Genomic DNA, 288,358 nt, shown 5'->3' with positions numbered 1-288,358 from the left:
CTTTTTCCTCTAATGAAACAGCTATATCTCACTACAAAAGATGTGAAAGAGAGTGGAAGATGAATTTGTGACTGTGTGTGTGTTTTGAGTATGAATTTTACTGAGTAAAATTACATGTGAAATATTACTATACAAGGTAAAATGATATTTTAAAGCATTATATGGAAATGCTAAGAGCCTTACTGCATTTTGTCCCATTTTCTGATTTACTTTATATGACTTAAGAGTGAAATCAATACAGGAAAGGCACAAAGTGAAATAAAAGTCACCAGAATGCAGAAAATGTGACTGATGCTAAAACTAAAACATGGATTATACTGTAGGGACAGATATTATTTGTGTTTGAGCCCAAAGTGATGGTAGAGGGGGAGGACGTCAGCTTTGACTATACACACCCTCTGTATTGCCCTGTGTTTGACATGCCCAAAATTGACAAAAGCAAAAAAAAAAAAAAAAAAAAAAAGGGGAGGGGAGTATTTAAATGAATCATACAAATCTTATTTACCACAATTTTAGTGTAAATTCTACCAATATTTGACAGAATAAGTGCATAATCGATGTGGGTGGATTGCTCAAAGCCCTGAGTGCAGTGCCAAAATTTTGGCTTAGTCCTGTAGCTCTTCATCCTGTATGTTTTGAGCTTCGCCCTGCATATTTCTGGTCCTCAATACTGAAATTTTAATGTAACAGAACAAAGCTTGACGTCAACCATCAGAGAGACGGGGAGAATAGCAAGAGAGAATAGGCCATACAAGCCACGGCTGTATCACAGGCAACACAATTATTTTTTTACAGTGAGCAGAGTGGTTTGCAATGCTTCAGAGATCACTCCATAATAAAATCTGTAGAGGGCACAAAGGTCTCAGTGTGTTTTTACTCAGCAGAGCACATTCACAACACTGTGCATCGTGACAAATTAACTTTATTTTTGTTACATATTAAAGTGCCTGCTAAATTACAGCTGCAACTCTGGTAGATCATGGGCATGGTGGAATAACTTTGAGAATGAATACTACTGTTAGGATGCCTGGGTTGCTGACCGAGAGTTTTGAGTTTATTATGTGATTTATCATTTCTAGTCTTTGGTTTCTTTGTTAGAGTTCTGTCTTATGGTTTGTCCCTGTGTAATCCTTAGTTGCTGTCTCCCCTGTCTGCTATATCCCCGTGTCCAGTCAGTGTCTGTGTCTGCCCTGGTCCCACGTCTCTGTTCCCTCTGTTGCAGTGCCTGCCTGTGAGTCTGTGGCTGTGTCCCAATTCAGGGTCTGCACGCTTGAAGTACGCGCACTACGCATACTACGTACGGTGCGTACTATAAGTAAGAGAAGTGTGGAAGTAAGAGTCTTGTGAAATGGGACGGTATAAGCTTCGTTCAGGTTGCCTAGCAACCATGATACTAACCGCGAGACACGTTACATACAGCATTGTATGACAGAAATGAAGGAGAAAAATGTTTTGTTAGTCATTCATTTTTGTCATGACATCACTTTGATTACCGTAAATGTCGGGCTATAAGCCGCTACTTTTTGCACAAGCTTTGAACCCTGCGGCTTTTAGTCAGGTGCGGCTTTTCTATGGATTGTCCGTGATTTTTGTCATATCGTAAGACGATATGTTTTGTGTGTTCCGCTGTTGTACGGCACTACGTTGCCTGGCGGAAGGATCGGGGTTCAAGAGTGGTATGTTAGTCACATGTCCGTCCGCCAGGCAACCTGGTGCCGTACGAAGTAGCGCGAAAAACAAACTTCAAAGTAGCGCTACGCATTCAGCGGGAGGCGTGGATGATGAGCGGCGATAAACTTGCAAGTTATGCCCAAAAAGCAAGTTATGCCCAACTCCACCGGTGGATTCTGACCGCGTGGAAAAGTGTGAAAACATCCACGATCACCAACGGATTTTGAAGGGCTGGACTGCTGCATGATGGAGAGGAGGACACCGCCACGGCCCTTCTGAGGGTGTTCGACTCTGACACTGACAATGAGGATTTCTTTGGTTTTGAAAGTGACAACGAAGGAGAGAAGAAGAGTGGATGACGAAGCCATCCTGAGCCTGTTTGTATCCGACACTGGAGAAGAGGACTTTGGTGGTTTTAGTGCGGAAGAAGAGAAAGATGGTGGTGAATGACTGACTTTTCTTCTTGTTAAAGCCGTGTCACTGCACCTGAGCCTAAAAGGTAGGCCGAATCTATTTTTCTGGTGTGCTGTAGGCTACTGTTATGTACTACATGTGCAAATATGTACCCATAACTTGTTTTTCAAAATATTAATAAAAGTGATGTCTCCAAACAGCCATCTCTTTCCTGACAATTCCCTTTGTGCATATTCTCTTACATATGATAAGTCAACATTGAAACACCTGCGGCTTTTGGTCAGGTGCGGCTAATGTATGTACAAAACAGGATTTTCCCCTGATTTTAGCTTGTGCGGCTAATATTTAGGTGCGCTTTGTAGTCCGGGAAATACGGTAGTTGCGTATCTGAGGCTGAGACCACAGGACTGTAAAACATGATTGTTGGGCTTCATTTCTGTGCTGAACAGTCATGTAAGATTAGTTAGAAAATAACAATTAGCTAATGTTGTTCATGAGACTAAAGTCATCTCACTGTGGTAATGTAAATATAATATGGCCAATATTATAGTATTGCCAGATTATTATATATATATATATATATATATATATATATGTATATATATATATATAGTGGGTGTATATAGTGTATATACATATATCACTGACTTTCAGCTTGTTGTGTGTGTGGATATATGACTGACTTTAATTATTACACATTCGCACATAAATAAGTGACGTCATATTCAGTACTTTTGACAGTTCACTCTTCGGCCGCTCCACCTTATTAGGGAAATTCCACATACATAAATGTAAATTTCAAAACTCGACCCCATCATTTAATTTGTTTTTGATTGAAATTGAATATTACTTAAACTCTCTTAAATTAACTTCCAATAAAAAAGGTTTATCATTGATTGAAATTCATTCAGAAATGTTTAACGAATGAGCTGTCACAACTTTCAAGTACAAAGTTGTTATGAAGTCTGTCACATTCCCCCCCTTTTTTTCTTTTTTCTCCTTTATTTATTTATCCTTCTTATTTCATTGTACTGTATATTGTTACTCTTATTTGCTTTGTATGTCTACTGTACAAACCGAACTGGAATGACTGACTGTACGCTTTATAAGTTCAATAAAGTTTGGGAAAAAAAAACAAAAACCTCTTCGGCCGCTCCCTTCTGCCGTATTTTGCAGCAAAATTATCCACACCCACCGCCGCGCTATGAATTGTGGGATATATGGGACCACGAAGCGTGCACCGGACCACGCTTGATATTTGGGGAAATCGACGGCGCATTTGGAGTATGCATTTGAAGCATACTTCGAATTGGGACAGCCGTCGTCGCGTGGCGGTGACGTAACCGCACTTGAAATGCGTACTTCAAGCGTGCAGACCCTGAATTGGAACACAGCTACTGTCTTTAAGTTCAGTCTGTGTTATGTTTCCTGTTTTACTTTGGAGGTGCATGTCTTATGTTAATGTATCTGGTTTTGCTTCCCGTGTTTTGTTAGGCCTGATTTGCCCCAGCTGTGTTTCCCTCCTGTTGCCCATTCCCTGATTCCTCCCTCTGTGTATTTAAGCCCTGTGTTTCAGTTTGTCAGTGTTGTGATTTACACTTATCTAGCTGTGTGTTCTGTCTGCGTATTTTGGTTTCCTAGTTTTGTTACCCTTTTGAGTTCAGCATTAAAGTTGTGTTTTGAGTTACTTTCTGTCTCCGGAGTCTTCACTTTGGGTCCTTCTCCTGCCTGCACACAGCCGTCACATAACAACTACTGCTATTACCACGACTACTAATGATAATATCTGGCAGATGTCTCTCTTTGTATTGAAAAATAGCAGATATTTCAGGTCAGACGTTACCCAAGGCATATAGATATTTTTCAGATGTCAATGAAAGTTTTTTTTTATTTTTTTTTATGGATTGGTCAGAAATCGTTTAACACCCACAGGTGGCTATGTTATTTTTTTTTCACTGACTTCAATAAATATTTAAGTAGAACTTGAACAGTAACATGTTGATAGGCCTGATTCTGAAAGTCGATGATGTTTTGTGTCCTTTTACCTACTTCACAGGTGGTTTATAGATTTATAAACAGCACAGTACTTCATTTAAGATTTGTCAAGAGAACAGCTGCACCTACCTCCAAGACCCCAAGTCATCTCCATTAATTTCAAGGAGTTCACACTCAGAGCATATCAATTCTTCTACAGCTGCCACTTCTTGATCTTAGTTGCCAAGTGTGAAGTCTGCACTTATACTGTGTTATTTCTGTTACTCATACTCTGTTTTGGACCTGACTTGACTTATTTGAGCTGCTGTTGGTAGATAGCATTAGTCATTGCTAATGGAATGAAGCTGCATCTGTGTTCTTATATTAGTAAGCTAATTGTTAGCGGATCACTCTCCGCTCCCATGAAAAAATAACAACAAAAACATGGGCATGATTGCAGAAGCACTGGAATGTATTAGGTCAAAAAATCCTAAGCGTCTGAGAGAGGCACTGCTGTTTAAAAAAAGAAGAAGGAGACTTCATCATCCCACTCGAGAAGAACAGATAATTTTAACAATAAAGGTGGGATTTTGCAGGGGGTGGGGTGAGATATCTGACAATCAGTGTGAAGCAGATGGAATAAACACCTGTTCTGAAGGTAGTCACACTGCACCCACCAGTCAATCTCTTTGCTATCCTAGCATCATCTGATGCTTAACCTGCAACCCTTGACTTCACTTTCGCTGTTCAGCTTTGCACAGAGGCTGTCATCACTCTTCTGACAGAATAAGTGGCAAGACAGTGCCAAAGGTCAAACGTGGTGGTGGAATAAAAGAGGAGTAGTAGGAGCATGATGGAAAATGAGATGGGTTTGGCAGTTACGTAGATCAACTGGGCAGCAGAGCCTCATCAGTTAGCTGCTGCTTAGTCATGACTGAATGAATGGGAAAAGTCACATTTACACACACACACACACACACACACACACACACACACACACACACACACACACACACACACACACACACACACAAATAAAAAATAAAACTGTCAGTGTTCACTTTCTGATCAGATTAGAGCTGAAAATCTGTTACTGGAGTTGCTACTATGTGGCTACCAGCTTGACACTCCTTCATTAGATGAGTGCTGGGTGAGTTTTCTTGGGTGTATATTAGTCCAACTTCATGAGCTAAAAATAGCTAGTGGAATGGATCAGGTCAGTGGTTTGCCACTTAACAAAGATTCATGCTTTAATTTTCCCACTAATGGAAATTTTAATATTTCGATTACCTTACAGCTTTGATCTGAATGTTAAAGATGTTTTGCAGTAAAGCATCAATCTTCATTTATTAACTGTTTTAGGCTATACACATATCTCTGGTTTAACACAGCTCATGCTTACTCTTCATCTTACCTGTCATCATGGACACTGTGCTCTGTAGCTGTCTTTCGCTCATCCATGTGCTGAAACAGATTTTATGATAATTTTGGGAGGCTTGACTTACATTTTAACTGCTTGTTTGTGCTCTGGTGCTTACTTAGTACTTAGTTCCTCCTACGCCGAGCAGCGCATCGGGCAGCTAGTGATCTCCATCGATGTCGGTCAGCAGCGACTGCTTCAGCTTCGTCCCAGGCAATGTCGACAGTTCTCAGATCGTCCATAAATGTTCGACGCCATGTGATCTTTGGTCGGCCTTGCTTTCGCTTGCCAGTGCGTGGACGCCATGTCATGGCAATCTTAGCTGGGCGATGAGGGGGTAGGCGTAAAATATGTCCCGCAAAGCGAAAGCGCCTTTCTGCAACAACATCGGCTAATGGGCGGGTGCCTGCTCTTCGTAGGACCTCCTCATTTGTTATTCGGTCCCGGTAGGAAATTCTCAGGATTCGCCGCAAGCCACGTTGTTGACGCACGTTCAGGTGTTGAATAATTGCACTTGTTGAGCGCCAGGTTTCACTAGCGTAACGTGCAGTAGGGAAGACTATAGAGTTCAGTAGTCTGATCTTGACCCTTACATTCAGGGAGGTCGAGTTCCAAATAGGTTGGAGACGTCGCAGGACACCAACTGCCTTCCCTACTCTGGCGTCGACATCCCGATCAGAGACCCCATCATTCGAGATGATGCTGCCAAGATATGTAAAATTCTCCACCTCTTCAGCACGTTGTTGGTTGATCATGACAGGAATGCGGGCACGTGCATAGCCAACTCGGAGTACCTTGTTTTTTTTGGCACTGATTCTTAATCCAACTTTCGTTGCCTCCCTCTGCAGGGCCGCGGTCAACTTTTGGAGGTCTTCCTGAGTCGAGCCCAGCAGGGCGATGTCATCTGCGAAGTCCAAGTCAGTGAGATTACGCGCTTCATGCCAGGGCACACCGATGCCAGCTTGGTCAACTGATCGTCGCATGATGAAGTCAATTACCAACAGGAAGAGGAAAGGGGATAGCACGCATCCTTGTCGGACGCCAGTATTGATCTTGAAGAAGGCTGTGCAGCCGTCATCCGTCCGGACGCAGCAACGGGAGTTGGAGTAGAGACAACGAAAGGCATCTACAAACTGCTGAGGGACTCCATAGTGGCGTAGGATAGCCCATAGAGTCGGCCGGTGGACGCTGTCAAAAGCCTTCTCGTGCTAGATTATTATTATGATTATTTGTTCGTTTTACATACCAAATCTCCAATTAAGTTATGCACTCAATCATATTTTCTCATTTAAAGAGATTTATTATTTTTTCTTGGGACAGCACTAAGGTAGTTGAACTTTCACTATCACTCGCAGCAACCAACCATGCAAAACAGTAACATTGGAAAAATTTACTGTGACAGTCAAAATGGGTTAAGGTCTCTACTGGTTCACCTGCTTTTCATTTTTCACTTGCCAGTAAAGTACATTCAACCAAAAAGTCAGAGACCCATAAGAGTATGTACAGAACTGGAGCTAATCACAGGTTACAGCTTCTGAGTGGAAATTTGCCTCCAACCTGGCAGATGTGGCAACGTGAATAGTCAGTGAAAAACTCATTTTTCCCTCTTTGGGTAGGAAAGTTTCTCTGGAATGCAGTTTTCTGCCTATCTGTGGCAAATGCAGTATTCAGTAATGTTACAATATCGGCAGCTCCAAAGACAATTATATCAGGATTTAAATGAAAATATTAACATCAAAACTAAAACCTTTGTCTATATCATCTTTTCCCATTCATTAAAGCAGTGAAAATCATGATATGATTTCATGATAAAGGTATATGTACTATAAATGCATATAATGTGATGAGAACAAAATGGATTAAAAGCATAATAAAACCCACCACTGTGTGTTTTAGATCTTAGAATCTTCCTTCTGGTGACATCCATCCATCTTATCTTTTTCAGGGTCGCGGGGGGCACTGGAGCCTATTCCAGCTGTCCTGGGGTGAGAGGCAGGGTACTCCCTGGACAGGTCGCCAGTCTGTCGCAGGGCTAACACATAGACAGGAGACAACCAGTCGCACTCACATTCACCCGCGCATTCAACCCTATGGGCAATTTAGTGTTTCCAGTTAACCTAACCCCACTAACTGCAAGTCTTTGGACTGTGGGAGGAAGCTGGAGTACCCGCATAGAACCCACGCAAACACGGGGAGAACATGCAAACTCCACACAGAAAGACCCCATCAGACCCCGTGATGGAGGAATTGAACTCACGACCTTCTTGCTGTGAGGCAACAGTGCTAACTATCTGGTGACACAGCACCTTTAAGGACATTAGCAGGAAGACATTTTTTCTGTGGGCTCATTGCATCTTTTTAGGGCAGTTTGAAGTCAACTGGCCTACCCTGCATGTTGAAATTGAAATTAACTGTATATCTACACAAAAATAGGATGCTAGGGGTCCCCATCAAGGTTAAATATAGTACGTGAATCTAGGAGGGGGCCTAAGGGTACATCTTTCACCATCATACAATGCTGTGATTGCAGCTATTCCCCAACGCTCTGTGAATAGTATGTGATGAGTTAGTTGGCCTCACAGGAGCAATTGAAAAAAAAAAACAACTTTGGTAATAGTCTTTTTCTAAACAGCTATAATGTAACAATAATTATGAAAGACTCAAAGACTATCACAGAAAACAGAAAACAACTGTTATTCACAGTTTTCCTGTTTCTAAATCTGGAACTATGTAACAATTACTGATTAAGAATGTAATGATTTATTTTTACACAGTAAAAGCAAAATCAAAGCTATATTTGAATTCCAGACACTCAAAACAAGATGAAGGGGAAACACTGGACAAAGTGATACATCCCCACATTCTTGACTGCTACAGGCTCATCTTCAAAGTGCAGACACACACATTTATGTGTCTAATTCATATTCAGAGTATGACACTCGCATACTTCAGCCATATCTTGTCGTATACCACACTCTTTCTAGTAGTCACCTAATTTGTCATTTTGCCTTTCAAATAATGGTGTGCGGGAATAGAGAGACAGGCAAATCATTTGATTAAAGTGGGACATTACAGTGAGTGTGGAAATCAAGCTGACAGAGAAATGTCCCAGATGTTGTGTTTTGGACAATGAATATGCAGAGGGGGGTGAGACTCTTGGCAGTTGCCACAGGTTTATTCCCTGCATTCGGATGGCCTCATTCCTGTCAGCCACACAATGTCCGTCTGGAGAGCTAAAAATAGTGACAGAGGCAAAGAACACCGGAGAACTGTGCTCTCTTAAGACTGCTCTGACCTGAGCATATTCAACTATGTTGCGCTGTCATACATCACAACTTTTTTTCAGTTGAGTTTGTTGTACAGAAAACTGTACAAATGACCAGATTAGGCACTGAAAAGTACAATGCGTCTTCTTCCATAATCACTTGTTTTTTGGTTTTTTTTTTCCTGTCAGGCGCTCAGCTGCCCTAGATAGAAAAACATCAGAAATTCCCTCGAGCTCAACTAGCTTCTGCTTAAGTCACAAACGGTCCAAAGATCAGTCCTCTCCTGATCATTAAAACGACTGCAGCATTTGAGTTTTGATGGCTCCACGCTTTTGTGCTGAAGAAATGACCGTCGGGCTGTCGACCATCTGCAATCACGACTGCCTGGAGCTCCCATTCTTTGGGCTTTCATAGTTGGCTCTCCTCCCCATTGTTGCCTCTACCATTTCTCCAGAACAGCCAGCTTTCAAGTGTGAATGCTGCAGACAGCTGTAAAATATTCGGCCTGTCCATGCATTGTCGCTACAGTGGTTTTCAGAAATTTGCACAGCTTTCTTAGGTTAACTTAAGATACACAATTGGTATTCTTAGCTGAGGCAGCAGCTTTCCCCCTGCTTTTCTCCCTCGCTGCAGATAGTATCTGTTTCATCCTTCACTACCCGCTTGAAGAACCTCTTCTACTCAATGTCACTTTTGCCTTTCATCCAGATAATAAACTGAATAGTTGGGAGGCTGTTAAGTTCATTCCCTATGCCACTACCTGTCCCAATCCACAGTGGTACAGTTGATCCTACTGAGCTGGCTCCTGAACCTTTTAACTTCCTACCACTCTTCACTTTTAAGTGAAAACTGTCAAACTTTCTGCTTAATTAAACTTAAACACTGGGATGGTGTGGAGTAGCTAAGTCATTCCTTAAAAACTATGCACTCTATTGTAATGCAGTAATTATAATGGTGTGAAATTACCATCCAACAGGCATATCAGGAGAAAAAAAGAGCTTTGAATGTGACCGTGTATCCCTTTTTACTGGATGCTGTCTTATGGATGAATAAAACTTGACTTTAACCCTTTTGGTTAATCAGGTTGCTGCCATCTTGGTCTTTTGGCAGCATCACGCACATCGCTTCATGTTGATTATTCTTGGATCTACAAACAATCTTGGCATGATTAATTTAATCATCTGTGACATATTGGTATATGTTGTTGTTTCTGGGCAGAAGACAATTAAAATCTTAGGAGATGTAAGACATCAATTAGTAAAACGAAACCAACAAAGAAATGATTAAAAACTAGAGTTCTTTGAAACTGGCACTAAAATACAGGCATTATACAAACGATGGATGGAAAGTGATGAAAATGTGAAGCCAGTCCATCTAATCACTGCGAACAGTAGGAAATGACTTCTCTGGTTGCAAAAAGAATTTTTTTGCATGGTAGTAAATGGGTAAATGACTCACAGACACAATATTCATAACCTCAATAAATGGCCTGTATTTGTATAGCGCTTTACCCACCCACTCACACACTGGTGATGGCAAGCTACATTGTAGCCACAGCCACCCTGCAGCACACTGACAGAGGCGAGGCTGCTGGACACTGGCGCCACCGGGCCCTCTGATCACCACCAGTAGGCAACGGGTGAAGTGTCTTGCCCAAGGACACAACGACCAAGACTGTCCGAGCCGGGGCTCGAACCGGCAACCTTCCGATTACAAGGCGAACTCCCAACTCTTGAGCCACGACCACCCATAAATATCATTTGCTAGTTTTCACTCTTTTTTGGTACAACATGGCGCTCTTTTCATTTATGCTCCATTTAGAATAAAAGAAATAAATGAAGAAGAATGTGCTCAGGACTTGTAATTAACATGTCTCTACCTTAGATGCAGTGTCCTTAGTTCCTCTGACGTATAGACCCCTCGCTCATGACATAGCCAACCTCTCCCCTCTTAATAGCTTGCTTGCTTAATGTGTATTAGTGCCTTTTTTAAGGCACTTGCACCAGCAGCTAACCAAAGTAGCTATCTGACGATAGTATTTGCTGATAGCTTCATAAACCAAAGGATTAGTGGTAAAAGTGCTAAAGTTGAACAATCATAATGAGAGTACAAAAGCCAGGGGGTGGCATCCTGACATCTTTACGTACACATAATGAAACCGCAGCTCATCCCTAACACGCTGTATATATTTAACCTTTTATCATTCAATTTTTTTCTTGCATTATATTTGTATTTATTAATAACTACTAATAATTTATCAACAGTGGTCTGCATTAATGATCTAAAAACATATAAAAGGGAACTGAATAACTGTAAGAATTTGTTGTTGGGAAAATGCCATTTATTCAGGTTAAATCGGGTCACTGTTTAGTATTAAATTCTGCGGCACTTATTAAATATGGGACATGTTATTTAAATTTATGTGGAATATTCATAATTTGTAGCTGGTGTAGTAACTACAGATAAACATGTTGTAGTCATGACATTGTTTTCAGTTGCCAAACTGAATGCGCACAACTAAAGCAGCTTCTTATGCTTCTGCCGTTCTGTAATAAACTATTCCTTGAGGTGCAGCGTGTACATATGTTTTTTAGAGTTGTGACTGCAATCACCTGCTACACACATTTGTTAATGGGCTTCTTGAGTGACTTGCAGCAGCCAATTAATGTAGATAAGTTGGAACGCCTACGTTCTGAGGTTGATGGATTTTTATGCAGGAAAAACTTGTATTGCAGCCATCTGCTGTGCATTATCAAGTCTACTGTGTCATCTCATGTTGTTTTTTTTGTGGCAATTATTCTTTGTTATTTAAGTTTTAGTTGAATCTGGACTTGCTGTATAACCAGCTACAGGTGCTTATGAGTATACCCTTGCCTAAAAACATTCATGTGTGCGTTTGTAAGTATTACGCTTGTGTTGCGTGTGTTTTGCCGTCAAACAGCACAGATTTTACAGACCACCAATATTAGGTTAGGCTCTCTGCATAGGCTCACAGAGCTCCAGCCTGCATCTGTAATTAATGGTTGCCTCATCTGTTATACCTTGTTATACTGGGACACTGCAGAGATAAAATAAACATTAGAGAAGACAGAGATTGCATATTTGAAGCTATACATCATGTGTATGCTCTTCATTAATATATATCCAAGATTCCCGATCAATTGTTATCATTTTTTGACACAACGTTTAACAATGAAATTGTAGATGTAGCTCCCCATACTGCTAAGCAAAAAGCATAAATCATAAAAGAAGTTTGGTCATTAAAAGACCAAAATCGTGAAGGATGAGCTCAGTAATGTCATTGCCTGAAGAAAGAAACTGCTTCAATGTCTCATGATACTTCAGCAGGATACTGCTGTATGTCTTGCCAGATGGCAGCAGGTTGAACAGGTTGTGGCTGTGCTGGGTAATCTTTTAGTATCCTCTGGGCTCTGCACAGACACCTCACCTCACTGATATCATTGATGCTCTTAGTTTCATTACATATACGTGCGTGTGTGCGTGTGTGTGTGTGTGTACGTGTGTGTGTGTGTGTGTACGTGTGTGTGTGTGTGTGTGTGTGTGTGTGTGTGTGTGTGTGTGTGTGTGTGTGTGTTACTACTGGATTCAGGAAAATCCAAGAGCCAGTATTAACTCAAATGATGTCAAAGTTGTCTGTAATTTGCTCAGGGCACTGTGCTTCATGCTGGACACAACCAGTGATATTACAGCATTATAATTTTATTACAGGAAGTTAAAAAAATGGGGGAAATTGAAGACAGATTGAATAGAAATATGTATATGCTTTTCAAACAAAAAAAACATAAAATTTTTGTTGCAGTGAAAAAAGGGGGAGTTTTAAAATTAGAGTTGGCAGAGCAGAAGAATTGCTGCTTTGATGTGTTCTGAGTTGTGTTCAATACTAATTACCCTCACTTCTCTGCTGAACTAGAACTTGTTGCTAGTATGACCTCAATAATGGCTTGTATGAGTCCTCTTTTGAACTAGAAGTGGGAACATTTAGAGATTTTGATGCCAGGGGAAACACTGTTGCTGTTGCTGGCAGAGTACTCTTGTTTAATGCGGTTTTCATAACTTATTTAAGCTGTTTTTTCCCGTTTTCTTTGAGACCAGGAAACAATCAAATCCTAAAAATGTTGTTTTTTCTTTTATAATCATGACAGCAACTTCTAGGCACTTTCTTTTCAGTAATAGTTAAAATGCCTTTATCTCATGTACTGTAACCTAAAAGACTCATTTTAGCATGCAAACACTCATTCATGGAGCAAAAGGCTCATTTTTAATAGTGTTCCAACTATTAGGATGTGTAACAGGCTTGTCCAGTGATCTGTATGATCTGTACTAGATTACATAACAGGTTGACACACACAGACATTACAACATTACGACACGTTGCGTGATGAGGTGAAAGGATAAAGATACAGGTGAGCACAGGGAGATAAGACACCTGTTCGACCGCCAGTAAATCACATGGCAGCAACTTGGTGCATGTAGAGATGGTCATGATGCCCCACTGAAGCTCAAACTGCATATCAGAATGTGAAAGAAAGGTGATATAAGTCACTGTAAAGGCGGTATTGTTGTTTGAGCCAAATGGGTTTGAGTATTTCTGAAACTGCTGGTCTTGCTGGGATTTTCCTCCATGACCATGTTTGGGGTTTACAGAGAATGATCCTAAAAAAGAGAAAACATTTATTGAATGGCAGCTATCTGCTGCTTCCAGCAGGATAGCGCACCGTGCCACAAAGCTCAAATCACCTCAAATAGGTTTCTTGAACATGACAATGAGTTCATTGCACTCAAATGGCCTTTACAGCCACTAGCTCTGAATCCAACAGAGCACCTTTGGGATGTGGTGGAGTGGGAGATTCACAGGTCATATCAGTACGGACCAAAAATCTCTGAGGAATGTTTCCAGCAACTGTGCCATGAAGACTTATTAAGCTATTTCTTAAGGCAAAACAGGGTCCAAACCCAGAGCCTTTTGAAGTGGCCTGGTGAGTGTGTACATACACCATTCAAAGATCACCTCAAACAAATCCAATTTTAATCCACTCACCCTTTCTTACTCTTTTCCTAATATCAAATATATGTCTTCTAAACAGGTCCAGGTTACACAACAGAACAAACATGAAAGCAAGTTAGAAGTGAAGGCCGGGGGAACTTCCAAACCAGTCCTGATAAATTTTATAAGATACAGTGAAGTCAGTATGAAATACCTGAATTCTTTATTCACAAACAATTGAGCACAAAGCAAAAGGTGTTTCAGTATGCATGGAGTCATTCTGTAGCATCAGCATGATTTATTACTCACTGTGGCACTTTGGTAATGACATGCATAAAGCAAATTCTGCGGTTCTGATGTAAATCTAACTGGGCTTTTAGACAAAGATCAAAAACTTCAAAACCTTGCATCTGTTTCTCAGACACGCAAACAATAAACACACACATGCACGTGCACGCACACACACACACACACACACACACACACACACACACACACACACACACACACACACACACACACACACACACAGAGATCCTGCATTTTATTGGATGCTCTGAGCCACAGAGGGCCTCTTCCAGGGAATAAAAATCTTCAGGAAGGGCCTAAACATGAAGTGATGCAATTTATCTGACATATCCTTCAATTGGTGTGATTGGAGAAGCTAACAATTCACTATTTTCCCAGTTGAAACCCCATGCTTGTGCCTCTTCCCTCTCTTCCAGTGCCTGGCTGATGAGGGTGCAGTGAGCATTAAAGGGCTGCTTTGAACAAAAAGATTCAGTATGAAAAGGAATGGGATATTAGGCACCATGAAGGGATCGCAGAGCTGCAGCTCTCCCTCCCTTGAAGCTGTCATATAATTAGATAAAGGTAGATTCTCTGCTCTGAGTCCATCCCCACTGAGAATTTCCTGCGACCTACAGGTCAGCCTGCAGACAGAACGGCAGGGAGAATGCAAGATGTTTCTACCTTCATGTCAAGGTGACATCACCTCACAGGAAAGAAACACAAATGATTACTGTATAAGGATTGTTTGATGATAAAAAAAAAGTCAGAAAAAAGGACGCCTTTGCATTTACCTTACAAATGACATCTCTGTGAGTTAAAAGAAAGCACAGTGAAGTGGTCTCACCACTGTGCTACATGCAGTCTGATTGCTCTACAGTCCAGGTCACAGTTTACACTAAAGCCCCAGCAGGATGGAAATTATTTTTATCATCCTCTCCTAACAATGAAGGAATGATTTATTAGTGGCGAGGCAACGCAACCGAGGAATATTTGGTCAAAAACTTCACTTGACGGGTGTAATCTCTCACTTGGCAATTGCTGTTCACTGCGAGCAATCAATGTAATGCTCAGTGAAATATCTTTATCTGAAAATCTCAAAATATAAATGTTCAGTGCCACAAGTCAGACACCCCATGTAGTTCAATCAAACCAGAATGCTTGGCATGCTTTAATAAGCATAGGTGCACATTTTCCACTTTCAAATCTTTTGCCTCATTCTGACCCAGTTTTCCCAAAGCTTATGTGATGTACTGACAAATGAGCTCCTCTTCTGCACACAAAGTGCTCTGAAACTTGTAGAATTGCAGGCCTTTGGGCAATCGTTTTCTTTGGATGAGTGATATTCAGAAAAGCAAACCAAAAATTTACTCAGAATTGTTCATATAGATGAACAAATTAATTATTTATGTCACGGCGAGTGAGATGAGCCGTATAAAAATAATAAATGAGGATCCAATTGCAGGCAGTAGTGGAGGAGTGAAGGTGGTTTATTGGACACGAAATAAATATAGACAAACAGCAAATGGAGCACGAACTAAACTAGACTGGAGACAACTAACAGAGGTGGGACCAAGTCATTGTTTTGCAAGTCTCAAGTAAGTCTCAAGTCTTTATCCTCAAGTCTCAAGTCAAGTCTCAAGTAATGTCAGGCAAGTCAGAGTCGAGTCTCAAGTCACTGGTGTAAAAGTCCGAGTCAAGTCACAAGTCTGAAACTTTGAATTTCAAGTCCTTTCGAGTCTTTAAAAAAAACAAACGAAAAAATAATGTTGCAGTTATGCTAAATGTAAATATTAGACCATGTAATTTTAAAATCTGTGTTTTTCTCAACACATACAAAATAGTGAACTTAGAAAATATACACAAATTGTGAAATTGCACCTCTTTAAAATGCAGCTCAATTAAACTTAGCTCCAAGAATAATTTTCACCGACAGTTCTGAGATACGCTGCATGTTATTCTTGGATGCGGTTGTAGGACCAGCTTTAAAATCGCATGACAAAAATATCATACACATTAAAAAAAACTGTATCACCAACGTAGCCTGGACAACATTTGCTAGTTAGATGAAGTCAGCTATCTCATCTTAGCATATTTATATGCATATTTATAATCATACGGTTCTTGGAGTGAGTGCATACACTCATGAAGTTTAGTAACTTCAGGTCACTGCAACAAGCCCAGGTACAGTTTACAGGACCTTGAAATGCACCGTGTAGAACGAAAGACCATCGTACGTATCATAAGTTTACCAGTCTCACAAATCGTCTTCATAAATACACATTCGTTAACCGTTTATTAATATAACCTTTGAGCTCAACGGTAATTAATTAGTAGTGGAAATAATTTCTGGTAGCATCACAGAAATGTAGCAGTGACAATAATACTGTATGCTGTAATCGTACCGGGCAATTAGTGATACAAAAAACCTGTTTTATCCTGTGAATAAAAGTATGTGTTTTTGTCAATGTACCATAATAACAGAAGCGAAACGCAATATTGTGTCAGGACAATTTACTATTTATGCACAATAAATAAAGGAGCATAGCGCGACAATTTCTGTTCAGCGCCAGACTTGCTTGTAACCTATATCACTAATTATGTTGTGAAAATGACGTATTAACTACAACAGCAGACTGACCTTTGTGTAAATGCTTGGAGCAGACTAACCTGTGAGCTGGAGGGTTCTGGGACGTTATATTTGATCTTTGAATGGCTGCAATCCAGGCCATCCGTCGCATCTTTGTTACTTCGGAAACATGGCTCGAACAATTTCTCTTCCACGACGTAATCCGATAACAACCGATCTCTTTACCCGTCGGCTTCCCGTGGCTGTCATGCGACCGGCTATTGCAGTTAATAATACAACGGCTTCTTGACATTTTTGTGTTTCTTTTTATCGCTGTGTGACTGATTTTTATTGAAAGCCTGCGTGCGCTAGTACCGCTTGCCACGAGTTCCCAGAATCCTTTGCGGTTCTACCCGTGAATGACGTCACATTTTCAATCTCTATATAATATGCATGTTAAATTTTATATTTGGGGTGAAATATCAAGTCTTTTCAAGTAAACCGGTTCAAGTCCAATTCAAGTCCCAAGTCATTGGTGTAAAAGTCCAAGTCAAGTCACAAGTCTTAGAACATTTTTTCAAGTCAAGTCTAAAGTCATAAAATTAATGACTCGAGTCTGACTCGAGTCCAAGTCATGTGACTCGAGTCCACACCTCTGACAACTAAACTACTGAATACAAACCGGAACTCAAACATGAAGCAAGGTGGATGACGGTACAAGATGGTGACGGCAGGGAAACACACAGATGACGCAGGGTGGAAACACAGATGGACCAGCAACAACAATGACGGAAGACATGACTTAAATACACAGAGAACCACAGGGGAATTACACACAGGTGGTGGACACAGCTGGGAATAATCAACAAGACGAGACAAAGGTAAAAATGAACACACTCACATGAGACGCAGACCTTCACAATAAAACAGGAAACAAAACACACTTTACTAAGACACAGACTAGACAGAGACAGACTTGAAATGACATATGAAACTAAACCCACATCTTAGACCCAGATAAACAGAAACATGGAACTCTAAATAGACATAAACATTACCATAACACGACAAGAGAACAAGAACACAATCCCTGATGCAAACATAAATCAAAACACAATAAACTCAAAATACTGGGTCCAAAGGACCCAGAACCGTGACAATTTATTTGAAAGTACACACTATAATGACTCTAATTTCTACACAGTTTTGAAAGTTGTGCATTGCACAAATGAATTCATATCCACAGTACCAAAGAAGGGACGTTTGATTTAATGATGCTCACCAAAAACTTTTAGGTAATTATATTATTTTTGGTCCTTGGTTTCTTGTTTCTTTGATTTAGATACTCTTAACTTCATTCATTCTAAATTAGCTGACAAGGATCACAGTAAAACCTGGATATGTATTAGTTTATATACTGAAAAGGTTTTTTTTTTAATCACAATGAAATAAGAAAGAAATATAAAATCAGGTAACCAGATTTTAAGTGAGTGCACAAAGTTAAATAAGTATTTATCATCAAATATGGCTTTCACAGTTCATTAAAAATTAATCAACATGCCACAATTTTGAGAATCACAAGTTTAATTTACCCTGAGAAATGACAAAAGCCTTCCTTAGGCATTTGGTAAAGCATATTACTGAAATGTCAAATGACTGTTGACAGTTGCTTTACTGATCCCCAAATGTGACTGACGCCTTCTCAGTGTGCCTGCAAAGTGACTTGGTGGTATTTGTGATCTTTTCAGAAAATAAACAGTTACAAAAAAAGAAACCAGGGTAAAGATTGATGTGTCTTTTACCTTTAAAATAAACCGGCAAGCATTAGTGAACAGGCAAATGTCCAGGAGGACAAGGGGATTACATCACCTAAAATGAATGTAGTTCTCTTTTCCACTTTATCTCGTGCCTTCTGTAAAAAGATTTATAAGTATATACTACCAAGAACCAAGGAGGGGGGGAAAAAAACCTCTCACGAACACGACAGTGCCACTATGTCTTTGATGCTTAGTCTTCTAATAATGATCAAAAGTAGACTGGAAGATCTCTCACGTTGGCAGGGAATTGAGTTTCATGACTTTCTCACTAAAGTCACTAATCTCCTTCCTTTTGTTCTTTAAAGTTTGCCAGGTTCAGACAGCATGCTGAAATTCAAGGCTCAAATGAAAGTGACAGCAGATGCAGTAATATTTTGAAATTATCTCGGGTTAACAAATTTTTAAAAAGTTATTTTTTGAAGAACCCTGAGCTCTTGTGGCCGTGAAAATATATTTTTTTGTGAAACAGAAATATTATATACACAAAAAAGGAACTTATATGTATAACACCGCCTCATGGCACATTTTATGTTCTTTTTCCTCAAGGTTGCTATATATCCCTGGTTGCTATATAGCCCTAGATGTGCTAATATATATATATATATATATATATATATATATATATATATATATATATATATATATATATATATATATATATAGGCCCCTGCACGGTATGTACCACCGGCAGATAGAGGAGGTGGCTGATATCCAGAAATCCTACCAGTGGCTGGACAAAGCTGGACTGAAAGACAGCACAGAGGCACTAATCATGGCAGCACAAGAACAAGCTCTGAGCACAAGATCCATAGAGGCTGGGGTCTATCACACCAGGCAAGACCCCAGGTGCAGGCTGTGTAAAGATGCCCCAGAGACAATCCAGCACATAACAGCAGGGTGCAAGATGCTAGCAGGCAAGGCATACATGGAACGCCATAACCAAGTGGCCGGCATAGTGTACAGGAACATCTGTGCCGAGTATAACCTGGAAGTCCCGAGGTCAAAATGGGAGATGCCCCCAAGGGTGGTGGAGAATGACCGAGCTAAGATCCTGTGGGACTTCCAGATACAGACGGACAAAATGGTGGTGGCTAACCAACCGGACATAGTGGTGGTAGACAAACAGAAGAAGATGGCCGTAGTGATCGATGTAGCGGTTCCGAATGACAGCAATATCAGGAAGAAGGAACACGAGAAGCTGGAGAAATACCAAGGGCTCAGAGAAGAGCTCGAGAGGATGTGGAGGGTGAAGGTAACGGTGGTCCCCGTGGTAATCGGAGCACTAGGTGCGGTGAATCCCAAGCTAGGCGAGTGGCTCCAGCAGATCCCAGGAACAACATCGGAGATCTCTGTCCAGAAGAGCGCAGTCCTGGGAACAGCTAAGATACTGCGCAGGACCCTCAAGCTCCCAGGCCTCTGGTAGAGGACCCGAGCTTGAAGGATAAACCGCCCGCAGGGGCGTGCTGGGTGTTATATATATATATTAGGGGTGCAACGATACACAAAATTCACGGTTCGGTTCGGTTCGATACTTTGGTGTCACGGTTCGATATTTTTTCGATACAAAAAAAATGTTCATGCCTTTTTAATTTGTCATTTATTAAAATTATAAATATATATTTTAACTCAAAAGTACAGTTTTTAAATTTAACCCTAACCCTTGTGCGTGTTTTTTATTTTGACAGCGAATGCGCACCTGCGGACCACTTATGTGCAGCCCTGGTTATTTAGCTCGTCATATTGCAGCCACAGAAATTCTTTTGTCCATGAAACCATAAAGCTGCACTTTCTTTTTGCCTTATAGTCTGATTTGTCATAACTTCTCCGTTTTGTGGTAAGCTTTTCTTTGGCTGTCATTTCTTCACCCTGACCTGTCTTATTTGGCTCAGCAGAACTAAAATATATATCTGTCTGTGAAGGTTCTCAGTCATCCAGGTCATCGTAGTCAAATAGAAATCCTGCTGCTTTTACACACGCACTCACATAAGCTCAGCGATTCTCTGCGCGATCAACCTCTCACATGTTTAAGCTGCGGGAGATTTCACTTGTCATGTTTGCATAGTAAGCTAACGATTAATAAGACGACGTAAGAGGAATTGGTGCACAAATTATCATCACTCACAGATCAGTGCTGTCGCTCTCTATACACAGTTCACACGATTGCAAAGTGAAAGCAAAAAAACAAGCGCAAATTCAAACGCGATTTCAATATGTCACATATTGACAGTGGCTCACCGATGCCAATGACATAATTACCCAGCTACATTTCTGAAAGAATGCAAAAGCATTGACATATATTTTTCCTTCCTACAATAGCCCGACGGGCAGGGCAGAGATAGATTTTGGTAGCCCGACTGAAAAAATCGCTAGCCCCAGGACGTCGGGCTAGCGATATTGCGAGCCCTGTATCTGATTGAAGAATCACTCATCTTTGGAAAAGAGAGTTTATTACAGAGAAATGTCTCTTTCCAAAATAAAAGCTATACTATCCGCTTCTTCTGGGCTATATTCTCAGCAGCATATGGTAAATGGTAAATGGACTAGTTCTTATATAGCATAAGGAGAATCATGTGCTAACAGCTGTCTAAATGACTCGGCTAAAGTTAGTAGCATGCTTGTTGTTTTTGTCTTTGCACTAGGATGATGTCGGCGTAAATGTGCAGTCATATTCGTTGTGTTCCCACTAGTGCTTTCAGGTTAATCTCGTTGAAATGACCTTAACGCCACAACACGGCAAATCTTCGTTAACGAGCTACCGCCGATCGCCCCGTGCATGGGGCTAGACGGCCAACACGTTAACGAGCTAACTGTGCTAACACACTAGTTCCCACCCATGTAATTGAGCATTGCATGGCACATCCAACATACTGTTTTACTTTAGTCCATGACTCGCTTACCTTCAGGGTCATACGTCACATGAAAACCAAAATAATTCCAAACGCCAGATCTGAATGAGGGTGGGGGAGGTCGCTAGCTTGCCCTGCGCTCTTCCTTCTGACGATGCTGTCTGTGTTGAGCGCTCAGTGAATCTGCATTCGAACGCAGATTCACTGAGCGCTCAACACAGACAGCATCGTCAGAAGGAAAGTTGATAAAAGAAATTACAAATTTTGTATTGTTCGATACATATGCGTACCGAACCGAAAGCACTGTATGTATATATTAGAGATGGCACGATACCACTTTTTTATGTCCGATACCGATACCGATATCATAAATTTGGATATCTGCCGATACCGATATGAATCCGATATAGTGTTTTTTAATCAACAAAACTGTTTTTTAAATATCTTGCTGCATTTTGTATAAGTTCATACTCAAGTTTAAAACAACAACTACACTAAAGCTATTCTGTTATACCTGTATGCAAAAAAAAAAAAATTTCATATTTCAGCAATACTGATCAATCTAATAAACTTAAACCTACACCATCCTCCCTATTCTGGTATTTTAAAGAGTACTTAGCATAAATATTAAGCAACCTAACTAATAGGGTTCCAACTCCCAGCAACAACAAAAATAAATAAATAAAAAATAGGGAACCACCCCTCACGCTCCACCTCATGATGCTTAATCGCCGTAATCAACCTTAATTTGATGCAGTGTGAAAAAAAATGCACAGAAATCAATTATTTTTCAAGAAATATTAAATAGATTCAACATCTTTCTTCAACAGAATTGCAGACTGCACAGATGGTACCTTCCCAAAGGAAAAAGTACTATAGCTTACTAGGGTATATATATTAGACTTAATAGTTACTATATACAATAATGGACTTCTATTCATTTTGCATCAAATTAAAACTTTGGGTGTCAGATAATTATTTATTAAAAGCTCGACATTTTAAATGAGAATAAGAAAGAAAAGTATGTCTTTGTGCCCCCTTTTCCCTGTTAATGCCCTATCGGCCCCCCTGGCTAAACTTTGCTAGATCCGCCCCTGCACAGTTACCAGCCGTCAGCTATGTAGAAAAAGATCCTGGAGTAGAAAGTAATATTAAATAAAATCTAACAACAGCTGATCAAGCTTAAACGTGCTGCTGTTGTTCAGCCGCTGGTTTCCTCTTTCTGGTGCAAAGTGGGCCAAAAGCAAACTAGAGACACGGACTCGCGACAGAAAAGCCGATCAGCTGATCATTAAGCAGTTTCATGATTGAAGTAGCAGCAAGAAGAGGCAGTCGCTTGTTAAGCTTAACGCAGGAATGCTTTACAAACATTCAGAGATGGACTTACACACTTGCTTTACTTCTCTCGGGATAACTTTGTCGGAGATGAAATGCCGGGTTGCTAGCGAAGCTCCACATGCTATCCACACCACTGACAGGTCCCGCATGCCACAGCTGCTCTATCACGTGATGCATACTGCTCCGACTGCTAACGTTCTGAGGTGAGTTACGGCGTGTTGCAAGTTTTGTGAGGTGCTTTCGTGATATTTAATGGATCGGATTACATTTTTTATTTTTCTCCGATATCCGATCCAGTAATTTAGGTCAGTATCGGACCGATACCGATACGTAATATCGGATCGGTCCATCTCTAGTATATATATATATATATATATATATATATATATATATATATATATATATATATATATATATATATATATATATAGTCTTGGGATATAAATACATGGACAGAGTTCTTGAGCTAGGTTCTCTTTCAGAGAACAAAAAGGGGCACTGTTTAAAACCTTCCTGTTGTGTTCGGGTCATATCTGACCAATTTACAAATACTCATAAATATTGTGTTTTACATCTGATTGCCTCAAGGCCTTATGACATCCTCCACACTATGAACTTGAAAATATAAAAGTGATGAGCACTTTTTTCATAGAACTTTGAGTGTTTTTTAATCAACCTTGTTACATCTGTGGTGTTCCCGGTCAAAAGTGATAGGAAATTAATGGGAATCCATCCCACCTTTGGCCTCTGACTCCCTGAATGGCCCACTGAAGGACCCACTGAACGACCCACTGAAGTACTCACTAAGCTGAATTTGGTGGTGAAAAATGTTTCTTATTTTAATTTAAGAGCTGTTAAAACTGACCGGTCAATTGTGATCGGGAACACTAAAGTAAGGGGGTGGGGGTGCACACAACTGGAGGGTTAACCTAATCATACAAACTGATTGCCATTTAGAATTGAATTGCAATCTACTGCAGATTGTTCCATCAATACAAAAAGGTTATCAGAAAAGTAAGCGCATGCTATATTTTTGCCTGTGACATACAGAGCTGTGACTATTGTGGAAACCCAGAAGGAGATGTTATCACACCAGCTGCATAACTGCTGTAAGTTGATGGTTCAGTGCTTTTGGCTGTATCCTGTAGCTCTTCATTGAGTTTTCACCCGAAATATTTAGAGAAGAAATCTACATTTTCTGTGCCTTAATATTGCAATTGTAATGTAACAGAGAAAAACTTAAGCTGAAGAGTCAGAAGAAGCAGGTAATTACATGTCGCACACAGCCCATGGATGTAAAACAAGCCATTAAACATGACTGAGACAGCTATGTTACTTCCCGGGTCTGTGTTGTGATGGTAACCACTGCATCACAGAAGGCCAAACATTAATCAATTTATTCAAATAAAGAAAAAAATGTATCTGTGTTTTTAAACATAATGGTATCTGATTGGCAAGTTTTGGGGTTATGATGTGGTTGTATTGTTTCAGGTTTTAAGTCACATTTCTACAGAGCTGAGTGGCAAATCAACTATCATGTACTTCTACACATGAGAACACTTAGGATCCACGAGAAAAAAAAGTTATATTTTCTGCACATCTGACCGGTCAGCTGTAATACACACAAATCAGGTTTATACAGCAAACCTTTTTGTAATATAGCAGCCCTTCTCTCGATGAATCATGTGCATTCACTGAGCTAAATTTATCCTGAGAATAGCTGCCCCAATCTCCAAGACCTGAGATAGTCTCTATCCACTTCTAATGGAAGAGTTCACCCTTGTATCAGAACATATTGATTCCTTTTTTTAGCTGCCTCCTGTTTATTTGAATTGCCATGCTTTTTCCAGAGAGAAACACAACATCCACACTTAAACTCGCTCCCTCATCAGGCCTGTTTGTTTTTGACCCACTGATTTGATCTCGTGTTGGTCATTTTTGAAATGAACTGACTGCAACTGTGTTCATAAATTTGTACATTGTAAGCAGATCAACCACAGAACTTTCCGCTCCCATCATACTAATTTACCCTGCTTTGTAAATCCGGCCCCAAGTGTTTTTACCTAATTTTCCAGATGAGACCCCTTTTGTAGGGCTCTGCAATTACAGATTCCCTATTTCCTCATTTGATTCATGGCCTTTTCCATTGTGAATGTATCACAATGTCAGGTAGTGAGGCAAATGTTGCAATACATCTTATTGTAACTCAGGCAGTTTGAAAAGGCTAAATATCAGATAGCATTATATGCGTGTTAACACTGTATGTTACAGCTTGTGCAGTTAATGCCGTTTGTAAGTTGTATAAAATCAGACAGTTTTATTGTTTATTTGCAGTTAATAAATTTACAGCTTCTTTTGTCCATTGTTATTCTGTCATTATCATGGTTCTGGGTCGTTGATCCACTGCTTTGTGTTTATGGACTTCTTGACTAATCATTATGGTGTTTCTAGAGCGACTCATTTTTCCTAGTTTAGTTTTTCTTATAATTATTTGTTTTTCTTGTTGTTTATACCTTGTGGTTCTGGTTTAGTTGCCTTAGTGTTTTCCTAGTGTGTTGTCTGCAGTGTTTCCTGTGTTTGTCAGTCTTGTTGTCATGTCCCATCCATTATAGTCTTTTTGTCTGTGTTCTGTCTTTAGCACACTCCTTAGTGTCTCCCTTGCCCTCTGTGTGTCCCCCTCCTATTGTTAATGGCCTGTATTTGTATAGCGTTTTACTTAGCCCCTAAGGACCCCAAAGCGCTTTACACTACATTCAGTCATTCACCCATTCGCACACACATTCACACACTGGTGATGGCAAGCTACATTGGAGCCACAGCCGCCCTGGGGCGCACTGACAGAGGCGAGGCTGCCAGACACTGCCGCCACCGGGCCCTCTGACCACCACCAGTAGGCAACGGGTGAAGTGTCTTGCCCAAGGACACAGTGACCGAGACTGTCGGAGCCGAGGCTCGAACCGGCAACCTTCCGATTCCGAGACGAACTCCCAACTCTTGAGCCACGATCGCCCCCCTGTGTTAGGTTCAGTTTTGCTTCCCCTGTTCTGTTACTCAGATGTGTTCCTGCTGTGTTTCTACCTGTTGCCCATCCTCTCATTATCCTGTGTACATAGGTCTCTAGTTTATCGCTGCTTCCCGTCACGTTGTCAGTCTTTATGTCCTTCCACCATGTTTCCCACCCGTGCTGTGTGCTTCATGTATTGCAGCTTAGTTACAATGCCAGGAATTTGTTTTGTACTTTGAGGTTGTACCGTATTTTCACGACCATAAGACGCACTGTACTAAAAGGCGCAGTCTCAGTTATGTGTGCCATTACTGTATTTAACACACACATAAGGCGCACTGGATTATAGGGCGCATACAAGTACCGTATGCGTATTTAAAAATAAAGCGGGAGCAAACCTGAGTTCGGTACCTTACTCACATTTCTATTACCGGTAATCATCATCATCAACAACACACAAGCATACAAGTGTGCGTATTTAAAAATAAAGCAGGAGCAAAACAAAGTTTGGTACTCACATTTTTATCATCAATCAAACCCATCGAAGTCCTCATCCTCTGTGTCTGAATTGAACAGCTGCGCTAAATCTCCATCAAACATGCCAGGTTCACTTTCTTCACTGTCAGAGTTACTTTCCGTGCCGTGCGGCTCCTTGGAAATGATGCCGGCTTTTGCAAAAGCTCGAACAACAGTGCCAGCAGACATGTTAGCCCAAGCATCTACAATCCATTGGCAAATTGTGGCGTAACTCGCCCGGCGCTGCCTTCCACTCTTAGTGAAACTGTGGTCTCCACCGGTCATCCATCGCTCCCAGGCCGCTCGCAGCCTTACTTTGAACGGGCGGTTCACACCGATGTCCAGCGGTTGGAGTTCCTTTGTCAGGCCTCCCGGAATGACAGCAAGCTCACAGTTCATTTGTTTCACTAGTTTTTTCACATCGGCTGTGAGATGGGCACGCATAGAGTCACAGATCAACAGCGATGGTGATGCGTGGAAAAAACCACCTGGTCTCCTTACATACACCTCCCTCAGCCACTCTTTCATCATTTCCTCATCCATCCAGCCCTTTTCATTTGCCTTAATGATGATTCCTGCTGGAAACTTCTCTTTAGGCAAAGTCTTTCGCTTAAAAATCACCATAGGCGGCAGTTTCTGTCCATTAGCATGGCAGCCAAGCACAACAGTAAAAGAAGACTTTTCATACCCCGTTGTGCGTATCGCTACCGTGCTGATCCCCTTCTTCTCCACAGCGTGACTCACCGGGATGTCAAAAGTGAGCGGGACCTCGTCCATGTTTGTGATGTGGCTGGGCTGGATGTTTTTGTCGCCGATGTGTTTGCTGCAGTAGGAGCGGAAGATGGCCAGCTTTTCCTTATAATCCGCTGGAAGTTGCTGCGCTACCGTAGTCCTGGTCCGGATGGAAAAATGGCACCATTTCATAAAATGAAAGTACCAAGACGGACCTCCTTGGAAATGTTCAATGTTCATCTCTTCAGCTAGTGAAACTGCTTTTAGCCGAATGGTGACCGTCGAAATGCTTCTCCCGCTCGTTCTTTGCTCGATGATCCACCGCTCGAGTCTTTCCTCCAACTCGAGCCACCTCGCCTTATGTCCGCGGAAACTCAGCTGCGTTTTCTTGACCTGCCGGAGCTTGTTTTCTAGCTTCCTCCATTTGCGAACCATCGATTCGTTAATCTTAAATTCTCTCGCCGCTGCTCGATTTCCATGTTCCTCCGCATAGCTGATGGCCTTCAGTTTAAACTGTGCTTCATAAGCGTGTCTCTTTGCCATTTTCAGGGTTGTTAAAACAACGATGTTCTACATAATGCACATACCTGTCCTTTTAGACAGGTATGTGCGATTGTCCGGTATATACGATCAACGCCCACACTTCACCCTTTAGCGTTCTCATGGTGTTCTCTACTACGTCCTCCTTACAACACACAGGGCGCACCGCGCTATAGGGCGCGCCGCACTTTTTGAAGAAAATCTAAGACTTTTAAATGCGCCTTATGGTCGTGAAAATACGGTAGTTCATGGAGCTGGCCAGATCTGAATAGTGTAAATGCTGTGTTAATATGGAACAAATAAATTTCTTGACACAGGATGTAGGATATTTTATATTGTGAAATGTTGCGATATAAGTTGAGCCATGTAAGTGTCACCCCTTCTATTGCAAGGCCCCCACAATTTATTTATATTTATAATGCTACTAAGCTAACACTACACCAATACTTTAATAACAGACTAAAAACCAACACATCCATTATGGCATAGACGAGTTGTGGAGTGGAGATACGGTTTTCCTCTAATACTACAAAACACTTATCCAATAAATATGCATATGATAAAATCGTATAGATATACAAAAAATGGTAATTGTATTATAATTATGCTGGAAATGGTTAAAAGATAATAAAAAGCAAATGTGCAGTTAATTAAGGCACAATGGAAAAAAAGATTTATTCAAACTAAAAGTAAAGTGCTAAAAGGGGCCGCTGTGGCTCCTAAATGTAAAGGAGAAATCTGTTGAGACATATCAATAACCATTCTCCTTTACACACGCACACAGCAAAGAATAACATGCAATATGCTTAAAATTACAAACCAAAATATCTGGGCACCAAAGAATGGGCAAATCACTACTGAGTTCCTTCATTTTATAGGTGGCCATGCTCACTAATAGCACACACAAAATTCTGCCTCTCAGTAATGCTGACCAACACCACCGATATACACAATGTCTCAGAAGAATATAAAAATGATGAAACAAGTGAAGCTCAGGCAGCTAAACAAACTGAAACTGAGGAAAAACAGAACAAGCAGCTGAAGCCAGGAGCTACTAAAGAAACGTGAATAAATCAACACGCCGCCGACAAATACACAGTATGATTAAGTACTGTGTGGTGGTTCAAGAGAATTTAATGCCTAGCACAAACCTGTAGCATGCCACAAATGAAGAACTAGCAGTAAACAACTACACAGCAACTTAATGTGGAAGTGGGGAACAGCATGCTGAGACCTCCAAGATCACAGCAGGAGCCAGAATAAAGCAGTATCCCGAGTTGATCCCTGGTCCTTAGCAATCAATGCAAATTATGAGGAATTTAGGGCATTGATCTACAGTAGCCTAATATAATAATACTATACTCTAATAACTATTAGAGTATATTAATAAGTAATAATAACTACTGAACAAGAACTTACAGCAATGCACAGAAAGGAAAAGAGAACTTTGGGTTCAATGAGTCTATGCACAGATTGACAAAAAAAGAAGAGAGAAAACTGCTGATAATGAACATTTTTGGTGTTCAGTCACTTCTTCTACCTATTCAGTTTAGGGTACGGTGTACATTTTAGAACATCGTCAGGTCTCAAGAAAAAAGTTGTCAGGTATCAGACAAAAAATTGTCAGGTCTCAGTTCTCAAGAAAAAAGTTGTCAGGTATCAGACAAAAAATTGTCAGGTCTCAGTTCTCAAGAAAAAAGTTGTCAGGTATCAGACAAAAAAATTGTCAGGTCTCAGTTGTCAGGAAAAAAGTTGTCAGGTATCAGACAAAAAAATTGTCAGGTCTCAGTTCTCAAGAAAAAAGTTGTCGGTGGCGGTGTTGCCATGTCCCACCCAGTGTTGCCAACTTAGCGACATTGTCGCTATATTTAGCGAGTTTTCAGACCACTTTAGCGACTTTTTTTCTGAAACGCGACTAGCGACAAATCTGGCGACTTTTTCTGGCGTTATTAGAGACTTATTTATGATGACTTTTTGATGTGAAAGCGCGTATCGCTCTTACTCTCAATAAGCAGCGGGTGCTGCGGTGGGCACCTCGCCCGTGCCAAAGCGCTCACAGGCGGAGAATAGTCCTCCCCCAGCTGCTATCAGGGCAGGGCTCCCGCACTGATTGTAACGCAGTCAGTTCTTCTTTTACTGTTATGTTGTTTTGTGGACCACAAAGTTTAAAACTACACACACACACACACACACAAAATAACTCCACCAGAGTGCCTGTTTTGGTTCACTTTTGCTGGTCCAAGCCGGGATAAAGGAGCAGGGTTGGAATTGTGACATTAAAAAAACAATAATTGCTAAAAGAAATTTAATTTGTAGTTCTAAATAAATTCTAAATGCATTTAAGACGTTTTTTACTGACTTTATGTCTCTTCCACGATGTTATTTCTCTCTCCAACAGCGTAGGTTACAATTACATTAGCATGACCAATTTTGCAAATTAGGCGATGACATCATTTAGGCAACTTCTAGCGACTTTTAGGACAACCAATAGCGATTTTCCTTTCTGAGGAGTTGGCAACACTGGTCCCACCCGAATTGATTGGGACAATTGTGTTGGTGACAGCTTTTGTTATAATATCAATAACATTTCTATGAATATGGGATACTGTTACATGTTTGCATAGACTTTTGTGAAATATGGAGACACTCCTGGCATTATATGAGCAAAGTGAGACTCATTTTTTAGGGTTGGTGGAGATGAGTGTGAAGATCCAAACAATCCCTGTCAGTGATGGAGAAGCTTTGATGAAAATATTTGGTAAAAAGTTCACCAGCATGAAGGAAATGAAGTTTCAAACTTTCCTTAGGAGGAGCCCAGCACGCCTGCTTAAAGAAAAGTAAGTGTTCCGATGTGGATGCTTGCAGCGACTGCTGTATAGAGGCCATCCTGCTACACATGAAACACATCAGAGTCATAATTGTTATTTTAGTCACGTGTTTGTTTATTATCCTTATTGTTTTATCTGGGACCGTTTGCAGACATCTCAGAGAGAGGAGACACCAGCATCTGAACAAAGACTCAAACCAGCAACCTGCAGCTCCCTGCTTGGCTGCTCCAGTTTTCTCCTCACTCATGTTGCCCACCAGTGATTTCTAGCTGCCCACCCACACAGCAGGCTAGAATATGCGCTGAGCCTCAGCACCCAATACTTGGACATGTTTTCTTTATTAAATAATGAACCAGACCCCAAAAAGTAAACAGCTGTTATTGCTAGGCAACGGGAGCAGCATTTGGTGATACAGCACCTGACATTCCTGACCATGTGGGCGGAGCATGCATGGAATGGAATGTTTAGTAGAACTGTGCAACACAAGCACTTAGTTACAGCATTGTTCATTGTATCCAGACACAGCTAGAGACACATCTACAGCAGCATCTCTGTGCAGGACAAACGACAGTTGACGAAGAAAACATCAAAAACTTCACTTCACTCCTCTACAAAACGTTGGTTCCTTTGTTTAAAAGGCCAAAATGAATCAAGGGAGAACGAGAAGAGGATCGGCGAGTGCTTCACCTCACAATTCAGTACAGCTGATTAACCTGCAAGAAGAATTTGAAATGATACAGGCTGAAAATGTCAAATTAAAAGAAGAGGCAGAAAAATCAAGAGGAGAAGCTAAAAATTCAAAGTTTGAAACTGAGGTAGTATTGCAGGAATTACTGCATGTGGGTCTCAAACTTAAAGGAGAGAAAATGGGAAAACAACAGGCAGAAAATGAGAATGAAAACATGAAGAAAGAACTGTTGGAAGCTCAAAAAGCATTGGAGGAAGAGAAAAGCACAGCACAAGAAGCCAAAAATAAATATCAAGCTGCAAAGAAGGAGGCAGGAAATGTGATACAGGAATTACAGGAGGTGCAGGAAGCTTTTGAAGAGGGAAAAAGGAAAATGCAGTTGGCAACACAAGAAGCTGCAAATGTAATGGCTGAAGCTGAAATACTGAGGAATGATCTACTGCATGTGAAGCAACAACTTCAAGAGGAGAAAAAACGTAAACACGAGGCAGAAAATGAGATTGAAAATATGAAGAAAGAATTGTTGGAAGCTCAAAAAGTGTTGGAGGAAGAGAAAATTAAAATACAGGAAGCAAAGAAAGAAATGGAAGATACAAAGAGTTACAATCAAAACATGAAGAAGGAACTGATGAAAGTGCAAGAAGAACTTGCAGAAGAGAAAATTGAGGTGAAGATATTGAAGAAAGAAATGAGCGGCTCTGCGGTGACCAAGAAAGACTGCAAAGATGCACTTAAAGAAATACGAAAGCACAAAAAGGAAGCTAAAGAGCTCCTCAAACACAAAGTGAAACTGGCCAAACAGCAGCTGAAAGAAAAATTTAAAGATGCCGAGGAGCAGCTCAACAGAACCTTAAAAGAACTGAAGGCAAAAGAAAAGCAAGCCGAGGACAGGAGGGGATTCTGGAGCAGACTGCTGAGAAAGAACTGATCCAGCAGCATCAAGTTTGAGGAGATCAATAGTTTCTTCTTCCTCTCTCCACCTTTCTTTCACCCCATCCTTCTTCTTGGGACGTTTGTTTGTTTTTTAAAAACTCTAATCTAAATACATGTACTGAAATACACAAATAAAATTGCCATAACTTGACCTCATGTTGCCTGCTTCTTTTCTTGTGTGTCTGTGGATGTAAAACAGTAACACACTTCCTGCTCTGTGTGTCTTTAATTGTAAATAAATGCAATATGTTTTCATTTTAAAACTCAGTGCAAAAAACTTCTGCTCTAAATCTTTTTTTTTTTTAGCAAAAAGCTTTTTTTTGCCTGTTGTGGAAGTTTTCCATTTAAATAAAGCTGCAGACGAGCGGTGAGCGGTAGCTAACATTCTTTAGTCAAACACACAAAGAACAGACAACCAAGCTTGATGAAGTCCCTGCATGACCGCGGGACAGATGGTCAGCAGAGTCTCCCTGAGCATAGCATGGCTCTCAGTTAAATACCTTCTCCAGGAACAAAAGGCAGTACACAGCTGTTTCACACCTTAAGGTTCACACTCCCTTGCTACCTACCAGAGTCCTCAAAGAGACAAAAGACTCGTCCTGTGGAGTTGTCTGCTTCCCCCAACTTCCTTACTACACCCCCACCATTTGTCTTACTGTATGAGTGTGAGACATGTTAAAATCCAGTGGCACCAAGGTATCATACAACAAAATAATGTGATTAATACATAAGTAAAAGAAATTCCTATACAATCCCACCCTTTGATTCTTAAATCAAAGAATCACATTAATTTCAGAATTTCTTTCCTGACATTCTGTTTATCACATCAACATTATTGTTCACTTAAAGGAGTTTCACACTGTGTATCCTCACTTCACTGTTCTCCCACCACCCTTTGTTCATCTTTAATCTTCCCCACAATCTAAGCTCTCACGTGCAAATGGCAACAACAATGACACAGAGGAAAGGTTTTCTCCAGAGTGTCAAAGTACTTTGCATGGCAAAGTGAAACAGCATTAGGTGGACATTCCCTTTCACGGTCATGGCTCCTGGTGTCTGTGCCATTTACAGAGTCATAATTCCAACGCTGATCTCCCTCTGTGCTGTCACCTTTGGAGCTTGGCACGCTCTCTTCATTCCTCAGTTTCTGTTCCAACGCTGCGGACGATTTAAGGCAGAGCATGTCGTACACCTTAGTTGTCTTCCTCACGCTGAATCTCTTTCACTTTATTTTAAGGTTTTGCTGTTCACAATCTCATGACAATCTCCTGGAAGCCTAGTGGTGCAGTCCACTGTCGTTTGTCAGTTGTCCTGGAGATGGTCCCTGCTTCTCACTGGTCCTCTTGAAGCCTTCTCTCCTGGTCATGGTCTGCATCTGCGCCTCAGTCAATCCTTCCATATCCCTCATGTCACGGTCTCTGCAATTTAAAAATGAAAGCTTCCCCGGTGTGTGAGGTGCAATCTTGCATACTGGTGTCCAGTCAGTCAAGCTTTTGTCAGTCCAGTCAGTTCCCCATTTTTTATTTGCTGACAGTAGAACCTCTCGTGACGCAATCAGTTTCTACTGCCAGCAATGACGCCATTTCAAAAAAGGAAAAAAAAGAATGTAGACTGGGTTACCTCGCTGAATCCTTTTTGGCAGGGACTTGTTTTGTGATTGTCCCAAATAAGTGGCTTTCTCCTGAGCCCATTTTAATTTTGGAGAAGCTCACTTGCGATTGATCAACATGTTGTGTAGCGCTTTCGATCCAGATCTTGCAGGCCTGCTTGAAAAGGAGAAAATTGCCAAACAAAAAATCTCAGTGCACTGTTAAAATCAAAAAATATGAAGGCCTCTTTTAGAAGTTGTCTAAGCGTACTCTCTTAGAATGATAGATCAAGACAAAACTAATTGGCAGGTTCAAAGTGGTACCAAAAGAAAATGCATCAGTAAATCTCCAAAACTTTCATCCACCAGTCACACACCTCGCACAACAGCAATATTCTATTAGATGATGAGTTTCTTCCCATGTACCCAGATGTGTGTCATGATAAGACCTCCCCCACACATCAGAAACAAGAAACTCAATAATCTATTAGTCTCCACTCATCTGACCCCCCTGCAGCATTCTGTTCACCCCTGCTATGATTCAATCATCCTTCCCCAAAAATAATACTAGTTCACTAGTCTATGTATCACTTCTTAACCCACTAAGTGAACCGGACAAGATGATGGTAACAGAAACGCATGCTTAAAATACTGTTTGATCTTCATGAGCTTCATTGTATGTGTGTTTGTGTTAGTATGATTAATGCACTTTTTCTGTTTGTGTAATTTTTGTGTACCTCTCCTCTTTGTGGTGCTATAGACACTTTTCAATTCTCCACGCAAGGCAGTTGTTTTTTCTTCCCAGTTTCCTAAACCCAAATTTCATTCCCACACTAAAACAGCCTTCCTCCATGTCCTCCCCGGCTCCTTCCACTGTGGTCTCATCTCATCTCCCCCCCTTGCAGCAGTCCAGTGAGAGTCAGTTGTCCTGTGTTTTCCACTGTCTCATTTCTTTTCTCCAAAAGTGGGAAATGTCCAACTCAGGCAGTCTTTTCAAAGGTCCATTTACACACAGTGAAGTTGCAGCTCGTTGGAAATGCACATCTCCATCCAGGGCTGGACTGGGACAAAAAATCGGCCCGGGCATTTTGACTAGAGACGGCCCACCAGGATAAAGATTAAAAATGTGACGTCATTCAGGGGTAAAACCGCAAAGGATTCTGGGAACTTGTGGCAAGAGGTACTAGCGATAAAAAGAAACCCAAAAAATGCCAAGAAGCTGTTGTATTATTAACTGCAATAGCCGGTCGCATGACAGCCACGGGAAGCCGACGGGTAAAGAGATCGTTTTTTTTTTTTATCGGATTACGTCGTTGAAGAGAAATTTTTTAAGCCATGTTTCCGAAGTAAGAGCCGACGGATGGTCTGGATATACCAAATATAACGTCTCAGAACACTTCAGCTCACATGTTAGTCTGCTCCAAGCATTCCCACAAAGGTCAGAGTTTTTAGTCGTTAATACGTCATTTTTCTTAACATAATTGGTGATATAGGTTACAAGCAAGTCTGGCGCTGAACAGAAATTGTCGCGCTATGCTCCTTTATTTATTGTGTTTATTGTGCATAAATAGTGAATTGTCCTGACACAATATTGCGTTTCGCTTCTGTTATTATGGTACATTGACAAAAACATATACTTTTATTCACAGGGTAAAACAGTTGTTTTGTATCACTAATTGTCCAGTGCGATTACAACATACAATATTATTGTCACTGCTACATTTCTGTAATGCTACCAGAAATTATTTCCACTACTAATTAATTACCGTTGAGCTCAAAGGTTATATTAATAAACGGTTAACGAATGTGTATCTATGACGACGATTTGTGAGACTGGTAAACTTACCTTTGTTCGTACGATGGTCTTTCGTTCTACACGGTGCATTTCAAGGTCCTGTACCCATCCGTCGGTAAACTGTACCTGGGCTTGTTGCAGTGACCTGAAGTTACTGAACTTCATGAGTGTATGCATTCACTCCAAGAACCGTATAATTATAAATCTGAGCGTGGTGAAAGTTGGGCAGCACGCTAACGTCTTTTGTCCACTCTGTGTGCTCGTAAGGATCTGACCCTTTCACTCCTTTGATTTTTTCCTCGTATTTTCTTTGTCTTTTCGTCGAGTCTGTCTTTGTACGGACCGGCATTGTTCTCCTTTTGTTTTGTACATTCCTTTTTTGTGCGGCAAAGAAAAAACAAGAAGATATTGGAACCGGAGAATGAACGTTTTGCGGTGCTGCAAACGCTTGCATTTGATGCGGTACTTGGATTGTTTTGCCACGAGTTCCCGGCATGCGAAAATCGCGTGATTGCTAAACAAGGGGGAGGGTGCATCCAGCCTCCTCGGCTGTAATTGGTCCAGCCCAGAGTCGATCATGACCAATTGGCCAATCCAACACCTTTCATTATATATACCCTTCCTAAAAAAAAAAAATCCATCGGCCCATAAAAACAAAAAATCGCCAGCGGCCCACCAGGCAAATGCCCGGTATGCCCGATGGCCACTCCAGCTATGTCTCCATCCATCCAGTCATGATGATGCCATTTTTCTCCTTGCTGTCGCTGTCTTGCACAGCTGCTGCTGCTGGACCTTTTCTTCACTGCTCAGGATACTGCTGTGAGCTCTTGAGATCCATCTCGTTGTTCTGGAACTGCATTTCTTGTCTTCAGGGAGAGATTCTTGGAGCTTGTGTTCTCAAGGTGACAAACACATGGAAGTTAAGCTTTCTTAAAAACCCAGAGAGATTGTAGTTGCCCTATGTTGAAAAACACCAAACCCTCTTCCTATTTTATTGCTTATTTTCATCAACAATTCTGCTAATTTTGTGTGTGTGTGTCCACCCTAGGGGAGCTGGTGTACCACCTTCTCCCGCTAGTTTTCAACATTTTTAACCCCATTTTTCACTGTTTTTACACACACATCAACTTTTCCCACACAACCATTCTCTTTCATCTCACAACATACTTGCGCTCACATTTCTTACCATACAGTCAAATATTGAGTTTTACCTCTGGCCGCTGGGTGAAACGTCTGCCGCTACTGGATCTAGATCCCATATTTACATTCAGAGCGTCCCCTGCAATGGCCTTCTTCCCTTCTCGGCAGAAAAGTGCTAAAATACCGTCACTCCGCACACTGTATTGTGCAGACGTGATTATCAACAGTGGACCACACCGTTCCCTGTGATGGACCGGTGTTTTTGCAATTACTTTCTGGCAGACGATTGTTTTTCTTTGCACAACACCGGAACCGAACACCAGCCTGGGGGCTCGAACCCAGGATTTTCCTCCCGGAGACTCAAACTCCAGAGCAGCAAGAACTTCACGGCTCGGCAAGACAAAAAACTCCTCATGACTGTATACAAAGTTAGCTACAACTCACCCATCTGCAGGAGTCCCCTTAAAGTTGATGATCTCAGTGGTAACTGAAACACACGGTTCCGTGACGCTTCCATTTCCTTTGCTTCAACAGCTGGTAGGACAAAGGTACCTTTTCCCTCAGGGGTGATCAGCCCGTCCACGAAACCGTTGTTCAGTGACCACATGGACTATCATGTCGACAACGCCATTTTGTTGTGGAAGTTTTCCATTTAAATAAAGCCTGCAGACGAGCGGTGAGCGGTAGTTAACATTCTTTAATCAAACACACAAAGAACAGACAACCAAGCTTGATGAAGTCCCTGCGTGACCGCGGGACAGATGGTCAGCAGAGTCTCCCTGAGCTTAGCATGGCTCTCAGTTAAATACCTTCTCCAGGAACAAAAGGCAGTACACAGCTGTTTCACACCTTAACACTAGAATTACTGAGCCTTTTTTTTCCCTGGTGCGAGTCCCTACTACTAGATTTACTAGCCCTGCGCAAATTTGCGTAAATTCCACTGGCACTGCGTTGTCTTTACAGTCCCTGGCACAGCAGCTGCAGCAGCTTCAGCAGCCTGCGTCTGTGCTAATATTTCCTTGTGCTACATGAATCGGCAACAAAGTTCCTGAGCTAGAAGACTGAGAAAACAATCTTCTTTTGCCTGTCCACACTGTACATGCCTTGTACAAAATGTAAGCATTCACCGCCGCCAGGTCCAGCATATTGTAGAAAACCGCTACTGGGTCTGGGTGCAGTTCCCCCCTCCAGGGGCAAGGGTACCTAGACCCGGTTCGTAGAGTACGCTTGGGGAGTGTGATCGTGTGTACAGCGTCTCTTTATGTCTGTCTCCACGTTGGTTGAGTGTGGAGTAAGTGCATATGAGAGCATGAGGGTGGGAATGGATGTTTGTGTCTGTGTGTGCCTGTATGTCTGTGTCTATATGTCAGGTTGGGTATCAGACGCCACCTCTCTGGAGACATCTCAGGCCCTCCAAGGTTTGGAGGCCTATCTCCACCCACCACCACTTCCCCTGCCAGTGGCGGACTCCCTCAGGTGTCGGTGCGTTGGTGGTTCTTTGTGTCTGGGGGTGGGCGTCCGGGTACACACCGGCTCACTCCTTGGCGGCCGCTTATCGGGGCCTGGAGCCTGGGGCTCGCTCGGGCCACTTAGGAGGTGGGGTGCCCCCGGCCTGGGGCTCGGTCACTCAGGCACAGCTGGCTGCCGGCGGAGCTCACGGGCGCGTCACTGCAACTCCCCCTGGCTTCTGCTCCGCGGCTGCTGAGTGAGCCCTCATCTGGGACTCTCCTCAGCTCTTATTGGGACAGTGGCGCGGCTGCCCCTCTGTTGGTCTTCCTTGGTCTCTTGTGTTCTGGGGACCTCTGGATGTCTGGAGTTTTGATCTCCTCCATACCTGCTTCATACCCTGGAGGACGGGGCTGTGGCTCCCCACACTCCCTAGCAGACATAGCTGGACTGGCCATCGGGCATACCGGGCATTTGCCTGGTGGGCCGCTGGCGATTTTTTGTTTTTATGGGCCGATGGATTTTTTTTTTTTTAGGAAGGGTATATATAATGAAAGGTGTTGGATTGGCCAATTGGTCATGATCGACTCTGGGCTGGACCAATTACAGCCGAGGAGGCTGGATGCACCCTCCCCCTTGTTTAGCAATCACGTGATTTTCGCGCATTGCATGCCGGGAACTCGTGGCAAAACAATCCAAATACCACATCAAATGCAAGCGTTTGCAGCACCGCAAAACGTTCATTCTCCGGTTCCAATATCTTCTTGTTTTTTCTTTGCCGCACAAAAAAGGAATGTACAAAACAAAAGGAGAACAATGCCAGTCCGTACAAAGACAGACTCGACGAAAAGACAAAGAAAAATACGAGGAAAAAATCAAAGGAGTGAAAGGGTCAGATCCTTACGAGCACACAGAGTGGACAAAAGACGTTAGCGTGCTGCCCAACTTTCACCACGCTCAGATTTATAATTATACGGTTCTTGGAGTGAATGCATACACTCATGAAGTTCAGTAACTTCAGGTCACTGCAACAAGCCCAGGTACAGTTTACCGACGGATGGGTACAGGACCTTGAAATGCACCGTGTAGAACGAAAGACCATCGTACGAACAAAGGTAAGTTTACCAGTCTCACAAATCGTCGTCATAGATACACATTCGTTAACCTTTTATTAATATAACCTTTGAGCTCAACGGTAATTAATTAGTAGTGGAAATAATTTCTGGTAGCATTACAGAAATGTAGCAGTGACAATAATATTGTATGTTGTAATCGCACTGGACAATTAGTGATACAAAACAACTGTTTTACCCTGTGAATAAAAGTATATGTTTTTGTCATGTACCATGGCAATAACAGAAGCGAAACGCAATATTGTGTCAGGACAATTCACTATTTATGCACAATAAACACAATAAATAAAGGAGCATAGCGCGACAATTTCTGTTCAGCGCCAGACTTGCTTGTAACCTATATCACCAATTATGTTAAGAAAAATGACGTATTAACGACTAAAAACTCTGACCTTTGTGGGAATGCTTGGAGCAGACTAACATGTGAGCTGAAGTGTTCTGAGACGTTATATTTGGTATATCCAGACCATCCGCCGGCTCTTACTTCGGAAACATGGCTTAAAAAATTTCTCTTCAACAACGTAATCCGATAAAAAAAAAAAAAGATCTCTTTACCCGTCGGCTTCCCGTGGCTGTCATGCGACCAGCTATTGCAGTTAATAATACAACAGCTTCTTGGCATTTTTTGGGTTTCTTTTTATCGCTAGTACCTCTTGCCACAAGTTCCCAGAATCCTTTGCGGTTTTACCCCTGAATGACGTCACATTTTTAATCTTTATCCTGGTGGGCCGTCTCTAGTCAAAATGCCCGGGCCGATTTTTTGTCCCAGTCCAGCCCTGCTAGCAGATCGTTACATGGAGAAACCTTTGGAATGCAAGCATGCTGATCCACACAGGTATGCACACAGGTGTACACATGGGTATTCACAGACGCGGACTACAGCTTTCTTGGCTGCTGCCTCAAAGCACATTGTGCGCTGTCTATCTTGCGTGCTGCACAATATCGTTTATTATTTAGTATCTACTGATATCTACTGCTAGCTAGTTTATTGTGATGGTGCTGTTTTTTTTTATTATGTTGCTCTTTGTTGTTTGCTTTCTCTTCTGTTTTTTTTCTCCATACAGGTGACCCAGGTGTTTTTTTTTTGTTTGTTTGTTTGTTTGTTTTTCTTTCTTCCCCCCCTTCTCACCGTCTCTTCTCCCCTTTGGTTTTCTTTCTCTCCCTCTCTTTCTTTCATTCTTTCTCCCTGTCCTATCCCCCAGTCATGTCTGTCCCGTTTGTAGCAACTGAAAATAAAATAAATTCATAATTATAATAAAGGTCAATCAAATGGACCAATATGGCAAGGCCATGATGATCCACTTGGTAAAATAAATCCGCTTGGCATCTTTCTTGGCCTTAAGACAACAATTCTGATGGCTAAAGATCCAAACGGGACACAAAAAAAAAAAAAGAAAGAAAGAAAAAAAAAAAAGAAAAAAAAGAAAAGAAAACCGCTACTGACCACCTGCGTGTTGCTGCTCTTATGGAATACATCTGCACAAGTTGAGTAAGTTCACGCCAGACTTTATTCACCGTGCCCCATAACGGCGTTTTGCGCTGCAGCAGTCTGTGCGACAGTGAAGTAAGTAAAGAAATTGTCTGTTGTGACGTTTCCCTGCTGTCATACAAGGCGAGAGTGGTGCAACCTGGACTGGTTGGCAGATTGTGGCACTGTACGTGTTGCACGTGTTTAATAAAATTACAAACACTAACCCTCATAGATCACTATTGTTAATGGACAACTATGAAACTGTCAAAAAATCACAAATGAATTTCATTTTAAGAGATTAAGACTGTCACCATAAATACATCTCTAGCAATTCTTACACAAAAATCTGGGAAATCACATACTGAAGGAATGGTGAAGTGCATGCAGACAAACCAAAAGGTCCAGAGAAAAGAAAAGAATCATTGTTGTTACTTTCACAAAGAAAAGAAAACCTGTGTTTTCAGTTCAGGTCACCTTGGTTGCATTTATATGACATCAAATCTCAACAATAAACACCTCAAGTCGCTTTATACTGTAAGGTAAAATCCTACAATATTAAAAAGAAAGCCCCAATTATTTTACAGTCCCCTATGAACAAGCACTAGGAAACCGTGGGAAGAACAAACTCCCTTTAAAAGGAAAATGACGGAGTCAGACTTGGGAGGTGGTTGGGGGGGTTGAAGGGAAAGAGAAAAGGAGAGCAGATTAAACCACAGACTATGGGAGAGAGAAGACGGAAGCATAAGACTGGTGTAGCTGGATAATAGAATTGGATGATGTAGCACCATAATTCACTAAGCATGTGTTGCACAGTCTGACATCCCTCAAATAGATTTTGTACAGATTGAAACCAAGATTTCATTTGATCCATCTTGCACAGTGTGACATGAAATGTACACAACTGTTGCTGTCACACAGTCTAAAGATTCGTTCAGGGAGCGATCACCTTCATGGTTAAAGGAAAACATTGTTAACTTTAGAAGGAATAATATACCTTTTACCTGCAGTTTGTCAGTCTTTCCTGCGTTGGTACTGAACAGAAAGATTTAACCAAGTGGTCCTCGCTGTACAAGAAAACAAAAATAAAAATAATCATGCCAACATATCACATAAATGTCAACCCAGATGAGGAATGATACTAAAACTACTCTAATGCACTGTGGTAGAAGCATCTCTCAAGAAAGAAATTACAGAATAAATGAAATTAAATGAAGTCAATGTATAAAATTACACAAGTGAGCAATAAAGGCTTGTCCTCGGTTTTACTACCCGAAGAGCTGATTGCTGCTTACAAGCCCCTTCCAGTGGGATGTCCTTGCGTAAGGAGTGTAATCTTAACATGCACTGCATTAGCAGCTGAGTCACAACAACCCTGCTGAAAAAAACCTTTTTCAATGTTTGGTGCTGTTAAATCCTACCCACTGATAACTCATTGTTCTAGTGACTACAGGAAAAGCAGCTGGCAACTGTATAAGATATGAAACAACAACAACAATAATAATAAAAATAATACAAATAATAACTACAATAGATGCTTATATTTATCAGTTCAATGTACTTTTGCAAAAACCGAATTATGAAGCATGTCAGTGCAAACAAACCCTGTTATATTTATTTATTTTAGCTTATTTTAGCTAAGTACAGTAAACATATGTTTTCTCTAGTTTTAGATCAGTATTTAGAGGATCTTAAATGTGCTCTGTATTATCCTTATATGAATACTTCAGGTTGTAGATGTCTTACTACATTTTGTCACTCATCCATGTGACTGATTGTGACTGAAGAAGTCACTTGGATTACGAAATGGTTCTCCCACGGAAAACGCTACGTCCAAATGAACAGAATGACATGAGTAACATGCTACTATTTAGTTCAAAGATGTGAACAGTGGAAAAGTTTGGAATCAGAATATGAAACTAATACTACTTATTATGGATGTTTTGCTTTTACAGGGCTGCCTGAAAGGCAAAAAAGATAGTTGTCATAGAATAAACAGAATACAAAATATATGTGTTTAGTATTAATATACGTGTTACAACATGGAAATCTTGTTAAATAATTTATTATTATTAATAATTATGATCAAACTATTTTTCAAAGTATGGATGCCTAAGAGCTTTTTGACAACATTTTTTATTATTTTGCACCAAAATAGTAGTTTGGGTCTTGTTGCTCTTTTACCATGACCAGTGGAGATGAATATAGCGAGGCATTTATGATTCTATTACTGCTGGATCCATCCATTCAACAGGATATTTTAGTTTGTGAGGTTTATAGTAAGGCAAGCTTTTGCTGGCAACATAAATAAGCACGAGTCAGAATACATTCCTTTCTTGCTGATGGCCTTTCAGCTCAATAAACAGGAGGAAGAGGAGGAGATGCAGAGGCTTGCCTTGCTCTACTGTCCCCTTCCATCAAAACAGAATGCTAAATCAAAGCCCAAAGCTTTCCCTAACTTCATTTCATTTCTGTTTCCATCACAGAAGTTTTTGTGGTCTTTTCTTCCCCATATCTAAATATCATCCTAATGGATGATTGGATAACTGTGCATGGTGAGATATGGCTAATGTTCTATTTTCCTATTTTAAATTTGGTTCAACCAGGGTATTTATTCACAATAAATAAATATAAGTCTCTCTCTTTGACATACGTACACACAAGTGAAAGAGCTTAAAACTAATACTGGAAAAACAAGCCCTTTTCACAGGTGTTATTATAACTAATGCCAGTATTTACAAATGTGGGTTTATTTGTAAGTGCCAGGAAGCATCAGCAGTGATTATCAAAAGGACCTCAAACTGCTCTATCGAGTATAGGAAAACACTAACTCAATGTAGTACCAGAGTAGGTAGGTAGGTAGGTAGGTAGGTAGGTAGGTAGGTAGGTAGATAGATAGATAGATAGATAGATAGATAGATAGATAGATAGATAGATAGATAGATAGATAGATAGATAGATAGATAGATAGATGTTTAATTTGCATTAATCCAGGGCTTTTTAAGTAAAAAAAAAAAAAGACATGACCATGACATGCTTTGGGAAACTTTTTTCTTTTTGTATTGTCTTGGCCCTGAATGTGTGAACCACTAACATCCTGTTAATAATCCCCTTGTTTGGTCTCGTCAAACATCAAAGGATAAAACACCACAGGCGTAGCCTAGTTTTGGATGGGGGTTTCATCTAGGGAACTTTAACACTTACAACTGGGAGAAGGGTATGTAATTGGTATTGAAGGCTTGTTTTTAATTATGTCATTTATTTATAAAATCCCAGTCAACTACAAGATTCTCCGAAAACATGAACTTGTCTGTAGCTGTCTTAAACAATGCCACATTCTTGGAATACTGTAACAGGGGTGTGTTTGGTCTGCTGTAGGGCTGCAGCACTTTGTAAGGAGGCTAGAACAGTAGACTCCTTGTTTCCATGGTAACTGTGTGAGTGAATAGGAGGGGAACATGGTGGAGATGCTTTAGGTGAGTTCATTTTGCAAAATTATGTGACTGCTTAGTTTTCCGTTCTTCATCACTGGGCATCGCAGTGTGCATGTATGCCTGTGTTTGTGTGTGCATGTGTGTGTGTGTGTGTGTGTGTGTGTTGTTATTTTCACACGATGTCACATGTGACTCACACTTACTGTACTTTAGTTTTCTCTTAACATCATTCTTGAGGCTGAATAATGCTGATGGTACATTCAAGGTGGCAGATTGACAATCCTGATGAGGTTATCTTCACTATTTTTCCTTCCTCATTATTTCAGAAAGGAAAAGAGCTTTGATGTGTAAGAAAAAGCCTCTGGAGAGTTGACAACTGCGTGTATAATGCAAAATATCTTTAAACTTACCGCAGCTTCTGAATATCCAAAGTCTCTTTAAAATATTGTTTTTTCCCCCTGACCTTTCTTTACAAAGCTACCATGTTTATTCCATAGTTTAGTCATTTGTTGGATATCAAACATCGACTTTAGAAACATCAAGGGTTTAAAAAAGAGCTGTTAATGCAAAGATGATTTCACCTACTGACAGAGGGACATGCATCACATGAAACAGAATATTAAAGATTTTGTGCAAATGTATTGTTATCATGCTGTTAACTATATGCTCAAAGTACGAAGAAAACTGCATTTATTTGGTTTTGCTTCTGCAGAGCTGAGGAAAATACGCAGCTTTAATTTATCGGCAGGGGTTATATATGACATTGTTTACAGTCATTTATTGTAGAAGTAGTGACAAACCACAGTTCAGTAACTGTGGTTTACTCAAACCAAGGGGACGAACCAGTTCCAAATGTAACATTTCATTCCGTTTAGTTTAACTTTATTTAAATTCATCAAACAGTCCCTTCAATAATACATAGAAAACCTCAACAATAAGAACACCAATAACACAATGAGCAAACACTTGCGACTCCATAAAACTCCATTTTAATAGGAAGAAAGCACCAACAGAACCAGGCTCAAGGAGAGGAAGCCATCTGCTGTGGCCAGTTGGGAGTGAGGGGAGGAAGACAGGACAAAAACAAACTATGCAAGAGAACAAAAGATGATTAAATGATTAAATTCAGAGTGGTGTATAAACACATAATGAGTGATGAAGAAACACTCCATGCATCATGGGAAGCCCCAATCAGCCCAGGCCTATTGGGGGATAACTAAGGTTCATCTGAGCCATTAATCCAGCCTTAACTATATGCTTTACCAAAAAGGAAGCGTTTAAGCTTATACGTAGAAAGAGTGCTTCACCTCTGATGCCAAGCCGGGATCTGAAGAGGGGTCTGAAAGGCTGAAGGCTGAAGGCTTTGCCTCCTATTCAACTCTTAAATACCATAGAAACCACAAGGAAGCCTGCAGTAGAACAGAGGTGCTGTATTCGGTGATACGGTACAGTATGAGGTCTTTAAGAGAAATACAAATAGTTTATTTTCTAAAAGTGATAACCTTCCAATTTAAATGCAGTTAAACACAGTGACTCACTTGTGTTCTTAATATTTTTATCTTTAATAAAATTATTTAAGGTAAACAAAAAATTACACCTGTAACACTTTTCCTGTGCTTTTCAAATTTGTAAAAAGAAGCTTAAATAGAATAAAAATAATGAGTCATTGTCTAATTAAAGGGGTCGTGAGCTAAAAAGGTTGAAAGCCACTGGAAAATTAACCTCATGCCAATCAGCTGTCAGACACCAACAGCTTGCCCTTCACGGTTCATTGAAGTACTGCTGATTGTCCTTCCTCTTTCTGGAGATTTAGCTGTGCCTCAAGTTTTAAAGAAAATGTAAACACTGTAAATTAAGTATGGCTTTGTGTCCATTCTTGCGCTCTTGCTTTTGTTCACGCTGTACAACAAATAAATATACTCATTTGGCATCACTGCTGGAGAGCATTAAAACCTGCTTCCTAGACATAAATGGGTGGCTTGGTGTAGCACCACAAGCCTGAGCTGATAGAGTTGTCCTAAAAAGCTTCTGGATTTGCTGCTGGACAGAGACCAAAGTGCTTTAAAAGTCCATCTGGAGGCAAATATAGCAGATGATAATGCTTTGCAGTGCCATTTACAAAAATCATATTCTTTTGCCCAGATTCAGCCCTCATCTGGGCAGTTTTCTGTTTAATATTGTGTTCAATATGTAAGCCAAGATCAAAGAGTTTATGATAACAGAACTCATTGTATTAGGAAAAGATGGCCACCCAGCAGTCAGAATATTTTGCATGGATTAAGAAGAGCAGATGAAAGAGTAAAATAAACACATTTCAGCTTTTCTATAGCATCTTCTTTCTTTGTTCTCTTGAGAGTAGCGGGGATATTGCTGCTTTCTCACACTCCCACCCACTCCTATTACAAGATGTGTCTTATGTCGCTGTTGATGTTTATTGCTCTCGCTGCTGGCCATATACCACTGAAAACTGCAGCTTATCCCCTTCCCAACACAAAAACCTTACTTGGTGTTCCCACTAACGTGCACCCATAGGACCAAACAACAACAGCATGTGCTACACCTTGAGGTATTACATCAAAGGTGGCGGTGCTCGTGGAGGCAGTGGGAATTTTATTCAGGACTGGGGCAAGGACCAACCTCTGGAATGTATTTGCTCAACATTTTAAAAAACATTATGGATTTTGCAGAGTAATTTCATTACCCCTGTGACCAATAAACCGCTACATCATTTGAGGTGGAAACAAACACTTCGCCCTCAAGCAACTCTGCAACAGCTTCTCCTTCCTGGTCTCATTACAGGACAAACTCTTCTCCAAGGCTCCTCAGATAATAAGCTGATAAGTCAGATGACAGAATATGCCTTGCATTAGTTAGATGCCAAGGGCTTACACTGGCCTTCCATGTTGTCCTTGGCCTCTATTAAGGAACTGCAATAAAGAGGCTGGTTACCACTCTGTAAAGGTCGTGTTTATGGTCACCAGTGTTGGGTAAGTTACTTTAAAAAAGTAATTAATTACTAATTACTTAGTCAATATTGTATTTAAAATACTTATCTAATTACTGTGTGAGAAAAGTAACTTAATTAATAAATAAGTAATTTAACTAAATACTTCTTAAAATCTCTATAAACCTTGAGTGGGCAAACAATAGAAATTAAACTCTTTAAATAATAAATAGATTTTTTTAAAGACGGAGACTCTACAGTACGCAGCGGTAGCATCTCTTCCACAATGTGGCCCGCAATCATTCTTTTAAGCTCACCTTCAGACGTTTTCTGTGCTGCTGAAGTAAAATCAAGTTTTGCCTGCTTAGCAGGAGTTGCCGCGGTGTTATCCATGGATGATGAACAAGGATCACTCAGAAGTGTTCGTCTATGCTCTCGTGTCAGGCGCTTCTAGATTACTCATGCTATTAACAGCAGCCGATAGTTTTTACATATTACTGTAATATTCTTGTCTGCTTGTTTCAGAAAGGTGAAGAGACGGGAATATGTCCATTTCATAAAACAGCCACTCGCTTCATCCGAGTCCGACATCTTCCGCTTTAGAATACGACTATGCAGCAAACTGGCGCGAAATGACGTGCAGCTGCACTACAGCGATGTTAAAGCGGCAGAGTTTACTTCTACGTTTAGAAGACAAATTATTGAAATTAAATAATGATATTCAGCGAGTTTAATTATTTTACAATGTAACGCAAGTATTTTGTAAGTAACTGTCATTAAAATACCTAAAATGGAACAGTAATTAGTTACTCTACTTTTTCAGTGGAAAAGTAATTTAATTACAGTAACGCGTTACTTAGTAAGGCATTACACCCAACACTGATGGTCGCGTCTTATATATGTGCATACATGTGATAATTCATCTATGAGACCTTATAGAATTTTATAAGTGCTTATAACCATGCAAAACAACACACATGTTAGAAATATTTTAATTAATAATTAATTGATAAATAATGACCATTTAGGAGCTTTAATTAAACTGACATTACCATAGACACTCATCAGCCACTTTATTGGTTACCTGTTTCACAACACCATTAATTCTTCATGGCACAGGTTCATCATCCATGGTGTGCATCTTCCTTTCCACCACAATCCAAAGATGCTGGATTAAGATCTGGTGACTGTGCAGGACCTTTGGGTACAGCAAACTCACAATCATGCTCAAGGAAATCAGTTTGAGAGAAAATTCATAGAGAAAATGAATGCTCATTACATAATTTATTTAGTTTTTAAAAATTCTTCCATTCTCTGTAAACCTTAAGACTGCGAGGGAAAATCCCAGCAGATCAGCAACTGTCAGCAAACAACAACTCATCCTACATTCAGGCACTTCCATGACTTCTCTTCCTGTTTCTGAGCCTCAGTTTGAATGCAGGTTTGAGCTCAGCAGGTCATTATGGCTAGATTGAGTTGCCATGTGACTGGCTGAGATACAAACAGCAACAGTTTTACCTAGCAAAGTGACTGGTGAGGGTACGGTTATTAGCATTTTTATGACACAATACAATGTTTATGGGGGTTTTGAGGAGTATTTGCTGTCTGCTAGTGAAGTGTAAAAGCTTTATGTAAAAGCTGTGAACTCACTACTAGCACTGACAGCACATGCTCACATGTGAACTAACATCTTTCTTAACTCGTGAAATTCACACCTGCGCTTTGAGATTGCCCTGTACTACCTAGTCTTGTATCATTTGTCACTTTATATGGTGTGAGTTTTCCAGTTTTTGCTAAGATGAGAAATGATGTTTTAGAAAATAAAACACAATTTTTTCTTTCATTTTCTTTTCTTTTTTTTTTTTAAATTGAACATTATTTAGTATAGTGTATAAACACGAAAATTGCAATACTAGAAACTACCTTCCTACTTGTCTTCTTATTTAGCTTCATCTCACGTCTGATTACTGTACACAGTGCCAACAGCAGCAGATAATTATCATAGTGTGGATTGCAAGTTATTGGGGGACACTCCTCTGGTTGCCCTCCTTTCATTACATTGAGCTTTTCATCGCCCTACACATTAACCTCTGTCCGGACTTCACTGCTTTTGCACGAAATGTCATTGTCACTTTACCAAAGAGTCAATTTTGTGTGACACGTTAACGATTTTGCTGTTTCTGTGGCCAAACGTAAATAATTTTTTGCTGGTCTTTGGTCTAAATGCAACCTTGACTTATTTGAAATTCCTCTCATGCATCTTGATATGCTGTAATTGGATGCTGGTTTCATTATGATCAATTTATCACATTTGGCTGACTTCTCCCAGACATTTCTTTGGTATTCTGTTTGATCCAAAAAATATCATTTGTACAAGGAAATGAAATGTTAGAAAATGTTTCCACGTTTTTTTTTTTTTTAAAGTTTGGGTCAGGAGTTTCCTTTAAGTTTCCTTAAATACAGAGTAGTGTTGTGCTATGTAGACATGGTTTTTAACTTTACCAGAGCTTTGACATTTGAATGAGTCTATACAAGTACAACAGTTTTGTAAGAATAACATTAGGGTTAGCACTTTACCAATGCAATCACTTAATTAGTTGGCACAGTGGTGTGGTGTTTAGTACCACAGTAAGAAGGTACTGGGTTCAAATCTGATGGCTGGGTCTGTGTGTTCAGCATGTGCTTGTATGGCCACTCCCACTTTTTCCCACAGTCCATAGATGTGTATATTAGGTTCACGCAGAGTTCTACATTGGCTGTAGGTGTGGTTAGTCTCTGTGATAGCCCTCTTCTTCATTTTTCCACACCTTTCAAGACCATGTAGTCCTTGGATATCTTCATAGTTGTATTTGTAGCTTACTTTACCTGAGCTCATTCTGACTTTGAATAGGCTTCCCCCCTTTGTCATTGGAGAATCCATTAATAAATGTTTAAAGAGTCAGATGTTTGATCTTGTTTCAAGTCACTTAGTTGGGAAAGCTGATGGCTAAATGTAATTAATGGCCCACGGTGTGTTTATGTGAGGATTCTGAAGCTGGATGTCACAAGGCTGACACAGTTACATGAAACATGAGGGGGAAAAGAGGTCCAGCAACTCAGGAAACCTTTGGATGTATTAAAAGTTTCAGTGCACACATTTTAAATAATATAAGCCTTGCATTCATTCTTATTATATTTGGTTGCTTAGTTGCATAGTTGGTTGCTAGTCACAAGGCACTAACTGTTGCTTGGTTAGAGGGTTAGTTTGCTTTTTTGGGGGTGGGGGGGGGTTGTTCCTTTTTTTTACTTGTGTAGATAATGTGCTATTTTCCACTTATGTTTTACAATGCTACATGGTTTAATTCACCTCTCAGCATCACCAGGACCTGCAGCTTAACTGAGCAGCCATAAAATGGCCATAAAAAGCTTAATCTAAACCCTTTTCATGACAATTGACATATTCATTATTAAATGTCAGCATCACTGACATTTTAATTTTTTTCTTTTCAGTATTTATCTTTTTTTTTTTAAATAAAATGACTAAAATGTTTTTTTTTCATATTTATCAGTTTTTATCTGCTTCATCAAATACAAACCAAACCATGAATTTTGTCTTGATTTGCCAAATCCCCATTTCTCTCGTCTAGGCAAAAGACTTGATTTTGTGAGCTTCAGAGGTATAACAAGCTTTTTCTGCAAATCAAGATTTTTTTTTCAGTAAGTGCTGCCCACACTTATTGAAAGAATTAATCTGCTGCAAATCTGGTAATGTGATAGATTTATTGTTAGTCAAAGTTTTGTGTCAAGTAAAAGTCGTGGTCAAAAGTGACTCAATTTATTTTAAAAATAAGTTTGTAAATGTATAAATAAGGGTAAAAAACAATCCCGTCAAGGCGATGTAATGCAAAACAGATTAAAACAACTAAAAGAGTAAATAACTCTGTTGAACTGGATGAGAATGCTGACTGGGACTACAGCCTGTTTAAAATTAAATCCACCTGCTTAGTGAGACAGGCATAATCCATGTGAATTATTGACCGTGATTGATTAGTTATGCCTGCAGTTGCCTGAAGGTGGAGCTCTGGCCACGATGCCTCATTCACAAGGAAGCTGCTGTGTCTGAGCGTCTTTATTGATTTATCCCCTTTTCGGGTATTAAATGAGCATTTCTGCTTTTGAACTGTACAAATATATATGTTAAGCTGCACTGACTTTGTTTGCAAATGTACCAATAGGATATTAGGAATGTTTAGTTAATTTATGTTAGTATTGTTAGGATACTGTTAACCAGCTAGCTAAGCTAGGCGCTCTAGCTAAGCTGCGCTACAGCATTTTGTGCATATTGTATTTGATTTAGTTTAAACACGTTTTATTTTGATTGAAAGGACAAATGCCTTTCAATATTTTTACACGAATGCTTTGTTTATTTTCAATCTTTACTCACCTGTAAGCAGTGTTGGGTAAGTTACTTTAAAATAGTAACTTAGTTACATTACTAGTTACTTCTATCAAAAGTAACTCAGTTACTTCAAGTTATTCGTTACTTTCAAAGTAACTAGTTACTAGGCAAAGTAACTTTGACCGCCGCCATGATTCTAGCCTACGTCACAGCGTCATGTGCGCTTTTTATATCCAACACCAAAACTGCAGTCGTGGTGCTTTTGATTGTACTCAGAAATTCTGCCCTCTGAATAGGAAGATGTAGATAACACCAGACTGCAGATAAGCTGCATACAGGGCTGGACTGGGACAAAAAAAAAAAAAAATCGGCCCGGGCATTTTGACTAGAGACCGGCCCACCATTATAGGAAAAATCATAAAGCCATGAAATGAAAACAAACACTGTTGTGACAGTGATGTACACAGTTTTGATGGTATATATATGTATCAATCTATCAATCATTTGTTGTAAGATTCAGATAATTATTTATTAAAAGCTAGATATTTTAAATGAGAATAAGAAAGAAAAGTATTTCTTTGTGCCCCCCTCTCCCTGTTAATGACCTACCTGCCCCCTGGCAACACTTTGCTAGATCCACCCCTGCACAGTTACCAGCTGTCAGCTACACAGAAAAGGATCCTGGTTTTATTTGTCTCTCAGAAACAGTTCATAACTTCCCCTCAACTCATTCATGTCACCTAAAAGGTAAACCTGTTTCTCCATCACATCTCCTGGTTTCACCTTCATGTTTCCCTCTCACCAGATAACCAAACTGACATCATGAGCAACAGCTTTACAGCTGTGGCTCCAGCAAACATCAACTGATACTAGAAATTAATATTAAATAAATTCTAACAACAGCTGATCAAGCTTAAACGTGCTGCTGTTGTTTAGTGCGACATCCGCTTGTTTCCTCTTTCTGGCACAAAGTGGGCGATAAACAAACAAGAGAGAAAAGCTGATCAGCTGATCATTGATCAGTTTCATGATTGAAGTAGAAACGGGAGAGGGAGGGTGAGAGGATGAGAGGAGAAGAGGCAGCTGTGCAGCGTAAACACAGAATAAATCCAGCTTTGTGTCTTTTTCATTCTAGCTGAAGTCCGGGACAAACTGTGTTCCTTTTCACCTAAATACGAAACGAAAATATTACGAAACGCGTAATATTTTCTCTGAATACGGAACGATTCCGTTTTTTTACGGGATGGTTGGCAACTCTAATAATTAACCTTATGAACAAAATAAAGTTTAACATCAGTAACATAGCACCCACCCAGCTGTATAGTCATGCTAGCTAGTACGCAGTACGAAAAAGTCAGCACAAGGAAAATAAACTCCACCTAAACTTGGTTTATATCTGACCCAGATGGACTGCAGGTTATAACTTCTTACCTGAAGTTCAGTTCACCTGACACTCGGACCAGCGGCCGCTTCGGGTCTCTCCTCTTGCCTCCCTTTTCCTTCATCCACCTGCTGGCCTCCACCACTTGCTAATGTTACTGAATCTGTGGAAGCTCCGCATAGCCACCACACGATGTAACGAATAACGAGCCTATCTAAATCCCAGTAACGACTAACGCGTTCCTGGTTTTGGCATAATAACTAGTTACTGTGCTCGTTACCACAATAATAACATAGTTACTGTAACGCGTTACTTAATAACGCGTTAGTCCCAACACTGCCTGTAAGTGAAAGGAAAGAAAACTGCCTTGAGATGTTGTTTTTTTGAACTAACAGAAAATGTGCATCGTTGTTAAGCTGTTTCATACTTTTGTATGTATGTCTGTATTTCTAGGTCATTCACAATGAAGCTGTTGACTGAGAAGCATCACGTCCAAGCATCTTTATTGATTTATCCCCCTTTCAAGGTGCAACAGTAACTCTGATACAGTCTAAGTCAGGAAACATACATGAAATGAAAACAACTACGCTGACTACGTTACATCGATAAATGCATCAATGATGTCATACTGCAAATTACTGTACAGACTTACTCCAGCCCGAAGACAGCTGCCTATATATCTGGAAATCCTTGTGAGTACAGAAAAGCCCGGTACACTCAGAAGAGCAATAAAAGCGTCTAAAGGACAATACAGGGAAAAGGTGGTGTGCAACATCGAGGAGGCTCTGAGCCTAAGAATTTCATAGCGATGTACCATTTTAACCTGTATATGACAATAATAGAACTTGATATGCAGGAAGTTTGAATTGTTTGCTATGTTTGCATGAAAAATCACCTAAATGAACATTTTAAAGAGCAGTAATGTGCTTTGGCATGCCAATTATTTGAAAACTGTACTCCATTACTCCAGAGAGCATACTCCACTACCTACTATAACTGCCCATTTCTGCTTTCTGTTTTTGTGCATGCTTGTGTTTAAATGACTCCCCCTCTCCCCACAGCATTCCCAGATACAAATCCATTTTTCTGGTAAAGATGAGGAATCTGTTTGAACAATGTGTAGGTATCCACTCCCACAGTGGGCAGGACAACAAACCTGGTTTTGTTCTTTGACAGACTACGGAAAATCAAAGTCTTTGTCGTGTCTTTAACAGATTGTCACAAAAATACGAAGCTAAAAGCATTTTTTTTTAAAGTGTGGGTGTCTCAGTTTGAGTGCTCAGTATGTTTACGTCTCCTTTGAAAAAGCAGGTGCAAGGTTTACTGATGAAAAAGGCTTGTGCTGGCGTGGCCTTAGTCATCTGTGCAAAAAGGAGACATGCTGTGTATCTCACATAAATGTGCTGACGAAGGCATACATAGTGGGTCTCATTATTTCTGGCAACTGAAAATATACTGTCATATTGAAGGCACCGGAGGTTGTTGGCTTATAGATGATCAGAAGAAATTAATATACGTCAAACTATGGATGTAGTTTCTTGCCCTGTATCCTTGCTGTTAAAAAAACATTCAGGCATTTGATGTCTTGAAACTGGATCGATACTGAAATATCGATTCCTCCGATACCAATCATTTATGTTCTAGAATCGATTCTCACATTAAAATGTCGATATTTTAGTAATTTAGGGTAAATTTGTAGTTTATCTTTAACAGGAACACAGTGGAAAGAACCTATTTCATTCGGATTGTCTACATTAGAAGGAACTACTTCCTCTTCCGCCTTTCATAGTCATGTGCGAAATACGGTTGTATAAATGTGTCGCAGCCCCTTGGCGTGCGCACTCACAATAATGGTCGAGCGTAATTGGAGTTATGTGCGCACTTATTTTACATCCACAAACAACCGAAACATGGTTAGCGATACATGTGGCAAGAAAGTGAGGTGTTGTGGCAACACGACAAATTTGTCAAACACCTCAGAGTAAATCATATCACAGAATATGACGAGCATATGTTGAGGCGAACTGAAGAGGAGGAGTGGACAGGGACAGGTGCTGCTAGGGTGAAACAGACGTCTCTCACGGAGTGCTTTAGTGCTGCAGGTAGGCAAGGTGTTCAAATAGCTCACAACTTCAGGTTTTTTATTTCTATTTGATGAATTCTGCATTATTACATGATAAGAACAAGTAGTCTGATGTCCTGTAATCATTATGACGCTATAATTTTGTACAAAGTATCGGTATCGGATCAGTATCGTCGATACCACCCTGAATTTTACTTGGTATTGGATCGGAAAGAAAATCAGTGGTATCGCACATGACTAGAAACTGCATCTCTAAAATGTGTGTTCCCATTCTATTAATAACAAAAATATAAAAAAGGCAGAAACTTTTGGGTAAATTTTTTCAAATCTGTTATATATACTATGATTTTAAAGATGTAGAAAGAGTATTTGAGCCAGACGCGGTTTCATCATCATAAGAAAAATAACAAATGACTATTACCCATGAACATTTTTCCAGTGATGGCAGTGTGTTCTACTGTTATCAAATTACTGACAGACATTGTGTCTCACTGGTGGCAAAAACGTGAAGCTATCTGTGTGTGAGTGTGGGAGGTATTGTACAGTTCTCTTTCAGCTAGTTCAGTGAGTTACAATACATCATTATAGCTTTTGCTGTTGTAAGACAGACCAGTAAAGGCATTTCATGACCTTTGCTGAAGCATAAACAGCTTGTGGAATAGCTCATTCTCCAGGTCATCTGCATGTTACCTTTAAACTCCACAAAAGTGTTGTTTTTTTTTAAGGTAACTCAGGCGTACGGACTGTGAGGCACCTTCATTATGTTAGCGCTTCAATTCTGAATGATGCTTCAGTTGAGAGCTTTTTAATGAGTATATAAACTGAAATTAAATATATGCATGCTCACCTGCCTCTTTGTTGGGTGCACCTGTTAAATTGCTCATTAATGTAAATATCTAATAAGCCAAACAGCTGCCAGAAACTAAAGGCAGCAAGGCATGATCAAGATGACCTGGTGAAATTAGAACTGAGCATCAAAATGAGGATAAAAGGTGATTCAAGAGACTTTGAATGTGACACGGTTGTTGGTACCTGATTGGCTGGTCTGAATATTTCAGAAACTGTTAATCCACTGGGAGTTTTCTGCACAACCATCACCAGGGCTTACGGGGAAGGTTCAAAAGTGTTACTCCCCTCGAGTCGTAATAAAGCTCAACTTGTTCCTTGTGTTTTAACTGACATTTATTTCGGACAGGAGGATTCTTCGACATGCCTTAACATGTAATGATGTCCAACCACAGCCGATACAATGCCATCAGAACTAAAAAGAAATACAAACTTAAATGAATATTCTTAATAAAGCCCCTAAGCATTATATATGGCAAAACATTCCAACAAAACAATCAATAAAATACACATTACACCTCACACTGCGGTAATTGTACTAGAATATCACGCAACACTAGCATATTTACATACAACGAAAATAAACAAAAGAAAACATTTACCTCATTGGCCTCACTGAAAGGGAATAAAACTTTAATCCTTACATCGTGGGAAGGTCCAAAAAAGGCACTCTTTTATTTATCTTACTATTTACTATCTTACTGTGGACGTGCAAACCTCGTGGCTCGTCTCAATTAGCTTGCTGAGTGTGCCAGCCAAAAATACCCTCTTAGCAACAACAGACGGAACTATAGAAAAGGTTCCTATCTAATTGCACAATTAGTAAAAATAACACATTTAAACATATATATCCAATGAACAAAACATGAATTACTATTGATTTATTTCTTAATATTTCAACTACTAATTGTTTCAACCTTACATATCTAATAAAATGAACTTAAATGCGAGAGTTGCCTATGACGGCAGCTACACAAAAGCCTCTGGGTGAAATGTCAGAGGTGAATATCCAGACTGCTTTGAGCTAATAGGAAGACAACAGTAACTGAAAAAAAAACCCACGATATGCAGAAGAGCATCTCTGAATGGACAATATGTGACACCCTACCTGCAATAATAATGTTTCCTTTTACTGTGTCTACAGAATTTTCCCATATAGAAAAGATATATATAAATCTTATAAAGTTTTTATCTGTCTTGTATGAAACTTGTATGAAAAGCATACAAGAGTGAAAACACATATAAGATCCCTTGAAAAATTATATAATGAAACTTGTATGTTTTGTATACTTACTAAAAAAAAATATGAAAGTAATGAGAAAGTGGCCACTTTCATGAGTAAATCATGTAAGCCTTATATGATTTATATATGATTTACTCATGAAAGTGGCCACTTTCATGAGTAAATCATAAATTTTTTTACTATTTCTTTTCCATATGGGTTAACTTCAAGCTATCAAGGCATCAATGTGGAAGAAGAGCAGGCAGCAGAGACAATGGGTCTGTTCCTTGAGCGTAATGAAAGTGGACAAGTCGGGAATGTGGGAATTCTCATTGAGGGCTCCATCCTACTTGACCACTTTGGGTATCTCAGCAGGCACGATCTGATATCCTCGTGTTGGTGTTGTTCCCAGATCATCATACTAAATGTTGTTCCAGGATCAACATTGCAAGTGACCAATCAGAATGTTGTGACGTCATACTTTTGCGACTTCGGGAAAAACCGGCGTAAAACAAAAAACTGTACATAAGCTGCGAGAAACCGCCTCTGTCCGCCGATCAACGGACCCTGACCTTAACCCTAACCCTAACCGTAACCCTTTAATAAACAGTAAGCAGAATTGATATTGTCCTTGCAACATTGGAATTTCATAAATGCACAAATGGCTTGGCGCACAAAAGAATAACATCACAACAATGTGATTGGTCACTTGCAATGTTGAACCTGGAACAACATTTTCATGATGGTCTGGGAACAACACCAACACGAGGATATCAGATCATCCATCTCAGCAGAGCCTGCTGCTACTTGCTTGGACTAACTTATGCCTTGGACCTGAAATAGCCCAAAACTCAACAGGATACATTTTTGAAGTATTTCAAAAGATACTTGTTGAAGTCACTCCTGAGAAGTTGTCAACAAAGGCCCAAAGACTAAAAAGCAGCTTAATGACCTCGTTGACTGTTATGTTGATAAACACAGACGAGACAGAGCGTAACCTCAGTTATTAGTGAGGCTCTTATGAAAGCATGAACAATCTATGGGTTAATTTCACCAAATCATCTCAAAGTGTTGTCTGACTGATTGTGTGATCTGATGTTCTTCTGGCTGCACATTTATGTTTTGCATTGATATTCATTTTTTCTTTCTTCAATCGTTCATGTGAGGTATGAATCGTCTATTTTGAATTTAGAGTTTTAAGACAGTTCACACAAAGTTACTTAAATGTTGTTCTTTCTAAGGAGAAAGTTGTTCTTGCATTTTCTGTGTCATTGTTAGAAATTCCAGTTTTTAAAAAAGCATACGATTTGTGTATTTTAATATGTTAATATTAAGCCATATATATAGTCTTCAGTCTGGTTCACATAGTATTTTTAGTTACATTTACTCAATTAGTGAAGTATTTCTGCTTAGATAGTTCATTCAGATGTAATTGAAACTATTACTTAGATTTACTTATTACTCCTGTTTTGTTATAGACTCAATATTTTTAAGTGTGAAAATGTTATACTACTTAAATTAAGTAGTACACTTTTTACAGTGTAGCTCCTGAGAACAGCAAATTAATACGTGGCTGCTGGTATTAAAAAAAGCAAGCACTCACAGCCTAACTAGTGAGTTTCTCACAATACTAATGCATGATAGGCACATTTTAGTAGATGGCCTTTGTCGTTTTGGTACCAGCTTGGAGCAGAATAGCAGTAACACAATAACTGCTCTTTTATTTGGAGATTCTTGATTCAAATAATAAAAAATAAAAAAAAGCAATTCAGAATATATGCAACAATGTACTGAAAGGATGTGAATTGTATGTATAAAGCCTTTGAAATCAAGTCAAGTCAAGTGGCTTCATTGTCCAACCATGTGCAGTGGTACAGTACACAGTGAAACAGACAACGTCCATGGTGCTACATATGACATATAACAGACAATCAACACAGGACTACATAAAGTGCAATTTGCAGAAATCACAAAAAAAAAACCCCAACAAAGACAGTGCAACAGCAGTGCGGGCACAAGACAGCGCAATAGAGAAGTGCAACAATGACAGTGGGTTGTGCAAAAGGCTGAGCAATGTGCAAAAAGTTACTTGGTTTATGAAGGTGTGTGTATGTGTGTGTCAGTCCAGTCACGGAGTGTTCAGGAGTCGGATGGTTTGGGGGAAGGAACTGTCTGGCATTGAGGGCCTGAATCCTCCGGTACCTCTTGCCAGAAGGCAGCAGGATGAAGAGTGTGTGAGAGGGGTGCGTAGGGTCCTCCACAATGCTGGTGGCGATAGGTGTCTGTGATGGAGGGAAGTGAAGCTCCAATGATCATCTCAGCTGTTCTCACTATCTGTTGTAGGGTACTACGATCCAATACAGTGCAGTTTCCATACCAGACAATGATGCAGCTGCTCCTGACACTCATGATAGTCCCACTGTAGAAGGTGGTGATGATGGATGGTGGGAGCCGGGCTTTTTTCAGCTTCCGCAGGAAGCAGTGACACTGTTGGGCCTTCTTAGTTATAGAGCTGGTGTTGAGGGACCAAGAGAGGTTCTCCACCAGGTGAACACCAAGGAATTTGGTGCTCTTGATGACCTCCATAGAGGATCCATCAGTATTAAGTGGACAGTGATCTCTCTGTGCTCTCCTGAAGTCAACAATTATGTGTTCTTTTTTGTCCACGTTCTTCATGAACTAGATGATGTGGTTCAAACTGTGCATTGCAGCACAGTCATGAGTCAGCAGAGTGAACAGCAGTGGGCTGACCACACAGCCCTGAGGGGCTCCAGTCCCCCGTGTGGCAGTGTTGGAGATGCTGTTACCGATCCGGACTGTCTGAGGTCTCTCCGTCAGAAAGTCCAGGATCCAGTTGCAAAGGGAGGTGTTGAGGCTCAGCAGGCTCAAATTGACATTTTTGCATACAATTAATTAGTTGTGATATTGCTTTGAGTCGTGATCAACAAATCAGTGGGTTATCAGAATATACAATAAATTTAAAAACATTTATGTCTTTTATTAATTATTCTTATGTTCTTGCTTTCATAATTGAATTGACAGAATAATTGTTAGTAATTATTCAATCAGAAAATAATAACTTACAATAATAAACTTGCTTGTTGTTGTTGTTTTAATTTGCTTTTTTTATTTTCTGTATTTGTATTGCAAATTCTGGAAGTCAGCCAAAGCACGAAAGTTTCATTAGTGCCCTCCCCAAAGAGGAAAATAGTCCATCATAGTTGGCAATTACCGGGACAGTCAACACTAGTTCACCAAACAATAAAAGAGATAAAAATTTATGTAAATGAAAATTTAGTTCAATTTAATTTCAGTTGGTTTTTTTTATTTCTCTAAAACATCACAATGTGTTTTAAATCAAGCAATCTCAAAGCTCAAAAGTAATTTGACAATTGATTGGCCAAGTAAGGTCTGTTTCCTCATAATTCAATAACAAATTGAGAAGATATGGAGATCTTTTCACTAGAACTGCCGATATGAAGTCCAAAGAAATGTCAATGTGAGTGAAGGAACAGATGATTAGGCTTAAAACTTTTTTTCCTATCTAGTCATGGTTCCTTATAAAGAATGTGGAGATCCTTTTTATAAACTGCACTCTCACAGCAGTGCTTGACTTCTCCTGTGCACTCCTATACTCTAATGTCATCCTGTAAAAGCTCAGCCATCACCCTGGGGGTTTTAAGGGAAGTTACCAGACATTTGGATCCTTTCGGTTGTCTACTTCAATATCAGATATGGAAGATTATGGCAGAGAGAAGTCCTCCACCTTCAATGACCCCAAACTTGTAAAAGCACACTAAGACTCAGCGTTCTTCTCCATAGGCTTAACAAGCGATAAGTTATGATGAGAGTATAAGGTGAAGCTCACTATCACAGAGATGAACACACTTTGTCTTTGTCACTACTCCACATATTTCTATGATTCCAAACAGTTCTGTTCATATCAGAAAGGCTGTGTGCTTCCTGTGTGGGGACTTATTACAAGAAGGAAATAAAATGGCAGCTTCTGACCAGGAAGTTTCTAAGATTTAATCTTGATCTTGTCTGATGGCAATAGCCATACCTCATCTAATAAAATTATTATGTACTGTATACAGGCCTCAATTACCATGTTAAATGTAAAAATTTGTGACAGTGCAATTAGAAAATTACTGAACAAGTATGCTGGTTTGGATGAATTCCAAACCAGGTATGCAAACTTGTATGATCCTGGTCTGTGGTGATCAAATGTGGTCCAATGAAGGATAAACCAGCAACAGAGTCACAGACAGCCAAAGTTCACTGATGCAGCATCAGAACTGGACCACAGAGCAACAGAAAAAGGTGGTCTGGTCTGCTGTGTCGTGTTTTCTTTTACATCACATGGATGTTCGAGTGCATGCGCTTACCTGGGGAACACCTGGGACCAAGATACAAGATATATGTATACATATAAATAGATAGATAGGTAGATAGATATGCATATCCGATAATCTAACAAAGCCTCAAAGGAAGGTGACATGGACATCCTTCCATTTAATGATCTAATTAACTTAAAACTGACTGGCTTTCCCACAGGGGAAAAAAGCATTTTATAGTACTTAGATGAGGTCACATGTCAATTTTTGCATTTCTCTAAACTCAGGTTTTCTTTATGAAATTCACAGCAGAGCAATATTGTGTGAACATAGAAACCTACTTTTATGTGCAGACTAAGCAAAAGGATGTGGTGGTGCTGTTATGCTGTGGAATGGCATTTTGGTTACATAGTTTGGGTCCACTTGTGCCTTCAAATTCAAAACATCCTGAGAGGGCACCTTTTTTGTCCACTTCTGAAACATTTCAATCCAGGTGGCAGTGTTTTCCTGTGGGTTAACAGTGCTCCCATCAATAGATACATGATTTGACTCATATTCTATGGCCTTTACAGTCAGCCAGTTTCCTTTTTTCACGTTTGCAACAGCAGCTCTTGTTGAGCATTGTTATTATTGTTGTTTTTATAAGTATTGTTATTAACAAACATGTTTTATGTCAGTTTTCATTAAAAAATGATTTACTTGAGTTTACAAAACAAAGGAATAATGTTCAGAAAAACACAATTAGTTTGTATGAAAAACACAGCTGCATGATCACAGAGGCTTGGATTTTATCGTTTCAAAATCCAAAGCAGCTCTAATTCCACCGCCTACATGCATCTGACCTCAGTTTCGACAGCATCTTTAAGCTGCTGGCAGTCAGCCATGTCATTAACCACCAGTTACTGACGATATTTGATTGGGCCCAGAATTTAAGGGAAGTATAGTAGATGAGATTGTCATTCTTTGGTTCTACAGTTTTTCAGTGGTATAAATTCTCCTTTACCATTTCAGGTTGTACAAATTGAAAAGGACTTTGAGTTCAATAGCCTAAAAGCCTCAACAATCAATAGTTTTACATTAAAATTAAATCAAGTAACTTTAATAATGTGAACAGGGCTACTGACAGTGATGATCTCAGAGAGAATTAGCTTCCAGTATATCTTTAAACAGCCTTTTAATCTTTAAAAAAAAAAAAAAAATCATTGCTCTAGTTTTATGGCACATGTATTCTATGGATCAGTCGTATGATATGTTTGTTTGTTTTTGTCAAAAATAAAAGCACCATTACTGGAAAAAGCTAGACCACTCTTTACAAAAGCAGGAAGTCATGGAGACCACACCAGAGCAGATGATGGAAGGAATTATGCTGTTTGTTAGCCGAATATGTATTAGTAACCAACCACCCATTTTCCAAAACACTGTCTATAACAACTTTGACCATGCTCTGTGTTTCTGTCAAATTATTTGCTAGTGATTTCCCTTTTCTCAAATAAAAATGAACTGTTTCTATTTTTCAAATGTAACTATTTTTGACTTTTAAATTTAGACCTTTGCTCTTTAATCTGAATTACATTAAATTTACATTACATTACATTACATGCCACTATACCAAAAATCCTTCTCACAGCTGCAGTTTTGACATAGCAGGAAAAAACATTTGAATGAATAACAATAAAAAGTATGCTAGAATCCTTGTATTGTGCATTCTACCTCACTGTCATAGTTTGGAAACAAAGTCCTTATTGACAACATTTGCCTGACGTGCGTTTTTGCCACATTGTCAAAGTCTGTAAGCATGACAACTGTAACTTTCCACAATGAAGCACAAAAAACGTGTCTCTAAAAGACTCTTTATACAGTCATTTTGGAGGTGTCTAATGCCCAATGGACTAGAGTAACCTAGAATACTTCTGCAGTGAAGTATGCAGTCTATAAAACTCCCAAATCTAATGCATTATCAGCGACAGTGACATGTTTTTCTTTTCCCAGGTTTTATCTATAACACAGATTAAATGCTTTTTTGTCCAGTTGGTGTATAACACTCATATTAGCATCAGCAAGATCTTCAGAAAGAAAGGAAGGAAAAGAAAAAAGACATCTGTGCTGACCTGTGAGCTCCTTTTGTATAATCAGTGTAAAAAAAATATTACTCTTTGCCAATGTCTGATCTCAGAACAGCAGGCGCATATATTTATGTCCATTTAATTGTCCAAATCAGTGGAACAGATGAAAGTGTTTGTGTTCAGCATCGAGTAACATTCAGGTACTTGGTTTGGGTGGATGCAATGCTATTTATTATCTTTTTAACTGAAATGAGTTTTGCTGAGTTGGAAAGTAACAGAAAATCAGGCTTTAAAAAAAAAAAAAAAAAAAAAAATATAAAAAAACACCCAGCACGCCCCTGCGGGCGGTTTATCCTTCAAGCTCGGGTCCTCTACCAGAGGCCTGGGAGCTTGAGGGTCCTGCGCAGTATCTTAGCTGTTCCCAGGACTGCGCTCTTCTGGACAGAGATTTCCGATGTTGTTCCCGGGATCTGCTGGAGCCACTCGCCTAGCTTGGGAGTCACCGCACCTAGTGCTCCGATTACCACGGGGACCACCGTTACCTTCACCCTCCACATCCTCTCGAGCTCTTCTCTGAGCCCTTGGTATTTCTCCAGCTTCTCGTGTTCCTTCTTCCTGATATTGCTGTCATTCGGAACCGCTACATCGATCACTACGGCCGCCTTCTTCTGTTTGTCTACCACCACTATGTCCGGTTGGTTAGCCACCACCATTTTGTCCGTCTGTATCTGGAAGTCCCACAGGATCTTAGCTCGGTCATTCTCCACCACCCTTGGGGGCATCTCCCATTTTGACCTTGGGACTTCCAGGTTGTACTCAGCACAGATGTTCCTGTACACTATGCCGGCTACTTGGTTATGGCGTTCCATGTATGCCTTGCCTGCTAGCATCTTGCACCCTGCTGTTATGTGCTGGATTGTCTCTGGGGCATCTTTACACAGCCTGCACCTGGGGTCTTGCCTGGTGTGATAGACCCCAGCCTCTATGGATCTTGTGCTCAGAGCTTGTTCTTGTGCTGCCATGATTAGTGCCTCTGTGCTGTCTTTCAGTCCAGCTTTGTCCAGCCACTGGTAGGATTTCTGGATATCAGCCACCTCCTCTATCTGCCGGTGGTACATACCGTGCAGGGGCCTGTCCTTCCATGATGGTTCCTCGTCTCCATCCTCTTTCTTGGGTTTCTGCTGCCTGAGGTATTCACTGAGCACTCGGTCAGTTGGGGCCATCTTCCCAATGTATTCTTGGATGTTCCTTGTCTCATCCTGGACTGTGGTGCTGACACTCACCAGTCCCCGGCCCCCTTCCTTCCGCTTAGCGTACAGCCTCAGGGTGCTGGACTTGGGGTGAAACCCTCCATGCATGGTAAGGAGCTTTCTTGTCTTTATGTCAGTGGCTTCTATCTCCTCCTTTGGCCAGCCTATTACCCCAGCAGGGTACCTGATCACGGGCAGGGCGTATGTGTTGATGGCCCGGATCTTGTTCTTACCATTCAGCTGACTCCTCAGGACTTGCCTGACCCTCTGCAGGTACTTGGTGGTTGCAGCCTTTCTAGCGGCCTCTTCATGGTTCCCATTTGCCTGCGGGATCCCCAGGTACTTGTAACTGTCCTCTATGTCTGCAATGTTGCCTTCTGGTAGTTCAATCCCCTCAGTTCTGACTACCTTCCCTCTCTTTGATACCATCCGACTACACTTCTCCAGTCCGAACGACATTCCAATGTCATTGCTGTATAGCCTGGTAGTGTGGATCAGTGAATCGATGTCTCGTTCACTCTTGGCATACAGCTTGATGTCATCCATGTACAGGAGGTGGCTGACAACTGCTCCGTTCCGTAGTCGGTATCCGTAGCCAGTCTTGTTAATGATCTCACTGAGGGGGTTCAGGCCTATGCAGAACAGCAGTGGGGACAGAGCATCTCCTTGGTAGATCCCGCACTTGATGGTAACTTGTGCTATGGGCTTGGAGTTGGCCTCTAGTGTTGTACGCCACATCCCCATTGAGTTCCTGATGAAGGCTCTTAGGGTCCCATTGATCTTGTACAATTCTAGGCATTCCAGTATCCAGCTGTGGGGCATTGAGTCATAGGCCTTCTTGTAATCAATCCAGGCAGTGCACAGGTTGGTCAGTCTGGTCTTGCAGTCTCGGCTGATTGTTCTGTCTACCAGTAGCTGGTGTTTTGCACCTCTGGTATTCTTGCCAATTCCTTTCTGTGTCCCGCTCATGTATTGACCCATGTGCCTGTTCATCTTAGCCGATATGATACCTGACAGGAGCTTCCATGTAGTACTGAGGCAGGTTATTGGTCGGTAGTTGGAGGGGACCGGTCCCTTCTTGGGGTCCTTGGGGATCAGGACCGTCCGGCCTTCAGTTAGCCATTCCGGGTGTCTTTCGTTAACTAGCAGCTGGTTCATTTGTGCTGCCAGACGCTCGTGGAGTGCAGTCAGCTTCTTCAGCCAGTAGGTGTGAACCATGTCGGGCCCTGGTGCTGTCCAACTCTTCATACTGGAGACCCTTTCTTGGATATCTGCCACTGTGATGGTTACTGGACCCTGTTCAGGGAGGTCGCTGTGGTCTGCCCTCAGATCCTCTAGCCACTGAGCATTGCCGTTATGGGTTGCATCCTTCTCCCATATGCTCTTCCAGTATTGCTCCGTCTCCAGCCTTGGTGGTGCTGTTCTCTTATTGTTCCCTTGCCACTGAGAGTACACCTTTGCTGGTTCTGTGGCGAACAGCTGGTTTATTCTCCTGCCTTCTATCTCTCTGGTGTACCTCCTCAAGCGGCTGGCCAAGGCTGTGAGTCTTTGCTTGGCAGTTTCCAAGGCCTCGGGTATGGACAGCTTGCTGTATTTCTTATGCACCTTCTTTGTCGCACCTTTCTGCAACTCCGTTAGTTGGCTAACCTCCCTCCGTGCTACTTTGATCTTGCCCTCTAGCCTCCTTCTCCATGGAGGGTACTGCCCCTTGTCGCTGTTCAACTTGTAGCCAAGCATCTCACTGATCACTGCTGCCGTATTGTAGATCAGCTTGTTAGTGTCGGTAATCGTGGTTGTAGGTATTGCCCGTAGTGCTGCATTAACATCATCTAGCAGACCTTCTGAGGGTACTTCACGTAATCTTGGTAACCGGCTACGGGGGATCCAGGTTTCAAGCTTGGCCATGAACGATCCTTCTCCTATCGCACTTGGGGCTATGTACCCAATCTCGGGTGGGGGTGATGATATCTCCCCCCTGACCTGGCGTCCTGACTCCTCCTTGCCGTAGCATTTGTGTTGTACCTCGTCAATCTCTAGCTGTGAGAGCAGTCCCTTCTTTCGAATGTTGGAACACTGAGCTACTAGTTGTTTCGCCGTCATTGTGGATGTTGGGTATCGAAGAATCCATAGGTCCCTCATCCTATTCATGTAGCCCCTTCCGCCGGGGTTACTTGCGTAGTAGCATTCCAACAACGCCCTGTTTTCGTCCCTTGCCCACCGATGCCTTCTTGTTCCAGTAGCCCACTTTTCGTCAGGGTGCCCTGGTTCCTCAACACCTGACGCGGACCTTGTTGATCCGGGCGACGTCCGAGCCGGCATGCCTTCATATTTATCTGTCTCGCTCATGTCTGCGGTAGGCTTGCTTAGCATAGGGGGTCTAGCCTTAGGACCCTTACTGGATACAGACGCCCCAGGCAGGAATCGAACTTGCGATCCTCTGTTCCAAAGGCGTGTAGTTTAACCACTACGCTATCCATATATATATATATATATATATATATTTATATATATATATATAATAAGAGAACAGCACCACCAAGGCTGGAGACGGAGCAATACTGGAAGAGCATATGGGAGAAGGACGCAACCCATAACGGCAATGCTCTTGGCTAGTGGATCTGAGGGCAGACCACAGCGACCTCCCTGAACAGGGTCCAGTAACCATCACAGTGGCAGATATCCAAGAAAGGGTCTCCAGTATGAAGAGTTGGACAGCACCAGGGCCCGACATGGTTCACGCCTACTGGCTAAAGAAGCTGACTGCACTCCACGAGCGCCTGGCAGCACAAATGAACCAGCTGCTAGTTAACGAGAGACACCCGGAATGGCTAACTGAAGGCCGGACGGTCCTGATCCCCAAGGACCCCAAGAAGGGACCGGTCCCCTCCAACTACTGACCAATAATCTGCCTCAGTACTACATGGAAGCTCCTGTCAGGCATCATATCGGCTAAGATGAACAGGCACATGGGTCAATACATGAGCGGGACACAGAAAGGAATTGGCAAGAATACCAGAGGCGCAAAACACCAGCTACTGGTAGACAGAACAGTCAGCCGAGACTGCAAGACCAGACTGACCAACCTGTGCACAGCCTGGATTGATTACAAGAAGGCCTATGACTCAATGCCCCACAGCTGGATACTGGAATGCCTAGAATTGTACAAGATCAATGGGACCCTAAGAGCCTTCATCAGGAACTCAATGGGGATGTGGCGTACAACACTAGAGGCCAACTCCAAGCCCATAACACAAGTCACCATCAAGTGCGGGATCTACCAAGGAGATGCTCTGTCCCCACTGCTGTTCTGCATAGGCCTGGTAGTTGCATAGGGAACTACCAGAAGGCAACATTGCAGACATAGAGGACAGTTACAAGTACCTGGGGATCCCGCAGGCAAATGGGAACCATGAAGAGGCCGCTAGAAAAGCTGCAACCACCAAGTATCTGCAGAGGGTCAGGCAAGTCCTGAGGAGTCAGCTGAATGGTAAGAACAAGATCCGGGCCATCAACACGTACGCCCTGCCCGTGATCAGGTACCCTGCTGGGGTAATAGGCTGGCCAAAGGAGGAGATAGAAGCCACTGACATAAAGACAAGAAAGCTCCTTACCATGCATGGAGGGTTTCACCCCAAGTCCAGCACCCTGAGGCTGTACGCTAAGCGGAAGGAAGGGGGCCGGGGACTGGTGAGTGTCAGCACCACAGTCCAGGATGAGACAAGGAACATCCAAGAATACATTGGGAAGATGGCCCCAACTGACCGAGTGCTCAGTGAATACCTCAGGCAGCAGAAACCCAAGAAAGAGGAGGGAGACGAGGAACCATCATGGAAGGACAGGCCCCTGCACGGTATGTACCACCGGCAGATAGAGGAGGTGGCTGATATCCAGAAATCCTACCAGTGGCTGGACAAAGCTGGACTGAAAGACAGCACAGAGGCACTAATCATGGCAGCACAAGAACAAGCTCTGAGTACAAGATCCATAGAGGCTGGGGTCTATCACACCAGGCAAGACCCCAGGTGCAGGCTGTGTAAAGATGCCCCAGAGACAATCCAGCACATAACAGCAGGGTGCAAGATGCTAGCAGGCAAGGCATACATGGAACGCCATAACCAAGTGGCCGGCATAGTGTACAGGAACATCTGTGCCGAGTATAACCTGGAAGACCCGAGGTCAAAATGGGAGATGCCCCCAAGGGTGGTGGAGAATGACCGAGCTAAGATCCTGTGGGACTTCCAGATACAGACGGACAAAATGGTGGTGGCTAACCAACCGGACATAGTGGTGGTAGACAAACAGAAGAAGACGGCCGTAGTGATCGATGTAGCGGTTCCGAATGACAGCAATATCAGGAAGAAGGAACACGAGAAGCTGGAGAAATACCAAGGGCTCAGAGAAGAGCTCGAGAGGATGTGGAGGTTGAAGGTAACGGTGGTCCCCGTGGTAATCGGAGCACTAGGTGCGGTGACTCCCAAGCTAGGCGAGTGGCTCCAGCAGATCCCGGGAACAACATCGGAGATCTCTGTCCAGAAGAGCACAGTCCTGGGAACAGCTAAGATACTGCGCAGGACACTCAAGCTCCCAGGCCTCTGGTAGAGGACCCGAGCTTGAAGGATAAACCGCCCGCAGGGGCGTGCTGGGTGTTTTTAGATATAGATATAGATATATATATTCTTATTTACCAAATGCATGATTCTTTAAATACTGTTCATCAACTGTAGATAATGTTTTAGGTCTGCCACGTCTTCTTTTGTCCTTTCCAGTTTCCTCAAACTAATTAGGGACACATGCCACACCGTGACTAGAAGCATTTTTCAGAGATTCAACTAAAGAAATTGTAACTAATCACACACTTTTGCTAGTAACAAAGATATAGTTTTAATTTGGTTCTTTGCTTAATTGTCAGTTATGTGTAGACGCAACATTTCAGCCCTTTGATGAGTTTGATGACTGTCTGCTTGAATGATTTATAGACTGCTTTTGAGTGGCTCACTAAATAAAAACATCCCTCTAAAAATGGTCGGTTACAATGACTGGATTGAAAAAAATTATAAAAATATTAACTAAAAATTAACAGGAACTGCACGGCTCACAATATTTGAACAGAACTGCATTTTTCTTCTTCTATATTATCTTTTAATTAATAAATTTTTTCAGATAAATAACTTAAAATCTGCATTTTAAAAATTGTCGAAAAATCAGGGGTTAGGAAAAGACTTGATTTTACAATTGGCTAATTCAGATCCCCACAGGTTTAAAGCCTTTTTTTTTTTTAAAAAGATTGTGGTTAGGGCTCTGTTGTCCTGGTGTGGGCCAAGGCCACTCAAGTACCTTTTATGATACAAAGCACTTCTCTCCTGTTTTCTACTTTCCAAGCAAGTCTCCACTAGTTTGTAGTTTGTGCTATTTGTCGGCTATGGTTAGTGTTTGGAGGTTTTCTGTCCATTGATGCCAGTTAGATGTAAAGTAGTTAAACCTAGAGAGGCTTCTCATGTGACATCATATACATATTGCTTGAGAGTTCTCTGCCTACTAAAGGTGATACAGCATCACCAGTCTCGAGGGTTTCTGGCTGGCGAGTGGTTCCTGGAGGGTGCTTGATATTGCTTGTTGAAAATGGTTGCGAAGAGCATGTGGCACCAAAAACCTCCTTGTGATTACTTTTAATGATTGCTTCGCAAGTGTGGCCTTTCTCACCTGTAGAAACTGCGAGTGTCTACAGCGTTACATAACATAGAACTGAAAAGTGAATACTCACTCCACTGATTGGGACAGGTACACAGAAATGGAAATGAAGGAAAGTTTTTTATGAGATGCCAAAGACAAAAAGAAACCCAATTTCCTCATTGAAAAAAAATGGATAACATAGAAACAAGGAGATATAATGAGTGAAATAGCCATCTTTTGAGATGCTTCTCATCTCATTATAATAAGTATAGAATATTTATGTGTCCGCATGTAGACTTTTTCCTCTTTAACAGGTGGGCAAAACTGAATTTTGTTTTATATATATATAAAATCTAATATATAATATAATATATATCAGATTATATATAATAAGATGATATATAATCTTTTGATTTTCTTGTATTTATGTTCATTTCATCATCCCCCTGCAAATGTGATGTTATGTTCTCACGTTGCATTTGTTTCATGTGCCATGTTTCATGTATGTCACCTGGAATTTGACACATGAAACCAGTGTATCTGTATCACCTATGTAACTTAATGGTGGCCCAAATTTGTGTTTTCTTCAGTTTACCAACTATTTATTTCATTGAATTTATTTACTGCATTAACCTTCATCCCTTCTTTTGTTTCCACTTCTTATTTCAGCACTTGCTTTTTAGATAAACATTACTTATCTCCAAAGGTATAGTTCCCGCAAAAATGAATGCTTTGACATTAAACCTCCATTTTCCTGGCTAAAGTAAAGCGTTCATTGATTTGAAGCAACAAAAAAGTTTCCCAACAACAACTCACTGTTATTTGATCCAAACTTTACATTTTCTCACATTTTAATCCAGATTAGGTATAAATAAAAAGATAGTATAATATATATTATATTGAGAATACCACCTACTGCTGAACAAATGCTTCTGCCTAATACCAGTCTGATAAATTACCCCCCGAACTGTGGTACACATACTACAATTGGTGGAAATTGCATAGATGCTTCTCCTCCTAGTATATATTGTGATTACAGCCTTGTCCAAACCACTTAACATGTTAGGCAACTAGTGAGCTAAGAAGGTTTTTTTCAGTCTTTAGGTCTGAGTAGGGACATGGTCCTTTAGTCACTACATTCTGCTCTAATAAATGAATTTTACATAAATTAAGAGAAAACACCATCAAAGCTGAGTACTCTGAACAGTCAGAGACATTCTGTGTATTAATATTTTTAATGGTAATTACTTTCTTATTTATTTTCCTTTTCATAGCTCATTTGAAAAGGATTCTTTATTGTGTGACAGAGGATATTTGCAAAGTGCTCATCACTGTAGCTAAAGAATTTGCCAAGGCTGGAATGTGTTTAACAATCTTGCTTTCACACTGGGTGCGATTATAAAGCATTTGGAATCAAAGGGGCATTGGGCTGTTGATCTTCTCCTTGAAACCTGTGTCAATGTGTCCATTTTTTTCAGTCAGATTAATTTTTGAAATTAGTTACTGTTATTTAGTTTTGTACTCTTTGTCCTTTTCATTGCATTATACTTTATAATTGGGCCACATCAATTCTATTTAATATAATAATACAATATAATATAATATTAATATAATAATTTAGTGTAAAATTAGGGATTTTAAAAGTTAATGTAGAATTGTTGAGTCTTATGTGCTTATACTGTGTTTTTGACCATAGAATGATTATTGCAAGTGCTAATAAAACAGAGGGAGTATAAATTATAATGAATTAAAAGAAATTAGGCTGAATATATTTGAGAGACTTGTTGATTTTTTTCTCAACCCAGTGTAGGGCACCAAGACAGGCAGTGCCTGCTTACATGTGCTAGCTAGAGAGTTCATATATAGAGCATTGCATGTTTGTTTGCCTGTTTTATTTTTATTTAAATTTTTTATTTGCAATGCACAGCAGTATACTGCTGCTAGCTGATCTCTTAGCTCTCTTCTGCATAGTGACTGAATCTAACTTTGAGTCTAAAGGTGCCCTACTAAATACTTTTTTTGGTTAATTCACTGCCAGTTGCACAGACTAAAATAGCCCAATACAGTTTCATCAGGTCCGTAAGCAGTTAGCAATTAAAGATTAAAAAATTAAAGTTCACACCACTTACTGATTCTTCTTCAGCCTTCTTTTATCTGAAGTGCTGCACTGTTTTCGGAGAATCCCATGTATGAAACCCATGCTTACATTGTATTATTTGTTAGTACATTACTTGCACCCCCCTGCAAATTTGTGCTTCTCATGGTAATAAAATGAATAACATTTGTTTGTTTGGATGTGTATACATTTTATATTTGTCATAATTGATCTAATAACTTGATAATTAATCAACATAATGATTTATTTTGCCTTACAGAAACTGTATTGTAAATTTTATCTGAATTCTCACATAACGTACACGATGTAGTGCTCAGTTCAGATGAAATAAGGTCTGCACTTTACATGGACATCTTTGCCTTCTGCCTTCTGCACCCCTTCCTGTTTAAATAATTGTAAAATATTATTAATACTACAGTTAAATAATTTTAATAACTAATAACTATAAATAACTATTATTGATAACAAAAAATAAGCTCAGTTAAAAGGCTTGATCAACATATAGCATGATTAACTGTCAATATCTACAGGGAGAATTGAAATATGAATGAAAAAGTGGATTATTGGCAAAACTCCTGGTTAAACTTATTACCTTTAGAAATTTTCATAGATGCTAATCTGAAAGTGCTGCTGAGTCTGCACTGGCTCAACTTTCCAGTTTTATTAAAGCAGACATGGTCAGAGCTGCCGTCCCATGCCATCATCATTGTCGATGATTTTTCTGCTAATGTACCAAAGAGCGGATCACATTTTGCAGCAAAGACAAAATAGTCTTTATCTGATAAACTACAATTAGGCCATCTAAATGGGAAACTTTCTCAGACACAAAAGTTGAGTTCCACAGAGTTCTGTGCTGGAAGCAACTTTTTGGTATGAATGCATTCCTTAATCTCAGGTAAATCTCTGTCTTACCAGGTACTTCATTTGGATGGATGTACCTTGGCCTTAAGTACTGCTGTGACAAACCTAAAGGGACATTCTTGAACATTATGGCTAGGGATGGGTATCGCTTAGGTTTTATCTGATACCGGTGCTAAATCGGTACTTTTGAAACGGTGCCGGTGCTCAAACAGTGCTCAAACCGGTGCTTAAAGAATGGAGAACACAAAATTGGTCCAAAAACCTCCCATGTTCAGCTGTTTTTTTTGTAAAAAGATAACAATGTTAGCCTTTTCTGCAGCTATAGGGCATATATGGTATCACTCTTGGCTGGAAGCAATGCTTAAACAATGGAAAAAAACCACAAACTTTGTCCAAAAACCTCTCATGTTCAGCTGTTTTTTTGTAAAAAGATAACAATGTTAGCCTTTTCTGCAGCTATGGGGCATAAATGGTATCACTCTTGGCTGGAAGCAGTGAGTAAACAATGGAAAGAAACCACAAACTTTATCCAAAAACCTCTCATGTTTAGCTATTTCCCTCTTTTTCTTTGGTCATTTTAGCCTTTTTGGCCAGGGTGAAGGGAGTATCTGCCATCAAACAAGAAGACAGCTGCATGTAGCTATGATGATGTTTGCTAGTTCACCTTACATGCATTAATGTAATAACGTGGTTAGCCTACTCAATGTAAATTACACACGAACAACATTAAGCTACTCACGCAGAGAAGAACGGCTGCTGCTGCCATCATCATCCGTCATCATTTCTGCTACACTGGCAGGGCTAGGGGCCAGGACTCTATTCTTCGGGTTTTTGGGGGATGTTGCTAACTCCGGGTCTGATAACAGGCACCACACCCGCAGTAGATGTGCTCGGTGTGAGGTCTCGCAGCAAGCTATCAAATACGGCGCATTTCTCAGCTTTAAAAAAAAAACCCTATGCGTCGCCAGGTGTTTCATCGGATTCAAGGTGTTACCTCCTTTGACAGTATCACAGTATCAGCTTAAAGCACTTGTTGCAGACTTGTTTGCATATTTTGCTGTGAAGTACAGCCATACTTTTGACCGCTTTGCCTTGGGCATTTTTAATCTGTAGCTCTGCTCTAAAAGAACGTACGTACCTGGACCCGCCTACTATCCTCAGAAACGTAAAATGAATGGCTAGAAGTGTATCACAGCTCAGGAAAAAAGCACCGAAATAAAGCACCAAAATGTGCGCTGCTTTTCGGTCTGGTTACTACCGTTTATGTCAGAACCGGTGCCATGATGGCACCGGTTCTGACATAAACCGGTACCCATCCCTAATTATGTCCTAATTGAACAAATATCCAGCCTTTTTCTTCTGAAGAAGCAAAATATTTCCTAACATGGACTAGACAGAGAGATTATATTTTCCCATATTATCTTCTATTCGTTGGTTCACTGTTAAATCCAGAATTTAATTTCAAATCTTTCTCCTTACAGACAAAGAAACTGACAGCTCAGCCCCTCAGGCTTTGCTGTGGTTCTAGCCCCTAGTTTGGATTGGATGACGTTGGGGAAAAAAACCCTCTCTACTCTAAATATTAAGTTTAAAGCTTTTTGATAAAGCTCAGCTATGGATCAGGGGACGAAATCCTCTCTCGTTTTACGGTCAGGCTGCTGGTGGATCTCCAACTCTGCTCTTTCACTCCCAATCTGATTGCATGTTGTTAACTTACCATTCCCTCTCTAATGCCATTTGTCTTTTTTAACCTGTCTGTTCCTGGTAGCCTCTCTGTGTTCCTTATTTCTGTCATCTCTTTCCGCCTCACCCAACCCAGCAACAGATGGGACTTCTTTTGTCTATTGTAGGTTCTTTCGTTTTCAATAGCACCATGAGACTACTTTTATTGTGAATATAAATAATTAAATCAAATGAAGTAATATTGTTCACATTTGGGTTGTTAAAAACATTTTTATTTTATAGTGCATTTGACTAGAGAATAATTAATTATCTAATTTAAGCTTTAGTAATTAAAAACAAATGACACACCTTGGTAATTCTATTTTCATTTGATATTCCATATATTCTTCACTGATCTCATTCTGGCTGTAAGTCAGTAGATCTCTCTAACGGGAATCATGGACCCAACCTCATAGTTCGCTCGTTTAACACAATTTATTCCCGGTTGCTTCTCTCACAGCAGTCGGCTACAGTTTTCCAGGTACAGCCACACACAACAACAACAGCCCCCAGGTCCCTGCACACTCTTTTGAATGGGGCAGGTGTGATGAGCTGATTGAGCTCCGATGTGTCTCATCCTCCCCTGCTGCCGTGCCCAAGCCACACCCTGCCACACCTCAGTATCCACAATACATAATGAGTGATAGAAAGCAACTGAAGAAACAACAGGAACTGCATCTGAGACACTAGAAATTATGGACTTATTAAATGGTTAAATAAATACTTCAGTGTGCCTTACTTTCTATCACAGAACTGACCTTAACAGTTTTATATGTACGTGCGTGTGTGTGTGTGCGTGTGTTTTTACACTCCCTTGAATGTTAAAGACTGGTCTTAAGAAATGTTTCACACTCAGCCAGAAAGTAGGTCCAAGAGCCTGGGAGCTGCTGATATTGGAAAAATAGAGATGGACTGAAATGGAAGAAGATAAATTAAAAAAAAAAAAAACACCTTCTAAGCATCAGCGTTTTTCTCATACATGGAAATACGGATAAACAAAAAGCTGGATCTTAGAATAGTATAGCCCAGATGAATCTTTGTCATTAAACTACTATAACATACATTCTGAGGAGAAAAAGGCTTTTAGGTTTACATAGCAATGAAATATTGTACAAAATAATGGTTGTTAAATTCATGGTTAAGCTTTATGTAAAACTTTGTTCATGAGCAATGCTCACAATATTCTAATTCACTGACACTGTTTGCATAGAATTCATATGCCAGTAATTGGATTTCCTAATTGGTTAGCTGGTGATAAATTGAGTAAAATTGAGGAAATTAACACATTTTAAACACCTGGGGGTACAAGGAGGTACAAGACATTTGTATTTGGAAGTAGTTTCCTGCTGCTGTAGTCTAATTAGCTGCCAAGTGGGTGGTGTTTGCCAAGTAGGAGTCCTGGTATTTATGGGTGTTTCATAGCAGAATATTAAAAGTCAAAACTAATCTGTGACAGACATCTACCCATTTGGACTCGATGCTTATTCTGGTACTCAAAACAAGTTTAAAATAACTGCTTATAAATGATCTGGATCAGTTTTGTGACTCAGGGTTGCTTTCCACCATGCTTAGAATTGATGGGTGTGCAAAGCAGCTCTTCCATCACTACCCTGCACCTCATTAAAATCATTTACTCTCTCAGAACATTAGCAAGCTGAGCTTTAAGAGCTGTGGAGAAAAGAGGAGATGAAGTGGGCAATCTTGACACACTTGTGCACGCTCTATAAAGCTTTTGCTGTCATTCGCATGTGTCTCAATGCGGTATCACCCCCAACAGCAGAATTTTAAGATGTGGTTCCTGGCTACATAATTAGAAGGAGTGTTTAATTAGGTTTCTGAGCTTAAGATGTGAGCTATTCACTGTCATAATACAACTGACCTTTGCTGTCTTAAAACATATCCGTGGTCCTGGTTAGCCATTTATAATTGTATGAGAATGCCATCTCTTAACTCCTTTGACTTCAGTAGGGTAGACAGGTTATCCACACCCTTAGATATTATTTAACAGATTCAATATAACATTTATTTGCTGGGAATAACAGAAGAATAATGTGTGCACCATAATGCAGTATAACTATTAATAGTGATTCTGTGATATAGTAGTCATCTACAATGCATAACTTAGAGGGAATATATACCCCAAAAATCAGGAATATCTGTTTGTAATTCATCACATGAATAAATGGAAATAAATAAAAAATATTCTCAAGCTAGTGAAGGATAAAAAGGTAAAAAGACCTCACACTCTGAGGCAGATTTTCCATCCCTGTGAGCTTCCTGCCTACACAGTGAACTGCTCGCATCACAGCTTTTTAATGGTTACATCAAAGGAGTGGGGATGTTTGCAACAGTCCCACATGTTAAGGGCACCGTGCAACAAGTGAAGCAGAATTTACAAGTAGAGAAAAGATAAACAGCACAAAAGTTTTATTTATTTAGTCAAAAGAACAACAAAAAAGAGGCTTTGCTGATACTGGGTGGTGTGTGAGTGTTCACAACCTTTCAGTAACCAGATTAGCTGTCAGTTACTCAGATATCAACAAAACAAAAGACAGACAAAGACATGTGGGTTTAATTTCTTCATTTCAGTAATCTGATTGACATTCCCTTCTTTTGTATCACTGGACCTCCACTACATTTTGAAGTACTGCTGACAAATGTCTGTTTCAGTTCAGTTTGTGCGTCAGGATGTGACCAGTTTTGATCAGGCGGTTCTTCATGACTTTTTCAACCATGTTTGCAGAGTTTCTTCTTTTTTATTAGAGGCAAACTTCTGCTCACTATTACTGCCATGCATCTGAAAAAAAGGAGTCATCAAGTAATGCCTCTGGGAAGTCCAGTTGGTAAGGAAATTGGTTTAGTACCGTTGTATCAGTAACATATTGCACAAGAAAACCTATCTATTTAATCTATTATGTTTTGTCCACCCTGGGTATTTGGTTAGGTAGCAAATCACCTATAAAGTCACTATCTGAAAAAATTAAGTTAATTATGTGCTCCAGTTTTGGTTACATGTTACATGTTTGTTTGGTCACACATCTGTCACTTTAGTTCCCAAAGTGTCAATGAATTCATCACCTATGGAAGCTGTTAAAGAGCATTTTGAGTGAGGAACTTGGATGGTTCAGTGTTTGCCTTGTTTCTTTGCATTGTCATTGCTATTTAGTTAAAATGTTCACTGCTTGAATGCAAGCTCCTTGTACTATCATGCATCTGCACAATTATGATTATGAAGCTGGCACGTACAGAACCAAAAGAAAAGGTGGGGGATTGGGAACATCTTATGAAGATTTATTTATTTGAAATGAAATATAAAAATAAACAACCAAGAGAGAAATGAACATTTTTGTGAAAGAGCAGATACATTTGTTGTTTGACACTTTCCCTAATACAGATTTTCATTGTTATTATTAATAATATTTTGCAGCACACATAAGTAAATACTGCAGCTACCATTGCAGGAATGTGATTATGCAGCATAACATGATGCTGTGTTTGAAATTTTTGAAAGCAATGCTGCTCTCAGCTTTGTGAGGAGTGAACATTTTACCACGTCTGCTGCAAAGAGAAGTTATTGATTTAAAAAGAGAGAGTTTAGAGCCATAACAAAACCCTTTTATTTTGTTTGTACAGGATTGAATGTTCAACTGAAAATGCCCTTGAAGGTCCAACTGAAAGTTTTCTTGTGAACAAACAAGTCAGATTTTTATTCATTGTCACACACTGTATCTGTCATGGTCCTGGGTGGGTGACCCAATGTTTATGTGTTTTCTTGTTTTTTTAATATTCTTAGATTTAGTGTTATTCATGGTTCTGTTTCCTTGCTTCCTCTGTGTCCACATTCCACATTTAGTCAGTCTTGTCTTCATGTGTGTTTAACCCCTGTGTCCGTGTCTTTCTTCCCTAGTCGGCTATGTTTCCACATCTGTTTCTCCCCTGGTCCCAGTGTCAAGCCCTTGTGTCTTAGTCTGCATCTTTTTGTCTTTCCCGTTTTATTTTGACAGTCTTTCATCCTGTGTTCAGTGTGTTCAGTTTTGCTTCCTCCCTGTTTGATTAGTTTCAGCTGTGTTCCCTCCTGTTTCCCATCCTCGAGTCCTCAGTCTCTGGTTGTATCCCAATTCAGGGTCTGCAGCCTTAAAGTACGCAGCCTCAATGATCCTCAAGGGCCGCGTACTTAAAGACCGCTAAGGCCGGAAGTGCGAGGCTTGTGAAATGGGACGGTCTAGCCTCCGTTGCGCTGCCCAGGTTGCCTAGCAACCATGATACTAACAGCTGGAAACGTGTCATACAGCTTTGTTTGACAGAAATGAAGGAGAAAATCTTTTGTTCATTTGTTTGGTTGTTTCTACATGAGCTTTGATCATTCTCTGTAAGATTAAGGTCAGCTATTGAACGGCGTATATTTTAAAGTAAAGGCTTTAAAACCAAGTTAGTACAAACGTCACTAATGTCACATAACTTTGCCGACATGTGGTCAACAGTAATGTTTTAATGTTCTTCGTTATCAAACATTTGCACATAAATAAGTGACATAATGTTCAGTACTTACTTAAAGTTTACTCTTCGGACGCCCCTCATCGGCCGTTTTTTTCTCTGGCAAAATTATCCACACCCACCGCCGCGCTATGCATTCTGGGATATGTTGGGCCACGAAGTCTACACCGCCACGTCCTTGAAATTCAGGGAAATGAAGGACGCATTTGAGGGCCGCATTTCGAGCAGCCTTCGAATTGGGACAGCCTTCTTCGCGTCGCTGTGACGTAATCGGCCTTAAAATGCGGCCTTTAAGGCTGCAGACGCTGAATTGGGATACAGCCTCTTTCTGCTCATTCTCGCATTGTCCACATTGCCGTGTGTACACCTTGGTTTCCTCGCTACTCCTAGTTTTCTCATAGCTCCTAGTTTCCAAGTTTCCCAGCTCTTAGGTCCAGTGATCAATAATCTGTGATTATTTGCTGACATGGAAGAAGTGTATTGGCATTTGTGTAATGCACCCATACAGACTTTGGATGCACTATCCAAAAAATATAGAATAAAAAGTGTACTTGCCATGCTAGTATGTATCCTCCAATCAGTTGCCAAAATATTCTACACGCAAAAAACAGTATAATAGTGTAGAAAATGCTAATGTTGAGAAAACAGGGTTCACATTGCAGCAGCTACACCCATCTTTTATAAGCAACTTATAAGAGAACATGGGAGCAAGAGGACCTGAAAAAAACCTGGTGAATATGGAACTATTTATTTACTCAGTGTTTGCCCAATAGTTACACATTATTTCCAATCCTTGTAGAACCACAGTATAGTGAGAACTTAGTTTGAACTGTCAGCAATAAGTCAGATTCATTCCTAGTGTGTGCTGATCTCCACCATGTTCCCCTTTGTCAGTGAGTCTGTTTATAATATTTATGGGCAGAATTTCTAGGTTCCCTGTCCTACAGCAATGGATCAATTAGCAGCCAGTTGTAAAATGGTTGGGATGAGAATCAGCACCTCTGAGTCTGAGGCTCTGGGTCTCAGAAAACGAAGTGCCCACTCCAGATCGGGAATTAACTCGTACCCCAAGTGGAGGAGTTCAAGTATTCTGGAATATTGTTCACAAGTGAGTGGAGAGTCGAATAGAAGATTGACAGATGGATTAACACAGCTTCAGCTGAGTGTGAATGTGAACCTGTCAGTCTTACAGGTCGATCTTTGTTCCTACTGTCACTTATAGTCACAAGCTCTGAGTAGTGACAGAAAGAATGACACTGCAGATAGAAGCAGCTGCAATAAGCTTCCTCTCAGTGGTGACTAGACTAAGCCTTAAAAACAGGGTGAGAACACTGGTATTTTGGGAAGGATACCTCCAAGATCAAACGATCCATTTGAGGTGGTCCAGGTGTCTCACCAGGATGCCTCACAAGCACCTCCTTGGAGAGGTGTTTCAGACCTACCGGGAAGAAGTCCACGAGTATTACCCTGGACACACTGGAGAAATGATGTCTCAGGGCTGCTTGACTGTGTGTTTATTTAAGCTGTTTTATATTGGGTCAAATGAATTACTGTAGGGGTCCCCATAGACCCAAATCAATAGTCCATGTAGTTTAAATATGCTGGCAGCTTATTTTGAAAATGGTGTATTTTTTTAAACAGCAAAATATGGAGTGACCACTGTTATTGCAGGTTCAACAATAGGCCTGCTGCAGCGTCATTTGTTCCAATGATTGGGGACGTGTAAACAAAAGCCAGCAGGCAAATGGTATCTGCACATTTTCAACAAACGGAGGAAAAACAAGTTCCACAGACAGGCTGGACCTGCAACCTGCATTATGGTCTCAGAGTTTCATTTGTTAACACCAACACTGGTGCTTTTAAAAAGAATTTCTAGGTTGGCATCTATAGCCTAGAAAATCAAAGATTGTAAAGAGTTATATTTTAACAGACTTGTCTTACAGCGATGTGTTTTTTAATTGTATAAAGCTTTGTTAACTAGAAAGAATGTAGCGAACTCAAGGACAAAGCTTAATGCTAACACTGTGTGGGATTCCATTACCTTTATTTCATAATCTCTTACAACATCTCTACCCAGTAAAGTAAATTTGTATTAACTTTACAGCAGTCAATACTTTGTATTCACATTGAACAGTCCTCTTTGGCTGGATGTAAGAATAGGTTCCCTGTCTAGGTCAGCAACGAATGAAATCTGACTCTCTGTCCTTGAAAAATACATCATTATCAGCAGTGAATAGGAGGCAGTAAAAAGAATATGACATAGAGACACTCCAATGCCACTTTGATCAAACCTCAGGCTTGTCTGTCTGATAGGAAAACTTTACCATAGTTCTTCTTTCCAATGTTCTGGAAACAGTTGGCTCCGAGGTGTAATGTCACCATTAGCAGGATGCACCCTGGGTCTCCAAATCCTGGCAGTGGTCCTTTTCTTTTCTTCTCTTCTCAGCAAGACACAGAGTCGACCTGGGAAAAGTTGTCAAACTTACAGAAAAGATGGATTGTGCGTCTTAAAATAGCATTCTCCACCTGTCGGCTAACATTTTCCAGCACGGTCACTGTTGTATTCAGTGATGATAGCCAAGTATCACATGAAGGGGATGCTGTGACCATAAAGCTGCTTAACACAGTTGTGAGCTTCCAAAGCTCTTAAAGGAGCCACAGACGTGCTTTTATAGTTAACAATATAGTATGAGCATTTGAGAGTGATGCTTAACATGTGGAAGCTTTTGAAATGCTGACAGCGATATACCATAGTCGATACTGTAAAATGACACTGCATCCCATGACTGATGAGACAGTGGGATGTTGGCGGTGGCTTTTATAAAATATATATTGCACGTCTTAATTCTACTATTCCTCTTTGTTTACAAGCTTCTTTGTGTAACTCTGGCTGTTTTCATGAACCTCATGAGAACTTTCAGTTGTTTTCATTTTCTTGTTTCCCCTCCCCTATTTTCTGCTTTATATTGAAAGTGAAATCACTAAGGCTTAACATAAGCACAGCTTTATTGAATTTAAATCCATTTTTACCCAGCCACATTTGTGCTTGAGACATAACTGTCCATGGCAAAGTTACTTTAAAAAAACAACCTTTTTTTGGCTATGAGTAATAAAGCTGTAGGATTTCTTTGAAGAAAACCTCAAGTGCGTTTTTTTTGATATAAATATGTTCATATTTATTATTAGATGTTTACAATCCAAAAGGTACATACACTGTTTCGATAACCAATTAAATATATCAACCGATGTCTCCCACGACCTCGAGCAGTTCATATTCACAGGGCGTGAAACCGGAACTTTCTTTGCAATACGAAATATTTTCTGCCGTTAATCACAAACATACTCACTAATTTCTTTCCCACAAATAACCATTTATTCTTCACACATTTACTGAAAATTACAGTTTATTGAAAGGACACAGAAAGGTCAGATAACACAGATACATGTAGCTAGGAGTTACTACTCAGTGCATGGCACATTCTCAGGGAGACGACCCATTGTGAGTCTTTGGCTCTTTGCCTCTGGAGTGTTAAAGGCAGAAAGAGTGCTGAAATATTAAATGTTGAACAGTTGGCCAGCCAACTTGAGCCTCTATATTTCAAAATGTGGAGGAGTAAATTAACCTTGCTACAATGAGTGACAAACAATATTCTAAGTTGGGTAGTAGTAGTAGTAGTAATAGTAGTGGTAGGAGTACTTTTTTATTTGTCAATTGATATACTTATCACAGGATACAGTGTCAGACCTCACCAGTGCAAAGGGATTTTCTAGAAAGATCACACATTTAGAAAGCAGTGTCCTCACTCGGAACAAAACTCAGATAAGTAAACAACAAATGAACGATCATGAAACAAGTTACCAGTGCCATTGCTACCTTTGAAAAAAATTTCTAAACGCATGCCATTTTACTATGGAGGTTTTTTTAGATGACAGTTTGAAATTTGTTGACAATTCCAGTGTCTCAGCTCTTGCTAACGATGCTGATATGCGCATGTGTGCATGTGTGTCGAAAAAGTGAGTGTGTGTCTGTGTGTGTGTGCATGCGTTTTGTAGAAGTGTGCGAGTATGTGCTCTTAGAAAGATCCTTCAGGCAATGCAGTAGATCTGTGCTCCCGTTGATATGCCGTCCTCTCAGTTGTATTTATGGGGCTTTGTCTTTTTGCTGCTGCCTCCCTCTGCCTCGTCATTGTCGTGTGTGGGCTTTGTGTTGAATTTTCCACTCTGCACTTGGCTCTTTTCCTGTTAGGTTCAGAAGATAAAGAATAATAATGAGGCAAGACTGACACAATGGTGTTCAATAGTAGGCATATGGTGGTTTGTAATCTTAGCAGAAAATACCTCCTAAATCTATATGAAATACAAAGAAAATTTAAACAGTAAAACACGGCAAGTCTTTCATATGATGACTGCTGCTATGCTCCTATATTCAAAGTGCTTCTCTCTACTTGTCCTAGTCCTTATGCTGTCTAGCATCTGTCCTATTTATATGCTACCACAGTTGCATCAGTTGCCTTTGAAAGACTGATAGCTACTGGCCTGCATCAGCCCGTCCTCCCCAAACATAATAATTCACCATAGTGTAATTGCTGGTTGTCACATCCACAGCTACATAGTCACTAAAAAGTGCATTTGGGTAGCTTTTTTGTAAAGTTGCACCAGCAAATTCAAACACACACACACACACACACACACACACACACACACACACACACACACACACACACACACACACACACACACAAAAAGGCATATATTTATGCTTTTTTTGTGAACAAAAGAACTTCAAAGTGTATCCTGCAGTTTAAACCTGCATATAGGTACTGGGAACCTTTACTAAAAAATCCCAAATTTTTGTAGGTTTTTTGGTATCTTTTTATCCTGGATTGTTTGATTGATTGATTAACAGCTCCCACTGTTGATATGCAGATTAGGGCTGAATCGTCTCCGACATTTGGATCGCAAGGCCTGCTTACTTGTACTCGGGCTTTATCGTCTTTACTTGCAAAACAGAGAGGCTACTCACATGAAACACAGCTACACTGAAAAACTGAAGGTCAAAACTCTGCAGAGTACATTAAGAATTAATCAATTGTACAACTTACTGTGTAACAGTGACACAGTTATACAAATCACAACTCAACTGAACCCATGATATACGCTCGGGTTCTATGCTAATATCAGAATAAACTCTTTTGTTCCATCACCACATATTTTAATGCTTGTTTAAAGTGGGTTTGGCCAATTTTAGACACGAATATCAAAGTATTTGTTTCCATAGTGTTTTTAAATTTGGGATAAAGAGGGTTTTTTTTTTTATGTGGACATGAAAAGCACCTCAGCTTGGTATCTTACGTTCCCCTGACTCACAGGAGTGATTAGCATGCTTCAGTTCACATAGTTTTTGACAATTCAGTGACTTTGTTCCTAGACTTGAGGAATCCTTTGACAACTTTTTTTAAGTGTTAAATCTAGCAACTTTTTTTGATAAACAACTGGGCATACTGCTTTGTTCTTGCTCTCCATCCACAGGCATTGTTCTGTTCTATTCTGTTTAGTGGCAGTAAACACTAAACAGAACTGTATTATATTTGCATGCTGTTATTTAGTCTAAATCTGTGTATTGTGTGAAAAAAAAAAGAAGAAAAACATTCTCTTGTCTCTAATTTTCTCATTGTGATATTATTTTGACTTATGTGTATTAATTTTGTCAGATGACTTCTAGCTGTAAAATAGAACACACGTCCTCAGCCAGTCATGTTCAGTCTCTTAGGATAGAAAATGCCATATCTGAGAATGGCTAATAAAAGGAGAAGATTAGGATGGGGAAAACATAGAGAGTGGGCAGGAGGTAAAGTGTTATGGACTAAGCTTAAGGTGTTTGGGTCAAATAGAAGATTGAGAGTAGGAAATGAAAAAATGCTGGAGGTGTGCTTGACATCTGTCAAGAATGGTGGAGAAATGTGTTGCTCTGCTGGTGATAAATTGCAAGATTGATTACCAGCAAAGAGATGGGATAATGGGATCTTGAACAAGAAAAGCTACCACTCCATTTTGCAATGTCATGTCATACCCTGTTAGCACCACTTGATTGCAACCAATTTCCCGCTACAACAAGACAATGACCCAATGCCCAACTCTGAACTATGCAAAAACCATTTCAAGAAGAGCCTGTAAGCTGGCATTTTGTCTATAGTACAGTGGCTAGCATGGATCTCTGAGCTTTTGTGGAAACAGGTTGTCTGCATGCAAGAATTGGCCATCAAACCAATCATTTTGGAGGTGCTTTGACAGACTTATAGCATGCATAAAAATGCTTCTTCATAATTATCATATTGTATTCATAGACAGATAGATAAATATTTTAGTTTTTTTTTTTTCAAACTTTGATTCAAAGCACTTTTGAAAGAATCATATATCTGATCCAGTGGATGAGAATCAATCATGCTTCCTTTCATCTGTTCATCTGCAGGCATGATTCCTCACTTAATGCACTCTTGTGATTTCTTTCCACCCACTTTGATGTCAAGATTGGGATTTTTTACTGTGTATATCTTATTTTTCACCACCAAGAACTCTCTTAAGAACATCCAGTAGTTTTAGTTGACGGTCGATTTTTGGAAAAACTTTCAAGAGCTTTGTCAGTAGCAGAACTATGAATGTCACCCTACAAGCAGACATTCATAGTTTTGCTTTAAAGCCAATGTGGCCAACAATATGGCTGACGGACAGAAAAAAAATCTGAAATAATGTTTCCACCTTTTTGAATTTATTCTGATTCATCCTGACTCTGTACTTAATAATAAACAACCATACGACAATATATTTACATTGCATGGAGATTGTGAGATTTTTATTTATTTATTTATTTTTGTCTTGTACCCCGCCTCTCGCCCTATGACAGCTGGGATAGGCTCCAGCGCCCCCCGCGACCCTGAAAAGGATAAGCGGAAGCGAATGGATGGATGGATGGATGGATATTTATTTTTGCCTACAGATACATCCAACAGAAAAATCAGTAGCTATATAATACTTTAAAACACACCACTAAACACATACCACTGATTGAATAACATCATTATTAGCAAACTAGGTGAAAGCAGAAGGAATTCTTTGGAAGCCTAAAACATATTTTTGCTAATGTTTACTTCACTTTGAATCATAAACAGTAGCTGTTTATTTGAATGACTGCATAGCTGCCTTACTTGATTTTTATCATTTCCTTATCACCCTTTGTGATTTTTATATTCCAGCTGGCGTGCTTCCACTTGCACATTTTTAATGAATTCAGGAATGTCAGACACAAACATTACTCATGCTGTGGTACTTCTGAAATATGCTCTGTTGCTTAAGAATGTCAACATGTGCTAAAATGGTATGAAGTTATATGTTTGACCTATAGGAACACAGAAAAGAAAAAGAAAATGAACCAACTTTTTTTTTTCAATGAATTTATTGATGTGTTTAAACATAATCTGAAATTTAGATACATTGTATTAAGTTTAAATGGCACACTTTTGCAATTTTTTTTAAATATTGCTCTGTCACTCTGTGCATGACGAGGCCACATCAGTCTGCCAGAGGAGGCTAAGTCAATAATAATAATAGATTGCATTTATACACAATTTACAATTCATTCACTCTCACATTCATACACTGGTGGAGGTAGCTACAGCTGGCATATCGCGCCATTGGCCGCTCTGGCCATCACCAGTAGGCGGTAGGTGAAGTGTCTTGCCAGAGACAGAGACTGTCCGAGCCGGGGCTTGAACCGGCAACCTTCCGGTTACAAGACGACCTGCCAATACTTTGAGCCACTATCGCCCTATAGATAAGGATTGTGCAATATAGCTCACCTAAAGTGTTTCCTTGTTTTTCTTTTTCATAACTACTGCGGCGTTGTACCAAACACAACAGGTACAAGACTGTAAATACTTTTTCTTTCAAAAACATCTGAACATAAGGAGAAATGACACTTGGGTTCTCAGTTGCCACAAATCGAACATGAAAACGCGTAATGAAGGTGGAGAAGTGACAGAAATACGGAGCACCTAAATGCAGATTGATCCACTGAGACTGGAATGCAAATTACTACTAATCAAACTGTTTACTACACCATGTATGGCAAGTGCTGTGCAAGAGGGATAAAAACTGACAGAAGGAAAATAGTCTATTGTACATTTGGTACTGCAACACAATATGAAAATTTCGCAATTAGTGATCTAAGAAGGATCATAACTATATAACCATTACGTCTTACAATGTCATTAGACCGACCTGATGGTGATGGCTGAAAACCTTGCTACTGTTTTCCTGCATTTCTTCTTTTTCAAAGAAAACAATACTAGGATTAAAAATGTACTTTGTGCCCTAACAAGGATTTCTTTTTGCAGTTACATTTTTTTGCCTTGGGGAATTCTTCTGACTCCCCTAACAAGTAACATCCTAGATTAAGTTCACTACATTAAATCGAAATCGAAATAGCATTACATCTCATAATGCTATAAATCAGGGACATAGTCCAAAGCGTTGCTACACAAGAAAACACTTGTTAAACTTTCACAGAATATCTCTCTGGCACAAAATAAACCTGAGAAGTCAAATAAGCCCATTTGTCTCCTTTGCAATATTCTTGTATTTGTTTGCAAATACTCTGCGTGTCTAAAAATGGATTGCTGCCACTTGGAATGCAAGACAGTTGCTCAGTTACACAGTATTGCACTGCATTGAAATGAGATGCATTGTTTTGCTGTACCATCTGCCACCACCAAACAGGTGTGACTCAATTCAATAATAGGATGAGGGAGGCAGTTAAGCATGGACTTTGACAGGACATTGAATATCACATACTGTAGGTGACATTGGCACACTGAATAATAGATTTTTATGGATTGGTTGCTTTTTTTCTCCACTTTTTTAGGAATGTGATGTAGATGTTGTGTGTCTCGCTTGTGTCTTGATGAATCATCAACTGTGTTTCATTTGATGTCTTTGGGATGTACTTCATTATATACAGAGCTAAATCAGTTTGTTTAGTTAGTAGTTGTCAGGAAGGATGTCGTCACAATGTGTCAGCTACATCTGTGTTGCCTTTCTTTCCATATTGTCGTTTGAAAATGGCTTGTCATGCCATCTGTTTGATTACACTGCAGGATAATCCAAAAATTATTGTCAAAAAGCTATGACAGGGTAAAAGCTGCTACACTATCTTGTCATAAACTATGTAATTATATCATATATGTATTTCACTTGCTAGTAAAATGGTAAATGGCCTGTATTTATATAGCGCTTTACTAGTCCCTAAGGACCCCAAAGCGCTTTACAAATCCAGTCATCCACCCATTCACACACACATTCACACACTGGTGATGGCAAGCCACATTGTAGCCACAGCCACCCTGGGGCGCACTGACAGAGGCATTGTGAAATGAAAGTGCATTGTATACAGTCAGATTCATTAATATTTGGACATAATTGAACAATATCCTCTGAAAATGGTAGACTCTAGATAAAAAAAGATGACTGTAGTTAATACAGTACTTTTGTTAAAGCTGAATTTTTGCACTTCAAACACATCTTGGCTTTTAGGGTGAGGGTGATAGGGCTCTCTACACCAGCAGTCCCCAACCCCCGGGCCTCGGACCGGTACCGGTCCGTGACTCGTTTGGTACCGGGCCGCGAGAGTTGAGGCTCAGGTGTGAAAGCGTTATTTTGTTATCGTTTTTATCGTTAACTTGGTTTTCCTGGGTCTTTTCACGTGTGTTATGAATAAATCTTCTTTTTTTGGTACCAGTACTAGTTTTATTTTGTTGTATTTATCCGCGACACCTTAAAGGCCGGTCCGTGAAAATATTGTCGGGCATAAACCGGTCCGTGGCACAAAAAGGTTGGGGACCGCTGCTCTACACCACTGTGATGGTGCACAAGGGCAAAATATTAAGAATTGTGTTATTTTGCAAAAGACTTGACTGGTCTTTGACCAAATTTTAAACACGTATGCCTTCGATATAAAGAAAATGGCATTAGGACTGAAATTGAATGAATTAACTTTTAAATGGATAAACCAATAAAATAAACTAACATAAAACTTCACTGTACTAATGAAAAATATGTCAGCATATAAATTCATATTTTCATATAAATCCCGTGACACACACCTGCTGTTGCTCTGGTAGCTTTCTGCTTTCTGGAGCTGATTCCTCCGTCTGATTCTGGAAGCAGTCACTCCCAGTCTAGGAGAACAATATGAGGACAATATGAGATGATGATGAGATGAGGAATACTTTATTTACCCAGTCAGCCTAACTTTATTTTTTCATTACAGTAACTAAAATGATGATGAAAAAAATATACCTCTTTGCCAGACAGATATATTGTATTACATAGGGTGATAAGCTGATGTAGCAGTGTACAGTGTCCCAGCTTTATGTATTCAGTGAAAACAGATAAATAAACTCACATCAGTCAAATTCATAAACCTCTTATTTTTAAAAATAAGCTTCAAGGAATCACTGACTTCAACAACCACAGAGTAAGCAGAGTAAGCTGCTTATCTTATTCTCATTATGAAAGAAACGTAGCCTTATATGTGCACTTTAAATGTTTAAAAGTATTTATTTATTAGTCAATTAACATTTTATTATTCAAAATATAAAGAGCTTGGTTGTTAAAAAAGAGAAAGCAGTTATTTGAAGCTGCTGATTGTTGAAAATGAATGATTGTTGTAATCTATAATAAGTACTAAAATAGTAATTATTTACACCAACTGTGATGTTTTTGTTAGCGCTGCCAGCATTAATTTTGTTAAAATGACGTTAACGCCATAACTGCATTAATGCGCTCCCCGTGCATGGGGGTGCATGGCGTCAACATGTTAGCGTGATTAGCTCGTAAACACGATGACGCCCTGCAGCCCCACTCATGCACGATCCACGCTAACTCGCTAACGGAGATTTGCCGCATCAATGCAGTTATGGAGTTAACGTCATTTTAACAAGATTAGCGCTGACAGCAGTACTTTTTGTATTAGCTGAATGTCAATCCTGTCTATAAAACATAGGTAATTTGTTAAAGTATAGCAAGGCCATCACAGTTCATTTTCAAACCAGGGACACACTGCAAGCTACACATGCTCATACAAATTGTCTTTCTTCATTTCCTCCCCGCCCACAGAGAGAAAAGGACAAGGGGGAAAAGCAGCAATGATCATGGGCAAACACGAGTCTCTGTTTCAAATATGTCTCCTCTTATCTGTATCAGCATGTTTCTCCCTTTTCACGCCCCTGCCAAAATTATATAATCAATTATGAGACGCCAGTGAACATTGTTTTTGGCACAATTTCATTAAGGAACAATCTCTTTGACACAGTTTCCACACAGGGCAATTTCCTTCCAGGGCAGCACTCCTCACTATTCCCCTGTCTCCTGTAGTCTATCAACTTATGCCTGTAATAGTTCTTGATAGCCACTTGTCAAAAATCCTTACAGGCTCTGTTTACTTCCTCTGCTTCTTCGGAGCCTCTTGATTTTGACATTGTTGGAAGCAGTCTTTTGGAGCCTCCCTCATAGCTGACTGCTCACAGTTGCCCGGACCTTGGAGAAGCAAGTCTCTTGTCTGAGGTACCAAAGTCCTTCATGAAAAAAATCTGAACAGGAGAGGTCAGTGACTGCTCCACGCTCTCCTTCCTCAATAACTGCTGTCAAAGTGTCAATGAGGCTCTGAGTGAAGAGCTCTTTGAAGTGTGAATGTGCAAATTTTGTGATCACTGCAACTACAGTACTTTCCCATGCAATAACAGGTCAAATGAACGCACTACCTTGTTAGTGAGTTTCAAGGATGTAACAAAAAACATTTTCTTTCTCAATTAATCTTTAAGGTATTTTTGTATTCATTATTTTGCTTAAATTTACTTAAACCGATGTACAGACATGTCTTACAGCCCAAATCATGATTTCAGAATTGCATTTTGATTGACCCATAGTTCAGTATGAATATCCAGTTTAAAATGACAAACAAAAAGAAAAGCACCAAATAAATACTGCCAGTTTATTCAACTCATTAAAATGGACTTCTTATGCTCATTTACAAATGCACATTTATATGGGACTCTATTCAAGAAGATTTGCACGATTCACAGATAAAAATAATCCTTATTGATTTTTTACTGGGCCTTGCCGCACTAGCTCAGTTCATCCACTGCCTGAAACAAGTTGTTTTAGCTCCCTTGCACGCATTGAACCAAACTTTCTCAAAACAAACTCCCTGTTATGAATTGAAGGTTTGAACTGAAGGTGGATCAGACGTCTGTGCTCATAGCTAAACCTCCGTGACTGAGGGATAAAGGCAATAAGTGGGCTGATAACAGCATGTACCCATCTGGGCTGGTTAGTACAGGGCAAAACAGCATTGATCATGAAGGATCCCCACAAAGGTACAAGGGCCATCTAACTTACAATTACCTGATTCTCCACAACATGAAAGCTCTTCTAAACCATCACAGGAACCAAACCGAGAAGTCATTTTAGTCAACAAATGAGCATAGCTTAGAAAGCCTATGACTCAATACGCCACACATCGATATTGCTTGGCACGAGGCAACACTAGTAGTACACTACTGATGTTCAACAGGAACTCAGCGGGGCTGTGGAAGACCACTGGCAATCACAGAAGTCATAATCAAGAGTGGAATACACCAAAGTGATGCACTGTTAACACTACTGTTCTGCATTGGCTTCAATCCCCTAACCCAGCATATTGCTAAAAGTAGAAGTGGAGTGATCATCAGTCATCAGCTACATCCTGTACAGGGAAGACATCAGCAGTGAGTCATCCCTGTGACATGGATCGACTCACTGATCCATGTCACTAAGATCTACGAGGATATTGGGATCTCATTTGGACTGGATAAAAAAGGTAATCTAGACTGAAGGGATGGAGCTATAAAGAGTCAAGTGAGTTAAGCATGTAGGACCGATAACAAAGAAAAACATAATAGGTCACCTTCAATCTCCAAAGCAATGTAAAACTGTGTTATTAGTCTTCATGCAGCACATGGTGTTCCTTTAGTAATGTCTAATTTCATTAAACCAAATTACTGCTGAGCTACACCAAAACTCCTAACTAAAGATGCATCATTTAGTTGAAACTTGTTGCAGACCTTCTATAAGATTTTGTAATTCATGAACCCACTAAGGACAATTGGAGCAAAAGCGAGTTCTTTGACTTTTGATGAGGGACTTGAGTATGAATTTAGTGAACAATTGAAAGTCAGATTAGAGAGGCCACTGTATTTTAATTACTCTAAAGGCTCACCTTTTCCATCTGGCACTCTTTGGCTCCACCATTCTCTCTCCTTATGACACTGACGTTCATGGGTGATTTACTGGCAGTGACAATTCTCTGAACTTTGGAGATATCCTGCAGAGGAAAACAGAAATATAAACTTGGGGTTAAAAACACATGAGCAAATAGGTTCTTGAAATTCTTCAAAACCTAGTAGTTCTAATACATATATGTTTATTTCATATTTAAACATATATTTTATTTGTGTATTTATGTTCAATTTAATTTATTACAGGATAAAACAAACAAAAGTTTCTCATTTTTCCAAAACGTAGGTCATATTTAATATTGCATGGTTGTTCATTTTGTAAGTTAGAGTTCTATTTAGATTAAAATAGATAATAAATCTGATGCACTGTGTAATTTAAGTTTTTAAGTGTTCATATGTACAGTAACTGGATACCATCATACTTGCATAGTATTGTTAGGATCAGAATATGTTATGACACTAAATAAATAAATAAATACACAGCTTTTACCAATCTTTCTGAGGTCTCAGATGTTGGACCTTCAAACAAGAATACCACTGATGTCTGTACAGAAATACACAGACCACCTCAGAGTGAGAAGTAGTTGCAGTTCAGAAGGTAGATTTGGGATTTAATACTATGAGACCTGCACATGATCAACAATGATGTTTCAGTGAAGTGACCCACTGCAAACAGAGCCAAAGCAATTCTGAGATAGAGGAAGGAAAACAAGACGGACAGTCAGAGATGAAAAGGTTTTCTCGGGAGGTAGTAGAGCAATCCATATCGCTACCACCTGAAATGATGTCTGCATAGAAAACATGACTTTTTCAAGGTTGATGCACTTTAAAATCATGCTTGAGTCCAAAAGGCAAAAACACACAAAAACAAGCAAAAAAGTAAAATAAAAGTAAATAAAAATTGATACGGGTTTCTGGAGAGTTACATGACAGTCATCATTTTGCTATTGAACAGAGGAATTCATTCAAATACTGACAAATAATGGTATGGTCTTATGGGAAATGACTTCTCAGGAAAAAGCAAAAACCTAGACTATAAAAATATTAATGTTCCTCATTATCTCACTAAACTCCTGATGTCATTTCAAATGTGATTTATAGCCTGTTTTTGGATAATATGACTGATCTGGTGAACATTTAAAAATTTTACATACTTGCTTTAAGTAAGAGGCACTTAGAAAAAATTATAAGAAGTGGTTGTGGTTAAAGGAGTAACTAAACAGATAGATAATTTGTTAAAACACAAGTGTAGATTCTTAGCTGTAATTTGAGAGTACAGCACAAATGGCTGTACTCCCTATACATCCCTGTACATCCCCACTTTTCATGGGACAAAATATAATTTGACACTCAAAAGCTTAATGGACAGTTGCAGAGGATTCCATTATTTCTTCAATAATTATGGAGATAAAAGTTCTGGAATTGAAGGAAATGTGGCATTTGGGATCCTTATATGAGGATATGACCATGGATGAATTGCATGGATTCCAGTGACCATGGATCACAGAAGCAGCTGCATTGATTTTATTTGGTGGAGAAAAAAACAAACAGCAACTGAAGACGGCTGCACTAAAGGCAGGGCAAAGCATCACAAATGAGGAAATCCATTCTTTGGTCATGTTCAGGAGATCCAGACTTCAGGCAGTGTTTAACAATGATTCCAGTTTATCACTTTATAATAATTTCTTTCACCCCTTGAATAAAAGCTTAGGATCTACACTCGTGTAGATACAGACACCATCTTTTCACTCATCATGCCATTTTGTCTGGTAAGGACCAAGGGTTGAAATATTAATTAGGCTTGTTATACCAGATCTTTCTCCCAAAGTCTGACTGTCTTCTGCAGCTAGTCTTCTGCACAAGACAAGTACACTTTAACTGGGTCAAACGTGGTCTCTTGAGAGCGTAAAGCAAGACAGTTGCAAGATGAACATAAGCAATCTTAACCTGTCAATGTCAAACGCCATTCTTATTGTGTCAGCTGAAGCAACATCTTTTTAGGCAGGTTCAGGAGAACTGACATTACTTGTGGAAGTGACCACATTTGGGTGAACATTTCATACACAATTCCCCAACTTTTGACAGCATCTGTCAGAACCAGCCACACTTTCCATTCTTACCATCTGTTTGTCTCTCCATAAGGCCCCTGACTTTTCAGCAGAGCCTTAGTGCTTAAAAGCAGCAGTTTTCCAAGTAACACTTCATAATAACCACCATTTATAATATTACAATACTACATATCATATTATTTGATAAGTTGTTAAACTTTCATAGCATGTTAATTTGATGCTAGCAAACAGTTCTACAACAAATAGATACTAATTAACAAATTATTTCTTATTACCAATTTGAATTGATTAATTTTGTAACGTATTCTGTTATAACGCCACGGACATACATGAGTTATATCATTCTGAAGGCATCTGGATATACATAGAAATATAATTATTGAATTATTAATAAAGCTTGTTGTGATAAAGGTTTCAGTGGTGCTCACTGTGAGCCTGCCTTTAACCAAACATGGAGTGAAATTAAGCAAAAGGTGAAAAGAAAGCTGAACAGTGACTGTTAAAGAACACAAACAAATATGCTGAGTTGTGATTATTTGCAACTATTATTGAGATTAACTTACCTAAGTGGTTTTTTGGCAACATTGTTTGGGTCTTTTTTTTCCTTTTGTAGAACACAAATTTGATTCTATCGCAGTTTTTGGATTGTCAGCTCGCTACTGTCTAGTCTTTGCCTGGGAGAGATGGATATCCTGTATAATTTTTATAGACAAGGAAACAATCATAAAAGTAAATAGTAAGCGCTTAAAGCAGGGCAATGAAATGCCTGATTTTCCTCCAGCCCAGTACTCTGAGCATCTAAGACATCATCTCCCATTACTTTGATGAAAATTGCATACTATCAGACCAGAAGACTTGGCTCTCTCCCCAAGACTGTTAAATATGAAGCAACTTCCACTTCAATCCTGCTGATCTTTGCATCCTCACACTAATGAATCTTTCACCAGCAAGAAGAGCTTTGTGTGTGTGTGTGTGTGTGTGTGTGTGTGTGTGTGTCAGGCAGGGTCTGAGAGAGTCTTATCTGTGGTGTCTAACAGAGCTTAAGGCCCATTACGGTAACTCAAACTATGAGCGTGACACTCAAAGTGGTGTCACAGAGTGCTTGAACAAACATCCCTGCACTTAAGCACTTTAGGTTTCACAACACAAAGCAGATTTTAGTATAAATGTGCTGATGAAATTCAAGCATTTGAATATATGTGATCTCTTTGTTGCTATTTTTTGTAATTTTTCACATAATGCAAAGTTATACTGTCCTTGGTCATCCATAGCATTCAGCATACTCTATAGTGTATTTTTCAGAACTATTCACATTTCTTTAATTAACAATAATAATAATAGATTGGATTTATATAGCGCTTTTCAAGGCACCCAAAGCGCTTTACAATACCACTATTCATTCACTCTCACATTCATACACTGGTGGAGCCAAGCTACGGTTGTAGCCACAGCTGTCCTGGGGCAGACTGACAGAAGCGAGGCTGCCATATCGCACCATCGGCCCCTCTGGCCAACACCAGTAGGCAAGTAGGGTAAAGTGTCTTGCCCAGGGACACAACAACCAGGACAGAGAGCCCAGGGATCGAACCGGCGACCTTCCGGTTACAGATGCGATTCCCAACCCCCTGAGCCACGGTCGCCCAAAGATACACTATTTAAGGTATTTAGGACAGATCTATTTTGTAGACATTCCTAAATTAATCAACAGTACACCATTATGCTGTCAGTGTACTCTGCTGTAAGGAACTGTTTTTAAACTTATCATACTAATGAGTTGGCCCTGACACAATTAAGTTGCTTTTCATTAGACTTGTTTTCTTTCTGAGTGGGTCAGAATCACACAATTGCCAGGCATCCCTAGAATGACCCGTCCCATAACAGAAACCTGTTTAAATACTCAAGTGCATTAGCACTTGGTTTCCTGTAGGATATGCCTATAGTAACTAATGCCTATACCTTGATAGTGTAGCAGGTCTTTTTAATGTTTTTATTATTTTATTTTAATGTATTCTTCCTATTTAGAGCAGAGCTGGATTGATATTGCAAAGAACCTCATTGGTAATGAGCACCAGCATGTAAATGTGACCATCCCCAGGAAGTTTTACAAAGTTTTGTTCGAGTCGGACACTGGCGCCACCAGGCCCTCTGACCACCACCAGTAGGCAACGGGTGAAGTGTCTTGCCCAAGGACACAACGACCAAGCCAGGGCTCAAACCGGCAACCTTCCAATTACAAGGCGAACTCCCAACTCTTGAGCCACAATCGCCCAAACATTCAAATTTGGTTGGTTGTTTAATAACAGATTGTCTCTTGGAGTGACACATGTTTCTGCTTTACATGGATTAAAAGATTAAAAGTTGAGGAAATGAAAGACTTGAAACAGCTGCAAAACAGCAGGGATCCCTTCTAGAATAAGTTATTTTATGTATTGCACTTCTAAGCTACAATAAGACAATCTTATACATGCCTCAAAACTACAAAAGAACCTAGGGTAAAATAAATAACAATTACACTAACCAAGTGATTTCATGCTGTTAGATATAACAATGAGGAATGCTAAATTATTCTTAGTGCTAAGTTCTCGACATTTGTCTCCTCAGCTGTGGAACATTTGGCTCTTTTATGCCCTGTAAGTGCTACTGTATGTGTTTTTTTTTCTTATTGCGTAATATGAGTTAAATTTGGCATTGAATTAAATGGGATCTGACCCACCTCTACATATACAGGCGGGGTGGACAGATGGAGCACCCCAGTAATTTTCACTGTGAGGGCACGCTGAGATTTATCAGACAGCCCGTCAAGTGTACAACAGCAACAGGAGATAATGAAGCCAGCAACTGCTCACAAGTGAAGTGCTGCTATTTCTATGCTAATGAAGGGGGAAGTAAAAACTTCATTAGCATAAAAAAATCAACCCACACCTTTCTTGAAATTCCTGTACTTGTCTTTTCTGTTGTATGATGCTGATTTTGCTCCTGTACTTGAATGTACTGGGCTGTATGTTTGAAAGGCAGATATGGGCGAATGCATAGTCAGATGAGATCCTTTTGTTTTGACCAAGGAGGGTGTAAACAGGAAGTGTCAATTATAGAATCTTGTTTTATATGATGCCACAGCAAAGGTACTGCAATGGCACTGGCGTGGATGGTATTACTCAAGCATGATTAAAAAAAAATCCTCTAAGTGGCATGTCAAATCTCTTAGGCACCCACGATAGAGACACAGAGTAAATTGTGACTGCTTTGAGGAGAGAAAAGCCTCTTAAAGCCAGAATTGCTCACCAGTATCATGGCAGATAAGACACAGCAGCGCTGTGGCCGACTTGATGATTTCAAAGTGACTGCAGCGACTGCTTTTCAGAAATCAGAACTAGCACAATCTCTGATTGAAGTTGACATGACTGCTTGATAGGGGGTAAAACAGCTATGGGTAATAAAAAAGTATATTTTCAAGAAATAAAAGCGATCTGTATATTCAGCTGTATGTGATTTATATATCTTTTGGGGGTTTTTTCTTGTGCACAGAGCCACAAAAATACTTGTAGGAATGTTTAAAGAACAAAATACAACTGCACTTTGACACTTGTCATTAGTCTTAAAATGTGGTTCAGTAGGAAAACAAGACACAATATCCTCACCGAAAGCATAATCTTACTTGTAGAATGAATCCTCTTGGAAGTCACCTTGTTTTACTCCTAAAAAGGATTAAATCCTGAGCCCTTAGTTGAGTCTGCTGTGACCCTGACTTTAAGAGGCTCCAAACAAAGACTGTGTCACATTGAGTTAATAATTTTCATATAGAACAAGTCCAACATCCAAAAAACTCCCGTAAAGCCCTAAAATAGTAGTGTTTCTCTTCAAAATCTATAGAACAGAATACAAAGACTGACATAACTATTTAGACTGCCGCTTGATTTAGACATGTTATTATTCTGAACAACCTCTGGAAGTGTGTTTGCCCAACTGTTATATTTGGTAGTAATTATTTCCTGTGCTATTTCTCTCTAGAGAGTGATACTCGGGGCATCAGATTGACAAATAGCCACTTGAAAAGAAGGTAATAATCGCCTAACTCTTAAATTCATATTGCAGACAGTGCATTATGCGTGCTCTGATGTGCGGTGAGGTGAATATTTTGGCACAGAGTTATATTCCATGATGTCACTAAGTTCCTGTGTGAAATGAATTTCAATTTGAAAGTGTTTACACAAAGGGAAGAGGCAAAAAACTGCAGCCGGCTTTATCTTATCTGGAAAGTCAGAGGGAAAATTATACTGCACCATTACAGAAGCATATCCCAAATCCAACTTTCTTTCCACTTTACTTTTGGCTCTGCAAAGCAAACTTATCTCATTTTTATCCTACTTTTCTGAAGAAACGGTAATATTTGTGTTCGGACTGACAATCAAACTGATTGCATACTGTAAGACAAAGTCTAAGCCATTTTCATTACATACAGATACACTACATGGACTGTACTGTAAATCAACATATCACAGTGGGGAAAATACTGATTTGATCCCCTGTTTTTCTATAAGATGGCAGTCTGGTGACTGACTAGGCCACTCCATAACCTAAACGTGCGTCTTTTTTTGCTCCTCCAAACACAGTGGGATACAAAAGAGCTTGACTGTGGTTTCATTTGACCACAGCACTTTCTCCCAGGCCTTCTCTGAATCATTTAGATGTTCACTGGCAAACTTCAGACTTGCCTTCTTGAACAGGGGACCTTGCTGGCACTGCAAGATTTCAATCCATCATGGCGTAGTGAGGGACTATCTGCCTTCAGATCGTTAACAAGCTCCTCGCATGTAGTTTTGAGCTGACCCACTACCTTCCTCACGATCATCTTCACCCCATGAGGCAAGATCTTGCAGAGACGTTCAGACAAAGGGCATTTTAAATTTATTCCATTTCTAAATAATCACACCAGCAGTTGTCCTCTTATTATCAAGCTTCTGCTGATGGTCTGGTAGCCCATTCTAGCCTTGTGCAGGCCAGATGGGCACATAGCCAATCTGTGGGAGACAGAATTCTGACTGAGTTGTGGGGGATCAAATACTTATTTTACTCACTGAAGTGCAAATTTGTAATTTGCAACTTTTATGGGAAGTGTTTTTATTTCTTGGATTTCTGATTGATAATCTCTCTCTCTTTATTAAAACAAAACTACCATAAGAATAGGGACTGTTCAATTCCTCGAAAGTGAGCAAACTTACAAATTCTGCAGAGGATCAAATAATTATATCCCCCAGTGTATATCTACAGGAAACCCATGCAACAACTGATGTAACTAATAAGACTGAAAAAACCCCAAACCCAAACAACAATTGCACTTTCCTTTACTTGGCATGTTGCAGGGCACTATTATTTTGCATACTGTCTCTCTGACACAGTCTGGTGATGTACTTAAATGGAGCACAGCCATTGTTAATGGTATTAATTACACCTGCGACTTTCCTGATATGGCAAGTCAAAATGTCAGCTGTGAAAAAGGCCCATTGGTCATGCTTCTGGTAACATGAAAGGGCCGTAGAATAACATTTTGTATTCAGCCTGAATTATTCATTCAAGACTACTGTGAATGAAGCTGCCTTGGGACAAAATCGTTCCAACAATGCAATCAGCCATGATTAGAACATGGCTCCATGTTACAAATGTTGTTGCTCTGATTTCTTTTGATTATAGGTGTAAAAACTACTAGCACCATTACCTCATTAGAAGACTGTGATTCTGGTTGAATTATAATAGCAAAAGTGGAAGCTTAAAATATACTTTCAAGACCATGTTGTACTAAAATCTGTTTTGAAAGTCTCAGAGTAGCACAGATAGTTGATCTAGCAGTTTGATTTTATAACTTCTGTCAGGACTGAATTCATATCAAAACATAAAAGAACAACTGACAAAGATCAGGGTTGATTAGCATCAAAATCAGGAAAAAAAAAAGAAAATATGAAAAGAATAATAATAATGTTTTTGTAAGTGCAAGTTTCCTCACCAGACGATGTAAAATGCAAGCAATTAAATGCAGTAATTTTTCATATAGATTTCTTATATATGACTTCCCATAATTAGGTATTAGTGTTTCTTAGTGTAATAGTGTTCTTGACTGTTTTAATGTTTTTTGAGGGAGTTTAAAATCAAGAAAAGTAAACATGCACTAGTAAAAATTAAAAGTAGGATACTGAAAGTTGGCACTATTAATCATTCCAGCAATGAGGATGGATAATAATGGTAATAATGATAATAATGGTAATGGATAATAGTAGGGGAAAAGATCTGCAAATGTGAAGGAACTTGTTGAACTTGGAACTAGCATATGTACAGAGTAGGATTTTCAAGTAATTTGATACTCACACACAATTGATATTAAAAATTGTTAAAGGGTAGGATACTAATTTGTAACAGTATGACAGCAACGGTGCAATCTTCACCTCTTCTACATGACACACTGCAGGTGCCTGCACACCGCCCCTCCCCTCACTATCAGCTGAACAAATGAAGAGTAGCACAACAAATCTGGCAAAGCATCTTAACGACTGACATCCCGGTGTTAATGAAGAATTTTGAGAAGATTTGCATCACTTAAGTATTAAACAGTTATAATAAATCTTGACCAGTGCACACATTGACGTTAGCCATTTAAATACTATTAGCCATCTGTTAAGTTATCATTAAAGTAGCAGCTAGTGACTATGGCTAATAATAAAACACAAGGTTAATGTTGGAGTTAGGCAGCAAACATTATCAGTATAGCCCATCTGCAACTTTAATAGATGGTATTAACTTAGCTGGACAACTCAATGCTGTAGTATTGTTTTAATTTTTAGATGTTTATTTCTTAAGTTGTATTTTACAATATCTAGTTCATCTTTTTGAAAAACATTAAATAAAATAAAGGAGCTCTGCAATGAATTCTGAATTACCTTGGCATGTGGCTGTTGAAAGGTGACTCTAGAGCTGTTGATGAGCGATGAGTATCTGAACAAGTGGGTGGGGGAGGTGGGAAATCTGTGACTGCTGCTGGGCTGGTTGTGCAGGACGGCTGAGAAGCAGATGTGAACTGTGTCCTTCAACGCCTTCATCTGAGACTCCTGTCCCCAAACAAGATTACACACAAACAAGACGGTTTCTGAATCACTCACACTGCCTTGCATCCACATGAGAAATTTACTTAAGCATTAGAGCCATTTTGCTCACATCCTTTAAAGTGATTTCAGAAAAGCTAGAAGGCATCGTTAGGCAAGACGTAAAGATTAAGAAGTCAATAGAGCAATATGAAGTAATGTGTATTTAAAAATAATTTGCTTTTCATCAATACTAATAGACAGGCTTAACTGATGTTAATATCACCTTTATCAGCTCTTTTCTCCCCGTGCAATTTTCACTCATTCAACTTAGCACATCCATAATAATAATAATGCCCCCACAAAATAAATCTGGTGCATGTGTTCAATGTGTTGAAGCTCAACACTGTGATGGGAAAATTGCTATGACAACCATGCTATTAAACTTCTGCACTTACTTTCATCATTAGATATCCACTCTTTAAAAAAGGTCTTTATGCAGACTAATATTACTTCACATAATTTATTCATTCGCTCATCATCGCTCATCGGCGACACCCCGTCCCCTGTGTTATTCACCTTATCCAGCGCAGTCTTCTCCAGTTCTTCCTTGGCCACAGTTAACTTGTGTTCCAAGTCCATTAGCTGCTGCCCCTGCAGAAACACACGAGTTTTGAATCAGCTGAACCTCTCTCTTTGTACTGTGCAAGTAAAGCATTTCTCCAGCTCCACCCCATATCTTCAGCAATATCGATAGCAAAAATCTATAGCACAAGGGATTGAAGCTCCTCTTTGTTATTTTGCAGATCATCACTTTTGTTCTTACTTTTTAAAATATGTGTTATAAAACCTGACACACACACACAGATACATGCACACACATCTAATTCAATCAATTTGCATTCAATTTAAGTTTTACATTTTATTTTATCCTAAATTGACCTTGGAATGTATATACTTAATGTTTTCCATATTAACCTACAAACCAAAACTCCACAATGACAAAGCAAAGATTATTGTTTTTGGACTGTTTTGCACACTTTCCTAACAATGATCCACGGGATGCTTGATCTTCCACCTGTGCCTCACTGAATTAATGGGATATAACTATATAAAGTTTCACAACTCATTATGTATGTCAGAGTGAAAAACTGAGCCATGAGATTGAGTGAATTGTTTACTAACATTGGTATTGCTCCTCAGCTATACACAGTTTTTTGTGGCAAAGGGCCTTCATCAGGTGACCAACCAGGAATCACTGTCAATGTGATAGGCATCCCAGCAATCCTTTTGTGGAAATATTTGTTCTTTTTTATGGATGGTAGGAAGCCAATCCTCCCTGTATCACAGCCCATGAGGAGTTTCCTATAAAGCCCTTAAAAGTCTCCAACACTAAAGGTGAAATCCTTTAGTCAGATGGCCACAGTTCCAAAAAGCTTGTGTGAGCATCACTTCATTATTATTATTATCCCAACAGTCATCGCAGTGTCAGCAACACCACACCGTAGGGATGTTTTTCCACAATATGGACCAGGAGACTAGTCATAAAGGGAAAGATTAATGTAGAACGGCATAAAGTAATTCTGAAGACCTGAAAATACAAGTATAGGATTCACTCTTAAAAATGCCAGAAGTGTTTTAGCCAGGCACTAAGTGAAAGTGAAGGATCTGAACTGAAAAGGATACAACTGTCCTTTAGATTTAATAAAACGCTAAAAAGTCTGTTGCTGTGTTTGTCATTGTAGAGTATTTTGTGTTGACTGGAGCTGAAAAACAATGAGTCTCATAATGAGTCTTTATGAAACATAAAGATATCAGATACAGTGGACACAATGCTCGAGCACTGAACAACATGTGGATTGGACAGTACTCAGAGGACTCCTCGCGATTATTAAAACTGATCATAGGTGTTGTTCCCCACATCAAACAGACCTTCACAAGGGTGTTCCTGTGATAAAAAACACTACCGCCCCCCTCCCAGAATCTTAAGGATCTGGGGAGGGGAGGACAGAAATAATCCCTTAAAACTATGTACAAATGGTATACATAAAAATGACAAACAATTCACCTTAACAATAGGGATCTCAGTAACCTTCCTAATCAGTGATAATTAATTAGTTAATCTGACAAAATCTTGGTTAAGTTTTTGTGAAAACGAAACCTCTAGTCTTTTTAAAGCATTTTATGCACACCCTAGAAGTCATATGAAACCATATAAGCATGAGTTAATTCACAGCAGCACTGAAAAGGATTAGATCTGCTTCTTGGATAGAAGAATATTTTAATGTTGTCATTTATAAAAACAGACCCTTTAAAACCATCAAACTTTAAAAAGGAAGTTTTTCTTAGACGTTAATCCTAGGACTGAACAGCACACACAGAAGGGCTGGTTTTAGTAAATGAACTCCTTATGATGATCAACAGAGCTTCTTCTGAGAAGTCTTCTATTATTGATAAACTCATCCACAAGAAAAAAAAGAAAGCCGTGCTGGGATCATTTGCATGCAGCCTGTGTAAAACCGGCCTTGGTGATGGACTTTAAGCCATAAACTTTTATCGGATGTCTTTACTTGCCTCCGGAAATGATAAACTACAAAGGCTTATATTCTAAAATATCCAAGGCCAGGTAACCCAACAAACAGCAACTACAATCCCTCTCAAGTGTATTAAATTTTAGTGAGTGGTGATGTGACTGATTGATAGCTTTTGGTAAGCTTTATCAACTTGTGGTGTGTGGTGCCTCGATGAGTGTCCTGAAAAAGCTGGGAGGCTTGGCATGTTCACTGATTTCATCTCATTTTCATGTCAGTTTCTACCAGCAAAGTGGTTATTTTAATGATGAACATGTCTGTCAGTTCTACCACTCAATGGGGCGGTAGGAACTGTGTTTAAATCCTTTCTGACAGATGAGTCGTATAGTGACTCTCAAGGACAGAGCAACAATCAGTCCTATGGGTTTTCACTGAAGCCAGAGAGTCAGATCTCACCTTTAGAAGTTCATGTAGTGGGAGTTTTAGTCAGATGGAGTCTTAAGGTAATCAGGCACAGTTCATGGTCACAAAGCTTTGTAAAAGCCTCATAAAATCTCTTTGTGGCAAATTAAGATATTCATTAATACACACTGGAATCACACATTTTGCTCACAAGTACATTTTTTTAAATGAGGCTCAATATTAGTTTGTTGTCTAAAAGCTCTAAATCCTATGTGCACAGCTTTATAGTAAAGGCCATTACATCCATTACAAAGAGCATCATCAGTGGATAGTCCTTTGAGCTCTGCTGGCGCAACGGCACTGACCCAGAAATGCTGACTTTCAGGGTTAGTGCCCCCAAGTCTAGGGCTTCATATTTCTGTGCTGAGTCCATTATAGAGGTGTGGGGTCAGTGGGGTGCTGTCCACTGGGCTAGATGAGGCGTGTGACGACATCTGTTTTTTCTAAGCTTAAAAAGAAACAGCTCTGGGGGTAATTTTAGTGTCGCAATGAAGAGTACACTGTGAAAGCTTGAATATGGCTCCTCTGCCACAAATACTGTCTCGTAGGGAAATGCAGGGAAGTCGCTCTCTTTTCTTTTAATACTTTTTTTAGTAACATGTTTATGAAAAGCGAGGGAAACTGTACAGCTTATACCTGAGACAAGAGTTGCACTAAAAATGCTGGCTTTTTTTCCTGGTACTCTAGGTTACTCTAGGAAACATGCTGTAGCATTTAATCAATTTGCATTTTCTTGTATTTTACTATGAAAAACAAGAAACTAACTAACTAACTAACTAACTAACTAATTAACAAAAAAAGGTATTCTTAAGCTTTCATAAATGTAAGTTTTGGGGATTCTGCTGTATCTAATCTTGCAAATTTGTTTTCTTTGTTTCTTTTTTTTTAAACCAAGACATTGTGTTGCAAAAGGCACTTTGATAGGGTACAACAGCTGTCATAACCAATTCAATTGCCTCCTGGTCAAGGTGCCTTGACTGACATCCCCCCTGTGATGCTGATGACATTTCTGTATCTTGAGTGACTCTCCTCCACTTCCCCCTCCTTTGGCCCCTGCTGGGCTTTTGATCACAGCACATGGGGAATACAGATGAGTTTTTCAGGAATAGCCAGAGGGATTGGACGTGATGCATTTCTCCCTGACCTTTCCACCAGAGAAAAAAAGCAGCCATTTCTGTCATCTTCGAAAGATGACTGTTTTTACAAGATAAAGAGAATGATCAAATTAGCCTTATCTGTCTAATGCTGCAAATCACTACAGACCGTAATGTTTTAAAGATCCACTTGAAATGTTTGGTGACATTGAGCAATAACGTTTTAGTTTTTTTTTGTTTTGGATGACTGACTGATGCAATTTAGAGACAACGATTTACGAGCAGTGACACCAAGCAAACAAGTCGATGCATCAATCATTCAGAGACTAGAAATAGAACAAAGAACAGGACATCCAGGGACAATATATTCAAGTGTAGGGCTAGAAGCATAAAATTCTATCCTCGAGGACAGAGTCCTTTTTTTATTCATTTATGTCTAACGTAGCTTTAGCAGTGATGTGTTCAAAGCATCAAAACATACACATAAGAAATGGCATTACAGGGCATTGTGGCAAAAATGTCAACTGACATTTTAACACCACAAACAAGGCCTGAAAGGTCAGTCCTTGTACCAGTAAATGCCAATAAATATTATGTGAGCGCTCAGATCCCAGAACGTTTAGTCCTCGCAATTCACAGGGCAATGGAGTATGTACGGGTGGGCAATAATACGCAACACTGCCACTGTTTTTATTGTGCTTGCAGAGGAAGTACGTGAGGAAGAGGCACATATCTGATTCCCTGAAATGGGTGTTACCCCTGAAATGTAGAAATACATGGTGTCATCTGTAATTTTGTCTTGAAGGTTCCCTTATATGATCTAATGCATAATTCTGTATCAACTTCATCCACTGCTGTCCAAACCATTTATCCACATACCACAGAAGATTAAAGAGGATGGGGTGAATCTTGCAGAGGTGGAAACAGAGGACGAAATTTGGTATGTTCACTAAGAGCTGCCGGATTGACTTTGCCGTGTGCTGCTTTGGCTGGATGGAAGTTTATAATTGCAGCCTGAATTAATTAGAGCCCCTTCTGTGATGGGATCATCCTTTGAAGGCGGTATGAAGCACCTGTTTACCCCTGGTCTGGAGCTACTATAAAGCCACCCACCTTCAGTTTGAGCTTACCTTAAAAATTAAATCCTTTTTCCCGTACCGCAGTTCTTTCAGTTGAGCCTGGATTTTTTTGGACTGCAAGAGGAAGATAAGGAAATAAGTGTTAGCTTATTCAAATAGCGAAATTGGTTTTAGATCACGTAGCAGGATTCTGCCAGCTGCAGCAGAAGACTCCTTTGTGAGCATTCCCTAGGCAAAGCTCTGGCTTAAAGGAAGGCCCTACTGAGAGGGAGAAAATATCAAATCTACCCTTCACTGAACTGTATAGTCCACACAATGATGCCGTCATGCACTGGATTCTTGCCCACTGTCTAAACCTGAATTCTCACTCCCACTACACACATTACTGCCACCATCGCCACACACGTGCAGGTTCCTCGGTTGTGACAGCGTCTCGCCCGCCTTCAGTTAAGCCACTCACACAAACAGAGCACTTCTTCACTGCCACCCCCAAACATGCCTGACATTCACTCTGCTGCTCCACATCAGTGGGCACCTTGAGCACAGAGACTGTACCCCAGATAGCTTGATACATGGCCATCCTCAAAGCTGCTCATGATGTGAGTGTGAACACTGAAAGCCTCCACACGGGATAGAACAGAGCGTTACTCTGAGAGTCCTCAACGAGGCTGAATGATGTTTTCAGAGCACAGGTATTGTAAAGCCTTTTGTGATCGGAACCAATACAGCATGCTATGCAAACAGAATTGCTTCAACTTGAATCCTAAGGAATTGAAGTTTTAAACATAAAGATTATTAGGTTAATAATTCATTTTAATTAACCAAGCTTTAATATTCCAGATCCTGAGAGCTTTTCTTTGTATATTTGTGTCTCAGCCTTATTTATCTCTACATTTCCTTGGCACAGACAGGTGAAATGTGACATGAGGTCTAATTTTCTTTTACTAAAGCACACTGAACACAATGCCGAGGGAGAAATTCACTTCACAGGGTTTTGTGTACAAACACCTTTGCCTTTATATATGAGATTCTTCATCTTATTTTTTTTCCTCCCCAGGGTGACTCCATGTCCCAGGACACCTCTCACTGTTTTGTGTAACTGGATTCAAAAACTGCATCCTTGGGCTCCACATGAAAACAAGATGTTAGGTTAAATAAACACAGAGCAAACTTTACAACTGTGTCTCACAGACGTATGTGATTTGAAATTATTCAGCCTGTATTTTTCTCCCCCCTGTGAACCGGGTCATTAAATAAAATGTTAGCAAATTAATTTTATTTGCATCGGTTAAGTGGAGCTTTTTGAGATACTCACCGGTAATAGAATGATTCACTTTAAAAGGCCACAGAATCATATGCTGTGGAGTATTAACTCATAAATGCAAATATTTGAATGCACTGCACTCTATGAATTGCCAAAGCATTTTTTTTCAATTTTCTTTTAGTCCAAATAAACTATGTGAGTGTCTCCTGTGGTCCAATTCTCAGCCTATTTTTAGGGACACTGAAACATTGAAAAGCCTTTGAAACATTGTTAAGCTTTACAGTTAGCAGGCTAGTTACCTTGGCTACTAAGTAAGGAATCCTGTAAGCCACAGTAATGGGACAGAGCTCTGATGTAACTGAAAGAGACTTTTCAAAATATATTTCCATTACCTGCCTTGATGGCATATAGAGCCCTGGTGAATGCGGGAAGTTATGTGCTTGACAACAATGACCTTGAAATAAAGCCAAAACTCAGAAGAGCAGCTGGAGCCCATCATTCACTATTTAATGAAAGAAAACCACACATTTGTTTGATTCTCAGTGTAACAGCATTTTCAGTTATACAATAACTATTCAATATTTTGAAAAGCAGATTTCCCAGCAAGCAGTTTATACCCCAAATCATCAGTTAAGGTTAACTTTGTCCAAACTGTGTGTTCAGTCGCCTCCATAAATGTTAAGATTTGGACTAGTGGGAGGCCACTTTAGAAATGCCAAATACTTATTTATTATAATGTTAGAAAAGCCATGTTTTTTACCTGGAATAGTATGGTTTGTGTGCTTCAGGTCGGGGATGACTTGATTTCTCACGTGTAGGAGTATCTCGAGGGCTTGTTTTCAGGTGGGGGTAGAACTACGCTAGAGATTGACAAGTAGATTGGTCCTGTGTAGGCATTGAAGCAGACCCTACACTATTGTGGGGACTAGAGACCTGAGCCTGAAGGTGAAGTTGTCGATTTACTGGTTCATCTACACTGCTATCTTCACCTATGGCCATGATCTGTGGGATATGGCTTAAAGAACAAATAAGACCCATGCAGCAAAAATCAGCTGGTACCATGGGATTCTGGGATACCCCTTAGGGATAGGGTCATTTTGAGTTGGAGTAGAGCTGTTGCTCCTCCGCTTTGAGTAAAACCAGTTCAGCTGTTATGGTCGTGTCCAACTGAGAGAAGACCCCAGGGCAGGCCCAGGACAACAGATTACATCTCTCAGCTGGCAGCTGGCCTCGATACCTCACACCCACCCAATAGAGCTGGAGGTAGTGACTGGGGAGAGGGAGGCCTGAGCAGCTCTGCTTAGACTGCTGCCGCAATGAACCATACAAAGATAAGTGGTCGAAAATGGATGGATGGCTGGATGTTGTAGCAATGACCTGCAACTGAGACAGATCCTGCAGACCCCCAGGCAGTATGTTTTGCTCCAGTATGCTTTGATAATTTTATGATTTCACTGCGCTCTGCACAAATTCAAGCCACTGTGAGCAAGAGACAGCAAATGAACCCTGTACGGATGACTATGCTTCCTCCATTCACAGTGAGGAGATGTCCTCCTTTAACTGTCTATTTTTTTGTGAACAGAGATGAGTTACCAAAAAAATGCATGTAATTTTGTTACAGCTGTCCAAGTGTAATTACCAACAAACACTGTGAATTGTTGATATGCATATTAGTAAACTCCAGTCAGTGTTTTCTTTCAAATTTACTGGGCTTTCTTATATGGAGCTTTCCTTTATGTGTTATTTCTCAGGGTTGGCTTGTATACAGTTTGAGTTTTTGCTTGTTTCTGTCACCCAACATTTGTCCAAAAAATATTAAACTTGATTAATAAATTCCCATTCTAGCTATTCTAGCTTGTACCTTGACCTCATGACTGTTATGTTCATTTCTTTTTCCTCTACTTTGCTTTATTCTTTGGCAAATTTTGGCTCGATCCCAAATGAAAACACATATTTTCGCATTCAGCCATTTTAGTAAAGCAACCAAAGCACTTAATCAAAAATGGATGGAAGGCAAAGTACTTTTGATCCACTTGATAATAAAGTGGCTAACTTCAATTTAAAAGTAAACCAATAACATTGTCTCTTATCGATAGTTGTATAATCCATTGGATACTTTTATGAGGTATTATATACAAATAAAAATAAGGGTACAAAAGACCCAATAACATGGATGAAATTTAAATTTTATTTGAATCAATTTATTTTAATCTCTTCTGCTTGTTCACAGTTTAAATATAGTGAAGTGAAGTCATCATATTTATGTTCTTTTCCTCCAATAACAAGATGCAACCAACCAACACAGAGCTACTCAAAACCATCCACTAAGAAAAGTGCAGCTCAGTCTCATTTGCCTTGTCTTTAGTATATTTACCTTTTGATGGATAGTTTTGAGGAAGCAATTGGTTTCTTTAAGAGCTCAAACTTTACAGAAATCATTTAACTTTTCAGATTTTTTAGGAATCCATGGATTTCTTGTGAAGGGAGCAGCAGAGCATAGTGATAATGTTCCATGGATTTATTAGTACGAGGAACATTTTTCTCATTATACAAAGTCATTTAATCTGTCATTAATATAAAATACTTAGTGCAGCTATAAATAATGTCTTTTTTTCTTTTTCTCTTTTTTGCCTTATCGGGCAAATGAGAAAATGTGTTTGTATGCATGTCAGTATGCTGATGTCAACACACAGCTTTTACTTTGAAGGTGAACAATCACCATTTGTGGTTTGCATCTAGTGAATGTTCGCAGAGAAATCAGCGTCAACCATACAAACTATGGGGAACCACAACAACCTACAAACAACTTAAGCAATCACAAGAAGGTTTTTTGTGCAGGCTACTTTTCTGACCCAGTAACAACCCCCAAGAAGCCACTCACCACTCTAGCGACAAGAAGTTGCCAAGGGCTTACTAACCAGGAATTCCTAATCAATCTCTAGGCGTGTGTGACTGAGACCTGAGGCACAAAAAAGGTGAAACGACACCAACATATGACAGATAAAGTGTTCCGGCATCATCATCATCATACATTGTAAGTGCAGTTGCAGCAGGAACACAGCAGCGTCACAGATTTGTCTCCTTTTGCACTGAAACAGATTGTCCTATTTGTACAGTGTGTATGGCTGAAGCATGCTAGCTGGAGCAGAACGGAGACTGGCTCCGAGCCAGAGTCGTACAGTCTGAAGCAAACATGTCACTTCAATCCTTCCAGTCAAGGTAATCTGATTTATTCAGTGTAGATATAGAGATAAAAATTTATTTTTTTATTTCAAGATTCTGCTCTTGTATGCTCCCTTTACACAAATCAGTTGTATCGTAGGATATATCACCGAAGCTAAAAACACCCATCTCCCCAAACGAGGTTTTATCAAAGAAGCCAAACAAATCTGCTTTCATTTCTGATTTGGTAAGGAGGAATTCTAATATTATATGGAATTTAACTTCATAAATCACAGCTTCAGTGCTCATTGAGAGGTTAGAATGAAAAACTAATATTTTAAGACTTAGAGATGGAAACAAGGAGCAACAACAAGGATGTACATGATGAGACGTATATGAGTGACACAGCTGTTGATATCGCATGCATATAAGGTAAATGGTTCTGGCCAAAGCACAGTTCATACCTGATTACACAAAAGTTTAAAACAGTGATACTGATAAATGGCTATCACACAAACATGGTAACATCAACCTTAAATAATGTAGGAATGGCCTGCATGGACTTTTAGTTTTGCTCATGTCGGATTTGCACACATGTTATTAGAACAACTCCACAACTCCCTCTCTCACACACACACAACCAAAGTCTAATAATGGATGGAAGCAAAAAGCATTTATTAAAATAAGGGATGCTTCATTGGGAAAGACTCTGATATGTTTCCTAGCTCATTAACTGCCACAAAACACAGAAGATGACGATGGCACACTGCTCTATTCACAAAGCCCCGTAGAATTAATTACATGAGGCCATTCACCTTGAAATCCTTCATTACAGGAAATCCTCCCAAATCCAGCATATTATATCTTATCTGCATATGTGAGGTTTGGGTTACTCAGTGCTTCCATTAATCCAAATGTAACAATGAAAGGTAATTCGAATGATAACAGGGCGGAAATATGGAAGTGTAACAACATCCGTCATCCAAATAATGACACCATAAATTTGACAGAATGGGAAAAAGGTGACAAATTCGTTCTGGTGAGGAAAAGATGTGCAATGGATTAAATCACATCTCTAATGTTACGTGTCAGACTCCTTTACCGAATGGTCTTAACCTTGACACTGACTCAAGTTTCGTAAGCTATCAGATGTTTCCCCTGAAGATATTACTGTCTGTTTGTGGGAAGGTTGCATGACATTTTTCCAATGAAATGGATAAAAAGCAAATAAATAAATAAATACATTTCTAGCTTTAATATATAACAGACAACTGAAGCTTTTTGGTATTGGTGAAGTTAACCCACTGTTATATGACACACCATGACAATAATGAGAATTTAATGATTGTATTTTCAGTGTTTTTGAAAATCAACAATAAAAAAAAATCTTATTAAATTCAATTTAATACCATAAAGGTTTATTTACAGTGGGGCAAAAAAGTATTTAGTCAGCCACCGATTGTGCAAGTTCCCCCACTTAAAATGATGACAGAGGTCAGTAATTTGCACCAGAGGTACACTTCAACTGTGAGAGACAGAATGTGAAAAAAAAATCCATGAATTCACATGGTAGGATTTGTAAAGAATTTATTCATAAATCAGGGTGGAAAATAAGTATTTGGTCACCTCAAACAAGGAAAATCTCTGGCTCTCACAGACCTGTAACGTCTTCTGTAAGAAGCTTTTCTGTCCCCCACTCGTTACCTGTATGAATGGCACCTGTTTGAACTCATCATCTGTATAAAAGACACCTGTCCACAGCCTCAAACAGTCAGACTCCAAACTCCGCCATGGCCAAGACCAAAGAGCTTTCGAAGGACACCAGGAAAAGTATTGTAGACCTGCACCAGACTGGGAAGAGTGAATCTACAATAGGCAAGCAGCTTGGTGTGAAAAAATCAACTGTGGGAGCAATCATCAGAAAATGGAAGACATACAAGACCACTGATAATCTCCCTCGATCTGGGGCTTCACGCAAGATCTCATCCCGTGGGGTCAAAATGATCATGAGAACGGTGAGCAAAGATCCCAGAACCACACGGGGGGACCTGGTGAATGACCTGCAGAGAGCTGGGACCAAAGTAACAAAGGTCACCATCAGTAACACACTACAACGGCAGGGAATCAAATCCCGCAGTGCCAGACGTGTTCCGCTGCTGCAGCCAGTGCATGTCCAGGCCCGTCTGAAGTTTGCCAGAGAGCACATGGATGATACAGCAGAGGATTGGGAGAATGTCATGTGGTCAGATGAAACCAAAGTAGAACTTTTTGGTATAAACTCAACTCGTCGTGTTTGGAGGAAGAAGAATACTGAGTTGCATCCCAAGAACACCATACCTACTGTGAAGCATGGGGGTGGAAACATCATGCTATGGGGCTGTTTTTCTGCCAAGGGGACAGGACGACTGATCCGTGTTAAGGACAGAATGAATGGGGCCATGTATCGTGAGATTTTGAGCCAAAACCTCCTTCCATCAGTGAGAACTTTGAAGATGAAACGAGGCTGGGTCTTCCAACATGACAATGATCCAAAACACACCGCCCGGGCAACAAAGGAGTGGCTCCGTAAGAAGCATTTGAAAGTCCTGGAGTGGCCTAGCCAGTCTCCAGACCTCAACCCCATAGAAAATCTGTGGCAGGAGTTGAAAGTTGCTCGGCGACAGCCCCAAAACATCACTGCTCTCGAGAAGATCTGCATGGAGGAATGGGCCAAAATACCAGCTACTGTGTGTGCAAACCTGGTAAAGACCTATAGTAAACGTTTGACCTCTGTTATTGCCAGCAAAGGTTATGTTACAAAGTATTGAGTTGTATTTTTGTTATTGACCAAATACTTATTTTCCACCCTGATTTACGAATAAATTCTTTACAAATCCTACCATGTGGATTCATGGATTTTTTTTTTCCACATTCTGTCTCTCACAGTTGAAGTGTACCTCTGGTGCAAATTACTGACCTCTGTCATCATTTTAGGTGGGGGAACTTGCACAATCGGTGGCTGACTAAATACTTTTTTGCCCCACTGTATATAGTGCAAAATCACAACAAAAGTCATCTCAAGGCACTTTATATTGTAAGGCAAAGCTCACACAGTCCCCTGTGAACAAGTACTTGGTGACAGTGGGGAGGAAAAATGCCCTTTTAACATGAGGAAACCTCTGACAGAACCAGGCGCAGGGAAAGGAAGTCATCAGCTGTGACTGTTTGTGGGTGACATACTGTGGAAGTCTAGTGTTGGTACATGGTCACCTGATCCAGCTCCAACTATAAGCTTTATCAAAAAGTATCGTTTTAGGATTAATATTAAAAGAAGAGAGGATGTCTGTCTCCCAAATCCAAACTGGGAGTTTGTTCCACTTTTACATATTCTACAAACCACAAGTAAGCATGCAGTCTGAGGTCAAAGTGCTGTGTTGGGTGATATAGAACTACGAAGTCTTTAAAATTAGGAGCTGATTATTCAAGATGTTGTATGTGAGAAGAAGGATTTTAAATGTGATTAGCTTACAATTAAATACAGTAAAGTCAGATTTACTGAAACTATTCTAAATCAATTTAGTGCAAATGATAACACATCAATGAACTGTTTTTTAATGAAGCTCAGGCAAATTGAGTAACACAGCCAAGAGTCTTATTAGCCCTATTAACCCTCATAATATTGAATGGAGTTGTCTGCTCCTTGTGCCCAGATGGAAGAAATGAGTTTGGATTAACTGATCAACTGACTTGGCAGCACTCTCACATACTCTGACAATTATATTTGTTATTTCATAGGAGAATAATATTAAATATAAAGCCTGGTGTCGCCTCAATATTTAAGAAATGCATATGATGGCAATATTATCTAATACAGTGCAGGAAGCCTCAAAACCACAATTCCAAAATCCAAAAAATTAAGAAAAAAAAGCCTATATTTGTTGAGAAAAGTATGTTCCCCAAAGCTAAAGCTGAAAAAGTCCATCAATCATTCTCTGATCAGAGGATTAATAAGCTACTGCTTTGATGAATTATTACTAATTTTCCTTACAAAAATGTAAACCTGGCACTAGCCTCACCACTCGGTACTGCTAGGTTTTCATGTTATGCCACAACTCAAAATGCCAAAAAGAAGTATTAGTTTTAGCCGTAAACCACACACGTCTTCTCAACTCAAGATTCGATACAAGTCTTTAGTCAAGAAAAACGAAAAGTATTTTGTTCTAAATCAAGGGCTTTCCTTTTACACTAACAGCAGAAAATACATGGCTGACCACTTTGTTAGGTACATTTGTTTAACTACTGATTAGATATTTGGTAAAGCAAATATCCAATCACTGAATCACATGACAGTAATTCAGTTGATTAAGGCACCTACAGACATGGTAAAGAAGATGTAATGATGTTCAAACTGAGAATGGGAATGTAGAAAAGTGATTTACTGTAAGTGACAATGTCTATCTGGCCATGGTGTGGTCTTATTGGTCTGGAATATTTTTTTTTAGAAACTGCTGATGTACTGGCATTTTCCCACACAGCCATCTCTAGGGTTTTACAGAGAGTCTACTGAGAGCAACAGCTCTCATATTTAAGACGTCAGAGGAAAATGACAAAATTGCTTTTAAGCTGAAAGAAAAATAACAATAACTCTAGTTATGACTCATTATAACCAACATATGAAGAAGAGCATTTCTGAATGCACAACACATCAAACTCTGAAGAAGGTAGGCTATGGCAGCAGAAGACCACACTGGGTGAAACTCATGTCAGCTAAGAACAAGAAGGTACGGCTAATAATTCACAAGGGCTCACCAAACTTGAACTACAGAAGATGCTACAACCTACCTAAATATTGCTGCTGACCAGTTATATCCCTTTATCTTCTTAGCCATCTTCTGATGGCTAATTCCAGCAACATAACCATGACACAAATTCATGACATGGATGTGGAGTCAATAACTCTGCAGGAACTTTGTGCTGCTGTCAGTCATGGACCAATTGCTGAATTTATGCCACAAATAATTAAAACAGTTCTGAAGGTAAAAGAGTGGCCAATGGAGTGTTTTTTTAAATAGATATTTTTTTCTTTTCTCTTTTCTCATTCCTTTCTTTCCTTTCTTAATATAATACTTAGCTTGTTGATGATTATTAACGAATATATAAGTACAAAATCACAAAATTTACAGTAGGGAAGGATCATGTACATATGCATGCAAGATCATGCATCTCACTAAAACCCCTGTGGTGCTGTTAGCATGTAATTTGAAGTCTTTTTGGCTCAGTGGTTTTCACAGCAGCACATGGATTAAGAGCATACTGTAGCTCTTGCTATGCGAGGTGGAGGATCAGCCTCACAAAAAAATATGTACAAGTTAAATCAGCTTTGTAAAAACGATTACCACACCAAATGAAATGTATTCCAATATACAATACAGTAATTCCCAAGACTCCCAGTTCTCAAGATGAGAACAAAAATCACACAAAAAGTCATGCTCCTACTTGCTCACACAAAATCCCAAAATGTATCATGTGAAAACAAATGGAATTTGTTCCTAGAAAGTTTATCTGAGACCAGCTGAAAAAAGGCCTAATCTCACTTCTTGGACATTGCTTCAAAGAATTGATTTAAGATTCAAAGATGCTATCACAAGCTATCACAGCAAGGAAAGAAAATGAGAAAAAAAAATCTCTGACTCAGTGCTTTGAAAAAAAGAAAAAACCTTAACTTGTCATGGTCCTGGGTCTTTTGACCCAGCGTTTTAAGTTTGAGTTTATTTTGTTCATTAGGTTATCTAAGTTCATTTGGTTATTAGACTCCTTGTGTTTTCTTCCCCTGTATTTAAGCTTCCCCTCACCCTTCGTGTTTCATGCTGAGTGTCTTATGTTATCAAGTTTGTATTATTATGCCTAAGTGTTTCTAGTTATTATTTTCCCCTCGTGTTTCCAACCATGTTAAATCTCCCCTGCTCTTCATGCGTTTCATGTCTGTGTCTTACATTGTCAAGTTCTGGTTGTCGTGTCTAAGTCTGCATGTTTCCTGTTTTATTTTGAAAAGGGGTCTTTTGTTCTGTGCTCATGCGGTTAGTTTTACTCTTGCCTGTGCATCATTATGTTTATCCTAGTCAGCTGTTTCCTCATGTGTCTCCACTTCCCTTAATCACCTGCTGTGTATTTAAGTCCTCTATTTTCAGTGTGTGACTGTCAGGTCGTCTGTTGTCCACGCCATGTTTCCGATGCCATGCCATGCTTCCAAGTTTCTTGTCTAGGTTTTTCTTATTGTTTGTTTAGATTCCCCAGTTTAGGTTTGTGTTAATTTTGCTTCAGTTTGCCTTGCCCTTTGTTTGTACCTTTTCTACCAGCCATATTAAACGGCTCGCCTTTTGTTAACATTTCAAGTTCTGTTCCCTGTTCCTTGGAGTCTGCGTTTTGGGTCCTTTTCTCAATTCATACAGTCTGCCCTCGCCAGACTGTGACATAACTAAAAAGGTCTTTGAAGATAAAACCATCATTTCTAGAGACAAATTACATAATGTTGTTCAGTGTTTATTGAATGTTTTGATGTTTTGGGTGGGTATTCAGATTCATGTTTTGCATAAAACACTGTAAAAGGCAATAATTATTACAAATAATCAATAATAGAATAATGATTCTCTATAGGAAAAAAACCAAACATTCAGTATTATTCAAAAGTCTTGAACCACACATCAGTTTAATTGAAGTGGTCTTTGTCAATAGTCCTTCATCCTTTTTGAAGGTCTTTCAAAGTTCTTCTTTGGACAAGTCCTTGTAGCTGACCATTTTTTGAAGAATGTATCTGTTGTTTGTTAAGCCACTTAACACTGACCTACGAACCCATTCAAGCAAAAAAGACACTTCAAGCTTTAGACACTTTGTTACTAGCAGCCTAGTAAGAAAGTCACATTAAGACCAAAGACAACATAGTATTGAATACATGAATCAGTACTTTTACACTAACAAGGTAAATTCCTAGAGCTATCAGCTGAAAACTTGGTAAACGTATCTTTGCATGATATGCACTGAACCTTCAAAAAAATCTGAGGAAACTGGTCAAAGGAAGATGCGGGAAGCTTAAAAACTGATCTACGGCAGACGTTCAGTATCTAAAAGTCATGTGCTTAAGAAATACAGAAAAATGCTTCAAAGACTTGACACAGGACATGAGAGATGTATCTGGCCCTTCAGTTGGTCCATGTACTGTTCATTGAAGCCTAATCAGATGTTGCCTCAGTGAAAGAGTGGCTGACAAGAAGCCATTCATAAGGAAGAAAAACAGGGAGGAAAGGCTGAGATTTGCCAGATCACATAAGAACTGGACAGAAAATCAATGGCAACTAATCTTATAGAGTGATGAATCATTGTCAATATGCATAAAGGAGGATAAATGAGAAGTATAGCAGTGAGTGTCTACAGCCATTTATGAAACAGGATGAAGACTCTCTCAAGATTTGGGACTGTGTTTTGGTTAGTGGTGTTGGGGACCTTGTCAAATATAAATTATGACCCCAAAAACCATTGGGTTTTGATCCAGCATGCAGTACCATCTATTGGGAGCAGCTTAATTTTTCAGCATGACAATGATCCCAAGAAAGCCACCAATGCAATAAAGGCATACTTGGATAGAAAAACACACAATTAACCACTATCAGTCATGGATTGGCCTCCCGCAGAGCCTGGCCCTCAACATAACTAAAGCAGCGTAGGGCCATTTTGACAGAGAACAGAACAAAAGGCAGACAACATCCAAAGAAGGGATTTAAATGTCCTTCAAGAAATCTGGAGAACTCTTTCTGAAGACTACATAAAGTCAGACTGTTGAGGGATAAAGGTGATTACATCAAATATTGTCTTTGACAGTAGAATCTTCAAAACTCAGTTTTTGTCAAATGTACTGTATTACCATGTATCCCTGCTCACGCATCTTAATCAACTGATGTTCCTATTTCCCATTTTTCTAGGAAAATATGGTCATAAGAGCCTTAAGTAATGGCTCAAGAATATTGCCCTGCACTGTATATCAGAATCTAAACTCTCTAAAGATACATTATGTTTGAGGAGGCGTAACTTTCTTGCCACTAGAAAAAAAACTTTTAATGATGTTGTTCGCAATTACCTGTGGCAATTTGTTTTGTAGCTTTAGAGTCTATCACTTTCTTTCACTTCACAATCATTACAGTGTGATTGCAGGCTCACTCTATAACCCTTTAAACATAAATAACTTTCTGGAAGAAGGCACATGGAACAATGTTCTTCTCTCTGATTTACTCCTCCATTTAAAGTCTCCCAAAGGAATTGAAGACAATGACCTCCATCTACCTGTGGTCAAGAAAAGTCTAGTAGCGATTTGTTCCCTAAAGATCTCAAAGCCTCCCAGCCTTGATAACAGATCTTCAGAAAAAAAATCCAGCTGGCAGAGACTGGAACTTGGAATTAAAAAGGATTGAGGATGGGATATTATGGTATATTAACTACAAGCACATAATTTATCACCATTTTGATGACTGCCTTTGGTGTTGCATGAAAATTCTGGCTCAGTATAGCGAGTGACCCACAACTTCAATCAGTATCTCTTCATTGCATTTGTACTCTGTCCAACACTTCCCTGAAGTGTTATAATCAGACAGGCTGCATAGTCAAATGTGCCATCAAACAACTCAGAGTTTGAATATGTGATGATGGCTTGGATCAGCTTAAATGGTGAAATGTCAGGGATCTTTAGCTGGAAGATTTGTAGAAGGAAAAGCGCCTGTAATGTTAAACATCAATTTTCTACATCTCACTAGGGACTTGAGAATAACCTTAGTTTTGGGGCTGACTTCGAGGTCAATGAAAAGCTCTTCAGCACGTAACATTGTGCAGTATGATCTTTTAGTCGGTTACGGCTGATGGTGTTCAAGACATATGTGTTCTGCCCCCCCCAAACAACTCTGTTAAGCTGTGTCGGCTTATTCTGTGTTAACCACATTGCAGGATCAGAATTTAATAATTCACACTCTCAAGTGACTTCATTCAGTCGGTCAAAAAATAATAACACAGTTGTGGTGACAGAACTGAGGCATGGGAAAGGCAAGTGCTTCCTGCTAAGCTATACTGTTCTAACATTTGTTTGACTAAATCCACTCTGTTATCAAGTATACTCACTATTCAATCTGACAGCCTTGCAAATAAAACACAATTTTCAAGAAGGTGTTAATGTTCAGTGTTTGCTGAATTTAAGCAATGTTGGACAGATTGATACAAGTTTGGAGGAAGCATATTGCAGTGCTATGGAGCTTTGACCTATTATACAGACAGCTGCTTCCCTTGTGAAATAGAAACATTAAGATTAGAAACATTTATGTAGAAAAAGTAATTACGTTTTTTAAGGGTAGAGATTCTAAATTTGGTAGACTAATTCTTCTCAGTTTCCATACTCATACCTTCCAGGGTGGATAGCTGCCCTGCCATTTTTACCTGAAATTGCTCTGTCACTCAAAAAGCTTCATAAAATCATCTACAGCACTGATCAAACAAGTCTCATGCTGCCTTTAGGGAGGTTTAGCCTAGGGTCTCTTTCTCAAGAAAGCCTCCATCCCCACACAGAGTCAAGCTGTCATGTCAGTGCACTAAGGTAGTAAAAATCTCAAGTCATCCTACATACTGTAGCCTGACTATAGGAAAAGCATGGAATCACCAGCTCTACAACTGCATAACTATGAACCCCATAATTACACAATACCAACTGCACTGACTCGAGCATGTCAACAGGATGCCTGTAGGATTCGCTGCCTTGTAAGATCCTGCATGGCTAGATTACAGCGTGTGCACTGGCCATCAGGAAGGCAAAAGTGACAGTTCAACGCTCAGCTCAAGGGCTCACTATGGATGTGGACCTGATGGACACTGCTGACTGTAAAAAAAAACTGAAAGCAGAGCTGAAGAAGAGGAAAAGTGACAGCAAAAATGACACAGACCAAATGCACTCAAAGCTACTCTCACCACAACCTGAGTTTCTCAGATTGCACTGCACAGCCATCAAAAAGCTTGCACTTAGAGACAAGTTGTTCTGAGATTCACTGGACTGCCAAAACAAAGATTTTGTGCTTGCACGCGCTTGCGTGTGTGTCTGGGTATGTTTATGTGAGGGAGTGGGAGAGACAGCGAGAGGGAGACAAAAATGGATCATTTCTAACCTTTAACTGGACCTTTATAAATCTTTCACCACACACAGGTCGCATCAAGAGTTTTCTTATTACAGCAGCAACTAATGAACTAAATGATAAGCTAAGCCATAGATAAAACACAAACAAACAAACAAACATGTATTTTTTTCTAATATATCTTAATATCTTAATACTTTGCATTGAATTAAAAGCAATCACATTGCATTTCTCAGTTATAGCACTGTTTATGCTTTGTTAAGACTACTTGCTCGCACTATGTCTGCATTATGTTACAAACTGCACTCTTTTCATGAACAATAGACAATTAAATAGCTGGACCTGAATATTAACTATGCACGAGGTGAAACAGAATGCACTAATTGAAAATTCTTACCTCCTCAGCATAGGCATCACAAAGTTTATTCCCCGAGAGCAGCTTGTTTTTCAAGCTCTTGTTCTGAAAAAAAGAAAACACAAAAGAGGTAATGACATTTGCATCTGCCCTGTAGCCTGCACTGCATGTTGCTTTAGCATTTTTGGTGCTGTATAAAAAGCACTATTGACTCAGTGGGCATCAGTTTCTCCAGCTGGGCAATTGACTATATAGGAGCCCTCGCAGCAAGTGCTTGGTTGCCTCTTGATTTCAGACTTAAAAGCAGTCAGGAGTGGCCTGTCTGACGATCTGAGAGCGCACTCTGGCTCGCAGGCCTCTTAAAGGTCAAAAACGTAGCTCAGGGCAAGACCCCCACTGAACTTTAAGCATGATCAGTAAAGTCTTAAAATCATTTGAATGGTAGTAGGTGGAGAGATGCTAAAGTTTGGGTCATGAGCTGTTGGCGCCAGTTAACATCTAAATCTGGAGACAAGTGAATGATTCTGTCCAAACACACAACACCTGTAACATCAACTTAGGTTTGATGTATTAAAACCAAATCTATAGATTATTAACAAACGTACATTCAATTAAATGTAAATTTAAAGAAAAGAAAAGAAAAAAACATAACGCTTAATTGGACAACTTCTGCAAAGTGCAAGGGCAGCAGAAATTATGCAATGTGCTTTGTCTTGTCTTGCAAATTCAATTTCTTCATTTACAAAACATGGTTGAATCCAAATAGCAATTAAAAAACATTTATAGTAAAACCCATAAGGTTTGTGGTTTGCTGTACCCAAGAGCTTTTTCTGTGAACTGAATCTGAATAAAACTATAGATGTATTTATGTATACACTATACTTCTATAGGTGTTCTGGGAATTTTTTTACAACATACTTGAGCAAGGAGATTTCAAGAGAATCAGATTCTTTATACAGAAACATTTATTGCAGCCAGCTTTGAAATAAGGAGAACAAAACTATGACTTTTGTTGAGAGTGTTGTCATCCAGTGCCGATGCCGGCTTTTTTTTCCTCTCAGAGGGTGTATTCATACTGATCATACACATTTATAAAGTCTTCATGCCTGATCATATATTCAAACAAGGTTAACACAGCTCCTTTGCCGTAAGTATTGAGGAGGAGTAGGAATGCTATGTATGCCGAGCCTGTCTATTCTCGCATAATTATAAAATTAGAGGAGAGAGTCTCCACTCAAGCCTTAGGGCCTTAATCATTATATTCTTTCGAGAAATTCCACTCTCAATGACCTTTGAGACCTTTCCGAATGGAGAGTTTCACTTTAGTCAGAAAATCCTTACAATATGTTTAAAAGGAAGTCTGCACTGACACAGTCAGGGGAGATGTAAAGACAGACGGGAATATGGCTGGAAAGCAATAACAGCATTTGATAAGAAGGGAATTTCTCTTTTTTAATTGGCACTGATCTGGTAATAAGATCGGTCCTAAACCAGCTTAATGCGTAACCCAAAGTAACCATCAAGTTTTCCAGATGACCCAGTCGTCCAGCATCTGCAGATAGGAGAAAGTTTAGACTGTCTCTAATGTGATTAAAAACCAGACTGTCCGCAAAATGTACTGCGAAAAGCTACTTGGTAAACCCAGTATATTTATAAGAGTTATATTTATAAGTGTATACAAGCAATTGGTTTGTAGAAAGGGAAGACTCCAGCTTCAGCTTGTTTTGGGGATTTATTTTCCAGTGGTTACATTTTTACCATTAACTTCTGTGCAATAATGCAGCATTTAAATAACTAGCTAAAAGAGAGAATAATCAAGTGAGCGGACCACAAAGCCTTGAAATATTCAGATGTCACCTCATTGAGTTGACCACGAACTCCATGAATTGACCACATGAATGTGAGGACATGTATCTGACAGCTAAAGCTTGGCCTAGAGTGGGTCATGCAACAGAACAAAGATCCTAATCACAGCAGCAAATCGACAACAGAATGGGTGAAAAAAAAGAATCAAAGTGTTGCAATGACCCAGTCAAAGTAAGACCTTGACATGTAAATGAAATGTTGTGGCAAGAAGAAGAGTCGTCCAAATTTCTTCCACAATAATGAGACAGAATAATGAAGTTGTACAAATAATGATTACTTAAAGTTATCGCTAACTACTGATAAATTAAGTTATTGCTGCTAAGGATGGTTCTGTAAGGTACTGAATCATGGAGTGTACTTAGCTTTTCACAGGACTGTTTTGCCCTCTTATATAAAATGATATATACTTTATTTATTTCAAAGGTTAGAGCAGCCAAGCTAACACAGCTTAAAAGAATAAATACTATATTAGAAATGTAAATAAATACACAAAATAAGGAGCACAATAAATTAAGACATAAGAAAAAGTGTAAAAATAAGTGAATATGGATATTTTTGAATGACACAGGTAAGACTGTCTGTATCAGTCCTTGTTGGAAGGAAGACAAAAAAGGATGTTAGACTGTCCAGATCCATTTCTGATCCAGTGCCACTCATAACATTCACTTGACCTCTGCATCAGTTGACTGAGTAATCCAAACAGTGCGCCGATCCAAACTGAATTAAAAGGGAATCCAAACAGCAAAAAGAACGATGGAAGAAAATTTCTTCTGCAAGTATGGACACATTTAGCAGCTAGCAGCCCACTACACGGCCACAGCACCCTTTTTCTGACATGCCTGGGATTACACCACTTTTCAGTCACATCTATCACAACCACATTTCTTCTTACCTCTCAGATTAACGTCCCTGTTTGCAATCCCTGTCCTGAAGCTATACAGTCACACTGTGGTTTTGGAAAGTGAGTCTCGATGAAACACATCAAAATAGGCTCACTGTGTTCCCTCTGGACTCAGAACTGCCAGCACGATCAGCTGGTGAAAATTCAAGAGTATAATACAAACAAGCCAAAAACCAAAAAACCAAAAACAAAACATGGGTAGACATGCTAAAATTGGAAAGACCAAAAAATAACCATGAAAAAATGACTTTACCCGAGATAATCATTAAAGTGAACCATAATGGAAATTACTGTGAAAGGCTGTAACTTACCACAGTGCCAGGAATAAAAGCAAAAATATATATAACATTGTAAAACATAGTTATAGAAGTGTGTGTGGTTATTTTTTCTCATTTCTTTAGTACCAACAGAGCTGTGGGCATTGTTTTGTTGATCTCACTGCAGCACCATAAAATGTTCAAAAGTGTCGAGAGTCGAGTAAATGTATCGTTCTAATGAGAACATCATTGTGGAATTTGTTTGGATGGAAACTTCTATATAACACCGACTGGGGATGTTAACCAGCAGTCAGATTTGCAAGTAAGTAAGTTATGGGTTTAAAAAGTGACCTTTGGGGTAAACATACGTATGTATTATAACCATTTAGTGTCCGGTGCCCATATAGAAACACACAGAGCTGTCAGCATGTAGATTCTGAATATTGCTTCTACCTGAAGAAATATCAGTGTCAAATTAGTCTAATGTCAGCCCCAAGCAGAAATTGCCCTTTGACATTACATATAATTATGTGAATGCATCTATTGTCATGAAGTTCAGTTCCTGCAGGTGGGACACATGTATCACCAATAAAACTTTAATCTGCAACTTAAAGCTTTAAAGTCTGAACCATAAAATTGCCCAAAAATTCAAACTGCTTTTAGAACCTTCTGACAAAAATGTTGTGACATCCAAGTATTTTAATTTTTTTTTTAATGTATTTCTTGAAAATGTGTCATGTCATGCATCAACTATGATATGCTAGGCCTTAAATATTACTAAAAATCACATACGCAGGGCATCAATAATTATCTGGCCCAATATTTTCACAGTCAAACTACAGATCACTGTGTACCTCACTTTTTTTTTTTTTTACATAAATAATATTGGATAAAATAATTCCCTAACATGGTGCTGTATTCAGTTTGAAATTGAACATGCAGTACATTCTGGACTTTCCTTTTATTTATTTTTTATTTATTTTTAACACCCACACCTGCACAATGTGCTACACACTCCAGTGCAGACATAAGATGCACTCTTAGCTGAGGTAATGAGTTGTTTTGTGACTCGGTGAAGCAAAGCTGACCGAATATCATTTCCACACAGTGGCACCTCCTTTCACCACTACAGAAGGACCACCTTTTGAGGACATGTAGAACTGGCAGCCATTATAAAATGTGACGTAGTTAAGCCCCAGGACACACTCAGAGAGAAAATAAGATTCTCTGGAGCTTATACTGTATGTCACAGTGCATTAGACGAAATGAAATGCACCATGCTGCACATGGCATAACGTGTTATTCCCGCAGTATTGTCAATCTGCAGGCCTAAAAATAAAGTCAGTTTTTTTTTTACATGTTCATGTTGTTAATATTTTAATTTAGAAAAATGCAACAGCATCCGAATAAGTGTATTGCTCCTTGACTAAACGAGCACATTATGTTTCAGAATTTGCTGTCAAGTTTAGTGCTTTATTATTGCAAATAATTGTATAGTCAGTGATAAAATGCAATGCATACAGTAGTATAGGCTATCACAGCAACCTAAAGGACTTTAGCACACAAACACACACATAAAATAAATTCCCATTATTCAAGTCAAAGTTATTTTCGCACATTATAAAGTGCTGATATGCTCACGGGCACTAAGTGCTGATATTTACTGTCCATCTAGGTCAACTTTCATACTACTCAACAGCCATCAGTGCAGCATCCTTTTAGCCTCAGTGCGAAGCATCAGAAACCAAGTCTTCCGGAAACACATTTTGTATTTCATCTCAGTCGAGTTGTTCCCAAATTGACACTATGGAGTGTGAATGCAGTGTGCATAATAAACTGGCATATTTCATATTTATGTATCAAACACTTCCAAGCGGTGCATTCCACCCAGCCCTGCAAAGTTTAAATAAACTAGGAAAAGTGCATTGCATTTAGGGCTGACATTTTTATTTCAAACTGGCCGTGGCGTGCACATTGCTTGACACCACTTACAAGTGCGGCGCTGTTGTCATAACACATTTCAGCTTAAAAGGTCAATAAGATTCATTGTTAATGGCAAAAACAACCCAAAAGGACAAGATGATTCTGTGGCATCAGTGTTTTAACAGGTTACATGTCATGAAAATATGCCTTCATTATTTATGTTGATTACCGTGCCTGTAGAAAACAAAAATGCATTCACTGGCTCTGTCCAACTATTAGTTATGCACACTCTATCCTGTAGAGGTTCATGGTAGCTGGAGCTTATTTCAACAAGATGTGAGGTATGCCCTAGATACTGCAGATAGTCAGTCACTAAGATGAAGAGACGGACATCCATTAACCTCCTGAGACCCAAACTCTTCCACAGCATGCATTTTTAATTTCTCTTTGATATTTGGGCATATTGGGGCCCAATGAATGTAAAAACAAAGAATTGCCAGATTTTTTTTACCCAATTTTTGTTTCTAAGAAAAATGAGAGCCACAAATGAGGATATTCGTTTAAAATTTTGATAGAACAGTGGTAGTATAATGTCCTCATAAGTGGATATCAGACCCTTGTAGAGCAAATTTGACACACTAATGGCCATCTATAATTACAGATTAAGCTGTCTTTGTAAGAAGGTGGAGCACATGATGAATAAACAAGCTCCACTCAAAAAGTGACCCACAACCCTATTCTGGTGGCGACATCACCAGAATACGGTTTTCTTAAATATACCTAATCTCACTTAAATGTTGTCATGAAGTTTTAAGAATAACAACTGCTACACTTTATAAATAATAACTATATGTATTATGTTTAATGTTAGCACTTACACTTACTTGGCTGGACAAAATAATCGCAACCTTGTTGTTGTGTTGACCTTCCTGTAAAGTCACCAGTCTCCTATTATCTTAAGAGAACATATGAACATTTGGATTTGAAGTTAAGGAACTTGCTATTGTACATCTTAAGGAATTATACTTTTTTTGAAGTCCACTACTTTAATTATAGATCATTTAAAGCTTTCTGATTAAGTGAACAACAAAGTCCTTTGATAAGCAAAGTTATTATTGGTTCCCCCTGCCTTTGGTTGGCTCCCATAGCATAAAATTCAATGATGATTTCTTGTTGTTTTTTTTCTTTCAAAATAATAAACAAAAACAAACTGATAAAATTGTATATTTTTATTGTAAGGTTGTAATTATATATAAAAGGCCTATAAACACCAGTTGTTTAAAGTCCATAATTAACGCACGACACAAAGACAGACAAAGACATTTTTTTGCAACTTTTCAACTGTATGTTTTGCCACATTCTACAATATGTTGTCTTTTTCTCAACAACTGTAATTTTTCTTCCTGGATTTCAGCTTCTTGTAAGTTAAAGAATGCATGCATATTATAAAATGAAAACTTCAGTTTATTTGACAGCCTCTGTCATATATTAATGAACGGATTCCACACATAATGTAGCCAATTCCAATCACTGTCAGTACAGAGCAGTAATCTATGAAAAGAAAAACTCACAATGGAAGAAAATTAAGGTGGGGCCTGCACAGGAAGCCGTGTTGCTGTCAAAACATCCATTATAAATTACAGGCATTAGCAAAGCAAATATTTGCTGCTGATAAGCTATTAAATATAACATAGCCCCCTGATATCTTATACCGGCATGCTTGACAGCTTGAGTTGAACTTGTCTTGGCAGATCCTTAAGGACTCTTGAGGGGGTATTATGCATAAGCGAACAGACTGCTTTCTTGTCACTGGCCTATTGTTTTGCTGTACAATCATAAGCATGCAATACATAATCTGTGCATTAAGAACAGGGCAGTCAAGGGATTTTGTTTTCCCCGTAGCTGTCTGCCATTTTAATTAACTTGGTGGACACAAGTGGTGACCCCCCACAAGAGGTCAAGAAATAGAAAACAAGGACAGAAGCAAACTACAAGAAAAAATTATAAATACTTAAAGCTTGCGTTTATGAGTTATCAATCATTTTAGATTAGATAAGATTTAATTTACGTTGATGCGAATATTGTCCATATATTCATCTGAGCTGAACACAAGCTTCATTTCAGTGCTTCTTTATAGATATTGCCTCTCTGCATTTCTCATCAAATAGCTGTTGAGACGTGCCGTACGATGCCTGACAAGGCTTCAGGCTATTCGAAGAAAGGAGATAAGATGAACTCTATTGATTCTCTCGGGGAAATTGGGAAGGCTGGGTGTTTCAAAAAAGAGCTGAAATATTCCATGTGATGTGGCCTGAATTACCACTGGCATAATAATAAAGCTGCAGTTCCTCCCTGAACACTAATACGTTCTTGCCATTTGATTCACTGTCATTCCTTGTATTTTTTTCAAGCGGAATCAAAAATGACTCAAGCAATCTGATGAATTAGATTGGGATTTAAGATAGTTAGCCATCTGTAATGTAGAAAGTGATTAGAGATGAATTCAAGTACCTCAGCTCTAAGATATGAATAATGACCAGACAAATGGATGTAACTTCCAAGCTGATCAGCTTAAAGCTGAAAAGGCACAACAGTCCAAAAGCATTCTGGCAGAAACAGTTCTAAGTGATCTAAGTTTACTTTATGTGACATTACCCATCATCAATTAAATTATTAGCTCTGGAGGGAGAGTAGCTGGGATAGGCTCCAGCCTCTGGCAGCTCTGAGCTGGATAAGTGGAAGAGGATGGATGGATGGATGGATGGATGCATGGATGGATGGATTTGTAGTCTGTGCAGAGTGAGCACTGTAAACACAAATGGCTCAACAGCCGGGCTCAACTTTTTTTTTTTCTCTTTAAAGTTTAAAACTCTCAATAACAAAATATAAGAAAAGAACACATATTGAATGATTCCAACACCTATGCTAATAATATTCAAGATCAATATAACCTTAACTGGCTACACAAACACATGATGACACAAGGATTATGGCAAGGCAATTAAACCCACCCAGCTAGGGTTAGTGAAAGTGAATTAGGTCAATTGTCAATTGGGTTAGCCATAATCCTACGTTATCTATTGGATTTTGCTTGGGTAAGACACTACCTTTAGTATGTAAGTGTAGGAAAAATATTTCTGAAATGGTTAAAAGTGTTAACTACTTGTTCCAAGAAATGACACGCAGTTCATTCACAGTTCGCTTGCCATGTAATATTGTCATATGCCAAACTTTGTATACTGAATTGTTATGACACTAGGGAACATTTAGGACTTTTGGATAACAACAGATTTTTAGCAATAAGGCTGTCAGTGAGGTGAAAATGAGGTACTGTGTTTAATTGGATCCAATCAGAGAAAAAAAGTGAGCATATGACACTGCATGAAGATTAACGGCTAGATGTAATGATGTATGAAGTGACATTTTACAGTGGTAGAAAACTTCCCTGACTCCTGCCAGTTTGCGTTTGGCTATGAGGCTGCCATTGTGCACCGCATGGAGAGTAAACAAATTCACTGTACTTTTGTATTACATTGCTAAAGATGTGACTTTTCTGTAGCTGTAGTCAGTGTGATTGTAAATCACACTGAGAACTTGTTTATGAGTTACATTAAACACCTGCAAGGATAAATAAAGGAGTCCTCAAGAACAGACTCAACAAAATCTTGAGAAGTTGTCAGTTTGCTGCCTACAACTATCATCAGCTAGAACTGTTTAGTATGACAGGCATTTGTTTGTTATTACACTGTGTTGCACGCATACAGTTTAAATTATCAACATGCATATAAGGAAAGTTTAAATATGGGGAATAAGAGGAGACTATACACTAGATTGAGAGCAGTGAGCAAAACAGGTACAAAGAGATTTTCATAAAAAAAAAACCCAGGAAAATAATATTTTGTTTGGGTTTTTTTCCCCAAAGAAGGCCCTTTTGAGATTTAACACAGCCTATCCCCTTAGTTAATGTCAGACCATCAGATTTTTTTCTTAAATAAGCTAGAACTGGTAAAAATAAAAGGCAACATTAGAGCAGCAGGAACAAAACACTACAAGTAAATAAACATGCACACTGAGGCAAGTAAATGCCAGCAAACGCTGGTTCGGACCATCCCCACCCGTTTTCTATCCAATTTTTTTCTCGTTTCTTCAATAGTGTTTACTCTCTCTGCGAGGAACATGAATAGTGACTGAAAAAATACTCTTCTGTTCCTGAAATTGCCTGATATAAACAGAAATTAAAAGTAATGGATAAATTGGATATGTGATTACAGTTGTTTATTCTGACAGACAGACATGGGCATAATATCTATTCTCATGTGTTGGATGATACACTCCAGTCAATAGATACATGTGAGCCTTATCAAAAATAATTATCTCCTTATTTAGAAAAAAAAGCAAACATTTTGATTTAAGTATGTGTATTCCTGCAAAATATTGATTAATGCCTCTGTACTGTAAGTTCTACCAAGAACTTAACTTTAATTCACACACATTGGTCATTAAGGTGGTAAATTTACACCGCTTAATTAAGGGGTGCTTTGATGGCAAAGCAAGGCAAAACGTTTCCATGTTGAGTACAGTGGAAAGCACCGCCAAATATCGGAGTTGAAGAAAGATGCGATGAAGAAGGTGCCTAAGAAGTTCAACGAGCTGTCCATACCTGAAGCCTTGGAAACTGCCAAGCAAAGACTCACAACGTTGACCGTATACAAGCGGTATACGGTCAAGCGGTCTGGTATACCGCTTGAAGCGGTATACCAGACAGATAGTTTATTCTCCTGGCTCCTATCTGTACTCAACTGTAATGAAGAGAGGGAAGCTAGTCAGAACTGAGGGCATCAAACTACCAGAAGCCAACATCGCAGAGGAGCAAGAGAAGGAGCAATCATGGAAGGACAGGCCCCTGCACGGTATGTACCACCAGCAGATAGTGGAAGTGGCTGAGATCCAGAAATCCTATCAGTGTCTGGACAAAGCTGGACTGAAAGACAGCACGGAGGCACTAATCATGGCAGCACAGAAACAAGTTTGAGATCCATAGAGGCTGGGGTCTATTACACCTGCCAACACCCCAGATGCGGCTATGTAAAGATGCCCCTGAGACAATCCAGCACATAACAGCAGGGTGCATGACGCTAGCAGGCAAGGCATACATGGAACGCCATAACAAAGTGGCCAGTATAGTGTACAGGAACATCTGTGCTGAATATGGCCTGGAAATCCTGAGGTCAAAATGGAAGATGCCTCCCAGGGTGGTTGAGAATGACCAAGCTAAGGTCCTGTGGGACTTCCAGATACAGACGGACAAACTGGTGGTGGCTAACCAACCGGACATAGTGATGGTAGTCAAGCAGAGGAAGACGGCTATAGGGATAGATGTAGATTTATACTGAATTACAGTAACATCAGGAAGAAAAAACATGAGAAGCTGGGGAAGTACCAAGGGTTGAGAGAAGAACTCAAGAAGATGTGGAGGGTGAAGGTAACAGTGGTCCCCATGGTAATCGGAGCACTCGGGGCAGTAATCCCCATGCTAGGTGAGTGGCTCTTGCAGATCTCCGAGATCTCAGATTGCAGTCCAAGGAACAGCGGGTACTGTGGAGGACCTTCAAGCTCCCAGGCCTCTGGTAGAGGACCCGAGCTTGAAGAACACACCGTCTGATCGGGGGAGTTCTTTTGTATATATGTATGATCACAATCTTTTTACTGTTCAGTAAAGAAATGTAGCTAAAATTAAAACTACAAGGCCTCCTGGAGACCAGCTTCTTTTCAAAAATAATGATATAGAAATATTTAAACTCCTTTTCAATATTTTCCTTCAGAATAAGCCTCTATGTTTTCACTATTCTCTGATGTCTTGACACTGTCCCATGGTGTCAAGACATTTTGAAATTGAAAGTCGTGTGAAGTCACAGTGTTTGTTAAAACAGCCTCTAGCTACAATAAAATAAGGGAGAAAAAAAGTAATTTTCTGAACATCTCAAATAAATATCTGCAGTCACAGCCTTCATCAGTCGTGAAGTACTTGGATGTATTTCTGTAAAAAATAAATAAATAAAAAATAGACCATCCACTTTATAGTGTCACAGCTGAATACCACAGAAAACCGGTCACTTGTCTGGAAGCCGAGGGCCAGAAATCAATATCCATGACGGGGTATGAGGAATAAAGCAACGCTGCTAAGTGACAGCATGGCACCAGCCCTGTGCACACTTGCAGCCTCTCTTGAACAAGTTTCTTTCATCTGAGTTTCGTGCCAGTGTCCACGAAGCCACACGTAGCAAAATTTTTGTATTAAGTGCAAAACAATGTGGAGAGTGACACAAATATGATCGCACTTGTAACAGAACGTCTAAGGCTTATGCATAAATGCAGGAGATGCCGGCAGGTGGTTGAGTTACCCAGACATACATCCCACACACTCCAAACGAGGAAGTATGATTTTTCACTTCAAGCTGACGCAAAGCTCAGCCAGAAGTAACACTTTGATGGCAAGGGTAACTTTGTGGCTGATTGTTACTCTGCTTCCTCTGTGGAGCAGAGAGTTGCAATGATTCATTCATTCCCATCAGTTTTCTGATGACTTATGTAATGCAAACATATATATTTTAGCTTAGAGATATCACAGTTGCCACTAAATCAGCTGCTACGGCAGTGTCTAACTTTGGGGTGTAATTGCTCTCAAAAATTATTCACAAAATCCACTTTTGTTTACTTGTTTTTAAAATAGAGATGATGAAGGAAAATGAGGAAATAAATACTTTTTACCCAATGCATGATCTCCTGGTCTGGATAGGATCCTATTGTTATGTATTTGGATTTTTTTTACCTGAATAATCTTTAAACATTATAGTTTTTCAAGTGTCCAACAAGCATACGCAACATGATCACATAGTTAATTATTTCACATACATACATTAGTAATGTAAATGTTTTAGGCCAGGAAGCTATTTTTCAATCTATATTTTACACACATAATGTTCACATTAATGCACAGTATCTATTATATCTATTATAATACATCAGTATTTTACCACAAAGGTTTACATACAAGTACTGTCCTTGTAGTTCATAGCCTACAAGTTTATACTGTTAACTGATAATCATGTGACAAGGCACCAGATGCTGTGTTACAGAGTAAATAATGTAATGAGCAATGCAATGAATTGCACTCACCAGCGAGTTAAAAAAAAAACAACCCAAACATAATTCATTGCTTGTAAAAACATAAGATAAGCAGATTCGTCTGCTTTCATTTGAGTAACTACCTGGAGTGGCTACAGACATGCACAGCTCAAACAGTCTGCACTTAGGAATTGTTTTCTTTAAAAATACAATGCAATGTTTCTGACTAAATGTTAATTACTCACGCAATCACAAAACCTGGAACGTTTCAAATATCCTGATATTTACTTTTAGTTACACTGTTCTTAAATTACACTGTATAACTATATGGAAACTGAGTGCTTTCCATCTGTGTATCCTTCATATTTAGGTTTTAGGACATTTTGGGTACTGATCCTGAGTGTTCACATCACTCTACATTTTGGAACAATCAGTGCTTCTAAATGTGGAGATAGTTTGGACATACACAATTCATTATGAGCAGAATAACCCTCTTCTATGCAGTCCTGTAATAGATTACACACTTGTGATTTCCAGGCCATGCTTTCAAACTAATTGCACAATCTCAGGCTATAAGAAATAATATATTGAGATTCTGAAAGTAATACATATAACCTGTAAATAAAACAGAATTGCTGTACTGGCTATTTCACAGACGGTAACTGCAATTTGTCTTTTTGCATATTACAGCACTTCAGCAGTGTTGGGAAGAAATGCAGATTTAATACAAACCGCCCTCTGGGTCCCAGATGGAACACGCCCTCGTGTTAGCATGAGACACTAAACCCACACACTGTATTTTCTGGTTTACCTGCCACTCCAGATTTCATTACAGACAAGCAATGCAGAATTACTGTACCTCATGATTTGCATATTTTCTAAATAGTGTTTTTCTCCTCACAGACTCAGCTAGATTAGTTCATTGTGTTGATGTACAAATACGCTGTCTACGGAAGACAGCCTTCGTACAGGCGCTAAATAAGACTTCACTGTCTTTGCAGTTTCTCCAGGTGTTAGTTATCAGTTTCTAAATAAACAACAACAACAACAAAGTATTAGGAGAGTGAGTGTCATATATTTCATAATGTTACTCATTCTGACATCATCGAATGCATATGACTGATAATAAACAACAACAACGACAGTGAAAGAAAGCATCTTTAGCACAGCAGCCTCTGCTATATGTGTACCATGTGCAGCCTACATTGTCCACAAAAATACCACTGCAAGTATTGTCAATACTGCTGACTGCATCAAAATCCCATATACTTTCATTCTTGGCCTTTATTTGAATACCTTGTCTCATTTTTCTTGCCTTATACATACACATCTCAAAACATACCCTGCTTAACACAGGATGCAGTTGAATTTATTAATATTAATATTTTTATTAATTAATTTTCCATGATCCTACCAAAGGTGAAATAAATAAACAGACAAACCTATGCCAGATAATTTTTGCTCTCTGCAGAAAGCCTTATCAAAACAAACCGATGATGTTAACCTAAAGAGGCAGTACCACTGCAGACACTGGCTTGTGATGCACTTAGGGCTGGACAGCACTGCTAAAATCATATCTTGATACGCATTCTTACAAGAAATCATTATAAACCTTAATAGTATTTAATTTTACATTTAATTTTTTTTTCTGGAATTTATTTACTCTTATGCCAGGAACAGTTATATAAACTCTAACATCTATTTGGCTTATTTTTCCTGAATGCTTTAGACACCAACTGAGAGGAAGCGACAGTCTGTTAACCCACCTGCTCACCCTGAGCCACATTCTATTGAACTCCAGGCTGTCCAATGAACTGAACTGTGTGTGTAGTTTATGGCAAAACCAGAGATTCAATGACAAGCCTCCTGGGTTTTCCTCTGATCTCAGTGGAGGAAGAATCAATGCTTCGAGTGGAGAGTGCCAAGGTCAGAGCTGTTTTGGTAGTGGACATTGTGGCATGGCATCATAACATAAAAGCACTTAATCTCTGCATGAAAAGTGAGGGAAATTCAAAATGATTATGTGAAAGAGAAACAAGAAACAGGCCTGGCACTGAAACGATTAACTTCATCTGCCTGTGTTTTATTTTTGTCTTTATATTTTGCTGAAGTTTGAACCCGTAATCAAAAATACATTTTCAAATTTAAAGCCTTATTTATTTGATTCATCTTAAAGGCAACAGGCAACTAAAACTGTGAGTTTGTTCCTCAATATGTGCTAATTGTGTGGGTGGTCTTATATCAACTCTTAGAAATGTCATCAATGGCTGCTGATTACTCATACAGTATGTTGTTTTTGCTGCTTTCATTTTGTAATTGTCATCGTTATTTCCTAGTTTGCACGAATTTTAAACTCTTTTGTAGGGATCCAAAGAGTAACATCTGCTCTCCCACGGTGACCAATTTATGTGTTTTGAGTAATTTGCATCTAAAAAGGTCACGACATCTGGACTATCATAGAAAAGTCTGACTAAAATATGACAGTTGTTACTTTGTGGTTTGAACAATAAATGATGTATCTACATGCACTGTGCCTATGGAAAATATGACATTTATCGTCATATGTTTATATATAAATAAACAAAACTAGATGTGTCTTGCTTGTATCATTACTGTGATATATCTATGCTGGGGGGAGAAAGTAAACAGAATGTGTTATGTCAAGTCACAACACAGTAATTATTTTTCCTCCTATGGGGTTTGAATATTCATTTTTTAAGTAGATAATATATGAAATCGTTGATTTTTATGGACTTCTTCTTCTTAATGTATGTAAGTGATCACATGTGTGAAATGAACTCTGATGAAGCCTCATCAATACAAGCAAGGTTGCTTAAGAATGTTCTTAATTTACTTTATATTCACTTGACTCACTTGAAAGCATGATAATAGTAACTTCTGATGAATTCACTATCACTTTCTGCTGACGAGGAAGAAGTGAGTTTGTGCCATCAATCTAAAGAGAAAGAAAAAACGGCATGTTTTGCTAGAGCACAGTATAAAACCTCTGTTAGTTCTGCAGTTTCATCTGCTTTGTCTTTGTCCTCCTCAACACATAATGATGCAGTTTCCCTTATCCGCCTACTTCAGTTTCTTGTCACTCCTTTTTTTTTTTAAGGCTATCATAGAGAGATCCAGTAAATGCCCCGATGCATTATTTTTTTCTTCTGCCATTTAGCTGGTGAAATTACATCGGGAAGACATGAAAGGAAGAAGACAATGTCAGGAAGCCATTTTAAACTAGAGAAAAATATCAGCATCAGCGGCAAGGAGCTGAATGTGTGGCTGTCTATTACAATGCTCTGTGAGAACCTGATGAATCCCAGCAGGATCCAAGTCAGCCTGCAAATCACTCTCCCTCAAAATAGTCATAATAAGCTCTGAAAGCAAATCATTGATAATGACTTCACAGTGAATTGCAGCCATAAAGCTTCCCCTCTGACACCACAACACAATTCACAGTGATATGCAACATAAAACAGATTTTAAAACCCAATACTGTTGTAAACAAAGGATATAAATGGATTTACAGATGTTCCCTTCAGCTTTGTTAGGAATTTTTATATACTTTGGCCTCAGAATGCAGAAAATTGGTGTAAAATAGTACTCACACCAGACAGTTCATTAGGTATGCTTGTTCAAGTGCTTGTTAACACAACTAATCAGCTGATCACATGTCAGCAAATCAGTGTATGACATTCAGACAATTTGCTGAAGTTCAAACTGAGCATGAGAATGTGGAAGAAAGGTGATTTGAGCAATTTTAAATGTGGCATTGTTATTAGTCTCTCACAAACTGCACATCTACTTGGATTTTCCTGCACAACCAACCCTAGGCTTTACAGAGAATGGTCCAATGAGTGGCAGCTCTCTGGGCTACAATGCCTTGTTGATGCTAGAGGAAAATGACCAGTCTGTTTTGAGCTCATAAGAAGCAAACAGTAATTGAAATAACCATTCGTTAGAACCAAGGTACGCAAAAGAGCATCTCTGATTGTACCACAACAGGTTCCACTCCTGTCAGCTAAGGACAGGAAACGGATGCTGTAATTCGTACAGGCTCAAACAAATTCAACTACAGAAAACTGGGAAAATGTTGTCTTGCTAGTTTCTGCTGCAACATGTGGGTGGGAGTGTCAGAATTTGGCTAAACAATATAAAAACATGACCCCATATTGCCTAGTATCAACAATCCAGGCTGCTATTGGTGGTATGACTGTAGAAGGGATATTTTGCTCTTCTAGGTCTTCAGTACCCATTGAGCATCATATACAGTAAATGCCACAGCCTACTTGGTGTTGCTGACCATGTACATCCTTTTATAACCACAATGTATTCATTTTTTCATGGGTGACTCCGACAGGATAATGTGCTATATCACAAATCTTAGGTCACAACTTTGGTCATGTTTCTAATATTTATGTAATCAATAACGATACAAATGGGATGGATAATGTATTACAAACACCTCTCAGCAGAAAATGAATCAATTCAGCATTATTGAGAACTGTAGCCTTTAACTAGTTACTTCTCATTTACATTACATAGCTTTGATGTTTTATTTATTGGTTGTTCAAGTATTGTTCATATACACATTTAAATTATGTTTTTATTTATACATTATCCCAGTAATTAGTCATATTTTCAGTTTTAGAACGGCACTGGTGGAATAGCCACTATTAATGCATATTGAATAGATTGAAATAGATACTGTGAAACAGTGGTTATTGGGTTTGCAACAAATTTACACCAAACCATCCCACCTGCCACTCTACATGCTTTGCAAAGTAAGAAGAAAAACTTGGTATGCCAGACTGAATTTTATCCGAGTGTAAACCCTATGGTTTTATGGTGTGCATATAAAATGTGCAAGAGCAACTGTTTTGTAACATCTTATTTCATTGAATTTTCATGCATTGTCTAGCCTGTTTCTCCTACTCTTTGTTCTGGCTCATTTATACTTAAAACAGTTCTATATCCAGGTACAACTGCTGAGGTAAAATTGTAATGATTTAAAATGTTTGACATTCGCATTTCCGCAAATTATTTTTATGTAACTTGAGACTATGTAATAGATGCGAACATATATTTTGGTGTATATCACAGATGTTATAGAAGTCCGCAGATCTCTGTAGCATACACATGGCCCATTCCATATGTGACTATGAAAGTTATTAACCTTCTTGACTATTTTCCAAGAAATGTAAATCAGAAATACAACATTAAAACCTAAAAACGCCAACAATGAAGCACTCTGTGAAATGGAAATGGAGGGCCTAGAAAACAATCATGTCATCTGTTCTGCTGCTCTTTGCCTCGTTCAGCTGATTGCAGTGAAAATCTGAGTAAATAACTGGTGTGAAGAAGCATTTCTCTGGAAATTCTACCACAAAGTGCAGTTAAATTCTCAAACTCTTATTCACGTCCTACATTTGGCAAAGCTTTTTGCCAGCTCTTTGGTGTGTACAATGTATGCAGATAGTAATGCGATATAGCAGTAGTCAGGGATTAAAATGCGTAAAGCCTTTAAATTACACATAAGCTGCAATGATCGTGACCAGCATTTGTTAAGTCATGGTTCTTTGTCTGTGTGCTTTTATTGTACTCCCAAATCAAGATGTTGTTTAAGAGCAAAAGCATTTGTAATTGTTCATTACAAAGTCAAATCATGGCCGTCTTTATGGGTTATTTATCAGGTTAAACTGATCTGCTGACACGTGGAAGCTCTTGCTGTGAAAATCACTTGATTGATTATAGAAGTGCTTCTAAATTTATCTCTGATTACCCCCAAGAGAGTTAAGGAGGCTAAAAAAGTAGCATTTAACAGTAGCCCAAGGCAGCGTTATTTTTATACCTTACTATAATGACTGTACCATACTGACAATTCAGGAGGGTTGAAATGTGCTTAATGACCCAGTCACACTTGTTTCTGCACATCAGTGGGCTGGGCAGAGATTGTGTTAGGGTCGCAGTGGCAGACTAGTACAGTCTGAAGTGCTTCCCTCATTAGCCACAAAAAGGGAAAAAGTGCACATCTGTCTTTGACTCACTCATCTTCCACTCATAAAAATCTAAAAACTCCCAAACATAGAGAAATTATTACATTAAAAAACTAACAATAATAAGAAGAATAATCACCACTGTGAAAGTCTAAATGTCCTGCATGTGTGTGTACTACAGTACACCATTGCAATATACAATGCATCTGGAAAGTATTCATGGCATGTCGCTTGTTCCATATTTTGCCATGTGATGTTTTTCCAAAATGGATTAAATTTCCCACCACAAAATTCCAAAGACAATACCCTGTAAGTGAAACAAAAACACCTTGACAAAAAAACAAAATTATAACAGTCTTATACCTATAAGAGAATAACTTTAAGTATTCACAGCCTTTGCTCAATACTTTCTTGAAGCTCTTTTGGCAGCCATTACAGTCTATGTTTTTTTGAGTTTGGTGCACCAATTTTTGGGCAGTTGTGATAAAATCACAGAACAACGCCATTTCTCAGTGGTCCTTTGTTTCTAAATGTACTCAGTAGGTGATAAAGTTAATTTTACAAAGAATAATGGTGCATCAGAGTATCCAAGTACATTTACTCCAGTATAGATCTGTGGAACTGTGTGAAATATCGTAAACTGGTGAAATTAGATATTAGGTCACTTGTGAATTGTGAAAAAAAAAACATTGCTCCATGATGTTAGAGGTCAAAAATTCCACAGAGAACAATTAAAGGCAATCGGTATGGGTTTACACACAATTTAAGATCAACCTCTACTATCTCTATAAAATTGCACACTGTGAAGACGCAGCAATTTTAGTACCACTAGGGAGGTCAAGGGCAAGATAACGTGAAAGGTTCTTCTTAAAACAGATTGATCTCAGTAAACTGATATGATTATGTGACTGTTTGATTCTTCATCTGAAGCACTTGATCATGTTACTGAAGCAAAGCTCAGTAAAAATGGTCTCAAATTAATTTGAACATCTGGCAAAAATCACTTTCCTCAGTGCAATAGTGAGCAATATGGTGGTATAATTTCCAGTATCTCTTGATCATTTCCCATGATCCTATGATGTATTTAAATAGCTTTCTTGCCGTTCAAAAGCACTTCGTGGCTTTGTGATCATAGGCAGCAAACTAAGAGTTGCCTATGTAATCTGTCCAACTATTAAAAGAAACTCTTATTTGCTCCAAAACATATTTTTTCATACACATATGCTCATGTTTAGTAGTTTATTAGCTAATTTATTATTATTATTAGTAGTAGTAGTATAAACTAGTATAAACTATAGTAAGTAAAAATTACTTGATGAGTAAATCAATCCCGTAGCCGATTCTTTCTAATTTGCATTTGAAAATATTGCAGTCAAATCTGCAATATGAGAGAATTCAGAATCCATACAAAATTGGTATAATATCCCATTGTCACAACGCTATAAAGCTATAAAACACAGTAAAATCAGTTAAGTGGATGGTAGGATCCAATTTCATTTTATTTGTCACAGCAAAGTCTACAGATGTTTCATTTTTCTTTCATGTCACATTGCTGATAAGCAAAAAACAAAATATTAGAACTGTCTAGGGGTCTAAACACCCCTAAAGGCAGCTTTTACTGATGTTGCCATGTTGTTCTGATTCTTTCTATTGGAATATATTATTTGATTGTTTTTTTATTCATATAGAAAACAAACCAAATTGCAGATATCGTAGAGTCATATATTTTCAGTACGGCTAAAATGGTATTTGCAAGCTGAACCTTTTTTTTAAGCTGTCTAAGGCATCAGCAGTAAGTGTTAGATGTTGTGTCAGAGCCTCAGAATCAAAGAGAAAGAACTTCTTTTTAGAGGCACTACTTTGCACAGATGTTGAACAACCCTGCAGAGAGAAATCCATCACAGAAGTTGCAGAGGAAGAGAGCCCAGATTCTCAAAGAGTGGAAGACATGGCAATCATGATTGCAAACATGATCAAAAACATTTATTTTATAAAACTGTATTTCAAAGTACTCGTTGAAATGAAAATGTTTACCCCAGTGCCAGTGTTTGTCCACCTTTGAGACAAACACGCTTTCCTCTGAGTCCCTGGGGATAATCTAATGGCTTTTGGCAAACACAGATAATCAAGAAAATCAAGATCCCACCTTTCTGTCTGTGTTTGATTAAAACACCGACAGAAAGGTGGGATCTTGATCATTTAATTAGAAAACATTCAAGTTACCTACAGATGTGTAAGAAAATAAAGGACAATCTTAATTGCGCACCCCTGTGGTGAGCCACTGTGGGAGAAAATTTGCTGGGATGATCTCATTTTCCCTCCAATAGAGAACTTTTATATTGTTATGAGTGACCATAGTCAGCCAGGGTAAGTATTTATATCTTGAGAGTTGTCTACAAGGGTTACTGAATGGTTTGGTAAGGAAGAAAATTATGTAAAACAATAATGTAATTATGTAAACCATGGTCAAAGCAATCACAGGCACTTAGCAGGAGATTTTTAATTCGACATTGCGAACGATAGCACTGTCAAGTCTCACTAATTTGAGATTTAAAATGGAAAAATAATATACACCAACAATGATATCATTATATTTGTTTAAATGCTACATTTTATAGCATTTTTTATAGATAACTGTGTAGAGACAATGCAATTTTTCCCTTATATTTTTTTCTGTCTGTATATACCTTATGAATGTGTAGTGTGATCTATTCAGCTTTAGATAATATTTTGATGACTCACCTCTTGCTGTAAATCCTTGATGATTTTGGTTTTTTTCTCCATCTCCACTTTAAGAAATTTAATCTGAAAACAGGGAAGACAAAAAAAAGATAAAAAGATGATCACATAGAAAGTCCAGCTGTATGCATGTGTGCTTTTTTCCATCAGTGAACATATTTAATGACCGTTATGGATGATGAGTTTGCCTAGTGTATGTGTAATTAATTTCATTCAACAGATGCAATTCTGTATGTGAATAAAAGCCAAAGCCTATTTGTTCCTACTGACAACATCCTATAAATCTTGAAAAATAGGTCTCATATGCTTCATTTCGAATGAAATATAAAAAAAATAAATGTATTTTCTACATTTTTTAAAATCAAATAAATGCAAGCCAACGTTTTTTTCCACTTTCTACCAAGACATCCTGGGGAACTGTAAACTAGACCACAGCAGGTGACTCACATCTCCAACCTGACCATGATAACATCAATATTCAATCATTGTCACTGTCCCTGAGAAGACTTAGAAAAAAGACATACATACACAGAACAGAGAAGGAAAGAACATTCTGGTTGACTAATTATGCCTCTGAATAAAATTATTTTTCACACGTCATCCATGCTTCTATGCAACAGCACACTGACTGTTTCTGAATATTCCAGTGCGAGCATTAAAAAATCGACTTAGCCTCCAGTTAAACTATATGAAAAGGCAACATAAACACCGTACTTTACCATAAACTGATGCAATTAGATATAAAATGACAGTAGCAGAGGGGCGCTATAAGTTAGTAGTTACATTTAAAATCACAAGCTTTTTAGTCAACCACAAAGGCCTGAAGACCTTTAAACTTTGACAAAAAAAACTATATTACATTCTTCTTGTGCCTTGCAGAATTAGGCGTAACAAGTGATCATCAAGAGCTTGGTATGTCTTTCATTTTTCAGTTAAAATTAGAGTGTGCCTGTGGCATGTGTGTTTGTGTGTGTGGTTGTACGGACTTGTAGCCATACAGAGGTTGAAAAACCAACCAGCAAACTGCTGCCATGGGCTACTATATATCTAAGCGAATGAATTCAGTGTGTAAGATAGATAGGTTACGGTTTTGTCTTTGAGTTTTCAACTCTAAAGAAAAAGGTTTTAGCAAAATGCGTCCTTGAAAGAGGTCATCAACATAGTCCTGAGGACAAAGACGAAAAGATTCATGGGTCTGGTGCCCTCATGTCAGGTACATACCCTGGGGAACAGTAAAATAAGCCTCACCAGTTGACTCACATCCCCTAACAGGGCATGATAACATCAAGGTTCATGTCTGAGGCTTGCAGTCACCACCAATGCCCCCAGGAATGGTTAAAAAAAGTTTAAAAAAAAGAAAAGAAAAACAACTTCTACAGTGCTTAGGTATTAGGATAAGGGAGTACAAGTCGGTTATATTTCTATCTATCTATCTATCTATCTATCTATCTATCTATCTATCTATCTATCTATCTATCTATCTATCTATCTATCTATCTATAAATACATATATACATACATATATACATATGAAATAGTATTTCAAATGTAACCAAATATTAATAACAATAATAACAATTAATAATAATTAGTCATTGTAATATTTGTAGCTAAAATATTTCACAAGATATATCTGATATCTCTCTGCTTATGGCAAAATACTGTCTGATGTTGAGATTGACTTGAATGTAATTACCCATATCTGTCAACAAATATTTAGCAACTTTGTAATGTGTGTTTTTTTGTGATTTTGCAAGGTATATGCTTCTCCTTATGCTTTTATTTTTCACTAGGAACTTTTAGAAGCCATGTTTTCTACTAGAAATGAAATAGATTATTTCATTGTTTTGTTGAACATGTGTAGCCTTTACATCCTGCTGAGGTGCTATTTTGAATCTTAAATCTTAGAAAGTGGGATACATATCATTTTTCAGAATGTAAATGTCAAACCACAAAAACTAGAAACTGGGATTTGTCACCAGGCAAAGGAAAATGGCACACACGTCATTGGAAATGTTACTGTACTTTTGTTTATCTCGCTGAGAGTCCATGATTTGATTGTCGATTGTAATGTCACGGTGCCCATTAAACGCTGTGACTGTGCATAAGAAGCCTGCACTGTTACAGGCCAGATTTTCATTAGCATATATTGAAAGTCCTAGAAGCATTCCAGTACTGTAGCTGTCAGTGCAGCTAGACAGGATTTATGCTGATTTGTTGATAAGGAGTAAGTGGAGGAACAAGAGAGGGTTTCTCAGAACAGTATGAGAGTAGAAATGTGGGCCAATACAGTGTATTAATGCAGCATCACCGCCGATGCCAAAATACATTTTTTAATCTGAATTCTACAAAAAGCCTCTCAGAGCAAGCACATTAAAATGAGTACTTATACTCATCATGATGAAGAAATTAAAGTTTGTCTTAAATTAAGGCTGCTTTCAACCTTACCTGATACCAAATGCAGTAAAGCTGCTGAAACTAAATATAGAATTCTCCACTGTGTAATAATTTAAAGGTGTAAATACTCATTGCTTCTCATATTGTTTGGTAGCAAAGAAACATTATTTGAACTCCTCAGAGGTGCATTTCTTTTAATTGGTTCAGTAATTAAAATATTGTGATTTTATTAAAACTGGAGTTAACAGAAATGATGTTTTCCACTGACACCAAAAACCTCTTTATCATTAAAATGTAATTAATTTTCACGTATCTTGTAACACATGTTGCATGCTTCCATGGTTTGCATGTATATTTTAAATAATCACAAAATTAAACATGCTTTTGTTGTGTTTTGAACTAAAATAGGCATATTTTGCATCTTCTGTAACATTGGCAATTAAAGCAGAGTATCATCTGCATATGTTGTTATCTAACATGATGCTGAAAATGATTTGTTTATTTAGTAATTAACAGAAAACCAATCACTTCCAATTTAGATAATCAGCTGACGATAATAATTTTAGACCTTGGCTTACTTATTTTTTTAAATGATAAAATAGTAAACTTGCCACCTTTGGACTCTGGACTTCTGTTCAAACAAAATAATAGCTGACACAAAGCTTTTGTTCACTCTGAAAGTTTCAATTATATGGTGAAGGATAGAGGCGGGAGCTTGCTGCTGGGTAATGAGTGTGGATCAGTGAAGGCCCCGTGTGACAGGTGACAATGCTGGTTAGACAAGACCGGATGTTGATGGTCAGGTCAGCTCTGTCTTACCGTGGCCTGCTGCTTCTCCGCTTTCTCATTTGCCTCATCCAGCTGCTTCTGCAAGGCTGCCTGGAGGGACTTCATCTCCTCTCTGTCAAGTGAAAGGGAAGTGAGAAACACTCTGTTAGTACTTCCTCTTCACATTTTCAGATGTCTTGACTGCTCTACCACAGAATGGCCTTCTTAGATATATCACTCTTAAAAGCAATTTTTTTGGACAGAAGTAAATTTTACTAATGTCTTTGTCACCAGCTTACATCTGCTGTCATCTGTGATCAGTTGGATGATTTTTATTATGAATCTATGAGCAGGATATGAACAAATTCATTAATTTGAATCAAAAGGAAATATTTTGTTTACAAACATATTTTTAAAAGATAAAAACATAATTAGCTTAATTTGTGAATGGATGATGCAATAATGGGCCATGTAACTGCAATTAGGGTGGAAACGATGTTGGCATTTGTTAACCGGTTCACACTTTGGTTCATAGCAGCCACACATCTTTCTTCGATCCTAAACAATTTCACATGTATTATCATTTAATGATTTTGTTTGAATTTAAAAGGCCTGACTACAGTCAATTTAATTTTCTGTGTATATGATCTATAAATGTAGAGTTTAGCAAACACTCCCATGAATCCAACAGCAAGAGATGGCTGTTAGGTTCAAGGAGAAAGACGAGATACAAGAAGACCAAGTTTGCTGCAATGCACTGCACTGCTATATTGCTTCTTGCAGTGTATTAAAATTCCCTGAATTTTGATATGGTTCATGTGGTGTGATGACTAATGCAGAATGAATTATGTGTTTAACATAAAATTAAATTTTTATGCATTCGACTGTAATTTGTAATTCAGTATAGTTTGGTGCTCCTGAGCACAGATAACAGGGAATTATAAATCAAGGAGGCAGGGGATGTGGGTCAGTGGTACCAAAAACGCTTGTATCACATCACAAGGTAGCCCAGTTAAAATTATAAGTAACAGCCTATTTACTGTTTCCAAGCATGGCTGAAGTATATGACGTATGTCACAGTCACCCAGTAGTGTAGTTAGGGGACATTATCTTTCAAGGCAGTACAGCAACACTCAGAGTGGAAAGGATGTCACTGCTCAGCAGTCATATACTGTTATACTTTATATGCCAGTGGTCTTGTCTCTTGGCATAAGTTCAACCTAAAAAACATTTTTCTTCACAGTGACCAACCAACCACCCCTGCTTTGGTTTTCCATTTATATTCACATCTCCTGCTTCCAATACTTGGAAGAGTTTGTACATAATATATCAAAACTGTCTAAACTGCCAAAAGAGAGACAGTCAATGTGACACAGGCTTGAAGAGTCTGTAATAAGTAAATACAAAAAGGGATGAAAGTAAGTTAAGCTATTTTAATTGCTATTTAAAAACTGTTACATTTTTTCCAATAACCTTTTTTTTTTGCATTGCTCTTTGGATCAAAATTATTTTCAGGAGCCAATCAAATTTCTGTTAAGACTTGACAAAAGTAAATGACCTGCAATGAATCACCTGTCTGCACTCACGATAATGGAGCCAGCTGGTAATCACACTTGGCAGACACTGGAACTCTAAAGGTGGATTAATAACACATTGAAAAAGTTGTGGCTCACAAATGCTAGGTAGGCAACACTGAGCCAAGCTACTGCTTTATAGTTTTTTAGCTTGATGACATGTGAGAGCTGCCATGGACTTCTGATAGGCTATTGATTGGCTATCCAGATACTACACACACACACAGCTGGACTTCAGTCAGGCTGACATTTCAGGGAGGATGAAGGCCATGAATGACTCCAAATCATTAGCAGTCTCATTACACACAACATTAATCAGACAGTCCTAACTGGTAAAGCACTTAAGCTAAACACTTTTTCAGCTCACTAAAAAAAAAGGTCTAAATCACAGATGCTTGCTTTTTCGCAAAATGAAAACAGGCATATCAATTTTAAATACACAAGACAGGTTTGCGATGGAATTATGAATTATCTACCTGCTCCTGTGTGTACTGGAGACACACTGGCCAACACCTGAAAAGTACCATCCTCAATAACAATGAGTAAGTCATTACTTATCATTATTTATATCCATTAGATACCTGATGGACATGATGTGATTATGCAGACACCATTTTTTAAATCTTCATATGACAATACAAGCAGTGTTTTGTTCAAATGAGAGAATTCTGTTTTTCTTATCAATTATATTCACCAGTAAATATTATGCAGTGTGTAAAGACACTGCAAAACTTAACGTGAAAGAATCGCATCACCAAAAGACTCTACAGGTCTATGCAACAACCACCAGTTTGCATTCCTCTCGCCTCTTGGACCACTATGTGATTGAAGTGTTTTTTGATTTCAGACAGTTCGGTGGACTGAATATTGTACAACTAGCTGTTGGAATGCATTTGAATTTCCCAGGGCTTATCGTCATTGCTGCTGTTGCTGTTGGTTTCTATCATCAGCTCATGTAGAAGTCATCCAAATAACTGGGTGTGAATTAATGGTTCTACACCATCCACTGCGCATCAAACTGGACACACCTGAGCTCAGAAGCCACAAGGACAGATACAGAAACTCTTTACCAATTAATACCAGATATTCGTATATATTCATTTTAGATTTAAGACCCTGACTGTATGATATTTAGATTTATTTATTTATTTTTACCCTGGTGTGTTATCTATTTAATCGAGCTCCTTGTCTAATATATTTTTTTTTCTTTTCCAAGCTATTTTGTTCTGTGGTGTTGTGTTTATTGAGCTATGTTGTTTTTCATGTGCTGGCAGCTGAAACACAGCAATTTCACAAGCTTTGGGATAAATAAAGTATTTCTTATTCTTAATGTTATTACTCTTATTTCAGCAGAGAAAATGTGCTGGCATGTCATGTTGGCATGGCGGGTGGCTCAGATGATTACTATACTCATAAGCTTTTGTGGGTGCTGTTGCTAAGGAAGAGCAACTAGTCACACAAACAAATCCAAATGAAAGCTATTTAAACTCTTTGTGGTTGAAATTCATGAACAAAACAAATCTCAGTTGTTGAAGTTCACTCCAAGTCCAGGATTGAAAAGCAAATTGGTTGTCAGTTTTCTCAGAACTGTAAAGTTTGGTTTGCACAACTACATGTAACAGAATCTGAGGATGTCACTAGATGATTAAGACTGAAACGTGGTGTAATCGTGGATATGCTTTTGCAGCAAGAACATTAGGAATGTATCTGTGAGCTATGAATAACCAATGGATCCTTACCACCCTTTTTTATCTTATATCTTCATCAAAAGCTTCTCCTATATTTTCAAATACACTTGAAAACAAATAAAAATAAATAATAAACAAGAACCTGTTATTATCTTGTTAATCTGAATACCAGCTCAATACAAGACATTCACGAGAGGTTCTCAACCACAGCATAACAGGAGACAGCGCATGATTTTATTTATCATTATGCATTTTTTACTGATGGTTATTAATTTCTAACCTAATTTTTGATGGCAGTTTAGTGAACTGCACAGCACTGTTGGTAGCTCATGTCTAAGTCATGCATGATGCCCCACTTTACCTCTGTTTGTGGCTCAGCTCCAAAATCCTCTGCACATCTTTCTTGGCTACTGTGTCATCATTTTTCAGCGACTGAAAGAGAACAGAGACACTGTGTTTTTCCAGGAACGGCACAATTTGTTGTTGTACATAAAAAACTTCTGAAGGAAAATTACTTCATATCACCATCAACAGAAAATGGAAACAAATATACAGTATAAAAAAGCACGTGTAAGCATTTACTGTATGCGTTTACTGTTTGCTGTGACATTACACATTACAGAATCTTATCAGGTTTTCTGAGGTGTCTGTTAGAAAACGATGCAGCAGATGTAAAATGTTCAGACACCCCTATCCCTCCTCCCAAATTATATGGCTTTCAACAGTCTGCTGATGAATGTCCTAATGAGGGTACATGCAGAAGCACAGATTGGGTTCTACTGGTGCCTCAGCACCTGCCTGATGGGTAATTATGAATTAGTCAGGTCTCTGATTGCCCTACAAGCCCTCCAAGATATTTTTATTTGTTATGAACAGAACAGAAATGTACAGACTTGTAAGAAAATGTGGACTCCAAGGGAGAGATAGTTTATCTTTGCTTGTGCTTGAAGGTGAAATCTATGGCAATTAACGCTACATTTCCATAATGCCTGAAACAAGCTCCTCCCCAGCGCCCGACTCCCATTTCATGTTAATCTATGAAGAGAAATAAAGAAAAAAAAAGAGGGAACAGCATCTGCTTACAAGAGGCAATGTATCTGCACTCAAGTAAATAAACTAATGGTGTAATAAAGCTGCACATTTAGTATATCTGAGTGGCATTTCAGTCATTTGTATGATTTGTCAAAGAGTCACGAGCTGAATGGACAGATTTAAATTCTTCAAATTTGGTTTGTTTTCTATTTATTTTGACTTCATGTTTTGTTGTATTCAAAATCAAATGGCAACATGTGTTTGCTTTATTGTAATTATATAATAACAAACACTCATCAGCTACTTAGATACACCTGATGAACTGCTTGTTAAAGGTACTTTAAAGGCATGCAGACATGTTCAGGATGACCTGCTTAAATTCAAACTGAGTGTCAGTGAATGTGGCATTGCTATTAAATCCACATGGGTTGGTCTGAGTATCCAAAGCTGGTGATCTACTGGAATTTTCCACAGAACCAACTCTAGGGTTTACAGCAAATCGTCCAAAAAAGAGCAAATATCCAGTTAGCGGCAGTTATCTGGATGAAAATGTTTTGTTGATGCCAGAAGTCAGAGGAGAATGGCCACTTCTTTAAGCTGATAGTTTGATAGATAAATGAAATAACCGTATTATAGACAATTTATAAAGAAGCGATCTCTCACAACAACTGAAAACATCATAAAATAAATATTACAAAGCTCTATGGACCTGTCATGGAAGCCATGTATTTACAGTATGGTTTCACAGGTATGTGCCAATATTTAATAAAAGATACAGCACAGTAACACTGTTTTTAACTGTTTGAATTCTATGTCTAATACCGATCTCTCTCGGGTGGATTGCTTTAAAGCAAATGGGCTACAGCAGACACCACATCGGGTACCACTCCTGCCAGCTGCGAACAGGGACCCAAAACTGAACAATGGAAGAAAAATGGAAAAATGTTGCTTTTTCTGAGAAATCTAGATTTCTGCTGCAACATTCCAGCATGAAAACATGGCTCCATCCAACCACCCATGCTGCTGCTAGTGGTTTAATGGGGTTTCTTTGCACACTTTGGGCGTTTGAGCATCGTTTCACACTACAAACCACATGAGCATTGTTGTTGACCATGTCCATCCCTTACTGACTACAGTGTTCCCATTTTCTGATGGCTGCTTCTAGCAGATTAACACAGCATGTCACAAAGCTCAAATCATCTCAAACTGGCTTCTTTCACATGATCAGTTTACTGTACTGACATGGGCTCCACAGGCACCAGATCTCAGTCCAATAGAGGACACTTTGAACAGGAAATTTGCATCATGGACGAGGAATGTTTCCAGCACCTTGTTGAATCGATGCCACAGAGAATTAAGACAGTTCTGAAGGCAAAAGAGAGACTGGCCGTAACACATGAAGTGGCTGGTGAGTATATGCAGTGCCTTTCTAATTTCCTAGTTTTCTGTGTTTATTTTTTACAGTTTTGTCAGACTTGGAGTTTCAGGTCATTAAAATGATTTTAATATTAGACAGCAATAGCCCATGTAGTCACAAAATGCTGTTTTTTAAATGATAAATGGTCAGTCGACCAAAATTACTCCAAGAGCACATTAATGACTCAGGTCCCGTAAGAGCAACCATTCTAAAAAATGTTTTTATTTGTGGAGAAAAAGAATAGTTAGTATTCAGTAATCGACTCTATAACACAAACAACAATAAAAATCACTGAAAGACGTTAGTGTGGCAGCTACAAAATGGGCTTACATTGCGTTAAATGTGCAAATCCTCTCAAGTTATGTGGTCACGACATTAAGTTTAAACAACAAAGCAGCTACTTAAAGCCCACAGTTAACTGCTTCTTAACGTCCCTGGAGCTGCAGCAAAGACTAAAGTCCCAATCACAATAGGTTTAATTATTAGGGTTACCGAAATGCACCTAGAGAGCAGCTCATTATGTTTCAAAACACTTCACATGGGCCATCATTTCTTTCCAGAAACATTAAATGTTTTATCTTGTTGACTTGATCTCTTTTAAATGTTGATGATGTTTTCCCCCTTGAAGAATAGATTTCTTCCACTACACAGAAATTGGAATCCAACACAACCTCTGCCCTGCCCAGCACGCTGGCACAGGGCCCACGGCGAAGATTGATGCCAAACTAGCTAGCCTGGAGTGAGTAGACATCAAAGCCTGCCCCAGGGAATAGTTGTAGACAGACTACATGAGCTTTTTCCAGACACATGGGACATCTCTTGCAAACACACACCACTGATGGAAAACTGGCCATATAATTCGTTTGATTATTGATTTTCTGACTATTCCAGTAGACAACAAATTGGCCTAAAGCGGCAAAACGCTGCTGCACAGACGAAGTATCACTCAGACAGCAACTTTATAAGTGCTGGATAGAAAAAGATGGGCATCTGGCTCCCAAGACCTAAGCATCCAAGTGGGAGGCATGTTTTGTTGGACTGCATATCCTGATGCGACTGAAAAATACCAAGTGATTAAAATATCTGAATTTATAACTGACTTTTTTCTTGTTACTGCCAGAAGCCATAATGAAGTTGACCTAAACTGACTGGTAAGAAGTGCTTTACAGCATCCAGCACTGTGGTAATTGTGTTCTCACAGCATTATAACATCTACTGTCCAGGATAATAAGGTACGTGAAATGTTCAAGACTGTTATTTGGCAGAACCAACTGATACCCGTCTTTGCGACAAACCAAATAATCCTCATAGTCACTCAAAGTTGTCTTATGAGCTAATTTAAAAAAAGAAACTTTCTTACTTCATGCAAACCACCCTCACTGCAGGAGGTGTGATATATATTTCCCAACCTTGTTTTCAAGCCAAAATTTAATTAGGGCAAGCATCCTCTAAACTTTACACACACACACACACACACACACACACACACACACACACACACACACACACACACACACACACACACACGCACACATCTCTATCTAGATAAATAGATAGATAGATTTTAATTAGTTGTCAGACCAATTTATTGCCTGTAAATGAGTGAGCAGTTTTACCATATTGTGTAGCTTTTAGTCTTTACTGGATAGATAGAAGTGAGTTCTCACAACTACAAAGCATAGGTCAAAGTTTCATATTTAAGTTGTGGCAACATGTAAGAAATTTGAATCCTTTTGTTCTTTGCTACTATAAATTGAAGTAGCCTGTGGATTTTTTCCTGTATGAACATCTGATCGAACATTTAACCTACACAGTGTCACTGCAGTGATATCAACGCTAATAAAAAAAATTACTGTACTTAAAGTTTTAGTAAATGTAATTTGAGGAGATTATCAGTGACAGCTAAAGGTCCTGAGAAGAGAATGGGACCATGCTGAATCCATCCTTATGTTGAAATTTCCCGATAATGTTGGATTTCTGGTCGTCTACTTCTAAGCCCTGGATTTTTATTCATGCCAAAAAATGACTTACCCAGTCTGCGCTCTACATTTACATTGTTCAGCAGCTGTAGAAACACTAACAAATCACGTATGTAACAATGGGTGGGCTTGTTGAACTTAAAAACATTTTTACCTTAATATTTAACAACAGGTTTACTGCAAATTCACTAAAAATGTGTGCAAGGACTCATGAATCCAGCCTTCAAACGGCTGAAAACAGGGATTAGAAAATGACTGAACTGAGCAAAATTCACAGCCGAATAAACTTTCAAACATTGCAAAGAAAAAAAGAGAAACAGTAAAAGTTCAACCTGAAGGTTGCCTTTTATGCTGTCCAGTTCCTTTGAAGTCTTGGAGAGCTGGTGCAGAATGCTGCTTCGTTCAGTGAAGACTTCCTTTAGCTTCTTTTCCAGCCCATCGTAACTTTGTCTGTTGAGAGAATGAAGGAATGAAATTTCACTATTAAGTGTTTGCCACTAGCTAAAAAAATCCACTCTTTATTGGCACCCTTAGGAGAACGAGGTGTTTCAACCAGATTAAGAGCACCATCGTTAAAGCTAAAGGGTAGAGCAAAAAGAGAGAAACCTAATATCTACTCGGCACAGTCTACGACAGAAAGATGGGGGAAAAAATCTATTCCTTTCAATCAACCAATTTAGTGAAGGCTCATTTTACAGAGATAGGTCTTTTGACCAGAGGTATAACCTTGCATTTCCATTTAAATATTCATGTAGTCCAACCAATTATTAAGGAACAAATTCTGCAGGGCACATTTGTCAAATCCTGTGTTTCCCTTTTCCAAACTCTATTGAACGGCAGTGCAGAGGCGTTCTTGTCATTTGTTACTGAGCTTCCAGAGAGGCAAATAATATTTCACAGTATGTTTGCATGAACTATAGCCCTAATAAAGATATTATTTTTCATTCTTAATGACACACTATAATCCCCACTGAGAGATCTACTAAAGATCAGGGCACAAAAAAGTGATTAGGGGGCCATGGTGAGCAGATACAAAATCAGCAATAGCCCAGGACTTGACTAAAATATGATGTGTTATATTTGGCTTTTGGCAGCTAAAGATAACAAGATAATTTCCATCTTGCTCCCTTAATTGAGTTAAAAGACTTCCAATTTACTACACGTGCACTTTCACTGTTGGAAAACAATCTAATAACGGAAAATCTATTTTTCATTTAATCTAACATCCTTGTTTACTGACTCAAGGAGACAACTCTTCTGGGAGGTGTTTGAAATTAAGCATATCTGAATGTAGTTACCCTGCAAATAAAATAGCCCAGAGGTTCTAATTTCCCCTAAAGCCTGCAAATTTGATTACTGTGATGACCTCTTGAATTTAATTGGGATGGTTTAAAATAGCCGTCACAAAATAGCCCATCCACCGTACCTCTGGACTTTGGATAGGTGCTGTAAAAAAACACACACACACAGACACATTATATACACATATATACTTTTAACATGTTTTTTCCACTTTTGTGGAGCAAAATCTCCCAGGGACCCCCTCATAGCCCTAACATCTATTTCTCTTGACTTAGCATTTCTACAGCGTGGGCTGTCTCAAACACTTCTCCATGCGTACCAGTTAGAGTCAAGTTATGCAGCAGTAGCAGCAGTAATGGTTCCTTGGACCCTGAGAGAAATGAGTGATTTGTAATCACACTGACATAATGTGTCACCATAATATTAGAGCTGAGGCTCAAAGATAATGTATGAGGCAGTAATGCGCACAGCATGCTTGATTTATTGGTATTAATGATCCCAATCTGTATATCTGCACTGTTTTTGTGATACAGTACAATTTAAGAATTTCTGACAAATTTTGGGTCAAAGATCAACTTTATTCCAACAACATGAAAAAAATGAAAAAGGAAGAGAGATGGAAAAAAAAAGTTTGGATGGCATTTTTTTTTCTTGATGCATTTCATGAGATAGGGTTACTAAGAAATAAAACCAAGTTAAATATCTGAACCATCATATGGAGAAGAAAAGAAACAACCCTAACACTGTTAAAAAATATATTTATTTTTTCCATGGCACAACTGAAAAGACCAAAAGAACTTTCTCTGCTCACTTCCTCACATTATCAGAAATGCTGAAGGACAGCACAAGCATATGAACTTAACATAGATATTTGTTGCTAAATACTTGCTGGGTAGCCACAAATCTTCTCACTTGCCCTTCTCTCTTTACATGAATCACTACTACAAAATGTTGCTGACCATTCCCTATTCCTGACTGTCCTAGCATCACTCGACTGCTACAATATTCTGTACCCATGGCTGTGTTTCAACTCGGGCCGTCTTCCAAAAAACCCTCCACAACCCATGTCATAGATCCCAGACGGAGATCACACACAATAACACATAAATCACTAACAGAAAAGCAACACCTGGGAAATAAATAAATAACATGGCATATTGAATCCCACACATGACTTGGTACCATATGGCAATGGCAGGAAATTTATTACAGGTTCAAGCAACAAGAGGAAGATGGGGTGAGCGAGCCCTCCCTGTCTGCCATAATATTCATTACCCAATGGAATAGACCCTTGGGTAGCTGTGAAATGAATAAGACCCATAATTTGAGGCCCATTGACGCAGAAACATGTATATTACAAGCTACTGAGATGAAGTCTGATTATTTTTCTTCCCAATCTACTATAAACTGCTCATTAGAGAAAACAAATGGTAACAGCTGCATGAGTGTACCATGACCTCCCAAGAGTTCAGTGTTCTAGCTGGGTTCTGTGAAACAAAGATCGCCCTTTTTTGCAATTCAGTGACGTTAATGACGATAATGACAACCAGAATGCCTGACAAATGCTTGACAAAAAAAGGCTTATGGTCAGAAATGGCACCACCAAGCACGTGGTCATAAAGCCATGGTGTTTGAGATAATGAAATCTTTCTTCCCAGGCATCTGCAGATTGAAATCAGTATTTGACTGCCTTTATGATACTCATCAAACTCCTGAGATTGCGAGGGAGGCATCTCTTATAGGATCTGATTATTGAGGACAAATATTTCTTTGCCCTTGGAGTCACAGCAGGTCTCTAAGTTATATGAGGCAGACCCTGCAGTATGAAATGGAACTGCAGAGGCTAAGGGAGACAACACTGAACATTAGAGTCAACATCCAAGCAATGGCTCAATAAAGGTATCCAAGGTTGCGTTGTGCACTCATAGAGAGATATAGTACAGGAGCTCATGGTCCACTGTTAATAGGAGATGGACTATGAATATTTTTCATTTTTCAAGTGCCTCAAGTCACACTTTATAATTGGTTTTCTACTAAGTTGTCTGTTGTGTGTGGAAACAAAACTGTTTCATCCCTTGAGTTAGGTGCCTTTTTATGCTTAAATGATTTACAGAAACATTCCTCTGGATATAAAAGAAAAAAATCAAAGGCTAAGCTGAAAAAGTTAGTGAAAAAGCAGCCAATGTCTAAGGAAAAACTTTGAAAGCCTAAAGCCCGAGACTACTTAAAAACACAGAAATTGTAAAGAAATGTAGTCCTTGTAAGAAAAATATAAATAAATAAAGAATGACTCAAATCTGTACTGTATATAATTAATGAGTAATCTATACCAAGTATTCATAGTGCTAAGATTTGAATGTAATACTGGACAGTATTGCCGGCTATACTGTGTTGTGTGACAAGCATCTGTCCATTGTCGTTACCTTATTTGAACTTATTTTAATATTGTGTATTGCTCAGAAGTGGATGAACTGTGGAATTATAAACAGCTTAAAAGAATTTAAAAGAATTTTTTTCATGTAAAAAAAAATGAGATCAGTAAAACTCAATACAATGATGTAGAGGATATTTTCTACCACTGTCTGGTTAGAGATTAGCAGCATTCATGGAAGATATATGAATAAATACACAAAATATGATAAATAAATAAATTAAAACCTCTGTGTGTAAGCAGGTCTCTCCCTCCCCAACAGGAATTCAGTTATTTATGGAAAATCTGTGAGGGAGTCACTGGTTCAGACAAGGACAAATTAAAGGATCCCTCTGGGCTTAGTGTCTTTGGATGTTTCTTTACTACCAGATGTTTCAACACCCACTCACAGCTGAATTGGGTCTCTGTCAGTCTTTCAGTTCACCTGTCAACTATGCAGATAATTCGATGATCAAAATAAACATCTAGCCAAAAGGTTTCTTAAACTCTGTTTTGCCTTGAAGTTTACTCCCAAATTGCTGCTGGGAAGCCTCATGGTATATTTCTCCCCAGGTATTATTTAGTGTCCCCTGCAACCTGGCCTGTCAATTGATGTGTCAGAGGGATGTGATATAGCACCCAGACAGAAAACATAATCACCCATCAATTGTGACAGCAATCTTGATATGATAAGTTGGCTTATTTGCAAAGGCCTTATTTGTCAGCAAGCCTTCATAATTACTGAATGTGCATGAGTACACTGCAAAAAAATGTTCAATACTTGATTAATTTCTGTGTGGATGAAGTAAAAGCACTTTGGAGAAAGACCTAAGTTGCCATGTTTTTCTTTTTCGGTATAGAAAACTAAGATTAGCTAACAGCACTTAGAGGGCTAAATTTGAACAGTATGATATCATAAAAACATAAGGATGTATAAAAACTGTCAGTTTTTACGTCAATGTTTTTACAATACATAACTATCTGATTAAAAAAAACAAAGTCCATATTCATCCGTGACCATTTCTTCCAGTTCTTGGACTAGAAAATAAAACTACACACCAAAAGCAGACAGGTATGCCAGCATGCTAAAACACCATGCTATGCCTCTGACTGCAGGACCAAACATTTAATATTTTACAAGGAAGCCACCACAGAAGCCAATAGCTAGCATAAAAGGAGTTCATTTGCCGTCATGCAGATTATGGGCAGACAGCGGTTTATGTGGTACTACCAATTTCAGGCTGGATTAATTATGCCATTAGAAGGGGGTAAATAAATAGTTTTAATAGCAGGGAGAGCCCAGGGCCTGTCAGCGAATTAATATATTCCTCTAGCAGAGCATGACCACCATCCAACATCTGCAACAAAAGTCAGTCATGTTTACCAGCTGTTGTATAAACAATGCAGACAGCAGGGAATATTAATTGCATGCATGTCAGGGATGCCTGACACTACCATCTTCGTTAACTGTTTAGTTGGGGGATAAAGTGAAACAATTTGTGAGGAAGTCAATTTTTGCTTTGTCAGGAAAGGTCAAAACAATTCAGAGACCTCAATCATCTCAACATTTCAGGACATGAAGATTCTATATGCATTTGACATTTCACTAAACGCAACACAAAAAGTCATAAAAGAACATGTAAACTGAATTAGCACTTAGAGGATTTTACAAAACAGATGAACTGAAATATTTAGGTGTGGGTATAGACCTTTTTAAGAGTTCTCTACAGTTTATTATTATTTACCTGGTATGAAAATCAATGCCGGCCTAGAATTATTTATGTTATCAGGATATCAGTGGCATATAGCTATTACTTAACAATCCCCACTAATATTTGATCATAAACAGCAATAGATGCCTGGATGAACGAATGGTAAGATGATGGATGGCTATATTAGGATATAATATTTAATGCACAATTCACTTTTTTGACAATCTAAATAATGTTCATCCCTTTTTACAATACCACAAGCATGCATTGTTTATGAGCTTTTAAGATGAAATTCAGACATCATGTTTAGTTTGAAGTTTAAAAGGTGATTACTCCAAATAGTTTGGAACAATGATGCAGCACTTGATAAAAAGCAGAGCAGTAAGCCAATAGTGATCTGAATAAAAAAGAAAAACAAAGAGTCAATCAAATCACATAACACAAAATAATCACTTTTAAACAATGATTTTCAAAGCAAGTACCATTGAATAATAAAGCTTGGATGAATCTGTTACAAAACAATTAAGTAAAGAGCAATTTGCATGTAAGTATTATATCATTTCGACAGATGAAATTAAAATAGTGTAAACCAATTTTACACATGAGTAATAAATGCAGATATTCTCACTCTCTCTTTCTTGTACTTTACATCATCTAAACATTCGAAAAAATTACATAATTGTGCAGCTTTCTGCTCTGTGTGGCCATCAAGCTGAAGAACTTGATAACACTCTAAGAACTGTTGTTCATAATTCACAATCACATATTAGTTAATAGATACTTTACAAGATGACTACAGTTAATAATGCTAGTAACTGGTTACTAGCATTATTAATGCCACAAATAAACATCACTCATCTAGAAGATTCCTGTCAAATTGCAGGTGATGTTTATAAAATTTTATTGATGCATGATAATCTTGCAGTGCATCTATAAACATCATCATAAACATATAAAAATCATTATATTTTTTTCTTATTTATTTATTTTTAGCTATGATACCATAAAAATAAACACATATCTCAACTGCCAACCTCTGGTCAATCATGTAAACTATCCAGCATATATATATGTCTCCAAGATCTCATCCTTGAAAGGTGATTTCTTCTAATTTGCTCATTACCTAAGTTATGCAATTTCTCACCGGTGGGAAGCTCTAAGGCATTGAAATAGAAATATTTAGCATATTAGATGAATAATTCAATGATTACTGGCAGGCATTTTCATGCATATGGCAGTTACTTTCCCTCGACATGTCTACATGCACTTAGAAACAATACCGTTTCTAGATATGTAGAAGTTTTTCTGTTTGTTTCGCACAGTGTATAATGTTTATTTTTCAAATTAGTAGAATATACCTTCAGTCAAATGCAAAGGAGAACTAAATCCTGTAAATCCTCAGTGCATTTCTCTATTTTCTGCTTGGGCTGAGCTCATCAGACAATCCACTGTGCTCTTTCCATTGTCACCTACAATCCGAATCATTTTCACAGTGACATGATATCCTCTCAATCAGACCAGCTCCATGCCTGGTAAAGCTGCATTTGCTTCCAAATTAACCAAGTCAAAGTCAAGCTCATTTTCTGACTAAGTGCATATCGACACCCCTGTTTGTTTTGTGAACATTCCTCTTGTGTTTTACACAATGTGTATCTGCCAAAGTTCCATTACTTTGTGTTTCTTCAGCTTACTATATGATCTTGATGTGACACATTTTGTCTTCCTATAGAACAACCTCTAATCTACAGAATTCGATCGCGCAAATCATTGCTTTTAAAGCATCCCAGGAACCTCTTGTGGTTGCCAGATACAATTAAATCTCGAATTTGAGTGTATCTAATGCAATTCCACCCATTCTTGTTTTTCAAAGCTCTACAACACTGTGATTCCAGCCTCACTAATTGTTGTGTTATAATCAAGCTGGATTGAGCTCGGACTTTTTTGTTTACTTTAAAGCCATACGCTGCCAGACATCAGTGCCTACTGCTCTTGCTTATGATAAAGCAATTTCGTACATGTGGGAGAGCCTCACCTTTTCCCTCAGAGACGTTATATGACAATGTCTAATCCAGCTTTGTTTCCAGCCTTGTCAGAGAGTGGTACAAGGAACATGTTGTTTGTGCACCAGAGGCAACCTCAGGATATTAACACTACCACTATAATCCTGAATTGATCTGACAACTGAAACACTCAGGCTTTCAGTAGAATATTGGCCAAGAAATAGTAAAAAAAAAAAAAAAAACCTGTTCACCAAGAATTTGATCAGCATATATTTTAAATGATTAGTGTCGAGGTTCAGCCATAGGAGGAGGAGATAAAATCTTATTTGTTGGTTAACAGAACACCTCTATGTGTTCTCGAAGCACAACTAAAAAACAAAAATAAATAATTAATATTAACAATGGTATTTATTTACATATAAATGCCACATAGCCTTAATAAATTGTAAGATCTTATCTTATGACACTTGCATAAATCCAGTTTTTGTTTTAAATGTAATCACCACACTAGTGAAAAATAGCATTTATCTGAAAGATAGGCCTCTCTCTATTAGTCTTGTTTCCTCTCATCTGACCGATAGCTAAGAAGTTGAGAACTGGCAACAAGCAGACAGATGCATCTGATTCACATCAAGGGCAATCAGTGAAGCCTCTTCCCAACTTCCAAGTGTCACTCAGGGAAAACACAAGAGGACGAGTTAAGCCAGCCAGCAGGGAGGGAGGGAGGGGGGCGTGTGAGGTGGAGAATTTGGAATTGGATGACGGATGTGACTTGATTACTGGTTAACTACCCTGCTGGTGCACCACTCTGATCTGGATGAGAAACCCGCTGGCGGATGGATTCTCAATTTGGACTATAGGCGAGACTGAATCTATTGTTTGACTGCAGGCAGACTGACAGTTACAGAGGCCTTGACTGAACTTGCAGAAGCTTGCTCTTTGGGTACGTCCAAAGTATTAGTGTTCTGTTGTTGTGGTGAAAAATCTGCACCATGTTAAAATTTACAAGCAAACCTATTGGCCAAACTTTGGACTAACATTATGAAATACAAAGCAAATATACATGTGAAGAGAGAAGTTAGTCAGGGAAGTAAGTTGACCGCGACATAGTAGCGCTGCGGTTAGCATCGTTGCCTCAAAGCAAGAAGGTCCAGTGTTTGACTCCACCATCCAGCTTGGGCCTTTCTGTGCGGACTCCCCTTCACCCATTGTTTCTTGAGTACTCTTGCTTTCTCCCACAGTCCAAACACATGCAATTAGTGAGGTTACATTAATTAGTCATACTAAATTGCCCATAGGTGTGAAGGCTTGTCCCTATCCCTGTGTTATCCCTACAGCAGACTGTCCATTGTGTACCCTATGGTAGATGGGATAGGATCCTGCAACCCTGATAAGGATAAGCAGAAAAGAATGAATGGATGGAGTGAAGTAAGTCTTGTCTCACAACTTAAGAGCAGAGAGTTAAAAACAAGCGAGATGACTCACTAGACAACCTTGTTGATCTTCACTGAATCACACAATAAAGCTGAATGGCAATGAGTTTGTTTTGCTTGGGTTTATTCTATGATCCATGACCTGCAACCTAACACTAAGCACAATCATAGAAAACTAGAGCACATAACATGGCAATACGAAAAAAAGATAACTATCCATATGCAAAGTACTGTGATTATTGTTTATTAATTTCCTTTTATCATTTCATTAAAAAGATATCCTTTATAAAAACTTTTGCACAAACAGAATTTGATGTAATGCACTGCACTACAAAAAACAGCAGTGTATTTGTTTTTTAATTTATGGAGTTTTTGAGGGCACGGTGTATAAATATCTAAAAATCACATCACAAGTAAATTAGTAAATGTGGCAAATTCCATATAAAATTGAGAAATCTGTAGGTCTGTAAAAAAAAAGACAACATTCAAAGTGCAGAAGGTTAAAAGTGGGAAACAAAAAAAGCATTTTCAGCTCCAATTATTAAAGTATGGGGATCCTATGTTGTTGTTTTTTAAAATTTTAACCTTTACATCTGCTGCCTTCAAATGTGATCACCGGGTGTTATAGAAAAAAATGTATACTGGCCTATTTACAGCTATCCACTCACTTTCAAAAGAAAATATTCTGCTGCACACATTTTGCTTTACTGTTTTGGAATTGAGCCATTATCCGAAACTCCCACATCCTCGCCACCCTGGAAAACGTCGCCCCTGCGATGTCATAACCTCCTGCCTTTCCTAAAAACCTAACTACCACTCTGAGTTCTGCATTTTCATTCCTCCTCTGTCTTACAAATCATATTAAATGCACAGTTTATGAGCTCAGGAATGCACCACTGTCTCTGGTGGATATTTGTTTGGGTATGTTGTTTCTGATGTTGTTGCTAGTTTTGCACAGATCATCCCGAGGCAAAGAACCACCCACTCTCAAGTTGCAGGACTGTGATTTTTCTACACAGCTACAAGCTGTGTTTTTTTTTGTTGTTTTTTTGAATGACCTCAACAAATAATTTGACATAGAATTCTCAATTACCTGTTCAGCCTAAGTTTACATTTAGTGATTTCTTATAAACCGTCTTAGGAAATAATTCACTGGTTTTTCATATTTAGCCATAGTATAAGACATTTAGATATCACTTTACTATTCAACTAATATCAGTGCTAAGCAGCATAAGATACTAATACACCAGACAGTAAGTGATTAGGCAGTTGGAGGTACAAACTGCATTATAGTGCTTTACTCATATTATTGCTTCAGTCCCCGACGAATGGGAAGTGTAATGAAGGAATGACAAAATATACAAAAGCAAGAAAAAAGTGCAGCCAGATCACACGTACATTAAACAATGTACAAAGAGTTAAAAGTTTGCCTCCTGTGGGCAAAAAAAAACTACATTATTAGGGGTGCAACGATACACAAAATTCACGGTTTGGTTCGATACTTTGGTGTCACGGTTCGATATTTTTTCGATACAAAAAAATGTTCATGCCTTTTTAATTTGTCATTTATTAAAATTATAAATATATATTTTAACTCAAAAGTACAGTTTTTAAATTTAACCCTAACCCTTGTGCGTGTTTTTTATTTTGACAGCGAATACGCACCTGCGGACCACTTATGTGCAGCCCTGGTTATTTAGCTCATCATATTGCAGCCACAGAAATTCTTTTGTCCATGAAACCATAAAGCTGCACTTTCTTTTTGCCTTATAATCTGATTTGTCATAACTTTTCCGTTTTGTGGTAAGCTTTTCTTTGGCTGTCATTTCTTCACCCTGACCTGTCTTATTTGGCTCAGCAGAACTAAAATATATATCTGTTTGTGAAGGTTCTCAGTCATCCAGGTCATCGTAGTCAAATATATATCCTGCTGCTTTTACACACGCACTCACATAAGCTCAGCGATTCTCTGCGCGATCAACCTCTCACATGTTTAAGCTTGCTGCGGGAGATTTCACTTGTCATGTTTGCATAGTAAGCTAACGATTGATAAGACGATGTCAGAGGAATTGGTGCGCAAATTATCATCACTCACAGATCAGTGCTGTCGCTCTCTATACACAGTTCACACGATTGCAAAGTGAAAGCAAAAAAACAAGCGCAAATTCAAACGCGATTTCAATATGTCACATATTGACAGTGGCTCACCGATGCCAATGACATAATAACCCAGCTACATTTCCGAAAGAATGCAAAAGCATTGACATATATTTTTCCTTCCTACAATAGCCCGATGGGCAGGGCAGAGATAGATTTTGGTAGCCCGACTGAAAAAATCGCTAGCCCCGGGACGTTGGGCTAGCGATATTGCAAGCCCTGTATCTGATTGAGGAATCACTCATCTTTGGAAAAGAGAGTTTATTACAGAGAAATGTCCATCCATCCATCCATCTTCATCCGCTTTGTCCGGGGCCGGGTCGCGGGGGCAGCAGCCTAAGCAAAGAGGCCCAGACCTCCCTCTCCCCAGCCACCTCCTCCAGCTTATCCGGGGGAATACCAAGGCGTTCCCAGGCCAGCCGAGAGATATAATCTCTCCAGCGTGTCCTGGGTCTGCCCCGGGGCCTCCTCCCGGTGGGACATGCCTGGAACACCTCACCAAGGAGGTGCCCAGGGGGCATCCTTGTCAGATGCCCGAACCACCTCAGCTGGCTCCTTTCGATGTGGAGCAGCACCTGCTCTACTCTGAGCCCCTCCCGGATGGCCGAACTTCTCACCCTATCTCTAAGGGAGAGGCCAGCCACCCTTCGGAGGAAGCTCATTTCTGCCGCTTGTATCCGCGATCTCGTTCTTTCGGTCACTACCCACAGCTCGTGGCCATAGGTGAGGGTAGGGACGTAGATCGACCGGTAAATTGAGAGCTTCGCTTTTACACTCAGCTCCCTCTTCACCACGACGGACCGGTGCAGCGTCCGCATTACTGCAGCTGCAGCCCCAATCCGTCTGTCGATCTCCGGCTCCCTTCTCCCATCACTCGCGAACAAGACCCCGAGATACTTGAACTCCTCCACTTGGGGCAGGAACTCATCCCAGACCCGGAGTGGGCACTCCACCCTTTTCCGGCTGAGAACCATGGCCTCAGATTTGGAGGTGCTGATCCTCATTCCCGCTGCTTCACACTCGGCTGCGAACCGTTCCAGTGCGAGCTGGAGGCCCTCACCCGATGAAGCCAACAGAACCACATCATCTGCAAAAATCAGAGATGAGATTCTGAGACCACCAAAGCGAAAGCCCTCCGCCACTTGGCTGCGCCTAGAAATCCTGTCCATAAAAATTATGAACAGAACCGGAGACAAAGGGCAGCCCTGGCGGAGCCCATCACCCACCAGGAACGAGTCCGACTTATTGCCGGCAATGCGAACCAAGCTCTTGCAACAGTTGTATAGGGATCAAATGGCCCGTAGCAATGGGGCAGACACCCCATGTCTCTTTCCAAAATAAAAGCTATACTATCCGCTTCTTCTGGGCTATATTCTCAGCAGCATATTAAACAGCTGTCTAAATGACTCGGCTAAAGCTAGTAGCATGCTTGCTTGTTTTTTTTCTGCTTCCACTTGTCTTTGCACTAGGATGATGTCGGCGTAAATGTGCAGTCATATTCGTTGTGTTCCCACTAGTGCTTTCAGGTTAATCTCGTTGAAATGACCTTAACGCCACAACACGGCAAATCTCCGTTAACGAGCTACCGCCGATCGCTCCGTGCATGGGGCTAGACGGCCAACACGTTAACGAGCTAACTGCGCTAACTAGTTCCCACCCATGTAATTGAGCATTGCATGGCACATCCAACATACTGTTTTACTTTAGTCCATGACTCGCTTACCTTCAGGGTCATACGTCACATGAAAACCAAAATAATTCCAAACGCCAGATCTGAATGAGAGTGGGGGAGGTCCATGTTGTAAGGAGAGCTTAACTTCTGTCTCGCTAGCTTGCCCTGCGCTCTTCCTTCTGACGATGCTGTCTGTGTTGAGCGCTCAGTGAATCTGCGTTCGACTACTCCGCCTAGGCTGCACTGTCGACCCCAGGCGGAGCGCTGAACACAGACAGCATCGTCAGAAGGAAAGTTGATAAAATAAATTACAAATTTTGTATCGAACAATACAAAATTATATATATATACATATACATATATATGTATACATATACATATATATATATACATATGTGTGTGTGTGTGTGTGTGTGTGTGTTCTTTGAAAACAGCCCAAAGGCTTGGGAAACTGTCTCTCATAGTAATATGTTATGGGATCGAGCATATTTCAGGTGATGGCGAGGATGATGACAGAGTTTCCCAGAGTTTGCAGTGTCTTTGATGCACAGTCTTTTGTACGTACTTTGCAGGCACTCAAAGGGGGGTGCTATGTCGACTCTGGTTCAGGGTTTCATATCAAAGTGTTGTTGTAAACAAGAGAATAGTTTGTTTCATAAATGCATTGATTTAATTACAACAGTCAGACAAGCTTTTACCTAGAGTCATGGTGGCAACAGTGTTATTCCCTCACATTTAATTTCCCAGCTTTTTGGAAAAGTATTACAGTATTTATTTCAATTATTTCTTATAATATGTGAAGTTAAGCTATGTATTTTACAGTAAACTAACTGTTAATTGGTTGCAGATATTAATAGTAGCTTGCCCAGTTTGTTTAAATAATCTAAGTTGAGTTGAAAAAACATCATGTTGACAACCCATTCCGTTGTTCCTTTGAAATGTTTCAGTTTTACTGCCTGGTGATAAGTACACACTGTTTCTCTTTAACAGGGCTCTTGGCAGTTTGAAGAGTGTAAGTATGCATGCATGCAAAAAGTCATAACAACCACACACTTTGAATAAAGTGGTGACCAGGACAAGGTTCTGTCTAATGAGTAAGATGACAGATGACAGTAGGCTTTAACAACATAAACATCGGACACAGATGTCCTCCACCTTCAAGAATCACGCTTTTCATGTCATGCATGCATTGCTGTAATGCACAATGAAAAAGATCTGATCTGAATCTGTCTTCAGCCAAATTCCACAAAAAGTGAGAAGCTAACAGTGAGACACATAAACTGGGTGATATATTAAGTCAAGGCAGAGATTCTCTCCTTGATCTCCATGAATTTCTTATCAAAATTATAATTACACTTATTAGCATATTAAGTATAGAATTCAACCCTAATCTGCAACCCATTTACTTTGCTTTTCATGAACTGTGCCACATTATGCTCTATTGAAAGGAAAATTATCTATCATGCCTACAAACATCACCAATATTAAAAAAGACTGAAATGAACCAAGGTTAATAGAGGTCTTCACCCTAGGTTGATAAGAATGAATATGGCCATCTGTGGTCTTCCTTAAGACCGACAGGAAGAGCATTTAAAAATATGTTTCCCTCTACACTCCCCGTTTTGAAAATTATTCAGTTACCACTTTTTGATAAGTTTCTTCATAAGACAGTGCTGCCATTGCCTTCTCTAATAAATATGAGTACTGAGTGTTGGGTGCTAAAAGCTGAATACTGGAGCAGGGCTATTTACAGTAGCATGAGCACAGAAGAAAATTAGGCTTTTCTAAATTAATTATTTTATGAGCAGCAAGAGCAGGAATAAGAACGTACCACATCACGGCCGATCATCCACTAACGGTTTGGTTTTTAACTAAATCATTTGTGAACATACTTCAAACAGCATATGACGGAGCTACTTAATGTTATTTTATATGGCATCCAGAAAATGATTACAGAGGTTTAAAGAGACCTAAATATTCAAAAGAATATTTGAATATTTAAAGAATAAAGAAAAAACATGTGATTTGGGTCATGCATAATTAAATTCAAATAAATAATACAAATTAAAATAGTTTCATGTTTTTTTGTTTATGTGAATCCCCCTGTGAAATTTCCCTTCATATTTAGAAGTGCATTTGGAATGTCTCATTTCTTTCTGGAAATTACTTGCAAATATTTAATGAAACATTACTGAATGGCCACTTTGGGCCCCGTTCACTAACACGTCGTTATTATATGCCGAAGAAAAGCAAGTCTTACATCTGGCACTTGATATGGTGGCAGTTATTACTGAGCGGGACATTTTTCCACTCGTGTTCCTTGGAATGCCAGATGAAGTGATGCGATTAAAAAAAGTACAAATTACTAAACCACCTAAGTATAAATTTGCTCATTGAAGAGGACCAAAATGAGTCACGCAATATTAGCGACAAGAAAACTTGGAAGTCTTCAGGTTTAGTGGTAGGGTTGTTTTCAACATGTTATGTCAGGAATTTCACAGCTTGTACAACGCAATTCAGTGAAATGGCTGGAGAGTAGAAGGAAAACAAGGTTGACTTGGGACCCTAAATAAAAATAATGAGGCCTTTAGTTACATCAAACACATTCTAACTTTTAAACTGGATGTTTTGAATTATTTTGATTGTTTGAAACGTTTTTATTCGGATCAATACCTTTAGATTAATCAACATTTTTCCTTGATAATGTTTTATTACAGTTAAAAAAAAAAAGAAATATTAAGCTAATTAAGGGTGGTATTACTTGGTGGTATTGCTAGCACCACAAATCAACGAGTATGGAAATAAACTTTTACCAATCAGGCATTTCTAGTTTATTTTATCCCTTGAAGGGATGTAAATTCTCCTGATATAAAAACTCGACAGAACACAATGTCAAATTATTGTTGTATGGCTCACAGGTCTACATCATTGCTTGTCAACTACGAAAACCTGTTTCCATTATAAGGACTCTATCTGCCAGACTGCCACATTAAACGTAGCCTACATTTAACGTACACGTGACCTATGTTCATATGTTTAAATGAACATAGGCCATATTAAACAGCCTACATTTAACGTACATGTTACCTATGTTTATATGCTTTTTGATTACAATTAACAAGTTGTGTCTATCCTGTTAGTAAGCATTAAACCAAATGGCATGGCTTTTGGCAAATTGGGCATTTCATATTGAAATGAACTGCATTTGGAAAACAGTGCAACTTTTGTAAATTACGTGTAAACTGAGCACACTCATCAGCATTATTTGGGGATTGGCATACACTCCATTTTCATTTTGTTAAACTGGCCCTTTGTGTAGAACTACTTCTTTTTTAGGCAGAAACAGTGAGGTAGGTACAGCATACTTTCAAATCCAAATCCGGTGGTTAAACAAAACACATTTCTGCCTGCCTTCCTCTTGGCACAACTCAGCTTCTATTTATTGTGCTATTTCAGTGAAACAGTCAATCAAATGGTTTGTTGCTGCGCTCTTGCTACCTGGCCTCTCAAGCTTTGCCATCTGTTAACATGCTTAATGTGCTCGATTCTCTTTCAGCTTGACCCTGTCTCACAGCACATTTCTGCATTGAAACAGCAGCCAGCTCTTTATATTGTACTCTGCTGGCTCAGTATCTTTTTCACTTGGTAAACCGCAAAGGGAGTTTTTCTCAGAAAGCTTGTCTGAAAGAGCAAACTATTTGATTATTTTTGCTAGGGGAAGCCACTTTACCTTAAGCCAAGGGACACTTTGAAATAGGTTCATCATTCATTTCTCAAATCTTCTGCAATAGGGGTACATGTCTATGAATATTAATGGCATAAAAATAGTCATATCTTGCAGCTTAAATGCTGATGAAAATGCAGTTTTAGTGTCCATTTGCATAACAGTGAGGTAAGATATGGGCATCAGCTGCATTTAATTGAGCATGAAACAGGATTATACAGACTTCCTTCTAAATGGAAAGATTATGGTCACACTTCTTTCCTGGATGAGATTAAAACACTCTAACCCATATATTGTATATGATTTCATGAAATAGTCTCCTAAACACTTAGTATTAGCCAGTGTTTTTCTTTCTAAAGGAACTGTGTGGTATTCCAAACTTGTAATGTTAAAATCCATGTTTGATACCTGTCTTCTTTCCCATCTGCTCCTGCTCATTGCCATGTTTATGGATAGGTAAGCAACACCAATTATATGTAGGTGAAGGATGATGTGTCTATATGCAAAACCAAAAAACAACTAAAGCCTGTATGGAAACAGAACACCAACTCAGTCATTAAAGCATCACTCTGTAGTCCTCTGCATGAGAAAAACTTTGGTCATATTCAATTAAATGGCTGTGAAGCATTTGGTTATTGGAGACTGGTCTGTGAAATTATTTAATATACTCACCACTTATTAGGTCCACGTTGCAGGTACTGGGTTGGACTTTTTTTGTCTTCAGAACTGCAATAATTCTTTATCCCATAGACTCAACAAGGTGCTGGAAACATTGCTCAGGGTCCACACTGAAATGATAGCATCAGCAAGTTCCATGCGACAAATCTGTTACTCCATCACATCCGAAAACTTTGAACTGGACATCTGATGAGTGTTCAGACCATGTGAATGCAGTGAAGTCATTGTCATTTTCAAGAAACGAGCTTTGTGATATGGTTTGTTACCCTACTGGTAACAGGAAGAGAACTCATATACTGTGGTTAGAAAGGGATGGACACTGGCATCAACAATACCCAAGTGGGCTGTGATACAAAGGGCCCCAAAATGTGCTAATACAACATTACACCACCGGCAGCCTGAACTATATGCAAGGCATCACGGATGCATGCTTTCTTGTTGATGTTGACTACACCAAATTTTGATCCTAACAAACAAATCTCATATCATAAATCAAGACTCAACAGATCAGGCAATGCTTCTTCAGTCTTCCTCCATCCAGTTTTGGTGAATGTGTGCAAACTGTAGCCTGCTGCTCTTAGCTGACGGGAGCGGCACCCAGTGTGGCTGTCTGCTGCCATAGCCCATCTGCTTCAAGGTTTTGCCGTGCTGCGAGTTAAGAGATACTCAGATCAGCCTGTCTGGCACCAACAACCATGCAACATTCACTGTCACTTAAATGATTTTTCTTCCCCATTCTGACGCTCAGTTTGAACTTAAGCAGGACGTCTTGCCTATATGCCTAAAAGCTTTAGGTTGCTGCCATGTGATTGGATAATTATATTTTTGTATTAACATGCTGTCAAACAGGTGTGTATTGCAAAGTGTGAAAGCAAGAGTTATGGTATCAAAATTTCTTCATGCCTGTTATGGTTTACCTCAAATGTGCGCTATTCATTATTTACATTTGCTTTAAATTTATGTTTTTGATTATCTAAAAAGCATGAAAGAATCAAATTTAACTGAATGGCACTTTTTTGTATCACAGAGCTCTGACCAAGTCAGTTTTTTTCATTCTTGCCTAATTTTTTAAACACATGTAATGAAATAATCAAAAAACAATAGAGTATCAAAATAATGTTTTTGGGGAATAAGAAAAAAGTGGCTTAGACGTTTACAAGAAACCAAACTAAGATTGTTTTTTAGTTAATTTTGTTAAAGCTCCATCCTGATGGCCTCGTTTTCTCTTTTTTTTAAAGCAGCTTGTTGGAAGGTTGATTTATTAATATTTTAGGGATATTAACAAGTGACTATTCTGTGTGTGTGTGTGTGTTGTCATTTATAACAGGGTAGAACTGATGCTGTCATTTTTCTACTTGATTTATGTCTCTAACCTTTAAAATTATTATTCTAATTTAATGTTTTTATAGGATATTTATCCTTCTATTTTCCAATAATTTTTAATTTAATATGGAGGACATCAATTCGTATGAGAAGACATCTAAAGACGCTGTATTCAGCCTCAAAGAGCTGTTAGTGATTTTAGGATTTGGAATGGTACGATTTTCATATTTTTTCATGTTTTTCCCAGATTACATTTGAAAATGACATTGGAATTCACTGGAATTCATCAGTTAATCTAAGGGGTATAACACAAATATCTACAAATTGACATATTCAATAAATTCTACAATACAAATTCTTAAAAACTCCACTGACTTTAAGTCAGTTTAGAGTTATACATACAAAAGATAAAATAATAATAAAAAAATTCAAAATGATAACAGGCAAAATGGAAAATTCACATTCATTTAAATAAACAGTGATCTTGGCAATGTTGTGCAAAAAATGGCTGGGGTCAAATTACATTAAGAGGTCATTTCTCGACCGCCTTGCAGATCCGTTTCCCAGTAATAAGATCTTCAATTGAAATCCTGTCTGGAACCTTTGTTGCACATCATGCTCTCTCTGTCTCTTATAGTTTTGTCTCTCTTCCCTGTAAACTGTATAATAGAGTAGAAATGCAATAAAAATGATCTTTTAAAGGGCACTTATGCAGAAATGGCAAAAAGGTCTGAGGCCATTAATCTGGCCCAGTCCGACCTTTTTTGCAAGTCTAGGTTTCTTGTGAATTCTCAAAAAGCAGCATGCAGACATGGTTTGAATGGGTAACCGTCAGAAATGTTTTAGTATTACGTTTCTGATTAAGCTAAGCTTTTTAACAACAGACACAGCCACAACATCTTCTTTGTGTCTTTTGTCATGTTTCATCAACTAAGGACCTAGATGAACAAATAATGGACAGATATGATGAAAACTTGCCTGTGACCTTTAAGTGCTTATCACTTCAACTAGAGTGCAGCGAGTCTGAAAAGCCCACACTCTGTATTAAAACACTGCTTACTTTAGTTTTCTACAGACTGGCCATTTCACCTGTAGCTCTTGAGGCTTTCACTGTTAGAATGACTGTTAGAATATCTGACTGTTCACTGAGATGGTTACTGAAAGTGAAGCTGTTAATTTGCTGCTGGAAAAATGATAAGGGATTAAAGGGGGTTGAATAAAACCAAAACTGTTATTAGTAGTTGTAAGTTTCCCTTCAGCTTAATAACACAAAACAGTTCACTGCCTTCAGAAGCAACTCGCCTCTACCTCCACTGTTAAAGGTTGAGACTTTTTTTTTTGAGGATATTGGACTTGCTTAAAGAAAAGGTTCGCACATTTTAAATCTATGCCAGGCATAGTTCTTGTTCTGTACAAAAAAAAATGATCTGAGGCTAATACGAGGGCTGAGCCATCCAATTAGTTTAATCAAGCAGATATCTATCAAAGTTAATGCCTTTTAAGTAGGAATTCCCTGCTGCAGCTCAACAGGGCTGCATCGTCAAGGGAAACACAAAGAAAGAATTTCATACTAAAAGACATAACGTTAGACGATAGCCAATTGAACTTCCCAATTGAGATCGCTTTAAATAAATGTTTGTTGACTAAATTTAGCTTTTTTTAACGTTTTCTTAAAGAGTGCAAACAGGAGGTATAATTACAGCTACCAAACTTTTTTTTTCAATGAAATAGAATTCATCAATTAATGTGTTCTTTAAAGTTTTTCTACCTTCTACCACTGTATTCAAGCCTTTTTGTTTGTATTTCTACATCAGTGTTGCACAGTATCACATTATCTTCTTCACCAATTTTATGCACAGAGAAACAATAGGTGACTCGACGACTACATTTTGCCATGATTAGATGCACACAGCAAGATGTGAGACAGACGAGCTGAAAATAACAGCAGCCGTGCTGTTGTGGTTGGTAATTAAATATAAAATATTTTCCAAAATATTTTTCCTAATCTGTCACATGCCAAAAATAACAAACGTTAAGCAAGGCAAGTCTGTTCAAACACTCTGTGCTGTCAGTGACTTGTTCAGAGCTTATCCATCCTCTTCAATGACATTAATTAACTGAGCATGGATTGGCAGTAGCTAATCCGTCGCACTTGAATTGTGCAGACAAGTTAAGAAAAGAAAATGAGAACACCATTAGCAACTGTGTGATGTAGCCAACAGACAATGTCTTCTACTCAGGTTCACAACGCATTTTGTTTCTTGAGGTTGTTTTATATACATTTATATACAAAACAATATATACATTTATTTTGACATTGATATGCCTCTTTATTTGCGAGGTATGTGGGAGAATGCTTTGAAAACTTGCGTAAGACTTTCATATGCAGATGCCGGTGTGGCTTCAGCTCAGTGAACATTCATAAAAACTGAATATGACGAGAGACACTGCATTCTCGACAAGCTCTTAGTGCAAAGGAAGTGAAAGTGAAACAGAGTTCATTTTCAATGGTTGAGTAATTTATGTTTAGTCATAGAACTGCTCTCCACTTTATAGTTTTATGGCAATTTTCCTCTTTATAGTTTGGTTTTTTTGGACAACTTTACCCCATTGGACTTCCTGCAGGACCACTTTTTCACTAAAATCAAAATAACCCCCCAAATGGAGCAGGGATAGGCACAAAACAGCAAGAGGGGGAAAAAAGGAAAAAAAATCAGAGTTTCATTCATCATAGTGGCAAAAAAAACAACAACTGTGAAGTACGACATAACAAACAATGATCGTATGGTGGTCGTCATACAGAAACAATGAATTTGTGGCAGCACTTTTATCACCACAGTACTGATTTAAACTGTCATCTTACTTCAGAGACCGAGGCAATGTGGTTCTACCGTGAATAGCAATAAATTTGACGTTTGCTTGATGAGGGCCATTTTTCCTCTCAAATTGGACAAATGGAGGAAGAATTACACACTGGGCACGAGAGACAATTTCATCACAGACAAGTCTTTAATGATGCCTCATCTGCATTTTTCAATTTGAACAGGGCCAAAAATAGATCAGCGGCCAGACTTTGTTGAAATGAGTCACGTTAAAAGGATAGCAGTGAGACAGTCACTTATCTGAGAATTACGTGTCTTTTTTTTACCACTGTCTCATTGCCATGTCAAAAACCAAAAAAAAAAAACAACTTAATAATGATAATGAATATTGATGACTTCCTATAAAACAAACGATATACTGTTTATATTGATGGATGTATGAGGTTCATTAATTAATTTTGTTGTATAATCTTTAATCAGAGAGCGAGAGACACCATTTAGTTTAGCTTGGGTGTTGTGTATATTATATGACTGGAGACAAGTGCTGTTTAGAAGAAACAATTGTATATATTTGATTAAAACAGAACATAATCAGCAACTGTCACAATACAACTAATTATAATAAACACGACACATCAGAAACAGTTGGATTTTCTAATCTACAACAAACAAAATAGAGAAAAAAGAGTAATTCATTCAATGCATTCAATCGTATTTTTTGCCATCTGCAAAAAAGAAAACAAAAAAACCTTTTAAAACTAATTGTATTCATTGTAAAGTCAATCTTATGAATATTTTAGACAGTTTCAGCATGCCCAGTGTCCACATGGAAACACCAGACTGTGTTACTGTGCTGCAGTGTATGGGTTTATATTCCTTAAAGGTCATTACTGTATGTTTTCATCTACAGATATCAGATTAATACAAACCTGCTCTACAAATTCAATGTGACCAAACTCGTCAGTATAATCTCCTTTTGTACTGCTGAACTGAATTTACTTAATACAAGCATGATATTTGAATATGCCGTGAGCCTTTTATTCAACATGTGCAGTTTTACTTTCCCCTAGGAGTCGTTTGCCCTGCTTAAAGCTGGGGCAAAGGCTTGCCCCAGCTTTAGATAGTGGCAGAGCCAGTGACAATACTCTCTCTCTCCCATTTGCAACTACTAGGCAGCCAAGACCATTAACATTTGGGTAGATTCTGCTGTGAGACTGAGAAGAACGGGATCATAAGCTGATGCCTGTGATGAAGTAAGAAAGATAATGGCTCAAGCTCATGCTACGTTAGGGGTCAAAATGCCTTTTTTGTCGCTCTGAATTTTGCATTCTTCTCTCAACATGGCTCAAGCTGTAAGCTTCTCACAGTGTCTACACTTCCTCACAAAGGCAGAGCAGGGAGAGCAGGCTTAGGCTCAACACTCCCTCCTTCCCTCCCTCTCGGCGCTTATGTCTCTTTATGTGAGTGTCAAAGTCAAGGGAATCTCTTATTCTTGTTGCTTTGGCTCCTTGGTTCATTTATGACCTTTAAGATTAAAGATAAGCCACAAAGTGTTAGCTTCAGTTCACCAGCCCTTTTCTCCTAATTTTCTGTTGGTTGGGTTTTGATTAAATATTTTGAATAGCATTTCAAGGGGCTTCGGAGTGGGCAGATGTGCAAATGAAGCATTGTGTGCTGATGAATCAATCCTGAGAAATAGGTGTGAAGAATAAAAGGCTGGCTGATGCAAAAAGCCGTAATGGAAGGATTAAAATATACATAATGGCATATTCCCCTTTGGCAAGACAAGCACATCACACAAATTCCAGCAGGTTTGTTGTTGTTGTTGATTTGCTGAGTAATTAAGCATAGATTTGTTATTCCCACCAGCTTTTCACTATTAAACGCCAACAAAGCTCTCATTATGGTAACCAGTGTCACTGACGGCCTTTTCTTTTCTCACCTCTTCATAAAAGTAGCCCTGGTGAATCTCCTACAGTATGTGCAGAGAAATCGATTTCTCTTTTGCTTCATAGACACGCGACTACTTTTAAGTTAGCCATGAATCAGGCTGCATTTGTAACACACAATACACTATACCTCAGCTGCTGTGGGCACTATGGAAAGCAAAGAACTGAGCAAACAATTTCAAACAGGCTATAGGAATTAAATATTTCATAAGGAAAATAAAAGCTTTTAGTTCCTGTCAGCCGAGGTTATAGCTAGCTCACAAAAAAGTCTCCTCCATAGATCACGTTATATCCTTTTATGCATGTTTTGATTATATCAGCACACATCCATCACGAAAGAGAACCCTGAAAATCCACACGCAAGGCATCAATTAACCACTTTTATTGTTTGTTGCATGACAACAGTTTGGAGTGTTTTATTAATTCAATTCATCAAGCTTGTCTTCCTAATTAATGTCCTCTATTTAATTGACAGATGGACATTTTGTAAGAGTTATCAGTAAGTGTTTCCCACTCGCTCTCTCCACGCTGCCAAAATTTTATGCTCATATGCCTACAGGCTTGGTTGTGTAATATTTTGTCAGCCTGGAAACATCTACATAGTTAAAAGACATATCTTCCAATATCACTACACTGGATTACCGAGACAGTGCAACTCGCCCAAAATAAATCCCGCACGAGAGCTTTTGCAGCTTTTACATGCATGCAGCTAGACATGCAAGAGTCAAATCATATTTGTGGAAACCAAGGGCAACTGGAGTGGGGGTGGGGGGCCAGAAGCAAGATTCATTTATTTATCCAAAAAACAAAAAAATCAGTTCCTGTCTCAGACTGTCAGTCACTCTCTGCTGTCGTTATGATGCAACAACATATCCCTAACCTTCTAAGCTCAAAGCAACAGTGCAAACATTTTCACTCGGTGTTGGAAATTTATCACGACCTTCTTAGATTGGGGACAAAATATGCGAAATGGTATGTGAAAGCTTAAAATACACAGCAGTGACACAGTAGCTTACCAGCTAATATATTTAATATTGAAGCTCAGTTTGGAAAACAGAAAGCAAGATTTGTTTTCAATTTTTTTAGATCCATCCATCCATTCCTTTTCAGGGTTGCGGTGGGCGCTGGAGCCTATTCCAGCTGTCTCAGGGCGAGAGGCGTGGGCAGGGCTGGACACCCTGGACAGGTTACCAGTCTGTCGCAGGGCTAACACATAGATAAAGACAACCATTTGCGCTCACATTCACTCCCACATTCACACCTATGGGCAATTTAGTGTTTTCAATTAACCTATCCCCACTAACTAAATGTCTTTGGACTGTGGGAGGAAGACGGAGTCACTTCTGGAATTATAATTTTACTCTTTAAGTGTGCGTGTGTGTCTGTGCGTGCGTGGGGGGGGGGGGTATGTATCCATGATCGTTTATGTTAATGAGAGTGTGGGGAGTGATTTGGAGGGCGGGGTGGGGTGGGCTGCTTTTAACCATGTAAAGCACTTTGTGCTACATCTTTGTATGAAAAGTGCTTTATAAATAAAGATTGATTGATTGATTGATATAAAATTGAATAATGTCATGTAAACAACTCTTAGTAATCCAGTACCCATCAAGCTTGAGTCTTTAAAGTGTTATTCACATAACAAATTGACAGCCAATGAAGCAAATTACTCTTTGTGCCCTCTGCTTGACAAGCTTGAGATGTGACAGCCACCAGTGATAATTACAATTTACTGATAAGCAGATATATGAAAAATAAAGAAATTCTCTAGAAAACCGTATTGGGGATATTCCACTTTCTCAAAATTTGAAGACATTTTTCAAACTGCACAAACTGTTTTCATTTTTGCAGTAAGCCTATTGACGTCTCTCCAAAGAAGGAGAGCAGTATGTTGCCAGCTCACCAGTGCTACAATTTGTAACGGAGCCTCAGCGGAGGGTGGCAAATAGAAAGACAGAACAAAACAGCATTCATGATTAATTCCTGTTAAAAATTACATTGTCAGGTTCAGCCAGTAGTAGTGAAAAATCCCCTAAAGCAAAAATAAAAACAGAAAACTTGCAAATCAAAAAAGGAACACTATGCAGTGTCAAACATCATATTAAATCTCTGCATTATAATCAAGCTCTAGTCTTGAGAGTACTGTATATAAGAGTGTGTGCTTCTTTGCAGGTCTATGGTTAACGCTAATCAGGAGGGGAGGGGAAATTTGGGACATAAGGAAGGCTCACGGGAAGGACGTAACAACATATCAGATGAGGCTGATGAGATAAGAGTTGCCACACACAGCAGAGTCCACACTGAGTTCAACAGCAGCCAAGCTATGGTCTTTGCAACAAATCCTCATCATTTTGTTGTATAGTAGTAGTCAGTGGTATTAGTATTCATAGAAGTATTGATGAATACAAACTCGTTTTGTGCTCAAAAACCACACTGCAGCATTAATGCACTATGGGAACCACTCTACACCACAAATGCAGGATACACGTACAACAGAGCAAATGTGATCGCTAACACCGGCATGGCCATTAAGCACAGTTTTTAACTTTCAAATCAGATTGATATTATTTACCAACAAATACCATTTTGGACACTTAGCTGATTGGAAGGTCCCGACTCTTTAAAATCACAGCAAAAGAAAAATAAATAAAGATAAACCACCATCAGTGGTAATAGTGGATGTGAGGGTGTTTTGGCATTCAGCTTGTAAAAATAGATGGCTTAAACTGCCTCTGTTACTATGGCAAAAAAACCCTTTCATGTTATTGGAAGTTATTGGTCAGGGTTATTTTAGTCACACTCACAAGAGCTTCATGAGAGGGTCAGTAGACAGCCCGATTTTGAAGTCAATGCTTCTCTGTGTTTTTGAGTGCATTCAGTTTTAGTTATTTTGCCTCTGCATCACACCGTAACACAGACATTATGCCATTCAAATACCAGTTACCGACATACACACTGACATATTATTCATCCAAGTTATTGATGCATCAAATGCTTTCCCAAAAGACGGTTTACAATGCATGCCAGCACACGGCGGTTCTTTGAGAAGAGGACTTTTTTAGAGCAAACGTGGGTTTTTTGTCGTTTAAAATAGATCTTGTAAACGCAGATGGACAGCCTCCCCAGATGAAAGGTTATGTCATCTGTGTTTGCTGAAGTAAGTACTTTTTGTTGTTCAGCATGTAATTTGCATGACTTTATAGTATTCAGTCCACAGACTAGTTAACAGCTGACAGTGAAACCTAAAAAATTAATGAGCAGAAAAGCAACAAAATAAAGGCTCAAACTCAAACAACTCTTTTTACACCGCTAGAGTGCCAAAGACGATACCTTTTTCAGACAGTTGCACAGTGACTAATTCAAACCATGGTACGACATTTCATATAATTTGCAACACTCACTGCCTGATGGCTAATGAATGCTAGGACAAGATGCTAAGGATTTTCTTGGAAGTAATCAGAATGAACAGGATTACAAATGAGTACATCAGAGGGACAGCTCAGGTTGATGGTTTTGAAACAAAAGCAGAAAAGAAAGGTTGAGACGGTCTGGGCATGCACAGAGGACATATAGTGGCTATATTAGTTAAATATGGAGCTGCCAGGTAGGAGGAAAAGAGGAAGACCACAAAGAAGATTAATGGATTTAGTGAAGGAGGACATGCAGAGGGTTGGTGTTACAGAGGAGGATGCATGGGATAGGGTGAGATGAAGCAGATGATCTGCTGTGGCGACCCCTAAAGGGAGCAAGCTGAAAGAAGTAGAAGAGTAATGAATGCTAGCACAGGTGTTCATATAATTTAATATTAATTAAATACAAGACATGCCAACAATGTAGCAGCCTGCTCTAATAAGAAACAAACCAAAATGACTGGGCCCTATGAGACTGTCTGGGGAAGGAAACCTCCACTATAAGACATGAAGTCTATTAGATTACCTAATGTGGTGTGCCAGGTGGATCTTGCTCATGCATTACAATAGTAACATGTATAACCTTGTGTTTGACCATCTTTCACATCCAACATACACACACAAACACTGTGTTTGTCTTTAAGACAAATTTATTCAACAAGTTACAAGCAATTTGTTGCCACGTTCTTTTGATTTTGTAATAAAATTCAAAGTAGGTGTTAGGGTTGGGCGATATGGCCTAAAATTCATATCGCGATATAATTTGAAGCATGTGCGGTAACGATATATATCACGATATATTCTTTTCGTCTGTATAACGTATTTTCCACACTATAAGGCACACTTAAAATCCTTTAATTTTCTTAAAAAAATCGAGAGTGTGCCTTATGTATGAATTCTGGTTGTGCTTACTGACCTCAAACCGATTTTGGCGTGCAGAAATCAGTTAAAAAATGTTTTAGTACAACTTTGGTAAGCTGCACTGCTTGATGGATTGTCAGAGTATTACGGCTGCCATAGTGAGGACCTTCGTGGAGTAATCTGGGTCCAAAACTCCGTCCATTCAGGTCCCAAAGTCAAACGAACACGGTCTAAATTCTTTCATCTTTAATTAAATCATCAGCGTTGCTGCTTTATTGGGTGTAACAATCAAGTTTTACATCCATGCATCCATGAAAACAGAATTTATTAAATTTAACGGAGTTAGAAGTTAACAGGAAGTTAGCTCGCTAGTTTACACCTAAACATTTCATACCATGTTCTGACTGAGAGATTTTTGAAACTAATTAAAACGTTCAGCTCTGCTACCACTTCCAACATAAATGAAGACAGAAAACTAAACAGCAGTGGCGTTTGTAGGGTTACTGAAGTTGGACTACCTGGTATATAATGTTGTGCTACGTGATTGCTAGCGACACAGCTATGTTAGCATAACATTAGCACAGTGAAGCTGGAGGATGAACGTTTTTTCCACTCGATAAAAGTTAACGTGAGGGATTCTGGTGGTTAGGGACAAATGCAATCGCATAGCAGGATGCTATACATGGGCCAAACTTCAGTCAGGAGAACAACTGAGATAATCCATCCACAATACGAGGTTAGTTATTAATATACTGCAACAACATGGGAATAGAACAGCTGCGAAAGAATTCAACATTGATGAATCAATGTTACGGAAGTGGAGGAAGCGCAGTTTTTTGCTTTCCCCATATTTCAAAAGTGCTTCATCTCCTTGCTATGACTGTCGCCCGGCATAATTTGCAGATGATAATGGTTTTAGCCGCTGCGATGCTTTCGACCAAAACAGGCGCAGCTTGATGACATCATCAACATGCGCTATTGCGATAGAGCGATATAGTCGAAATCTCTATCGTTGGCCAAATTTATGTCGTTTCTATCGTATATCGTTTCTATCGCCCACCCCTAGTAGGTGTACACATGTGTGCTCACACACACAAACTACACCTTTTTTGGCTCCTACCTCAAAGCACACTGTACGCTGTCAATCTTGTGTGCTGCACAATGTTTAATATGTAGTATTTACTGTTATATTCCCATAGATCATCATGATGTTGTTTATTATGTTGCTCTTTATTTTCTTCTGCTTGTTTTCTCTTTTTTCTTTCTCAACAGGTGATCCAGGTGATTGATATATGTATTTTTTTGTCTGCTTATTTTGTTGGTTTTTGTTTTTTGCCCTTTATCTCCTTCCCTCTTCCCCGCTGTTTTTCTTTCCCTCTTTCTTTCTTCCCTTTCTTTTCCCCAGTCAAGTCTGTCCCGTATTTAGCAAGTGAAAATAAAATAAACAATAAAAGGTGAAACAAATAGACCATTACGGCAAGGCTGGGATGGTCCATTTGGTAAAGTAAATCCGTTGGGCATCTTTCTTTGCCTTTAGACAATAATTCTGGGACAGGCAGAAAAAAAAAAGAAAAGAAAATTCAAGGTAGTTGATGACAAGCAACTACACCGCCAAAAGTCAAATGTTCTGTCGGAAAATGAGTAATGCCGACCAACATATTGGCAGGATTCTAATACAGATAAAACGTATCAATGCAGGGACAAATACCTTTTGGGGGATTCATTGGCAAAAGCATCTGTAGTTGTTATAAATATACTAAGAAGTCTAGAAAGGTTTGCTCAGCTAGAATTCGGGCTCTTTTGCCCACTGGAAAGTTTATGATAAACAACACACATGGAACTCTGTTCATTTATTATATTAATAGACTACAATGAGGTCTAGACCATGTAGTCCTGCCCATTTGTAACCTCAAGGGAACTGACAAATGGTATGCATATAGACCCAAGCCCAGCCTTTTCTTTGCTGGATTCTCCAGTTGCAGCTACTGAATACATTTTCTTTTATTACTAAAAATAAATCTCAAAGCAGAATTTTACTGGAACCATAATACTCTGTCCTTTGGCCTTGTTGGATGACTTTTCCCTGTAGAAAAAAGTATTAATATCACAATTGCTGCACACTGGGTCTGCCTCTTAATGTAATAGCAGACAACAGGGGGAAAAAAAAAAATGTCAATCATGATTGAATACCTCTACCTCTGTGTGAGAGGTTGAAAGCATAACCAGTGTTGCATTAATCAAGTAGATACCCCTGCCATGTTGCTGTTGACCAACCATCTTTAGAGTAGGTCTGTGGTCTGCACATGTCCGTAACTCAGCAGGGATCATTCGTCATTCGCTAAAGAAAGGTGGGAATTCAATCAAAAGTACAGGTTTAACCATCCGCTGTTAAATACTATGAGCAATGTCACTGGGATTTAAGAAATTGTTTGTTTTTTAAAAGAAGTATTGATTAATAATTTAACAAAATTGTAATCTTGGCTTTACCCCCCGACAAGTATGAAGCTTATCTTATTTAAGTAGGTGTATTTGTGTCATTTTTAATCTTCTGTTTTCAGACTTGCGCATACACCAAGCCACACAAGAACAAGCCAAATATTGTACATATGTTGACTCAAGTCCTCAGTAGGAAATGATGCATAGCTGTTTCACTGGGTGATACAGGGAAGTAATCCCAAACCTCAGAGACAGCCAAAGCCAAATCATTATTTAATCACATTATTAGCTTATCATAGAAAACATTAAGACATCATTTTTTTTATTTATTCAGTCCACACTGTAGACACAATCTGCATTTCTAATCACACTTTAAATCATGCTATTCACATTATGGAAACACTGCGGTAAGTCAATTTACTTTACTGCAATAAAGAGTAGGTGAGTCTGCGACTACACAGTTAAAACAGTTGTGAACCTCAGCTATATTTTAATTAGTCTGACATGATTGGCTTTTATGTTTCCCCATTTAACTGTTATAAAGCAAACAGCACTGTCTTTTTTTTTTTTTTTTGAGTGGCGGGGGGGATTAACTTTTGGTGTTACAGAAATCTGAGGTGTCTTCCTTATTTCCTTATGCGTTCCTGCCAAAGTACCTGTTATTAGCTGAGCCATCAACATTACTGTGCAAATCCCACTGACTAATGAAGACTGCAGTGTAGTCATGAAAAAAAGAGACTATTATTAGACCATAAGTAATTGTTTTTCTGATTTTTTTATTTTCATTTTTCCCCCAGGTTAAGACTTCAGATGTTTATCTTTCGATTTGTATCTTGTAAGACGTAGGGAAATTAAACATGGCAGATTTAACTTTCTACAGTGGAATTACTTGTTTCACCCTTGCTAGTTTGCCTACCAACTTATTATTTAACTCATGGCCAGGATTAGGCATTTCCTGCTACTTAGGAGTTGATTTAAATAACCTGATACACTTTTTTTGTAGGTTCTTAAACTCTCTGCAAAACAGCAGTAGACTAACTGTCAGTTGCTCTTAAAAAAAGACAAGTGGAATCTAGATTAGTATCAGTTACCTGCCAGTTTTATGAATCTCAGTAAACACTGTTATCCCTGAAAGCATGAAAAGAGTTGTCTTTTTTTAGATTTATACAACACTTGAATAAAAAATGTTATATTCAGATCACAAAAGCTTTGGAGTCGAATTCTGCTCTGCCTACAATAAAATAAAATGTTGAAAATGAAACTAGGCAATATAATAACTGTCATTACTTATGCTTGAATGCTGTCCAACAGCGTGCTCAATATTGTATATTTATGTGTCGTACGATACAAGTCCAAACAAACAAAGATGGCTATTCATTTTCAATGTAAGATAATACAAAAAAGGCAAATATTTATTTCAAATGCTACAAAAAAAAAATATTGCTCTAGTTTTACAATGCCAACACATCATGTTAGTGACTCCCCCACAGAAAGAGACAAGTACCAGGTGTAAAGACAGAAAGAAAAGGAAGCAAGAAGGCAAGAAGTGGCCAGAGGGAGTATGCTTTTATCCATCTGGATAAAGAGAACTACAGGTGACAGGTAGGCAGTCAGAGATGTACGCCTGGGCCTGCTCTCTGAAGCCAAGTCCCACATACAGCATGGCTCTGGTCTGGTTCAGAGGTGTGGCATTGCTGTTCTCAAATAACTTGATGATGAATAAGATGATATTAAGAGTGACAGAGTACAACAGTACTCAGTACACTGCTAAACTCTGAATGTCAGCTAGTGAAGGCAAGAGTGGCAGACTGAAAGACATTTTATTTTAAATTATTTTCAAAAGAAAAAAATAGCTGGAAGAAATATCTAAGCATCTCAATCACCCAAACCAGCAACACAAAACCAATTTACTTTTACATCGCAAAATATTACCATGTTTGAGTAATTAGTCAACTATTCAGTTAACTGAAAGCTTAATCAGCTATTGTTTTACCTCACAGGAGAATATGTAACAGAGTGAAAGTTAAAAATAAATAAATGAGAACCAGGAAACAAACAGAGCGACGGGACGTGTTTATGACAAAGGTGACAGAGGCCGGGATTTTGTGAATTCTAAGAAACGAGGGTAAAAAGGGGGCTTGCAGCTATTGCTTTGGCTGATTACCTGATGTCTTTAAACCCGAGACATGCTGTTCTGCATATGCTGTTTTCAATTTGCATAATTCTGACGGGTAAAAAAATAAATCACTCATGGTAGGAAGGAAGCCTTTTTTCTGCTCTCATTACTGTTCTTATTACAGAGTAGGGTTAAAGAATAATGCTGTTTTTGTTCTATTTTTTTTAAAGATTTGCAGAATCAAATTGGTGCCTTTCCTGTGTATTCCTGCTTGTGTCTGCGTGGACTGTAGTTGTATATTAGAGCTCATTTTCTTGCTCGGAGAAGAAGTCATTTTCAGTCAGTCATTTTTTTGTATCATTCCAACAACTTCGAAGACTTTAAAGTTAGATAATCTCCTGCAGTTAAAAAGAAAGAAACTTTATGTTTCTATATTTCTTTTTCTGCTTGTAAATTTAATCTAGCAAGGATCTATTGCAAGACTCATGAAATATGTTCTCCGGTCTCAAAGGTGATGATGCTTAGCAGATGCTTAGTCAAAAAGAGTCAAGACTGCAAGTTGAGTCTTGATTTCTACTTTTCAGTCAACATAAACTACATCCAAATAATTAAAGTATTGAAACAAGACTAAGAATCCACAGCCACACAAGCACCACTGATCCTTTGGGCTAATTCCTGTAACAGTACTCACAGTAGTTCAGCATGTTTGAACACTAGCACTGGCTGATTAGAATGGAGCAAATTACGAGTGGGGCTGATAAGAAAATGAATACTTCAGCAGATTTTTTGTGATGAACAGAAAAAAAGTGACTTTGACCACATGCTGCAGAGAGATATTAAAAGGATAAGGGTTTTTTTTTTTTATTATGAACCTCTGTACCAGATGTCATGTAATAGTTGTCGCAAATGTTAAAGTATATTCCCCGTTGTGCTGCTGTAAAGCCGAGCAATTATAAAAGCAGTTCTCATACTTTTCTGGAAACCATGAGAAAATATAAAAAAAATATGAGGTGTGCCAATCCTTCTCAGAGATGGTGGGCTTTTTCATGTCAAGTCAGAGAATAACGCAAGCATTTTGAATTATTCCCTAGGGAATTAAGATGTGTCTACGATGGTTATCTATCAGAGAAATCATTAGACATGCATTGATAGTGTTTGCTAGAAATAAAAATTGCATGAAGTAGTGTAGATTGGTTTTCAGTGGTCAGTAACTAAGCATGACACTGGCATTATTCTTGAAAAGCAGGAGGATTTCTGTAAAAAATATCACCCGTAGTGTGGCAAAGAAGATTCCATGGCATATCTAGAATGCAGCATATATTGATTTTCCAGTTCTGTAACAGTGTGTGTGTGGGCTGCTGATACCCTTTTTTTCCATTTGAGCCAATGGCCTTCAGGTAGTTTCAGAACATTCACGGTATCGTGAGAGAGCAGATGGCTACATCAGGAAAAGAGACATAGTGCACGCTTGTTCTCACAGCTGATTTAAAACGGAAGCTTTCACCCTGAGATGAGACATCGTGGGGCACTCATGAAGAGAGGCACTGAGTTATGTATCTGTTCAATTTCATCAAAAACCACTCATGAGATAAGACTGTAGGCTTTAAAAACACACACACACACACACACACACACACACACACACACACACACACACACACACACACACACACACACACACACCTATTGGTCAATTCTTACCTTTAAAGGGATAGTTCAGTTCAGGTTCTTTTAAGTGGGGTTGTATGAGGTACTTATTCACAGAGTGTAATAGCAGATCACTCCCAGTTTGGAGAGTCAGACTGGAGTATTGACACGGAAGCTTTTTAATGTACTGCAGTGGATGGTGTCAACAGCAAAATAAAATATATATATATATGCCAAATTATAACCAAAGCAGTTTAAGTGTGTGGTATATTTATTATGTATTTAATATTTAGAACACTTGAACTGCTTTACCTGTCATAAAGCCCTTCCCCTTTAGAATTGTCTGTCCATTCAAGTTTAGATTCAAACTAACACTGATGGTAAGAGCTGCCTCATGTAGAGATAAAATGGTGTAAACAACCTGGTAAACCTGTTTCATCCCTTTTTAAATACTCTCATCTTTAGATTTTTTTGGTCTACTTAAAATATCAAAATACTTACTTAAAGGAAATAAATAAGATTACAGCCACATTAGTTGAACTCTTGGACCAAAATAATAATAATGATAATAATAATGGATTGCATTTATATAGCGCTTTTCGAGACCCTCAAAGCGCTTTACAATTCCACTATTCAAAATAACAGCCTTTATAGGCTATATGGGCCCAAACTGAACTTTTCTAAAACACTGAGAGAGAACTGAGCTCAGTGTGGGTCAGGAGCTGTGGGGCAGTAAAAGTTAAGCAACATTAACTTTCACTGTGGCCATTCATTTTAATTGCCAGATGTCCAAAACACTCAAGAGTTGCTGTCAATAACCTGGAGAAAAACCACACCGTGAAACTGGTAGCATTAAAATCCAGTATGGGCCATAGGAGAGAGCAAGACAACACTCAGTGGAGGTAAGCAGAGACTCCGAGTGACATTCTGCAGAGTAACAATCCCAGTGTCAGAACAGGACGGGATGCCTACTTTACATTAGCTCATTACTCATTAATATAAATAGAATGGCCTTTGTAAATCCGTCTAAGATGTTTTAAGATCCTTCCGTTCTATTTGGCCCTAAGACTTTTTACCTCCATACCTTTGTTTTCTGCTGCTGTTACTGAGTCGTACCTGCCTGCTAAAACTGTAAAGCTGCCTTTAACCTGATCTACTTACGGACCATGTGAGCATGCACTCCTGAAACAAGCACTAACACAATTACTTGACAGCTGACGTAGAGCCAAAATGCAGAGTAAAGGTATTACATGTTCATTTTGTTATGATCTATGACTGCAGCATATTAGTGTAAACCCATCTTCTGTGAATTATTTTGTGATGCTATAACCTCGGAGATGCCAAGAAGTCAGTTTCTGAACACACTTCTAATATTTTAATAAAACAAATGCACACATTTGTTAGTCCTAACGCATATTCATTAACTAAATGAGGCTCCAACTCTGAGCACAAAGTGCAAATTGTATTTTTATGCCACTGACACACTGAAGGCTCACAGTGTTGTCACATTTCAACAAATTAAATTTGAGGGAAACTTTTGGAAAAGGTCAATAAACCAACACTGCTGGAAATCCACAATGAGCTCTTACGATTATGGTATTAGGTACAAATTGAAGGCTTTTGTTTCAAAAATGTCAGGTGTACTTATGAAGTATTTCTTTTTGTTCCATTTTTTTAACATCCCCAAATCCGTCAAGGACTTTTGCCATCAACCTTGAAATAATGACAGACATTCCTTCGATTATCGGAGAAGCTTCAACAGTTTTTTTATGCCTACTACTTGATGAAAAAGACAATTACCTAGATTCTTACATTTGTCAGTGTGTAACAAAAAATGTCAGAGGAGGAATGTGAGAAATGCATGAATGCGAATATTAGTTGTAGGTTCTCAGTCTTCACAGACAACTAATAGGAATGTGAATTATAGTTCTAAGGAAATCAAGTATAACAGAAAAGTAACCCTACGAGACTCTACAATAATTGAGAGAAAAAAAATCTGATGATCTCTATGGGAAGCACTTGGCGACAGTGGGAAGGAAAATTCCCTTTAAAGAGAAAGAAACCACAGGCAGAACCAGGCTCAGGAAGGAGCAGCCATCTGCCAAGACCAGTTAGAGTGAGGTGAAGGAGACAAATTTTGTTAGACATATTCTTTTCTTTTTACTATCATGGCTATTTTGATGACTGACTCAATCATCCCTCACACACAGAATACGAGCATTCTGGGTAACATGTCAGCTCTAGAGTTAGCTGATCTACTGTAACCAGCACTACCCTCTGTGACCAACTTTGTTTTCAAAGCATCCAAGATGGCAACAGCCAAAAAGCCTAAATTAATACTTATTTCTTATAAAATGTCCCCCATTGGTGCTCTTTTCAGTTACTTGCCTCAAAATTTAGAAGACTATGCACACCAACTCTGACTCTCCAGTTATTTCACTTTTCCAGTTATTTTCACAAACTTCCCTGAATTGCACTGGCGTGGTTTCTGAACTGCATGTTTTCCATCAGTGTTGGACATACACACTTTTCTGTGTGTATGTCCATAAATTACTGCAATGCAGATTCAAACTTTTATGACTGGGGGTGCTAGCATATTGGCTTCATATAGAAATACCAGGCATAACTGAGCTTTGAGTTTCTGTTGTTCAAACCGATTTACATTGCACAGCTTTTTAAACTGATGTAGACTGTACGTTAAATACTGAAACAGACAGAATACATTACAGTTGTTTATAATAGTGGTAGTCCTCAGGACAAGGCTCTCTGTGTAAAGTCATCCTTTTTTTATTATGCATTGCAGGTTTCTAAACTATGTATTTCTTTTCTTACGTATATATCTAGTAACATGAAACATCAATCCTTGAAAATGCTCCCAGTCAAATGAAATTAGACAACTGTCTGAGTCTGAGTTCCTCTGAAGGTCAGTCTGTGAGTCAAGTGATAGCCTGACCTTCACGACTGCCGAAGAATCAATAAAGAAATCTAATCAGGGAATGTTTGCCAGGGTTCGAAATGAAATTAGGTCAGAAGAGAGGGGCTTAGGATTTGTGGGCAACCTGTTAAATTGTGGCATTATGTTAAGTATAATTTAATTAATTGGCTAGCACATCACTGTTTGCTTTATATGTTATACATCAGAAGAATCCTCAAGGCTTTGTGAATGTTCTAGCTAATAATCTCCGAGCAATGCATGCACTGAACCTAAAAATGGACTTTGGAAAGTCATTTTCTTGCTAACAACTGGTTCTCTACTTTTCTCATTTTATATGCAGATTCAACAGAGTTCTTTACAAGCACAAATTAAGAAGGTTTAGCTGTACTTACTGCAGCTCATGGCATTGATTAATCAAATCAACTGGTATATACTGTATCAAATCCCTTTTCCAGCAAGCACTATCAATCTCGTTCATCCTGTCATAAACTGCAGTCATGTTGCTGCCCTGAAATTTATGTTACATCCATGTAACTTAATCACAATTTGTCAAACAGATGTAAAGCATTATGGTGAGATATAAAGAAAGATAGCCTGGTGTAAAATTTAACAACCTGGACATACCATGTGTTGAGTGGACCAAACAGCAATTTAGTCACCAGACTAATTTAACAAGATGTTGTCTTTTAATCACAATATGAAATTCACAAATGCAACCTTGACTGGATGAACTATTGGGAAGATAAAATTTTGACAGTAAACTATTGTAAAAATGTTTGCTAGTCACTTTGTACAGTCCAGTGCTTCCCACTCTGCAAATATAACTAGACCTACTTTGTGGCAAATACACAACAAAGCAATAATCAGATGCCACTCCATGTAGTCCCTCCAGTTCATGTTCAAGATACTCACATTGTACTGTAATTTGTCCAACTATAACCCTCTGGAGAGGAAGATAATTAATACTAATGACTTCCACACAGGTAACATGGTCAACGTGTTTGCTTGAAAACCCCAGTTACTAGAAATATTTCAAAATATGATAGAGACAGATATTTTGGATATTTTCACTATGGCTGGGCAATATACTCAAGAGTCTGATTGGCCTTTTTATCTCCCTGTGTGTTCGCTACAAACCAATACCATCGGTATTTTACAACCATTAATTAACCCATCTGGGGCCAGATGGCTTAATTAATGTGCCCAATAGAAAAAACAAAAAACTAAGCTGTAATTTACAATAAAGCCAACAGACAGGAACATCGTTCTTCTGTTTTCTCTTCTTTGACAACGATGATGATGGATCAGGGTAGCTCTCTACACTGGCATATTCAATTCAAGGAATGGGGAGAAACTTCTATGTACATTCATTTGCATTGAGTCATATCTGTGTGGTAAGTGTTGGTCACTCATGGTATTACGAAGACAAGCCTCATTCACTCGCTGGGCGCACGTCCTCATTTTAGGTTTGACAGCATTTTATAAAGGTGAACGGCTTAGACATGAATTGAGCTGCAGTTTGGGAAAGGCCTCGAATGGGACAGGCAGCGGCTCCTGGGCCTGGCAGATCCCCATGTACTAAATAGAAGTGAAGAAGTGAAAGAATTGAAAAGGCGAGGGAGAGTGGGGCACGTAAACGAGAACTAACAGCTTGTAGAACTGAGGGAACCTATATAGATGAGAACTGGAAGGAGCGTGTTTGGAGGTGTGGTCCCGGTCCTGACATTCAGATGCTTTATCTCCAATTAATATTTGCTGGAAAACTCCCAGACAATCAGGAACTGAGCTACCAAAATGGTCTGATGGGTACAGCTTAGCAATGACTAAAATTACAGACCAAACAACACAGTAGCATAGGCATGTACCAGCAATATTCATTTAATGTATAGTGGAAGATAAGCTTAATTAGTAAGCAACGGATGATACCTCTGGTCTTAACAGTTCCCTGATACCATCATTTATCAACATAAAGCATAGTTTGGAACTTTCTTTTAAAAAAATGACAAAATTACTTTGGTAGTCATATACCAAGTGCCCTTCGCAAGTAAAGTCTGATACATAAAAGTAACTTTCTTTACAATAAGTATGCAAATTCCTGTGTTTTCAATGTTATAGTTTTAATACTGCTATAAACATTGCATTTAGTTACTGCATTATATTTTTCAGGGAGATTTTAAGGGATATATTTAGAAGAGCAAGAGGCAAGGTTAATCTCTCTCTTGTGGATGTTTTTTTTATCTTTGACAGTGGGAACATGGTTTTATGAGTTAACGTTGACTTGGCACAAAATAAAGTATTAAAATAAATTTCCCGCTTTTGATGCTGTTACAACAAAAGAAATTAGGACTGCTTGAAAAGTAAGCAACTTCCCAATTTAAGTAGTGTGCATGTGCCATAATTAATTACTAAATTGTAATGGGTTGGTTATGAAAGGTTAAAAATAAAACACTGCAGGAAAGAGTTGGCTTATAAACAAAGACATTTCAATCTTGTAATGTTGAACTCAAGCCATTATGGCTGGTCATGTTGGAGGGGGTTGTTTGGTTTTTTTAAGCCAATGTTTCAATAAATAATCCTAATAATTAAATTACAAGCACATTAACCACACCAAGAAAATTAAAACACAAAACAAAACAATATTGCAACTAACAAAAGACTGATCAAATAGACTGTATTCTTCCACAGAGGGTAGATAGCAGCAGCTTTAGTGACATTATCCCCTGTGGAAAATCCTTTACCTCATGTGGCAGATTGATTTTAGGGATTGGTTAGGTCAGGACAGTGAACGTTTCACCTCAGTAATGCACTCCTAGGTGAGCATTTAGGTGTGTATTGGATCGGACTTGGTATTCATAGCAGGCTCTATCCCCATGCATGATAACATGGTGAATGTGCATGAGTTACAGATGTGAGGCAGTGCTCATTCAAGACCTCTCTCGATTCACCAGTCAGCTTACAAGGTTCCAATTTTCACTCAAATCGGCCTATGACCAGGGGACTGGGCCAGTGAGTTGGTATTTTGATCACATTCAAGGTATCTTGTCTTTCTCATCTGTTTTCCAACACAGTCACTCTATCGAGTATCTCCTTTGCTGCATCTCTCCAGCTCCTTGAACAGAACTCCTCTATTAAGAGATCGTCACTCCAGAGTTCTTAACTAGGCTGAAGCATGTGATTTCATTGGAGTCTGGGAGATAGTCAACACACTATACTCAATACACATTTTGAGCAGTGCTGAGCATCTGATCACAGTTATCCACAGTGTGTAGTAACTCAATGCCGGAAAAGACAGCAAAGGGGCAATGATTTCAAACCTGAAGGCCAATATGTGTATTTGCTGACCAACAGGTTTTCATTTTTATAGTTCAACTATACAGTTACTATTTTTCTGTTCATCCAAGTTCAAATTTTTTCCTCTTTCTCCACCAGCAAGTTAGTCTTTGAAGTCACAGTATTTCATGTACTGGGGCCCAAATTTCCTCTCTGGGTAGAAAGTGTTCACATTGCAGTCCTTGATATTTCTGTGCTTTACTTTGTTCATTCCCATCTTATATTAGTCACATATTGTCACTGAAGTTTATTTGCATATCTATAACAAACACAGAATTAGGTCTTAAAAGCACAGTCTTAACTGTTAATTATGCATTCAATGATTACGCGTAACTATTTTGATTGTTAATTTTTTATTTATTCATTATTTTTAAGCAAAAAACACCCGGATTCTATTCAGCTGAAGACACAATCCACATGATCCTCAGTTCACTGAAGTTGAGGCTGCATGAGGGTACACTGCTTTGAATTGTGGGAAAGAATCAATCTACTTTTCTTTTATAAAGCAAGAAACGTCACACCAGTGCCATTCTCTCAGGGAAAGCAAGGCAAGACCTGCTTGTCTAGTGAAATTTAAACATAGACATTATTTTTAAAACATACCAACATTAAGTAATGGCTCTCCTTTCATTTCAAACAATGTTGTGTACTGAAGCTTGTCCGTTGCCTGTTTGCATCGATCCTTTACATTACTGTCATCTTGTGAGTGCAGTCTGCTCTTGAGGCCTGAAGTATAATTAATGAGCTTGATAGCTAAGCCGGTTAAATCTGCATGGAGTAGGTTTTTTAGGTTTTCTCATGGTTATGTCCAGTAGTTGGAGTTTGTCAGTTTGAGAGGCCATTTAGTTATTTGCTCATTTGCATTGTACATCAACATTTGATGGGATATTAGCATGCTAAGGCATCCTGACACTGGTTCCACTCTCACTGCTGTGATTTCAGCTATGAGCTACACTTAGTGTAGAGCTAGCATTAGCAGGTAAACAAACACTCTCATTTATCATTATTACCAGTGAATTGTCCAAGTTTATCCACCTCGACTAACATGTGTGATGTAAGAAAATTTTAATAACTCGTTCAGTATATGAGGAGATGGGAACTCCTGCCATGTCTATTTTAATAAAAGCTTTTTGCTTTAACTGTGATTTTTCAAAACAGCCCAATCAACCCATTTGCAGAAATAATACTGATCCATATAACACTGATGGGGAACATTTTTTCTACTGAATAAATTACTTTTTTTGATACTTCATTAAGAATTTGCCAATAATAATAGTTATATATAGAGTGCTTTGTTTTCTTAGTATTTCATTGCTACAGTTCTAAATTGTTCTAAAAGAATTCTTAACCACTTGTCAATGTTAGCTACCAGTAAATATTTAGATAACTTTAGTATTAATACAATTTTTTGTTCAAGATCCCGGAAGGTGAAAATGCAGAGAAAGAGTGCAGCGAGAGTCTTTTAATCTGGTCCAGTTTGGGTTGTTAAAGACTAAAGTAAACTTTATTTAGTCATTTATTTGTTTTTTGTTTTTTTTAAAGGGATCCCATAGTCTCTGCTTGCCTTCCTGTAATTGTTACTGAACGCCACTGTATCGCACTACACTGAACAATATAATTAAGAAACCAGTGAAACACATTTCCGTAACATTTACAGATATCATAACAACTGTCTAATTGATCCTGGTTCCAGTTCCTAAGAAAAGAGAAGAACTTTTTTAAGGAAAACGTATCATTTGCAGGGGTCTCAAAATTTCAAGATCCCTGGTAGCCCTTCGGGCAGGGACTCTTCAGTTTTTGGTAGCCCAAAATAAATGTAAGTAGCCCGAATAAAACAGAGAGCAATTTTTTGATTGATGTTTTGTTTCCTTTACAATATTATACATTAAAGTATAATATTGTAAAGGAAACAAAACATTAATCAAAAAATTGTTGAAAAACAAATTACAACATTGTATAAAAATTACAATCATCAACTCAAATACTTGGTTCTAATTGAACAGAAATTTCTATGAACTTGTAAGAACTGTGTAGGACTTGAATCAGTCTGTGTCAGATCCTGAATTTGAAATTTCCACTGAAGTCACGGGTAAGAGACAAGTGGAACCAAGATCTAGGGACCTGCTAGGCCATTCCCAGCAGGTCCCTGAGGTCATGTGACCAGGGCTTGCTTGCTGTCCAGCACACGAGGCTGAAAACAAAAGGCGACAAAGCTTTTGGAACTGTGGCCCCCAGATTGTGGAACTCTCTCCCTTTGAGCCTGAGATCTGTGGACTCAGTGGTCACTTTTAAAAAACAGCTAAAAACCCATCTTTTTAAACTTGCTTTTAGTTGATTTTTATTTTTAGGTTTTAGCTTCTGTGAAGCACTTTGTGATTTTTATCTTGAAAGGTGCTATATAAATAAAGTTTTACTTACTTACATTTGCTTTTTGAAGTTTGCAAAGACTGCTAAATTGTGCCAGTGGTAGTTCACTCTTTGCAACATAGTATGCTGTTCTAAACAGATTTTTCAGGTTTATTTTGAGTATGTTATTTGCAATTGGTGTTTGTTCTGGGAAAGATATTGCAGACTGAGCAATAATGCATTTCTTGCATTTCTCATGGGTTCTAATGGGGCCTTTCTTAAAATGACTGGTCCCAGTAACAAAGGCGCTTGTCGACTCAGAAATCGAGGGAAAACCAACAACACACCCCGCAGAACATTATGTTATTTACACAGGTGCACATAAGTGGTTCGCATGTGCGCATTTGCTGTCAAAATAAAAGACGCGCACCAGATAAGAAGTTGCAACGTGCGTTTGCGTCCATTTAAAAGGCACTGTTTTGTCCGCTAGAGTGGGATTTTCACGGCACATTCCGCACCACATCTCTGTGCGTTCATCATTTGTTTGAAGCCAGCTCACCTCCTGCAACCACTTTTCCGAGAATACGTGCTTCTTTTGTGGTTCGGACTCCTTCTGACAATTGTTTGGAGGTGGAGCAACACCAAAGTAATTGCTTAAAGGAGCTTCTTCGACATCTTTAAGAGTTCTAAACAAATGTCTGTCCTCCTCCAGAAAATCTTATGTATGCAAACACACGTTGCAACGTCATATCTTGTGCGCGTTTTTTTTAATTTTATTTTGACAGCGAATGCGCACCTGCGGACCACTTATGTGCAGCCCCAGTTATTTAGCTCGTCATATTGCAGCCACAGAAATTCTTTTGTCCAAGAAACCATAAAGCTGCACTTTCTTTTTGCCTTATAGTCTGATTTGTCATAACTTTTCCATTTTGTGGTAAGCTTTTCTTTGGCTGTCACTTCTTCACCCTGACCTGTCTTATTTGGCTCAGCAGAACTAAAATATATATCCTGCTGCTTTTACACACACACACACATAACGGTCAGCGATTCTCTGCGCGATCAACCTCTCATATGTTTAAGCTTGCTGCGGGAGATTTCACTTGTCATGTTTGCATAGTAAGCTAACGATTGATAAGACGATGTCAGAGGAATTGGTGTGCAAATTATCATCACTCACCAATCAGTGCTGTCGCTCTCTATACACAGTTCGCACGATTGCAAAGTGAAAGCAAAAAACAAGCGCAAATTCAAACGCGATTTCAATATGTCACATATTGACAGTGGCTCACCGATGCCAATGACATAATTACCCAGCTACATTTCCGAAAGAATGCAAAAGCATTGACATATATTTTTCCTTCCTACAATAGCCCGAGGGGCAGGGCAGAGATAGATTTTGGTAGCCCGACTGGAAAAATCGCTAGCCCCGGGATGTTGGACTAGCGATTTTGCGAGCCCTGATTTGCTCTTTGTCTACTTGCAGTTATATTCAGGTGCTACTAGGGAAAAATGCAGAAAACAGTGGGTATGAACAGAATAAACATGGTGACACCCAATACAGGTGATTCATGACTGGACCTTGTGCTAATTTTGACCCGGCAGCACTTGACTTAAACCAATTTTAGGATTTAATTTAAATGAAATAATACTGATCTAAGAGATTTTAGCACGCATTTGTTTTCGCTGAGAATATTGGACATATTCTGACAAAGATAAATAACTGTGATGCAAAAATAGAAATAATAAACTGGCAGCATTTGTAAACAAAAAAAAGCATTTATAACCCAAGCCAGCGTTTTTAAACCACTTCTCTGGCTCTTGACTTTCTATTCAGAGTGCTATGGAAATAAAAATTGAATTCAACTCGTGTTTAATCGTAAGAAGAAAGAATCTTGAAACTCCATTAAATTATAATAAGTCTGGGATATCATTCATCTTTTAAAATGACTTTTGGATGTCATTCATTTTTAGCAGTGGAGCAGAGTAATGGCACACAGATTGCAAAGGACTAAGAAGGGAGTAGCATTACCAAGCAATGCAGCCTTGGCAAATCAAACAAGCTTTTGGGCTGTTGTTGCCCCAAAGCATTTATGATTTTAATATAAAATGTATAATGTCAAATTTTATGTCTCTCGCTCTCTCTCTCTCCACACAGAGACACACACACACACACACACACACACACACACACACACACACACACACACATATACCTATATATATATATATACCTATATATATATACACCTATATATATATACCTATATATATATACACCTATATATATATACCTATATATATATACACCTATATATATATATATATATATATATATATATATATATATATATACATATATACATATATACATATATATACATATACATATATATATACATATATATATATATACATACATATATATACATACATATATATATATATATATATATATATATATATATATACATATACATATATATATATATATATATATATATATATATATATATATATATACATACATATATATACACATATATATATATATATATACCTATATATATACATATATGACCTGTTTTTTGTGTTTTTAAACCCTGAGTCAACGTAAAAACAAACACAATAGAATGCAAATACTAAATGGCTATGGGCGATTTGCCATTACACCTTGTTATATACCTTGTTACGTTGTGACTTTTTATAAAGCAATAGTGGACAAGTATTAGAATTTTGTTACTGGCTTTTTAAACAACAAATACTGCACACTTGAGTCAATCACAGGTCCACAGAGGGAAAATAAATCTTTGTAAATAGATATAGTATAACCTCCGAACACTGTCCTGCTTACCTTTTTTTTTTTTTTTTTAATTAAATTACAACGCTTTGTTCTGTGCACAGGACAGAGAACAGTGTTCATGTAAACATTTGCACATACATATACATTAATCAAGATTCAACCATTAGGGAGTCCTGGCTGTTAGACATCTCACACATACTATCAATCAGGCAATGAGTTCCACTAGTTCCACCTATCATTTTCTACCACCCTATGATCCAAAAAAAGGACCATCCATATCCATTTAATATTCTAAAAGCATCACTTGAATCGATATGTTACCACAAGCATAGAATTAACATACTACAATGCTCTATACATTCTTCAGTCAACTCAGTCATGCACAGTTTTCTGAAGTTTAAGAAAATGCAAACATCATAATTTATACAAATAACCTGTCAACCCATCCCAATACCAACAACAGTCACCTCATGGCGCTTTGTATTGTAAGGTAAAGACTCTACAATAATACAAGAAAACCCCAACAATCAGGTTATTAAATACATGTTTCTTTGCAGAGGTGGGACCAAGTCATTGTTTTGCAAGTCTCAAGTAAGTCTCAAGTCTTTATCCTCAAGTCTCAAGTCAAGTCTCAAGTAATGTCAGGCAAGTCAGAGTCGAGTCTCAAGTCACTGGTGTAAAAGTCCGAGTCAAGTCACAAGTCTGAAACTTTGAATTTCAAGTCCTTTCGAGTCTTTAAAAAAAAAAAACGAAAAAATAATGTTGCAGTTATGCTAAATGTAAATATTAGACCATGTAATTTTAAAATCTGTGTTTTTCTCAACACATGACAAAATAGTGAACTTAGAAAATATACACAAATTGTGAAATTGCACCTCTTTAAAATGCAGCTCAATTAAACCTAGCTCCAAGAATAATTTTCACCGACAGTTCTGAGATAAGCTGCATGTTATTCTTGGATGCGGTTGTAGGACCAGCTTTAAAATCGCATGACAAAAATATCATACACATTAAAAAAACTGTATCACCAACGTAGCCTGGACAACATTTGCTAGTTAGATGAAGTCAGCTATCTCATCTTAGCATATTTATCTGCATATTTATAATTATACGGTTCTTGGAGTGAGTGCATACACTCATGAAGTTTAGTAACTTCAGGTCACTGCAACAAGCCCAGGTACAGTTTACCGACGGATGGGTGCAGGACCTTGAAATGCACCGTGTAGAACGAAAGACCATCGTACGTATCATAAGTTTACCAGTCTCACAAATTGTCGTCATAAATACACATTCCTTAACCGTTTATTAATAGGACCTTTGAGCTCAACGGTAATTAATTAGTAGTGGAAATAATTTCTGGTAGCGTTACAGAAATGTAGCAGTGACAACAATATTGTATGCTGTAATCACCGCGCGGATAGGAGGCGGCTGGCTTGACCGCGGCTCACAAATGACGGCTCACTTTACCGCAGTCTGTAATCGCACTGGGCAATTAGTGATACAAAAAACCTGTTTTATCCTGTGAATAAAAGTATGTGTTTTTGTCAGTGTACCATAATAACAGAAGCGAAACGCAATATTGTGTCAGGACAATTCACTATTTATGCACAATAAATAAAGGAGCATAGCGCGACAATTTCTGTTCAGCGCCAGACTTGCTTGTAACCTATATCACCAATTATGTTAAGAAAAATGACGTATTAACTACTAAAAAACACTGACCTTCGTGTAAATGCTTGGAGCAGACTAACCTGTGAGCTGGAGGGTTCTGGGACGTTATATTTGATCTTTGAATGGCTGCAATCCAGGCCATCCGTCGCGTCTTTGTTACTTCGGAAACATGGCTTGAACAATTTCTCTTCAACGACGTAATCCGATAACAACCGATCTCTTTACCCGTCGGCTTCCCGTGGCTGTCATGCGACCGGCTATTGCAGTTAATAATACAACAGCTTCTTGACATTTTTGTGTTTCTTTTTATCGCTGTTTAACTGATTTTAATTGAAAGCCTGCGTGCGCTAGTACCGCTTGCCACGAGTTCCCAGAATCCTTTGCGGTTCTACCCGTGAATGACGTCACATTTTCAATCTCTATATAATATGCATGTTAAATTTTATATTTGGGGTAAAATATCAAGTCTTTTCAAGTAAACCGGTTCAAGTCCAATTCAAGTCCCAAGTCATTGGTGTAAAAGTCCAAGTCAAGTCACAAGTCTTAGAACATTTTTTCAAGTCAAGTCTAAAGTCATAAAATTAATGACTCGAGTCTGACTCGAGTCCAAGTCATGTGACTCGAGTCCACACCTCTGTTTCTTTGTCCTGTGAACAGATCATCTATGGTGGCACAGATGGTTATGATCCATTTCTAATTTCAGTGTTTTGTTCATTTCTTCTTATCTTGCGACATTGTGTGACTTAACTGTTAATAGACTTAACTCTAAGAACACCAGAACCTCGTGTTTCTGGTGTTAATAGAGGTGAAGCAAAATGAAAAACTGCAAACTGGAATCCTTCTAGTTAGTTCTATGAAAACAAGCGAATGCTGACAGCTGGAAATTATGATGGATTCTTTTGATTTCTCCATCCCCAATCCATATCAATCAATCGTGGGCCAAATCAGGTCGGAATGCTCCCACGTCCCCTTTATTCAATCCAGTGTTTTTTTCCCCTTCTCTCACTCTGTCTCTCTCTCTCTTTCTCTCTCTCAGGATTATGAGCCAAACCTAACAGTCTCTCTGGGGAGGTCTAGATGATGTGCCAAGTACGGGCTAGGGGATAATTAACTCAGCTTTCCAATTAGGACAAAGCAATCCTCTGAGGATACAAATAGGGAGCAGATAAATACTCACGCATCAGTAAAGGGCAGGGACAAGCAGACGGATAAATATATTGAGAGGGATATACTAGAGCTGGACTCAAATATTGACTGTTTTGATATTTGTTTGTTAGGTAAGTGTTCGGTTTTTAATTTGGGGATATAAACAATATTTGTATATGAGTGGAAATGGGTATGCCATATCAGCTTGGGCACCTGGAATCCTTCTCCCTCACATCTCTAATCTTTATACATTATTTCACCTCATTGTTGCCAGCTTGGTACTAGATTTAGCTTTTCTCTCTACATTTTAAGCAACTTTTTTAATGCCTTTATTATCATTATCATTTGTCAGCACTACATAATACATGCACTGCAGTAGTTGCGGGGCATTGAAGTGAGCAACAAAGTTGTTGTTGTACTTTGTTACACAGATGGAAGCAAATCACTGTGAGGTGTAAGCACATATGCTAACCTCAATCAAACAGCACAATACATAAATAATGCCAGGTTCTATGTCTATTCCAGCTCCTACATTTTAGGACAGATTTTCTACACATTATTGCTGTAATTTTTTCATCTACATTAAGCAGCAAATAGCTGGCATTTTAACATAAAACAGTAGGTAAATACAATTACACTAATGACACTAGTTAAGGCTGTGTACCAAACAGAAAAGAACCTGCTCTAATGCCATTAGTAACACCTTTGTTTAGCCAATACATTATGTGAAAATGACTGCGTGTGCGATGTAATATTAAAACTTGGTGCAAAGGGTAGTACATACTGAATACAAAATGCAGGCACACACATACACACACCCACACACACACATGTGTATATATCTGCGCAATATTCAAGTTGTAGATTTTAAATGATGCTACAGTAACGACATGAATAAACCATTTTCTTCGTCTTGTATAATAATTTCCCAGTGAAGGTTTAGCTTTGGTCAGTTTCCTACAAAGGAAACTGTACTCTTAGGAATAAAAACATTTTGCACATTTTTGCCATTGCTCTTTTCTTCTTCTTAGCAAGATGCCAAACAAATCCAGTCTCCCCGTAGTGCGAGGGCAAATTAAAAGAAAAAGAAATATGCTCGATAGGATTCATATTGTTCCAGTCACGTTAAACATCCCAAGCTTCTGCACAATTACTGATCTGTTGGCAGTAAATGTGAGCCTGGCATGATAAAATGAACATTTGCAATATTAATTGCTTTACCCTTGAAAAACATTTAGTGAAGCCTAAGAAAGAATTTTGGACACTTTTTTTTTTTTTTTTTTTTACAAAACCAGTCATGCCATATTTAGAGACTGAAAAGAGTGATAGAAAAAATGGCGATGAAACAAATCATGGCTTTACCTGGAGCAGCTGTTGTTCCCCACTGACGCCGATTACGTACGATTCTCGCATCTCCACGAGAATTGTAAGTACAGATTGATTTGAGACACTTAACTTAGAAGTCAGCTGCTGTCAGCCTGAGATATGTTCAAGACATATTTTACAGTTCCATTATTTAATACTGACACTGGAAATAGGACTACCATGTTTAATAAAAGACCATTTATATCCATCTATCTATGTATCTTAGCTTGACTTATAAAGCAACCAAACCAGGATTTTGAAAAGTCAACAAAACAAAACAGAATATGCCAGTGTGGCAAGAATGTGGGTGGAACATGACCAAAAGACAGGTGCATAGCGTGTAAAGTTCTCTGAGCTGCCATCATCGTAATGAGACAGCCACCTGCAGGGTATTGTCTTGCTGAGTAGAAGAAAGAGCATCCATGTGAATTTCATAAGATATCTAAAACAGGTGTTTATGGCAATAATACATATACAATCAATTATTTAATTATGTTTAGTATAATATTTATTTAATATTTGATTACTGTACACCAAATGTAGATCGTTTTTTCACTGAAGCTTACCGTGAAGCAGGATGGCCATACCTGCAATGTATGTTAGAGAGGGGCAAGTCATAGACAGCAGGGTGCTACATGACAGTGAGGCAGCCTGAGAATGGAAGTAAAAATCTATCTGCCTGAGGGTTTGGTGTTCACTGACAGCCTGTCAGTGTCTTTGAGTCCCACTTTCTCAGTTGACAGTGCAAATCAGCTATGCTTCATTCACAGTTTGTCATCATCCATCATTAAAAAATGAAGAGTCTAATTCTGAAGGCACTTGATAGGTTTACTGCAGACATGTGATGTGGGGGGAAACACACCAGAGGTGTGAAATACTGTAGGACTTAAATAGTTAGTATGTCAAAATATTCTGTGCTCTGGAGTTTATAAATGTTTCAGAACTGTAAGAGCCAAAAGTGTTTATGGCAACTGCTACATTTTGCTTAAAATTCCCTTTGAGTTTCCCATATTTTCTAGATTTTTATATATACACATCTAGTCAGATCTATCTATCTATCTATCTATCTATCTATCTATCTATCTATCTATCTATCTATCTATCTATCTATCTATCTAAAAAAAGGGGGGCAAGGAGCTCAAAGTTGAATAATTCATTAAAATGTAATAATAACAAAATGTTTGCAGATGACATTGTGATCTGCAGTGAAAGCAAAGAGGAGGTGAAAGTGGGCCCAGAGAGGTTGCGCTGGGGAGAAGAGAAATGAAAGTCAGTTAAAGTAAATCAGAATACATGTGTGTAAACGAGAGAGAGAAAGAAGGGTGATGGTGAAGATGGAAGTAGCAGAGATAATAAAGTGGGATGAGTTTAAGCGAATAGGGTCAACTATCCAACGCAACAGAAAGTGCACACACTAGGTGAAGAAGAGAATGCAGGAATAGATGACAAGTGTCGGGGGGATTTGTGACAGAAGGATAGTAGTAAGTGTGAAAGGGAAGGTTTATAAGATGGTTGTGAGACCTGCTATGATGTATGGTTTGGATACAGTGGCACTGACTGGAAGACAGCAGGTGGCAGAGTTAAGGATGTTAAGGTTGTTATTGGTAGTGACCATGATGGACAAGATTAGAAATGAATATATCACAGGGACAGCTCAAGTTGAATGCATTGGAGACAAAGTTGGAGAAGCAAGGCTGAGATGGTTTGGACAGAGGAAGACCACAGATTCATGGATGTAGTGAAGGCAGATATGCAGAAGGCTGTTGTGACAGAAAAGGATGCTAGGGATAGGGTGAGGTGGAGGAAGATATGTGTAATAGACATGCCAGTCCACCGTGTCCATTTCACTCTTTGCCTCTCCAAAAAGTGAAATGGACAAGGATGCAGAAGTTGCATTACCAGCAGGGGGAGATACACATATATTTAAAGCCGCGAAGTCAGTAGTGCGCAAAAAACGTATGAAGTACATTCCACGATCTTTAATCATCGGAAATGATTAGGCTAGGCGGCTCACATGTATTTACATGTAAATGTATTAATAATGTCTGTTTAACGTTTTCCCGTCATTATTTTCATGTTGACTTGAAATAGAATATCTCCCTCTGCTGTTACTGCAGCTTACTGCAACTTCTGTATCCCTGTACGTTTCACGTATTGACTGTAGAAAACAGTCAATGGTTTCACGTAGAGAGGCAAAGTGTGAAATGGACACGGTGGACCAGTTTGTCTATTATAAGCTTTACTTTTTTTGATATCGGGTTGCATGTGGCAACCCCTAAAGGGAGCTGCCAAAAGAAGAATCCTGTTTTACTAGAATCATGTGTTCTGCACAGACGTAAATCCATCCAGCTGAATGTTTTTGCCTCATTTATGGGTTCACTCTTTACTCTTTCTGTATTACACTCACTAAAGCTGAACCTGTTTTTAATCCCAATAAATAAACAGTAAATAAATTTAAATAAGTTTCAGTGTCCCTGACTGATCTGACTGAGCCCCAAGGAACCATTCTCAGCTGTGTTGTGGTTTTCAGTGACCATATGGTGTTGGTAAAAGTTTTGCTGCATAGTGGCCCAAAACAGCCTTTTTTCCACAGTCTTTTGAAAAAGACGTCACTGTGTTTTCTGGGAGCATTCAAATGAATAATGTCCCATCCACTAATCTGGTATCCACTTCTCCCTAATGCATCCTCTGCTCAAACTAAAGCCAGCTGTCATTGTAACCCACATTAGTATCAATATGGAGACTTGGGAAGGAAGTTTCCATAAATTATATCGATGCTAAAACAACAACAAAAATGTATTATTTGAAAGCAGCCACTTGCAGTGAGAACATAGACAAAACAGACTCAACAGACTGTTGCTGTCTTGCATACTTTATCTCCTCTAAATTATATATCATCAGGCTATTACCAACAATTCATAAAAGACATCACAATTTGACCCTGTCTCCAACGTGATCTCAAACACTAAAAACCCCAGAGGAATGGCTAGATTTAGTTCATCATTACTCCTCAGAGTAGAAAACAGTTGATTAATACAATGCCTGGAGTATGCCTTATGATACTCCTGTCACCCTAGTGTTGAGAAAACACTGAAATATAAATATATATATAAATGTTTTGCAGTGACATAACAGACTCTCAAGGCACACATCTCTGTCTCACAAGTAATGCTTTATTGTGTGACAATTAGTCATTGTACTGCGAAGAAGTGGAAAGTTGAGTTGTCATGGTGATGAGTATATATCCTCAAATGTGTGTGAAACAGTAACATTTGGGACATGCACTTACTTTTATCAGATGGAAACTTGAAAATCAAGAGTAAAAAAACAAGTAGGTATAAATTTTTCACATTTTTTATATTTTACATTTATTCGATTAAAGTACCGTGTTTTACCAGCTGCTTTGCCAATTTAATGCTTTAAGCCTTTAATATTAACTTCAAAGCCATATTTAATTTATCTTGGTAATACAGCTTGCCAGGGACAGATTGCCTGACCTCTCTGTGTCAGGTATGTATGTGAAACTGCACAAAGAAATGTTTCTTGTCATGTTGTTGCAAGACAATTTTAAGTGGTTACTGCTCTGAGGTCAATCAACTCAGCAGGTAGTCTGATATTCAACTTCAGCCCTTATAATGAAAATGAGTTTTTCTAGGTACCAATAACATTGAAACCAGTATTAATAACTGTGGACTGGACTAAAAAACAAGAAGAAAAATCATAGAAATTCCTGGATTTAGCATGCTTTTAAACAGATCATTTTCTCAGCTTATGTGTGACCTTTTCTTTTTCCCAGCCCTGCGGCATTCTGAATTAGAGAGCAAATGCCACACAAATATTGGAAAAATTTGTCCTCAAAAGTTGAACTCTTTCTTTTTTCATATAAAATTCACAACTGCTTTCCATCTGCTAAAATGTCACATTATCTGACATTGTTTTTTAAATAAACTGTAACAGATTGTATCATTCACCCTCATTTTGCAGCAAAGCACATTTTGAGATAAAAATGTTTTCTTGAAATAGATTCAAACAGATGCTACTTGAATTTATACACATATATATTATTGATTATTAGTTTGGCTTATGTCTTATCATGGCTTTCCTTTGATCCATGTGCCACTATGACCTCTAGTAGTTGTGCTAGTCCTTGCCTCTTTAAATAATTCATTTTAAAAGAAAAGCAAAGACTATATTGTGTATCCTTTATATTATACAGCTACATACCGTATAGCCACATAAATATTAAATACGGCTATAATTGCTGTATATGACATGCTGAATATTTGTGTCACCCTTCACCTCTGATGTCTCCAGGAACACATTTTGGAAGAGCTGTCTTTGACAAGCCTTTGGCATTTTAAAACTCATTATGTAAATATGATTGATTGAGGGCATATTTAAATCATTGGGGTGGACAACGAGGTCGAGCTGATAAACTAATCCAAAGCGAATGTACATTTTTTGAACTGACGATCATGATGACGCAGGCAGTTCAAAGCCCCTGGTGGCCCCGCTATTCAGTCTGGATGCCTGTCTCAGTGGCTTTTCATTACATAATTCTTAAGGACAGCTGTCTATTGCAACATAAATATGTACCCCTTTACTTCCCTGGGGTCACTGCAATCAATTTTACCCTTAGGAATGGCTGTCAGATTAGATGTAAGGGTAAAAGAATACTTAAGTGAATGAAGTGGAGTGGTTCACGTAGGTGCAACAGGACCTTGCTGTCTGAAGGACAAGACAGATGGTAGCTATTGGTGCTGAAGCTTTAAAATGTTGTTTACTGAGAACATACTGTTTATGTCATTGGGACTGGAACACACACATGGCAAGTATCACAGCATGAGACACCTTGACCAGAGTAGTAGCAGAAACCTCCACAATTGTAACAAGGGGACTTTTTTGTCTGACACTAAATACTGGTACAACAAGTGCATAAAAACTGTATCATATACTGCAGGCATCCTCTGGAAAACAGACATTCATGTTGGAGGCGCCTGCAACAAGGCACCATATGTGCTTGCTGAGATAAAACGGAAGGGATGAGCATACCCCCTGTAGGTAAATACTCATCAGACCAGAGTATTGGCTGCTGTGTTTACAGATTATTCCATCATTTACTAGCAGTGCCAGGCACTGTCCTGCAGTCCTTGATATCCTCTGAAGAGTCCAGGCCCTAGTGGGCTAAAAAATGACTCAAAAGAAATCCTTCCGCATCCCTGGAAGCTTCACATATGTCTTACTTTTTGATATGTGGACATTTAATTGTTAGCCTTGGCTCTTCTTACCTAGATAGACCTATCTACCTAGCTGTATAAATGTAAGCACACTGTATTTAAATTATCGTGGCCTGCCTTCATAAGACACAGCTTTAACATCTGGATTTGGAGATCTTATGGGATGAGATACACTGTCAATTCTATCTTCTTTTATTGATTGGGGTATAATTGCATTAGAACCACTGATCAAATGTAAGTACAGAGCACAACATTCACTAAACATGATATTTTCTGCCTGCATGCTGTGGAGCAAAAGTAGCTCTGGTGTTTACATGGCCCCCATGAAAAAGTCAATTAGGAGCAATTCCATAGTCTCACATGAAGCACAATGGATTGTTCAATGAAGTTCAATACAACCCCCTTGCATGCAGTGAGTTTTTATGCCCCAATGAAGATTTAATAATAGAAATTCAATAACAGGCTTTGGTTTAGTCTTCTTCCCTCCAAAGATAAATACGGTGCTATAGTTGCAGCAAGATGAGATGAAGCTACCTGCACAGATAAAGCATGTCCACACCCTTCAACTGGCCATTTCAATACAGTATTGAATACAGCATATTGTTGGCCCTTATGGCTCCAGCTCTGACCCTTTATGACTGTCAGGATTATTTTTTCACCTCCATTTCTGCTGCTGTGTGTTATAAGTAATCGCTGCCATAATTCAAATCCTGTGTTGTACTCCAGGATGACCTAGTTGGCATTTTAACTCTCAGATTGTTCAGAATTTCTAGAAATGAATCACACCAAATCTGGCAAAGGCCGCTGCCTTTAAAGCTAAACCAAAATTGCTTTTGAATTTAAAGGCAGCAACATGTTTCAAAAACTCGAGACAGTGGTAGGTTTATCACTGTGTTGCATCACCTGTTATCTTTTTGTAAGTGTTTGGAAACTGGAGGGCCCAATTACTGACTGGCTTTTGAAGGGAAAATATTGCTCATGTGGATGTTCAAATGTTAAAAAGTTCATGGCTTCCTTTTTTCAAAGTTTTTTATACGCTGTCTGATATTTTCAGTGGATGACAAGTCTAGACTGCAGGCAGGCAAGTTGAACACCCAGAGCCACACTATGGAGACATGATAATTGTAATCCATGCAGAATGTGGTTTAGCATATTTTTAATTGCTTTCCTTGTAAATAATTTATTTGATTGACAGTATATGTTACACCAGCATTACTGGTGTCTTCATAGTTATGTAAGTTAGCCATGGTGTGTTATGCATTTTAGAAACACTTTACCTCCATCCATCTTTCATTAGACTGGGCTCTCATAGTTACTGCATATTGTTTATATAAGCTATTTGTCCCTACTTATGTGGAGTTACAAGATAGTTTATATTTGTCAATGCACTGATGGACTGTGTGTATATATATATAAATGTGTGTGTGTGTGTGTGTGTGTGTGTGTGTGTGTGTGTGTGTGTGTGTGTGTGGGTGGGTGGGTGTCTCCTCAGAACTCTCCAAAAATCTCCTTCGTCTGTCTTCTCACTACTCATTCAGCTTCTTTACACATTCTTTTGCTTTTTGCCAGATAAATCTTTGATAGGCTTAAACTCGCCCTGTTCTTTCATTTATTTCCCTCTCCTTGTTTAAATATTTTTCATAGTCCAGCAGTTCAGCTCTTATCATTTGCATTCCCTCAAACTGTCTTTTTGTCCTAAGCTGATCTTTTGAGCGATCAAATTTCATCTCTGTGCAACGTTTTGCAGAAAAAAAATAATTCATAAAGCTCTAGATGTTTTAATTATGCTTCTTTAAATGGAATACTGTCACTGGCTGCAGTTGACAATTCAAAATAAGATAAAAACAACAGAATACAATAAAGCAGTGGCGCAGCGACTAATTGTGGGGTGAAATAGCTGATAGTGGTGCTGGGGAAAAAAGGCATGTGCTGAGGCTTCCAGTGTGTATACTGTCACTCAAACACTCAAAGCATCAACTTGGATATGTGGTGACAAAATATGATGATCTATATGAAACTGTATTACTGTCAAATAACACAAGACTAATAAAACATTCTGTAACAGTCTATGACAAAAAAAAAATCATTAATGGAGAGACTCTTCTCTAGAATAAATTATAAAATTGTGAAGGGCAGTGATATAACCAATGTATTCAGAAATAAAGTAATAAAATTCATGCCAGATGGCTTTATTAACGTCTTGGCATGTAAATTTGCTTATAAATGCGATATGTGTTTTTGATGTTATTTTTTTGTCCTTGCATGTATTTTTATAGCTCTATTGCTCAAACATATAAAAGCTCTATGCTTTTATATGTTTGACTGTTGACTACCATGTCACAAACAGCAAAATAAAACAATCTGCTGCACGTACAACTGGAAAAATCAAACGTTTTTTGAAAATAAATGAGCTTTCTGTGCAGAAAAAGTCTTTGAAGATGTTAATATTTCCATCTTTCTGCTTTGTGTTAGTCTTTATTGATAAAAGAGCAGGAGCAGTAGCACATCTTGAGCAGTCCGTTGATGTGAATCCTCATAAGACTGCATGACAGGCTTTCCATCCCCTCACTTTAATTAATTCCACAATCTAAAACCAATATACACATATCGTCAAGAGCATTATGACGGTCCTTTCACTTCAAAATTTGCAATCTCCCAGTTAACAGTTCTTTACAGAGTCACCTACACTGGAGTGTTAAGGTAGCCACTCTTCAACAACAATTACTGCACTTCTTGCTTAAGGTATCGCTCTGTCTCAACTGTTGGCCAACAGGAGGGCTGTGACTGGAATGCTAAATGTGTATTTCTGCAGTAGGAAACCCAGCTATAATTCTGCAGTAGAAACATAACTGCCTTTGCCAAAAGTATATATTCCAGCTCCTGTCAAAATATATTACCACTGCAAGCTAGGTGAGCTTATATCCATTAATTAATACAGAGGATCTGATGTAACTATCATGTGTGCTATGAAACTGTGGTTAAGCTGGGTTAAAACAAAAGCAAAATGTGATATGAGAAATATAGTGCTGTGGAAAAGTTTCCCCTTCTTAGATTTTTGCATATTTGTCATATTTTAATGTTTTAGGTCATCAACCAAATTTTAATATTAGACAAAAATCATGCATAAAACTACAAAATGCATACACCATGAAATTATGAATTAACTGTGACTAACCACATTTTCTTGGGAAACTCACCCAATCCTGATTCCTGCCAGACTAATTAAGTAATTAAGAAATCAGTAAAACAGCAACACATCATGCCGTAATCTACAGAAACAGCTGAGACATAAAGGCAAGGCTTACAAAACCCATTTCTTTGGGACTCCAACAAACCATGATGAGAGCCATTTTTCACAAATGGTGAAAACTTGGAACAGTGGGGAACATTTTCAAGATTGGCTAGCCAACCACATTACCTTAAGAGGGCATCAACGATTCATCCAGTAGGTCACAAAATAACCCAGAACAACATCTACTGCTTTGAGTACGCTGGTAGAGGATAAAAGTGCTATATAAGAACCAGTCCATACCATTTAAAGAACTGCCGACCTCACTTGTCTTAATTAAGGTCAGAGTTCCTTAGTCAACAATAAGAAAGAGACTGGGCAAAAATGGCATTCATGGGAGAGTTCCAAGAGTTTCCAGGAGAAAACTACTGCTGACCAAAAAAGAACACAAGGATTCGATTTACAATTGTCAATAAAATCCCAATGATCCCCCAGACTTTTGAGGAGAATATTCTGTTGATTGGTAAGATGAAAATGTTACTTTATAAAGGTATAAAGGTTTGAGTCTGTTATGTTTGGTGTAGAGCGGACACATGCATACCAACAGTCAAACATGGTGGTGGTGTAACGGTCTTAGGTAGATCTGGATAGCTGTTTTTGAAATCCTCATTTAACAACTGCATTTTGTATTCTTTCAGTTTGTCTCTGACTGATATTAAAATGTATTCTTAAACATTTAGATGTAACCAATAAACAAAAAACTAAGGAAGATGGCAAATTCTTTTTTATGCCACGGTACATGGTGGAGGATATTCTGCTTTTCTTTATTATTATTTTCATTAACTATTGTAGTAGCAATAGGAGTATATTTACATGTACAGCTAGTATAGCTATGTGGCTAGTATCGGCACGCTGTACATAGTTGTGTGGCAGTTCTAAAACTAGCGTTGTACATGTACATGTAGCTCTGTTTATAAAGTTTGGGCCTCCACTTCCCCTATGTATTTGCAATTTGCGCTTTCCTTTTTTCTGAAAATGTGCATGTTTGACTTATGTATGTACCACTGGTATACATTTTACAGTTAATGATGATCTAATTTTAAAGTAATTGGGCATTTTTTACAGTTGACATTAGCCCATGACATCAGACTATAAAGGATCATTTTTACAGGTCAGGTTTCGTGTAATTGAAAAACACACAAAAATATCAACCAGTGATCATAAATAGTATTCCAGGCTGTTTGCTAAATCTGAGTCTTATAATTGTCTTTCTTGCGTCATGGAGTCTACAGAATGTTTGCATTTTCTAATTCCTAGATGGCCTAACTTGTGTGTGCTTGCATTAATTCAGCTATACACTGAGATGCAGCAGTAAGCACATAAACCAACTCTTTAAAGAGCCCTGCCATTTTTCCTCCTTGTTTGTCCAGCATGCATTTATTATCCCTCCTCCAATCCATGAACACAAAGAAGCAGTGAAATGAACTTGCTTAAAAGCTTTGTATGTAAAAATGGTGTTTATGTAGAAAAGGCAGCTCAACAAATTCCCAGGAGCACAAGATCATTGTTAATCCAGTTAGGTTGGAAGTAATATTTTATTAGTAGACCTATCCTATAGTAGTAGTCCTCTAGGAGCAAAGGGGTCTATTTAGTAATGGACCCAAGCACTACACAAAGGAACCTGTTGTCAACATAGGTTGGAAGGTGCTGAATTAATGTATGTATGGTACATTATATATTACAGACAATTTTAAAGACTGCGGTGGAACAGTCAGCGATATGACACTCCAATATGCTTCCTTATTTTTAGACTGCTAATTACAGAAACATACACAAAGAATATTTTAATGAATTCATTTTAATGGTTGCAAGAGCTTAATTTTTCCTACACTGAAAAGGCTCAGTGTGAGGCTTTTCAAGCCTCTACAGAAGATGGATTTACAGTTGTATACTTCAGTACCTTTAAGTTATAAACGAAAAAATGAAGTGTGAGGATTTTAAGCATCTTGAATGACTCAAGGACACTTACATATGAAGAGTTGTTCCCGTTCTTGCAGTCAATGCCCAAAGCAGGTGACACTACAGACCCTTTGTCTGAATTGAAGCTGATAAGGAGAAGACTGACAAGGTCATGTTCAGCGGGGACAATTTTTAACTCCCACAGGTGACCAGTGTTCGTGTCTTTTTAAACCTCTCCAGTTTCCAGCTTGACACTTCCCTTGACATTCTCCTCCACATTACAGTATGTGTAAGATCCTGCAGATGGTCTCTGTCTTTTTCTAACGGTTTTAATGGGATTGTTGCCTATGATACTGCACGCTGTAAGTCCTGGGCAACAAAGAAAATAAAACATATCAAAGCGTATAGCGCATATATCAAAACACTTGGCTATCTTCATGGTTTCTCATTTAGCCTGTGAATATCATCAAACTTTAAAAAGAAAATGCTGGAAAGTTCCAAGATGTTATGGTCGATTGGTAAATTCACTTTAGTTATCTCCAAGAGACAACTGTTTGAGCAGCAAACAAATACGTTCTCTGCTCTTCTTCCCATGTCACCTTATAGCGGTATGTAGCTAGACAGCCAACGGGACAAATTATTTTTTCTCTTTGCTAGTTTTTGTTAATGGAGTCTAAAAAGTGAAATAGGATATAGGACCAAACCAAATATGTTCAAATTACAATCATAGCAGTGTGTGAAAATCATAAAATATTAACACTTGTTTTTTTCAACACTTTTTGCAGAGAGATTAGTAAGGGAAAAATAAATCGCTGCAGTTCTAATTGAACAATAAATCTATTCATCGTCTAATCCTGATCTAGATGCCTTGCAACAACATCTGCATCTCTTTGTTTATTTGGAAAATCAGCAGCAGCCTCTTTTGGCAGTTTGGGATTCACACCACCAGTATGCATAATGTGCTCATGAAAGTGAACACATTAAAACACTTCTAGCAACAGAGAAAATTATTCACAATGCCTGCAGGTGGGCAGACTCAATGTGCTTTGTTGTGCAGATTTGCACTAAGTGCAGACACTCACAAATGGACTCACAAACACACATGCACAGCCGCGTCACTACATCCCAGCAAACGTGACTACGATGCATTTAATTAGGGGCTTTAAAACTTTGTGCGCATACTAAAAATAATGCAACGCCCTACACACTTGATGTAACTCGCTTTGTTTAAAGACGACTATTTCAGGTTGCCACTCAGCAGGCAAGATAAAGAAAAATGCTCTCATCCTCACTCTCATCAGAGAGTGAAAGCTTATGAGCTGCTCTAGGGATTTGGTAATTTAAACTTTAAGTCTAACAGTCAAACATTAACAGCGCCATGTCTTCAAGATTCAAAATTCACAGCTTTATCCTATAAAATTGCATGCATATTCATATGTGAATTACAGTTTGTGTAATGCTTAAATGTGATGACGGGTAGCAACACATTTTTAATACTGACATATCCATAAATTAAAGTTACCTAACAACTGTGTTGCAGCTTTGCCAAATGAAAAGAATTTTGTTTGTCTATTGCCCCTAAGAAAATATGCTGTGTTTAAATAGATTTTTTAACTGTATATAGATTTAACATTGTAGATTGTATAGGTTCAGCTGAGGTTTTAGCTGTACCTAAGACCTTGCTACACAATGTTTTTTTCCTGCACTGTATTATGTGGTTATTTTTTTAATGAGGAATCATTTAAAAAAAAAAATATATATATATATATATATATATACATATATATATATATATATATATATATATATATATATATATATAGAGTAACATGAAGTATACTTTGGTTTTTGTGTCATACATTATTTCAAATAGCATCAAAGTAATAATAGCCATCTGAACCCACTGTGTGCACTACATTGTTTCATAGTGGGGTGCTTACAGACGCTGATTAGCCTGGCCTACAGAAATGAAGCCAAAAAAAAAGCTCTTATGACTGTAATTGCAATAATAAATAATTAGCACAGAAGGTGAGTGAAAGTTATGGACAAAAGCCAACTTCCAAACTTGCAAGATAACATTTAAAGCGTCCGGGCTGCTTTGGAGACTGCTGTCGTGTGAATGACCTTGTCTATGCTTTTCTATCTAAGCGTCCCATCGGGACAAAGAACACTACTGTGACAATCAATTTACTGTTTAAAGGCACTTAATGTTTTGGTGCACATATTGTGAGATCCACAGCTGTATAATAAAAAGCATCTGCTTTGGTGGTAGGGATATGTTGTGATGCGTTCCTGGTGGGATTTGTGCAGATAAGGGCATGGAAACATTTATAATGGATTTGGAAAAGAGATTTTCCATTTGCCTGTCTTTAACAGTATCCTGGAAGTAAGTAATCCCAAAACCCCACATTCATCCTCCAGGGACTTTCATAAAGCTCATTAAATCAGTGTTAAGCCAAACACCTGTCATCAAATGCTAATTTGCTAAACATGCCAGGGGAGTTTGCTTGGTATAACTTATTTAACATCTGAGGTGAATTTTGTAAATGCATCTCCAGATGCCTAATGCAGTTACAAACAGAAATACTTGTGTGAATTCTAATGTCAAGCTTACAGATTCAGATCTGTACAAAATGTCCCCTGTAACCTCCACGGTCCCCCAACTCAATCTGTGTTTATATATTAAAGGGCTGCTGTGAAACTGTGCCCCTATTAGAGAGATTATAAGATTAGAGACACATTAGAATGCATCTCTAATCCCACCAGTCAAGTCAGGACAGTAAGCAATGCCAGGAAAAGCTCCGAGAAAGAGTAAGGACTGTGCGGCTGTATGTTGTTTATGCGTGTATGTGACCCTGTATGTTCTTATGTAAATAACCAATTCTCTGGAGCTTGCCTTTTTTATACTACAGTCATCTTCTTTTTTTTCCTTTTTTTGGTGTGTGGGAGCTTCAGTGCTCCTGGGGAAACGGTGCTTTAGAGCTAAATTGACATTCACTGGAGTGTGCCCCCCTCCTGTCATTTTGTCAACACCATCACCGTGTGGAGCTCAGCCAAGCAAGACATCTGACAGACAGGCAAATGGGAGTGGTGGACTTCAGCAACATAACACCCTCTCACTGCCCTCTCTGTGCCCGATGGTGAGGTTCAATGTGCATACATCCACACACAAAGGAAGAAAGGCCATATCCCATAACCTGGACTTCCTCTTTGCTCTTCGCTAGTTTGCCGTCCTGTTGGAGGAAAAATAAAGATAGCAAAAGAAGCAGACGGACTTATCAGAGAGATGAAATCAGAAAAAGAGTGAGCTGCATGACTGGGTTTCCATTTGTTGCCAAATAGTAAATCTGACACTAGAAATTGATTGGAAAGTGACAATGCCCTCTTAATACTGGAGGATCTATCCTATGACTTTTTCTGGATTAGAAATTATGGCTAGGTGTGCCGCTCGATGGTTACGACTTTAATTTTTGCAATGCCATGTTCGTAAAGGAGAGAAGTAACATGTTTGGAGAATCAACAATCTATCAAAAGCAGTGCATTTCTAATTTAATGATATAAATCCACAATAAAAAAGAAATTCCACGAGAAAATATAGACTTCATTAAAACTGGGCATTAGTTTCACAGTGGCCACAAATTCCTGTAAAACTGTAGATCCTTTTGACCCAAGCCTCTGGATTAATGACATCCCCGACACTTCACATTTCCTCAAGACACCATTTTTCTTTTGCTGTGAATAAACGCGAGTCTCCAAAGTGCCATCACGCGCTGAAGTCTGCGGGCATAAAATCCTCAATCAAAAAATAAAACAAAAACATTTATGAGATAAACTGCCACCGTGGGCACTACTGAACAGCTTCTGGGTGCTAAATGCTACGTGTCACTGCCGCAACCCACCCCTTCTACATACACACTGAACAACACACTTATCAGTCAGGTGTCATGGCAAAACACTGGAAAAACAGGGCGATAGGGGACACAAATGGAACCAGCACTTGTCAGCCAAGATGGATCCTGACACCAGAATATGCTCGGGAAATGATTAGATAAAAATAACAGAATCCGCCCCGGTGTCTTCAAGGAGGTGTGTTGGCGGCTGATAAAGGATTCAGATTTATGTAGCCTTCACCAAAAGAAGCAGATATTATGTTTCTTGAAAAATGGTACATGGGAGCTTGGCTGTGATGTACAGTATATCCGGCAGAGAGCACAGAACAAATACAGACGGGTTAATAAAAGACAGGAAATGAAAAACACAGGACTCGTTTGGCAGTTTTATGTGATATCTTTAAAAATTATTTTCAATTCTGAACAGGAGTTTGTGGTGTTTGTCCTTGAATGTAGACAGTACGTCTCTGTCAGAGATTGTTTTTCTTGATGTGCCTCACGCAAGCACATAGCACACAAAGAGTCCCTATGCCGATATTGTAGTTGCTTTGTATATTAGAGATAGTCCAATAATCAAGCGGGAAACTCTCACATCAGAGATGCTGTGTTGAATTACTGTACACCCGAGACCACTGACAGCTGTGGAGTGAATTCTGCCAGCTCAGACACTCATCCAATCCCTCCGTTCAATGCTGATCAGACTTCAATTACTCAACGGCATGATACCTACACAAAGGCTTACACTGACTTCCCTGTACTGCACCAAATTAAATTCACATTTGTTTGGGACAACGGTCCCGAAAGGGTGCGAAAGGGTCTGCAACACTTTAGAAACCAAACTGGATCCAGCAGAGACTAACCCAAGAGCTGACTCTGTGTTTGCGTGAAACAGCCTGCTCAGCAATAATTCCACAGTAGGGGGAAGGGACACGAATCCCCTCGAAGAAAGCAAATCTCTACCTTTGACACAATGTTGTGTTCACATTACACTGAGCACAACATTGTATGTGCCAGGTCTGGTTCATTCACTTGTTTGATGTACAGATATTTACAGCAGAATATAAGAATAAAGTTAACCAATAAAACGCTGTCATACTGTTAATACTGAGTCACAATTATCTATAACTTAAAAGTCTACAGTTTCATAGATTTACAGGTTGTTTGAATTACTGTCTTAAAATAGCTGGATTTAATTTAATTTATTCATTAAAATCCCTGCTTCAGAAGATGAAAGTTTATTAAATTTGGGAGAATGTACTGTTAATTGTTTTTTATATAAGAATATATAATTAACTACAACCTGAGGAAAAAAAATATTAGCCATTTGACACTGAACTAACCAATTCAATTCAGTTTTATTTGTACAGCGCCAAATCACAACAACAGTCGCCTCAAGGAGCTTTATATTGTAAGGTAGACCTTACAGTATGACATACAGAGAAAAACCCAACAATCATATGACCCCCTATGAGCAAGCACTTTCAGGATAGTGGGAAGGAAAAACTTCCTTTTAACAGGAAGAAACCTCCGGCAGAACCAGGCTCAGGGAGGGGCGGGGCCATCTGCCGCAACCAGGACCAAAAACCCAAGTAAAATACTGTAAATCTATGAAGACAGACATGAATGCTTGTCTATCGTGTCTCCTGTGGGTGGTAGATATCTCTCAACATCCTGTATGGTATGGCTTTGTTTGATGGATCAAAGTCATATCTGGATTTATAATGACATCAGTTTTGACAAGATGCTTAATAAAACTTGCTACAATGCTATGACAGAGCCTCAACCACGTTGTCTGCTTCTTCACGGCCACCCTTACATGGAGACCATTTCTGATGAAGCTTTGGTGAACAGTAGAATAATCAACTTACGTCAAGTGACTGGTCTTTTTTTCTGAAGAACATGACTTTTGGACGATGATAATTTGCTTTTGATGGTTCTTTTTAGGCCAGTGATGTATTCTTTTGACCTATAGTTCTCTAGGTTCCTCATGTTTCTCAACCTACAAAGTAACAAACTACAAACAAACTACAAGTCATACCAACATATGTCAGGTTTTTATGTATTAGCTGATTAAAATCACCTTGTTTACTATTTTGTGGCTATCAAACTTCCCTGTTATCTTTGGCATTTTTCAAAAATCCAACTAAGGAAACATGAACAAGCCATGTGCTGTTGGCAATAAAGTGCCTGAAAATATAAATTCATTCACTGCTAATTTGTTTGCTATGTGTAGACATAACAGTGGTTCATTCCTTGAATTAGGTACTTTTTTATGGTTGAGTGAGTCAGGTCAGTTAACTGGCTTAACAAAAAAGAAAACTTTCATCTGGAAATGGACAGGGAAACGAAGTGACAAAGCAAGAACACGTGAAAAAAAAGTACACTGTCACACATATGTACTGTCATTTACAAGGAAAAAATGCATTTTTTTTTACACAGTATCTTTCTAAAGAGATAAAGAATACCACAAAAGCTTAACCTTTTAGTAACCTTTTTAGTAATTTCACAAGTCTTTGCTTAAAATGTATTTTTGTCTTTTTTCAAATGGTGTAACATGGCAGGTGTTGTTTCTCTTCTGTTCTTAAGAAAAAGAAAAAAAAGCAGTCTGGAGACTGCTGTGACCCTAGATTCACAGCACAGCTGTCTGACTGGGCTGCATTTTTTTGAACAGGTGTCCCTGTTATTGTGCCTAGAACTTCAGCTGGAATAGATTCCATCTCACGTCTCCATTTGTTTATTTACCGCTTATTATAATCAAGGCCTTTGTACATTTGCATGTATTCATAAGGCTTCAAGTCTCCAGGCAAGTTTTGTTGTTAGCATCAAGTAACTCTACTTTAAACTTGCCAACAGACTAATTCTAATTTGGAGGCCGCGGTTATGCACCAACATTACCCTTTACTTCACTGCCTTAGGTGGTTATTGCTCAGATAAATAAATAAATAATAAGCATATTTTAAGGCACCACTTGCTAAACAAGGGTGAAAAATATAAAACACAAGGCTTGAATGACAGATACTTCAAATACCATGTCTTAGATAAATCAGAACAAGTTTTAATAACGAATGAAAGAAGAGAAAAACAGAGATTAATGACAGCTTTGACAAAATAGAGCCGTCTCAATAGGCAGCCGCACAACTAGAGCGCAGACAAATGATATAACACAATAAATATATTGATAAAAAGGCCAAACCACTGAACTCTCTGTGTGTATCTTTTACATGATCTAAGCACTTTGTGTCAACCTGTATTATTTATGATCTGTGCCTTTTGTTCACGCCAAAACCAATACCTCCATCCTCCGGTCTCTCTAATATTCTGTGAATAATGCCTCTGAGCACATTTCTTAGTGAACCAATTATGGCCCATTTAACGGTGGAAAAGAATGAAACAAGGGAAACGTTATTATGGTAGATTACTGGTGGCAGCTTAATGATTAGACAAGTACTCTGTGACTAAGAGCTGAATCCCAAGAAAGGCTGAGAAATCAGAGTGGGCAAGATGAACGCGAAACCCCCGATCCCCTGAAAACTACCGCAGCGGTAGTCCAGATCAAGCACTAAACCGCTTCAGTGGAAGAACATGTGATCTGTGAGGGGCAGCACCCTGGTGTAAAAGAGTATCGCCATATGAATGTGAAACATGGTGTTACTGAAAAGACCCGATCTGCTTAGTAACTCCTCTCCAGGAATAAATAAAAGCATAACCTTAGGAGAGATGGAAACCAAAACAGAATTCATATAGCTGGTTGGATTTTCATCTCTCTCGGTTCGAATGGCATTTCTGTTTTATGTTTGAAGAGGTGCTATTATGTTCCTTTTCACCTCACATTTGTACCTTTTTACTCTACTACAGTAGCTCTGCATGATTTATGATTCAAAGTTATTTTTATTTATCCTCCTCAGCTCCTCTCCCTTTAAGCCAACTGCCCCTCGCAGAGAGAAGAGTTGGACAGAAGGTGGGTGTGGCTTCTGAGATGGCTGTATTAAGTAAGGTTGTCCACTCTTTCTGATGTCATGCAGAGCCAAGCCTAGAAAAATCTGTTTAAAACAGTGTGTACAGCAGCTGTGCTAAGCATTACTTTTGTAAGTAATGCTTTTGCTAATGGGGTCTTACAACCAGAAATACGTGTGGAAAATGAAAAATGAGACACAGAAAAAATAAGAATAACAATTTAACACTTGGGCCATAGAATCGGGATTTAATCCAGTCATTACCTAGACGTTCCGGACTTTAGATTTTCAGTTAATAACACTTATCGAGCCAAGCGTTATAGCAATCAAATTTGTTTTCAAAAGCTAATTAAAATAACATTGCCATTCATGCTCTGGTTCCAGTAATTCCAATACAAAAAAGTTGTGCGATTCTCAGCTCAACTCTGGATTTTGGACCACTGGTCAGACAAAACGAGATATTTTGATATCAAACATCAATCCACTGGGAAAATGTAAAAGGGCTGCACCGAATCCTTTAAAAAAAAATTCAATGAATAAGTAAATAATTGTAATGGATTAACACATTATTAAATACATTAATCACTACAAAATATTATCTAAAAAATTACAAATGTTACTAGTTGCAGCCCAACCTGGTATAAATAAATGCAGACTCGAGTGGCACAGATGTCAAACAGCTCAAAATCACATATAGCAAGGGAAATATATACACTATGTTTAATGTTGTGACTGACAGCTAATACATGAAAGTCCCTGAATCTCAGTTCACATACGTGAGCAAATAACTATATGCATGCATTCTTCCTTAGCTGAAGAGAGAATTGACTCCTGGCTGCCCGGCAACAACCAGCTGAAACAACACGGGTGTTTTATATGCAGCTTTTGTTTATTATGGCTATACATCTTGCACCTCACTGTAAAAAAAAAAAAAAAAGCAGGCTGCCCACTAATGACTCGTCACTGAGAGAACAGCCATCATGTTTACAGGGAGTGTGCAATTAAATGCCTGTCAATTACAAGAGTGACTAATATCTGTGCTGACACAACGATGAAGATTCACATCAAAGGTATGGCTCCCAGCAGCTATAATGCAAACCTGCAATAAGATTATTTCAAATTACACCATGAATGCAAGAAGACAGTGAGAGGGTGCACTTACAGTCAGCTCTCCTCGGCTTTGCAGAGTTTCACTGCAGTTAGCATCCAGTGTACACTACTGTATGTTTCCAGTACTCAATGGCAGATACAGAAAGAACAAAATGATGTTGAATTCAGTTCCTAAGAAGCAGGGAACTACATAATAGCTAAAAACAATTCACACAGTAATAATGAACTTATTTGCAATACTCCTCAATTAAATAAATTGTGAAAATAGCCTATTGTGTAATAGCGGATTTTCCAGTATCCTTGTAGTTCATCTGTAGTTCAAGAGAATTCATCATACCCCATCAAATACACAACAGCATCACACTTTCCAGCTCTGACAAATATTGGGCAGAGCAGTACTTTATAAAACTTCAACCAGCTCTGGTGGTGGAAAAGCATAAGTGAAATGTTCTGCTCCATTTTATCCGGTCGTTAAGTGATGACGTGACGAATCCTATTTCCGGGTCTAAAGTAGTCTGCGTTTAATATGGCTTTTGTGTTGTTAACATGTTTAATGTTATGTATTTTCTTCTATTTGATCTCAAAAAGCTCCTAAAACAGTCAGTGATCACTGTTGACCTCCCTCGGCTTTTATTACCGCTAATCATTTATTTAAGCTCAGTTTTTAAAATCATAGGATGTAACTACAGCCCAGCCCATGCAGCAGTATATGAATGACTAACCTCGTATTGTGGATGGATTATCTCAGTTGTTCTCCTGGCTGAAGTTTGGTCCTTTTGCAGCATCCTGCCATGCGATTACATTTGTTCCTGACCACCGAGAACACTCACGCTAACTTTTATCGAGTGGAAAAAAAGTTAGCTTGTTTATATTATGCTATAGCTGTGTCGCTAGCGGTCACGTAGCACATCATTAGCTACAGCTAGCCAAACTTCAGTAACCCTACAAACATCACTGCTGTTTAGTTTTCTGTCTTCATTTATGTTGGAAGTGATAACAGAGCTGTACATTGTAATTTGTTTCCAAAACCCCACAGTCAGGATATGCTATATTGTATTTAGATGGAAGCTAGCGAGCTAACTTCCTGCTAACTTCTAACTCCGTTAAATGTCATAAATTCCGTTTTCATGGATGCCTGGATGTTAAACTCAATTGTTACACCTGGTACAGCAGAACGCTGTTCATTTTATTAAAGATGAAAGACTTTAGACAGTTTTTCAACTCTTAGTAATGCCATAGTGATCGTTTGATATATTAGATTAGATTAGATTAGATTAGATAGAACTTTATTAATCCCTCGGGTGGGTTCCTCTGGGAAATTCGATTTCCAAAAAGCACAGCACCGACAGAAGTTACAGAGTTACAGAATATTATATATATATATATATATATATATATATATATATATATATATATATATATATATATACATATATATACACACACACACACACACACACACACACACATATAAATACAGAGACAATATAAATAAAATATACGAAGGGGATAAATAGAATAAATAGGAATAAAAAATAAAAATACAAGTGAATTGCACATTTCAAGTATTGAGGTCAATTGCACTGTTGACTATTTACAAAAGTATTGCACAAAAGGTATTGCACAGTGAGGTGAAGAGGCACTACAGCTTAGTTGTTCCCCCCTCCTTTGTCCTCCTGTTTCCCCTCCCTCTCCCCTCCAGAGAGGAGTTAAACAGTCTGATGGCGTGTGGGACAAAGGAGTTTTTAAGTCTGTTAGTTCTTGTCTTTGGGAGAAGCAACCTGTCACTGAACAGACTCTTCTGGTTGTTAATGGCCGTGTGCAGAGGATGCCCAGCATTGTCCATAATGTCCATCAGTTTCTTTAATGTCCTTTTCTCTGCCACTGTCACCAGAGTGTCCAGCTTCATGCCGACCACAGAGCTAGCCCTCCTGATCAGTTTCTCCAGCCTGGATGAGTCCTTCTTTGCTGTGCTGCTCCCCCAGCACACCACAGCATAGAAAAGTACTCCAGCAACCACTGACTGGTAAAACATCCTCTGGAGCTTCCTGCAGATGTTAAAAGACCTCAGCCTCCTGAGGAAGTACAGTCGGCTTTGGGCTTTTTTATACAGGTGCTATATGGACCTGCAGCGGAGTTTAGGCCCAGACACGGCTAGTGACGTCAGACTTAATGACCGGATGGGACCTGTGCCCATACCATGTTATGGATAATAATGACTTTCCCTAACATTACAGCAGAGAGGGTGTTCACCACAGTTCAAGACATAGCATTAACAACAACACAGGAAAGCACAGCTTTTTATCTGAAAGATGTTGCACATGGCGGTGGAGTCACAGAAAATTATCACTTGACTCTTAGTTCCACAGAACATTTTAGCATCTTTTTTTTGGTTTTCTGTCTCTGCTCTCTGTTGCAGTTGCTTGTTTCCAGTCACAGTAGGAAGCTGTTTTTATTTCTACTTTCAAGATACTTTCTAACTGTAGTACATAGTTACTTGATGTGTATTTTGCTTATGGTTTTGCATAACCATGCTTATAGCTTTCAGGATTAAGACAAACGGTACTTTCATTAGTGTTAATTTTAGTGTCAATTCAGCAGTACTACGATTCCAAAGCTTTAGGATTTTCCTACTTATATTCCTAATTCTATTTCTGATATCCTGTAAAAAAAATTATTCATTTCAGATCCTTGAGAAAAGTGGAAATGCTTTACTGTTTGCCAGTTAACGACACAGCCTTAAACTCTATGCATTCCACATATCAGACAAAATTCCTGTCCTAATAGGAGAAACACGAACATCTTTACACTTTACAGTCACATTCATCTCCTTTCATGCAACAAACTGAAAGAAATGTGCATGTCTGCACTGCTTCAAACTTGTAGACTACTCTGTGCCATTGTTGTCTTTTCCCCCAAACAAATGGAGATCAGTTGACAGTTATCCAAGCACAAATAAAAGGGCTTGTTTGTTGATTTCTTTTGTGTTCTGCCCTTTTACAGATAAATTAGGAACTTGACGAACTCAAGTGGCATAATTGCTAATTAGCAACCATAATTGTGATCATTGAATTCAGGAACAATAATATCCCCCAACACTGAATCCAACACTGCAAAGGCAGAACACTAACGCCACACTGAAAACACTGAAGAAATGGTATTAAGTCTATTTTCGTTTACTGGGCAATTTTAGATAATTAGCATTTGCAATTCATTTGAAGTGCAGTCATCCGTCAGTGCTAAATGCAGTCATGCAACAAGCATTTTACCTGATAATGCCAGGCCACATTTGTTATTTAAGGAGAATGATAATTGTGGTAAAGCTTTTAAGATCGAGATAACAGAAGGTCGGGCACCGCTGCACCAGTCAAGCTCACATTTTTCTCAATATTTATTTGATCCCAAAGTTCTTTTAAAATTTCAGCAGTGTTTTTGTTGAAAAAGAATGACACTATCTTGGTAGAATTTTTAATCTTTTCGTCCACCATATTTCCAAAATCTTTGTTTTGTTACATCAAGCAAATATCCAGGTTGTCATATGGCACATGGGATAATGTGCCGTTACATGACAAATCTTTTGAAGTGTTTGAAGAATAAACACTGCTGTCATTGCAGATATCTTTTAGAGAACATAGTACCTGAAATGTGGCCTTGAATATAGAATGCCTGTCTACTCTTCACCCAGCACCAATCGTGGTCCTTTTAATTACTTTCTCATTTGTAGGAGCCACCCAAGGTTCTGTTTATTGTAGCCCACTTCATTACTGTCATGTGGCCAGTGTGGTTGCCATGGTGTGACCATTACGCCATGTCCTTTGAATTTCAATTATCATTCACAGTCTGATTTGTGGAGGACATTACTGAGCTGCACAAATATCATTTTGTCTCATCTTGAGGAGTCCCTGAAAGTCATATCTATAATCATGCCTCTGCTATAGATGCTGTTTGATGCTATGGCAAAATGTGAAAATAGGAAATCATGCTTATTTTTTCTCCAAGTAATTTTCATCTATGCAAATGTGTCATGCTGCCTTGGCCGAATCATGATACAGCTGTGTACTGCTGTACATTGAAAAGTCACTCAGACGTTGCTACGTTATTGTAATTACACAGATCAGAGTTGGTGTGCTTTCGGTCTCTTTCCTACACATTTTGCCACATTACAAAATTCCTAAATGTTTGCAAAAAGCATGTCAGTCCAAACACGCCAGCATACCCAAATGTCTTTCAGTACAAACAAAAGGACCAGTTCATTTAGCTAACGATCTCGCTCTTAATACCAATTGAGAAAAATGGCCACACAGCTAAGCCTTTAAGAACGAACATAGGTAAGCTCTGCGTCACACACTTAATTAACAGAACCTTATTTTTAAAAACAGCTGCCCTTTTATCACTCAAATGGTAAACGATGTTCAGGGTGAATTGTTTCCATTTTGTCATTATCCCCGCCAACCAACTGAAGTCCCATCAATGTATAGCTTTATATTACCATCGTATCCTCCTCAACAGTTAGATCTAATTCCACATCAGCTCCATGCTTGACTAGTTAATTCTCACTCTCCCCATGTGCCAGACGATGTTTATGAGCAGCTTCACTCTGTATGCGGCTTGTTTTATCCATAAAATTTAGAAATGCAAAGCTGAAAATAAATCAAACTGTGAGCACTTGCACAATGAAATGTCATGTGGAGTTTCTCTCCACTGCTGTACATCTTGTTTGAATATGTTTATCATTTGTAACAAAATATTGATTTGATGGAAATAAAGGTTTGCTGCAATTTTTCAGCTCCGCACACGTGAGGCGAAGGCAGCATCTGCGAGCACATTTCTGCACTCTTTCTACTCAACTGGATGAGAAAACAGTTGCACGTTGAGATGTTGCTTTATAAGAGAAAACGCTCTCTGTGATGTGAAAATGCAGATGTACTGAACCATTTCCACAAGGACCTACGTAAATTAAGACAGAGCACAAAGTTTTGATGCTTGAGGCAAGACATATTTTTAATTAACCTAACAGATGTCTCAATGAAGTTCCCCAATTGATTACTTCCATATTTAAACATGAATAAAATGTCATGTTTAAATATGGAACATAAGCTAAGTGAACAGGAAATGAGAGACATTAAATTCCAAAAGAAATGCTGTAAAATAAGCACATTAATTTGTATTTTGTGATATTTATTTCCATTTCCCTGAAAGAAGATTGATTCTCAAAACTAAATATGGAAGAGCGTGGAGAAGAGAAAAGAGAAAAAAAAACAAAAAAGTTCCTACCTGCCATTTCCTGCCTTCAAATTGACCTATTAATGCTCATTTTCTGCTCTATATTTTTGTTCTTGGACTCGACTAAAGCACATTTGTGTGGGTCAAAGTTCAAACTAATCCTGGGTTATCTCATACTGTGCTATAGCTACCCTTCACAAACAGAAGGATTTAACAGCAGATGGATGGGGCCGCTATGCTCAAAGCTTAAACTGTGTGCCTGAGATGACAATATTAATAATATCCGCACTCTCTGACACCACAAAGATCTAAATCTTTTGATTTGTCAGCCTTTTTTGTATAAATGCCTACCCTGATTTGAAACTACGGCCATTGTAGCAGCAGGAAATACCGAAAAACAAAAGAGGTCCACTTTAAAATGTCACTAATGGACATGAACACAGTTTCAAAAAGAAAAAAAAAGCTTATTATTAAAGGCAAAATCACCAAAAACAGCAATCTGATGATTTTCCTTTGTTTTTTGGTTTGTTTGTATTTTTATCAGATGTAGGAATGACCCTCCTTTTCATGTCTGACCTTATATAACGTTAAGGGCAGTCTCAATTTAAAATAATAATTTGCAATGTGACCGGTAACATCTCTATTACTAGCTATTAATATATAAAGCAACACTGTTGTACTCAATTGCAGTCCAAAATACTCATAAATATTTGATATTGTGGAGATCCCACCAGATATCCCTGTTTCCAAGAGGAGTCTGCTAAGGTAAGAGACATCAAAGACAGTGTCAAAGAAATGAGTCAAATATGTTTCAAGAAATGCTCTGAAAGGGAATATGTGAAAGTTTAAAAAGGTGGAGCTGTTTGATCTGTATAGAGCAAAAAAAAAAAAAGCCAAATGCAGAGGAGACAAGCTTACTGTAGTAGCCCCCAGTGCTGACCCAGAAGTGGAAAGTCATATCTCATGGGACTGATGTCAATGCAACCTTGTGTTGTGCCTAAGTACCAATTGATTTTTGCAATGACACATGGCCCTGCACCACTATTATGTGGCCCGAGTAACCCGCTCAATTCATTAAAACACCATAATTCTTTATAAAGGACTTAAATAACCGAGAACTGGAAACAGCATTTTGAGTTTTACAGTTTTTACAGAGATGACATTAAAATGTTAACAGAATTCTTATACGTACTTTTAGTTAGTAAGCCTATTAAAAGTCTTAGATTTTAAGACAGTAAAACAGAAATAAACATGGTTGTAGTGGTATCTGGTGGCAAAGCTTACTCCATAGTTCCCTTGTGGCTTTAATGACTTTCAGTTAGAGTTTTCTTTGGTTTAGCCAACAAAACTATTTGATTAGGTTAAAAAGAACCATTACCCACATATTATAAAGTCTGTCTGACAGAAAGTTATGAAGGCTTGTGCCATATTCCTCTATGCTCATCTGGAAGAAGGGTCTTTATAACAGCCTTGAAGTTTCAAAGTTTTCTTCTTTATTTATTCAATTATTTATTTTTTGCCATTGTTTGTTAAGGATGTTTTGTCTTTTAAAACCTCCCCGCAGCACCTTTAAGCAGACCAAAGGCACATCGAAATGCAGCCATCACGCATGAAAACTTGACACAGTTCCTATTTTATTAATTCTCACTTCTTTAGGTGACTCTATCAGGTCGCAGGATAGAGGCTGCAGTTAACATATGAAATGGATTCTCTTACGCACCACTGATGAAATGAATCAAGCAAAGCCAGCCAGAGCAATACACAGACTAGACAGTCACAGTCACAATTCATTTTACTGGTGCAGATACACCTCGCAGTCAGTCTCTTCAGTGCCACACTATTATAAGAAAAAATGAGGATGTCACAAATGATAAGCAATGTTTGGACCCATGACCTCCAGGATAACAGCAAAAATGTGACAGCTGCTTGAAGAAGCAATCAGCTATTGTTTGGAGTACCAGCTGGATCAAACAACAAAAAGCCACCCGCGGCACCAACGTCATTCCCAGGTTTGGCATGTGGCATGTGGCTTTATTAAAACAATAAGAAAGGAGCAAAAGGAAATTTTAAGAATTTGAATGAAAACAGAAACACAACAGGCACAGAAGAGGTTCAAAAAATCTAAACGTCTGTACCACTTCAAACAAGTTCGGAAAACAAATAAATATGACAACAACAATAAAAAAAATGTAACAGTCATTACCACAGCAGGATCACTGTAGAGGGACGCTAGATTAATACACAGTTTAGTAGAACAATACACAGCTGGCTATTGAAATGCATAGCCGTATATCTGACATGTCTACCTTTAAGCATATCAACCACAGCAGGAGAACTAAACCTGCTCAGTGGAGACCTTTAATTGAATCCATCCAAGGATCCCTGTAGAGGTGCCTTTATGCTGTCCTTTTCATTAACATTTAAAACCATGGCCATCTGTAGACTCACAGTCCTGAGCAAAAGTGTCACCACGTTATTGTTAGACAAAATAATAGAAGCATCTTTCACTACGAGCCAAAAAGTTCATTGGCGATCATGGAAATCTGAGCCTGAAAAAAACAAGCATGCAGTTTTTTTTACTGAATCTGAATAATTACCACAGAGAATAAAAAGATCAATTTAAAGAAAACTGGGGCTCCAGAAAAAGAAAAATAATGTAGGAGTTTATTATTTGAATTCGCCGAAATGATTGTTTTGGGGTTGTTGTTTTTTTTCAATTCCGGCATTATAAGATTAGCTAGTCAGATATGTTGCTTCCTGAAGGCAAAGCAGGCAGACGTGGCTTTGCAAATCTATTCAGGTGTGAACATTTTTTCTCCCTTTTTTTTAACATGACCTGAAGTTCAGAAGGTCACAATTGACCTTATTTCTCGACCAGCCCTCCGCTCTTAACCAAGCGCAGCCTTCCAATCCCATTACTTTTTTTTTTTAATGCTAAGTCTGGAAACAAACCGTCTTATAAAACACTGATTACATCTGTGTGTTCTGGTAATTACTTTTCATGACTTTCCCCCTCAAGACGTAGCATACAATCTGTGCTGACCTGCCAAATTACCACTGTAATGCCCTGCTCTCCAATTAGTGTTCAAAGATTACCTCTAAGACTAATAATGGTATACACGGTTTAAAAATAAATCTTGGGAGACAGCGTATATTTTAATTAATCAAAGTCAAACAAAAGCACTATTAGTTTCAGAGCTTAGAAAATGGCTAAATGAGTCTGCGAACTCAAAAAACCCTTAAAAAAAACTGATAAATGATTAAAAAGTTGTTACCAGAAGATTACTTGTATATATGACTTAAAGGAAACATCTAATTGTAGGTGTGCTAAACGAACATAAATAATTAAATAAAAAATGCGTGAGTACTTGGATTGCTGACTGCTAAATGCTAGAGGTTAATACATCAATATAGCCCCTAGTTATATGACTCATACATCATCAGTGCTACCTCTCTGCTATTGACAAATATGTTGGATGTGTGCAGTAACCTTGACTTTCTCTACAAATTCTCCTCTGTTGTAACCCTTGAGGCAAAATAAATAATTGCTAGCCCTGACGGTGTTTAGCATGTCACTAACAAATGCACAGACATGTGTCCATTTGGTTCAAATCAACAGCAAAAAACACTGAGTTCAAAGACATCATTCTCCCCGTGGATGTTTTCCCCAGAAACTGCATTCCACTCACTCACCACTAAAAGATGGGATGGAGAAAAGAAAAGGCGGAAAAGGCAAGTTTTATAATGCATGCCTTCCTGGTGTGATGTCTCTATGGTAAAGTCAAAGCCCTGAATTTCCCCTCTCACGGCTCTCATTAAGGCAGTGGTGTCAGGCAGTGGCAGAGAAGAAGGATGATTTTATCAATGATTTAATTAATCATCAAAACTCTCCTTCTCTACACATCGCTCTCTTCATTTGTCCATCCTTCTTGTCTATCACTGTTCCTTGAGCTTTTTTTAAATATTGCAGATAAGCGAAAGGAAACGCGCACACACCTGCTCTTTCTAAGGCACTGCAACACAAGTCGCCTTGTCCTTTCTCCCAGTTCCCCTGACTTCAACTTGCTCCCTCCCAGACCAGGCAGCAAAAGTCCTCAAAAAAAAAAAAAAAAAAAAAAGCAATGTCGCCACTATTCAGGGGAAAGCGGAGGAGGCAAATCCAGTGAATTACCTCCACAAAAGGACAACTGTGTCTCAGCCTGCTTCAGAACTAAAAAAGATAATAGCCCAGTTCAACAGCTAAGCTCTTCCTTCCTCCTTTAAGTCTCTCAGTTTCTAACATTCTTAGCACACACAGAGCCACTGCCGGGACGAATTAACGCTTCAGTATTTGGCAGGACTGAGCAGACCTCCAGAATACCATGCTTTGAACCAAGACACCCCTTTTGTTTCAGAGTCTCCGGCAGGATGAAACTGACAGGAGAAAAAAGAAAAAAGAAAAGAAATGTTTTCTTGTTTATCTCTTACCTGGTATTGAGGCTCAGAGCTGGACAGAGAAGCAGTAAGCAAATAGCTTGGATGAATTTCATAGCTGTCTCACACTCCCGTTCCTTCTCCCTTCTTGGATGATTTTTGCCTTTCCCCCGTGCCTCTCTCCCTCGCTCTCTAGCTCTCCCACTGGCTGCCTGGGTTTTTTAGCGCACTCTCATCCACACACGCACCCAGACACACAAGCGGCGAGGCAGACAGATGCAACACAGTGGCTCGGAGAGAGGGAGGATCTCTGGCTTTAAATAACACGGGGACACGGACCGACTTGGTAATGGAAAGGAGCGGGTGGGGCTGAAATCAAGAGAGGGAGATGTGGGAGTGATATGATGTCAGCGCCAGTGCAGCTATAGCTATTGGCGAAAGGCTTTCTTTTTTCTTTTTTTCGCATTGTTTGGTGTTGGTTGTTCCTGCAACAGTACAGCTCTCCATTCACTGCGTTCTCTTTACTTCCTTGCATTGTGATAGATAGGTGGAGGTACGAGCCAAAACATTTAGTGGAAACATTTAGCAATGCCAGGTCGTGGCTGCAAGTAACAGCAAAGTCACAGTTTAGTGAAGGCATGAACAGATTTATAGTGCAATTATTACTGAAGCTCTGCAGAAATCAAGGTCTGGTACCAAATTTTAGTGAGCAAAAACGGAAAATGAAGACCTGAATAAACTGAAATAATAAACTCTGACGAAAAGATACCAGGTCTTTTTTTTTTTTTTTTTGCTTTATTATAGTATGTGTAATTTCAATGAAATGTTGATAGAAAACAAACTTTATAGAAAAGAATGTAAAACCTATGTAGAGATAAAATACAAATCTTGGAAATGCCAGGGGGGGGGGGGGGGTGTCTGAGTAACTTTAATAGTTCAGAAACAGTTCATTGCAGTAAAGGAGAAATTATGTTAAAACCCAACACACACACACACACACACACACACACACACACACACACACACACACACACACACACACCTCATTTATTTATCCCACTTTTCACAGTAACTCTATTTCAGTCATAACCACTATAATCAGAAGAAGAATGTGATTTCAGTATGCAGTAATTTGTACTGGGCCTCATAGCTCTGCAGTGGGACCTCCCATATTTCTCTGGTCACTAGGACATTGCTACACTCGCCTGACGTTTGCATGGAAGATGCTAGCTTGTCTGCAAACACTGGCTAACTATTAGCAAAGTAATAGTAAAAAGTGAAAACAGGAAATATTTCCTGCTTTTACATTTTATGCTTTCAAAGTAAAAGTTGCCCCTTACGACTCCACCCAACAGAGTTTAAAAGGTGCATTGTTTACTTTGAAAGAGAATGTTCTTGGGTTCTGGTTTGTGTTCTCCTTTTCACAGTTTTGGACATGAGTCATAGTTTTAGAGTGTTTGCAGACAAGTAGTAATATGTATGTCTTACATTTGTTTTGCCAGTTGATTCCGTAGCCATCAACTGATCTGGGCTTTTGTCAGCTGGTATGGTACGATTGCAGGCTCAGTATCTAACGTAGCAAAGTTATCGCAATCCTCTGTGTTGTACATAATTTTATAACAACTTTTAAAATAACCAAATAAAAAAACAACAAAACTTTGTTAGCAGAAGAAGCTGAAATAGAAATAAAGTTTATTCACTGTTGGAATACAAGATAATGTAGACCTTACAATATAATAGTTCAAAGTTAAAGCAGATGTTGTCCAGTATGGCATGTAGGCTTGATTATTTAAATTAACCACACCTGAGCCCTAGGTCAGACCTGCACTAGGATAGGAAAAGATAGAAATGTGCTGTAATTAAATCATCTTCCCACCCCAGTCTCACTTGCCTTGCAGATCACTTTGATGCTTCAAGTTAACCTTGTGAAAGTTAGAGCAGCTCAAGAACAAAATGTTGAGCACTGAGAGGATGTTCAAAGTCAGATTCCGAGCCATGTAATACAGGTAGAATATTAAGCAGTCCATACAAAAGGTGGGGGTCACACACCATAGGCATGATAAATGATTTCCATTACAGGTTTAATAGAGTTTGAAGTCTATTGTGCCCTAGTACTAGCTCATTTTCCATACTGAAAGATTTCCAGCCATTTATTTGGCGTAATTATAAGTTCATGCATGGAAACCCATAGTGACCAGTTGTAATGAGTCTGCTAGACCGCAGCTTGCCATGGTTACTGTGGAGAGCATCTCGTTGGACCTCCATAATCTGTCTCAATCATGTGTCACATCAGCCTGAAACTTGCAGTCCCGCTGCTCTGAGCCAACCTGTTGAGCATCTTATCATAATGAAGAATAATTACCATAAAATGAGCATGAATTGTTGATATTATGCAAGATTACGTTTAGATAATTCCCATAGCTAAGCCTGAATGTCACATCAATTGATTTGTGTATTTTGTTTCCAAATGCTTCATTTGAATTTTGAATTTAGCCTAAATAGGATGCTTTGATTCAGTTGGAGCCAAGAACTGTTTAGTGTTTTTGTTTGTTTTTGTAGGAATTCTGCTTGGATGAAAATACATTTTTGGAAACCGATAGATTGTTTATATAACACCTAAACAGCCATGATGACATCAGAAAATGCAGTTTGTTGTTATGTTGTTAGTCCTAAAAGCAATTTGTACGGTACAAAAAAAGTCTTTTTATGTTGCCACAATGATTTCTTTATATTTGCAAAACACAAAATCACTCCTGACGCCAACCAATTTCGAGTGTTTTTCCTACAACCTGTGCTGCTTGGAATCCCGGGGATTCCAGCTGACTATGTTGCCTGAACTAAATAATTAAAAAGGTTACTGTGGAGCTCTGTAAGCCATGCAATATATTATTATAAGTGTATATTTTTCATCTTGCACTTTCTCCAATCTTGTAATATTGCCTACGTGCAAAATTCCAGTCATAAACACTCAGAGAGCAATATTGCAACACAAATCTTACACAAGCAAATTTAAAAATTCTGGCTACAAAGTAAAAGTAAATGTTAATATACCTCCGCCTCTTAATCCCACTGAGGTCACTGTTGAAATAATGATGAAAACTGGAATCTTTGAACCACTAATTGCTCAAAAATCAATGTGTGCTTTAGGTTTGTGTATCACTCTGTGAAACTTTTTAGACCTTCCTAGACGAAAGAATGAATGCTCAAACGTTTTCTGTGATTTGGCTAAAAGTTAAAGGAGTTATAGTTGGAAATAGAGTAAGACTATACTTAGGAGAAAATTCAGCCACAAATGCAAAGTGTTCTAGGTTTTGTTTTGTCTTTTTAAAATAAAAGCACTTTGAGCGGCAGACATGTGTGTGAGTTTAGATCTTCAAATTAAACATAAAGTACAGGAAGACCTTATCTACCCACACCACTGAGCCTTGGGACTACATCCTATTTAGCTGAATTCTGAGCAAATTGTTGAAAAATGCAACAGATTCTGTTAGACTAACCAGCTGAATGGGCAAATGGGTTAAGCTCCTTGCTAAAGAGCATTTAATGTTAATATTGGTTCTTCAGGGATTGCACATTATAATAGCTTTTTTAGGGGTCCACATTTCCCCCATCCAGAAACCCCATCCTTTTGCCTTCTGGTCACAAGCCTTATTCTTTACCTTCAGGCTACAGCAGTCCCAGCAGGCAGCATTTCCACTTGTCTTGCTATAACATATCCAAGGGCGGCGATATTGACTGACAGTTGCTTCAGTAAATCAAGATATCCCTCTTCTAAACTGGCTAAAATAATGGTCTGTCAGCAGTGCTGTTGCTTTTACTGAAGACTGTTTACTTTCTGAAGGAGTGCCTCGTTGCTCTTCTTCTCTCCCCACACATGAATATTAACCTCAAAAATACAAGTTAGCAAGTACTGCAATCTCCATAGTCCATTATGTATGTTTACAGAGAGTTTGCAACGAGGAGAGAGCAAAAAAATCAGCATTCCCTTGCATAAATTTCCATCCTCAACATCTACAGTGCCATTCAACATTTTGTGTGGAAAAGGAAAGAGAAAACAAAAAGAGAGAGAGGAGTCTGGCAGCAAAGCTGAAGCTTAAGGCAGTTCCCTGTCAGTTGGTTCTCTCTCTCAGTGCAGGAGTATGGAAATGTGCTTTCACAGAACTGGTGCTGAAATAAGCTCTGAACATCTTGTCTGAAACGTTTAGTTTGTCAGCACATGTTAACAACAAATGAATGGAGATAGCGGAATACACAGCCTTAATCACAGTAAAGCCAAACAGCCATTGTTGGTTATACTACTAATAAACAAAAGGTAATACAGCTTCCTGTATGTTACAGTACAAAAAGCACCCAAACAAACAAACAAACAAACAAATAGAGCAGCGCTCTATTAACCCTTAACATCAAAATCCAAGAGGAGGATCAGAGAAGTTCCCGCTGTGTGTTGGATCTGAAGACTGAAGTATAAGGAAGAATAACATGTTGTAACTGATTAGGTTGTAACCTTAGAAAATGCTGCAGAGAGCCTTGAGACTCTTTGTAGTTCTTGCTGTTTTTACATTCGGGTAAAATGACAAACGAAACAAGCCCAGTGTAGCCATTTGGTTTCTAAATGCTCCTGCAAGTTTCAGCTTGCTTTAAGTTTTTGAAGTTTTTCTCCACCTGTCTGCCTCAGCGTTTTTTGCTTCGTGCTAAGAAGCAAGAATAAAAAAATGTCTCTGTTTTCCAGGAAATTCTGCAGTGATTTCTTCAGAGACTTTCAGAGAGCCATGCTTCACAGGCCATTTGTATAGCGGACCAACATTTCAAAATCAGTTGACTGCCACTGTAAGAACAGCTCGTCGACAGCTTATAGTCAGAGTAGACTGGATGCAGACCTCTGAATCTAGCCACTCCAGTGAGTTGACTGATTTGTCTGGCATGTGACACGAAACAGCTGTTTGTCAGTTTAAAAAGCAAATGGCTCAGTGACTGCTCTAGCACTAAAGATTAGCCAATTGGAGCCATGGGCAGGACTAACACTGTTGTCAAGCTGTGCACCAAGAGAGATAACAAAAGAAAAAAAAGAAGACAGCATAGTTTACTTTTTCATTCTCCTAAAACAAAGACAAAACCAGTATGTTGGCAAGGCTTAAATTGACATTGGAACGAGGCGGATACGTTGGTCTACAGTGATTGTTTAAAAGAAATCAAATCCCCTCTCCTGCGGAAATCAAGTCAAGACAATGTCAGATTATAGATTGAATCAGAGTGTAATAAGTCTGATATCAGGCGGGAAAGAAGGAGACGAAAAAAATCTGCTGGCACAACCAGACGTAACACGATGCAACAACCACAACAATTTAATTATGTCAACATTTTTTCGGCCTTTTTAAGGAATATCTCAATTCATTTAAATGGCTGCTGTTGAGGAGAAAAGTAAAAATGCACAATGAGTATGAAAAGGAAATGAATCAGGTAGAAAAGGTAATGAATGCCAAGCAAGAGACGAATCAGGTTCTTAACGCACTAAGACTCCCCTCTGCAAAACAAACAAACACAGAGTATTAACCAATAAATATCTTATTTTTCAGGAAATCTCACAATATTTTGAAGATATTGTTTAAGCCAGTCAAAGATGCCAAGGCTGAGATACCAAACATGCCAACCTGAATCATAGTTTTCCCTATGACTCAGGTTGGCATGCCCCTACAAAATTTCTGATGCAATAAGGTAGCCCGTGCATCTTTGTTTTGAATATTTCAGTCAGTATGAAGGTTCTTGGAATAACCTACGGTAACATTTAGTGTATTATAAAGAAGCATGTGGGTTCAGACTGGTTCTCTTTAGACATATGAACCACTAGGGAATTATGGTCACTGGGTGTGAAGGTAACTGGATAAAGAAGCCTGGTGATGGGAGAAAAATGTCTGAGCTCTGTGTATTATTTCTCCAACTTTAGGATGTTGTCACTGAGGGGAAAATAGTCTTCGAGGCAACAGTCTCACAGCATCTGTGCTAATAGCTGCAGGACAGCTAAAGAGAGACAAACTGTCTATACAGGACACAAAACAGGCTACAAAAGTATAAAAACTGAAGTCAGTAGCAAGACACCCACCATCAACAGCAAGGCGCCAGAACAGCCACCCACATTTAAAGCTGGTAAACTGGCAGGACACCAACATGACACTGTAGCAAGATGCCAGGACACCCACTTTAAGCAGTAAGACAGTAGGACACTCATGTTTAGTAACAATGCAGCCACGGATTTGTATTACTGTACTGACAAAGGACAGGATATTTTAAAATCATGCACAATTCAAGCCAATAAGGAGAACCTTAGTTATTGTAGTCCAGCTTTGTTTGCTCCGGTGCTTTGTTTTGTTCCAGCAAGACCTCCCAGAGCAGAGCCTTGGCCTTAAACCATGGTGATGCTGCCACTGGAGAGGAGCATTTGTGGGGGGGATTGTGCCTTGGTTTATTGCGATTCTGCGAGGTTGTTAGCCAGAGAGCTGCTTACCCCGCATCCTCAGAGTGAAGGGAGAGGGGGAAAATGGCTAAAAGAATTTCCTTTAAATTATTCACCCATGTGATCATTGTGCGAAGACTATTATTAAGTTAATTAAGTATAATCAAGTATAATTAAGTACTGATTATACTTTACATTTTAGAGCTTTAGCTGATAATACTACTTTGAGCAGCAGCAGAACACTAACATCAGCACATTACATGCATTTAATTTTCAGTACTTGGTATAGTGTGGGCAAAACTTTATAATAATAATAGATGGAAGTAAAGTTAGCGCTGAAGGAAAGACTACGAGAAGAAATAAAAAGAACATTTTACTTGCATGCAGGAATGTTGTCATAAGATGGAATGAAAGAGACTGAGATGAGAGATATACAATTTGCATGTTTCAACTAAAACAGTACTCACTTTGTCCAAAGCCTTTTGGTCTTAGGAGTATATATATATATATATATATATATATATATATATATATATATATATATATATATATATATATATATATATATATATATATATATATATATATATATATATATATATATGGTTGGTTAGCACTGTTGCCGCACAGCAAGAAGGTCCTGAGTTCAATTCCAACATCAGGCCGGGGTCTTTCTGTGTGGAGTTTGCATGTTCTCCCCGTGTTTGCGTGGGTTCTCTCCGGGTAGTCCGGCTTCCTCCCACCGTCCAAAGACATGCAGCTTGTGGGGATAGGTTAATTGGATAACCCAAATTGTCACTAGGTGTGAATGTGCAAATGAATGTGAGTGCGAACGGTTGTTTGTCCCTGTGTGTTAGCCTTGCGACAGACTGGCGACCTGTCCAGGGTGTACCCCGCCCCTCGCCCTATGACAGCTGGGATAGGCTCCAGCGCCCCCCGCGACCCTGAAAAGGATAAGCGGAAGTGAATGGATGGATGGATGGATATATATATATATATATATATATATATATATATATATACACTCAACAAAAATATAAACGCAACACCTTTGTTACTGCTCCCATTCCCCATGGGATGGACGTAGAGACCTAAAATTCAGTCCAGATACACAATATAACCATCCCTCCCAAACAGTGGTCACAAATCAGTCCAAATGTGTGGTAGTGGGCACATCTGCTATATTGAGATAATCCATCCCACCTCACAGGTGTGCCACATCAGGATGCTGATCTGACATCATGAGTAGTGCACAGGTGTACCTCAGACTGCCCACAACAAAAGGCCACCCTGGAATGTGCAGTTTTTTGCGCTATTGGGGGTCTGGGGACCCAGAACCGGTCAGTATCTGGTGTGACCACCATTTGCCTCATGCAGTGCAACACATCGTCGCATGGAGTCTATCAGATTGTCAATTGTGGCCTGTGGAATGTTGGTCCACTCCACTTCAATGGCTGTGCGAGGTTGTTGGATATTCGTGGGAACTGGTACACGCTGTCGTATACGCCGGTCAAGCATATCCCGAACATGCTCAATGGGTGACATGTCCGGTGAGTATGCTGGCCATGCAAGAACTGGGACATTCTCAGCTGCCATCTGCCCTGAACAATGTGAACCATGATTCATCCGTGAAGCGCACACCTCTCCAACGTGCCAGACGCCATCGGATGTGAGCATTTGCCCACACAAGTCTGTTACGGCGACGAGCTGGAGTCAGGTCAAGACCCCGATGAGGACGACGGGCATGCAGTTGAGCGTCCCTGAAACGGTTTCTGACAGTTTGTGCAGAAATTGTTTGGTTGTGCAAACCAATTGTTCCAGCAGCTGTCTGGGTGGCTGGTCTCAGACGATCTTGGAGGTGAACCTGCTGGATGTGGAGGTCCTGGGCTGGTGTGGTTACACGAGGTCTGCGGTTGTGAGGCCGGTTGGATGTGCTGCCATATTCTCTGAAACGCCTGTGGAGACGGCTTATGGTTGAGAAATGAACATTCAATGCACGGGCGACAGATCTGGTTGACATTCCTGCTGTCAGCATGCCAATTGCACGCTCCCTCATTGCTTGTGGCATCTGTGGCATTTTGCTGTGAGACAAAACTGCACATTCCAGGGTGGCCTTTTGTTGTGGGCAGTCTGAGGTACACCTGTGCACTACTCATGATGTCAGATCAGCATCCTGATGTGGCACACCTGTGAGGTGGGATGGATTATCTCAATATAGCAGATGTGCCCACTACCACACATTTGGACTGATTTGTGACCACTGTTTGGGAGGGATGGTTATATTGTGTATCTGGAATGAATTTTAGGTCTCTACGTCCATCCCATGGGGAATGGGAGCAGTAACAAAGGTGTTGCGTTTATATTTTTGTTGAGTGTATATATATATATATATATATATATATATATATATATATATATATATATATATAACTTTGGTGTACCGCTGGTCTGTTAAACGTGCTATACGTGCTATACAAATAAAGTTGTATTGTATATATATGCAGCTCTATAAATGTATCGATTTCTCAGTTGTGTAGCATTATCAGAGGTGTACTGTGTGAGTTTTATTTTGAATGGTTTTTTAGCATTACATGAACATTTCTGGGACTGATTTATTTGTCTACCATTTTACTATCTCTCATTCTCAGTGGAATAGACTCTGACCTTTACAAGAAGTCTAGACAAGACAAATATTGGGCTATAAAGGACTGTGTAGAATTAGTCTTCATGAACACCATTGGTTTGAAATGATTGTAATGTGTCGTCTGATTTAACAATAGACTCTTGGAAGTGTGGTATAGTCATTATTTTTTGTGCAAAGTTTACAAAAACTACTGATCATCTCACATTCTTGATGAGTGTTAATCTCCAAAACTCATCACAATTTTTCCATTAATAAAAAAGCATCGCCCAGATTGTGTTTATTCCCCCATATTTCATGTAGATAAAAACCTTTCAGTTTGCACATAATGACAGCATTTTCAATTTCAAATTGAAAATAGGGGGGGGGGGGGGGGGGGAATCCCATCTGTCACACTCCAAAATATAAATTGGATACACAGAGAATTGTGCGAGATTGGATTTGTGAATGCATATGATATTGATTTGAACACCTAGTTTGTGATGAAATGAAATGTCCCTCTTGGTAGAGCTCTTGCTGTAAAAAAATAAAAACAATAAAATAAAATAAAATAATAACAAAACTTCACATTCCTTCTGAGTAATTGCGGTGATATCTTCACTCCACTGTGCCATCACATGGGTGGGTGTTCGTAATACACTACTCTGGAGAGGAGGGCACAGTGAAGTACAGGAATACAAACTGAGCTGTCTGGAGCGGAAGGATTAACGATGCTCATAATTCAGAGGCAAGCGGCTTTTTGAATTTACTGGTGGATTTTTACTGCCACCTTCAGGTCGAAGCTTTAACTGCAAATAATGCCTGGACTTGTACCTTAGAAAGAGTATTCAACTACCACTACAAAAAATGAGGGTGAAACTGTACAAATTTAAATAAAAATGGTAACAATATCAACCGTGCTATTTACTTTATTAATATTGCTCTTATTGTTTGTGCATTCTTGTTTATTTATTCATTTATTTATTAAAATACTGTGAGGCATCTTTAAGATTTCATGCAGTTGCTTCTGTTACACAGCTGCTGCCTGACCTGGATATACAAAATGCTGCAGAGTGCCCTATTAACACCATTTTGTTGTTATGTCAGCCATATTAAAAAATAAATTCAAGTTTGTTTTAAATGCTTATTTTGTAGTCTAATTATTTGCAAATTACAATCTATATCTATCTATCTATCTATCTATCTATCTATCTATCTATCTATCTATCTATCTATCTATCTATCTATCTATCTATCTATCTATCTATCTATCTATCTATCTATCTATCTATCTATCTATCTATCTATCTATCTATCTATCTATCTATATACAAACTGATTAGATGCAATTTCGGACCACAGTCATGGAGCAACATGGACAGGAGGAATCATTAGGATTACACTTGAACGGCCTGTTTAAAGCCCATGCATACATAATGAGCAATGAAATGGGCAAATGAGAAAAGAAAGGGTCAAAAAATGTGACCCAACAGCTGTTGTCTGCAGGAGGAAAAGGTACCACAGGGGGACGCACAGCTAATAAAGGATTCACATAAATAACCGCAGGAAGAGCTCGGGCTGCAACATAAACACAGGCCTCCAGTCAGTCAACCGCAGCACTAGCCGGGAGGACATAAACATGCAGGTTTATCGGTGCATCTCTGAAGCAGCTGCACCACTTGACAAAATGATAAAGACTGACAAAGTGCAGCTGCGCCGCCAGTAGGGAAGATAAAAGACTCCGCCGATGGGAGCCAACAGTTATAACCAGCAGAACCGAGTTAATATGCTGAGGTGATTTTAACTTGTGATTGTTTTTGTCAGATTCTGTTGTTGATGGTAGCACGGGGGGAGCGCCGAGTGTGTCTACTGGGAGCTTTCTTCAAAGACAAACTGAAAGAAACCAAAACCACTGGGAACATGAAGGCTCTCTCCTGAATAAGTATTTCGACAGCCTGAGTTGTGCTCCTATGTGTCTTGCAGCCTAATATATCATTCTCTTTGGTGATGGATGCTAAATGACCAGCAGCTTCTCGGGATGCATGAGAAATAGATTTTACAGTGTCTATCTGTATGTTTGTCCAGAATGATGCCAAGTACTGCGTTTAATAACACACTTAATATCATTTCTTTACTTCAGCTGTTTTCAACCTTTTCTGGTAAAAATTAAAAGTGCTTTACAGATCGATCGATCGATCGATCTATCTATCTATCTATCTATCTATCTATCTATCTATCTATCTATCTATCTATCTATCTATCTATCTATCTATCTATCTATCTATCTATATATGAATCTATATATTCATATATAATCTATATATATATATATATATATATATATATATATATATATATATATATATATATATATGTGTGTGTGTGTATTTAATTACACAGGAACTACACTTATTTATGGGTCTTACGAGGCAAATAGTGAAAATACAACAGAGGGATTAAAAACATATTCACATAATGAATAAATGAAGGAGAAAAACACAAACAATTGCAGCAGCACAATTCATTTGCCACACCAATCGTCATGCTTCGGTACTAGAATGGCATGTAAACCAAATTCACATGTTTTTTTTGGTTATTTTGAGTATTATAGTTATATAATCGACTCTGTATGACAAGGTTTGTTGCCACAGGCGAGAAGCTCGGATTTCTCATTAAAGAAAAGGAAAGGACACACCAACATAACTCTGACTGTTATCTGACTGTCTTGACAACCTACTGCTGTGTGGCTATGGCAGGTCTGACTAAATCTGGGCTTGGCCCTCCAGGGTCCCACATAGCTGAATTGTTCAGAAAGCATGCAGTTGCCTACCATGGTTCTCCTGAGGAATCACGGGCCCATTTTCTGATGTGGGGGGAGGAATACTTAGAGCAAGTATCCCAAAGCAGTTGTCACATAATTCAGTTGGTGTAAGATACTGATGGTGGCTTGCAGCTCTACCTCAACCATGCCTTTTTCAAGAGTGATGAAGCATTACAAAAGCCCTTTGTTCCAACTAAGTAGACAGAAAAGAAGTCAGCAGTCCTGTCCTACTTCATCAACGCACTCAGCTTTGTTAAATCTTGGTTTAGCTCATGGATCAGCAGTCACACCTTGCAGGGCATTTGAGGTGCCTTTTCTTACTACTACATGATTAAGCAGCGTGCTTTCTAAGACAAAGACTATAGTCATTTGAGCACAGTACTTTGTATTTTAGGTAGTACGAAGAAATATCCTCCTGAGAACCGAGGAAAAAAATCTTTGTGATTTGTGTGTCCGATAGGCTGTTTCTCAGGAGGAGTAAAAAACCTCTAATAATTAGCTTGAATTGATCAATTAATTTAATACAAAATATGATAAACATAAAAAGAAAAATTAAAAAATGAATGTACAATGTTTTTGGCAGACAGGATTTTTCAGGCTTCTTGGGGAACTTACCACAGTTTCTTTGCTGATTTAGACTGCCTCAACATCTTCTGTCTTCTCATGTCCATGATACTGAGATCAGCAACTATCCATGCCATCTGTTGCAGGACGCCTTGTTCTTCTTGTCACTGTAGTTCCTTAAGATTCTGGCTGTATGTTTTTTAGTTGTTATCGTGCTGCATAATTCATTTGAATAGATTAGATGTCTCCCTGATGGTACAGTGGTAAAACTAAGTCAATATGTGAAATGCCTCGAACACTTACACTGCCATACTATAATCTACTGGCTCTGTTTTGGTGGAAAAGATTTGTCACAAGTGTAGCCACCAACTCACTGTACATTCTCATTTATGTATTTAACATTATTTATTTATTTATTTTAGCTTAGCAGAGTGTACTTTTGTCCACACTGCAGTGTGACAAGAAGCTACTAACCAGATAAGGAGCATTTTGCAGATGCCATAGGTTTTCCTCTAGCACCTCCATTAGGTGGTCATTTGTAGTTTTAAGTGAAAAATATTCATAGATTTCAATCACATTATCAGCATAGAGCCTGAGAGCAAAACTGCAGCAATAACATGCTGACCTAAACTGGACACACCATATCCTGTCACTGCAGCAACCAAAACCATCCAGTTTAAACTACAAATATTTTGAAAAAGATATGAAGCAACAGTATGGAGCTCTTACAGTCCATATATAGCACATGCTACAATTCAGTAACAGGGCTTGACTTACACACCATATTATATACAACATGTATCTTGTGGATAATACCACCTTTTCCACTGCTGCAATGACGAAAACCAGCACATGCCTGTATTTTGAAAATGACAATGGCCATTTGGAGGGTGAAAGACAAAAGATATTTATGTAATTTTGCCTCTGTACGGCACTACACTGGATTTGAAATCAGACAAGATGTGACTGTGCTGTGTGATATGAAGTGTAGACTTTCAGCTCTTTTTGCATTAACTGCTAAAAAATTGCTGCCACAACTTCTGCCAATCAACAAGGTTTTGACAGTGAAAATATGATTACTTCTAAACAGTGTTGGTCAAGTTACTTGAAAAAAGTAATCAGTAACTAATTACTGATTTCTTCCCCCCAAAAGTAATCATGTTACTTTACTGATTACTTATTTTCATAAGTAATTAGTTACTTAGTTACTTTTTTAAAAAAATGATTTACAACCTGAATAGGTAATAAAGCAATAGCTCTTTCAGCCCAATTCACTTTTTTCTACATAATCCATCATATAAAATGTAATCAAATGAAAAAGTCTTTTTTGAAACTAGCTTTATTAGTTTTAATCTTTTAACTTTATGCATGAAACAAACATTAAATTATATTCAACCTTCTCTGACTAGAAGAAATTTGTTTAACATTTAAACCTATTTTCTGCACATTCCTGCACATAAAATAAAATATTTTTTTGTGTTTACACTCACTCTTTCAAATAAATGCACATAAAACACAGCAGAAAATCAATAAAATCAAAGACTCAGTGGTCCTGTTGCTCTATTTTCACCTGTATAGCAGGAGTGGGGCAGGCGGGGGTTTGCCCTGGTGCAGGTTTGTCATAGCGGTCAGTGGAAGGATCTGGGAGTTTCACATTCCCGTGGCAGCGTGTCGGTGCTTGCTTGAAAGTTTAGGGGGTTTTTTTGCTGTAAAAAGAAGTTTTCTTCCCACGCAGTGAACAGTGGATGCTAATGTTTTTGTCACTTTTTATGAAATCAAACTCAAAGTAAGTTCAGTACTTCCACGCGTTAAACACTGTGCGCTCATACTCTCACTCGTTATATTATCCGTTGTTGATCTGCACACAGCTGTTGCCAGCGTCGCACTCGCTTACAGTTTTTCTCCATTGGTTTGGCTCATTTCTTGAAACAGAAATTACATTCTCAAAATTCTAAGATCATTTGGCAAAACACTCTTACAGCTTAGCACAACACTATAGCTCACCTGCAAAAGCTCATATCTCTTCCAAAACTGTTCACTCAGGCTTCAATCTAAATCCCTTTCGCATTTAAACAGTCAGTGTCTCCAAAATGGCAAAGATCCTTCTCAATAGCTTTGGCTCATTTCTGGACACAGATCGGACATTCCCATCATTCGTGATGCTTTTGTCAAAATAAACCTGGATGGTTGATCACAACAACATGGTCCACCTGCAAAAGCTCATATCTCTCCTAAAACAGTTCACTCGTGTCAAAACAACATTTCTTTCTAATCTGAATAGTCAGTGCCCCCAAAATGCATCGTCCCTTTGGCATTGTGTGAGTACTGCCATACAAAATGTTTAGATGTTTTGTCACTATGGCAGAGGACCAACAATATACAACAGAAAAGAGTAGCCTCCAAGGTTTGACATCACAGATTGCACTCACACTACCAAGGAAATTATAACCATTTTTTATTCACAGGCAAAGAAAGTTTCATACATATGTAAAAAAACCTGGGACATCCACTGTGGCCAGGTGGCCAATAATATTATGGCCACGTCTTTGGCCCTTGACCAGGTTGAAGCCAGCTTCATCCACGAACACCAGGATGTGAGGGGTCTCATGTCCTTCCAATGACATTATTCTCTAAAATAGAGTAAAGACCATAAAATCAGTCATACAGAAGAGTCATATACTACAGTTAGACAATTACATGTTCTCCCCCACAGGTTCAATATACTACAGGCCACTACTCCAGTGGTTCTAAACTAGTGATAGGCCTATTTGATAGAAAGGGGAGTGGGAAATACTGATGACTTACTGAGATGTTACAGTGAAACCTACAGTATTAGATAGATTTGATTGGGAGACAATAAAATAAGGATTGTAATGAGAATTGTATCATACAGTAAACTGCAGTTTTCTGTTGAAATTGTTGAAGTCAGATGAAGCAAATACTGATTCTGAAATCAGGTAAAGGAGGTATTGAAACCAAATAAGTGAACTACTGCTTACTGTGATTACAGGTAAGGTTATACAGTTTTTTACAGTCGCTAACAAGCGCCTACCCATACTTCAGATACTTTTTCTAAACTCTTAACACAGACCCACACCTACAAAACACAATTGGCCAAATGGATAATATCCTTCCCAAAAATACACTTTGTTAAATATATACTAACTCCTCATTTCAAAATTAGAACACATCTTTCTCTGCACACACTAACTGTACAAAAACACTATAAATCTGACTCAAAATGAAATTAGTCTGTCAAAGAATAACACTTGTTTTCACTTCACAAGGTACATGCAGTCAATCAAAGTACACCAGGTTTCAAAATACTGGCTATTATTGACATTACAAAAACTGCATAGACTTTTATGTTTCAGTTTCACAGGTATTTGCATGCGAAACATGCAATCCACCATATTGACACCAGAAATGTCTTGGTTGGTAACTGTATGTCCACATGTACAGTAATGTTCACATTCAAAAGCATTCCAGTAAAAAGCAAACAAGTGTTTGTTTCTTTACTGTTTACCACAGGAGGTACAGTAGAAACACGGTATGATAGGACAGAGAAAGTTTTACAGTATTGCTTACAGTGAACAAAATATCCATGAAACACACAAGAGCATTCTGAACAAAAAAACAACAGCAAAAAGCCAAGATAAAAAGGGGGGGAGGGGGGCTAAAAAAAGGCAAAAAAGTTGCATCTAATCTCTGCGATCTTCAGGGTTAGGCCACATGTTTTCATCAACATCACATCTGATGTCAGCCAAGTCGATGCACCTGGGATAAAACCGCCTGGTATGTCGGATCCACCCTTGGCAATCGTCAACTGTGATGTCCCTGGAGCCAGCATCCATGGGTTCAAGGAGGGACATCTGGTCATGTGGCTGATGGTCATAAACCTTCCACCGCCATGCAGAAAAGAACTCCTCTATGGGGTTGAGGAAAGGTGAATAGGGTGGAAGGAAGAGACTCACCAGTCTTGGGTGGACTTCAAACCATGTTGTTATTGCTTGCGAGTGATGGAAAGCCACATTGTCCCAGGTAATTACAAAGGTCCTCATGTTTTCACCCTCCTGACCCTGCTCTGGAACCAGGCGCTGGTGGAGATCATTGAGAAAGGCAAGCAAGCGCTCTGTATTATAGGGTCCAACCTGACATTTGTGAAGGAGTAATCCTGCATTTGCAATTGCTGCACACATGGTAATGTTTGCCCCTCTCTGTCCTGGCACATCAACTGTGGCCCTTTTTCCAATTACATTTCGTCCACGTCGACGCCTTTTGGCCAGATTGAATCCTGCCTCATCGATGTATATGAATTCATGAGGGGCCTGGTTGGCCTCCAATTCCATAACTCTCTGAAACAAAGTTTATGTAAGTCATGTTAGTACTGTATACCATACTGTACTGTAACCTAGTATTGTGTAGGTTACCTACTTGCAAAGTGCAAAGCTTATAGAACTGGACATTGGATTGAATATACACTATACCTGGACATATTGTCGTCGTAGCTCCTTGACCCTCTCACTGTTCCTCTCAAAGGGAACAGTGTAGAGCTGCTTCATCCGCACTCTATGTTTGGACAATGTCCGCGAAATGGTTGTGAGACTGATTCTATCGATATTGTCGAATATCTCATGGTCCGCCACAATTCTGGTTTGTATTTCACGCAGTTTTATTGCATTATTTGCAGTAACCATTTCCACAATGGCAAGCTCCTGATCATTACTGAGGAGCTTTCCTCTTCCCCCAGAGGGTGGAAGACGTTGCATTCTTTAGAAAGACAGACAATTCAACATATGCATTACTGTATGACCATATTGACATGTCAAGTGAGAATAGGAACAATCCATGTAAAATGCAATACTTACCTGTTGGTTTGTTGAAAGGTGCGTATAATGGAGGCAACCGTTGACCGCCTCAAATTGGGCTGCACTCTTTCACCAGCCTCTCTTAGTGAAAGACCATGGTTGATTACATGGTCAATGATAGTGGCACGGATTTCATCACTGACTACTGTTCTTGCAGCCCTTGGAATGCCACCACCACGCATTCTTACACCTCTACCTTGCCCTCTCCTTGGGCCTGCTCTTCTCCCTGGGCCCCTTGCTCTTACTCCTCCTCGACCAGACATTACAGTGTTTGTCTTTTTTTTGTTTCCAAAAACATCACTCCTCAAGGTCTTGCCTTATGAACCCCACTGAGTCTAAGCCAGAATGGAAGAAGGTGTGGTTGGCCCAATTTACCCAACATAAATCAGCTGTGTGTCAATTATTCAATTGTTTGTTTGTTTACAGCTGAGATATATTTTTGATATTGATATTGTTTTTGTACTGATATCATTGCAGAGGCAGAGGTTTTTATACTGTATCTACGGTTTGGAATATTGTTTTTGCTATTGTGGGATGTTGTGTGTTAACATTCGTAGATACTACAAGAACAGTCCATAGTTTTGTTGGGAGGTATAACTTGTCTGTTAAGAAAATGTAAGCATTGTGGAAATGTGTTCACTGACTGCATATTGGGTGAACACGACATGAAATGTGTGAATGGTATGGCCACAACAGACCGATCCTGTGCTAATTGTGTTTAGAGTTTTGCAAATGTGACAACTGTTTGGACAAACGCTTGTTAGCGACTGTAAAAAACTGTAATGAGAGACAACCAGTAACTGACTTGCATTTACATACTGGTAGCGCAGCTCCTTCACTCTGTCAGAGTTCCTCTCATATGGTACCCTGTAGATTTGTTTCATTGTCATCTGATGCTTCTTCAAAACCCGGTTTATTGTGGAGATGCTTAATGTGTTTATATTCTGGAATATATGATTGTCCTGAAGGATGGCATCGCAGATCTGTCTCAATGTGATGGCATTATTTGCGGCCTCTTCCCCCTATTCCTCCACCACGCATTCTCAGTCCTCCTCTTCTTCTTCTTCCTCCTCTTCCTTGAGGAAGAACTTCCCCTTGTCCGTTTGCTTGGCCTTGTCTATCCATGTTCAGAGATCAGACTGGCTCTGGTCAAGCTCTATATATCTGTGTTTGGCAGCACACAATCATGGAACACACCTGTGTGTGACACTACCCCTTCGTTAGTCTAGTTTCACCTGACTGTCAACGACTGTCATCAATTTATCAAATATTCAAAGAAATTAATGGTATTATGTTCTTGACCAATTTTGACTATTGAACAGACAGTTGTGCATGCGAGTACTTATACAATGAAATGATGCTGACATGTTTTGGAGGGAATGATCATTAGACTGAGAATCAACTAATCAGTTTAGATCTACAAGATCTATTCATTTGGAAAATGCGCTAAATGTGGGCTAACTGTAGGCTACGTGTACTTAATCATTTGCAAAGATGCACTGAGACAATTGAGACATGTACTAAGGCATTTGCCATTTGATAAAATGAATGAGAAATGCCATTCTGTTATGAACATTTGCCAAGAGGTTTGGAGGTTTGTCCATGTTATTTTGAGAATGTAATTTCTGTTTCAAGAAATGAGCCAAACCAATGGAGAAAAACTGTAAATCATTGTCATGGGACACTCTCGCAAAAAAAATCACGGTTTTAGTAACGCAGTAACACAGCGTGCTTAGGGGAAAGTAACAGTAATCTAATTACCTTTTTTTACTTTACTCGTTACTTGAAAAAGGTAATCGGATTACAGTAACGCCCATCTCTGCTTATAAATAACCAATAGAAACACAGGAAATGGGAGCCTCAGCGAAAACAAACAAGAGAGTAAGGAGACCATGAAAAGCCACTCACTTAGATGCAGGTTTCCTCTAGTACTTTAATTTAGAAAACTAACTACTAGAAACAAATAACGGAAACATAGTGCACGTTCTGATGGAGGTGAGGGAGGAAGACACAGAGACTAAGTTGCCTATTCCCAGCCTCCATGCTCTGCCTTCCCTGGGTTTATATTTAATTCAGTTAATTTCACTTTTATTTGTATGGCACCAAATCAACAAAACAAAAGGTAAGTCCAACATTAAGAAACAAAACAGAGAATCTGAAAACAATAAAATGAATTAGTGCCTGACCAGTGCCAGACCATCACAGACTACAGGACCACCAAACCCTCCCCCGCATCCTCTGATGTCTCCTTCCTCAACGAGCTCAACAACTTTTATGCTCGTTTTGAGCGATGGAACCCCACAACCACAACCAAAGCAGACATGACGCCAGACCACCAACCTATGACTCTCTCCCCCACCGATGTAGGAGCGGTGCTGAGCAGGATCAATGTCCACAAGGCTGCAGGCCCTGATGGCATCCCCGGGCGTGTTCTCAGAGCGTGTTCTGGGGAGCTTGCAGGAGTGCTCACAGACATATTCAATCTGTCCTTGGCCCACGCTGTGGTACTGGCCTGCTTCAAATCCACCTCCATCGTCCCGATACCCAAAAACTCCAACCCATCTTGCCTCAATGATTACCGCCCAGTAGCACTCACCCCCATCATCACTAAGTGCTTAGAGCGACTGGTCCTAGCACACTTCAAATCCTGTCTCCCCCCCACCCTGGACCCCCACCAATTCGCATACCGCCGGAACAGGAGCACAGAGGATGCAGTCTCCATCGCAATGCACTCTGTCCTCTCACACCTGGACAACAACAACACCTACGCCAGTATGCTGTTTATAGACTTCAGTTCAGCATTCAATACAATCCACCCCTCACAACTCATCAGGAAACTGACAGACCTGGGCATCAGTTCCCTCATCTGCAAATGGTTACTGGACTTCCTGACCAACCGCCCCCAACATGTCCGGCTGGATAACCGCTGCTCATCTACCATCACAATGAACACCGGTGTACCACAAGGCTGTGTGATGAGCCCTTTCCTCTACTCCCTCTTCACCCACGACTGCAGACCTGCTGATGGTTCCAACACCATCATTAAGTTTGCAGATGACACCACGGTGATTGGCCTCATCAGTGACAACGATGAGGCCGCCTACAGGGAGGAGGTGGATCGTCTGGCTGAGTGGTGCGACAGAAACAACCTGCTGCTTAACACCGAGAAGACCAAGGAGCTCATCGTGGACTACAGGAGGAATGCTGACCCACATCCACCCATCCACATTAAGGGGACGGCTGTGGAGCGTGTGAGCAGCTTCAAGTTCCTGGGAGTCCACATCTCCGAGGATCTCACCTGGACGACCAACTGCTCCAAGCTGGTCAAGAAGGCTCACCAGCGCCTCTTCTTCTTGAGGACTCTGAGGAAGAACCACCTGTCCTCAGACATCCTGGTGAACTTCTATCGCTGCACCATCGAGAGCATCCTGACCAACTGTATAACAGTCTGGTACGGGAACTGCTCTGCCTCGGACCGGAAGGCGTTGCAGAGGGTCGTGAAAACTGCCCAGCGCATCGCCGGAGCACCACTTCCTGCCATAAAAGACATCTACAGGAAGCGGTGTCTGAAAAGGGCTGGGAAAATCATCAAAGACCCCAGTCACCCATCACATGGACTCTTCACCCTCCTGCCCTCTGGGAGGCGCCACAGGAGCCTCCGGACTAAGACCACCAGGTACCGGAACAGCTTCTTCCCCACAGCTGTCAGACTCCTGAACTCTGCCTCCTGACATCTGACCCACGTTAAACTCATGGACTGAACATACACACACCCACAATGGACAACTGTACCCTCAAACACAATAATAACATGGACTGAACCACCACTCACAACCACTAGCACTTTATATAGCCTCTGTAGGAATTATATCTCACTTATCTTAACTGCACTACTGTATAGCTCTGTGTAAATAATCATTCTGTACATTCGATAATCTTTAATCCTACAACTGTTTACAACTTGCATAGTTCCCATTTCTGTACAGCTGTATATCCCAGATTCTGTAAAGTTATTTATTTCATATTCTGTATAGTTTTTCATATTTATATCCTGTTCATATCCTGTACATAGCTTGTACTCACTACAGCCTGTACATACTTATAGTTATAGAATATTCACAACATACTTCATACCGTGTACATTATAACATACCATAATAGACCCATTTCTGTAATATACTCACATATCTATATTATTGCTAATATATATTGTAATATATCTATATCACTAAGCACTTCTGGATGGATGCAAACTGCATTTCGTTGCCCTGTACCTGTGCATGTGCAATGACAATAAAGTTGAATTCTATTCTAATTCTATTCTATTTTAGATCGTTTAGATCAGCTAAATTCTAATCTGACCTTTCTGTTGTTACCTTGCTGTAATTACATCCACAAAGGTGCCTCTTGAGTGCAGACCTTGCCAGTGATACTCATACAGTATCATGTCAAGACTATCAATAGTGTTCTTGACATTCAATGAATAGGTGACCTCGCTGAATGCCAAGTAATACAGGTTTTTAATAGTGGCAATTTGCAGTTTTTGACGATATTATTTCATCTAGCTATCTATTTATTTTTGAATAGCATTTTCCACACACAAATGATATGCTATTGCTGATGTCACAGGCAACAAAAGCTAAATGGTAAATGGGCTGGTTCTACTCCGCGAGACCAATGCAAAGCTTGAGGTCACAGATTGCTCTGAATGTTCACATAATAGGCAAACAATGAAAGGATTATTTTTTAAAGATCATGCTCACCATATGGTGCTAGTGCTGTTCATGGCTTCCTATCTTTTACAAGCAAGTGAAGCAGTGAAGTCTCTGTTAAAGTCCCTGTGTTTGGATACTTCAGATGTAAAGGCAAAGGAGACCATGTTACAGTGGGGCAAAAAAGTATTTAGGCAACCACCTATTGTGCAAGTTCTCCCACTTAAAAAGATGAGAGAGGCCTATAATTTTCATCATAGATATGCCTCAGTGATGAGGGACAGAATGAGAAGAAAAACGTCCAGAAAATGACATTGTCTGATTTTTAAAGAATTTATTTGCAAATTATGGTGGAAAATAAGTATTTGGTAACCTACAAACAAGCAAGATTTCTGGCTCTACTGTTTGAACTCATCACTATAAAAGACACCTGTCCACAACCTCAACCAAGCTGGGAAGACTGAATCTGCAATAGGTAAGCACCTTGGTGTGAAGAAATCAAGGTGGGAGAAATTATTAGAAAATGGAAGACATACAAGACCACTGATAATCTCCCTCAAATTCAGGCTCTATGCAAGATCTCACCCTGTGGGGTCAAAATGATCACAAGAACGGTGAGCAAAAACCCCAGAACAACATGGAGGGGCCTAGTGAATGACCTGCAGAGAGCTGGGACCAAAGTAACAAAGGCTGCCATTAGTAACACACTACGCCGCCAGGGACTCAAGTCCTGCAGTGCTAGACGTGTCCTCCTGCTTAAGCCAGTACATGTCCAGGCCCATCTCAAGTTTGCTAGAGAGCATTTGGATGATCCAGAAGAATATTGGGAGAATATCATATGATCAGATGAAAACAAAATAGAACTTTTTGATAAAAACTCTTCTTGTCGTGTTTGGAGGGGAAAGAATGCCATACCTACTGTGAAGCATGGGGGTGAAAACATCATGCTTTGGGGCTGTTTTTCTGCAAAGGGACCAGGATGACCGATCCGTGGAAAGGAAAGAATGAATGGGGCCATGTATCGTGAGATTTTGAGTGAAAACCTTCCATCAGCAAGGGCATTGAAGATTAAACGTGGCTGGGTCTTTCAGCATGACAATGGAGTGACACATCAGTGTCCAATGTATTGGTTTATGTGTAAGTATACCATCAACACTGACACAAATACAAGAAAAGACCCTTTGAATAGCACACTATGCGTGAAGGGGTTAAAAATCAGACAGTTTGATTTTCTGGATTTTGTTTTTTCTCTTTTTGTCTCTCATAGTTGAGGTATACCTATAATGAAAGGCCTCTCTCATCTTTTTAAGTGGGAAAACTTGCACAGTTGGTGGCTGACTAAATACTTTTTTGCCCCACTGTATGTGGATGCAGGTTGAGTGAAGAGTTTATTCTGTTTTAGTTGGTGGTGGCAGATTAGTGGACATGAAGACTGGAGTAGTGTCAGAGGGAGGCAGAAATGCAAATAGGAAGGACCCTGCTGATTGGCAGACTCAAACTCTGAACCTTCCTGCTATGAAAGAATGGGTCCTGACCACTGCACCACTGGGCCTCCCAGTTTAAAGAGCCTGAGGAATTTAATTGGAGATGGCTTTTAGGTATGTAGACTGTTTGCCAAGTAAGTGAAGATGGTAGCTGTGTCATACAAAACTACTATTTCTTCAAAAGAAGAAAAAGAAGTCCTTACATAGATGGCAGAGCTCCTTAAGTCAGTTTAGGATTACATGAAAACAGAAACAATAGAAGACAAAAGCTATGGCAGTTTTTCCAAGTTGTTTTAAGACTACCTAACAAAACGTGACCGCATACCAAGCAGAATTGCATATTAATTTGATACTTGTACTTGCTGTTTCTGGACACTATGCAAAGGTTTCAGAAATAAAAAAGTTTAAAAAGTTCATTGCTAAGTTTGAAAGATTACCACATTTCCTTAAGAGCTAACAAAAGTCATTTAACACAGCAGCACAAAATGGACATTTTATTGTGTACACCAGCAGTCCCCAACCCCCGGGCCTCGGTCCATGAGTCGTTTGGTACCGGGCCGCGAGAGTTGAGGCTCAGGTGTGAAATGTATGGTTTTCAGGGTTTTTATCGGTTTTCAGCGTTATTTTGTTATCGTTTTTATCGTTAACTCGGTTTTCCTGGGTCTTTTTACGTGTGTTATGAATAAATCTTCTTATTTTCGGTACCGATACTAGTTTTATTTTGTTGTATTTATCCGCGACACCTTAAAGGCCGGTCCGTGAAAATATTGTCGGGCATAAACCGGTCTGTGGCGCAAAAAAGGTTGGAGACCGCTGTTGTACACCAGCTCATGAAAACAAATATCTAATCATCCAATTGCATGGCAGCAACTTAGTGCATTAAGGCAGCGGTCCCCAACCTTTTTTGCGCCACGGACCGGTTTATGCCCGACAATATTTTCACGGACCGGCCTTTAAGGTGTCGCGGATAAATACAACAAAATAAAACTAGTACCGGTACCGAAAAAAAGAAGATTTATTCATAACACACGTGAAAAGACCCAGGAAAACCGAGTTAACGATAAAAACGATAACAAAATAACGCTGAAAACCGATAAAAACCTTGAAAACTATACATTTCACACCTGAGCCTCAACTCTCCCGGCCCGGTACCAAACGACTCACGGACTGGTACCGGTCCGAGGCCCGGGGGTTGGGGACCGCTGCATTAAGGCATGAAGGCATGGACTTATTTGCTGAAGGTCAGTTTAGAAGAAAGGTGATTTAAGTGACTTTGAATGTGGCATGTTTTTTGTGCCCGGTGGGCTGGTCTAAGTATTTCAGACACTGCTGATCTACTGGGATTTTCCCACATGGCCATTTCTAGGGCTTGCAGAGAATGGTCTGAAAAAAAAAGAAGAAAATATTCAGGGAGCGACAGTTTGCGGGAAAAAAAATGCCCTGTTGATGCCAGAGGCCAGAGGAGAATGGCCAGACTGCTTCAAGCTGATAGGAAGGATTAGAGTTCACACGGGCTCACCAAAATTGGACAATAAAACGTCATCTGATCTTATAAGACTCGACCTCTGCTGCGATATTCAGATGGTAGGGTCAGAATTTGGCATAAACAACATGAAAGCATGGATCCATCCTGCCATGTGTCAGCTGTTAAGGCTGGTGCTGGGCGTGTCATAGTGTGGGGATATCTTCATATCACACTGAGTGAGTATTGTTTCTGACATATATGAGTGGACAGCATTTATTTTTACGTTGTGACTAGTAATCTTTTTGTTTTTTACAACCTCTGTAATGAAGTGTTGTGATTCACCAGTTTGTAGAAATTTATAGAACATGAAGACATGAAAATATGGAACAACAAGGTAAACTTTCATAGCCCATCTTTGGGGGGAGTTGTACTATGACAACAGTAGCTAATGTTACCCAGCAGCCTAGTTTGTGCAGATGGATACTCTGAGCACAGCAGTTTTCTTTTCCTAAAGCTTTATGAAGTCTCCTTCATATCTTGACCTTGATGCTTTCCACTGATGTCAAAGAAAATGATTAGAAAAAGAAATAACAAAGTTGTTGGGGGGAGTTTTTTAGTGACTTTTTGACTGTAACCTTACACCACCTAAGTTAGCTTGTTGATTCACTCAGCATTCAAATGGTTTCCCGGCTCAGAGCGTAGGGGCACCTTCAAACCTGAAAACAATGAGCAGCATTTTTCTCTGTTTTCTGAATTGAAACAGTGTACACCAGTGTGCAACAGTATGCAGTTAGCTTAGAAGCAGGCTTTCACTTCTTTGGCAAGCTTTTCAGCAGTGTCATCCAATCCCCAGTAATGTGTACATAAATCTTGCAATATTTAAACGGCAGCGTGCACAGTGAATCAGCTGGCATCTGGGCAACACATGGCTAACATGACACAGTGTTCAATGCACCATGAACATACACATGCACAAAATACACGTAGTATGCAATTTCAATTGTCCTCACCTGCTTGATGAAACTAGATATAATGAAATTAATTAATAATTGCCCTTTGGGGATAAATAAAGTGTTTTTTAAATAATAATATATTGTATAGCAGTTTTCGAGACCCTCAAAGCACTTTACAATTCCACTATTCATTCACTCACTGGTGGAGGCAAGCAACAGTTGTAGCCACAGCTGACGTGGGGCAGACTGACAGAAGCGAGGCTGCCATATCGCACCATCGGCCCCTCTGGCCATCACCAGTAGGCGGTAGGTGAAGTGTTTTGCCCAAGGACACAATCACCAAGACAGACAGAGCTGGGGATCAAACCGGCAACCTTCCGGTTACAAGATGAGCTTCCCAACCCCCTGAACCACGGTCGCCCACGCGTATGAATTTGAAGTGTGAATATTACACTAACTGCTCCATAGTTATTTCATGTGTTATCACAAAGCAACTGCTGTTGACATTGTTGATTTTGGACATTATTTTGAGGGTATTCGAAGGAAAACAACTAGATGGTAGCCAAGATGCTTTGAGAACTGATACTGCACACTTAAAGATGTTTAGATTAAGGCCTCAGTTCCCCTGCAAAAATTCCTAACCTTACCTGTAAAAATGACAAACTGAGCATTTACCATACAGAAGGTGGCATTCCCAATCACCAATGTATTTCTGTTGATCTTTCCACAGTTTATCTAATCACAAAAAAACACTGTGCCGCTGCAGCACCTCATCTCCTCTATCTCGCGTAGACACCGACACATAGCTTCACACACTACAAACATCTCATCATCTGACTCTGTGTGAGAAGATAAAACAGCATCCGCTCTCTGGAGAGTCCCATGTCAGCGCAACAAATTTGTATGCACAGCAAACAGTGAAGAAGACTGTGCCAAATCAATACAAATTATGTGTTTAATAATGTTTCTGTGAGCAAAACACATTAAAATAAATATACACGCTCATTAACATGTTAAAACCAGCTATTGCTTTTAAGCCGTGTTATTTATTCAGTATACAATGAATGCCTGAGTGAATGTGAGTGTCAATGGTTGTCTGTCCCTGTGTGTTAGCCCTGCGACAGACTGGCGACCTGTCCAGGGTGTACCCCGCCTCTCGCCCTATGACAGCTGGGATAGGCTCCAGCGCCCCCCGCGACCCTGAAAAGGATAAGCGGAAGCGAATGGATGGATATATATATATATTTTGTCAAGTTTCTATTAATATATCTGCCCTCTCCTGGACAGTGACCTCACACATTGTACCTGAAGTCCTCTAAGGTCCTTCTCCCAGTTTTGGGGTTAAATTCCATAATGTTCCTTTTAGTTTTGTCTCTCATATAAAGATATTATTTTTTCACATCTGTTCCTGTTGTTCCTTCACTCTACAGAGGTACTTCTTCCCTCAGGGCACTGGCATTATCACATCTATCTGACGTGCCCTTTTCTTATCCTTGTCAACAACTGTTAGCTGGTTAGCCAGCTGCTTGTCTTGAGGTCCCACAGGATCTTAATTCTCCTGCTGAACTACTTTCAATGGTGTCTTCCATTGGGACTTAGGGAGTTCTAACCCATATTCCACACAGATGTTCCTGTACGCTATCCCAGCAACTCAGTTATGCTTGTCAGTATATGTTGTCCCAGCTTGCATCTTGCATTTAAACATAGAACCCACTTGAAAAAATAGAAAAAATAGTGAACTGAGAGCATAATTTTACTAGAGAAAACTAATACTAGAGAAATACGCTGAAGCTGTACATTTTCTTTCATGTTAAGCAAGGTCACAGGAAATGGTGCATGACTGTCAAGCATGGATGGAAGACTCAGTTCACTGCTTACACAGTTGCAGACACACAATCACGCCTGTGCTCACTGGCATTCTCTCTAATTCCAAGGACAGGTGCTCTTCTTTCTTCGTACTGCCTCGCTGTAGAAAATGAAAAACAAAAAAAAACAAATCTTCAGCAGATATGTCATGCTCATGCAGCACACACATAGGCTGTTCTTAGACATGATCCCACTGTAGTCAGCACCATGCCAGAGGAATTTGGCCTGTTTTTGCTGTTCTGAGGGTTATTCACTGAACAAAAGTGCACGTGTCCTGGCATACATTTCTTAGCTGTTATTATATCAGCAGCTTTTGTTTTTGTCTCCGGCTGTGCAGCTGGTATGATTGTTTCAAATGATAGGACTAACAATGACAAAGTCATTGCTGGATAAAATGTGTGAGTAACGCCCTCTGAATATCTTGTTATTAATGCGTATGCTAAGTACTTTCAGCGTTGTATTCATGTAAATACAAACAATAATGAATGGTGGACAGTAAGGGTCTCGGTTTTAGGTTGGAGACAGCTGCAGATAAACGGACTTATTCATAGAAACAAGCATCTACATGCACAAGAAAACATAAATGAGACACAAAATTAGAAAAAGCTGTTCTGTAATTGTCATTACTGCTGTGATCCACAATGTGGTGCTCTTTCATAAGGTGAAGCAGCTCATTACTTCTCTCAGTAGGATCCCCTTGATTTATAAAGGCACTGGCATTGTAATTTTTAAATATATACTCAGTTGTTTTCACAGCTAATGTTAGTTGAAAACAATTTTCTCAGCTAATCATACCTGAAAAAGAAACCCTGCTTATCTCCCATGATTATGGATATTACTTGTGTACACAAACCATTCATGCCCATCATATTAACATATTAAGAGCAATATGTTTTGGGATGTGGGTCGTTATATATGTCGTTATATAAAAAGACAAATGTCTTTTGGTTTTCATTTTAGTCCTTGTAGATGACTCATTGATTGTACCACTAACTTAATGAGAGGCTGCTATAAATTAAATCAAGCTGTGGCCTGTGTGATTTACAGTACCTTGTTTAGTGAGTCACTGTGGATTTTGCTATGATAATGGTTTGCACTTTATCATAATGATTTGATAAACCATAAAGAAAAAGCAGAAGGATAATGGGAAATATTGTTCCTGTGGGAAGATTCACATCAGCTGTGTTACTTGGATGCTTTAACCTGGACGCTCTCTGCCGTGATGCTTTCACAATCCCCACCCAGCTATTTATTCTGATCATTAGTCCTCAGTATATATGTTCCCCGATCAAAAATGCAAGCTAATGACAAATTTACTCTCATGGCCTTTGTGGCAACGCTGTGACAACCCTCATCAAACAGAAATGTGTCACTTCCACTGAGTTCAAAATGCATCCATCTATGCAGACAAACTGTCAGAGCTAAAAAATGTTCTGCTGATCTTATAAAGACAACAGAATGTTTAATGCGCGCAAACCTTAAGTGATAAAGCGGACTCTTTATTGATCGTCACTTTGTATTTGACTGTCTTGAGAAACGCTTAATTGAACACTGGGAAACATTAGCCTCCTTACTTCATGCATATGTGACTGCCAATCATCCGTCTTCCTTTTATAGTGGTGCATCGTTGCCATTCTTCACACATTCTTAGTCACCATCTGTCAAAAAATGAATAATTGAGCATAATATCTTCTGCTGTTTAACATTTGCTTTACTTGTAGACTGACATTCCTTCGAGGGGTTGTCCTTGTGGTTTTTTTTATCTGTGCTTTGATACTATTAATGAACCACAATGAGAGGAGCTGCACTGGTGTTGTAAGCAGGTCAGATTTGTGTTCTGCAATGAGCGTTTATGCACTGATTGAACAGTTAGTCCTACTCCTACTCTGCAGCTCTGCACTCATATGTTGGCACATGTCTGTTAACGACATTTTATTCACCAGCATTTACTTAGCAACCTGACTTGTTCTGCTGGGAAAATGTGACTTTCAAATTTATGTCCACTAGCATCATCGCTATCAGCTGCTGATTTCAGCATGTCACTATTCCAGTTTTGTAGAAAATAAACATGAATGTGATGATGAGGAATAACCTAAAACAACAAGATTCTCACAAAAAGTGTCAGGTTTCCTCTTCTGTAATTTCTTATGGCATGTGTTTAAAGATAACGGTGACTTTAATTTCAAGAATTAAAAGTAGGTAAGTAAATAAATAAAGGTAAGTAATTATTAAAAGTAATTAAAGACATGTAATTAATCCATATTCTAAACTGCCCTTTAAAAGAATATTGGTATCACTTTAAAAATAAGTGTTTTGCCACATCTAACTTATGCTGAAAGATTTTGTTGATGACTAAAAAGCTCTGCATTACAAAACTGACATGATTGATGTGGTAATGGTGCAGAGCTGCTTATTTACACACCATCAAACATGAAACAAGAGTAGCATTCATTCTCAGTCATGCACCTGACCACTTAGCAAGTGCTGGCACCGTGTCCACTCGCTTCTAACGTTTTCTGTAGGGTAAGAATGATAGACGTTTACGTCAGCAGGATAAAATATCACCTCGCTAACGATACAGTCAATTAGCTTATCAAAGGTTAATAATGAGTTAAGAATTACCCCAGATTTTTTTTGGCAAACGGTTGAAGGCTTTTAATGGTCACGATGATGAGGATGGGGAAGCTAAATATGCCAAACTCTGACTGGCTCTCATTAAAGCTTGGGAGAAAGTCTTTGATGTTTTCAGACTCAGTCACTTCAGTCAATATTAGAAGTAAATATCCCTCCTGCTGTTTCTATTGGATGCTTCTTGTATATTAATTTGTGCGCGCGCACACACACACACACACACACACACACACACACACACACACACACACACACAGATATATATATATATATATATATATATATATATAAACACAGCTTTAAAGCTGCAAACAGAGGATGCCTGTTTCTTCTCTCAGGCCTCACATTTAACTTCTTGTTCACTGAGGCTCAGCGTTTAACTCATGGCCTACCGCTTTCTAATCATCATGACTGAACATGACATAAATGAGTCAGTGTGACTCTTAAGGCGTTCAGGCCTCCACATATGCGGCGCTGATTGCTAGCAGCAGAAGTCTCTTCACAGCTGACCACTCACGCTCTCTGAATAACTTGGTCCCTCGTTAGGATGTGATAGTTTTCCAGGAGAGGGAAACTTAGGGGCAAACTGCTGCATGCATTTGGAGACCTCGTTACATAGGTCTAAAAATGCATCCGCACAGTCGTCATGATTTGGCATTAAATCCTCACTAATAAGTCTAATTGGAGAAAACTACCCTCAAACACTTTTAACACCAACTGACAGTTATTTTTTATTGCATTATGTCGTTGACTGGAGATGTAATAAAAATGTAGACTAAGTTATGTCACATTGACCTATTTCCAGTGATTGCTATAAATTTATAAACTACTTCAGCTCTTACAGGATGAAATTGGAAAAAAGAAATCCCCTCCTTCTTCATGTTGAAATGTGTTAACAAGATATTCCTCTTTTATGGCTGCTAAAAAAAAGAGACTTTGTGATATTAATATCAATGCAAATAGCAGCCCGGATTCCCAAAATGTTCCGCCACCTAAGTGTTGATGCAATGAAACTTAGCTACTCCTCTTAAATGAAACATTAACAATAATCCCAGATTTTTTTAAGGCTTTGTGGTATGGCTCAAGAGGAGGCAGTTAACTTGTAATTGGATGAGAAGTAGAAAGAGCCTTCCAGGTTGTATTTTCACCGTGTTTTGTAGATTTACCCATTCAACCGATCATGCATGTGTAATGTACTGACAAGTACTCGTCTTCACACGTAGCATAGTGTTACAAACAAATTGACAACAAATTGCTGCAGATGTGTGGAACTAGTTTTAAATGCAACTCAAGAATAATGTCTCTCATAAGTATTTTATTAACAAACTGACAATAGTCTCTCTAAGAGCATGTTTATGCAAATATAGTAGCATGAAAGCACAGATTTCATAGTTTTATTCAGTGATTCCCTTATTTGCAAAAACACATTATATCATTTTCTTATTGCCGCTGTAGCTTTTATGGTAAAGTCAACTATTTAACATGCTCATGCATAAACCCCAGAGCCCACAAAGCCTTGGTGCATGTGTTTACAAGCTTACAGCACAGCGGTTTTGTGTTTCTACGCAGTATTCACACAGTTTGTGAATTAAATATGCAGGGTTAAAAAGCATCAGCTCATCACTTTGCAACAAGCCCTCAGAGACAGAGTCCTGCACTACTGTTGGTATTTTGGCCAAAATGTGAACTGTAGATCATCTAACACCTAGAAGAACACCTAAAGAAAAGAAGGTCAGTGACACTCATTACAAAAGTGAAAATCGCAAAACAGTGTGGGAAAGAAAATCCCGATCATCACACCGGTTTAAAAGCTAATCTTTGGACTCACTGCTCGCTGAAGGGTTATCCTAAAACAGCATCTGTCCAATCGGCAACCAAAGGCATAGCAGACCTGTACTTACACACATAGCAAACGGTGCTTCTTGTAGAAACAGCTTGAAAGGTGGTCTTTTTTCAGGTTTACCAAAAATAAAAGCACCAGAACAAAAGTGTACTATGGCAACACTGGTTGGTCCTCATAGTGCAGAAAAAGCTGTTTCTTTAGTAACACTGAAAGTGAAAGAATACTGTTCACAAGGTATCCAGGCTTCCAAGCTGCTGTTATGTTCATGGATGTTGACTTTTTGCCAGGAACCTGCAGCTTTGGCCTCAGTCTTTTAGCACAGCATTGTGCATACAGACATCCAACCATGTCAACACCCCAATTTTACTGGGTTAACAAATTCAGTTAGCTAAAGACCCTATTAAATTAAACAGCTAGCCGACTGTAGCAAATCAAGTCTACCATCAAGGCACTAAACATCCTGACAGTTATTGTCCTCCATTTGAAATAAAGAACCCATTTTTTTCTCTGCAAAAATATTAGTTTCAACTGTGCAATCTGCCACAGTTATCACTGTTAACTTAAGGTAACTTAAGGTAAAGCTTGAAAGATGTAGCAGTATTAAGGGTGGGGTTTAAGCAAATGGCCACTGGTTTATCCCTACCCTCCTTAGGGAACCGGCCAGTCTGCCAGGCAACACCACAGACAGACACTAATGCAACTGCAAGCTAAAGGAAAGCAATGGCAACATTTTTTCCTATGAAATTAATGTGCTGCCAACAGACGGTACTACAGCCAAGTAGCTTATACAGTAACTTTGTGTCCTGCACCCCTTTAGAAGGATATTGCATTTATACAGATATTAATTTGTGTAGCAGAATCCTCCACACACACATCTCTCTCTCTCTGTGTGTATATATATATATATATATATATATATATATATATATATATATATATATATATATATATATATATATATATATATATATATATATATATACACACACACAATTATTTTATTGTCTCAGGAACACTACTGTCTCTCACTAATTATAGACTGTGAGCAACACAGTTCTTCTGCTAGGAGACAAGAATTCATAGCAGCATTGAATAGAAATGCAGATGTCATCAATCAGCTGTCCAATCTTTTTTTAAGTGGCCATAGTGGATGTCACACTGATCAAACTATAAAAAAAAATGAAATTCATTCACCCTCCCTCCATGTCTGGTGGCTCTTATCCCAGATGTCATCCAAATTTCTTCAGCACCACCTTTCATTTGGTTTTATTTCTTATGTGGGACATAAGTCATTTCTTTTAGATTAGCTGCTAGTTGGCAAAATGAGCCATAAATTTATTTTATGTTGTATTGGTGCGGAGTGCGTCGCCTTTTCCAACTGTCTAAATAATTCTCTCTCCCTTCCGTATGCTTTATTGTACGGCTGAGATGTACCACCGTTGGCTGTCTACAGCTCCGTGTACTGCTGTTTGTCTAACAGATTTAAAGCAAAAGGGAGGTTGAGGCTCTGTTTTGAATCCACCGGCTGGCCAGGGTGGTGTCCTTGTGTGTGCGTGGGCTCTCTTGGGTAATTTGCCTGCTTCCCACAGTCCAAAAACATGTTAGGGTTAACTGGTTGTTCTAAATCGGCCATAGGTGTGAATGTGAGTGCGAATCTCTGTGTTAGCACTTGCGACCTGTTCAGGATGTACAGTGACAGCTAGGATGGGCTCCAGCCTGACCCGAACAGAAAATTCAAGTATTTGAATGGAAACTATATCCTTTTCATACAGAATCAATGTATACAATAAATCATAAGTCTCCTTTTCTAACACTTACAGCATTTGTCACACGGTTCATTCAGTAGGAGCCCTTCATGTCCACCACCACTCCACTAAATCCTGAGCCTTCTAATCTCCCGTAAACACTCCCTGACTGTGGAGCCTCCTTGGCACTGCCAGCATGTGTGTGCCAGCTCCATATACCCATTAGCACCGTTAAGCCGCTGCTTCTTACCCCCAACTCTCAGTGCTCACAGCAAAGGTGAGTTTGTCTGATGATTACCTCACTTTGCATTGTGGGTGGCAATAATCCTCGACTTTGGCAAGGAATCCTGAAAACAGAAACTTATCCATCCCTATCCTCAAAAGTCTTAAGTTGCCTGTCATTACAGGAGAGATTTGCATATACTGCTAAAAATGAACTCCTATGTCCCTGTATTTTCCCCCTCCTCCCCTTCATAACCAAAGCCTTCCTTTCCCCCCTTATTTTCATCCATATTTTTAAATATATATATTAACACTTCTCCCTCTCCAGCCTCCTCTTCTGTCACTACTACTCTGAATTTCTGCCTCTCACGCACCACCCTGTAATTCAGTTAACCAGATCATTCCGATCGTTCCATAAATAGGAAAAGTACGGTAAACAAAAATCAAAAGGAGATGCTGCCAGTGCAATCAGAGAACATTTCTCTCCATTTCTTTTCAACTCCCCTCGCTGCCTGTGCTCTGAGCCTCTCATTCTCCCAGAGCACTGCAGCTCCTCCTTCCACCTCTCTCATCAGCTGCCCCTCCCTCTTCCTCTCTGTCTCTGCTAGGTGCAGCATGTATGTGAGCGTGTGTGAGCCAGCAGAGCTGCCTGTGTGTTTACATGTCAGCCTATCAGTGCTGCCGGATTTAGCGCATCTGGAGAGGACGGAGGCATTTTCTCAAATGCCCCTCAGACAAGGGATTCACATCTCGGCATATATCCCTCTTTGCCATTTGAATCTAGCCTGTCTTGAATCCTGCATCCCTGTCTCCATGCTTTTGGAGGCATTTTGAATTTCCTTGGCAACATGGAGCTGCCTGAATTAGAATTCTCTGCATGACAGTCCTGGTAAGTACTCTGTCTCTATGGTGGGCTTTGAGCACTGAGTCATTGGATCAGATTTATTATGGTGCAGTGGTGGGGCCAGAGGATCGCCAGGGAGCAAATTAATGTCAAGAATAAAACTGTGTATCATATGCAAATGTGGCGGGGGATATAAAGAATAAGAATTTTACTCTTAGGAGAACTCCAATTGTTATTTGTGCTTTGTCATTCAGATGGATTTCATTTTGCTGTTTTTCTGTTCAATCTGGGTTTGTACTGAGGGAACACACACACATATGGTGTGTGCTTATAACATCTCACTGTTCAATATGAAGCTCAGATATCTCCCATGGTGTGTGTATATGAATGTGTAGTGCACACTGAACACATTATACTCTGAGAGTTTGGATGGATCCATAAAAAAACAAAACCCCAAATCCAACTCATATATCCTGGCTTCCTGGCTCTTTAGAGCCCAAATAAAGGTGTGAATCTGAGCAATAGAGTGTGTGTTGTGCTCTGCCAGGTTGGTTTCTTGCTGCTTCCTAGTCTGCTCATTTGCATTCGTGTTCCTTCAAATGCCAATAAACTCATCCAGACTGACACTTACACATTCTCGGCAGCAGTTTGCTGTTGGCCATTTCCAGTGGCAAAAGAGGGATCCTATGCAGGTGCTTGATTTGCCACAGGTTACATTCAGCAGATGGATGGCGGGCAGTGTTGATGGAGAGGGTGGGCGTGGGATATGTGTGTGTGTGTGTGTGTGGGGGGGGGGGGGGGTGACTTTGTTTGATTATTTATGCAGGTCAAATGAACGATCGCTCAGTTTTAATTTTTATTGCCTGTTATATTTGCATCTTCGTAATCATGGCTGCAACGCTTCAGCAGGCAGACAGCAATGGTATGGGTGGGGGGGGGGGGGGGGGGGGGACTCTTCCTCTCTGTTCTCAACAGTGCTAACAACCTCTCCAAGCCACAGACCCCCGACAATCTCTGAGTGATGGGCTGATAGGCTCTGCTCTTCACGTCAACATTTTATGAGCTAGACAAAGCTTTTAATTGGGTCCCTGTAATCAGGTTAGAGTGGCTGATTTGACTCTCTACTTTTGAGGTTGGGGGTGGGGGTTGATATTTATGCTTGTCACTGTGTGCACATCCGCAGCTTCAAAGTATTCAAGCCTAATTTGATGAAGTGAAATAAGCGAGGCACGTTTAGGACTGAGATGTCTGATTATAGCTGGTGAACAGCTGGGTGATTGAATCTGTCACTGCTATTGTTCACACAGTTATTCAGCAATCCACGCCACATATTGTCAGTATCAGCTTGTTTTGTTTGCCAGAGTATGTAACTCTGTGTGACTGTGCTGTGAAATACACAGATTGCGTATCATATACGTTTACATTCTATCTGTATAGCAACACTTTAGTATTGTCCTGGATTCCAGTGAAATTAACAGTGATTGACAAATTTGCACATTTCAGAACTTTTTTGTAATACCTCAGTGCCTAAATTGTGAAGCCCAGATATGAAACAGCTGTAACTGTTAACTCTGTAGGCACCTGCGTGTGTCAGACTTGCTATTCAAACCATCTGAGTAATGGCCCAGGCTTTAATGAGAGACTCAATATTTCAGCCATAAAAAAATGGTAACATGACAAACCAGTGGAAGCCAGTCGCACTGAAATAATGTGTGGTTCATTTCATATTAGATGCTAGCTAAGCATCCAAAGCAACAGTTAAAGCAGAAAACAATTAGCTGCTTCCTTCGCTTTAGGAGTCTAAAAAGATAAGGCACCAGAAAGACATTTCCAGACAGTTTCCTTACTAAGTGAAAAAAAAGCTTTTATTTACTAGGATGGTGAAAATGGAAGGACTATGACGTGACTAAGAAAACAATACGACTGCAGGCAAACCTCTTTGTAACTAAATAATAAGGATTTGATGGTTGCAAGGGATAATAATGTGACACCAATCCTCAAATCAGTAACTATTTTAAGCATTGTTTACAGTGTAGCTGCCATTAACAGGTTGTATTGATCAGATCAGTCATTTCATTTAGTTGTTCATATTAACTGTAAACTACATTCCTGTCTCTGAGCGTTAAAGGCAGCGACAGAGTACCTGACAGACGTATGCATGCATATGACTTAATAGGTGAAAAGACACATAGGCTCTGAGATGCTCGTCGCTCTATCACAGCCACAGGGAACTTGGACTTACTGAGCAGGGTACATTCAGTAGATATTTAAAATTATTGGTATGAGATCAAAAAATGTGGATAGAATTTTTGGATCTTCTTCTCAAACTTGCAATGTTACTCTGTGTATCAATACATGCACAGAATTGTTATAATTAAAACATGATGCATGCACAAAGAGGACTCTAAACTTGCTTTATGGTGACATCTCAATAAAAACACAATAAAGTGCTACCAAGAAACAATGCTTCTAAAATTCTCCAGCATTATCTGATTTACTTCTGGCAAAATAGCTGGCCGGATTCCTTTCAGGGGCGATGTTTTAGTGCGTGAATGAAGCACTACCACACTGGTCATGCAGAAGGGTGGATAGAGTAGATGGTGGAATCCAACACCTTGACTCCAGGGACCACGGTTTTGATTAGTTTTAGCCAACAAAGGCACTTTGGTTGCAGTGAAGTCAGAGGCAAACAAGCCAAAATAATCATTTAGACCTACAAGTTGGCATATTTTATTGGTAATATGTATAAATGTTTTCAGGGGAACATGTTACTGATCTGCAGCACCTCCTTAAAATTATGATCTCATACAAGTACACAGCTTCAAGGGAGAGATATCTTATGTTTGTTTGCGATCCACAACAAATACATGTGTAATGAGCATATTTTCTTCTTTTCCGACTATTTCTCCTTCCCAGGCAGCTACTGATATATTAGATTGGGCAGTTCTGGCTACCCTTACAACCCCTAAAATTGCCTTAATAAAGACAAGAGCAGCACACATGCTACAATCTGCTCCATTCCAAACAAAATATAACCCAATAAGCACAATCAAAGAGACTCTGCTTTTTCACACTGCTTTGTTCCACGTTATCACATGTTTAATAATCTGCGATGTAGTCATGTGTATATAATCCTGAAAACAGCTATTTTTCTGACAGTAAGATCAAGAGCAGATCATCAAAGCTAAGCTGTTTGTTGTGTAGTGAATTTACAGTTTTCCCCATTTCAAATAAAATACTAAAGAAGCTGAGAAAACATATGTAGGATAAAGTTACAATTAAGCTATATTTGCAAGCACATTCAAAAGGGACCATTATGATTAAGTGAATGCCACAAATGGCCTCACACTTCGTGAATGGTTACATTTTTATTTAAAGCCTCTGTATGGTCACTGATGCCTCATTTCTTTCTGATCTTTGATACTGGGTTCAAACGAAAGCCTGTTTCACTACAGCTAAAATCAGGGCACTCCTCCACATAACAGTTCATTTGTGATGTCCCAGAAAACAGCCAGAAAACATCTAGGGTGTTACTATTAAAACATTTTCTAAAGCAAGATCCGTGGTGAATGAAGATGCTGCTGCATAATGAGCACCATCAGCTACACTGAAAACGAAATTGCAGAAGTGATTGGGGTGAAGACTGTCAGACTACGTGTTTATACAGTGTCTGCTGGATGGAGAGGTGACAGACAAAGGCAGATCTCTCACAGGATAGTCAAATTTGCGTTCTACAAATATATTCAGAAGGTCACAGTTCTGCTGCTCTGCAGCAGCCTTCTTCATTTAAATTTGATAATAACAGCTTTATGCAAAATATGAGCTAGTCAGGGGCCAGTAGGATGGAGAACGGAGGTTGTTTCATCTTCTTGCATATTGGCAGCCTCAAGCCCAAGTATAACATGGCTTACAACGATATGAAGTCGGAATTAATGGAATTGATCACAGAGAAAATCAGTTGTCTTTTTTCCTACATTGTAAACAGGACAGTGGATTACTGATCTATATTTCTGTAATCTTAGAATTGTAAGGACTAGGGCAGTGAACAGATAAGCCTCTGGAATCTTAAGGCACTCTAACTTCATATTTGTACTGTATCCACTTGCCCAAGTGATTTTGTGAGAAAATCTCTCAAAATCTCTCATTGTGCCTTCTATGATGGCCTATAAGAGGCTTGTCTGCTGTAAAATGCCTTTAGCATGGCACCTAGCCCTTTCTTTTCAGTTTCATCCCAAACATCTTATATTCCCAAATGGTGGGTAGGGGATAAAGGTTTGTGTAATTTTGAGCTCATGCTACTTGACTTTCAGGATGAATGGGTGTTAATGAAGAAAGAACCTCTTTTGTAGTACTACTGTTAGACTGCCGCTGAACCAAGAAACCCATCTGCATGGCAATACCATGTAATAGGTTAAGTATATTGTAGATTTCTTTCCTGGAAAGGATCTTTTTTTAAAGTCAGCCTTCGCTGTGGATCTCACTGATTTTGCTATTAAGCCAGAAAAAGTCAAACAAGATGTGATTAGCTCTTAACGTTATTAAATAATCAGTTGTGAGACCAAAAATGAAATTAGCAATTAAAATAATGTGATAAAAAATATAAGGAAAATGTCTTTAAGTAGCAAATTAAATCTCTCTTAAATGACATTTTCCATATTAGCACAAAATCAAATGACACTGTAAAATGAGAACGAACAGCGCTGTATGCAGCTTTCATTCTCTTTCAGTTAATTGTATTGGTTCATCAGCCTGTCTGCCTGTGTCCCTCTGGCTCTCACTGGCCTGCCCATAAAGCTGTAGGCAGCTGTTCACAGCTCTAAAGCTTCTAGCACAGAAGTTCCCACACACTGATTTTAAGGTACCTGACCAGAGTATCATTTGGAGAGTAGAGTGCTAGGTAAAGCCAGTCAGACATATAGGTACCCAAAGACACTTATTAAAAAAGGGCAAGCCAACTCCAGAATGAAGGTACGTAATGGACCATTTAGAAGTAAAGAATCCAGATGCATACAGAATGAGTAAGTAACCATGGGTCAGCCTTGGGCAATGTGGTATTGGCTCACATTACTCATAGGAACACCAAAGTACTTGAAGGCTCTTGAGCTATGACTTTTTGTTTTCAAGTCTACTTTCTGAATCCAATGGCTGCTTCAGACAGCAGCTGTATTTATAACTGACCGTAAACTAGCAATTCTGCAAAACAGTTTTTTTGTTTTGTTTTGTTTTGTTTTTCCAACAAAGCAAAATTCAAATCAACCCCTCTAGCAATTGCAGTGTTGGAAGTTAATATATTACATTTCCGCCTGTTCTCATGGATATGGAGAAATGAGCTGTTACGTTTTTTGGTGTGCATGATTTTGTAAACAATCCATTTCAAAAGGAAACATTTCGCGACAGGACCATCAACACAGCATCATGAGTCAACATGCCAACCAAAAATACAAAGTTTTACAAAATGTGACAATTGCTGTATTTTAAGCCTTATTTTATTCTAAAACTAACCAAATGGTAATTTTTGATGTCTAACACTAACAACATGTGAAATGTTTGATTTGAACTTGGATTGTCTAAAGTCAAGAAAACTTGCTCCTCTATCATCAGCCTTCAGCATGCAAATCCATATTTTTTCTTGTCTTGTAATCAGTACACACTGCATGACGGTGGACTCATGAAAAATCATTTTTAAGGACACAATATAATGTAGGAAAATCAATAGATTAAAGGAACTCACAAACTGCTGTGAGACTAGGGTGTACAATAACAGTTGATTACAATTCTGTGTATTTATGATTGCCATCCCGATCTCATGTTTTATGTCTTTAATCAGCTATTTCAAATGAAATTCTAAATCTATATCATGTGTTTCAGCCAAGTCATTTTTTCCATAACCGATCATGACCCAGTTATTTTTAGTTTTCCTATAAACAGCCCTGCTCCCTTCTTGTACACACTCTAGTGTAGGAGTTTAACATTTTGGGTAATGTCTAATGGTAATATTTAAAAGCAAAGTCTGACACCACTGTTGCAATATCAGTCAGATTAATGCAAACCTTGAGGTTAACAGAAACCAAGACAGTAAAATTTAAGCTTTTATTCACACATACCTCAAATAAAAGTCATGCTTGAATAAAAGCATGAAAAAAAGCTTTTATTCAAGCATGACTGACACCCACATGTTTCAGCAGGAGTCTTCTTCAGGGTGTGACATGTAGGTGGAGGTTCAGAACTGAGCGCTTTAGATTTCCCTTTTTGCACATACCTCCAAGCCTGGACTCCAAACAGTAGCTCCTAAATGAAAATAAACAGAACTGAACTCTAATCATTAGTGCTTGTTACACTGTGATGTGTCAAAATGTGGTGTGTGGGGGGCTCAATTCATGTAATTTCATGGGTTCAAATCGGCATTAAGCCGAAAGTGGTTTTATATAAAAATTACCTGACTTGATTCATTATCAAGAAAATACTGGTACCAGTAGACAAAATAGTCTTTATCCGTGGGTGTTTAGCATAAAGAAAGGGTCCACTGAATAGGGTTCACTAAGATCAAAAGTGATAAGGTTAGTCTCGTCCACTGACCACACAGGAGATGACAGAGGCCTTATAGATGATTACTTCCAGACCTGCAGTGTAGTGGATGAACATTTGCAACAATGCAATTTATGCAAACTTGCTGCTGGCCATAACCCTTGGGGTGCCTTTGAGCATAGTGGTGGTCCTGATGAGGTGCTTCAAGGGGCATCCCTTGAAGCAGTAAAGCATACATGATCAAAAGCACCACGCATCAAAGTGAGCACTGTTAAAAGACTGCATGAATTATTGGTTTATTGTGCTGCAAATGGAAAGGTAAATGTTTGCTTTCAGTTTTAGGCTCTCATACTATGTCTGATTTGAGCCAAGTGATGACACAAACAGGATTTAGAAGTGCGCATGTATTAAATATATATTTATTGGCTTGCGACCACCACTACAAGCCACGGTCTGGATAAATTCTGTGTTGGTCAGAGTGTAGTAAAGGTACCCCACAATAGACAGAGTTGGATGGAAAGCCTAGACATCGTTATTTTCTGTTCTATTAGGCACAGTTGCCGGTAGAGAACATGCTGCTGTGATCGCTTTATGTCCCTTGCCATCTTTAAGGCCATTAATCTATAGTGTCACCTGTCAAACTGAAAATTACGGTATTCGTCATGAATGCTTAAGTGTCAGTCCCTGCTCGAATTTGCTGGAGAAACACATTTAGGTTTTAGACTAGCATCAAGGACCCAGAATATCCAAAATTCCACGAAAGTACTCCACGAAACCAGTTGGCTGAGAAAAAGTTCCAGGTGTTACTGTCATGGATTACGCAGTTGTTTGAGTTCTTATTACTTGTTATGATGGATTATGGGGTAGATCTGGAGTGTAGGTCCCTTTGGAACTTTAAAGTATCACTACAAGGACTTTTTGTCTCGGGTTTAGCAAGCCGTGGGTGATTTACTGTGCATTACAAAGACATAAAATTGGCTCAGGTTAATACATACTCTAAATACACTTTACTTTTTGCATGAACCGTTGCCTGGAAAAGTTTTGTGCATTTTGATGTCATGCTCAGTGATCACTTTAATTACCTAAACTCCTCCTGGGACAGTCTTTTACCAAAATTTAGCACAGGGGTGAACGTCTTCATTGAAGCAACTTCTGAGGCAAAAATGCCTTTCTGCATGAAAATCTGAGACTGAGAGTACACTTCTGTCAAATATAGAAAGCTCGAGTTTGCTGACCTAGGTGTGTTTCTGCATGTCAACAAGGGTAGTTCCCATGCACTGAACTATTTTGTCGTTCTTTAAGCATTTTTTCCTGGCATGGTGGATAATCAGGCTATGCAGTTTCTTTTTAGGTTTGCAGGGAGTGTTGCCTTTGACTTTCTGTGGGGGATTTGTTTTCACAGGATATCTTGTATCTGACTCCTTCTGGAGGATGCTGATTATTTGGCAACATTTACTCTAAAATACTTTTGAGATGTTTATGCTCACCCAGCAAGTATTTCTTCTAATATTATTGCTGGTCAATGAATATCATGTCAGGCTCAGTGCTATCAGCGTATGCTTCCATTTAAACATTCCCATGCTAATCATGAATCACTGAACTTTGGGCTATGTGTAAACTGATTAATTACAATTAATTGTAATTCATTTTGATTTTGTTATTCAATTAATGACAGAAGAACCTTTGGTCTCGATAATTAAAGTATGCGACAGAACACAGAAGGTATCACAAACTGAACTGCAGGTGAAGTTCACAATCGTAAAATACGTCTCTGGATAGTCTAAAAGACATGTCTGCTTTTATCTCCCACAAACACTTCACTTCCACGTAGCCCATAAGCTTATCTTATTTATTTGATTTTTGGTGTCTAAATGTTTGCTTTCAATTTATTGTCAGTTGAACACAAACGCGCCAGTGGAGGCAATCTTTATTTCTTAATCCTATGTGTTTATTTTATTGCTTCTGAGCTGTAGCTTTTTCCTTTTATTCTTGCTGTTCTTTAAACAATTGCAGAATAGCAAAAGTTGTTTGGGATATGTTTGCCACTAAACAAGTTATATATAAAAAGGATGCTAATAAGCAGATTGTTCACAGCAGTAATAAGCAGAATCAAAGCTACAGGTCACCCAACAGTAAAACACTGTTAAGAACACGCACTGAAAAATGAGAGCTGAACAAGATAAATTATGTTTAATTTTAAAATAAACAAAAGTCTTTATTTGGCTTAACTAAATACAGTTTTACATGAGTATGGTTTGAATAAAAGTATATCAAACTTTCACAGAAGAGGACATTAACTCTAATTTAATCACAGTTTCAAACACTTCTACAAAAATGGATCAATAAACAGCACTTCTCTGCTATGTTGAAAATATAGACACGTCATCCGTGTCCATAATGCAGGTGCATCAATAAGTGCAAAAAGCAAAATCATCTATTATATTAAGGAATATAGTCTACAAACTCAAGCTGGTGATTCAAGATGGCAGAAAAAAAAGAAAGAAACTCGAGCAGTCCAAGACTGCACACAGATCTTTCTTATAAGCGTATCCTTATGGATAAGTTAAGATAGCAGCGAGCTAGAGATAGCTAACCACCACCAAACCTGCATCCAGGTTAGTTAGAGATATTTTGTTGAGAATATACATACACAGACACACACACTCAGAGCCACTATCCAGGATGAAACGACAAAAATCCATGAGTACATCAGTAAGATGGCAACAACTGATCATGTGCTTAGTATCTCAGGCAGCAGAAACCTGAGAAAGAAGAGGAGCAAAAAGAGGAACCATCAGGCAAGGAGAGGCCCCTACACAGCATGTACCAGTGGCAGATAGAAGAAGTGGCTGTTGTTAAAAATCCTACCAATAACACTGTCAGTCTGCCCCAGGGCAGCTGTGGCTACAACTGTAGCCTCCACCAGTGTGTGAATGTGAGAGCGACTGAATAGTGGAATTGTAAAGCGCTTTGAGGGCCCCGAAAAGCACTATATAAATGCAATCCATTATTATTATCATTATTATTAATAATACCAAAGTTAAAATGAAAGACATCAGAGAGGCACCGATTATGCATCCCAATATGGCAAAATGTCTCTCTAAAATGTGAAATGTACACAAATGCAGAAGTTGCAGTAAGCTGAAGTAACAACTGAGGGAGATATTTTATTTCAAGCCAACATAAGATATTTTGGGATAGCGTTTGAACAGACATTACTAACACATTTACATGTATATACATATTAGCCAACCAGCTTAATCGTTTCTGGCGATTAAGGACACTGGAATGTACTGTCTTTGTGGCTGTAAATATATTATCTCCCCCGATATCATATTCTGCATTCGTGTCCGTTTCACATTTTTAAGAGGCAAACTGTGAAATGGACATGGTGGACTGGCATGTCCATTACATAGTTTGCCGTGATACTGGGACAGAAGCATCATGGAAGCACAGAAACAAGCTCTAGGCACAAGAACGATAGCGGCTGTGGTCTACCACACCAACCTAATCTCAGGTGTAGGCTGTGCAAAAATGATCCTGAGACTATCCAGCATAAAACAGCAGGGTTTAAGGTGCTAGCAGGCCGGGCATAGATGGAACACCATGACCAAGTGGTTGGCATAGTATACAGGAAGATCTGTGCCGAGTATGCCCTGGAAGTCCTAGGCCTCCTAGGGTGGTTGAGCATGATCGAGCTAAGAGTTTGTGGGACTTCCAAATAGAGACAAACTGACCGGACATAGTAGTGCTGAACAAGCAGAGGAAGAAGGCTGTAGTGATAGATGCAGCTCCAGAAGAGTGCAGTCCTAGGAACAGCAAAGACACTCCACAGGATCCTCAAGCTCTCGTTGAAGACCCAAGCTTATATACTTAAGGATTAGAAACATGGAAACAAACTAGCAAATCTAGCCAAATACATTGATGCTACAACTGACAGTATTTTACCCACCTCTAAAGAAGAAAAAAAGTAGAACAGGTTTAATAACCGTTCTATTTAAAACACTGAAGCATCCTTTCAATGTAAATACTACAACAGACCTTCTAACATTATGCCACACAATAGGTACTTAACAATAACTAAAAACAGCTAAAGGGCATGTATGCACTGATGCATATAGGTCATTTGTCTGTATGCTACTTGGAGACATTCAGTGACCCATTAGCAGTGCACACATTTCTCTCAGTTTTCCCTATATCAAACCACACAGCACCACAAGAGAGGAGATGCAGCGATTCAAGGCAACAAGAGACTAATGGTGAGCCCAGACATGCTTTTGAGAGAAGACTGTGACAGGGTGAGAGGTCCGCAGAGAAAAATGCAAGCAGTCATAAAAGGGCAGAAGAGAAAAGGCTTGTCCACTCATATTCTCCTCCTACACAATGCTTTCAAAAAAAGAATGGAAATAATCAAGGTCACGACAAAGACTATGTGAAATAGTAGATCAAGCGATAAAATTCTCTCAAAGGAGAGAGCATTTTTTTAAAGCTCACGCTAACATGTAAAGACTATAAACTACAAACAAGGATTGCAGATGAGAGTTTATTTCCCAGCTTTTGTTTCCAGAGTTCCAGCTCAAGGTCAAAACGAGGTGGTGATACAGTGAGTAGATATGGACTGTAAGGCCAGATTACACAGATAGTACCCTTGCCCTTACTACACGCTGAATCATAAATTATGCATGATACTCTGGTTAAAAAGTAAGAAAAAAAAAACACGGCTGCATTCAAGCTTGCTTGTTTTCGATCAGCAGCGACTTCGGCATACCTCATCTTCATTCATATTCTCGACAAGATTAAACTCATATTTGGAGCCAAACAGATAATCGCGTTATGTCTTGATAATATTTCACTACAATCTGAGGTTTAGAAATTGACACAGTGGATCAAAGTTAAACATGTGCTTACATTATAAATGGGATTTGGGGGTTTAAATGCAGTGCACTGTAGCTTGTCCATATTAAAACATATTTTGCCAACGTTTTGTAAGAGGCTACGTGCAGTCAATTTGTAAATGCAAGTAATAAGTGTCCATTCTGTCTAGAGATTAACCTATTTTCATTTCATTTATTTATTTATTACTTACAGCTGTTACCAATATCAGTTTTTAGTAATTAAGACTAATAACTGATGTTTTTGCTGCAAAATATTACAGTCTTGTCAAAATGTTGAATAACAGAAAGCCCAAATTAATTCATTTTGACTTTATAGCAGAAACGAGACTAATAATGATTACTTCAGCTGGATATGTGCATGCTGTGCTAACCTGAAGAAGTGTCACTTTCAGCAAATTGCCACTCCTTATGTCCTTTTGTCTGTGCTTTTCTATGTTTTCTTCAAACATTTAGTCAGTTTATCAGCGATTTTAGCTGTGAATGATCATGTATGTTTAAAGCTTGCAAAATTCACATGATGGAACATGTAATGGAAGCGGTTATGTTAATTGATTTGTTCCGTGTCTCTTCCTAAATGACTAAACTATGGCAGAAGAAACGTGAGACTTCCAGTATAGAAGGCTTATCTCTTCTTATCTAGTGGAAACATTTGTTTTTCTTCTTGATCATTTACTGTTCTGACGCTTGTATTGCTCATTAACCACCATGTTTTAAAACAGCGGTCCCCAACCGTTTTTGCCCTACGGGCTGGTTTATGTCTGACAATATTTTCACGGACCAGCCTTTAAGGTGTCGCAGATAAATACAACAAAATGAAATCAGTACTGGTACCAAAATAAGGAAGATTTATTCATAACACATGGGAAGAGACCAAGGGAAACTGAGTTGACGATAAAAGATGATAAAAACTGATAAAAACCCTGACAACCATAACTTTCACACCCGAGCCTTAACTCTCATGGCCCGGTACCAAACGACTCATGGAGCCGGGCGATCGTGGCTCAAGAGTTGGGAGTTCGCTTGTAATCGTAAGGTTGCTGGTTCGAGCCCCGGCTTGGACAGTCTCGGTCGTTGTGTCCTTGGGCAAGACACTTCATCCGTTGCCTACTGGTGGTGGTCAGAGGGCCCGGTGACGCCAGTGTCTGGCAGCTTCGCCTCTGTCAGTGCGCCCCAGGGTGGCTGTGGCTACAATGTAGCTTGCCATCACCAGTGTGTGAATGGGTGGATGACTGGTTGTGTATGGAGCTTTGGGACTAGTAAAGCGCTATACAAATACAGGCCATTTACCATTTACAGGTCTGTGGCCCGGGGGTTGGGGACCGCTGTTTTAAACTAATTGTTGCACTGTTTTTGGCTAATAATTCTAGAAAAGCATGTTTATCTAAGGGATATCTTGTGCTAGCGTAGCAGCTAGCATAAGCATAGCATATAATATTCCATTATCTGCTTGTGTAGCCCACAAAAATAACAGAATTCCAGTGTGTTGTGCTTCTTGTTCAGTTTGTTTTAGATACCACCTAGAAAAAAACACACAAAAATAATACCACTCTTCATTCAATACTGCAACAACTCAAGTCTAAAAGCACAGATAACATCGTGCATATCTTTGTCATATCAGTGATCAAAATAACAGTATTTGATGCCCTGAGATGAGAATGCACTGCTATACCTGACATCTGCATCGCTATACTTGATGGCTACGTACATTTGTGAAGCCTACCTTCACTCGCTCTAGTCTGTGCTCTTTGCCCTTAGCCATCTGTAGTGAAAGGCTATTATTTGGGATTCGTAACCAATCAAACAGAACACAGAGTGGTGACTGCAGAAAGAGGCGACTGCACGAAAGCCACTTTAAACAAATTCACTTTATCAAGAATAGTTTTTTAACAGCATAATAGTGGGAAAAAAATATGAATATCAGATCTGATAATTGGATGACCTCTATTTCTGACAGCATGTTTTTTCCCTCTTTTTTTTCTTTCTTTTTTTACAAATCCCCATACATGCTGGACTGGCGCCCATAGCGTCTGACATAAGCAGCCAGCAGAATGAACAATTCTGGAGGAAGTGAAAATGGAGGCTGCAATTATTTTCCCATTGGAACTACTCAGACCACAATCCAAGCCGCCTCAGATCCATGATTTTAATTAAATAAGAGGTGCAATTTGTATTGCTACGCTGAAAAAAGAGCTTCAATAAAAAGTGGATTTTTTTTTTTTTTTTAAACTGTTACTGCCTGTTAAGCTAGTCGGGCAGGTCCCAAAATTCACTGCACAGAAAATCTGAAGCATTTTCATATTACATTGTTCTGTGGTAAGAACAGGATCTGGAACGCTTATTCATCTTCCACATCTTATGACAACATGATGAATATTAAGACACAGACTATTAACCTCTCATAATGAACTATCATACTTTTGAGAAGGAAAAAACCTCACAAAGATATTTCTCTTTAATCATTTGATAATCATGTGAAATTTTATTTCCTACTTCAAATGTATTAGAGTATACTACTACTTTAGGCACTTAGATGCTTTTTCTTCCCCATTCAAATATAAGGGATTAATTATCAACCAAAACAGAGGTGAGGCCACCAATGAAATGAAATGACAAAATCACTTTGAATGAGGCTCTTTGAAGATTGTATCCCACAGATAGAGCTGTGACTTAAATTGTGTGATTGATGTGAGAAGTAGAGCTTGAAAGTTTTACCAAGTTAAAGTGCCCCTGAGTCAAAATCAAATAAGGGTTTAAAGTCCTCTGACAATCCTCCTCTCTCTATCTATCACCACTTGGCAGCAATCTCTGTTTTATATCACTTCAAGGTCAACAGCTTAGCAACAGCATGGGATGTTTGGGGGAGCCATTTAAAGATGTACCACAGCATTTTTGTCTGATTTAAAAAAAAATGTGTCTATGTGGAGAGACAACGTGTCACTAATATTTGCAGTAATTGTCTTCGGCGCACTCTGAAGACAGAAGCACAGCAGGATTGTTACACTGTGTGACCAAGCCCTTTTATTGATTGGATAATTCCATTACTTGTGAGGAAAGTCACTATAATGAAATTATACGCAAGGAAAAGTGGGTAGGCGGCTTATATCTTTGTGAAGCTGTGCAGATAAAATCATACAAGTGAAACTGTGATTTCCACTGACTTTGCAAAAAGGAGACAAAATATGCCCCACATAGTGTGAATGGGATTTCAACACTTCCTTTTCTATATAGGAAAACATTTCAGTGTTACTGTGCTTTCTTTATTTTTAATGAAAAGTTGATAATTACTATAAGACAAATGTAAACTTATGCAAATACACATACCTTTTAATTCCTAAAATCCATTCCCCCCCCCCCCCCCCCCCCCCACCCCCCTCCCATGTTTCTACAGGTAAGCAGTAGGATGGTGTTTGGAGAGGCAGGAGGGCACAGCTACTTGGTGGCGTGCTGGCAGCCCATCCTGTTCCTGATGCTGGGCACCGTCCTTTCTGGCTCCACCACTGGTTGCCCTTCCAGATGTGACTGCAACGCTCAGGAGCGTTCAGTCGTGTGCCATCGACGGAGACTAGCAAGTCTTCCTGAGGGCATCCCCACTGAAACAAAGCTGTTAGACCTCAGCAAGAACCGCCTGAAGACCCTGGGGCCTGAGGAGTTCATTAATTATCCTCAGCTGGAGGAACTGCAACTTAACGAAAACGCAATTTCTTCTATTGAGCCTGGGGCTTTTGGCAACCTCATGAACCTTCGGACGCTCGGTTTGCGCAACAATGAGCTAAAGCTTATTCAGCTTGGGGTGTTCACAGGCCTGAACAACCTCACCCAGCTGGATATAAGTGAGAACAAAATTGTCATTCTGCTCGATTATATGTTCCAGGAGTTGTACAACCTGAGGGCTTTGGAAGTTGGTGACAATGACCTGGTTTTTATCTCACCCCGATCATTTCACGGACTCAGCAACCTTGAAAGTCTCAATATTGAGGGATACAATCTGGCCTCAGTGCCCACTGATGCCCTTAGCCATTTGCATAACCTGTTGTCACTTCGATTACGCTATCTCAACGTCACTGTCATAAGGGATTACTCCTTTAAGAGGCTATATCGACTAAGAGTACTGGAGATATCTCACATGCCTTCTCTGGATACCATGACCCCAAAATGCTTGTTCGGACTCAATCTCACTTCACTATCCATCACAAATTGTAATCTTACCGTCATCCCCTACCAAGCTATCAGTCACCTGAGATATCTTCGTTTTCTCAATCTGTCTTTCAATCCCATTCGCACTGTGGAAGGGAACCAGCTGTTCAATCTACAGAAGCTCCAGGCTTTTCATTTGGCTGGTGGAAAATTAGTTGCCATTGAGCCCTACTCCTTCAAAGGCCTCAACCACCTCCGTGTACTCAATGTATCCAGCAATGCCTTGAGCACTCTGGAGGAGTCTGTTTTTCACTCAGTTGGAAACCTGGAGACACTGGCATTGTATGACAACCCACTGGCCTGCGACTGTCGTTTGCTCTGGGTCTTCCGTCGGCGATGGAGGCTAAACTTCAACAGGCAACAGCCCATGTGTGCTTCACCAGAGGTTGTGCAAGGAAAAGAGTTTAAGGATTTTCCAGACATACTCCCTCCTGACTACTTCAACTGCAAAAAATCAAAGATCGAGGATTACAAGGTTCAAGAAAGCCACGTAGACGAAGGAACTACAGTTAATTTTGCTTGCCAGGCCGAGGGTGATCCAGTTCCTGTGATAATGTGGCTGTCCCCGAAAAAGGAATACATCACTACCAAAACGATGAGGTCAAGACTTTCTGTCTCTAATGACGGTACTTTGGAGGTGCGTTACGCCCAAATCCAGGACAATGGCACTTACACGTGCATTGCAAGCAATGCGGCAGGCAACGACACCAAAGCTGCTCACCTTTTTGTGCATAGCTACTCCCCGAATTGGCCCCACCAACCAAACAAGACATTTGCCTTCATTTCCAACCAGCCTAGTGATGAAGGTGCTAATGTGACCCGGGCCACAGTTCCATTTCCATTTGATGTAAAGACACTTATTATTGCAACCACCATGGGATTTATCTCTTTCCTTGGAGTGGTCCTCTTCTGTCTTGTAATATTGTTCCTCTGGAGTAGAGGGAAAGACAATACAAAGTCAAGTATAGAGGCTGAATATGTGCCACGTAAAGAGGAAACAGAGGAGGCCAGCCCAACTGAGGCACCGGTGCAGTTCAACATGAAAATCATGTGAACCTCAAAAGGACATCATGTAAGCTTACAAACTGCAGTCGAGATGCATACTATACTTGCTTCAAATATGTACTCTCTTTATGAGCGATAGAAATTGCACAGCAGAAACGCATCTTGACTATATACCCTAGACTTTTTTCTTTTTTTTTACTTCAGGGACTGAATCTTTCAAAACAAAAAACGTGTTGAATTTGAAATATTCTAATTTCTGTAAATTTGTATTGGCAATACGCAATCAGTATGTTAACATGCACTCATTAATTTTGTGTGTCTAACAAAATTGAGGCAATATTTTAAACAAAGCACATGGACTACAGTTTACAAGATAGAGGGATTACTATCTGGAAGGATTGGGAGATTAGCCTGCAGGTCCTTCTATCAGCAGAAAAAGGACTTGTTGTTAGCATCTTGCTCCTGTTTGTTGATTTCTGCTTTCATGGATAAACAAAGCACAGTAACCCATTATTAGAGCCCAGGTTCTCCTTCTTACAGGGCAAAGTTGAAAGCTGCTTCCTTTTGTCCCATCACTAGCAGCTGACAAGTAAGACGTGGATATTTTTAATTTTAGAGATCCAGAAAAAACAGAAGAAAGTGAGAATAGTTAACACTGCTAAATTTGACAGATAAAGAAGCAAGTCATTTTTACACACAGTAAGTATTAAAAAAATCAGAAGGTCATATCAGGACAAAGACGTTGTAGTTTTACCAGAAAGCACATTTTTATATCCTGTTTCTGTGAAATTTAAACATCATTAAGAATCAGTTGGCAGGTTAGAGACAGAGGAAGTAAGTGTTCTTCACCACCTGCTGTGTGTCAGTGAGCTGTGGCCTTTTAACTATTTTCCAAAATCATTAATTTGTGTTTTGAAGTTTTCCCTGTGTTCTCTGCTATGTTTTTCCTTTTAGAAGCCACGTCTAAACACTTCAAATGCTAGGCTGCGTCGCAATGAATTGTCACAGACAAGTCATTTTTGTGAACTGGCTCATTTTTACTGTGTCAGAAAGTTTCAATACCTGGTGTGTTTCCTTTACCAGGTGATGGTCAAATTAGAAGTGTGCATGTTAACACACTGAATAAGAAAAATAAGCCACAGTTTGTGCTCCTTTCAGCCAATAAAAGGAAGTTTGTCATTAAATGTATTGACTTGTTGCGGTATACATATTTTTTCCTGTATTTTATTCTTCCTTGTACATTACGCTATGGCACAATATGAATGCTTTTGATGGCTGGGTTTTGAACATATTAAAATCTAAAGAGCAGATTAAATAACCAGTTTTTAATTTAACTAAACTGAAAAAGAAGGGTATTTGACGACTGTCTTCACATTACTCTAATAACAATTTATCATCAAATGTTAAAAAGTTTATTGGTTTACATATTTGGCAGCTTAAGAGTCATGAACATTTGATCCAAGTCCTGAGATTTTATTGTCACCTTAGATATGAAAAGCGGTGGCATTATTAATTTGTTGCCTTAAGTACCCATTTTCCAGCATGCAGCTGAACAATATTCAGTATTTTGGTACAAAATGGAGCTTTATGCCTCATAAGGATTTTACATTGTCTAATTACGTTCACAGTTGACGTCTGCTCTGAAGATAATGTGTTCATTAACTCTTAATATACTTGACTGAACAGATGGACAGATGGAAATTCTATTAAAATAAAGAACATTTTATACTATGGAGTGTTTATTTTATCCTCATGTACTATGAATGAATTCAAATGAGTTATATCCTATGCTACAAACAATCTTTACAGAGTCTCTGTAGGAGGCACACAGTAGAGCACTTTTAGATAATAGAATATGTAATTGTGCACTGCTAATTAAAAGGCATGCCACAGCAAGATCATGTTTAAAATGGGATACCCTATTAAATTTCTGTCATCCCAGCTCACTCTCTTCAAGCAGACTTTTGCCTTTTTGAACTTCATGCTAAGGTTTACTGTTAGCATGACTATGCGGCAAAGTTCCAAGTCATACGATGCACAGCTACACGAAGCGCACTGAAGAAGTTTACTTTGATCAAAAGTCGCAATTCTAAATGTTAAGCCGGTCATATTTTTTTCTTTGCATAAGCAGTCATGAGCAATTTTTGATGATTGATAGTCATCACAACAGATGCCCAAAACAGAAATTTATATGAGTGTCAGTTTGACAGAACAATAAAAAACTCAAAACCTGAAAACATCAAGTTTTGTCCGATCTGATCAAAATGACAACCACTTCAAAGTCCACGAGCATCTTTTGTTTGCTTGTGGAGGGGTTAGTAAAAAAATACAGTGGTTTAAATTGATAATGACATGAAATAAAAATTCCACTCATGTGATGCATCTTCAAAAATTTAAAGAGGGTATGTGCTTTATTCATTTATGATCATAATGATATCCAGGCAGATGGAAAAAGTTCAGACAAAGGTGCTAAAGGTTACTGAGTAGAGTGATACTTTCTGAAGAACTGAGAGTGGTAACAAACTGAACTCTAACTTTCATGGTTAAAAAATACAGATTACGCTTTGCCTTTGTAATGCTGATGAGGATAAAGAAGACTAAGGTTAAAATGAGGCTTTGGCAACACAACCATCAGCCCTGCTTGTTCCCTGTAGTGGCAGTGCTTTCCTTTTATGACATCTATGCATGTCACTGCAGCAGTTCCAGGGCAGTCGGGATTAAAATACTTAATAAGAAAGCATCTCAATAACTTCTCCTTCCATTACCACTTCTGTAAGGAGGGATTACGCTTGAAATAAAAGTGCAGCATTTCCTGAAGGCGCATATTTAAGATGATAATTCTTGTTGATAATCGTTGCCATTCGCACAGCAGTGCATATCATTAATGGGAACGTTACAGTGCTTTAAAAGCTTGTTATGAGATAAAAAATGAACATATATTTTTATGCTGCATCTGTGCAACAGATAATAAGCATTTGACTTGCTTCACGAAACTCAGCAATACCTGTTCGCTATAAGGCAGGAATACTCATAAAAGCAGAAAGGAATTTCAAGGACGCACAAAGCATCCCAAGATACAATAGCTTTGTTGAATTCCTCTTGATCTCAGCAGAACCCCGCCCCCCCCCCAAAAAAACCTCACTGTTCAACACCAGTTTAAAATAGTGTGTCTGTGATGGAGCCCATTTTCTTCATTTCTGATGGGCTGACACCAAAATTGGCCATCTACTATGATTGATGAAGATTTTATTCCACTTTCACAGTCTATTGCAGCTGCACTAGGAACATGACAGCTACTGGAAGCTGTCCAGTAGCTGGTTTGAAAGAGCGTTTAAAGGACAGAATTTTATTTATACCTCAATTTCAAGCAAGAGAAACTTGCAGGCCCGACTTTATAGAATTACAACTCCACTGTGGCTTATAAAGAGACAAGTAGTAAACAGGCAGACATTGCTGGACCAAGTAATCACTGAAACTTAAAATCGACTCACAAATTGTGGAGAAGCAGAGAAAAATGGATGATATGGCTGAGTAAACTGTGAATGAATGATTTAAAGAAAACAGTATTAGGGATGCACCAATCCAGTTCACTACACAAAGTTTTTCCAGTACTGACTGAAATAGCTGCAGCAGGTGGATATAGTCAATGTTATTCTATGCTTATTCTATAAACTGTCAGCGGGGCACTCGTACACTTGATAGAAGCAAAGCTAATATAGCAAGAAGAGAGCAAACAGAAAAGGGTCAACAAAGTGGAGGTATATATATCGTGCTTATTATGTCAAAAAGTTCTGCTTGCTTGCTTGCAATTGTTTGTTAAATTATCGCAACACAAGTGCAAATAGAGGACCAAGCTAGCTGAGAATGATGGGAAAACGGTCTGCTATCTCTCTCGCTCATTGCTGCTTCTCTGTTACTCTCTCACTTTTGAATTTTAGGTTTATCACATGCTGGGAAGCTTTCATTGCACCTGCAGCAACATAATAAGTTGCTCCTCCATCATCTCAATTAACATAATCTACACTTCAGCTGTCGATCATCTGCTGTGCTCCTGGTGTGTGGGGAGGGATATAAATAGGGAAAAAAAACAGGGTGAAACAGAGAGCAGAGGAAGAGAAGAGGGAGCCTAGCAACTCTCAATGACAGCAAAACAACAAGAAAATCTTTTTTAATAAAAAGTTATTAGTTTACTATTTGAAGCCAGTGTTTAAGTCAAGCCTGATGTGACCTCACACACTAAACAAATGTCATTTCCTCCTCACGGTGATGAATACAGCTAATTAATTTAATACTGGTATTGAATTGGTACTTTGTGTGGTCGTGGTATAAGAATGTGCCGTACTCTGGAAAACAGGTCTAGTGAAATCTCAGAGTTTGTTATCCCTCGGATGAGGGGAAACTCAGAGTCAGTTATCTTAACAGAATGTGACCCTAACCTGGTGTCTCTAAGGTTTTCTTCAGCTAACTCTGACTCAGACTAACTCTGAAAATGTAAAGTTTGGATCTAAATCACCTAAATTATTCTTATTCTTTTTTTCTTTTGGCATCTGAACATCACGGCATACATACTGTCACACACATGTTCCTTGGTCCACTGGATTAAAATGCCATCTCTGCTTTTCATTTACCTCTTGCAATGGTCAATCAAGATATTGGAGCTCCATTCGTTCACACATAACTCTGGGTGAATGTACTCAGAGCTGACTGAACCAACTCTGATCAGCCTTTCTAAATCAAAAAACCCAGTGTGTCTCTGTTATTCCATTCAGAGTTTAAAATCAGCATCAAGTTTGATGAACTCACTTTCTATAACAGGGCTCTGGACTCTAAAAACTGCATGACTGAATGTCAGTTTATCATCAGTAATGTGCAACTTATGTGTATTTATTTTATAATCTTAATAAGTCATCCATATCTGAAGTAAACTCTAGATTAAAATCTAATCATTCTCAACCAACCCGATGTAAA

The 288,358-nt window shown here is 39.0% G+C and overlaps 3 protein-coding genes across 4 annotated transcripts; 1 reads left to right on the top strand and 2 right to left on the bottom strand.

Annotated features, from left to right (window-relative positions):
- Positions 1 to 82,570: 82,570 nt before the first annotated feature.
- Positions 82,571 to 231,978, bottom strand: luzp2 (leucine zipper protein 2). Of its 2 annotated transcripts, XM_026161602.2 has the most exons (12): positions 231,740 to 231,978; positions 153,762 to 153,879; positions 149,363 to 149,433; positions 145,791 to 145,872; positions 142,578 to 142,640; positions 121,807 to 121,869; positions 106,902 to 106,964; positions 102,264 to 102,338; positions 101,544 to 101,711; positions 92,530 to 92,634; positions 89,375 to 89,449; positions 82,571 to 83,459 (listed from the first exon to the last, which is right to left on the bottom strand). In XM_026161602.2, exons 1-12 carry the CDS (start codon positions 231,799 to 231,801, stop codon positions 83,352 to 83,354), a joined length of 1,053 nt encoding a protein of 350 aa, XP_026017387.1. In that variant the 5' UTR covers positions 231,802 to 231,978; the 3' UTR covers positions 82,571 to 83,351. The 2 variants fall into 2 exon arrangements, with proteins under 2 accessions (XP_026017387.1, XP_026017396.1); XM_026161611.2 differs by lacking the exon at positions 106,902 to 106,964.
- Positions 231,979 to 246,591: 14,613 nt separating this feature from the next.
- On the bottom strand, positions 246,592 to 249,188 carry LOC113023340 (uncharacterized). The gene is made up of 3 exons (XM_026169355.2): positions 249,007 to 249,188; positions 248,626 to 248,908; positions 246,592 to 248,493 (listed from the first exon to the last, which is right to left on the bottom strand). Exons 1-3 carry the CDS (start codon positions 249,186 to 249,188, stop codon positions 247,840 to 247,842), a joined length of 1,119 nt encoding a protein of 372 aa, XP_026025140.2. The 3' UTR covers positions 246,592 to 247,839.
- Positions 249,189 to 266,526: 17,338 nt separating this feature from the next.
- Positions 266,527 to 285,121, top strand: lingo1b (leucine rich repeat and Ig domain containing 1b). Its single transcript, XM_026161581.2, has 2 exons — positions 266,527 to 266,816; positions 281,580 to 285,121. The coding sequence occupies exons 1-2, from the start codon at positions 266,805 to 266,807 to the stop codon at positions 283,437 to 283,439; spliced, it is 1,872 nt and encodes a 623-aa protein (XP_026017366.1). The 5' UTR covers positions 266,527 to 266,804; the 3' UTR covers positions 283,440 to 285,121.
- Positions 285,122 to 288,358: the final 3,237 nt, after the last annotated feature.

Source organism: Astatotilapia calliptera, chromosome 1 (assembly GCF_964374335.1).
Source record: "Astatotilapia calliptera chromosome 1, fAstCal68.1, whole genome shotgun sequence".
NCBI lineage: Eukaryota > Metazoa > Chordata > Actinopteri > Cichliformes > Cichlidae > Astatotilapia > Astatotilapia calliptera.
This window is presented reverse-complemented; position numbering and strand designations above follow the sequence as displayed.

Excerpts from the sequence above, each read along its gene's own strand:
- LOC113023340 (XM_026169355.2), bottom strand. The coding sequence starts at position 249,188 with ATGCGTGGTGGTGGCATTCCAAGGGCTGCAAGAACAGTAGTCAGTGAT. Across the intron at positions 248,909-249,006 it reads ACCTTTCAACAAACCAACAG|AATGCAACGTCTTCCACCCT; the intron begins GTAAGTATTGCA and ends GTCTTTCTAAAG. Across the intron at positions 248,494-248,625 it reads TACGACGACAATATGTCCAG|AGAGTTATGGAATTGGAGGC; the intron begins GTATAGTGTATA and ends ACTTTGTTTCAG.
- luzp2 (XM_026161602.2), bottom strand. The coding sequence starts at position 231,801 with ATGAAATTCATCCAAGCTATTTGCTTACTGCTTCTCTGTCCAGCTCTG. Across the intron at positions 149,434-153,761 it reads GCATAAAAGGCAACCTTCAG|TCGCTGAAAAATGATGACAC; the intron begins GTTGAACTTTTA and ends GTTCTCTTTCAG. Across the intron at positions 145,873-149,362 it reads GAGCTGAGCCACAAACAGAG|AGAGGAGATGAAGTCCCTCC; the intron begins GTAAAGTGGGGC and ends TTCACTTGACAG.